The sequence below is a fragment of the Aulostomus chinensis genome, chromosome 3 (genome assembly GCF_037954235.1).
Source record: "Aulostomus chinensis isolate RoL2024-O1b breed Wild chromosome 3, RoL_Achi_v1.0, whole genome shotgun sequence".
NCBI classification, from domain to species: Eukaryota; Metazoa; Chordata; class Actinopteri; order Syngnathiformes; family Aulostomidae; genus Aulostomus; species Aulostomus chinensis.
The window spans coordinates 28,312,225-28,591,207 of NC_141322.1; the positions used below are offsets into that span (position 1 = coordinate 28,312,225).

The 278,983-nt window shown below is 45.3% G+C and overlaps 21 protein-coding genes and 4 long non-coding RNA genes across 40 annotated transcripts in view; 11 read left to right on the top strand and 14 right to left on the bottom strand.

The window, feature by feature from the left end:
• Nucleotides 1-352: 352 nt before the first annotated feature.
• Nucleotides 353-9,572, bottom strand: agtrap (angiotensin II receptor-associated protein). The gene is made up of 5 exons (XM_086200874.1): nucleotides 9,421-9,572; nucleotides 8,482-8,516; nucleotides 8,135-8,243; nucleotides 6,859-7,069; nucleotides 353-2,145 (listed from the first exon to the last, which is right to left on the bottom strand). The coding sequence occupies exons 1-5, from the start codon at nucleotides 9,487-9,489 to the stop codon at nucleotides 2,024-2,026; spliced, it is 546 nt and encodes a 181-aa protein (XP_086057000.1). The 5' UTR covers nucleotides 9,490-9,572; the 3' UTR covers nucleotides 353-2,023.
• Nucleotides 9,573-16,965: 7,393 nt separating this feature from the next.
• On the bottom strand, nucleotides 16,966-35,842 carry draxina (dorsal inhibitory axon guidance protein a). Of its 3 annotated transcripts, none has more exons than XM_086200877.1 (7): nucleotides 35,717-35,842; nucleotides 23,180-23,679; nucleotides 22,531-22,739; nucleotides 19,285-19,402; nucleotides 18,764-18,856; nucleotides 17,884-17,973; nucleotides 16,966-17,778 (listed from the first exon to the last, which is right to left on the bottom strand). In XM_086200877.1, the coding sequence occupies exons 2-7, from the start codon at nucleotides 23,658-23,660 to the stop codon at nucleotides 17,666-17,668; spliced, it is 1,104 nt and encodes a 367-aa protein (XP_086057003.1). In that variant the 5' UTR covers nucleotides 23,661-23,679; nucleotides 35,717-35,842; the 3' UTR covers nucleotides 16,966-17,665. The 3 variants fall into 3 exon arrangements, with proteins under 3 accessions (XP_086057003.1, XP_086057001.1, XP_086057002.1); XM_086200875.1 differs by having other exon boundaries at nucleotides 19,285-19,405; XM_086200876.1 differs by having other exon boundaries at nucleotides 19,285-19,405; nucleotides 23,180-23,682; nucleotides 35,717-35,813.
• A 4,281-nt stretch (nucleotides 35,843-40,123) lies between these two features.
• LOC147268489 (4'-phosphopantetheine phosphatase-like) lies at nucleotides 40,124-47,989 on the bottom strand. Of its 2 annotated transcripts, none has more exons than XM_086200121.1 (10): nucleotides 47,719-47,989; nucleotides 46,539-46,733; nucleotides 45,322-45,389; nucleotides 44,988-45,196; nucleotides 43,737-43,920; nucleotides 43,198-43,290; nucleotides 42,927-43,080; nucleotides 42,163-42,344; nucleotides 41,892-41,973; nucleotides 40,124-41,495 (listed from the first exon to the last, which is right to left on the bottom strand). In XM_086200121.1, the coding sequence occupies exons 2-10, from the start codon at nucleotides 46,615-46,617 to the stop codon at nucleotides 41,476-41,478; spliced, it is 1,071 nt and encodes a 356-aa protein (XP_086056247.1). In that variant the 5' UTR covers nucleotides 46,618-46,733; nucleotides 47,719-47,989; the 3' UTR covers nucleotides 40,124-41,475. The 2 variants fall into 2 exon arrangements, with proteins under 2 accessions (XP_086056247.1, XP_086056246.1); XM_086200120.1 differs by having other exon boundaries at nucleotides 46,539-46,747.
• On the top strand, nucleotides 46,986-54,361 carry LOC147268490 (uncharacterized). Its single transcript, XR_015112165.1, has 3 exons — nucleotides 46,986-47,651; nucleotides 53,406-53,678; nucleotides 54,188-54,361. It is a non-coding gene; the product is annotated as an uncharacterized LOC147268490 (long non-coding RNA).
• On the bottom strand, nucleotides 48,729-62,394 carry pank4 (pantothenate kinase 4 (inactive)). Of its 2 annotated transcripts, XM_086200119.1 has the most exons (19): nucleotides 62,260-62,394; nucleotides 61,805-61,887; nucleotides 61,078-61,286; nucleotides 59,524-59,707; nucleotides 58,878-58,970; nucleotides 58,547-58,700; nucleotides 58,145-58,326; nucleotides 57,861-57,942; nucleotides 57,370-57,470; nucleotides 55,125-55,280; nucleotides 54,431-54,543; nucleotides 53,875-53,962; nucleotides 53,461-53,612; nucleotides 52,798-52,853; nucleotides 52,106-52,155; nucleotides 51,693-51,797; nucleotides 51,255-51,355; nucleotides 51,065-51,133; nucleotides 48,729-50,793 (listed from the first exon to the last, which is right to left on the bottom strand). In XM_086200119.1, the coding sequence occupies exons 1-19, from the start codon at nucleotides 62,384-62,386 to the stop codon at nucleotides 50,544-50,546; spliced, it is 2,355 nt and encodes a 784-aa protein (XP_086056245.1). In that variant the 5' UTR covers nucleotides 62,387-62,394; the 3' UTR covers nucleotides 48,729-50,543. The 2 variants fall into 2 exon arrangements, 1 of the variants encoding a protein (XP_086056245.1); XR_015112163.1 differs by lacking the exons at nucleotides 48,729-50,793; nucleotides 51,065-51,133 and having other exon boundaries at nucleotides 51,693-51,763.
• Nucleotides 62,395-63,480: 1,086 nt separating this feature from the next.
• On the bottom strand, nucleotides 63,481-64,795 carry LOC147268492 (transcription factor HES-5-like). The gene is made up of 2 exons (XM_086200878.1): nucleotides 64,618-64,795; nucleotides 63,481-64,508 (listed from the first exon to the last, which is right to left on the bottom strand). The coding sequence occupies exons 1-2, from the start codon at nucleotides 64,678-64,680 to the stop codon at nucleotides 64,086-64,088; spliced, it is 486 nt and encodes a 161-aa protein (XP_086057004.1). The 5' UTR covers nucleotides 64,681-64,795; the 3' UTR covers nucleotides 63,481-64,085.
• A 4,012-nt stretch (nucleotides 64,796-68,807) lies between these two features.
• On the top strand, nucleotides 68,808-69,724 carry LOC147268493 (transcription factor HES-5-like). The gene is made up of 2 exons (XM_086200879.1): nucleotides 68,808-68,900; nucleotides 69,010-69,724. The coding sequence occupies exons 1-2, from the start codon at nucleotides 68,838-68,840 to the stop codon at nucleotides 69,388-69,390; spliced, it is 444 nt and encodes a 147-aa protein (XP_086057005.1). The 5' UTR covers nucleotides 68,808-68,837; the 3' UTR covers nucleotides 69,391-69,724.
• Nucleotides 69,725-71,770: 2,046 nt separating this feature from the next.
• LOC147268494 (uncharacterized) lies at nucleotides 71,771-80,314 on the bottom strand. 3 transcript variants are annotated; one of them, XR_015112167.1, is made up of 7 exons: nucleotides 79,896-80,314; nucleotides 79,094-79,203; nucleotides 78,321-78,379; nucleotides 75,370-78,055; nucleotides 73,232-73,462; nucleotides 72,568-72,886; nucleotides 71,771-72,456 (listed from the first exon to the last, which is right to left on the bottom strand). It is a non-coding gene; the product is annotated as an uncharacterized LOC147268494 (long non-coding RNA). The 3 variants fall into 3 exon arrangements; XR_015112168.1 differs by having other exon boundaries at nucleotides 75,370-78,058; XR_015112169.1 differs by lacking the exons at nucleotides 75,370-78,055; nucleotides 78,321-78,379; nucleotides 79,094-79,203; nucleotides 79,896-80,314 and having other exon boundaries at nucleotides 73,232-73,751.
• LOC147268495 (transcription factor HES-5-like) lies at nucleotides 75,977-77,592 on the top strand. The gene is made up of 2 exons (XM_086200123.1): nucleotides 75,977-76,151; nucleotides 76,261-77,592. Exons 1-2 carry the CDS (start codon nucleotides 76,089-76,091, stop codon nucleotides 76,681-76,683), a joined length of 486 nt encoding a protein of 161 aa, XP_086056249.1. The 5' UTR covers nucleotides 75,977-76,088; the 3' UTR covers nucleotides 76,684-77,592.
• On the top strand, nucleotides 77,649-81,490 carry LOC147268496 (transcription factor HES-5-like). Its single transcript, XM_086200122.1, has 3 exons — nucleotides 77,649-77,751; nucleotides 79,667-79,874; nucleotides 79,984-81,490. The coding sequence occupies exons 2-3, from the start codon at nucleotides 79,812-79,814 to the stop codon at nucleotides 80,404-80,406; spliced, it is 486 nt and encodes a 161-aa protein (XP_086056248.1). The 5' UTR covers nucleotides 77,649-77,751; nucleotides 79,667-79,811; the 3' UTR covers nucleotides 80,407-81,490.
• A 3,414-nt stretch (nucleotides 81,491-84,904) lies between these two features.
• On the bottom strand, nucleotides 84,905-86,586 carry LOC147268497 (transcription factor HES-5-like). The gene is made up of 2 exons (XM_086200126.1): nucleotides 86,515-86,586; nucleotides 84,905-86,405 (listed from the first exon to the last, which is right to left on the bottom strand). The coding sequence occupies exons 1-2, from the start codon at nucleotides 86,575-86,577 to the stop codon at nucleotides 85,983-85,985; spliced, it is 486 nt and encodes a 161-aa protein (XP_086056252.1). The 5' UTR covers nucleotides 86,578-86,586; the 3' UTR covers nucleotides 84,905-85,982.
• LOC147268498 (uncharacterized) lies at nucleotides 85,059-91,059 on the top strand. The gene is made up of 3 exons (XR_015112172.1): nucleotides 85,059-87,295; nucleotides 88,010-88,068; nucleotides 88,348-91,059. It is a non-coding gene; the product is annotated as an uncharacterized LOC147268498 (long non-coding RNA).
• LOC147268499 (transcription factor HES-5-like) lies at nucleotides 89,718-90,356 on the bottom strand. The gene is made up of 2 exons (XM_086200125.1): nucleotides 90,255-90,356; nucleotides 89,718-90,145 (listed from the first exon to the last, which is right to left on the bottom strand). The coding sequence occupies exons 1-2, from the start codon at nucleotides 90,315-90,317 to the stop codon at nucleotides 89,723-89,725; spliced, it is 486 nt and encodes a 161-aa protein (XP_086056251.1). The 5' UTR covers nucleotides 90,318-90,356; the 3' UTR covers nucleotides 89,718-89,722.
• Nucleotides 91,060-100,785: 9,726 nt separating the features above from the next.
• Nucleotides 100,786-109,927, bottom strand: LOC147268500 (uncharacterized). Its single transcript, XM_086200124.1, has 6 exons — nucleotides 109,639-109,927; nucleotides 106,809-107,032; nucleotides 106,277-106,379; nucleotides 105,865-105,960; nucleotides 105,271-105,785; nucleotides 100,786-102,211 (listed from the first exon to the last, which is right to left on the bottom strand). Exons 1-6 carry the CDS (start codon nucleotides 109,678-109,680, stop codon nucleotides 100,786-100,788), a joined length of 2,406 nt encoding a protein of 801 aa, XP_086056250.1. The 5' UTR covers nucleotides 109,681-109,927.
• A 4,071-nt stretch (nucleotides 109,928-113,998) lies between these two features.
• atrip (ATR interacting protein) lies at nucleotides 113,999-123,919 on the top strand. The gene is made up of 18 exons (XM_086200127.1): nucleotides 113,999-114,324; nucleotides 114,954-115,294; nucleotides 115,573-115,655; nucleotides 116,083-116,253; nucleotides 116,331-116,443; nucleotides 116,858-117,015; nucleotides 117,123-117,218; nucleotides 117,539-117,635; nucleotides 117,926-118,084; nucleotides 119,116-119,377; nucleotides 119,974-120,027; nucleotides 120,350-120,528; nucleotides 121,685-121,821; nucleotides 122,023-122,114; nucleotides 122,500-122,583; nucleotides 122,672-122,750; nucleotides 122,872-123,084; nucleotides 123,496-123,919. Exons 2-18 carry the CDS (start codon nucleotides 114,955-114,957, stop codon nucleotides 123,564-123,566), a joined length of 2,388 nt encoding a protein of 795 aa, XP_086056253.1. The 5' UTR covers nucleotides 113,999-114,324; nucleotide 114,954; the 3' UTR covers nucleotides 123,567-123,919.
• Nucleotides 123,920-126,664: 2,745 nt separating this feature from the next.
• On the bottom strand, nucleotides 126,665-133,163 carry LOC147268502 (tribbles homolog 3-like). The gene is made up of 5 exons (XM_086200128.1): nucleotides 133,003-133,163; nucleotides 132,596-132,863; nucleotides 128,821-129,099; nucleotides 128,375-128,667; nucleotides 126,665-127,833 (listed from the first exon to the last, which is right to left on the bottom strand). The coding sequence occupies exons 3-5, from the start codon at nucleotides 129,097-129,099 to the stop codon at nucleotides 127,353-127,355; spliced, it is 1,053 nt and encodes a 350-aa protein (XP_086056254.1). The 5' UTR covers nucleotides 132,596-132,863; nucleotides 133,003-133,163; the 3' UTR covers nucleotides 126,665-127,352.
• A 16,603-nt stretch (nucleotides 133,164-149,766) lies between these two features.
• Nucleotides 149,767-157,470, top strand: pnp4a (purine nucleoside phosphorylase 4a). The gene is made up of 7 exons (XM_086200880.1): nucleotides 149,767-149,915; nucleotides 151,487-151,650; nucleotides 152,223-152,326; nucleotides 154,698-154,873; nucleotides 155,024-155,214; nucleotides 156,575-156,654; nucleotides 156,994-157,470. Exons 1-7 carry the CDS (start codon nucleotides 149,893-149,895, stop codon nucleotides 157,141-157,143), a joined length of 888 nt encoding a protein of 295 aa, XP_086057006.1. The 5' UTR covers nucleotides 149,767-149,892; the 3' UTR covers nucleotides 157,144-157,470.
• A 3,164-nt stretch (nucleotides 157,471-160,634) lies between these two features.
• LOC147268504 (uncharacterized) lies at nucleotides 160,635-162,439 on the top strand. Its single transcript, XR_015112322.1, has 4 exons — nucleotides 160,635-160,817; nucleotides 161,509-161,619; nucleotides 161,893-161,947; nucleotides 162,196-162,439. It is a non-coding gene; the product is annotated as an uncharacterized LOC147268504 (long non-coding RNA).
• Nucleotides 162,440-167,409: 4,970 nt separating this feature from the next.
• rem1 (RAS (RAD and GEM)-like GTP-binding 1) lies at nucleotides 167,410-174,965 on the top strand. Its single transcript, XM_086200882.1, has 5 exons — nucleotides 167,410-167,832; nucleotides 169,079-169,486; nucleotides 170,497-170,579; nucleotides 172,183-172,390; nucleotides 172,496-174,965. Exons 2-5 carry the CDS (start codon nucleotides 169,120-169,122, stop codon nucleotides 172,771-172,773), a joined length of 936 nt encoding a protein of 311 aa, XP_086057008.1. The 5' UTR covers nucleotides 167,410-167,832; nucleotides 169,079-169,119; the 3' UTR covers nucleotides 172,774-174,965.
• A 4,392-nt stretch (nucleotides 174,966-179,357) lies between these two features.
• Nucleotides 179,358-188,738, top strand: LOC147268506 (protein SSUH2 homolog). 3 transcript variants are annotated; one of them, XM_086200130.1, is made up of 12 exons: nucleotides 179,358-179,468; nucleotides 181,431-181,511; nucleotides 181,596-181,671; nucleotides 181,783-181,912; nucleotides 182,589-182,649; nucleotides 183,925-184,046; nucleotides 185,111-185,173; nucleotides 185,325-185,404; nucleotides 186,297-186,389; nucleotides 186,951-187,056; nucleotides 187,629-187,736; nucleotides 188,563-188,738. In XM_086200130.1, the coding sequence occupies exons 1-12, from the start codon at nucleotides 179,456-179,458 to the stop codon at nucleotides 188,704-188,706; spliced, it is 1,077 nt and encodes a 358-aa protein (XP_086056256.1). In that variant the 5' UTR covers nucleotides 179,358-179,455; the 3' UTR covers nucleotides 188,707-188,738. The 3 variants fall into 3 exon arrangements, with proteins under 3 accessions (XP_086056256.1, XP_086056255.1, XP_086056257.1); XM_086200129.1 differs by lacking the exon at nucleotides 179,358-179,468 and having other exon boundaries at nucleotides 181,367-181,511; XM_086200131.1 differs by lacking the exons at nucleotides 179,358-179,468; nucleotides 181,431-181,511; nucleotides 181,596-181,671; nucleotides 181,783-181,912; nucleotides 182,589-182,649 and adding an exon at nucleotides 183,453-183,820.
• A 6,794-nt stretch (nucleotides 188,739-195,532) lies between these two features.
• On the top strand, nucleotides 195,533-211,976 carry st3gal8 (ST3 beta-galactoside alpha-2,3-sialyltransferase 8). Of its 5 annotated transcripts, none has more exons than XM_086200137.1 (10): nucleotides 195,572-195,659; nucleotides 204,145-204,270; nucleotides 205,335-205,709; nucleotides 206,450-206,561; nucleotides 206,646-206,784; nucleotides 207,712-207,905; nucleotides 208,502-208,681; nucleotides 208,854-208,899; nucleotides 209,124-209,243; nucleotides 209,557-211,976. In XM_086200137.1, exons 3-10 carry the CDS (start codon nucleotides 205,565-205,567, stop codon nucleotides 209,722-209,724), a joined length of 1,104 nt encoding a protein of 367 aa, XP_086056263.1. In that variant the 5' UTR covers nucleotides 195,572-195,659; nucleotides 204,145-204,270; nucleotides 205,335-205,564; the 3' UTR covers nucleotides 209,725-211,976. The 5 variants fall into 5 exon arrangements, with proteins under 5 accessions (XP_086056261.1, XP_086056263.1, XP_086056262.1 ...); XM_086200136.1 differs by having other exon boundaries at nucleotides 195,617-195,782; nucleotides 204,189-204,270; XM_086200135.1 differs by lacking the exon at nucleotides 204,145-204,270 and having other exon boundaries at nucleotides 195,533-195,659.
• Nucleotides 211,977-214,957: 2,981 nt separating this feature from the next.
• On the bottom strand, nucleotides 214,958-230,556 carry unm_sa1614 (un-named sa1614). 2 transcript variants are annotated; one of them, XM_086200133.1, is made up of 28 exons: nucleotides 229,661-230,556; nucleotides 226,307-226,379; nucleotides 226,063-226,208; nucleotides 225,823-225,897; nucleotides 225,567-225,616; nucleotides 224,475-224,604; nucleotides 224,253-224,338; nucleotides 224,051-224,126; nucleotides 223,096-223,176; nucleotides 222,883-222,980; nucleotides 222,584-222,653; nucleotides 222,275-222,362; nucleotides 221,922-221,970; nucleotides 221,600-221,772; nucleotides 220,921-221,054; nucleotides 220,189-220,280; nucleotides 219,881-220,064; nucleotides 219,427-219,509; nucleotides 219,173-219,288; nucleotides 218,663-218,730; nucleotides 218,462-218,569; nucleotides 217,879-218,140; nucleotides 217,463-217,630; nucleotides 217,265-217,328; nucleotides 216,433-216,476; nucleotides 215,833-215,987; nucleotides 215,618-215,743; nucleotides 214,958-215,185 (listed from the first exon to the last, which is right to left on the bottom strand). In XM_086200133.1, exons 1-28 carry the CDS (start codon nucleotides 229,784-229,786, stop codon nucleotides 215,111-215,113), a joined length of 3,000 nt encoding a protein of 999 aa, XP_086056259.1. In that variant the 5' UTR covers nucleotides 229,787-230,556; the 3' UTR covers nucleotides 214,958-215,110. The 2 variants fall into 2 exon arrangements, with proteins under 2 accessions (XP_086056259.1, XP_086056258.1); XM_086200132.1 differs by having other exon boundaries at nucleotides 219,427-219,512.
• A 54-nt stretch (nucleotides 230,557-230,610) lies between these two features.
• fer1l4 (fer-1 like family member 4) lies at nucleotides 230,611-254,172 on the bottom strand. Its single transcript, XM_086200139.1, has 49 exons — nucleotides 254,009-254,172; nucleotides 253,353-253,408; nucleotides 251,174-251,262; nucleotides 250,803-250,902; nucleotides 250,604-250,698; nucleotides 250,420-250,464; nucleotides 249,986-250,147; nucleotides 249,827-249,887; nucleotides 248,784-248,915; nucleotides 248,628-248,690; nucleotides 248,452-248,536; nucleotides 248,205-248,370; nucleotides 247,903-248,083; nucleotides 247,254-247,440; nucleotides 246,778-246,857; nucleotides 246,114-246,239; nucleotides 245,831-245,900; nucleotides 245,336-245,439; nucleotides 244,674-244,782; nucleotides 244,305-244,512; nucleotides 243,568-243,700; nucleotides 243,268-243,368; nucleotides 243,082-243,169; nucleotides 242,890-243,006; nucleotides 242,654-242,806; nucleotides 242,347-242,545; nucleotides 242,090-242,214; nucleotides 241,762-241,896; nucleotides 241,459-241,632; nucleotides 240,826-240,936; nucleotides 240,570-240,731; nucleotides 240,268-240,442; nucleotides 239,683-239,795; nucleotides 239,331-239,447; nucleotides 238,762-238,801; nucleotides 238,279-238,382; nucleotides 237,733-237,867; nucleotides 237,468-237,599; nucleotides 237,149-237,276; nucleotides 236,617-236,787; nucleotides 235,723-235,877; nucleotides 235,236-235,417; nucleotides 235,018-235,103; nucleotides 234,704-234,802; nucleotides 233,641-233,758; nucleotides 233,099-233,222; nucleotides 232,696-233,000; nucleotides 232,350-232,450; nucleotides 230,611-232,264 (listed from the first exon to the last, which is right to left on the bottom strand). The coding sequence occupies exons 1-49, from the start codon at nucleotides 254,085-254,087 to the stop codon at nucleotides 232,084-232,086; spliced, it is 6,162 nt and encodes a 2,053-aa protein (XP_086056265.1). The 5' UTR covers nucleotides 254,088-254,172; the 3' UTR covers nucleotides 230,611-232,083.
• A 2,698-nt stretch (nucleotides 254,173-256,870) lies between these two features.
• The window catches only part of cpne1 (copine I), a 22,838-nt gene continuing 725 nt past the window's right edge, over nucleotides 256,871-278,983 (bottom strand). The window contains exons 1-16 of one of the 2 annotated variants that reach the window (XM_086200143.1): nucleotides 265,811-266,025; nucleotides 264,658-264,786; nucleotides 264,396-264,575; nucleotides 264,060-264,134; nucleotides 263,770-263,841; nucleotides 262,929-263,012; nucleotides 262,736-262,825; nucleotides 262,537-262,635; nucleotides 261,798-261,884; nucleotides 261,010-261,069; nucleotides 260,640-260,773; nucleotides 260,385-260,439; nucleotides 260,096-260,150; nucleotides 259,192-259,325; nucleotides 258,883-259,119; nucleotides 256,871-258,661 (exon numbers count right to left, since the gene is read on the bottom strand). In XM_086200143.1, the coding sequence (XP_086056269.1) occupies nucleotides 258,545-258,661; nucleotides 258,883-259,119; nucleotides 259,192-259,325; nucleotides 260,096-260,150; nucleotides 260,385-260,439; nucleotides 260,640-260,773; nucleotides 261,010-261,069; nucleotides 261,798-261,884; nucleotides 262,537-262,635; nucleotides 262,736-262,825; nucleotides 262,929-263,012; nucleotides 263,770-263,841; nucleotides 264,060-264,134; nucleotides 264,396-264,575; nucleotides 264,658-264,786 (1,608 nt within the window). In that variant the 5' untranslated portion in view covers nucleotides 265,811-266,025 and the 3' untranslated portion in view covers nucleotides 256,871-258,544. Of the gene's footprint in view, nucleotides 258,662-258,882; nucleotides 259,120-259,191; nucleotides 259,326-260,095; nucleotides 260,151-260,384; nucleotides 260,440-260,639; nucleotides 260,774-261,009; nucleotides 261,070-261,797; nucleotides 261,885-262,536; nucleotides 262,636-262,735; nucleotides 262,826-262,928; nucleotides 263,013-263,769; nucleotides 263,842-264,059; nucleotides 264,135-264,395; nucleotides 264,576-264,657; nucleotides 264,787-265,810; nucleotides 266,026-278,983 lie in introns of those variants that run through there. The other variant, XM_086200142.1, reaches the window with a different exon arrangement.
• The window catches only part of rbm12 (RNA binding motif protein 12), an 8,511-nt gene continuing 725 nt past the window's right edge, over nucleotides 271,198-278,983 (bottom strand). The window contains exons 1-2 of one of the 2 annotated variants that reach the window (XM_086200141.1): nucleotides 276,158-276,179; nucleotides 271,198-275,260 (exon numbers count right to left, since the gene is read on the bottom strand). In XM_086200141.1, the coding sequence (XP_086056267.1) occupies nucleotides 272,515-275,232 (2,718 nt within the window). In that variant the 5' untranslated portion in view covers nucleotides 275,233-275,260; nucleotides 276,158-276,179 and the 3' untranslated portion in view covers nucleotides 271,198-272,514. Of the gene's footprint in view, nucleotides 275,261-276,157; nucleotides 276,180-278,983 lie in introns of those variants that run through there. The other variant, XM_086200140.1, reaches the window with a different exon arrangement.

Sequence of the window (278,983 nt, forward strand, 5' to 3'; positions counted from 1 at the left end):
AACGTCCAAAAGAGAACTTCTCGTGAAAGGTCCAGATGATGTAATAATGAAAAGTCTGACGCCACAGGTTCTGCTTTTCTAACCGCGGTCACAGTTTCGCCCTTTGCACATTGAAACTGAGAGCTCACACTTCCTAATCGAATGAATAAATCTGCAAGTATTCAATGTGAGCACCTCAAGGTTTCAGACATTTTTGATGTGGTTTTATAATCTGGATACGCCTCCTGCCCTTGACGCGAGCGCAGAAACCAGCGTGATTTAATAATTTACGCAGACGGATCATTTATATTTGTACTGCACATGGAAGCAACACACTGAACAAGAAATGAAAGGAAAGAAATCATTCACTCCACACAGTCAATCGATCTTTACTTGATGAGAACAAACTACATTATTAAAAAAAACAACAACCACTTGCTCATGTTTACATGTATTGTAACAGTATTTGATGTAACAGTAGTCTGAAGGATTTTGCATCGGCTAGTATCAAGTGGTACTTCTTTTACATGGTGCTTCACAGTGTATTTTGCCCTTTCAAGTACTCAAAAACATGTGTCTTTGGCTCACAGAGGTCTTTTTTCTGCCTCCTACATGACTTCCTCGTTACTCCGAAAGCAGCAGGAGCCAGCCACGTTTAGCTTGAAGCTAATGGAGACTGATGGCTAACAATTGCAAACCTGTCCAAAATAAACTCGTCGCGGGTTCCTGCGCGTACAGCCGGATAAAGACGACCTGGATTGTGCCGGATGACGCGTTTGAGAGTTGCTGCCCTTGTTAGCCCTCAGCTGCTGTTATGTGCCTGGCTCCTGCTGCATTCTGAAGCAACAGAACGCTAAAGCAAGTCGGACAAAACACAGTGAGCTCAAAACACACATTTATGAGGCAAATTACACGTCCGGGGTGGGGTATCGCTTTAAGAAGGATTGCATCACGAAGCGAAACATTGGAAAATCATACTAACATTCATGAACCGAGTAGTAAAGATTTAAAATGAAATACAAAATAAAAAAAAACCCCAAAACAAATCAAGTTTAAAGTTACACACTCTTCAATAGGCATTTCTACTGTGTTCAGTCATGAGCTTCTGCATCAAGTGTGAGGCTGGTGATCATTTGATCGTGTCGTCATGGGCAGTTTGTCTCCATCTCAGAAGAGGAAAAAGCCTTTGCACCTCCTCATGACACCTAATGAGATTGTTTGTGTTTATTATTGGCCGCTCGGCTGAACACGGCAGACGTGAAATGTGGGTTCACCTCCTCTGCTGTTGTGATTCGATTTTTAATGCGGCACCGAAAGTGTATTTCACAAGTATTCCGTTTCTTCCGCAAAGAGCAACGATCACATGTTGAAAATGTGTTATGGCTGCGCGTGCGTGTGCGGTCCGTGCGTGTGCGGTCGAGAAAATAGAGGCGTCGTGTACTTCTCCTGATTTCATTGATTGATTTGCATTTATTGGCATTCTAAGCCGCAGAAACTGAATGGACAAAACTCATAATATCTTAAGTGCCAAACATGTAAAAATGATCAACTTGGCAAAAAAGTAAACTGATAAAACTGCTGTGGACACAACAGCTCTGCTCACCGTGTCTGAATAGATGTGTCTGCTGGCCGGGGGCTCCAGTTATCAGAACTATTGGACCCTCGGTGCAGCACCACCCAGCAAACTGGATTACATTGAAAGTGGAAACAAGGCACTTGCACGGGAAAAGTGTCTCGCTTACACGTGTGAGTTCATCCAGTTTGCTAGGTGGGTCCCTCCAGTCTCCCAGGACCTTCCGTGTCTGCAGGCACATGCTTCTCAGCACAGTCACACACGATCGGAGCGGTGGGGCAGCATTTCCTCCCCGTTTATTCAGCAGTCATGTGCCACCATCTTTGAAGCAAATAGAACATTAAAATGGTTTCAATTACAGCGAGCCACTCCAAAACCATCAGAAAACACCGGGATCCGAGGAGGTTTCAGTTTGAATTTGCACTGCGCTGCTGCGTAAAGGGTGAGAGGAGAACGTCGCAGGGGTTCGTGTTAGTACGTGCGTGCTGGTTTGCTGTCCTGGGCCTGATTGAAGGGATTTGCTGGACTGGACGACTCCTCCTGCTGGTCAATGGACTGGTAGGCGTCTCTGTTCCGTGACACAGAGGGGAAACCTGCAGAGACAAGCCACAAGTCCTCAACATACAAAACCCCTGCAAAGCACATGTATTATTCATAATCATATCTAATCAAGGCCTCTATTTTGGAGCACCCACTATTGTTGATTTACATATCAAAACGACTTGCACAAGAAAGGAATCCTCTGCTTTTCAACTTGCTCAGAAATTCTTTTTCCACCAAGACTTCTTTTCTCTCTCAGATTTAGGACACGGTTTGGCAGATTTGTCATCTCGACTCCTGCAACTCGTCCCCTCTACACAATATTAGATGATAACTTTGGAAACTGTCTTGGTCACAGGACGCCTCTGATGAACACAAGTGAGAGAGCACAAGGATTAAATTCAAACCATCTCTTTGGCTGTAATGTGTAATTCATGGAATGGAACTCCCCTTTCTGTCAGGAAATTATAAAAAAAAAAAATAAATCGATCAACCTGTAACCTTGATTAAAAAAAATCATTTTGAGATTAAAAACTAAAAATTATGAGATTAAAAAAAATCAAGATTACGACTTTAATTATGAGATAATGGTCAGAATTGTGACATAACACATTAAAAGTCATGCTTTTGGATTAAAAAAATGGAAACTGTTCGAATTAAATTGGTTAACAAATACTAATAATGATTAAAAGTGGTCATTTTGATTTTTGAATATGAGAATATCTTAATTATCAATTCAGAATTGGGCCTCCATGTCCATTTACTCAGTTTCACATCCATTTTTTTTTTTTTTTTGCTTTTTAACAAAAGAAACCACTTCGTGTTGTGATTAATCGCAATCAATGTTTCCAAAAAAAAAATGATGTGAGTGACGAAGACAATGTTCCACACTGAAAACCTTGGCATGAAAATTCCTTCGTGCATTACTACGTGCCGATGTAAACACACTTGTGATAATTCTGTGGCGGCGGTAATCCCGAAATGTGTCGTCGGCTTCCCTCTGATGATTTGTCAGAGAGCCACTGATAGTTTCAGCAAGTTCAAAGGACTGAGCAAAACAAATCAACTGTGAAATAACACGGCACAGGACTTTACTGATTTAAAATGTACATATACATATATATATATATATATATATATATATATATATATATATATATATATATATATATATGTATATGTGTACTAGGATCCTCCTCCTGTAATGTCTCATACGTTTCTTTAGAAGGTTCCATCACGTCGGGCTCTACCAACCTTCAATCACCTGTCTTGCTATTGTAAGTAGACATTGTTGCACTGTAATCATATAAAAACAGGTCACATTCATGGTCTGTTGTGAGTCAACGTTGTGTTTATGCTTTAATGAGGCTGATTTGTGCAGCATCATGCAGCTCTGCTTAAATATATGCAAAGAGAAGACACGAACATAAATGAGGTGTCTGGAGAGTAAACATATGAATAAAACATAGATTACATCTGGCAGAGACATCAGAAAAGCATACAATAGATAAGGAAACAAAGATGGCATTGAGAACGTGAAGGTGAGGAAGAGCAGGCAGGAGACACACCATGAGAAAGATGGAAAACGGGGGAAAGAAGTACCATAAAGCGATATTTCTTTCTGTTATTTCTGCAGACGGATTGGGAATCTTACTTCCTGTGTGGAAGGGGGATGGAAGAGGATGATTGGAGGAGAGAAATGGTAAAAATGCCAGGAATCAATAGCGGCGGCCAATAAAGGCACTGTCAGCACTATCCGTGGTGCATCGACTGTCCACAGACGTCTCAAAGTCTGAGAGGTCAAAGGTCAGCGGTGGGGAAGAGCAGAGGAGAGAAAAATGAAAACGTTGGAATCAGGACAACATGAGTTGACTCAAAAAAACAAACAGCAAACATTGAAATGTGACAGACAAGCAGAGAGACATGAGAACATCCAAACAGATGAGGGGTTCAAAATAATAGACTCTCAAGCAATTGATCATCAAGCCCCGCCCTTAGTTACTGTTGCTAACAATGCCCAGCTTGTTATGGCATCCTTTAAAGTCCAGACAATAAAAGAGCCTTCTGATGACAAGCTAACGGTTAGCTGTAGAGGTGGCCACGGTGGCAGTGCCACAGGGATGATGTTAGCACGGCCCTGGGTCCTTTTCGCCCATGTTTACATTGTATAATTGGACAAAATAAACTCTATGACATTCGCACTTGCTGTGAAACAGGGTAGTCTTCCCAAATGAACACCACTCTATGGATTTTCAAAGCGTAAACTCGATTGTTAGCTTCATGAAGCTAATGTTGTGCTGTGAACAAAGCTACACCACCGACTGGGTTTGCCTCTCTTCTGCTCCACATTTGTCTTGTCTGTCGTTCTTGGGACACTCCAACACTTGGAGAAGTCACGAGCGCTGATGTATTTTCTGTGGCTTGCAAAATCTTGCAATATATATATATATATATATGTACATGTTTTATTTTTTCAATTTTTTTAGTTAATCAATCACCTCAATTCAGAACAGGTAAAAACCAAAAACAAGACCTGAACATGAGCACTATCAGTGTTGGCAGACCAGAAGAAATAAAATGAGTTCTTAATTTTGGCATAAAGGGAATGAAGTGAATCAGGACAATATAAGAGGGGGGGGGGGGGGGTCTGGAGACCTGAACGCAGTCAGATGCACCCTGATTGTCTGGGTCCTAAAGTGCTGCGGCAGCGGGGAGCCACATTAATGTCAACTGTGCAATCAGGCAGCAATTAAAACACACATCGTGTCAAACTAATATTAGCCATGTTCATCAGTCACTTGCAGCCAATCACAGTCTAATGGATGTACCCACTGTGTGTGTGTGTGTGTGTGTGTGTGTGTGTGTGTGAGTGAGAGAGAGAGAGAGAGAAAGAGAGAGAGAGGTGAAACCACAGCCACATTTATCAATATTCAATTATCCTCCCAAAAAGTCAAACTAGGATACCAGGAGAGTCAACTGCAGTGTCGCGCTGGGTAGAAAAACGAGAGGAAACGTTCTCACTGTCTTAGAAATGAAACCCAATGCCACAAATGAAAGGCTACTGTTAATTTGTCTTTTTTTTTTTAGAAATATGTCCCACACCTCCATCTTTACTTCTGTCATTTTTGTGTGTTCTTTTTTACGACAGCAAACACTGAGCTGGTCTGGAGCGGAACAGAAAACTGTTTCAGATTCCATTCAATCAAAAAATGCATGTCTTCAATAAATTTACACGCGTGACACATTTTTTACATATATTTTACAACTTTCCAAGCAAACAATTGGATCCATCAACAATGCAAGTACAAAAAGCTGCTTTTGTGAGAGACAGATTTTTCTCAGAATATGTCATGGCCTATAACTCAAAAGAATTCTGTTCATGTGACCCAACATTTTAATTATGCTTTTTTTAATGGTTATTATTTGACTAAATATTTCATTTTTTGTTTTCAAATACGCGCTGCTGGACGTAGCATGGGTAGTGCTGAGCCCAGTTCAATTTCTAAAACTTTATTCCACCACAAGGTGTCTTTTCCCTCCCAATAAACAAAGTGAGGCAAATGACAGTTGTGTGGCAATGACATCACAACTCTTGGCCAAACCTCCCCGATCAAAGGAAACATGGAATGTTTCGGAAATGAAAGCCAATAAAACATTTGCAAGATATAAGAGAATTTATTTCTACTTCAGTTCCCTCCAAGGAAGTCATGTGCTCGCCTTTCACATGACTATTGTTGCGTTAAAAATGCCACAAGCTACAAAAAAAAAAAAAAAAACTCCATGATTTTGAATCTTATTCTCCCGGGATAGGGGATAGTTTTATCTTGCAAAAAAAAGAAAAGAAAAGAAAAGAAAAAAGATATTTCTAAGCCCAGCAGGGAATATAATTTCAAAATCAATATTAAATGTAAAATTATATGATTTGAATGATTTGAATTTTAATTATTATGGCCGTGAGTAAACCACAGCATGGAGATCCACTGCTTGGTAACCTGAATGACGAGGCAACTTTGGACAGCAGTGAAGCGAATCCATGGAAATGTCTGAGCTCCACTCAGCTCTGAAGGACCGAGAGACTCAGACATCCACACATCCATGACCAGGCAGTCCATATGAGAGCGTCTCCGGGACGCATCATGTGTCTGACCGCGTACTCCAGGATCATTACAGTCGGGAAACGAGCCGCTACTGCGGCGGACATTCATGCTGCGCGGATCAATTCATGGCTTCTTATGTTTTTCCAGCTCCTTTGGATCCGTCAGCTTCTGGAGGCTCACTGGTGACATTCCGGCCGTCTCGTGGAGAACCGATTTCCTGGCCCAGACCCTCAGATATCTCCCTTCATCTAAAGTCTTGTGACTGTGACTAATTCATTTGACTGTGGAATCATTATTTAACACTGAGTCCTGCATGACAAACAACATTAGACCACACAGATGGTATCAGAGCCCCCCAATCACATCCCTGTCAGCGCCGCAGATTATTTCTGGTGCAGAGTAGGAAAGTTCTTTGGATTATTTGCAACCGGCTGCAAAATTCCGGTTAAATATGATCTCGCTTTATAAGCCAATGAGTTGCATTTTGTGTCATCTGCTTCTAAAAAAATCGAATTATATCACGCTGAGCTGATTAGTGCACAACCAAACGTACCGAGAGACAGCAGCCTTTTTTAATAGAAGCATTCATAACCTAAACTCTAGTTTATAAATAGACGCATGATAACATGAATCTCCTGATGTTTCTGTGCGTGACCGTCGTCCACTTACCAAAGTTGACATTGTAATCCCCCCCACGTTCGCGGTACATTTGGTAGACAAAGAAGCAGGACGCAGGTTTGAGCAGCAGGTTGAGGATGGCCATTCCTACGCTGAAGCGGAACACGTCCCGTCCCCGATCAGTTGCCAGGTCATTCAGCGGGTAGTAGATGCCAAAATGGATGATGTCGGTCAGTATCGTGACTGTCATGCCCATCAGAAACTACAGAGGAAATGACCAGAGAGACAGACTTTCAGACGGAGCCGTGGTGGAGGAAGCACTCGAATGTTGCACTTTTGAAAAAGTACACACAAACAGACACATCTGAGTGAGTTATTGCTTTGAAATACACTTCAGTTTTGATGGTAAAAGCATTTGTCAGATGCTGAACAACCCCCTGACGTCCTTTAATGTGTCTGCTGTAGTGTTGTGAGACAAAAACAACAGGGGTTGTGTTATTTGAATAAGGAGCGCGGCAGTAGATGCTGCTGGAAACACTGGTAAACCACGAGAATAACTGCTAAATGCAGCTGATGGTGCATTTCAATAGGTGGGTCCCTAAGGTTACGTGATTAGTGCCACCAGGACTAACAGGAACTACCCGCTCTGATTGGATCTCCGGATCAATTCCCCTCTCCTTATTGATTGCCTTCACAAATTTAAAGAGAAGCAGCTGCAAATGCACGACAGAAAATGACTCCCTCGTATTCACACACAGCCACGCCTACGGTCAATTTAGGGTACCAATCAGCCTCGTCCCCTCTTGATGTCTTTGGACTGTGGGAGGAAGCCGGAGAACCAGAGAGAACCCACGCAGGCACAGGGAGAACATGCAGCCTGAATTAACCCACTCTTAGCTGGCTGTTCTTCAGAAAGTGTCCAGCTGATCAGACTGCGGTTGTCCTGGGCAGCTGCAAGCTGTGAAGTTGCAACTGAGTGAACGTTTTCATATCATAATATTTCTGTTTACATCAACCTCTCAAATGCCACGCTTTCGAAATGTGCATCAAAAAATGTAAGTGGTCACGTGACTCCTGAGCAGGAAGCTGCGGCTACCTTCTCAAACAGGGACAACTGTACTAAAGCTGGCACCTCCACAGCCCGCAATGTGTTCCAGCTACTGTACCCTGGTCGGTCTGTCTAGGACGACGCTCACAGCTCGTCCCAGATTCCACAGGCAAATAGGTTAGCACGGATATGCAGCCCTGCTCCTATAGTTAGCCTCATGTGTGTGTGTGTGTGTGTGTCACATGATGCCAAAACCTCCACGTGTGAGGAACAACTCACCATGAGCACAGCATCGATGGAGTCCCGCTGAGCGATGGCCCACACCCCGATGGCTAAAACACTGAAGTTCCCCCAAGCAAAGGAGGGGGGCAGCCAGGCCATGCATCCCCTGGGGGGAGACACACAACTCCAGGAGTGAGATAACACAAGTAAAGAGCTGTGGATGTGGGAAAAAATGCAGGTCTGAATAAGGAAAGTGAGATGATCTGTGTGTGTGTGTGTGTGTGTGTGTGTGTGTGTGTGTGTGTGTGTGTGTGTGTGAGAGAGAGAGAGAGAGAGTGTGTCAGTGAGGTGAAGGAGAGAAATTCCTCGGGTTTGTGAAGAAAGAGAAACGTGCTGGCACTCACCACACCGTGAGCAGCCAGTGGACCAGGACGATGGCCTACGACAGAGACAAGACGGAGACCTGTCAATAAAATCTCCTCCCTCTGACGTCTCAGTCTACAGCTGGACATCATTCAAGAGCAGGAAAATGGATAACACCCCATGACGTTTCATTGTGTTCATTTTTGATATCTGAAGACTGCAATTCAGGGAAAGAAATGATAGAGACTTTGTCAAGTCAGTGATTTCATTTCTGAGTTCAACTTCTATCCATCTACTGCAAGTCAGAACCCCCTCCTGTGAAACTTCTTTAGTTTTTCTCTGATTTTTTTTTTGTAAACAAGCTTTTCCTCATGCGTGTCTCAGGACAGAGGGTCATCCTCTGTTCCTTTGAGATTTTATGATCATGTTCATCAAATTTTGCTGAAACAACAGCTATAGAAAACGGTTTAGACCCTGAAGGATTCGCAGAGGACGAGCCTGGTATCCAAGTTAAAATGAAGGATGGCGCTACGACCCTTGGAAGCTTCACACAAATGCACATTAAAAAAAAAAATTTAATTAAAGTTTCTCTATACAAAAAGCACTGATTTGCAGGGGGTCAGGACCTTCTGTTAATTACAAATAGCAGAGGCTTTATTTAATCTGTCAAATTGCTACAACCTGACAGAGCTCATCATCTCTTAACCGCTGCAAGTTCCTGAAAACAAAGTCACAGCCTGGAACAGAGTTCTCTAAAGTTCCTCGACATAATTACTGACGGATCAGGAGTGGTGTTTGGTCAACGCTGAATAATGGAGCCTCTTCCTCTCTTCATGTTTGCATCACTCATGATTTTGGGTTTTTTTTTTTCGGTCTCAAGCTTTGAGAGCTGAGCAACAAAGTTGACATCATAGCAACGCTAGTCTGTTAACCGCCGGCTGTCACTGACGTCTAACATGAACGGTAAATAGAAGGCTCACCTTTAGGTTAATGGCAGGGATTTCCATAACAAGACGTTGATCCACTTGAGAACTTTTTTTTTTTAACATGAAAAATACAGTAGCTTTTCTCTCACTCAAACTTCTCTCTGTACAAAACTCCTCCCACCCTCAGCTCAGCCCTGCAAACACAAACCATGTGACAGCATCCTGACTCCTACCCATGTGATTCACGCCCTCCCCCTCCTCCCCCTCCCTGCACCTCCACCTCCTTCACAGCCTCGCAAGGAATTCAGTCCACATGAGAGAGACAACATTGGTCATAGAATTTGACATTTGAAGCTTTGGATGATCAGGAATGTTGCATGTCTTTTTGAGCATTTAGGGGGGAAAAGCCCCCCCCCCCTTCCCCAACTCAAAGGGAAACAGTCAAAAATGCAAAAACATATGAGTTCTAGAATTCTGTATTTAGTTCCTGTTTTCTTTGTCAGTCATACAAAAGACCACGGCCTGCGGAACGTTTTTGTGACGTTGATCTCATGGCCGTAGCTGTGACAGAGCAGAGGATTTACCAAAGGTCCTGTACTGTTGCCACCAGTTTTAACCGCCTTTAAAGTTTGGAACATGCAGAGAAGCGCGGAGGGTGTGAACGGAGAGCCTCCTAGCATGTGCCACTCAGCTGGTGAGCTGGGAGAGTTGATAAAACCGCTGGCAGGGAGTTCCGTGACGCCACTCTATTGTGCAAAACACAAGATCTCAATGCCACTTTACACCTAAGTCATCCATGAGCGGTTCAACCTGGACAGCTCCACTTGCTTCGTACCATACACGAGTGGAAAACAGCACAACTGTGCAACCACTATGAAGAACATCAACCATAGCACCTGCCGCCTTGTGGCTGTATTTGGTATTGTAGCAATACCACAAATCTTACTTTAATCAGGTGTTTTTGCCACTTCCTGTTTTATTTTGTGTTGATGTTACTTCTGCCCTTTATTGGTTTTGCTGCTTGTTTAATGTGTCTCAGATGTGTGCGGTTGATGATTGTTCATGATCTGTTTCCCCTCCTTCACGTACATCCTGTATCCAGTCCCTTGTATTTTCTACGAAGCTGTCCTATACTTCTGTTTTTGGGTACTCATCTTTGCGTTTGTGACCTCCGAGTGTTTAACTCTTCTGCGGCGCTGTTGCTGCCGTCCAGTTCACCTCACAGCTCTAATCGTGCCTGGCACCTGAGTCTCCTCTGGTGGTCACTTGAGTCAGGACCACTTTCGTCAAAGGGAAAACTTAGTTGCAGTTGCAGTAGCGTGGCCTTGCTGTGGGTCTCTCCTACCCTCTCGTGTGTATATTTAAATGCGAAGGCAGGGAGAGCAGAGACCCCTCCATGGAGTACAGAACAGTGTCAGTGGCCATGACGGTGGAAGTGACAGTGAAGAAGTTTGATATGGCATGCACAGGGAGAGGGGGGCTGCAGGACCACATGCAGAGGAGGCAAGAGGGTCAGTAGACTGAAGCAGCTTCAATTAGAAGCCTTGAATGCTTTTAGCCAGTAGAACAGGAGGGCGGGCATCAGCTGAGTGAGTGGAACCAACAGAAACAGAAAAATGGGTTTCAGCTGAAGTGGGCTGGGTTGGGGAAGGCGGTCATTAGCTGACACTGAGAGGTTGCAAGCTGAGTTTGCAAACTTTCTCCACTTCACGCCCGTCTTTAACAATCGTCTGGAATGAATATTCAGACTGAAACTTCATGTCTACGGGTGTCACTGTGTGGGTGACAGCTGCCAGCCAGCTGTGTGTTCCCCCTCCCCTCAGCTCACCCTGCCAGTTCCACTGGCCTGCAATCACAACCCTGCCTCCACAATCAAGCTCACCTGGTCCTCACTCATCACCCAGGCACTTTCCACACCCGATCCTGACATCCAGTCTAAAGTTATACGGTCCGTGGTTTCGAGACCCCAGCCTAAAGTTGACCTCTGAAAAGCCTGTTGGCCTGTTCACTCACTTCTGCTTTCTGTCTGCATAGCCCACCTGCCAGCCAAGCCCGCCGGCGGCACACCAGCATCGTACCTGGCCTCACACGTCCTGGCTGCTAGCCGTCCTTCACCACCAAGTCCTTTAAATAAAACGCTGAAGCAGGTCTTAAAGGAAGGTTCCTCCTTTGTTGGTTTCATCCTGCTTTGCCTCCATTTCCCAGTGTTGGGAAAGTTCATTTTCTACATGAACTAGTTCAAAGTTCAGTTCACAGTTCTAAAAATGAACTAGTTCAGTTCTTTCTTTCCCATGTGTTGCTTTGAGCTATTATTTTTTTTACAGTCATTGCTACAGCCCATGTTGCACCACAGACAGCAATGAGTTTATCAGTTCTAACAATGAAACAATGTGTCAGACTGCATCTTCATCTTCAACCTTGTATGCTTCTACATCCTTTATTTACTTGCACAAACCTTGAAAGGCTACCCGGGTGCTTCAGTTCAAGTTTGCCGTGTCAGGTTTGCGGTGGATGTGACTGAAGCGCGTATTTTCTTTTTGGAACCCGGCAGGCAAAGCTTGCAAGGAAATGTAAGAATTTTCCCATCTTCCTCGACTTTGTCATGAAACTCGTTTAAATGACCGTACGACGCATCCTTGCTGGTTTGTTGACTCGAGTTTTGTCTTGTCCGTGGGCTGGAACCACACGCCGCTCCTGCCGCCTCCTCCATGCCGCTTTCTGTTTTGATGACGTGTGCGGCGGTGCGACACCGGTGGCGGGCGTTGCCAGATTGGGTGTTTTGCCGTTATATATTAAGAGGTGTTTAGGAAGTTTTTTCAGCCGGATTTTTACCTGAAATCTGGTACCCCACTGAACGAAGATGAACGAGAGAGCGAACCGTTCACAGACACCAGATGGAACGTGTTCCCAGTAGCGTTCACTAGGCAGCGGTGCTGTACGTTCATTTCACGTTCCTCCAAAATATGAAGGCGTTCAGGCACAACGCTGCCATTTCCCACCAGGTCAACGAGCGGTTGTTGTTTGGTGGCTTAAAAGTTTTCATTGAAGTTTTGGTCTTTATATGTGTTCTAAGTATCACAGTATTTTTCTTAGACTGTGACTTTCAGTTGACATTCCTAGATATATACGGTATCTACCACGCCCTGCAAAAAAAAAAACAGTTCATTTGCCTCACATGACCATGGGAGATTTATTTAGAATTCTCAGCAACTGTTTACACTCCAAACCCCAAGTGGATCGATGGTGGAGGATTGAGCTGAAGATGCATTCGAGCAAATCTGGTGTCAACAAAATATGTAGGATTATAGAAATTAAAATTCTGCCGATTTGGAGAACACCTGAATGATGCAGCTCGGTGCAGGTGGATTTTTAATTCTGGGCTATATTTTGGTGTGAGTTACCAAGCTGTGGCACCTATTAGTGCTGCCAGCACTTCTATTGGCCTTCACAGCCAGGTGCGGAAGTTTGGCACAGGACTGGACCTCCATTAAAAGTTGGGTTTATTTAAATGCATGAGAAACATGGATTTCTTTGGAAACACGGAATAAAGAAAGAAGAAAGGCAAATACAAGAGGGAGCCACTCAGAAAAAGCATAGTTCCTCCTGAGATAAAAGTAGAGAGCTCTCCCACTGCTAAGTAATTCAGGCCTTTTTACTTTTCACTGATTACATCCTTTGTTTCACGGAACCACAGGCAGAACCTTTTCAGCAGTGCACAACTGCAAACTTGCTAGTTCGCCTCTGTGTTTGCTGAAAGAGACAACCGGTATTGTCCAACGGACCTTAGATGCCCCCCCCCCCCCCCCCCCCAAGCAGAGTCCTTGACACTAAGACCCATACCCTGTAGAACGAATGCATGCACAAATGTCTCTATTCTGAAAGGATCAACCTCGTCTTCTGCCGTTCAGGTCGGCAAAAATGGCGTGCAGTGTATCCAGGAGAGCGTATGGTCCAGTCCTACCGGACGGATGGATTTTTCAATCGATATCTTTTTCTCACACACACTCTGAGCTTCACCCTCACTCGTCAAAAATCATAAAATATTAATCACATCTGGCTACTGTAAGCGACATTTGCCCTCCTCCACACTGGCTGTCTGAAGCAGGATGAGTCTTCAGATAGAAGAGGATTTAACTCTTGAACTCCCTGCAGGTCGCCGAGGGACAGAGCAGCAACCGGGTCTGTAAAACGTCAATAGGCTGATTTCTTTCTCTGCGATCAGATACGCTCACCCGTCGGTTGCTCTGCTGCTGCAGCAGTGCACCTGCTTCTCTGACACGATCACGACATGTGTGTGCTCCCGGCATGGCAGATGGTCCCAGTGTGGGAACCCTGACCACCTGGCGACCTCTGACCTTTCTGGTTGAAGCATATATGCGCTCAGACACTTGAGAGTCAAAAATCGCGTGTGTGTGTGTGTGTGTGTGTGTGTGTGTGTGTGTGTGTGTGTGTGTGTGTGTGTGTGTGTGCCTGTGTGTGTGCCTGTGTGTGTGTCCAGATGAGATTGCGTGGTGTGATGGATGGACACGTTACTGAACTTGAGGTCTTGTACCATCAGAGGAAAAGCAAGAAGAGAAACATCAGTTGCAAACTAGAGAGTGTGTGGGTGTGTTTGAAAACTCCCTCCTTCCTCCTGTTCACTGGTCCTTGACCCTGACGGAGGAGGTCATGGGGTCAAGGTCCGGAGGTTTCATGAGGAGGTAGGAAAAGTCGCCGGTGGTGCTGAGACAATCCGACTGCACAACTTCACGAAGCAATGGGAGCACGTGATTGACACCTGTCTGCCTCACGAAACTACAATATTCTCCAGATGAACTACAGAACGCACTTCTTAGGTTCTTCACCTTGTTTTTCGGTATAAATATGGCTTCACCACTGAGACTGAACCTAAAATAAACCCTAACGTGAAAGGAAACCGTGTTGTTTCTCACCTCTGATTACACTGACACTCTCTTTTGGTGAACAGCTGAGTAGTTTGGGATTGTGGGACTATTTGAAAGCACCCTGTACCTCGGCTGAGGCATCTGTTTGGATTTTTTTTGAAATTCAACGGGTTCTGTCATAGCTCATGTGACACTCCTCCTCTGAGTTTGCAGCACATTAACGCTGCTATTAGCACATGATCGCGCTATCAGACAGACACCATAACCTCCTTGGCAGGGATGATTAGCTCCTAACCTCTGCTGACAGACGTCAGAGCGAAATAATCATTTCACACTCCATCTCTATAGATTATTACCTCCACGACGAGGACAGCGGCGTTCGTCCATCTGATAGCCGGAAAATTCAAAACCAGTGAGGCTGAATTTTTCAAAACTGAGTGGGAGGTGTAGAAGGGGCCGCTACAGGCAAACACAGCGGGTGGAGCCATTTAACATAGTCCAAATCACACTTTGTTTTTTTTACACTGGGTTTGGTGGAGTAACAATTTTTTGGACAGTCGGTGGGAGGGTGGGGCGCGGGCCCGGGAAGAAGGAAGCTCGAAGACATTGTCATGTGATAGTTTTGTCGATTCGATCAACCTTTCTTTTTGAAAACCGTGTGCAAGTTATATTTATATTTGAAACACTCGTGTGTTCTCATGAAATGTGATGAAAATGATCCCAGTGGAGGCCGAGACACAGGAAGTGAGTGCAAAGCTTCGACTGGAGTCGGACACTTTTCTGCAGGACTCCAGATTGCGGTGTATTTCGAGGTTTAAGCTCTTTGTTCAAAGCCATTTTCAGAATAAAGTTACTTTCTCTATTTTCCCTCTTTTGTTCTCTGAGTGTTTCTAGTCTGCTGTGTAATTTCTGTACCTCTCCTCCAATGATTTATGGCTTTATTTCTGTCTAAGATGCAAAGAGACTGCAGCTATTCACTCTTTCACTCACATTTGTTTACCCACATGTGCGTTATTTTTGGCGCCTTCCTTTGAGGTCACCATAATCTTGGAAACTTGTGTTACGATAGCAACTTTGGTAATTAATTACCCGAAGAGAGGCAGCAGAGAGGCAGCGGCGTGGCTGATGTGAGGCCGCAGCTCTGCCGGGATGTGTGCTGTGTGTAATCTATCACTAAGTGGCTGTCGGCCAGGTTTCAACAGGGTTCTCCAGCAGAGACTCTGTCAGAGGCAAGTATTAAAAATACATCAGTGCTGCTTTTATTCTGCGGCAGTAAATCAGGGGGGCACAATCACACTCCAGTAGAGCTGTTGGTTAGGAAAGACTTGAGTGTTGGTTTCTTCATCTGATCAAATATTAATGGGGATAGATTTGAGAGGATTGTGTGTTCACTCCACACACAGCAAACGTTATCGCTTGCACTTACACTAATGTGGCGTAAGATTTGCACCATGACGCAATTCAGTAGCTGTTTCCATTACTACCACGAGGAAAAGATCTTGTTCTTGGAAAGGTTCCTGTGGCATAATCAGTTCTAAGAGAGGGATCCTTTGTGTCACGCCACAGAAGAATCCCTGAGACATCAGAGTGTGAGGTAACCAAGCAGGATCGGTGTGAAGGCCACATTCAAGGTCTCGCCCTGATTCAGACAACAGTGGATCCAGTTATTAGAGCTGCACTCATTCCAGAGTGAAACATGTCAATCCGTCACAATTGCGGACATAAAATCATCCGACAAACATGATGATCTTAGGATGCAGAGCACCATTTAACACTCAACCAGTGGTTCTGGTTCTTCTGCAAATGTGTTCATTTATGCAGCCATTCTGTGTTGCGACAGCAGAGGTAGCGCAGATGTGCTGGTGTTGACCATGTAGCCTGTTTTTGTTGCCCCATGATGAAAAAGATCTTATTCAGGAAGACAGATGTTTCCAAACTGAAACTTTCCCATAATTCCCAGCACCCTGGATGCATTATTACCACCTGTTTTGCTGGTTTGGTGCAGCGTACCACCTCCCAACCAACTCAGCTCCCAATGAGTGACCTCAGCCACCGTCTTCGTCTCACGGAAACGAGGTCATTGGATTACATGGTAGCGGCGCGTCAAGCACTCATTATGCAGCATTTTCTACCATGAGTTTGCATCAAATTGATTAATTTGCGACCAAAATTATAACGAGTTCCCACAATCTGGCGGCAAGACGCAGCTTTTTGTGGTCCCAAGGTTATGAAGTAACTTTTTCCCCCAGGGTTTGATTAACTTGTGGGAACAAATTAATCTCACACTCTCTCAATGGCCAGAAAATATTTCTCCTGTCACCTCCACTTGTATACCACAATAATTCTTGTGTACTTCTACTTAGAGACTACTTTTACATCGGCGTACTGGTGTTCCTCGCCCAGCATTCATGTGTTCATGTGACTGAAGTCTCATCAAGCTTGACCAAAAGTTAAAAAAAAAAAAAAAAGCCACCAAAGAAGTGGCCCACTAATAGGGTTACATATTATTAATAACAGTTAATTAATTCATTAATTAATTTGGTTAATTAATTAAGTTAAATATATCTGTGACTGACACAGTTTTAAGAACCGATTTTTTTTTTTCCAGGTCAAAATGAAACACTGTCAAATGACTTCGGCAAATAGAAGCAAATTTACACAACAAAGTTTTTAATCATGAAATCAAGTGATGCAGGAAAACCCAACATACAGACACAGATGTTTAACGTTATAAATAAAACATATATTAAGACAGAGGATGGTCGAACGAGCATCTTTGTTTTACATACTACCGCTAAGAACAGTTGATGAGGAGTGGTTTCAATAATAAAAAGAAAAGAGAACAACTCTTGGCATTGCAAACACATTTATATTTACAAATCAGGAAGTCGACCGATTCAAGTAGCATTTGATTGGAGATCTCAGTGAGTAGAAACAAAAAACACAACCCAAGTCATACAAACACAAAGTATTCTGTCATTTTTGTACTTTACTGAGCCCGAAGCAGCAGAATTCTCTGGTCCAGGAATCCACAAAACTACTTCAGCCGCCAGCCGAGTGAATCTTTTCTAACACGTTAAAACCAAACTGTTAAATAACCCTGGTCAAGGTGGACTAGTTCCTTCTGGAGTGATACTGGAGCGACCAAACTCAAAAGTGAGACTCGTCTATGCATTTCAACTAAAACCCGTGCTTAAAGATGGCAGCTTGTTGGGTAACGATGTGTGCTTCATCCCACAATGCAACATGCAGACAGCATTTTTGCAGGATTTTCTAAAAACAAAAAAACAAACAAAAAAAACCCCCAAAGAAACAGCAAGCCGCCACCTTTAAGCAGTATCATGTGATGTGTGGGCTGCACTGGCTTATGTGTCATGGGGTCGTCTCTCCTGCCCTGTGTCCTCCACACTGCTTCCTCAGATGGTGATGAAGCCTCCCTGGTCACTGCTGACAGACTCCGGCACCACACAGCGACCCTTCCTCCTGGTCACGCGCCGCTTCCGATGAAATTTGGCGTAACAGCGAAACCCTGGCGGCGGCACGGAGAACTAGTCAGCAGAGGCTTGTTTCCAGTGACACCCGGACGTTTAAACAGAGGTTGATCACATGACCATGTGTCCTCCTTATGGCTTACCTTCCTCACACATGCAGTCGTCGTAGCACTTGTTGTTGAGGCCTCTGTTGTGAGGTTTGCACGCGTGTTGCCTGAGGTCGCAGCAAGAACCTTCAAAAGAACACGTGACATCAGCGTGTAAATATTTCACATCAAAATCAAATCCCTCACGACCACAGACTTTTCCTCTTCACAAACTATTAGTGAGGTTTTGTTTTTTGTTTTTTTTTTAGTTTTAATCATTACTAATTTTATAATCTACATCCTTTTCAGAGTCCCTGAGATTATGATCAGGTGACCTTGACCTTTTGACGGCCAAAAACGTGTCAGCTCACCCACGAGTACCGCTGAAGGTAAAACCTGAAGACATTAGAGATCACGAAACATGACAAAGATAACAAGAATAGAACAGATATCAGGTGCGTACACAGTAAGAAGTGACCTTGACCTTTAACCTTTCACCACCAAAATATATGTAGTTCATCTTTGGGTCCCAGTGAAGGTTGCAGCAAAATCTGAAGAAATTCCTTCAAGCGCTTCCTGGGATGTTATGTTAAAGGTAACGGGGCGACGGCTGTTAGCGGCCAGAAGCATCCAAGGATTAGCTCATTCTTGGGCGTCATTCCTCAGCAGTGCCAGCCGCAACAGCAACTGGGACTGTGAGCCTTGTCCTTGTGCAGGTTTTGCGTCGGTGGACGGTTGGCCGGTAGCTCACCGCGTATCCAGAGTGAGAGATGATCAGAAGACATTAGCGTCCCCTGAACCGGTGAGCGCATGTGTTTTGTTTACTTTTCCACCGGTTTGAAACATAGAAATACTTTTATATGAGAAATATTCTAGCATAAATGTAATCTTTCTTTTTTTCTTGCGGTTAGGACCGACATGCCTGATGCCGACTAACCTGGAAGGCAGTCCAGGTGGTGGTCGCAGGGCTCAATCCCATCCGTGTCTGCAGTCAGATTTCCACTGCTGAGGTTCTTGCTCCGTGTCTTTTCTGCAGCAGACAAACATGCAAAAGATGACGACTCAAGTCTCCAAACTCGCCCTCCACCAAACACACAGTTGAATCCTTCTGAGACCAAATGGATGACATCACAGGTGAGGAGGCGTGAGGTCATAAGGAAGTGGAAGGAGTTCTGCATATTTTTACAATTTGACAATCAAACAGTTCCCATGGTTGAGATAATAAAGATCCAAAAAGTAAAATGGACCTGATGTGTGATATAATCAACGTTTTACACCAGGAAGAACAGAAATGCACTCCTTAATCCAACACGTCACACAGCTCTTTTATCAATAAGCAGCTACGAGGACTCCCAGATCGTGACAAGAATGTGCCACACAAATCCTTGATATCTGGGTTTTGGTCACAAAGTGTGAATAATGTGATACTTGAGCCCACCAAGACAGATCAATTCTCACCTTTCCTCCTGGAGTTTGGCCAGGTATCCACAGGTTTCATATCCTCATAATCCGTCCAATCGAAGAGCGCCATGTCAAGTGTTGGCATCACCTCTCCTTGGCCTTTCCCCCGTCCAGACTTCTGAGAGAGAGAAAACCAGCTTTCAACGTCATCATTTTCAGCGACGGCGTACTTCACATCCTTGGCTCCGCCGTAGTGTTCTCTGATAACATCTGGGAGCTCCAGAAGAGCGGCACAATTGGGTTACTTTAACTAAACCAGAACCAAGAGCCAGAGGTAGCTAGCTTGGCCATCAGGTGTTTGTGGTGCGAATGTTCTGGCCATGGAGCATGCTCGGTGGGCATTAGCGGTGCGCGAAAACAGCTCACATGCTGTTTAGGAACATCAGGTGAAGCTCCTGTGCTCTCCTTCTTGTTCTCGGTCTGAACAAAGGTAAATAAAAACCATTCTTCTGTTCTTCGGTTACAACTCTCTGCTTTTGAACCCAAGTTTACGAGACGCATCACAAACGTGTGTCAGGCCTGCCTCCCTTCATCACCTCGCCAGGGTAACATTTCCCCCTTAAACGATTACTGACATTGAACCCTAAGTCCTCCTGGTCTGTGTTCAGGGCTGCAGTCCAGCCGTCACTCGTTTTCATCCTCCCAGCAGCGCAGGAATGTCACCACCGATACAAACTCCATATTCTGGGGAAAAGCAGAGATTTACCTGGCGGCAACCGGCTTAACGAGCTTGAGAACTCGTTTGGCGAAGGCCTGAATGTGAGGAACGTTCATTTATATGAAAATGCGATGCACTAAAACTGGAACCATATCTGGGTAGAAAGCCTGAGCTTTAGACACACGTTGGGGATGATAAGACAGCTCAAACATGCTGACATGCAGACTCGCAGTCTCCATGGCGATGTTGGAAATCTCTTATTTACTCACGTATTCAAAGACAACTGTGATCAGAATATGATGATGCTATTAAGGACGAATCCCTAACTTGCCGCTCACCCTGCAGGGATCAGTATCTCGGACTAAAACGTCCCGTGAACCTGCGGCGGCGGCACCCAGCGCTCAACCTGCCCGACTCCTGCTTTTATTTACAGTTTTATGTTTAAAGATTAAGTTTTCGAGAATGATACAAACGAAGAGAAAAAAAAAACATAATGGATTGTCTTTTGCTCTTTGAATATTCCACAAATCAAATGAAGTTTGGTGCTGGATGATGTGAAATAGTCTCCCTCGGTCAGCTACTTTCATTTAGGTGTGTAACATAATGCTCCTTGGTGAATTACTGGGTCATAATTCTCCACAATGAAAGCCATAAAAAGTTAAACAGTCATTTTACTCCACAGAGGAAACACAAAAATTGAAATGTTGTACGGTGGCAGCGGGACATCCATGCGTCTCTTGGGGACTCTATGAAAGACATTCATCAAATAAATAAGATTTTCCTGGAAATGGATCCATACTTGTTTCCTCTCACCCTGGGGAGGTCAGTGTGTACAGAAATATCAATTAGATTCATCGTCCCGGGCTCAGCTGCCCATTAAGCCATCAACAAAAGATCGAACATTAATTAAGGAGCTCGTACCGCTGGAACTGAGCTCAGGAGAGGCTCGCCTTTTTCTCCGCCGCTCCAATATTATCTGACATCATTCACTATAAAGACGTTGTCAGATAAACAGAACAGCGAGGAACCAGCCCAGGACGCGACCGTGGCTGATTTACCAGCAACGTCTCTCTCTCACACACACACACACACACACACACACACACACACACACACACACACACACACACACACACACACACACGGCTGCTGAGAGCGGAGCCTCTGAACCCGCCAGCTCGCCAGAACCAGGTGACCAGAGGATTTATATCAGGCTCACTCAGGTGGGGTGTAAAAACTACCGCAGCCAGTTCTAAAACCCATTTTTACTGGTTTGTGGAGCTGCCTGCTAGTGTATGTTATTGATTATTGCTGCAAACTGAATTGCTGCTCAGAGACACTCAAGCCTTTTGAATCTACTCTCATATCTTTACTTAAGTAAAAGTATAAATACCCAGACTGTCCTCATTCAGAATTCTGATGAAGCAAAAAACAGAGAAGTATTACTAAAGTTTACTCAAGTCATGAAGGTAAAAGCCAGCAAGCCTTCAAACCCTTGAACTATTGACCTCTAAAGGTCATGTTACGGTGTGTGTGTGTGTGTGTGTGTGTGTGTGTGTGTGTGTGTGTGTGTGTGTGTGTGTGTGTGTGTGTGTGTGTGTGTTCCAGCTGTGCTACTCTGGCAGGCTTCAAATATGAAAGTACATCATCTTCATCAGGTTTTCATTGTTTTCTCAGCAGAATCTTTTTAGTGACTGAGACAAGTAACTGATGTGTTCAAGTGATGTGGTGTAGTCCTTTCCTTTTAGTAAAATAAAAGCAACAAGTCCCTTGTAATATAAACACTCAAATTAAGTCCAGATACTTCAGCCTTATAGCCTCTACCCTTTTACAGCTAAAGTAATTCAGTAGAAATACTTTAAAACACTGACAGTCTCCTTCAAAAACTTCACTCCAGCTTCTCCGGACGAATCATCGACAGGACGATGACTGATTGAAGCAGGAGCTTCACATGCAGAGTTTCTTTTAAAACTTGTTAAAATTCAAATACGAAACAGTGTCCTGTAAGTATTGTTAAGATCCTCGGAGCTGTCGGATGTTTACAGCGCCAGCTGACGCCGCCACTTTCTATTGACACGAGGAACCATTTTGTCTCCAAGATTCTCCTCTGTAATGCTTCCAGGACTGAAGCAGGTGCGAGGAAAACGCTTCCTCTGGTCTTTGTAAATGTGATTCATGCATACTATTGAAGCCTCACGCAGGGCGACGGGGACAGGTGGTGGATGCTGCCCCACATGCTTGTGCAGATTTTCCTGGCCGAGAGCCCACAGGCGGACGCAGCAAAGACATTACTCTCCCAATGTGGTTGTTAATAACAGCACTAGCAGGTTGTTAAAGGTGTAGTTTAAGATACAGTAGCCTTGTTATACAATCTTTGACTTCCAGGCATTGAGTTTGTGCTGTTAGAAGATATATTTCTCATCCGGTTCTTTCAGGTTCGCTCTTCGATGAGCTATGATGTTTGTGGCAGCACGTAGCAGCAGCAATGGGGCCCGTTCTCACTCTGTTTCCCTCGGCACACTGGAACCACACTGAGGCCCAACAGACGCAGCCTTTAATAAGCCCTTGGGTTTCGTTGGGGTTACCTGGGGTTTGGTGGAGGCCGGGGGCAGCGTTGGGGGATGCTCGTTCATCACCGTGGTAACCATAGAGGAGCCGGAGCCAAAGACAGCGGCGATGGGGGAAGGGGAGTTACTGGGCGGGGTCATGCTGAGGGAGAGGGAGGCAGCAGAGGAGGAGGGTTGAGGATCCTCGAACAGATCTCTGTACTTCAGCGCAGAGCTGAGCTCGGGCTCTGGAAGACAGCAAGAACAACGGCATGAAGACAATACAGCATCTAAACTTCCATCTTAGAAACACAGAAGTCATCTGGGTCCAATTTGTAGTCAATTCTTTGACTAAAACAAATGTTGACAAACCAAAGAAGTTAAATCTCATGTCTCAAGATTGGAATTGAGAGGTGTGGAGGGATTAGCTTAAAAAAACCTGTTCTTTCATGCCCGCTAGCATTGCATGCTGTCTGGAGACAAAGTTTGGGAATATCTGGAAAGTTGCATGCAGCCGGAACAGCTGAGACAAACACAGGCCACTGCAACATAGCGAGGAATGAAGAGTACATGAGGGATGTTGAACAATCGCCACCACACCAGGAAGTTCAGCCAGGAACGAGACAACACACCTGATTTCACGATTCACATCAAAATGTCTGAGGAGACCCTTTTATTGACGACACACCTTTTCCATGTTTCTTTTTGTCACGTCGACTCCCTTGTCTGCTGTGCTCAAAGTGGTGTCCATTCCCATGACCGTGTCCTCGTCCTTTGCGCGTCCCCAGTAGGTGGTTATCCCGCCCCTGTTCCGGACTCTTCATGCTCATACGAACTCTGTCCCTGCTGGGGCCCATCTCCAGTTTCACTGGGCCCAGACTTTCCAGACCCGTACCATCATCCTCGGGCCGAGCCAGCGGATGCAAGGGCCTGTGGGAGAGCAGCCCCGCTCTGTCCTGGGCTACACGCGTCCCCTGGCCCCTGTGCCCTCCGTGGTCCCTGCTGTAACCCTGCACCCCTTGGGGAGGGTACTGTGGGGGACTGCTTCCACCTGCTGAGGTCTGGGCCAGTCTCCTCTTGCTGTGAGGAGCTCCGGGCTCAGCGCTGAGTGACAGCGCCAGTGTGGCAAACACAACCGCAAGCAGCAGACTCCAGGAGAGCGTCATCATATGTCGAGTACAGCGCCACCTGCTGGGGAGGGAGAATACACCCCATTACTCAAAATTGTGTAATATAACTCAACTCAAACAGCAGTGGAAGTCAGTCCAGAGCATCACACATAAGACTGATGAGCTCGCAAACTTCTATCTACATCTAACACATCAATAATGCTTCTTACAATACATGCAGGGTTAGGAATTTGAAGACATCTATGGAAATATGTGACATGGCCATTTTACAAGCAGCAGAATTTTTTTTGTCAATGTTTTCCACACGAGATCATGTGCCAGATGTACAGCACATGGGATTTACACTCACACACCATGAAAATATTCTGAAATGTACACGGGGTCACACGATTGATGTGTCTTTCCACATTTGAAATTCATATGTTTTTTTTCCCCCACTCATGGCGTGACATCAAAACTAGAACCAGCGCCTCTGGGATGTTTGCCTGTCATGTTGACCTCTGAACACCAACATTCCTTCAGTTTATCACCGAGTCTCAGCGGACGTTTGCAGCAGACGTAAAGACGTTCCCTTGAGGCGTTCCCTCGAAGGTATAGAATGACTGTTTGTCCAAATGTTCGTGTCTAATTATTAAAAGGCAGCGTAGGTGCATCGCATCAGTTGGGCGTCTTGTATCTTGTATACACACACACACACACACACACACACACACACACACACACACACACATGTTTTGAAGTATTTTCTTCAGAAATCTCCAAGTGGAATTTCAAAGGAGCGACTGGAACGACACGTCGGCTTCACCCTTATTTTCATTCATCTGTCTTAAGTGGCAAATGGGCTGCACGGATACAGCACTTCTCTCCAAAGAACTTCATAATTTTGGCCTCTTTCACACACGCCCGCACACTAATGGTGGAGGCGGCCATGAAGAGTGCCGCCCCATGAAATACATAAATATGAGAAATCTTGTTCTGGAAAATGATCAGTCACACGGCCTGGAGAATAGTACTGTCTGTGCTGTGTTCACCCCCCCAGATACGGACCACATCTCCCAGCCTCAGGAGTCAACCCATTTATCTGGACTCGCTAGGTTTGAGAAGGCAATAAAGAGGTGCAGCGAGACTTGCTCGCGTGCCTCCCTCAAAATGACACGCACATAGCCTTTATCACTGCTTATTCAGCCGTCTGCAGAGCCATCGGGCGGCACCTCTCAGTACAGAAGTCAACATATACCTGTGAGGTGAGACGGAACTCAAACACGAGGCCCTCCACTCTGTCCAAACATGATTAAAATTGGAGAGCCAGACACCAAATCTTTTTTTTCCCCTCTTTCTTCCATTTAAATCTACCACGTTTTTTTTAGATAAAGCATTGATTTGAGCTTGTGAAACTGTTTTTTTTTATAATTATTATTATTATTTTTGTCCTTGCATTAAAAATACACAAACTACCTTCATCCCAAGGTAAGTTTCATGGTTTCTGAGGTTCAGTTTCAAAAGAAACATAAAATATCTCAGTTTACTTTTGTAATGGCACTTTCTTTCGTGTACTATACATTAAAATATTCCACACATAAATGTTTTTTAAATTTTAAAATAATTAAAAAAAAATTTTAGTTGTTATAATGTGTTTGAAATCAATGAAATTTAGAAACTCTTCATAGGGAAAACCGAAAACTGCTTTGGCAGCTTTGGTCATTTTTCACAAGCCTTCACCGGTGGCTCATACATCGTATTAACACTCCAGTGCGTAGCAGCACAGCCTTTCCACATCGATGGATATTCCACCTGCTAGCCAAATATGCTAATTCAAGCTAGCCTGTTAGCATTTAACTCACTGCTCACACGGTCTCTCGCCAGAATAGTTATAAAATCATTTTTAAATACATACACACATTATCCACCCATCCATCCTCAACTGCTTATCCTGTTAATGGTCGCAGGGGGGTGGAGCCTATCCCAGCAGCCTTCAGGTGAGAGGCGGGGTTCACTCTGGACAGGTCACCAGTCCATCAGGGCCAACACATACAGACAGACAACCATTGGCTCTCCCAGCCACGCCTACGGTCAATTTAGAGTCTGGATTAACCTGGTCCCCTCTTGATGTCTTTGGACTGTGGAGGAAGCTGGAGTACCAGAGAGAACCCAGCAGGAACAGGGAGAACATGGAGACTCACACAGGAAGATCTCGTGCTCCAGCCGGGGCCTGAACCCGGAACCCTGTTGCTGTGAGGCGACAGTGCTGACCAGTGCACACACATTATGGACACTGTAAATGTATTTACAGATTTCACTGAACAGACGAAACTCTCCAGGGGAAACACAGTCAAACTCTCAGAAGCAGTAAAGTAAAATGCTTTGGACACACATGAAAAACAAGTGAAAATGGGGGAAGCACAATGATTTCCTTTCTTTTCAAACCCCCCCCCCCAAAAAAAAACAAGAAAAAAATGGACCCTCAGACTCTCGTCCACCCAGACAGAAATTACACAGCAATTGTGAACCTACGTCGTTGTGCAACAGGCAATGCTGTATCTGCATCTAAGGTGATCAGATGTATAAACACATGATCAAAGTGTAGATATATGAAGAAACCGTCACCCTGATGGAGAAAAGATTGACAAAAATTGTCGATGCACTAAAATACAGTTGTACGTGGCTTTTATCCTCCCATCTCGCCACGTGTGCGCTCAAAGAGGTTCTTAAATTAACACCTGAGCCAATTTTCTCATTTGTTTTCGTAACCGCAAATCAGGGAACACCGGTTCTCATTTTAAAAAAACTGACTCGCGGTGTAAGATTACAGGTCAGAGGTTGTTTTTTAATATGATATGGTTTGTTTTCTACTCCACTTCTCCACATTAATAGGAGGCTAACACACACACACACACACACACACACACACACACACACACACACACACACACACAAGTCATTATGGGGCTGTGGCAAGCAACTCCTTTGTGTTAAAAGACAAATGGCGGTGCAGGGCATACAGAAAATCAATGAGGGAGAAGTATTGAGCTGCTAGTGTGCGTGTGTGTGTGCGTGTGTGTGTCTGCATGTGTGCGTGTGTGTGTCTGCTCATGTGTATACGTTCGTGTGATGGAGTCATGGTGGTTGAAAAAGGTCTCAGCTCTTTCATCACACTCACACACACCAAGTTGAAAACACACATCCTCGGGTTTACAGTGGGCTGCTCGGGTGTTGTTAAAAACAGGGCCGTGGTGGCAGGCTGTTCCTTTGAGTGCAAGGCATGCTGGGGGATGTCAGAGAAAATTTGCAGTGTTGGTGCAGGCGGAACCCTGGGGGATCTGGAGGCAGACTGCACTGACTGGCCTCTGGGAATTCGACCAGCTGTGCAGTTTGCAAACTAGAGTGTGAGGCTGACCGCTGAGGTGAGACCTTTATCTCCACGCAGGCCGTTAGCGTGTGGGGGGTGGGGGTTTATGTGTGTCTGTGTGTGTGTGTGTGTGTGTGTGTGTGTGGGGGGGGGGGGGGGGGATCAACCCTGTCACACACAAGAGTTTAACCAGGATGATGCTCTGTCTGCTTGACACATGAGGGGCTGCTGGTCTCAAGCTTCTTGCACCATGTGCAGCCAAAAGGTGGATTTATATGACAACAAAGAAAGTGTGTGTGGCAACAACTCAATGCTGTTAAAGGAAAAGTCTGACATTTTGAGGCGTCGATGGTCTGCGTGGACGTCAACATGACCGCTGTTGGGAAGGTAGAAATCCTCAGTAAAACATTTTTGATGACAGCAGCTAGACTGAAGTGAGCAGCGCTGCTACCAGGGACTGAAGGAGAGCCGACATGCAGCCGCTAATCAGGCTTGCGGGCAAAGTCTGGAAGTCACATTAGCACGTCCACATGTGGAGGATTGGCGCGTCCTGCAACACGATGACAGCTGTATGTGTGTATGTGACAGCAAGGGGCAAGTGAAGCTTTAGTCTAAGCGTCAAAACAAAAAACCTTCTCATCTGCCATGTTTCTGCGTATCGTCGCCGTCTTTGCAGCTCCGCTTTTACTGCTGATTGAATGTGGCTACTCTCCTCCACTGACCATCCATTTTGGAGATTAATTGTGCAATGAAAAGAATTTTTTAATCAGGTCATCTTGAAAGAGTCCATCCCCGTGACATGGACACATCAGAGGCAATGCACAGGCGGGAATGCTTGTCCTCTCTATCCTCGCCTGTCTCCCTCTCTCTGTCCTCTCTATCCTCGCCTGTCTCACTCTCTCTGTTCTCTCTATCCTCGCCTGTCTCCCTCTCTCTGTCCTCTATATCCTCACCCGTCTCCCTCTCTCTGTCTTCTCCATCCTCATCTGTCTGTCTCTCTATCCTCTCCATCTTCATCTGTGTCTCTCTCTGTCCTCTCTATCCCCATCTGTCTGTCTCTCTCTATCCTCTATATCCTCGCCCGTCTCCCTCTCTCTGTCCTCATCTGTCTGTCTCTCTCTGTCCTCTCTATCTTCGTCTGTCTGTCTCTCTCTGTCCCCTCTATCCTAGTCAGTCTCCCTCTCTTCTAGCCCAGCAGGTCGAGGCAGATGGCCGCCCACTCAGGACCTGCGTCTGGTCTCTAAGTTTCTGTCTTTTGAAAGGAGGGTTGTTGTTTTTTGTCTCTGTGGTTGCAGAGGTTCTCGCTCAGGGAGAGTTGATGGTTCTCCTCAAACAGAATCACTTTAAAGATCGGGTTTTGGACCTGCTTTGTTTGTAAAATGTCATGAGATCATTTGTCGTGTGTTGGTGCTACACACATAAAAACTGCTTTGACTTACTGTTGTTATGGAAACTTGAGGGGGTGTTCACATTCATCCCAATCAGGAACTAATTTTTCTGATCACTCCCACACCACATGAGCGCTGTAACAGTTTCTCATAGCCAGATCTCAACCTACATAAGGCTGTGTCAGCTCAGACGAGACCCGCCGTGGAATTACATCACTGCAGCACCGCCCCCATATTAGGCCATATATCATTAATTAACTGTCTTCTTCCTCATCCTTTCTTTTCCCTCTAACTCGGCGATGCATTTCTGAGCAGTATTTTTGGGAAAGCGTGTCCTTTAAGGGCCAATATTGAAGACATCTGTCCGACTTTTGTGTCATTTTAGGGCCTCTGATGGAGGTGTGGTGTTTTTTGCGTTCTCTCTGCGCCTGCGTGGGTGCGTGCAAGTTAGCTTAACTTGAGACTCGTAACAGGACTGTAGCTTCTCAGGCTGGTAGCGTCTTCCAGGGATGCTGATGTAGTGGCTCACTGGGGTCATAGGGTGAAACAGACAAATACCTGAAATGGCTTAGATGCTGCCGATGTCACTATAGACAGATAAAGAGGGTCTCCGGCCACCATTTTCACAACAGCGTTAATTTTCGGAGTAATTTCACAAGAAAAGAAATTACAATTGAACAGACCCAGAGCCATGACTCCAGACTGTACCACATGTCAACCCCCTCTAACACCTAGAACAGGCCCGTCATCTGAAAGGGAAGGTGGCAGTGATGGAGGGTGTGTGTGTGTGTGTGTGTGTGTGTGTGTGTGTGTGTGTGTGTGTGTGCGCGTGTGTGTGTGAGGGTGCCTGCTCTCAGACTCTCATGTGCTGCTAACAGGTGGTCCTTTGAGGAAAGACACAATAATAGAGCACTATAGGTGGCATGCCGGGTTTCAAGCAGAGTGTCTTGTGTGTGATAAACAATCCCGGCGAACTACACAGCCTCCTGTCAGAGGCGGTATTATACGTGGCCGTGTGTTGTAGTTAGAGCACAGCAGGGTGAGCATCTGTTACTGAGGCGACGGGAGGCCAAACGAGTGGTGTGGAACTGATGAGTTTCACTCTCAAATGAGATAATCTACCAACACAAGAACAGTCACTGATAACGTTTCGAGGAGACGCTAACGGCCATGAAAACACGTCCAAATGAGCGGCGGGGATTTTTCTCATGAAAATGGAGCAGTTTCGGTTATTTCACAGGCATCCTGGCCTTTCTGGTTTTTCTTCGAGGTCTTTCCGGCTGGTTCTCACCGATTTTGATTCATCAAAAGTGATTGAAGTCAAGGTGGTTAGCTTCCATGTGCAAATAAGAGAGGACCCGAAGAAGATTAGCTACGTTCAATTCTTAACGGAAAGCTTGGTGCCACGAAATCTCTGGTTCAACAATTCGGATGCACAGCCGTTCTTGTTGTCTTACAGTTCAGAATATTAAGTATTTTATTGTAATTCCCTGACAACCGCTTCTTAAAATTGATCCAAAAACGGAATGTTATTATGAATCAATACGGTTTAGACACATTTAGAGGATGGTTAGGGAAGGAGAACATTTAGGAGAAAAAAAAAATCCACGGCAGGTTCGGGCTCTAGCGTGATAAACTACTGTCCACGCATGCTCATGTCATCAGCTGTAGCTCGCTCCATCCTCGCTGCTGCAGCGGTAAAACAGAGGTTGGACTGTCTTGGGTCGCACAAGCCTGCAAAATGGCTCATTTCACTGCCAGAATCCCACCCATTTGGTCTGATAATAGTTGGAAACTGCACCATTTAATTATTCCAGTTTGCTAAAAAAAAAAAAAAGAAAAAAAAAAGCTAAATGTAAGTAGCTGCTTTGGCACAAGCGTGTGCAGTGCCGGCAGCATAGAAATGTCCCCACATGGAAAAACTCGGAGTCCCATGAAGTGCCGAGAGATTCATCTGGTAGTTTATTGCACACGTGAAGGGATGTGCATCGAAAACATGATGCGCTACTGCTTTATTCTTGTTAAATAAAGAGGGACGAGAGCGCCTGAGCTTGCTGGAACCAGCCACCATCCCAACCCGCTCCCTCGAGACAGACGTCCTTGTGTAACTGCCTCCAGTCACGTGACGCTGCTGAACCAGGAAGTTCGTGAAAAAGCTTCCTAATTCAATTTCCCCGGGGTTGTTTTCATGTTTCTGACTTGTTAATCAACACATTCCCTCCCCTGGTGACGTATTCGCCCTCTTCTTCCTTCAAACTTGAAAACGTGGTTTATAAAGAGAATATTTCCAGCGGTATTCATGACATGACACCAGGATAGTGTTCCAGGGCTTTAGCGACATATATTTTTCACCGCGGATCATTTTCCTCATCTCAGATAATCCCAGTCGAGTCTTTTAAATAAAACGTTTGGCTATAATGGAGGAATGGATCACGTGATACACTCAGGGACTGGAAACCAACATGCGAACACGATCAATTGGAGAGAACAAACTCTTGGTTTGAGTCGGTTATAAAGAACCTAGACATATTCTATAAAAATGTGGACGACTCTAGAGATGTCAGGGGAAATTTACAGCAGAGAAGTAATAAACATGTCAAAAAACAAACAATAAAAAGTAGCGTGGGACCAGACAGGTGTCAGTCTGACCTCAGTCTGGACTGTGGATCTGAACCAGCTTCCTCTGTTGAGCTTATGGACGGCCACAGCAACACATGGAGAGAAAACATGCTCTGCAATATAAGATATAATGAAATCTTAAATTGAATTCTATATTTTTTTTTTCCTGGATGCCCGTGTGAGTATAGAGAAGATAAAATGGTTTACATTTCATTGAAAGCACAATCTAAGTGAGTGCCAGAGGCTTTTCGAAGCACAGTGCGGAGTGTGAGACGGCCACCAGGGAGACATGAATCAGAATGAGACGGAGATAAGTATGAAGTGATAGGTAATCTTGCAAGAAATTGCAATAGAGACACCATTGGAGTGCTGGATGATTAAGCTCTGATGAGATCAGAGACCTCTCTCGTCGGTGATCACTCAGTCACTCCATCACTCAAGGCGGCGACACACTTTTTTTTTTTTAATCAAAATATATTTAACAGCTCTTGTAGCTGCGATGAGGAAGGTGAGCGGGGTAAAGGCTCAGTTTGAACTGTTGTATGTTTGTGCCTTTTTAGCTTCACCTGCTGTGACACCAAACCTCTAGGAGCCATCTGCTCCTCTTGTTTCATCTCTCCTAGCAACCAGCAGGCACATAAGGATCCAGCAAACAAAGACTCCTGAAACGGGAGCAGAGCCGTCGTGTCAGGCAGAGGCCACCGTCAAGACTGTTGTGTCTCTGACACCGCAGGTTCAATTCGGGAACGCTCTGCTGTCGATTCACGTGGAACATTACGCGGGAGATCTTTTCTACTGAAGTACAGCGTCATCAGCTTCCTATCACTAGGCTGATGAGCACATGCTCAACACACGTTTATCACTGCTGGCCCCTCTAGAGCTCAGCAGCAGGGTTCTGGAAGTGAAAACCCTGCTCGTGCTCTCCACTGAGGAGCTGAATATCAACCAGAATGTCACAGCCATCAGAGGGTGAATCCAACGCTGATATCTGCTCCCGTAGAAGCCTCCAGTTAGTAGGATATCTGGTTTTCCTGGAGAATTACTACACTACCCATAATCCTACAGTGTATCAGAGATGTTTCTCTGTGGTGGGGTGCCGCGTTAGCATGGAAATGCATATTGATATACGACTATTGCAGTGACATGCTTACGACAACAAAATGGCCAGTTGGTCAAGAAAGGTCATCATTTTTTAGCGATGCTGGGTCTGAAATATCCTCTCCCAACACTTTTGAGCTGCGTAGTTCGTTAACTCCTAACGTTGTAGCTTCAGTCTTGAACTGCTGCATTTGATCTTTTTTTTTTTAACCTTTTATCTTTTCACACAGAATGGCCCCTGATGTAAAACTATTTATATAAAGCTGATAAGTCGAAGGAGGAATTTAAGGGGAACCAGAGCTGCTGTGGAGGCTCTGCTGGACAAACTGCGTCTAAGTCAGACACCTTTCTTTCTCCCAAGGAGGACAAACCATTTAGTCCCAACAGGTATTTATCGGACTACCGATCAATAACAATATTATATCCCAGCAAAACCTACCAACAGCAGTAGCCTGTACAATGACAACATTCTTCTAGCAGTTTGGTAAATAACATTTTTAAAAATATATATTTTTCAAACAGACACAGCAGTCAAAAAGAAAAGTGAATGCTTACGTACAATAGTCGAAATGAAACATCAGTGTGATCTGGTTTTATGTAGGCGCTCAATTGTAGTTGCTGCAGTATTGATTTTTTTCTGTTTTTCTTGTTACAGCCCCACAAATCCAAGTTATTACCTCCGTCATGGAGGCTTTGTTTTCAGCGCGGTTTGTTTGTCTAGCGGGATTACTCCCGAACTATCAGGTTAAATTTAACCAAACGTGGTTGAGGGGCGAAGCATGAGCCATGGAGGGACCCGCTACATTTTGGGACGGATCTGTTTTGTGCCCGAGGAGCCGGAATGAAGGAGCACAGTTTATGCAGCTTGCTGGAAAACCCGTGAAACTTTGCAAACGCGTCAGGTCTGAAGTAAATCTGGGGTCTCGTGCAGAAGTGTGCAAAGATGCTTTGGTTGACATAAAAGGTCGGGGGGAAATGACTGCAGTCTGACAACACAAAGTGAACTAGCTGCTTTTGACAGAATCTGCTCCTGTCTGTCGTCTTTAGACTCCATGCTAATATCCCAAGTTGCTGTACGGGCTGTAAGCAAGGAGCTGCTGGAGGAACAAGGAAGTCTCGGACCAGATGTACGCCGGCTACACCGGAACCCTGACGTACCGGCCCTGGTTCCTGGAGGATAAAGTTGTAAGACAGAGCTGAAGGATGCCGAGGTTGAAGCTCTGTTTACAGGAACTCTCGTCTCTGGGACAGCTTTCTAGTTTTCAGTAAAACAGTCACAAAGAAAACAACGTTGTCTGTTTTCACGCGGCCGCTCGTGTCGGCTCCTCTTGGCGTGACGAAAGCTCACCTGTGCTCCTCTCATTGTAGGTAAAATGTATTTTACTCCACAAAATTACCAGTAATATCGGCTCATTAACAAGAACGCAAATTAATTTCTCTGCATAATAAACAGACGAGCTGCACAAACATCACCAAACTTCATGTCCTACAGCACCAATATCACTGTAATGACTCAGAAAATAGAAAAATCTCTCATTTCCCGGAGACAATATCTGTGGGAATCACACGTGACAAGAGCTTTTTGCAGCTCATAGGTGTGTATTGGATGGTGCCCCTGGAAGCAACATGGGGTGTTAAAAAACAAGAGCCATAAGGAGAGTCCATCTGTCAGCGAGCGAGCCAGAGCAGCGAGCCAGAGCAGCGAATGATTCAGTGGTAATTTGGTCGCTGGTACAACAGATGTGGGGCGAGATCAGAACATGGTCACCCATGCAAGACTACATCTGCAACATCCCGCGTCATGGCCCTTATCATCTATTTGCTGGAGCCTGTGCACAGACACACACACGTTTGCACACTCACTGTCAATTCGAGCACACAAATACACAGTCACAGCAGGGGGAGCTCCTCCAGACACCCACATCTGAAGCATGTTCTAAAAATGCCGCAAGACACAAACAGCACCAGAAGCAGAGCAAGAGGCATCCCACAGAGAGGAGTGAGAATGAGAGAGACAAAAGGGAGAAGGAAAGAGGAAGAGGAGGAGGAGGAGGAGGGGAGAAAGTGAGAGGAGAAAATAAGATGTAATTCTCTGAGAGCGGAGAGGGAGAAACTCGTGAATGAGAGGGAGGGGGAGAAGATTTCAAAGCAGAGGGAGGACTTATCCTGCCTTCATCAGAACAAAGTGTCTGTGGCATCCTTCAATTTTGTGGCACACAAGGACATCAGCTAAATCCTCAAAAAACAACAGAGGCTGTTTCACTTCCAACAACAACAACACAACCTGCTAACCCATGAAATCTGGACACCTGGATCCGTACGTGGACGTTCCCTGTGGGAACGCTCCGACCCGTCAGCAGAGCAAAAGCTCCTGTTTAGAAATGATCAAGTGAAGCATGCAAACACACTATAGGACCCCGAAGTTTTCTCTTTGACCGCCTGCCAATGTTGAAAGAGTCTTGATCAAACAGCCACGCTTGGCAGTGACAGTCAAGGCAGGGCTCCCACCCTGGCTTTGGCTTCAGCTCAAACTCAAGATAAAGAAATAAGGAGATTTGCTTGAGGAATGACTGAAGGGACAAAATGACCGCGGAGGATTAAATCCCTCATTCTGGCCATTTTTAGCCTGGATTTTCTATTTTGGAGATGATAATCACACATTTCCAACAGTTTTTATTTTTTAACGGAGTAACAAATCAAATTCCCCACAAACATCAAGTGTTAGCGCGTCCTGGGGTTCTCTGCTGGGTTTACATAGAACTCACTTATTATTAGTGCAGCAGAGCTTTGTTTTGCCCTGAGGTCGACTCACGGCGGGGTTCCTCCGCGCTCCTTCTGATCATCCACACTTCCCTACTGATTGACTTGCAATTAATTAACATCAACTTGTTAATATCAGCCCACAAATGTTGCTCCTTTGCAGCATCTTTCACTTTTAATTGTGTGGCATCACACTGAGAACCACAACTTTAATCTCCTTCATCCCTACCATTATCTCTCTCTCTCTGTCTCACACACACACACACACACACACACACACACACACACACACACACACTCTGTCTCTCTCTCTCCCTGTCTCACACACACATACATACACAGAAACACACACACACAGACTGGTGTGCAGTGAGCAACAATAAGCTGTCAAGGAGAGATAATCACAGCAATCATTTCTGATTCTCCTCACCATCCATCCAGGAAATCCCCTTCACGTGTTGACCGTATTTGTTTTTTGTTAAAGCCTGACAGCAGGAAACATCAGAAAAGTTCCGTTGATTATCAGGTTAAATCTGATTTTCACAACCCTCACCTGTCAGGTACACGGGATACAGGAGCATTAAGAAAGTTACGATATTAACTTTTGCAAAAGGATTATCCATCGTTGGGAGGTTTGTTTTGTTTGTTTTCAGATTTAAATCGCAATGGGATGGTTTTCATGTGAGCCCGACGAATAAACATTTACTTTTATCAAATCATTCTGCACAACAGAGAACTGGGGGGCAAGAACAGAGAATTAAATCAGAAATCAGAGGAGAGAAAGGATGCATGTCGTCAGGTGATGAAGGTGAAAGCGACACAGCACTCATGACCACCACGGACACTTGTGGTGAGGAGAAAGGACGACAACGAGAGAGTCTCACCCGCGTTTGTAGTTTTCCTCGGGTGTAGTTTAAGGTTCGAGTCGCAGCTCGGTCATACGGCGGCGGCAGCAGCAGCAGCTCTGTAGTCCGCTCTCCGTGGACCCCGGGACGCGCCGAGCATCAGACTGTCTCCAGCTCCTTATGAGAGGAGTCACCGGCTCTGGGTGCGCGCTCCCGAGGGCGCGTCCGCGTCTCCACAGGCTGCCTGCTGGTAGACGAAGTCGTTCCAATGCACGAAGTCCTCGTATTGATATATTGGCGTCAGTATCAGCAGCAGCAGCAGCAGCAGCAGTTTATTCCATCATTTTGTGGAGGCAGAGCCTCAGCTAAGAGAGACGTCTCTGTCTGCTGCTCGTCAAGAATGATTTTCCTCTCAGTCCTTCAGCTCCCCGGGGAGCTTCGACTGGATCAAAGTCAAAACTTTACACAAAGTTTCATCCTTGGATTTTTCTCAATACTTTTATGTGGCCTGAATTGTGTGTGTGTGTGTGTGTGTGTGTGTGTGTGTGTGTGTGTGTGTGTTTTGTTCAAGTGGGGGGGGGGGATCTCAAATGTCTCAGGAAACAATGAAATGTGTTTTTATACCCTCGAGGATTCTTGCAGCCCTCAGTTTTGTCTCGTCCAACAGCCTGGGTGACAAGATTGAGGGATGACAACTAAACAAAGTCCTGCAGTGTTTGTGAATCAGAACATTTCATGAATGAGGCTCAGCACCACAGCAGGAAACAGCTGCTTCCATCGTGGCAGCAAAAAAAAAAAGAAAAAAAAAAGGGATTTTCTCTTAAAGATTCCAGATGTGATGTGAGAGTAGCAGCATCTTTGTTACGGCTGGGGCGAACGTGACAGGCAGCGCACCCACCCAAGGCAGTAAAGGTGAAATCATGCACTTCTGGGGCAGGAGAGGCAGTGAAGCAGCTGATCCGGCTCGTGAATAGGGCTGTGCTGCAGTTTAATGTTGCCATGGTGATGCTAACCACTTAGTTTCGGGCGCCCGTGAGGGAGGCACCGCTTGGCTCTGGCCCACCAACCAAAAGACTGCAACTGCCGTCTGCTCGGCGTGTCCCTGCTGGGAGACGGGAGACTGGGCTGAACACGGACATGTGAGCTATTTGTTCTGTGGAGTCAAAAAACAGTTTAGCTATAAAATGCTACTGAAAACCTGAAGGAGTCTGTGGCGCTGTTGAAGATTAATACGGTCAGACGGAGGGTCCTGAAGAAAAGGGGGTTTCTGCATGAAGTCTTAAAAAATAAAAGTGATTTTCTGCCTTTCTGGAAATAAATAAACAATAATAATAATAATAATAATGATAATAATAATGTGCAAAGAATGACAATTGTGATTTTTACAGAAACTTTTGGGAGCTGTGTTACACCATCATAGCCCCGCCCCTCGCGCTCCGTTAGTGTTCCGTCTTGCAATGTTTACAAAAACAGCAATGATGGTCGACGCCTCCTTGCTCACAGACAAACACACACCACCGGAAACACTCCTGTTTGTGTGTTTTAGGGGCCGTAATATGAATCCCAATACGTTCAAATGGCCTTTTGAGGATTAAGACTCGATTAAGGGTTGCAGTGAGTCTGAGTTGGGGTCATTTACACACACACACACACACACACACACACACACACACACACACACACACACACGTCAATATTCAACAGCTCTGTGGAACTTCTCACTAGAAAAACTAAAACTGATTCAAGCAATTAAAAGATGACTTATTTTTCAATATCCCCAGTTGTTCAAAGGTGTTTCAAAGCTTCTGGACTAGGAATTGAATCCATTTAAAGACAACAACAACAACAACAACAACAACAACAAATTCAGGTAGTCAATATTTCTGTGTCTTCAGGGGTTCTGAGAGTGAAACCTTGCGGCTCAGCGTCCAAGGTCAAACTTTAATGCTCCTGTGGCTGAACTGGAGCAAATCCTTGCAGCTCTGTTCCACAACTTTGCGGCGAGCCTGATTAGGAGAGGAGCGAGGCGTTACATCTGTCGCGGTAGCCTTGACATTGAGGATCACGTGCTTGATGCGTGCAGTGTTTTTGTTTTGATCGTTCCATGAGGCTGTGGTGTGCATGTTTGTTGGTTTTTTTTTTTTAAACTCTGCATTTTGTAATCTAAGATTAAATGAACAGACAGGAGAACCGCACCTCTCATGCTGCGTTCCGTCTGTCTTACCAAGTCGTTTGACCGCGCAGTGCCAGCAACGCTAATTAGAAACCTCCATTGTGAGCCTGTTGACAGGTTTGATACGACGGCTTCCACGCAGGACTGTGTAGGCATCACTTGAGGGAATCGGTTGACATTTCAAATTTGAGCCTCGTTTGGGTTTTGTCTGTCCAACTGAAACACTGCTTGTTGGGGTTATTCAAACCAATGAATGAGCTTTATTGTAATTTAGTTTAAATGCAAACAATGCCAACAAGCCACTTAGTGGAGTGTAACATAGCAGGGCCGAGCCTGCCGAGGGAAGATAATGGCTGAAATTCTAAATGCCTTTCGAAATGTTTCTATTGAGCGCTGGAGTTCTGTCAGCGCTCCAATCCTGACTCCCAGATGAATTAAAGTGCATGAAGCACACAATAAGAGGTTTATTTGTCGCTTCTAAATATACTTCTGTACTTGTGAATGCCTTGATGCAACGTTAACTTGATGGGGGCCGGTCTGCACGCCGAGCTTAGGTTTAACATTGGCATTGATAAATATTTCCCATGTTATAACGATTTAAGATGGTAATTGTGGAGGAGTTGAGGGAGGATTCAGACTTGGTGTGGCCGGTGCAGCTCGAGGATGGACTGCGGGACGGATGGACATCGCCGAGCGGTCGAGTGTTCTACTGCAGTTTGTTCTTTTTAGTTTAAGGAGACATGCATAAGTGTCCCTCCTGGTTTTGTTACCAGTAGCTACACACGAAATGCTTCTGTTTCATCAGCGTCATGTGATTCTGGGCCAGTTCATGGAACCACATGTAAACACAATCACTCATTCATTTAAAATACATTAAAATGATCAAATTGACATTTCCACACATTGATTCGTATGTACCGTTCATGTCAGAGCAAGAGACAGGTTTTTTTATTGTTATTATTATTATTAAATGTACTACAGAACCTGCAGGTAATTTCCTTTCTGCAAGGCGTACTTTTACAATGGAGGCAGCTCAGCTCATTTGAAAGACCAAATAAATATACAGCTTTATGCGCGAGTCCTCAAGTAGAGTCACCTGACTCTGGAGGTCTGGCGCCGGTGTGGTCCTCATGTCTTACATGGTCAGTTCTTAACATCTGAGCATCACTCTGAGACTGTGAATACATTAAAACTAATTACTCCGTTGACAGGCTTGGATCAAGGCGCTAAAGAGCAACTTCCGGAGAAAACACTTCTTTGTGATTCCCCCCCCCCCCCCCAGAGCCAGACAGGAAGGCAGACCCTCAGAGACCAGCTGACCGCGAGTTAGCTTAGCACAACGAATGGTAGTGGGTGGGAAGAGTCAGCGTACATTAGTCAAAAAAAAACCCCCAAGACTCGAGATAAAAATGTATTACAATGACACTTTTTCTGAATAACGGTTGTGTTGTTGTTGTAGTGAAGTTTTCCAGGAGACTGACCTTAAATCACAGCTCAGCATCCAAATAACCACACAAATTACTCCAAAACCAGCGCCACACAAAGTGTCGTCGTGGCTGTTTAAGGTGAACTGACAAAACTGACATAATTGTGAATTGAATTCCGTAACAGGTGCAGCTGGAGTGGACTAAGAGCTCAAATAAACAGGTCTATCATGAAGACTGCTTATGAGTTTCATGCAAACCGTGAAAGTCGCTGGTGCACTGTTTTCTCAAGGCCTGTAGTTACAGATACAGTGGAAAAAAAGGCAGGCGGTGAACGGGTTTGTTCACGTTTATTAAGAATCCAGGTATGGAATCGGTCCATTCAGAGATGAAAAACTGTTCACGCCAAGTGCAACATTGATGCTAGCGTCCAGGGGTCTCTACACGTGTGGCCATCGTCTGATCCACCGCCGCTGATGCCAGAGGGAAACATGCAAACACACACTGAACTGGAGGTGTCACTCCCAGACGAACCGCACGGACGTCCTCACTAAACCCAAGAAGGGCCCTTGCAGAAGTGGTGTGTGTGTGTGTGTGTGTTTTGGCAGTGAGAGATGAACTAGATGAGAAGCAGGACGACCCCCCGCCAGGCTTCCTCATACATTATCAGCTCACAGCTCCTCAGCAGGCTTCCACCACCACATACCAGCTTTTACACAGCCAGCGGCGGGTTCACGCTTTTTAATGTGGGGCATCTCTCAACTCTCTACGTGGCTGCACGCGGCCAAACTCCCCCGACAAGTCTACACGGAGAAAGGAACACACACACCCCATACACACAAGAGGGGATAAAATAAAGATTTCCACCTTTTAATTAAAATTGATTGTCAGAAGAATCATCAACAAAATTGTGCTGAACTGAAATGAAGCAAACAAATTTGGCAAATTAATCCCAGGTAAAACATTGGAATGCGAGTCCACAAACTGAGCAGCTTGAGGAAATAATTCATGGCAAAAGCTTTTACAATCTGGAGCATTTCAGGGGAAGTCACTGAAACATTTGTCCACTTGACCGTCACTCTGCGTTTTATCTTTGTTACAACGAGCTGCTGCAGCATCTTAGCCTCCGTAAAGAACAAGGCTGGATTACAGCTCGAAACTCTGCAGTCGCAGCCAGTAGATCCCAGTGAAGGGACCAGTGAAATACTTGAACCTGAACATGGAGGCCAAAGATTTGAGAAGTTATAAAAACTTACCTCACGGTAGAATACCGCCACCTGCTGGAGAAACAGGCCCATAACCGGGTGGCAAAGTGTCACTGACCCTGATGCCGCTTAAACGACGACACGAGTAAAGATTATGTTAAAGTGTAAGGTCACTTGGAAACAACAGCAGATTTTTGAACAGTACTGCGTCCTTTTCAGGGTTTATGATGCTTTTATCACATCCGCCAAGGCACTTAAACACACTCTAAGAGAGACTTAGTGAGTTCGTGTCTCAGTTCAGTTTCTCCTGTCATGTTTCGTTGGATCATCTGTTCTTCTTGGTTCCTGTTCACCAGTTGTGTGCGTCACCATCCAGAGAATCTAATATTCCCATGAGGATGCACCGTGTTGGGGCAGCACCTCATTAGCTGCACATCTGTCATTACACTCTGTTTACTGCACACAGAAACATTTCGTGGGATCAAGATGTAGTGAAGCTGGCAGCAAACTTAAGTGGCAATTTGGGTTTTGGTTTTTTTTTGGACAAAGATCTGCATAAAAGTGATGAAAATCTTTCAGTGGAAAAAGCACATCAATTATTGAGAGTAAATATAACACCGAATGATCACCTTTAAAACCTACATGCTACAATAATCCCCTCGGTGGCAGAACCCAATCACCATCCCTACATTCGGAGCACCAGCTAATAGGTTCTGGTTGCTGGTCTTGGGCGTCCTGCTCTGTCCAAACGTGAGTCCTGCTGTGCTCATGAGGGTGTCAGTGCTGCAGAGTCCTGGTTGGGTTTTCCCGCCGGTACCTCGTATTTGAAGACTGCGCTGAACAGCTTCCCTCCCAGCCGGTCGGCCAGCCAAGAGTTCTTAATGACGGCCATGTTGAGGCTCTCGCAGCTGAGCATGGTGTAGTAGTTGGTGTGAATGGCTCGGCCCATACCCTCGATGACCACCAGGTCAGTGTCCCGCTCACGAACTATCATGGTTAGAACTTTGTCCAGACGGCTGGGGAGCAGCACAGACAGGATGAGCCTGATTCACCAACATCAGGCAGCAAACACTTCCCATTATCTTAAAGAAGCACACTCGAGCACATGTGATGGTTTCTTCACCAAGCCAAGCAAAGACACTTGCTGAATACCATTTTCAGGCAGTGGCACATCTGGAGTGCTAAAGTACTTCATGTACAATGGTATTTTGACACACATTTTGCCTTAAATGTGCCTAAAACAGGAGACTCTGTAGTTTCATAACTGCATTCCTGAGATTCTCTTTGTACCTGATGTCAGTGAAGACATCCTGCAGAGACATGTTTCCTTTATCATTGCAAGTTAACTATCAGCCTCACTGAGAGTGAGAGCTTGTGTGGTGATGTCGGAAAAATATGGTTTGTTTCCTTACTTCCTTCCTCTGCTCCTTTAAGAAACGCCCCAATCGCCCCAACGTAGCCCTCATGTCCCAGGAACAAGGCCTGAACTTCACCCTAAAAAAGCAAGAATGTGTTAACAACCAAACCTTGTTTGTGGTTGAGAATAATGTCAGAATAGAAAGAAACTAGCTCTGAACTAAACTGCACCACAGCGGCAAGATTTGTGAGACAAAGAATGAATCATCCGAGACCGCGGATGAAGCCGCTGCGATGAACGGATTTAGTCTGAGGAAGAGGCTTTGCCTTGGTGAAGGCTTTGACGAGGTGGGTGAGTTTCGGCAGGATGTCCGGGTGTCCTCTAATAAAGAAACCTGCAAAGCAGATCCTGGGCAGGTTGTGGACTCTGGCGTAGAGACAGCCCAGCTGCCCGATGTTGTTGCTGATCATTAAGAGTAAACTCTTGGCCATGTCTTCTTTAGAGAACTCTGCAAATAATAATTAAAAAAAAAAAAAAAAAAAAAACGTGCATAAATTTGTGTTCATAGCACAAACATCCCTGATCATTTGCCATTAATGTTTTATTTAGCCTGTTCATCCACCCATGCATTTTCTTACTGCTTATCATTAAGGGTCATGGTGGGGTTGCTGGAGCCTATCCAAGCTGACATTGGGCGAGAGGCGGGGTCACCCTGGACAGGTCGCCAGTCCGTCGCAAGGCCATCAGAGGCAATTTGGGGTTCAGTATCTTGCTCGAGGACACTTGGACACCGGGGGAAGTGAGGAGACGGCCACGCCACCGCCGAGCCATGCCGCCCCTCAGCCTGTTCACTAGTGGTTAAATTTTCACCGTCCTAAATTTTTTTTTACCAACACATTTCTGTGACAGGGTGGCATGGCGACACAGACAAGCAGTACAGAAAATGGATTGAGGGATGAACATTTCTGCAACTTTTTATGCCTTTAAAGAAAAAGATTATCCGTGTCTCCTCCGTGTCTCCTGTGACATCCACCTGGAAATGTTATATGATGCCCAGCCAGTGCGGCCCCATGAAAGTGTGACATATCACCTTCATCAGCAGAAACAGACTTCCCAAAACTGCAGGCAACAATTTCTCCACTCAAGCCCAAGGATCCGTAAGATCCTCCGTAGATGTCTTTGACCAGCATATCAACGCTTGTGTGCTGCCCTTTAGAGGCCAACTGTAGCAACTCGTCACACCTCTACAGGAGAGAAAAGAGTAAAGGTCACGAGGGTAAATAAGTACTGAGAAGCCAACGTTTAATGAATGCCTGAATGTAATAACTCCATGTAAGATCAGGACATGATGGCCAGAACACCTTGGTTTGGGTGAGCAAGGCTCCAAGGCCCCAGAACGTCCGTCCACCGATTGTACTTCCTCCAATAGACTCAAATTTGTCCTCTGACTCAACCTGTTGAGGAGAGGAAGCCCTTAAACCGTTAAAGTTTAAGTTAACTCTTTAACTATACTTTATTCCCTTTGTTTAACTTTTAAACAAAGTTAAAGAACCTGTTTACTCTTAAGTAAATAATCTGGAGAAAGGCAAATTTACCCGTTAAATATGGGTTGAACAGGCGAATAGAAAACTAGCATTTGGCACCTGAGGATGTTAACTTCAGATCCTTCTTCAAAGTATGCAAATGATTCTGAAACGTTGTTACCTATAAGCTGTAGGTATTTACCTGTAGGTGGTGCTGAGTGAAATTAATGGTTTCATTTGGAAAAAACAAAAGTTAAAAAATAGGGTTGTTTTCCATAAAATCTTTTCTGTAATAAAAGAAACATCTCACTATGTTTGCAAGATGTACTGGGCAGCTTGGATCGCCCGCAAGGAAAACGGTTTCATTTGTGGATTACCTTGATTATGGACACTGCAGAGCCGATGTTGACGAGCAGGTAAGGAAAGATGTCCGGATGAGCGGTCTGAGAGCGGAACTCTGAATCGGCGTGTTTGGCGTAGGTCGAAGGCTCGTGGGGTACGTTCCTCAGCACAAAGTTACAGCCCTTGATGAGGCAGGTCATCTCATCCTGTGTGTCCACTCTGCCACAATATTACACACACAGGTTAGAGGCCTTTAGATTGACGCACTCTGTCAGACAATAGACACTTCTAATTACAGTGGACATTACAGGACTGCAATGTCCTCCTGTTCACCGATCGCAATCCAGTCACCTCTTCTCGCTTCAGAAGCCGGGCCGTTTGGTTTCCTCTGTGCTTCTGGCTACCTAGCAAACCTGCCCTTTGACTGCAGCGGGCACCTCCACCACAAGACTCCAGCAGCTGAAGGCGCACTCCCTTCACCATCGGCAGCTTTCACTAGGGTCTGGTGCCTGAGGCCGCGCTCAGGATGCGATGTACAACCCTGGCTCGCGCACCTATTCACCGCACCACACGCATACTGAAGAGCCTCTGTTGATGATTGGCCTGGTGGTCTATGATGCAGATCTTGTTCTAAAAGCCCACCCACGAAGCCCGACAATTGTCCCAGAAGTGAGCCTTAGCATTAAGGCTGGAAGGTGGACATGCTGAAAATGCTAGCCAAAAAAACAAACACCCCTCCCCCCCCCCCAAAAGCCCTCTTTTTGGCTTCCTCGTGTCTGGTGAAGACAGTGAACACGGGGCTTTGTTCCATACATTGCTAAGGACGATGGTGAGTTCTCGCAGCCTCGACCCAGCGTTGAAATTCAAAACGTGTGTCAGAGACACTGAAGATCTTGCGACCAAATTCAGGGCGTGTCTACCTTGGATTTTGAGGGAATGTGTTGGCGAGCCATGGCCAGCATGCTGCATGTGGGGCTGCTGGGAAAGGTCCACTTCCATCTCAGCCACTACACTCTGCCAGAAGGCTGCACGACTGTGGATCGAATCGCATCCCTGGGAAAGATCTGCACTTTCGGTATTCTAGTGCACTAAATCCACCAGATGAGGGTAGCAGAGGAACAGTTCAACAACCTGTTTATTTTAGTTTATTTAGCCGGAATGCTCAGGGAATTTCCTTCTTTTTATTTTATTTATTATATGTATTATTTATTCTTATCCAGGCAGTACATACACAGTGCACCATTGCACCAAAACAGTTTTACTTCATAGTTGGATCGAACACTCACTTGAGCCCCAGTTTCCTCTCGATTAGCTCTTTGAACTTGTGCGCCCCTCCGCCCGTGGCTTTGATAACTTTGGTTTCTGTGTTGACCAGGTGGTCTTTGATGAAGTCCAAGCATGTTTCAATTTGGGAGTTTTCAAACTTGATAAAGTGAAGGCGTGCAGTGACCTCCTCCTGCACCGGCGTTTCATGCAGTACCTCATTGGCCGCCTCCTTGGAAAAACATGACAAACACACAGGACAATCGTGTGAATGGCGAATCATTTCCCGTGCACTGATTTTGGCTCTGATAGGCTGAGCAGGCAGTTAAGTTGGTGAAAAATAGGACTTTTGATTACCTTTGCAGAGTGGTCAAGAGATGTCAGTTTGACAGTTGAGTAGTAGACAAGTTTAATGAGAGATCCACCTGGTAAATAAAAACAAACAAACAGCACTGGGTTAGGGTTTGGGTTTGTTGTCAAGAGACAACTGCTAATTTTACTCAATTGAAAATCTGCAAGCTACTGTTCCCTGAATAACTTAGGAGAGGGAAAATCCGAGCATCGGCTTGCTGCCGATGAGCAGTCAAATTAAAGTATGAGACTCAAGGCAGTTAACTTTTGCTTGGCCTTGTTGACTTTCTCTCAGGGCTCTTTCAGGTGGGAAGAGGTGTGCGACTGCAGAGGTTCAACAAATTTTGCGCACAGTGCAAATAAGCTCCCGTGACACACAACGCAGAACCGGTTCCACAATGCAGGCCGCCGACCACCCTGTCCGTTCTGAGGGGTCCCTGATGGTCAAGTGTATTAGCACTAACACTTGTCTCTAAGACAACGGGACACCTGATCCGCTTACACACTTGGGTACTTGCACGTTCATGTTCTCAGTGTAATTGTACAAGTGAATCCAGTTTCTGCATCAATTAAAGACGTCGTGCACTTAATTCACACTTCATCCACTTGTGGTAAGACAGCACCTAAACCGGGGGGGGGCAACCATGTGCCAAGGAGGGCCGTGTGTATGCAGGTTTTCCTTCCAGCCAAACACTGTAACAGGTGATTCCACTGATTAACACTCTTCTGTGGCTGAAGGTGTGTTAATCAGTGGAATCACCTGTTAAAGTGTTGGGTTGGAAGGAAAACCTGCATACACACGGCTCTCCCTGGCACATGGTTGCCCACCCCCGACCTTAACAGTCACCACAATTCCGTCATGGTGATGTTGCAACAACAACGCAGTTGCCACGGTTGTCCGATCTCCTGAAATATTAACTGAGAGGTTGTTCTTTATTTTTTGCAGCATCATTGTCACTTCTTGTACTTTAAACTTTTACACACATCTTCATGTAACTACTTTTCTTTAATTATTATTCCTCATGGAACCAAAATCTTGTGGTTCACAAGTGTGAAGTGAACCCCTAGGTGTGACAAGTTTTAATCGATGCACTTTTACGCTGATAAAATTGTAAAAAAGAGAAGTTGAGAAAATAATTAAGAAGTGGGGTGATGACTAACATTCTTGATGAAGAGAAAGAAAAACCATTCCAGTCCACCTTTCATATTCCATACTCACTTACCGATGTCTATTGCGAACAGCTTTGCATTTCCAAAACAGCCGAATAGTTCATCAGACGGAAGAGTCATGCTTTCATCCATGGTGGCGGTGACTCCGGCTGCTGGCTGCCAGGTGGTGAGATGGAATGTTGAAGTTCTGAAGGAGCAGCTGAGCAGGGCAGGGAGACAGACAGGCAGGAGAGGCGGCACCAACAGCTCTGCAATGCCAACACTGGTGAGTTCAAGCAAAGGTGCAGAAGATAAACCGCAGGGTTTACAGCCGATGCAGGTGAGAGGAAGGTGTGCATGAGGTCACACCCACATTACCAGGGTCACTCAAACACGGGGGGAGGAGGAGACAATGGGGGGGGGGAGGAGACAATGGGGGGGGGGACAATGGGGGGGGGGGCAGAACTCTGGCTCTGCTCTGACATATGAATAGAAAAAGTTACATGAGGGAAAGAAAAGAATAACCAGAGCTTGATACAAAATTTAAAGACAGTTTTTCTCTTTTGTAAAGATTGTTGCTGCTCTTCACCACTCGGTAAGATGTCTGTGTAGGTTCTCATTCATCCAGGTCATCGTAGATCGAAGCGAAGTAAAATCTGGTCAACTGGACGTAAGTTTATCTTGAAGACGTTTCACCTCTCATCCGAGAGGCTCCTTCAGTTCTAGTGAAGAGTGTGGAAGCTCCAGCTTATAAACCTATGTGGGAGTGGTCAGTGCTATTGTGGTGGAAACGACCCTCCCGAGACTCACCTGGCCTCCCCAAACGACAGTCGTTGTGCGGTGTCAGGGAGTTTCAGGGGTGGTCGTTAGGGGGTTTCACCGACCACTCAGATGCTAATGGGCTGTGCTGGCAGCAGCCGTTCCACATGGGTCTGTCAGCTGAACTCTTTGGGGAAGCTTTGAAAGGACTTGGTTGTAAATAGGTGAAAGGAAATGTCGCAGTCCACCTCCTCTGTTCAAAGATGGTTTCTCTATCCTGACGTGGATGGCTTCTTTAACTCCTCTTTCAAACCATCTGTCCTCTCTGTCGAGGATTTGGACATGGTCGTCCTGGAAGGAGTGGCTTTCCTCCTTGAGGTGGAGGAAAACCGCTGAGTCCTGTCCTCCAGAGTTGGCTCTTCTATTCGGTAAGTTGTTTTTTTTTTTTTACATTTCAACTGTTACTTGATATATAAAATGTTTAAAAATACTCACCACAGTTTAAAGCCTGAAATTAGGGGGAGGAGACCAGGAAGATGTTGAACCCAGCTGCACGCGCACATTTATGTGGAATCTTAACTTCATAACAGCGTTTCAGGTTTTACGTTGAGGCGAACCGCGACGTCCAAGTTGTGATGCTGTGTGGTTGCGATTGCGTCAAATTGTGACTGCAACCACTACAACCACGGCGGCTGTTCAGTTCGCCGGGATTCTGAGAGTTCATCAGTTGTGGCTGAAAGTCAGAGCTCAGTTACGCAACTGGATCCCCTCTTGATGACGTCATGTCTGTCCCTCCCAGCAACTCAGCAAAGCATCGAGGGAATTTCTTCAAATTTGGCACAGTTCAGTAAAATTAGTAAGGGAATGTCAGACGAGCCCCACAGCTCAGGGTTGGGAAGATATGACCTGCAGTGTAGGTTTTATGATTAGATTGTTAAATGCGTGCAACTTCTTCCTCGTCATCTCCGGCGTGAACTGAACTCTCAGCTGCAGACTTCGAACCAAACTGCTGTAAAATTAGTGTGATCAACTGAGTCTGGGGGTCCTGGTCCTGTGCAGGAGCGTCCAGGGGTGTCTACACGTGTGGCCATCGTCTGATCCACCGCCGCTGATGGCGGAGGGAAACGTGCAAACACACACTGAACTGGAGGTGTCACTCCCAGACGAACCGCACGGACGTCCTCACTAAACCCAAGAAGGGCCCTTGCAGAAGTGGTGTGTGTGTGTGTGTGTGTGTGTGTGTGTGTTTTGGCAGTGAGAGAGATGAACTAGATGAGAAGCAGGACGACCCCCCGCCAGGCTTCCTCATACATTATCAGCTCACAGCTCCTCAGCAGGCTTCCACCACCACATACCAGCTTTTACACAGCCAGCGGCGGGTTCACGCTTTTTAATGTGGGGCATCTCTCAACTCTCTACGTGGCTGCACGCGGCCAAACTCCCCCGACAAGTCTACACGGAGAAAGGAACACACACACCCCATGCACACAAGAGGGGATAAAATAAAGATTTCCACCTTTTAATTAAAATTGATTGTCAGAAGAATCATAAACAAAATTGTGCTCGGTGATGCTAAACTGAGATGATAGCAAATTAACTTTATAAACATACACTTGTATTTCTCATTTATGTACAAATGTCAAATATTACATCGCAATGCGAGTCCACAACTCGAGCAGCTTTAGGAATTATTTTCAAACCGAAGGCAGGACTCCTGATCTGACGCTGCCTTGAGTGTCTTCAGATGAAAAAAACAGCCACTTCACAATCACACAGTGTTTCATGTTTGTTAGTGACAACTAGCTGCTGCAGCATTATTGCTTCAAACCGTTGCATTTTGCTATTGAGGGAATAAGAATGGATTACAGCTTGTACTTTTACAGTCCAAGCCCGTAGATTACAGTCAATGACGTTAAGTTACACTTTGCTCAGAGACGAGTGAAATATTGGAACCTGAATATGGAGGCCTAAGATTTGAAAAATTATTAAATCCTACTTCCAGTAGAATAGTGCCACCTGCTGGAGAAATGATCCCAACTGTTTCTCTCTTCTTTTTTTTTTTTTTTGGATGAAGGACATTTACCTTGATGACACTTTAACTACAAAATGTATTCATTAATCTCAATTCATCTACTGGCAAACTAGAAAAACTGGACCTGTCAGCGTGAGACAGCTTAGACAAAAAAAAAAAAAAAAAGATATTTTTGTAGAATTTTAACCTTGAACAAGAATTATGAGCCATCGAGACAAATTCTTTTATCAGCCTCAAGGCACATTAAACCCACTGTAAGCAATAATTACCCCTCACATCTCACGACCACACGCCATCCAAAGAATCTACATTTGGATGGACCGTGTCGGGCGCTGGCATCGTCTCATTTTCTCTAAACTGGTTTCACCCAAGCTGAGATCTCGTCCGTCCGAACAGTCTGTTTGCTAGACACAGACAACTTTGTATTGAAACCGTTTAGATGCAGTAAAGATGGTAGCAATGTGACAAAATGGGATGTTTGGACTGAGATCTGCATCAGATCAATCAATGGAGCAGCTCTTCTTTACAGGACCAGCACAAGAAATCCATCAAATCTGTGTTCACACACGACGCAAAGTGAGTTCTTCCCGCAATTCATATGAAGTCAAAGCATGTGAACAGGCATGAATTTGCATCTATTCCCACCAGGTGGCGCGAGCAGAGCAGCATACACTCTCAGCACAAAATATGCACATTCACCTCTCTGCACAGGTGAAAAACTTGAGAATATTGTGAACCTTGAGTGGAAAACTACAACAAAGCTGTTACGGGGTGGTGCTCCAACGATGCCGGACAACGAGGGACGAACTGATCGTTCCATGCCGTCCAGTGTTTGTGCACAAGAGCAGATTAAAAGGTTTAAGTGCCACCATTCTCACGTCGAAGATGTTTAAAACCCAAGTCAACCGTAGAACGCCGCCGGGAGGAGCGTCCCCCTCCTCCTTCCAGAAGAGAACACCTAGATCCCTGTTGTTGGGTGAATGAGCACAAACAATAAAGTATCCAAACGCATCTGAATGATGCAAATCACAATAAATAATCCAGCGACCGAAGTCCTCCAATGAAGGAGGAACAAATTCACTTTGCCTTGTGTGTGAAAACAGTTTGAGAAAATCTAACACCTTCCTGTTAATGATCACCTATAAAACTTAAATGTTACAATCAGCTTTACAATCATTCACTCGGTGGCAGAACCCAATCACCATCCCTACATTCGGAGCACCAGCTAATAGGTTCTGGTTGCTGGTCTTGGGCGTCCTGCTCTGTCCAAACGTGAGTCCTGCTGTGCTCATGAGGGTGTCAGTGCTGCAGAGTCCTGGTTGGGTTTTCCCGCCGGTACCTCGTATTTGAAGACTACGCTGAACAGCTTCCCTCCCAGCCGGTCGGCCAGCCAAGAGTTCTTGATGACGGCCATCTTGAGGCTCTCGCAGCTGAGCATGGCGTAGTAGTTGGTGTGAATGGCTCGGCCCATACCCTCGATGACCACCAGGTCAGTGTCCCGCTCACGAACTATCATGGTTAGAACTTTGTCCAGACGGCTGGGGAGCAGCACAGACAGGATGAGCCTGATTCACCAACATCAGGCAGCAAACACTTCCCATTATCTTAAAGAAGCACACTCGAGCACAAGTAACGGTTCTGAAAGCTGATGGCAAAGACACCTGACAAATTTTGGAGAGTTTTATGGCCGTACACAGAATTGACAGTGTTGTAACAGGATGGAAGCTGCCACCAGATATCCGTGGACTTTTTCCCTGGAGTCGCGGTCAATGCAGTCGACAATATCAAACACAAATGCCAAAAACCCACCTCAGGTCCAGGCAGGGAGAACTGGAACCACTCTGGATCAGCATCAACCTGTCCTCCCTCAGCCCCGCCCTGCACAACAAACACATTCCACTGATGCTGTCCAGGCTCTGAAGAGGTTTCTTTTTTTCTTTTTTAAAGGAATGATTTTCACTGATGTTAGAATGCACACGTGGAATCTATCAATACTCACTGGATCACTGGATCCATGGCAGCGATTCTTTCCGTCAGTATTTGCAGTTCACCGTTTGTTACGTCGTTTAAAGCCGGACCCGAGTTGCTGGCCATCACGACCTGAAGGAAGAACATCACCAAAGTGATCCGTGTGACTGTCGGTCCAGACAGGCTTTTTGTTTTCAGGTTTTTTGTTTTTTTTTGCCTTCTTTTTAAAGAGAAAATGGAAATCAAACCATCCTTCAATTTCACTTTTCCCTCACCCTCTTAAGACCATGAAGGAGAAACTGCCTTGTGTTATTTTGAAATCAAAAACAAATACCCTCTTTTTTTATTTTTCAAACCACCTATCGCTGAAAATAAAAACAAATGACACATGGTTCACGGAGGCAGGTGTAACAAACGCTGTGTCGACACTAACATACGGTATATTTGAACTCTCGTGAGGCTCCCTTACCTCTGTTCCTCGAGAGAGAAGCTCTCTGACAAAAGGCATCACTCCTAGAATGATGTCTACTCCACTATTATCTACGAAAAACAAGGCACACTTATGAGGAGGACCCTGTAAGAGAAAACCAGGATGGGTTGTATTCAAGCACAACTCGTCAGGAACACACAGCACAGAACAACTACCACAAACCCTGAAATACTGCTGAAAAATAAAAATGGTATCAAACGCTTTTTCAATTTCTCTGTCTTTAAAATGTGGTGGTGGTCCAGGGGTCATAATCATTGTGTGTGTGTGTGTGTGTGTGTGTGTGTGTGTGTGTGCGCACGCGCGCTCTTACAGTACCGTTGACCTCCCACCAATATTGCCATTATTGATATCAAATCTTTTTTCTAAACATTTTGAACGTGAAAGAGCCTCACCTTTAGTCTCTTGAGCCACTGGTCATAGGAATCAACAAGCCACGGTCGCTCTGAAGGCAGCAACAAACAGAAAGTCAGCTGGAGACACAAGCTGAGTTTTTCTGTTACTCTTTTCGTTGAAAAATGACATTCAGAGATGTGAGTGTCATGGGCCTTGTCTTGATTTCCTGCTTTATTTTGGAGTTAGGGTCCCGTCTTCCTGTGCGCCCCCTGCTGTGATTACCTCACGTGTCCCTCCTGTGTATGACTGCTCCACCTGTGTCTTGTTTCCTTGTATAATTAACCTCTCTGTTTCCCATTGCCTCTTGTCGGGTCATAGTTACTGTTCCTGTGTTTGTCAGTGTCATGATAAGTCTCATCTTGTTCCCTGCTCCTCCGCGTTCCCCCGATGAACCGACCGGAGCCGGGAACAGGAAACACATACACAAGGTAAGGATACACAGGTGATGCAATCACACACAGGTGAGACACTTGAGGTAATCCAAGCGGGGCACACGCAGGAAGACAGGACACTAACTACAAAATAAAACAGGAAATCAAGACGAGGACCATGACAGTGAGAACACTGAAGCTGCAGTACATGACAATCTACTGCAAGAGCTCACAAATATATATTCTTATTCAAACAGCTGTGATAGAAACGACAAATGAAGAGAAAAAAGAAAAACTTCAGTGGAAAAGTGTCGTTGTACCTTCCAACTGGCGTTTAGCCTCCTCAAATCCAAACTCAGGATCGGACTCCAGGACACTGTGACAGCAGAGCATGCATGTTACCATCAGGCTTCTGACACATTTTCAGGACTCAGGACTTTACCAGACATTTCAAGCACCTTTCATGAACATGGATTCTCAGCATGGCTCGCTGGTCCTAGAGAAGTTTGCCCTGGATTAATATCAATATATATTCATACCATTTACCATGTATGGCAGGTGTCTGACAATGTGGAAAGCAGGAAAAAGCAACCAGCTCCAACCCTTGATACACACTTAGAGGCTGCAGTTTCCTCTTTTTATCTGAATATCATCAGCAGTTTTTTTTTTCATAAAAAGCGGGACAGTTCCAGCCAGTTAAAAACTCCAGCACACTTACAGAATATACAGCAGCTTCACTACTGTATATTAGTGCAGCAACATTCACCATATCGTCTCTCTTCTTTATTTTTATAATTGTCTAACAGAATCAACATGACTTCTGGAGGGTGACCATTAGCTCTTGCCTGGTTTCAGCATAATTTACTCCATTCAAATTATGTGATTCTAAGAGAAACTGACACTTCTTTCTGCTCACGTACCCACACAGACTGCTCGTGGTCAGCCAGAACCGAGCGATCAGTCGCCCCAGTAAAGCCACTTACTCTGACACGGCCTTGGCTCCCCAGTCGAAGACGTTCCCAGCCAGGACGCCCCTGACCAGAGCAAACTGTCTCTCGTCCCAGCTCAACTCCTCCAGGGACTTCACTGCCTTCTGGTAGTACTTGAGAGCCATGTCGTTCTCCCTCTGTTTAATCTGCAACACAGACATGACAGACGGATCACAGCTCAGAGGGAACCAACGCTTCTCTTGAGTCAGATGGTGAAACATTTTTTAAAAAAAATAAAATAAAGTGTGGGAATATGTTACTCATGTTCAGGCAATATTTGGTGAGTGGAGACTTGTGTGAAAACATGAATGTATGAAATCGTTAAATGGGATCAGTCAGGGGGAAACCAGCTGTGTAGCACACATAGAGAATGAAAACAAAATGAACACTGATAGATTTCACTCAGACCTTAGAGTAGGGATCAGGAAAGTTGAACTCGTTTAAACAGTGTTCCCTCGTGTCTAACAGACTTCTGACAGTGAGGGATCCATAAGCACTAGGTGAGAAGAGAAGCACTCTACATTAGCCAGAGAGAAACACACACACACACACACACACACACACACAGAAAACGGGGCTAGAGCAGTCGATGCATAGCACGTATTTAACATTGGTTTTGGTCTGTTTCGTATTGGGGCTTGACATTTATTCATCAAACCTGTACTGAACATTTAAAAAGTCATAACTAATCAGGTATTCCTTTGTTTTGGTCCAATCGTAGGAATAAGACACGACCTCATGACCTTCATCAGACTGACATCGCCGCAGTTTACACAAATGATACACCCAACGCATCCCGTTACGAAAGACTGAAACCACAAGAATTCTCACCGAGCGTTCCCATTTTCATTAACCAAGCATGTAGGCAGTTAGATTAGGTATGAAGACATGAACTAAAGCAGACAATGAGGAAAAGTTGTACTAAGAGCCGACGTCAAACAGCGGGAGTAGAGACAGTTCTTACAAAGGCTGATGGCGGAGGGTCTGAAGCTTGTGTCGATACTTCTGACGGAACTTCTCTGCTCGCTCGCCGGCCTCCGGCATGTCCGGCTGGCTGGCCACGGCTCTCTTAACCACCTGCTCCAGGAAACAGCAATCGGTCATAGTGAATTTCTGGGCCCTATTTTTTTGGGTTAATGCATTTATCTGACATGCTTTGCAATACGGCTCAGTTGATGGCAGCAGTGAGACCTGCCAGTGCCTGTCATGTAACCATAAGTTCTATCCATCCATCCATTTTCTACTGCTTATTCTGTTAAGGGTCGCGGGGGGAGCTGGGGCCTATCCCTGCAGCCTTTGGGTAAGAGGCGGGGTTCAGGCCCAGGCCGGGACTCAAACCTGGAACCTTCTTGCTGTGAGGCGACAGTGCTGCCCACTGCACCCCCGTGCCGCCGTGACCATAAATTATCATGTGATAATTGTTTGATGGTAAAATATCTCATCCTGCATGCTGTCATTTTACCTTCACGAGATGAAAGTCTGACCAACTAAATACCTCATCTTCAACAAGGTTACAGCGAGTAAATAACGCCTGTGTAAGTTCTCTCCAAAACATCTCCAGATTTCCATCTAGGAGAAAGTTTCCCACCTATCTCATGCACGTTACACCCACTCCGTGACCCTGCTTTTTTATTCCCCACCATAAACTAGTATCCCACCCCATCCAGGGCCTCCTCGAAGCAGTACAGCCAGTATTCACGGGCCGGTGCGTCCTCCGTGAGGTCCACTGTGTCTGGGATGTAAGAGGAAGGGTCCTGCAGCAGAGGCAGATTCACCAGCTGCCTCTCCAGACGGTCCATCTCCAGCATGTCAAACTAGACAAAAACAAAGAAACGGAGGAGACACATATACTGTCTGTCTTTTCTGTAAACTCCAACCAGCTCAGTCCACTCCAAACCATCTACCGGACCACCGTTGTCTTTGAGGTGGCGTGAGAACAATCAATGTTGGCTCGTACGGCGAGCTACAGTAAAATGCCAGAATGATCTTGAAACATCAATGAAAGCAAGAGGATTTGAGGACTCTGGTGTTCAGGTAGCCATCAGTGTAAACTGGGCACCATCCCTATTGTCATTCTTTTAAATCCAAAAAAAAAATGCATTGGGAAAATATTAATCAACTTGTTGATAATCTTTAACCTCAGTAACCTTTCTGGAACAAACCCTGGCTCAGGCAGCTCAGGGCGTACAGGTATGGAGTCAAGTCTCACTGATACGTGACGAGGGGAGGAAGGTGACAAGATGACGATGATGGCAGAGGATCTGTGTCCAGGAGAAAGAGCAAACGTGTCCGATTGGAAATATTCCCAATGCTAATATGGAACCTGAAATCATCAACAAGCTGTTGACTCTAACACCTTTCATCTTCACACACACTTCCACATCAACATTAGAGTGCATGAGTAAGCATGTGTTGTAAAGCAGGCAGTGGCAGTGAGGAAGACGTGCAGCAGCGGCTCAGTGGAGATCTCCTGTCTTACTCGTCATGTTAAAAGGACACCACCAGCCAGAAAAGAAGGCAGACGTCCTTCTCTCCTCCTTTCTAGCTGACTGCTAATTAGCTGAGCACAATAAATAGTAGCGGATGGGCCGTGTAGCACACCTCCGTCTTGCCCTCTCAGCTTGTAAAAGCTGGACTTCCTCCTCTGTGTATTCTGGTTCAAACAGATAACGATGCAGGATCTTGGTTTGTCCAGAGCTCATCCTCCTCATCCTCTCCTCCGTAGAAGTTTTGAGGTATAGTCAGGACAATGCTATTTGCTATGAGTTTGATTCTAAAGTTACAATAGCTTGACAATTTTAATTGTTATTTCATAGTTGCTGTTACACACAACTGTAGGTACGCTAATGAAGGCAACAAACAATTTGGAAAAAGTGTATCTTGTGACTTTGTTTGGAACAATGTTACACAGTCCATCCACAACCATTCATTGTGCTAAGCTAACTAGTGGTCAGCTGATCTCCGTGGCTCTAAAAGCTCCCTGATGCAACACAGAGGACAGAGTGGTTCCTCTGAGGAGGGTGGACAATAAGTGTCTTTCCTAAAAAACTGGCGTGTTCCTTCAATAAAATTTGGATCCAGAGCAGTGTTTTCTTTTGTTAATAAATGAGACTGAACCACGTTCTGAAGATTTGTTTCTCAGCACTCTATTAGGGAAACTCCATTCGAGGTTCCTTAGAGGAAGATTATTTCTAAAGAACATACTCCACCTATACTTGTTCATTCTTATGTGTAAAATCATCAAAGAATAGCTCATGTTTTAAGTCCTGCCTCACACTTTGCACAGCAGCAGGACTTTCAGTAGTGAGCATAAGTGGAGTTGTTAGCTTATGCTAACGTTGCAGGCTAACAACTCCACAGGTTCCATATAGGCCAGCATGAACACACCACCACACCAAACCATCAAAACCGCTGAATGTTACTGCATCAAAACTACACTAGAAATTCTTCCTTGAAAAAGGACACTCACGTTGCCCTGCACACCAGTGATCACACGTGAATACCTGACACGGCTAAATGCTAAGTGGAGTGGTGAGCGCTACAAAGCTAAGCACCGTGAACAGGGGTGACGTCTTCAAACCAGTGCACACAAGTAAAGCCGGCAGAGGTACTTACGGCAAACTGAAGGAAAGGGTAAGATAGAGAGAAGAGTGTGTGGCAAGGAAATGAAAAAAAAAAAAAACAGGTCAGAATTCATAATTAATGAATGACTGCATGATGATACTTATGACAATGAGTAAAAATATCAAATAAAGCCTCAAAAGTAAAAATCCGACAAGTTGGATGGCAGGAGGGAGGAATAAAAGCCAATGTTAATGGAGTGAATACTGTAAACATCCTGAGGTCTGAAGTGGCGGCTGCAGCGTCCGACCTGAACACTCTCTGCTTCCCCCGTCGACTCACCGTTCCACTGCGTGCTCGCTGCATGGGGTTCATATCAGGAGAAATGCTCATCAGGCCAGAGCTCCCAGCATAGTTCTCACCCCAACAGTACTGGTTTGGATCTAGAAGAGGCAAAGATATCACAGTGAAAGGTTGAGTTCAGTCGTTCTGGTGCAGCACCGTGTTCACGCAGATCTTAACTCGGAGCACTGACCCTGCAGAGGTCTCTGCATGACCCACTACGACTGGGTTTGTTTCAATGGCGACCTTCTAAGTTAACATGCAGGTCTTGACATTTTTCTGATATATATATATATATATAATCTATATATGTTTATCCTTTGAACAAACCGACAGCGGGAAAAAAAAAGAAGAAGAAGATTAAAGTAGTTTCAACCAAATTTCAGGGATTATCAGAGAGAACATCGTACAGGAATACGTTTCCTTTACGACTACTAGTTAAGTGTCGGCCCCAGTGTGCAAACACAAGGAGGTTATTTGTATTTCCTTACTGTCTTCCTCTGCTCCTTTCAGAAAAGCTCCAATGGCTCCAAGATAGCCCTCATGTCTCAGGAACAAGGCTTGGACTTCACCCTAAAAAAAACAGGTGTTACCATTAAAACATTGATTATGGGGTCACAATACTGTGAAATCAAAAAGTACTAAACTGCCTCTGAACTCAAATGAGCTACAGATATCTGTGTGACCAAGGATAGAATAAAACATCCACAGATTTAGCGAGAAAAATAAAATTACTGCTGGATTGTTTTTGTGTCAGCAGAAGTGGAGGCATTGCCTTGGTGAAGAAGTTGATGCTGTAGGTGATGGTATGCATGGTGACAGGGTGTCCTCGAATAAAGAAACCTCCAAAGTAGACTCTGGACAGGTTGTGGACTCTGGCGTACAGACAGGCCAGCTGCCCGATGTCGTTGCTGATCATATGGAGTAAACTCTTGGCCATGTCTTCTTTAGAGAACTCTGCAAATAAAAACCAACGTGCTTAAACTTGTGTTCATAAATTATTTTCCATTATTGTGGTACAGAAAGTGTTCACTGGTAGTAAAATGTTGAGCAACTGCAGATGAGGATGTGATATGAAAAACTTCCAAAGTGACTCATGCCATGACATCCACCTGTATATGCACTTATAAAACGCCCAGCCAGGGCAGCCATATAAAAGCATGTACCCATGTGTCACCTTTATCAGCAGTAGCAGACTTCCCAAAACTGCTGGCAATCAGATCTCCGGTCAAGCCCAAGGATCCATAAGATCCTCCGTAGATGTCTTTGACCAGCATATCAACGCTTGTGTGCTGCCCTTTAGAGGCCAACTGTAGCAACTCGTCAAATCTCTACAGGAGAGAAAAGAGTAAAGGTCACGAGGGTTAAGGAGAACTTTCCCCTCGGCCACCAATGTTTTCCCAATAACCAAACAGAGAGGAAGAGAATTCAAGGAAGAGAATTAAAGGCAGCATTTGGAGACAAAGAAAGAATTAAATACTAAGATCCATGAATTCCAGGTACGACACCTTGGTTTTAGTGAGCAAGGCTCCAAGGCCCCAGAACGTCCCTCCACCTATTGAACTTCCACCGATGCGCTCAAATTTGTCCTCCGACTCAACCTGTTGAGGAGAGGGAATCAAGCATGGCGACAGCTCGTTTGCACAAATGTGAATAATCTGAAGAAAGAAGAGCCCGCAAGATCATCTCTGATCCCACTCACCCTGCACACTGTGCCTTCCAGCTACTGCCCTCTGGGAGGCGCTACAGGACAAGTGCCTCCAAAACAACCCACTTCAAAAACAGTTTCATTCCCATTGCAATAAACATTCTGAACTCTGAGGATTTAGCATGGCGCTTATGCATGGTGTGTGTCTGTCTGTATATACATCTATGTTACATGTTTAATGTGGTAACCCGTACCAACAAAAAAAAAAAAACAAAATCACAAAAACAAATTCCACCAGCCTGGCTATGTGGTCATTAAAGAATCAATCAATCAATCAAGTGTACACAGCAAATGCCGGTTGAACAGAAATCTAGCATTTGGTACTTGTGGGTGTTTTTAAATGTTTTACAGGGAAAAAAAAACCCAACAACAAACACACTGTGCGTAGCTGATGCAGTTTACCAGAGAGACAAACTTCCCAGCTGAAGGTTCAATTCGTCAGTTACCTTGACGATGGACACCCCAGAGCCGATGTTGACGAGCAGGTAAGGAAAGATGTCCGGATGAGTGGTCTGAAAGCGGAACTCTGAGTCGGCGTGCTTGGCATAGACAAAAGCCTCGTGGGGTATGTTCCTCAGCACAAAGTTACAGCCCTTGATGAGGCAGGTCATCTCATCCTCTTTGTCCACTCTGCCAAGACACAAAACATGAGACCGACTCACATGACACAGGAGTCCTCTGGCACGTAAGCGGCGAGCCAAAATGTCTCCCTACATTTACTGTGTCTGCCAAGACGTGGACATTCCCGGGAGTCTGCAACTGCGTGTGTTTGACAGACGCATCTGTTTTATTCCTTAGTGAGTTGAAGAACAAGGGAATTATTTCACGTCGGCCACGTTCACGCACACAGAAGCAGAGCAGCCGTAAACGATCCGTGACCTTCGCACCATCTACGCCAGCAAAGTGGCATTTTCCAGATGCGCGTCCCAGAAAGTTCAGTGCAGGTTTGTGAACGCTGGCATGAGGGAAAACATAGGTTTCCAGTTCCAAAAAGAGTGGTGAGTGCGTTGCCATGGTAACCAACTCTGATGGTAACCAGGTTTACCACTAGAATCACAATCCTGATTGAATCTTTATTTGAAATTCAAGGAAAACCTGAAGTAGCCGCTTTTATAGATGCATTCATTTATTTGGATGGAGTTTTTTTTGTTGTTGCTCTCATATTAAAACGCAACAGTATCAAACTTGAACTGTTAGCATACATGTGCACCTCACAACTGGACTAAAAATGGAGGATTTGCCTTTTATGCACTTCTTCTGAATTGCAGTTAAAATTGCACTGAAAATGGCTTTTGTTTTTGTAGAACAATTTTAACCCAGAGGGAACACACCCAGCGTTTGTGTGGCATACGACCACAATCTCATTTACCAATAACTGAACTTATGTGGATGTTGTACAATTTTAGCAAATTCAAAGAAGAAATTGTTTAAATTAAATCCCCAAATGGAAGGGCCTTTTTCTTTCTATATTTCTAAAGGTATTTACTCCAATTTTCTTTTCCTTTTTTATTACAAATTAATATTAATGCATTTGCCAAGTATAGATTTCTAGTTTGACTAGTTACGACTTTTCAAAATTCGTCCAGCCTGGTTCAGTGTTGGTTTAGGCTGTGGTGCCTTCAGGCAAGCCGGGTGGGAAGAACAGAAAGCGCCGTCCAATGATGTGAAATCTCACACGGTGAGATAAATGAACGCAGTACTTCTATCGTTAAATGACAGGTACAATCACAGCCCCACTCTGGTTTGACTGAACTCACAATCAGTTGCTCTGAACCAAAAACCCACAACTCCCCTCGACCTCAGGTGCAGGCTAAGTTACCCACACTTCCGCAGCCACCATGATGTCCCCCCCACCGCCTGTACACATCCGTCCACTGATACAAGTGTTCATAGAACAGCTGTTGTGTTCTAAGAGTGTGAATCCAACAACAAATTTGCCTCCTTTTTCAATGATTTTGTTTACATGAAATGACATTTTGAGCGCTGGATCGAACACTCACTTGAGCCCCAGTTTCCTCTCGATTAGCTCTTTGAACTTGTGCGCCCCTCCACCCGTGGCTTTGATAACTTTGGTTTCTGTGTTGACCAGGTGGTCTTTGATGAAGTCCAAGCATGTTTCAATATAAGCATTTTCAAACTTGATAAAGTGAAGGCGTGCAGTGACCTCTTCCTGCACCGATATTTCATACAGCTTATCGCTGGCCGCCTCCTTGGAAACAGACACACAGGAGAAGAATCAATGAGTGGACCAAACCTGGATTCAGTACAAAATGAAGCATTGCCTGTTAAGTCTGGACACAGCAAACGTACACAGAACTATTCACAACTATCATCCTGGTCTTTCTCAAAAGCCTCAAAGGTCTGACAACTTCAAAATATTAATCGTTACCTGATCCAAAATTAATTTCTACCAGAGGAGTTAGTCTTGAGTTTTTGAGAGGCTTCAACAAGACAACAGGATGAGCGGGAGTAGAAAGATAATAACCTACGTCCATTACTCCCATTTGCAGCTGTGGTGGATGGTGAAGACAGTTGGAGAGCAAACAGATGCTACTTAAGGTGCAGTATTTTAATATTTCTGATGCTTGAAAGAGTGCATTCAGCTGCTATAAATAGCTCCCCACTGGGTTGGCCTGAGCCCCGCATGTTTACAACACCTGGTTCCGCCTCTGCTTTACCCAGGAAGATGTAAGGAAGTCAAAGATCAACAGGAAGCCAGGACCTTACCTTTGCAGAGTGGTCGAAAGATCGCACTTTGGCCACTTTATGTTGAACAGTTGAGTAGTAGGCAAGTTTGGTGAGAGATCCGCCTGGTAGAAAAAGCGCAGCGACACCGATTTATGTCCAGTCTTACACCGCTCAAGTGCCTGAACTGAAGCAGGCTAATCCTGCATGACCGAACCGTTAAATTCACTCGGGAATTACCAAACTACCTGTACCGACAGCGCGATAAATTAGGAGCAATCTTAGCATAGGCTAACTGGCAGCTAAAGCCAAAACGGTTTCACACTGTCAAATTAAAAGGTGACCCTACAGTCACGGCTAACGTTAGCTTGTTCTTGTTTACTTTCAAGTGTGTCAGTGCTAACGTTGGTCTTTGAGAGATTATCCCGCTGCGTTCGAGCATTAAAAAAAAGACTGAACAATTGAACAACAAACTCTCAGGTTCCTCGGGGACTCACCGATGTCTATAGCGAACCGCTTTGCGTTCTCCAAATTGCGGAATATTTCGTCGGGCGGAAGAGTAATGCTTTTATCCATGGTGTGACTACTACTTGTGCTGCTGTCAACTTGACCACATTCCGCCATGGTCCGCGACGTTGTGACGCTGCGTGCTTGCGTGCCTCCGCCTTCCAATCAGCGTGTACGCACAGTGAGGGGCGTGGTCTCACGTATACGTAGCAAGCGTGCTCATTTAAACACCAAAACAATAGAAAACCGATGTTGCTGCAATTGGGACTTGGGTCAAATAAACAAGTTCCGTTCCACCTCAATCAGTTTTCTATCTATCAATCTATCTATCTATCTATCTATCTATCTATCTATCTATCTATCTATCTATCTATCTATCATATATATATATATATATATATATATATATATATATATACATATATATATACACACATATATATATACACATATATACATATATATATATATACACATATATATATATATATAAGGCTTACACCTCAAATTATATCATGATATGAAAAGTTCATTTTGATTTTTAATACACCATCAATTTATCGATGATGAGGATGATCTGCATGTTGATCTTCAATTACTGCACAAAGAAGTGCATGTATGACTGTGTGAAATTATGTCCTCCTCAATCACAGCAGTAACGTTTTAAGATGTAAACGATCAGGCAATAAAACACAAAGCCCACAGGAACAGAGTCCATCCGCACACCTGGAGTCCTGCACATCTTCTCTCCCTGCCATCTGAGTGGTGTACAGTTGTACTAGTAATACTACTGTTATTGTGAGTATACTACGGTAATACTTCTCTCATTTGTATGATTCGCTATTCTTATCCGTTATTGTAATTTTTAGCAACTTGGCTCAAAAACAATCCTTTGGGATTGGTAAAGCTATTTTATCTGATCTTCTTTAATTTTGAGGAGAGATTCCAGATGCAAAGCTCTAGTTGTATAAAGGTCAAAACTAAACACTTAACCTGGGGGAAACTGAATATAGGAGGGATAACAATAGTCCTTCATTTTGTTGTCCCTGCACACACAATAGCCACTAGAGGGCAGTGCTCAGCCATAACAGAATCATACTGCATGTGTCGTCTAATGAAAAATAACAACAGTTCAAAAATTAATCTGAAAGTTCTATGAGGAGCTGCAAAAATCACTCTAAAACAGGTATTTGAAATGTCCAAGACGCAGTTAATCACGTTTTATTCAATAAAGAATAAATGGATCACATTGTGATTCACTATCTCCGAAGAGGCGACGGTGGGTGATGGTACATCACGGAAAACTTTTGTAATATACAATATATAATATACAACACTGTTCTCAAACAGAGTAGGGCCAAGAGATTCAGTATCTTTATAAAAGACAGATATTACTTGATAGCAAGATAAAGAGTAGTTTGGAGTGACATTTTTGCTGACACAGCAAAACATGTAATAGAGTGGTCGACTGAAAACCCAACATGGATCAAGTGTTTTACAAAGTAAAAATACATAAGTACATTACAAAGGGTTTACTGAAAACAGCAGAAAATTGCTACAGTTTGCTTACACCTGTCACTGCAAAAAAAAGCAGATAATATTTATCATTCATAGAATGTTTCCCTCTGTAAATTCTCTTAAAGAAAATTAAAATGTACTTTAAGACATAAATGAATAATTCAGTCCATCAGGACTTCATGATGAATAAAGTCACTGTGCACAGACTCACACAGACTGTTCAGAACTCTACTTCTGATATTAACTTGGACCAGCGTGGTCCTGTCAGTGTCTGCTGGAGGTTTCAGTCTGTGTGTGTCTACCACGGCCTCCAGAGGGCGCTGCTGACTGAACTCCTCTCTTTGGTGATGCTGGTCTGGACTGGAGAGCCCAGAGGGGAGAAGTCAGCCTCTCTCAGGCTCTCATCAGAGGAAGACTGCAGCTTGTGGAAGTGGCTCAGCAGGCTTCTCTGGGACTGTGTCTTCACCTCCTCCCTGGACAGGAAGTGCGCCACCTCTTGGACACACCTGGAGTAACCCTGATTGACAGGCACTGAGCCCACAGCTGGATGCTGTTGTTGCAGTCGTGTCAGGAAGCAAACGGTCATCTCCAGGATGTCTGCTTTCTCCAGCTTGGAGTCTGGCTGCTGTTTGAGGAACTCTGGACCCAGGAGAGACTTGAGCTGCTCGATGCTGCTGTTGATTCGCTCTCTGCGTAACTTCTCCACCAGAGGCTTCCTGAGCTGCAGGAGGAACAACACAGCCATTAACAATCTTACTCTGAGTCTCACGTCAGCGTGGAAAAGACAACTTGTGATGAAGTAACAAGCGGTAAGTGAATGCTGAATGTACCTTGTGGGTGAGAGTCAGATGGTCCTGAGAACTGGTCACTGCTGCAGTGACTGTAGGTGCCATGGCTGGATCTGTGTGCTGCAGAGGTCTGGAGAGAGAATCTGATCTCTGCTGGCTTCTTCCCTCCTATTTATAGTCCCACATCTCCATATCAATGTGTGGGTCGCGGTGTGGCTGGACTTTCTCACAGTCTCAGCCAATCAGAGAGCCGGGAGAGACAAAAGAGGATGCAACATGCCTAATGCTGTTATTGCCTGGGGGACAATAGTTAGATCTCAGGGGACCAGGTGGTGGGGAGAGATTTACACGGAGCTCTGTGTGAATCTGGGAAAGTAGTGACCCTGGAGAGAGCAGATCTGCTGCCTGATGCTGGGATCAATGACTCTGACTGAGCACACGCTCATCACCCCATCACACAAAACAGGCTGATTGTCCTCATCCCTGAAAACACCCACATACCTCAGACCTAGTGTTGCATTTAAGCTGTCAGATGAATTATCCAACCGTGGTAACTGCATTGACATTGATAGAAAAATAATTGTTAGACTTAAATAGAAAAAATATGTAATTAAATAATTTTAATAACATTTCCTAATAGTCTTTATGTTGAAAGTATATGTAGACATAGAAACTGCATAATTTTTCCAATGATTTCTGAAGGCAAGTAAGAGAATCTGATAAACAGGTCAAGGAATATAAATTTCCCTTTATTCTAACATTACAAAGGGCAAAAATAGACACACTTTAATCCAATATTCTAAAAGCCACCTAATTTTGTTTCCTTCCATCGTATTTTTGTTTTCATAATGCAATCATAATTTCAGAGGGCTCTGTTGGAGATCTCTTTGCGGGGGGGGGGGGTAAATTAATTCATTTAGAGTGATGATTAAAACTGATTAAATTCAGACAAAGGCAAAACCTTTATCCCTTAAAAAACAGAAAACTGACAGCAACTGATGAAGGCTTTACACACTTAGAAGCTTTTTAAAACTCAAATTTGACCACACCTGAGTAATAAAGGGATTTTTTTTCTCTTAAAACAGAGTAACTTGTTTCTTTTTTTTTTTTTTTGTAACTTTCCACATCCCATCTAATTTGATCCCACTCTGACCCAAACAACTTATGTTAAACATGAAGAAAAACAAAAGTTTGTGCCGTGAGGGCGATGCTGCTGTGGCATTTTTGGCATCGGCGAATGGAACGAACAAAAAGCCTCACACGCAAGGGGAAAGTTAGTGGCAAATTGGCACCGGACAGAGACAGAAAGTGAAAGAAACGCTGAAAACACTCTTCCTCTGAAGTGTGCCAACTCCCCTCGGAGAGCAGTCAGGTGCTGCTGGTGTTGAGGATGCTAATCGCACTCAACTGTGACTCTGCTCTCACAGCTTTCCCACACTCAGCCCATTGACCAAGCTCCCGCTGCACAATAGACATGTGCCTTGTTAAATGCTAATTCACCTTCATAAAAGCAGCTCCCAGCTCTTCCCTGAGGACAAAGTTTGTTGTGTAGACACTCATCAATTACGAGAGCAGAGCCGGGGAAGTAAGCCTACACCCAAATATTTGGACTGGGAATGTCTGGGTGCAAATTTCTTGGTTGAATAGAACCTTGAACATAAATTTATCAAGAAAATAAGATCAGATGATGATATTAAAAGATTCAAAATGGGGAACTCTTTGGTATGAAAGCAGCAGAAGGTCTACAACACTTCTGGACCTTTACATACAAGTACATCTGACACTTGGGCATTAGGACATTCACCAGAATAGTCACAACATGGAAATGTAAAAATAGAAACAGCATAAATGACAGTGAATAGAATAATAAGCACAATATCAATGATAGGACCAACATGCACAAGAAGGAATATGAAATTAGGAACAATATAATTAAAAGTAATGAGTGAATACATATAATGAATCTCTCTCTCTCTATATATATATATATCTATATCTATATATCTATCTATCTATCTATCTATCTATCTATCTATCTATCTATCTATCTATATATCTGTATCTATATATCTATATATCTATATCTATCTATCTATCTATCTATCTATCTATCTATCTATCTATCTATCTATATCTATATATCTATATATCTAAATATATCTATATATCTATATCTATATCTATATATCTATATCTATATCTATATATCTATATCTATCTATCTATATCTATATCTATATATCTATCTATCTATCTATCTATATCTATATCTATATCTATATCTATATCTATATCTATATATATCTATATCTATCTATCTATCTATATATATATATATATATATATATATATATATATATATATATATATATATATATATATATATACATATATATATATATATATAATAACAACAACAATATGAACAAGGGACGGTGGTGCAGTGGTCAGGCACTGTCGCCTCACAGCAAGAAGGTTCCGGGTTCGAGTCCCGGCTCGGGCGCAGGATCTTTCTGTGTGAGTCTCCATGTTCTCCCCGTGTCTGCGTGGGTTCTCTCTGGTACTCCGGCTTCCTCCCACCGTCCAAAGACATCAAGAGGGGACGAGGCTGATTGATACTCTAAATTGACTGTAGGTGTGACTGTGAGTGTGAATGGTTGTTCGTCTCTATGTGTTGGCCCTGCGATGGACTGGCGACCTGTCCAGGGTGAACCCTGCCTCTCGCCCGTAGATGCTGGGATAGGCTCCAGCCCCCCCGCGACCCTTACTAGTAAGGAATAAGCGGAAGACAACGATGGATGGATGGACAAACAAGGGAATATAAAAAAAAACGTAAGCAATGCAGATTTGAACAAGAAAGCGGTTCCCAGGTGAAGAAATATTACACATAAATGGAATTACCCTCAGGGGTTGAATAACAAATACATTTGTATTGAGTTTTATTGAGTGAAATGTCTGTGTGATTATTGATCATGATATTTTTATCTGGAAAAAAAGAGTACCCCAGGCGCCATACGCTCAATAAACATTGTGACGTGATCCTGTAACGTAGCCCTTTATTTGAACTGTCATTTGTGATTTTATTCACTAAACCAGTCGATGTGACTTGAAATTATAAGACAAGGTGTTTCTAGTTATATGGAAAACGGACTTGATCTTAATATACTTCTAAAGAGTAAAAGAGTGAATACTTAAAAGTCAGCCAGCCCCCCCCCCCCCCCCCCCCCCCAGATATATCTTGGTCTGGTCTGCCTCTATTGTCCCTCTGGGGCTCTGTGAGTGAGTTTTCTCTGCTTTCCCACACTCTGTCCATTCACCGCTTCCAAGAACAAAAGAAGTGTGTCTGGTTGCACATCACATTAATTATAGAGTCAGTTTACGAGGTTTGTCTCGCTGCCTCTGAATGGGAATTCCTGTCATCAAGATTTGTCATTACCAGGCTTTTGTGAGACGACCAGAAGGAATGCAGACAAGCTCGGCATTAAGGGACATTCAAAAGATATTTCCCCCCCTCCGCTTCTTTATTATCATTTTTTCATTCATTTGTTCATATTGTTCCCCTGCATTCCAGTCTGTTTACTTCAGTCAGGATGCACATTTATTCCTGAGTGGCTCCGGTGCTCTCATGATGCTACAAGCTGTGTTTTTGGGGTTTTCTTCTTTCATAAAGTGGCTTCTGCCTTCTTCATTCAGCAGTGAATAGGTATTAATTATTCATACTCGGGAATTTCAAGTTTTTCTGCTGTTTGTTATGATGGGTAAGTTTCAGATGACAACAGCAGTTTCCATTCTTGGGGGGGGGGGGGGGGAACAACTTCAAATGTTTGATTTGTTTGGTTGATGTCAAGTTTTGTGTACGCATGTTTTTGAAACGTCTCTGGCGGTCACACACTATCGCCCACGTGTGTGATGGGGTGATGAGCTTGTGCTCAGTCAGAGTCATTGATCCCAGCATCAGGCAGCAGATCTGCTCTCTCCAGGGTCACTACTTTCCCAGATTCACACAGAGCTCTGTGAGTCACCCCCCCTCAGTCCACCTGGTCCCCCGAGATTTAACTATTGTCCCCTCGGGCAATAACAGCATTGAGTATGTTACATCCTTTATTGTTTTATTGAGCTCTCTGATTGGCTGAGACTGTGAGAAAGTCCAGCCAGACCGAGACCCACACATTGATATGGAGATGTGGGACTATAAATAGGAGGGAAGAAGCCAGCAGAGATCAGATTCTCTCTCCAGACCTCTGCAGCACACAGATCCAGCCATGGCACCTACAGTCACTGCAGCAGTGACCAGTTCTCAGGACCATCTGACTCTCACCCACAAGGTACATTCAGCATTCACTTACCGCTTGTTACTTCATCACAAGTTGTCTTTTCCACGCTGAGGTGAGACTCAGAGTAAGATTGTTAATGGCTGTGTTGTTCCTCCTGCAGCTCAGGAAGCCTCTGGTGGAGAAGTTACGCAGAGAGCGAATCAACAGCAGCATCGAGCAGCTCAAGTCTCTCCTGGGTCCAGAGTTCCTCAAACAGCAGCCAGACTCCAAGCTGGAGAAAGCAGACATCCTGGAGATGACCGTTTGCTTCCTGACACGACTGCAACAACAGCATCCAGCTGTGGGCTCCAGAAGTGTCCATGGGATGAAGGAGGGTCAGACGCGCCCACAGGGAGGTCTGCTGAGCCTCTTCCAACACCTGCAACCTGCTTCCGACGAGAACCTGAGAGAGACCGACTTCTCTCATCTGTGCTTTCCAGTCCAGACCTGCTTCACAAAGGAGAGGAGTCCAGTCGGTGAAGGACTCTGGCGGCCCTGGTAGACACCCAAAGACTCCCAAAAAATATTCTACCACACACACAGTGATAACACCGCTCTTATTGCCTTTCGTGAAGGTCAGATTATGTGTTGCTGTATTTTTGTTTTGCGATTCAAAACTCTGTATCTCATGTTACTCTATGAAGTATCATCATAATTATGATTATTGTTATTCCCGAGGGGAATGCTCGTTGGTAACACTTGCAACTGTGTTTCATTTCCTCCATTTTGGAGGCAAAGTTATTCACGCTGAATGTGTCACAGATGTTCTATGTGACAGTCACACACTTGTGATGGTTCTGATGTGTGTTTCATCTGCACTGGGAAGCAGATGTGTGAGACAGATGTGCTGCTTTATCACTCTGTGAGTGACAGCACCCAAACCTTCAATGAAGGACTCAGAAAATGTTTGAAAAATGAATGTATCGCTTCAAGCCAAGTGATTCGCATTAAAACAATCAGAAAAAAAACAACAGCAATGTTTCCCTGTGTCATATTATTTTCATTTTTTTCATTTTTTTGAAGTTTCACTTGACATGAACTCCACCTGGAGTTAACATAGCCAGCGTTCACACACCTGAGCCAAAAGTTTCAACAAAATGCTCTGGTTCTAGATCCTGACTGGCGCATATCACCAAGACCCGATGGAAACCACATGACTTGAACTGGCAGGGACCCTTCAGCGACCCACAATGCAAAATTTGAGGTTAATCAAAATCATCATGGCATTTCCTGCAGAAAACGCAGTGTGAATGTCGAGCTTCAAACTGCCTGAGGACACAGGCGGCCTGTCACAATGAGGACAACACCAGCTGACAGAAGACGCCTTTCTCTGAGTTCATAATTTGGCTGGTGAGGTTGCAAACTGTGGGATTGTAGTTGCCTTTAATGGAGGAAGTGACATCACGCACGAAATTAAAGGCCCCAAAAGTTCCTGAATTCTTCTCCGCTGGCTGATAAGAGATGGCGACCCGAATCATTTTTTATTTAATGAACTGACAAAGCAAACAGTGCAAAACTTTCAGCAGAGCAAGACAACATTTACTTGCTATGTTTTCATATATATGTGTGTGTGTGTGTGTGCGCGTGTGTGTGTGTGTGTGTGTGCGTGTGTGTGCGTGTGTGTGCGTGTGTGTGTGTGTGTGCGTGTGTGTGTGTGTGTGTGTGCGTGTGTGTGTGTGTGTGCGTGTGTGTGCGTGTGTGTGCGTGTGTGTGTGTGTGTGTGTGTGTGTGCGTGTGTGTGTGCGTGTGTGTGCGTGTGTGTGCGTGTGTGTGCGTGTGTGTGTGTGTGCGTGTGTGTGTGTGCGTGTGTGTGTGCGTGTGTGTGTGTGTGCGTGTGTGCGCGTGTGTGCGTGTGTGTGCGTGTGCGTGTGTGCGCGTGTGTGTGTGCGTGTGTGTGTGCGTGTGTGCGTGTGTGTGTGTGCGTGTGTGTGCGTGTGTGTGTGTGTGCGTGTGTGTGTGTGCGTGTGTGTGCGTGTGTGTGTGTGTGTGCGTGTGTGTGTGTGTGTGTGTGGGCACAGCCCAATCAGAAGCAAGGGGGCGCCCACTCACCAAAATGACACATTACCTTACTTGCTGGTTTTGACAGTGACCAAGGAACTGATCAGAATTTCCTTTTTTTTTTTTTTCCTTTATCTTTTTTGCTGAGGGGGAGCCAGAATTTTAAAAAATAAGCTCAACTCCCATTTTGTTTTGTTTTCTTGTTTGTTTCTAGTTTCTGTTACAGATGAAGGATGACTTGCAACTCATTGCTACCAATAACTCACCTGTTTTCACATTAAAAAAATCAAAACATTTGGAGCCCTCAGAGGTTCATCAGGTAAGATTTATGTGGAAACCCCATTCAGAGATGTGTCATCATCACTCAAACATCATGAACATCACCTGCTCTCGTCTAAACGATGTACGTTCTCCTTCTTAGATCCTCACCTGTGCTGTGGGCTCAGCGTCACGCAAACCTCTGGTCTTCTGGATGCTGAGTATTGCTACATTTAAAAAGTTGAACAAGTTTACATTTGGATGCTTGAATTTGGATCGAGAATGTTACTTTTCAAACTCAGTAGAATTCAGAGTTTCTTTGATTTGCCCCCCCCCCCCCCCCCCCCCCCCACAGTTGATTGAAAAAATAGAGCCGAAACACGAATGAATCTGCGGAATGTTCATTTTCATCAGTGGTTTTAATCTGCAACAACACAAGAACAAATTCAAATCCACTTTGGTGGCAAGACTGAAGAACAAAACATCATATGCAAACAAAGCATATAGAAAATAACAAATCCCTTTTCAGAAGAAAAGTTTGTGCTTACAAATATGATACATGATACCTTGAAACAAGGCAGTAAGGTACTGTATGCAAAATGTAATCGCACAATATTAGCCTGTATTTTCACAGGGAGAATACATTAATATTGACATGTTCGGCTCAAGATTTTAAGCAGATTTTACTGAAACAACTCAGTCACCTAAAAACAAAAAGCAGCAAAATGGTTTCATTCAAAGGAAAGCAATCACCAGAAATCCAAAAAGCGGGAAAATCGAAAGTTCGCCATTGAGCCTCAGTCAGTCTCTGGTCTTGACCTTGAAGCTGAGGAGCCTTCAAGTGAGGATCCAGATGCTGTTGCTTTCCCCCACAAAAATAAATCTTTTTCCATGAGGTGATCAAACCTTTTTAGTCTGTTAATCTGCAACCAGCAGATTTTCAACACACACACACACACACACACACACACACACACACACACACACACACACGAATGCAAATGGCATCAGGAGAATCTGTGGTGGCTCACAGATCCACAGTTTCAGCCGTTTCTTTTAGTCCCTTCTTGTTCGTCATTAAAAGCACAGCGGGGCCACGTCTTCATCCGCGTCGGGGAAAAGACGTAAAATGTCTCTTGTGTGTTTGGAGTAGCCGTTGTGTGAGAGCAGCGCTTTTCTCAAGGTGAGGAAGGACTTTGTTTTCTCCAGGATGTCCGAAACAGGGAGCCCATTCTGGATGTGCTCCTCAATCAGAGCCTTCAGCTTCTCCACGCCAGTGCTGCATTTCCTCTCCAACATGTGGAGTTTACACCTGAGAGACGCAAAGTTGAGACTTGAGTTAGTCGATCAGAAACAGAGCAAGGCAGATATTTGACGTCGGCTGGTTTTGTTGGTGTATGTGTGAGATGCAGCCTGGACTCACCTAAAGAGCTGCTCCTTCACGCTGTCTTGAAGAGCGAGGTCCGCGTACAGAGCCATTTTGTTTTCTTTCTGCTGCTTCTGGTGTCGCAAATGAAGGCTGAGAGCACCTCTGGTAATGTGTGCGTTTCAGCTCGCCATTTATGCTGCTCATCCTGTTCCCTCTCTGCAGCTCAGCCAATCAGGAGCCGCGGAGCTCAGGACAATTGAGTGAATTTAATGGCTGTCACAGAGAACAGGTGGGAAGCTTCATCTGTATCCCAGGGATCATAGAGGTCAGTGGGAAAATGATCTTCCTCTCGTGGACACGACCTGAACACAGACTGAGAACGGACGAAACAATGAGCCCTAGTATGTGTTATAGAAATAGAGGAAAAATGTTAATGTCCAAAAAACATTTTCTGCTGTGGAATTATGGATTATAACAAACCTGTGTTGTGCACAGCAAAGACACGTCTTTTTAAGACTCTTTACATTTTACATCTAATTGCAAACAAGCTCTGGATATTTATATATAAATATATATATATATATATATATATTTATATATTTATATATATATATACAAAAGAAGGAAAATAAACTGTCTAATTTTCAATTTAACAATTGATGACTGATTCAAAATGGACCAAACACTTGGACATTGTTCCAGTGTTGGGTTTTCTCACCCTCAGCGGTGAATTAAGGCCGAACCAGATGGTTTATCTGAGAGGAGGCCCTCTGTCCTGTCCCTGCCTGAGAACGGCCCCGAGGCTTTGTGAGAGCAGACACACTTCTATTGTGTGTGCAGCTGAGCAGGCTGCATACTGAAGTGTGGGAAGCCGTGTGTCGCTGTGGCTCCCAGCTCCTGGCGGCAGGGAGGGCATGTCACTGGGGCATGTTCAGCCTTGTGCTGGGAGCTGTGGGAATCCAGGGGAGGAGAAGTGAGAAAGTTGAGCCTCTGATCACAGACAGATGGACACAGATGGAGATGAGACAAGCAGGACGATGAACCCACCTATGATGCTCCTAGGAAGGGTGAAACATGTCAGCGGCTTGAAATATGGCGTCAGAGTGGTGTCCTGTCACAGTTTGGATCACTGTGTTTTGGGTCACAGGATTTCCATCAAACTTTGTGTTTGGGTTCAGTTGCAGTGCCACTTGGTGGAAAGGGCATTTTTTTGTTTGTTTGTTTGTTTGTTTTACATATTTGATGGACTCACACCTGATCAGTCTCAAATTTGGGGAGACAAACTACAGTAACTTCCTGTATAAACCTGTGCTGTATTTAACACAGGTGGATATTTTACCATCAAACGCGACTCCATGCCGTCTGATCTTTTCCAAAGTACATCATAATCATCGTGCCACCTAGCGGTTAAAGGAAGTCAACCTAACAAAACAAAGAATTTTTGATTTACACCCAAATTACACCGTGTTTAACATTCTGGAGCAGTTTTGTTGCTTTAGGTGTTGGTGATGGAGGAGGCAAAATCCATGTGACACATTTGTGGGCAGTTGACAGGCAAAATATTTTGGTTGACGTAGTCATTTTTTGTAATTGTTTTTTTTTTTTTGCTAACAAATAAAGGCCGCAGGCTCCAAACCCTGTCTGCTCCCAATGCTCACCAAGGTTGCCAAGCGAAACGGTTGCATTGATGGTTCTCAACGTTAATAATTGAACAGACTTGATGATTAAACACTGTACTTAATGATATGCATCATGAGACACACTTCCATTGTTCCTCCAGTGAAAGGAGAGAGTGTGGGAAACCAGAGGGAACTCACTCACAGAGCCCAGTGGGACAAAAGATCCAGACCTCTGCCCTCAGGACTCTGGTTCACTGAGACGCTCACTGCCGCACTTCAAATGTGCAAATAAAACAAGTTTTCCTTCTTTAGATGCAAACTATATTGAATCAGATTGAACAATTTTGTATATTTTTGTTTTTGTTTGCCTCAGCGGAGAAAAAAAAAGCATGTTTCTTTCAGATGTGTTCATTATTAATCATGGTTATTAATTAGAAATCAAATCATATTTTGCGATCATAATGAATTTGGTGCAAGAAGAAATTGGAATGGTTTACATAACACTAGAATATTATTAATGTATAATATATGTATTTTGGCTCACTAATTAGTTTAACACAGAACTCAGAGAATAGAAGACCACAATCCTGATGATGGTGATTCCGATATTTTTCCACCAGGATTAATCCACAAGAAATTTCCTAAACTTCCAATCTGAACCACGTTACATTCAGAAATCAACTCCTGATGAGTGTAGAATAAAACACACTGGATGGCCACTGGGAAGAACCTGTTGAAGAGGTCCATTTGGGTTGAAGCACATCAAGATTGACTGTAATTGACAAAGTGTGGGAAAGCAAAGCTCTGGAGAGCAAAGTTGACAGTGATTAGCAGCCTCAAGCCCACCAGCAGCCACTAACTCTCCAAAGGGATTTGGCACACTTCAGGAAACAGCTGCTTCAACCTCCCACCCTCTTGTGTGGAGCTGAAGTTTGAATGAAAAGTTGATTTGGACAAAGTTTTCCTGGATATTCCAGACATACCAGGGTGACTGGAAGCTGACAGATGAGAAGAAATCAACATTTTGATATTTGACGTTAAACTGTTGATTACGATTTGAAATGTAAGAAGCTGCCAGAACCAGCCAATGGGGTGCTTTCCCTCCAGATGGTTGGTGACGTGATGCTGTGTTTCTATAACAACACACAGGCAGCATCTGTCACTGAAGTCCCTTTGTGGTTCATTGACCAGCGTACAGAGAGTGAGGGTGGGAAACTGACTTCTGCCTTCTACTCACACTGAGGCACGTGTCAAGAGACTCTGCTGCATCTGGACGGAGGTCACATCATCGTCTGGACTTTATTTCACATTCCATCACTCCATAGCACAGTTGCTGACACTTCCAAGCTGATTCCTCAGTTCACAGTTGGAAGATTAAGAAAAAGATAAAGATTTAACAAAAAATATATTCAAAAACAAAAGTTTCAAATGAAAATAATAGACCCCAGATTAAAATTCACACAATGAAGATAAAAGGTTGAAGTTTTACTGATTACATTCACAAAACCATGACAAAGAATGGATTTCTACTTTGGTTCCATATTCAATTCTGTTCTGAGTGTAATTCTAACATTGCAGCATCACTGTTACTCTGTCAGGGGTGTGATGGGGTGATGAGCGTGTGCTCAGTCAGAGTGACTGATCCCAGCATCAGGCAGCAGATCTGCTCTCTCCAGGGTCACTACTTTCCCAGATTCACTCACAGCTCTGTGACCCCCCCTCAGTCCACCACCTGGTCCCATGAGATCTAACTATTGTCCCCCAGGCAATAACAGCATTAGGCATGTTGCATCCTCTTTTGTCTCTCCCAGCTCTCTGATTGGCTGAGACTGTGAGAAAGTCCAGCCACACCGCGACCCACACATTGATATGGAGATGTGGGACTATAAATAGGAGGGAAGAAGCCAGCAGAGATCAGATTCTCTCTCCAGACCTCTGCAGCACACAGATCCAGCCATGGCACCTACAGTCACTGCAGCAGTGACCAGTTCTCAGGACCATCTGACTCTCACCCACAAGGTACATTCAGCATTCACTTACCGCTTGTTACTTCATCACAAGTTGTCTTTTCCACGCTGAGGTGAGACTCAGAGTAAGATTGTTAATGGCTGTGTTATTCCCCCTGCAGCTCAGGAAGCCTCTGGTGGAGAAGTTACGCAGAGAGCGAATCAACAGCAGCATCGAGCAGCTCAAGTCTCTCCTGGGTCCAGAGTTCCTCAAACAGCAGCCAGACTCCAAGCTGGAGAAAGCAGACATCCTGGAGATGACCGTTTGCTTCATGACACAACTGCAACAACAGCATCCAGCTGTGGGCTCAGTGCCTGTCAATCAGGGTTACTCCAGGTGTGTCCAAGAGGTGGCGCACTTCTTGTCCAGGGAGGAGGTGAAGACACAGTCCCAGAGAAGCCTGCTGAGCCACTTCCACAAGCTGCAGTCTTCCTCTGATGAGAGCCTGAGAGAGGCTGACTTCTCCCCTCTGGGCTCTCCAGTCCAGACCAGCATCACCAAAGAGAGGAGTTCAGTCAGCAGCGCCCTCTGGAGGCCGTGGTAGACACACGCAGACTGAAGCCTCCAGCAGACACTGACAGGACCACGCTGGTCCAAGATTACTGGACTGATTTCTCTGAAATTGAAATCACTTGTTCTTCTGATTGTACACAAGTTGGACTTTTGTCTGAATTTGAAGAATGGTGCAAGATGATGTTTCCAAAGGAAATTACAGGAAAATATCTTTCATGTTAAGAAAGAGAACATCTTGTCATGCATGTTGCATGAATCCCATCTGATTGTGTCAGCAATTGTTCTTGTAGCTCTGTCTTCTTCTGCACTGGTAGAATATAAGGCTATGATAACTTTAGTTATCTTGTGATTGGTGTTGATCACGTTGATCCTTCTTATTGACATATTGTTCATGTTTCCTAAACTGACTTTAATCCCTTGGATTACTAAAATCTGATCTGTTGTAAGATCCAAACATTTCCTTCCTGAAGGATTTCCTCCTTCTCCTTCCATCATGATTATGATTGTTGTTATCCAAATGTCCAGCTGTTTGATTTATTTGAATCATTCTGATGACGTATTTTTTGATTGTCCTTTCATGGACTTTTATTCACTTTCCTTCACATGAAGGGATTCTTCTGAACTGATCTGTTTTAAGATCGACGTGTTCCTTCTTTTCCTGTTCAAGCTGATTCATGTCTCACTGTTGAGGTTTCAGGTGATGATGTCATTCTGACATCACGGGAGAGATTTTGCTTTCTTATTTGTAAGAAGTATGTGATCAGTTGTGAGGTCAAAGCCTGAGTACTGTGTACTCCAGTGGTGTCAATCATGTGTCTTTCATAAAGACAGTTGTTCCTTCACTCTCTCTGAGTGCAGTGGGTCTTGTCGAACTCTACAAGTTGTTGTTGTGATGTATCATCACCTCTGTAGGAGCTCACTAACTTGATGCAGCTCATCAATAAACCAAAACTGCCTGGTGAAAATTCTCTCTCACTGTTTTCCTCTTTGTACTCACAAGAACTTTTCTGACTCACATTACTGTTCTGGACTTCAGTTCAAAAATATGACACTTAATTTAAATTCACACATGAAGTTTGTGAGTTGATTGTAGCCAAAGGTGAGATTCTTGAGGCTCCACTATCAGGAGATTTGATGAGGTCCTTGATTTCATGCCGGAGGTGAAAACATCAAACCGGTTCATTTATATCTTGATCAATAATCAATAGCTTGTATCCAGTAGACATCTAATGATACCCATCATGAGACACACTTCTATTATTCCTCCAGTGAAAGGAGAGAGTGTGGGAAACCAGAGGAAACTCACTCACAGAGCCCAGTGGGACAAAAGATCCAGACCTTTGCCCTCAGGACTCTGGTTCACTGAGACTCCACGGAGCCCTGCAGCCGCCACAGAGAGGAACCTGCTTTTGATGACACGAAGAGAAAAAAAATACAGATATTTTTAGGTTATGGGATTAAAGTCGTTCCATCAGTTTAGCGATTTCATATTTTTGAACAAATTATAATATGTGGCCACAAAGAACACGATTTTTTAAATTATTTTCTTCATGTACATTTTCTCTTCATGGCCTCAAAGGACCCTTGATTTCAAATCTAAAAATATCCAGTTTGAACTTTCAATACCTTTATATTTTAAAGACATTTACACATGAAGCAGATACTGACCTGCACTGCTGTATCTGTCATTTCTGTAACACTTCAGAAAGACAGTCTTCTGGCTCCCCCTGGAAATGAAAGCATTGTTCTATGAATTTGGCTGAATTTCTCAGGTCAAACTCAGTGAAGGCAGGTTATATTTACATTCCCGGATGATCATATTCTCAGACTGGGATTGAATCGCCAGGAATTTCCAGTACTTTTCTTCTGAATGTCTGTGGCTGAATTACATCTTGTTGAGTTGAGAGGAAGAAAAACTGAATGGTTGTCGTGTTTGGTGAGCAACAGTCGAAGAAATAAATCGCAATTAAGACCTTTTTTTTCATGCTAAGTGTGGGAAAGCAAAGCTCTGGAGAGCAAAGTTGACAGTGATTAGCAGCCTCAAGCCCACCAGCAGCCACTAACTCTCCAAAGGGATTTGGCACACTTCAGGAAACAGCTGCTTCAACCTCCCACCCTCTTGTGTGGAGCTGAAGTTTGAATGAAACGTTGATTTGGACAAAGTTTTCCTGGATATTCCAGACATACCAGGGTGACTGGAAGCTGACAGATGAGAAGAAATCAACATTTTGATATTTGACGTTAAACTGTTGATTACGATTTGAAATGTAAGAAGCTGCCAGAACCAGCCAATGGGGTGCTTTCCCTCCAGATGGTTGGTGACGTGATGCTGTGTTTCTATAACAACACACAGGCAGCATCTGTCACTGAAGTCCCTTTGTGGTTCATTGACCAGCGTACAGAGAGTGAGGGTGGGAAACTGACTTCTGCCTTCTACTCACACTGAGGCACGTGTCAAGAGACTCTGCTGCATCTGGACGGAGGTCACATCATCGTCTGGACTTTACTTCACATTCCATCACTCCATAGCAGAGTTGCTGACACTTCCAAGCTGATTCCTCAGTTCACAGTTGGAAGATTAAGAAAAAGATAAAGATTTAATAAAAAATATATTCAAAAACAAAAGTTTCAAATGAAAATAATAGACCCCAGATTAAAATTCACACAATGAAGATAAAAGGTTGAAGTTTTACTGATTACATTCACAAAACCATGACAAAGAATGGATTTCCACTTTGGTTCCATATTTAATTCTGTTCTGAGTGTAATTCTAACATTGCAGCATCACTGTTACTCTGTCAGGGGTGTGATGGGGTGATGAGCTTGTGCTCAGTCAGAGTGACTGATCCCAGCATCAGGCAGCAGATCTGCTCTCTCCAGGGTCACTACTTTCCCAGATTCACTCACAGCTCTGTGACCCCCCTCAGTCCACCACCTGGTCCCCTGAGATCTAACTATTGTCCCCCAGGCAATAACAGCATTAGGCATGTTGCATCCTCTTTTGTCTCTCCCAGCTCTCTGATTGGCTGAGACTGTGAGAAAGTCCAGCCACACCGCGACCCACACATTGATATGGAGATGTGGGACTATAAATAGGAGGGAAGAAGCCAGCAGAGATCAGATTCTCTCTCCAGACCTCTGCAGCACACAGATCCAGCCATGGCACCTACAGTCACTGCAGCAGTGACCAGTTCTCAGGACCATCTGACTCTCACCCACAAGGTACATTCAGCATTCACTTACCGCTTGTTACTTCATCACAAGTTGTCTTTTCCACGCTGACGTGAGACTCAGAGTAAGATTGTTAATGGCTGTGTTGTTCCTCCTGCAGCTCAGGAAGCCTCTGGTGGAGAAGTTACGCAGAGAGCGAATCAACAGCAGCATCGAGCAGCTCAAGTCTCTCCTGGGTCCAGAGTTCCTCAAACAGCAGCCAGACTCCAAGCTGGAGAAAGCAGACATCCTGGAGATGACCGTTTGCTTCATGACACAACTGCAACAACAGCATCCAGCTGTGGGCTCAGTGCCTGTCAATCAGGGTTACTCCAGGTGTGTCCAAGAGGTGGCGCACTTCTTGTCCAGGGAGGAGGTGAAGACACAGTCCCAGAGAAGCCTGCTGAGCCACTTCCACAAGCTGCAGTCTTCCTCTGATGAGAGCCTGCGAGAGGCTGACTTCTCCCCTCTGGGCTCTCCAGTCCAGACCAGCATCACCAAAGAGAGGAGTTCAGTCAGCAGCGCCCTCTGGAGGCCGTGGTAGAAACACGCAGACTGAAGCCTCCAGCAGACACTGACAGGACCACGCTGGTCCAAGATTACTGGACTGATTTCTCTGAAATTGAAATCACTTGTTCTTCTGTTTGTACACAAGTTGGACTTTTGTCTGAATTTGAAGAATGGTGCAAGATGATGTTTCCAAAGGAAATTACAGGAAAATATCTTTCACGTTAAGAAAGAGAACATCTTGTCATGCATGTTGCATGAATCCCATCTGATTGTGTCAGCAATTGTTCTTGTAGCTCTGTCTTCTTCTGCACTGGTAGAATATAAGGCTATGATAACTTTAGTTATCTTGTGATTGGTGTTGATCACGTTGATCCTTCTTATTGACGTATTGTTCATATTTCCTAAACTGACTTTAATCCCTTGGATTACTATAATCTGATCTGTTGTAAGATCCAAACATTTCCTTCCTGAAGGATTTCCTCCTTCTCCTTCCATCATGATTATGATTGTTGTTAACCAAATGTTCAGCTGTTTGATTTATTTGAATCATTCTGATGACGTATTTTGTGATTGTCCTTTCATGGACTTTTATTCACTTTCCTTCACATGAAGGGATTCTTCTGAACTGATCTGTTTTAAGATCGACGTGTTCCTTCTTTTCCTGTTCAAGCTGATTCATGTCTCACTGTTGAGGTTTCAGGTGATGATGTCATTCTGACATCACGGGAGAGATTTTGCTCTCTTATTTGTAAGAAGTATGTGATCAGTTGTGAGGTCAAAGCCTGAGTACTGTGTACTCCAGTGGTGTCAATCATGTGTCTTTCATAAAGACAGTTGTTCCTTCACTCTCTCTGAGTGCAGTGGGTCTTGTCGAACTCTACAAGTTGTTGTTGTGATGTATCATCACCTCTGTAGGAGCTCACTAACTTGATGCAGCTCATCAATAAACCAACACTGCCTGGTGAAAATTCTCTCTCACTGTTTTCCTCTTTGTACTCACAAGAACCTCATTGATTCAAATCACTGTTTTCTTACAATGCAACATATGACAGCCTTCAATCCACAGGTGCACTCCGCATTTTTGTGTTACACCCAAATGCATTTTCAAGGCACTTCCATCAAGGTGTTTAATTAAATCATGAATTATAATTCATTGTCACTTGAAGTCATCAAACCAGATGAGACAGCTCAAATTTTAAAGACACTTAAACATCCAGCAAAAGTTTGCAATCGGTGTCATGTTGAAAAATGGCAGTGTGTCATGAAACACTTCATCTAATGTGATGCAGAATGAGACACACTCCTGTTGAAACCAGGGGAAATCCACTCCATCTGAACCAGACACATGCTTTCGTCTCTGTTGATGGTGTGAAGAAGCGTTTAAATAGTCCAAAATAAAGATGACTAGAAATTAAACAAAGTATTCACCTGTTCATAATTTCAAAGATGCTAACTGTTGGGAGCAGCCAGAGCCGCTCTCTGTTCTTCTTCTTCTTCTGTCCCTCCAGATGGCCGCTGATGTCACAAAGGCTCCATTCAAAGTCCCTTTGTGGTTTGGTTATAAAAGCGTTCAAGGAGTCGCTGTGGGAAACTGACACCAACTGCCTGCTCACACTGACCGCATACAAGTGACTGATTACTGCACTTGAAAAAGAGACAACCGTATTCATGAATATCACCACCAATATTCACAAGGACTGCAGCAGAGTTGTTCATAGCACAAACAAATGTCAGCTTCAGTTCTGGCAGCTGGTGATTGGCGTTGATATCAAACATCTTAAAACATGGATTACAGACAATTTTATTTCATATTTAATTCATAAGCACGAGATAATTACCTGAAGATTTCAAAATATAGCTGAACATACAATTTGCTGACTTCTCATGACATTTTCTATAAGATATATATGACAGTGTATCAGTGAGTCTGATACAAAACTATCTAACTCAACAATTCATCCTTGTCCAGTGGCAAACATGAACCACTGATTTTTCTTGCTAAAGTGATGGTCGTCTGTCTTAGTTTCCTTCAGACCATCAGTGATTATTAGAGGCATCAGGCTGTTTTAATGTGGGCCTCCAGGGTGGGGGTGTAAACCTTTTGTCCCACTGGGCTCTGTGAGTCGCTGCTCTCTGGGTTCCCACACTGCTTTCACTGGAGGAACAATAGAAGTGTGTCTCATCATCCGTCACTCCAGATTCAAAGAGTGACCTCTTGAAGAGGGACGTCGCATCAATTCACACGGAGACACCCGCAGTCAACAAGTGTAAGGCAAGGCAAGGCAAGGCAAGTTTATTTGTAGAGCACAATTCATACACATGGCAACTCAGAGTGCTTTACAGTTGCAGAAAAATCTGAAAATCACAAAAAGGCAGATAAAATCATGAAACATAAATAGAATCATTAATTTAAAGAAAAGGAGAAGAAAAGGACAAGAGTGCAGACAAAATACTTTCAGCTGTCGTATGCACGACTGAACAGAGTAGTTTTCAGCCTGTTCTTAAACATTGTCACAGTTGATGCCTGTCTCACATTTTCTGGAAGACTGTTCCAGATTTTAGCTGCAGAAAACTGGAAAGTAGCTTCACCATGTTTAGTCCTGACTCTGGGCCCCTGTTGGAGACCTCTACCTGAGGTTCTCAGAGACCTGGAGGGCTCATATGGGTCTAACATGTCAGAGATGTACTTTGGTGCTTGACCATGAAGAGACTTGTATACAAGCAGAGCTGTCTTAAAGTCTATTCTCTGAGCAACAGGAAGCCAGTGCAGAGATTTGAGCACTGGACTAATATGGTCGTATTTTCTGGTTCTAGTCAGGACTCGAGCTGTAGCGTTCTGAATGTATTGTAGTTGTTTAACAGCTTGTTTAGAGATACCAGTGAGCAGGCCGTTACAGTAGTCTAACCTACTGGAGACAAATGCATGGATTAGTCTCTCCAAGTCTGGTTTAGACACTATACCTTTGATTTTGGCAATGTTTTTTAGATGGCAAAAGGCTGCTGATATTACTGACTTTATGTGGCTGTTAAAGTTCAGATCTGAGTCCAATATTACCCCCAGATTTCTAACCTGTTGTTTTGGTTTTAGAGAAAGGGATTCAAGGTGACTGATCACACTTTCTCTTTGCTTCTGTGGCCCAAAAACGATTAATTCCGTTTTTTCTGAGTTTAGCTGGAGAAAGTTGTTTTGCATCCACATGCTTATATGTTGGATGCAGTGGAAGAGTGAATCCACAGGTCCATGTTCACCTGCTGTCAGAGACACATAGATCTGAGTGTCGTCTGCATAGTTATGGTAGGACACATTATGGCTGCTTATTAGTTGGCCTAGTGGAAGCATGTATAGGTTGAAAAAGAGGGGCCCCAAGATTGAACCTTGGGGGACACCACAGGTCATGGCCATTTTGTCTGAGGTGCAATTTCCAATTTCAACAAAGTATGTTCTCTCCTGAAGATAGGACTTGAACCAGTTTAGAGCAAAACCAGAGATTCCTAGCCAATTCGCTAGCCTCTGTAAAAGGATCTCATGGTCAACTGTGTCAAAGGCAGCATTCAAGTCAAGCAGGACTAAGACTGAGACTTTGCCTTTGTCTGTGTTTTGGCGGATGTCATTTATCACCTTGATCAGAGCTGTCTCAGTGCTGTGGTGGGGCCTAAAGCCAGACTGGAAAGTATCAAAAGCATTGTTGGACAGGAGAAAGTCAGTGAGTTGTTGATAAACAAGTGTACAACAACGATGCTGCAACAAAGCTGAGGTTTAGATTCGGTCTGTTGGCTTCTTGTCTTGATAAACTCAACGGAAGTAAGTGGATGTAGTTACTTCCAATATCTGATCAAACAGAATTAAGCTTTGAATGAAAACATGTGTGGTAATTATGTCACATGACTGGAGAGGTTCTTGATTCTCACTCACTGATCAATCACAGCTGCTACCTGTTCAACCTGTTGCCCTCTGGCAGGCGCTACACGTCCATCCCAGCAAAGACAAACAGACTCAGGGACAGCTTCTTTCCCAAAGCTGTCACCATGCTCAACGCAAGCCTGCACTAAGGAACTGAAGTGCCTCCGCACAATTACCGGCACTATCTTTTCCACCACTAAATCTGCCAGCCTCCTACGCAAAACCAGCTCAGGATGAAGACTGAACTGTATAAGTAGCTCTGTATGTTTTGCACCATCACCAGGACTGTTCTGCCATGTTTGCACTGCAAATGCTAAGTCACCTCAATCTGTTGATGACACAGCCACCTTGAATCTGGTACTAGAATGTGCCTGTGCACCGAGATGCACCACAGCACCACCTAAAGCTGCTATCCACTCCCACATGTATCCACAGTGGGACTTGAACAAGCCTGTTTACAGTTGTACAGTCTATGTATATTCCTTATATGTATAAGTATGTGTCCTTATGTCTTTGCAGAGTCTATGTACAGTTATGTCAGTATTAGTCCTATAGTAGGTGTAGTAGTGTAAATATGTGTCTATGTATATTTATCTATTTATATGTGCACATCCTAAGGAGCAGCGTTGCATCTCTCTGTACCTGGTATAATGACAATAAAGGCATTCTATTCTATTCTATTCTATTTCAATAAACTGATTAGAATAAAGAGAGAAAGTTTCCTTGTCATCATTCAAGAGACGATGAACCACAGCAGCAACAACAGGGAAGACGTTTCTCACCAGGCAGTGTTGGTTTATTGATGAGCTGCATCAAGTTAGTGAGCTCCTACAGAGGTGATGATACATCACAACAACAACTTGTAGAGTTCGACAAGACCCACTGCACTCAGAGAGAGTGAAGGAACAACTGTCTTTATGAAAGACACATGATTGACACCACTGGAGTACACAGTACTCAGGCTTTGACCTCACAACTGATCACATACTTCTTACAAATAAGAAAGCAAAATCTCTCCCGTGATGTCAGAATGACATCATCACCTGAAACCTCAACAGTGAGACATGAATCAGCTTGAACAGGAAAAGAAGGAACACGTCGATCTTAAAACAGATCAGTTTAGAAGAATCCCTTCATGTGAAGGAAAGTGAATAAAAGTCCATGAAAGGACAATCAAAAAATACGTCATCAGAATGATTCAAATAAATCAAACAGCTGAACATTTGGATAACAACAATCATAATCATGATGGAAGGAGAAGGAGGAAATCCTTCAGGAAGGAAATGTTTGGATCTTACAACAGATCAGATTTTAGTAATCCAAGGGATTAAAGTCAGTCTAGGAAACATGAACAATGCGTCAATAAGAAGGATCAACGTGATCAACACCAATCACAAGATAACTAAAGTTATCATAGCCTTATATTCTACCAGTGCAGAAGAAGACAGAGCTACAAGAACAATTGCTGACACAATCAGATGGGATTCATGCAACATGCATGACAAGATGTTCTCTTTCTTAACATGAAAGATATTTTCCTGTAATTTCCTTTGGAAACATCATCTTGCACCATTCTTCAAATTCAGACAAAAGTCCAACTTGTGTACAAACAGAAGAACAAGTGATTTCAATTTCAGAGAAATCAGTCCAGTAATCTTGGACCAGCGTGGTCCTGTCAGTGTCTGCTGGAGGCTTCAGTCTGCGTGTGTCTACCACGGCCTCCAGAGGGCGCTGCTGACTGAACTCCTCTCTTTGGTGATGCTGGTCTGGACTGGAGAGCCCAGAGGGGAGAAGTCAGCCTCTCTCAGGCTCTCATCAGAGGAAGACTGCAGCTTGTGGAAGTGGCTCAGCAGGCTTCTCTGGGACTGTGTCTTCACCTCCTCCCTGGACAGGAAGTGCGCCACCTCTTGGACACACCTGGAGTAACCCTGATTGACAGGCACTGAGCCCACAGTTGGATGCTGTTGTTGCAGTTGTGTCATGAAGCAAACGGTCATCTCCAGGATGTCTGCTTTCTCCAGCTTGGAGTCTGGCTGCTGTTTGAGGAACTCTGGACCCAGGAGAGACTTGAGCTGCTCGATGCTGCTGTTGATTCGCTCTCTGCGTAACTTCTCCACCAGAGGCTTCCTGAGCTGCAGGAGGAACAACACAGCCATTAACAATCTTACTCTGAGTCTCACGTCAGCGTGGAAAAGACAACTTGTGATGAAGTAACAAGCGGTAAGTGAATGCTGAATGTACCTTGTGGGTGAGAGTCAGATGCTCCTGAGAACTGGTCACTGCTGCAGTGACTGTAGGTGCCATGGCTGGATCTGTGTGCTGCAGAGGTCTGGAGAGAGAATCTGATCTCTGCTGGCTTCTTCCCTCCTATTTATAGTCCCACATCTCCATATCAATGTGTGGGTCGCGGTGTGGCTGGACTTTCTCACAGTCTCAGCCAATCAGAGAGCTGGGAGAGACAAAAGAGGATGCAACATGCCTAATGCTGTTATTGCCTGGGGGACAATAGTTAGATCTCAGGGGACCAGGTGGTGGACTGAGGGGGGGTCACAGAGCTGTGAGTGAATCTGGGAAAGTAGTGACCCTGGAGAGAGCAGATCTGCTGCCTGATGCTGGGATCAGTCACTCTGACTGAGCACACGCTCATCACCCCATCACACCCCTGACAGAGTAACAGTGATGCTGCAATGTTAGAATTACACTCAGAACAGAATTAAATATGGAACCAAAGTGGAAATCCATTCTTTGTCATGGTTTTGTGAATGTAATCAGTAAAACTTCAACCTTTTATCTTCATTGTGTGAATTTTAATCTGGGGTCTATTATTTTCATTTGAAACTTTTGTTTTTGATATATTTTTTGTTAAATCTTTATCTTTTTCTTAATCTTCCAACTGTGAACTGAGGAATCAGCTTGGAAGTGTCAGCAACTCTGCTATGGAGTGATGGAATGTGAAGTAAAGTCCAGACGATGATGTGACCTCCGTCCAGATGCAGCAGAGTCTCTTGACACGTGCCTCAGTGTGAGTAGAAGGCAGAAGTCAGTTTCCCACCCTCACTCTCTGTACGCTGGTCAATGAACCACAAAGGGACTTCAGTGACAGATGCTGCCTGTGTGTTGTTATAGAAACACAGCATCACGTCACCAACCATCTGGAGGGAAAGCACCCCATTGGCTGGTTCTGGCAGCTTCTTACATTTCAAATCGTAATCAACAGTTTAACGTCAAATATCAAAATGTTGATTTCTTCTCATCTGTCAGCTTCCAGTCACCCTGGTATGTCTGGAATATCCAGGAAAACTTTGACCAAATCAACTTTTCATTCAAACTTCAGCTCCACACAAGAGGGTGGGAGGTTGAAGCAGCTGTTTCCTGAAGTGTGCCAAATCCCTTTGGAGAGTTAGTGGCTGCTGGTGGGCTTGAGGCTGCTAATCACTGTCAACTTTGCTCTCCAGAGCTTTGCTTTCCCACACTTTTCATGAAAAAAAAGGTCTTGATTGCGATTTATTTCTTCGACTGTTGCTCACCAAACACGACAGCCATTCAGTTTTTCTTCCTCTCAACTCAACAAGATGTAATTCAGCCACAGACATTCAGAAGAAAAGTACTGGAAATTCCTGGCGATTCAATCCCAGTCTGAGAATATGATCATCCGGGAATGTAAATATAACCTGCCTTCACTGAGTTTGACCTGAGAAATTCAGCCAAATTCATGGAACAATGCTTTCATTTCCAGGGGGAGCCAGAAGACTGTCTTTCTGAAGTGTTACAGAAATGACAGATACAGCAGTGCAGGTCAGTATCTGCTTCATGTGTAAATGTCTTTAAAATGTAAAGTTATTGAAAGTTCAAACTGGATATTTTTAGATTTGTAATCCAGGGTCCTTTGAGGCCATGAAGAGAAAATGTGAGGCCTTTTTTCAGGTTGCAGAAGAAAATAATTTAAAAAATCGTGTTCTTTGTGGCCACATATTATAATTTGTTCAAAAATATGAAATCGCTAAACTGATGGAACGACTTTAATCCCGTAACCTAAAAATATCTGTATTTTTTTTCTCTCTGTGTCATCAAAAGCAGGTTCCTCTCTGTGGCGGCTGCAGGGCTCCGTGGAGTCTCAGTGAACCAGAGTCCTGAGGGCAGAGGTCTGGATCTTTTGTCCCACTGGGCTCTGTGAGTGAGTTTCCTCTGGTTTCCCACACTCTCTCCTTTCACTGGAGGAACAATAGAAGTGTGTCTCATGATGGGTATCATTAGATGTCTACTGGATACAAGCTATTGATTATTGATCAAGATATAAATGAACCGGTTTGATGTTTTCACCTCCGGCATGAAATCAAGGACCTCATCAAATCTCCTGATAGTGGAGCCTCAAGAATCTCACCTTTGGCTACAATCAACTCACAAACTTCATGTGTGAATTTAAATTAAGTGTCATATTTTTGAACTGAAGTCCAGAACAGTAATGTGAGTCAGAAAAGTTCTTGTGAGTACAAAGAGGAAAACAGTGAGAGAGAATTTTCACCAGGCAGTGTTGGTTTATTGATGAGCTGCATCAAGTTAGTGAGCTCCTACAGAGGTGATGATACATCACAACAACAACTTGTAGAGTTCGACAAGACCCACTGCACTCAGAGAGAGTGAAGGAACAACTGTCTTTATGAAAGACACATGATTGACACCACTGGAGTACACAGTACTCAGGCTTTGACCTCACAACTGATCACATACTTCTTACAAATAAGAAAGCAAAATCTCTCCCGTGATGTCAGAATGACATCATCACCTGAAACCTCAACAGTGAGACATGAATCAGCTTGAACAGGAAAAGAAGGAACACGTCGATCTTAAAACAGATCAGTTCAGAAGAATCCCTTCATGTGAAGGAAAGTGAATAAAAGTCCATGAAAGGACAATCAAAAAATACGTCATCAGAATGATTCAAATAAATCAAACAGCTGGACATTTGGATAACAACAATCATAATCATGATGGAAGGAGAAGGAGGAAATCCTTCAGGAAGGAAATGTTTGGATCTTACAACAGATCAGATTTTAGTAATCCAAGGGATTAAAGTCAGGTTAGGAAACATGAACAATACGTCAATAAGAAGGATCAACGTGATCAACACCAATTACAAGATAACTAAAGTTATCATAGCCTTATATTCTACCAGTGCAGAAGAAGACAGAGCTACAAGAACAATTGCTGACACAATCAGATGGGATTCATGCAACATGCATGACAAGATGTTCTCTTTCTTAACATGAAAGATATTTTCCTGTAATTTCCTTTGGAAACATCATCTTGCACCATTCTTCAAATTCAGACAAAAGTCCAACTTGTGTACAAACAGAAGAACAAGTGATTTCAATTTCAGAGAAATCAGTCCAGTAATCTTGGACCAGCGTGGTCCTGTCAGTGTCTGCTGGAGGCTTCAGTCTGCGTGTGTCTACCACGGCCTCCAGAGGGCGCTGCTGACTGAACTCCTCTCTTTGGTGATGCTGGTCTGGACTGGAGAGCCCAGAGGGGAGAAGTCAGCCTCTCTCAGGCTCTCATCAGAGGAAGACTGCAGCTTGTGGAAGTGGCTCAGCAGGCTTCTCTGGGACTGTGTCTTCACCTCCTCCCTGGACAGGAAGTGCGCCACCTCTTGGACACACCTGGAGTAACCCTGATTGACAGGCTCTGAGCCCACAGCTGGATGCTGTTGTTGCAGTTGTGTCATGAAGCAAACGGTCATCTCCAGGATGTCTGCTTTCTCCAGCTTGGAGTCTGGCTGCTGTTTGAGGAACTCTGGACCCAGGAGAGACTTGAGCTGCTCGATGCTGCTGTTGATTCGCTCTCTGCGTAACTTCTCCACCAGAGGCTTCCTGAGCTGCAGGGGGAACAACACAGCCATTAACAATCTTACTCTGAGTCTCACGTCAGCGTGGAAAAGACAACTTGTGATGAAGTAACAAGCGGTAAGTGAATGCTGAATGTACCTTGTGGGTGAGAGTCAGATGGTCCTGAGAACTGGTCATTGCTGCAGTGACTGTAGGTGCCATGGCTGGATCTGTGTGCTGCAGAGGTCTGGAGAGAGAATCTGATCTCTGCTGGCTTCTTCCCTCCTATTTATAGTCCCACATCTCCATATCAATGTGTGGGTCGCGGTGTGGCTGGACTTTCTCACAGTCTCAGCCAATCAGAGAGCTGGGAGAGACAAAAGAGGATGCAACATGCCTAATGCTGTTATTGCCTGGGGGACAATAGTTAGATCTCAGGGGACCAGGTGGTGGACTGAGGGGGGGTCACAGAGCTGTGAGTGAATCTGGGAAAGTAGTGACCCTGGAGAGAGCAGATCTGCTGCCTGATACTGGGATCAGTCACTCTGACTGAGCACACGCTCATCACCCCATCACACCCCTGACAGAGTAACAGTGATGCTGCAATGTTAGAATTACACTCAGAACAGAATTAAATATGGAACCAAAGTGGAAATCCGTTCTTTGTCATGGTTTTGTGAATGTAATCAGTAAAACTTCAACCTTTTATCTTCATTGTGTGAATTTTAATCTGGGGTCTATTATTTTCATTTGAAACTTTTGTTTTTGATATATTTTTTGTTAAATCTTTATCTTTTTCTTAATCTTCCAACTGTGAACTGAGGAATCAGCTTGGAAGTGTCAGCAACTCTGCTATGGAGTGATGGAATGTGAAATAAAGTCCAGACGATGATGTGACCTCCGTCCAGATGCAGCAGAGTCTCTTGACACGTGCCTCAGTGTGAGTAGAAGGCAGAAGTCAGTTTCCCACCCTCACTCTCTGTTCGCTGGTCAATGAACCACAAAGGGACTTCAGTGACAGATGCTGCCTGTGTGTTGTTATAGAAACACAGCATCACGTCACCAACCATCTGGAGGGAAAGCACCCCATTGGCTGGTTCTGGCAGCTTCTTACATTTCAAATCGTAATCAGCAGTTTAACGTCAAATATCAAAATGTTGATTTCTTCTCATCTGTCAGCTTCCAGTCACCCTGGTATGTCTGGAATATCCAGGAAAACTTTGTCCAAATCAACGTTTCATTCAAACTTCAGCTCCACACAAGAGGGTGGGAGGTTGAAGCAGCTGTTTCCTGAAGTGTGCCAAATCCCTTTGGAGAGTTAGTGGCTGCTGGTGGGCTTGAGGCTGCTAATCACTGTCAACTTTGCTCTCCAGAGCTTTGCTTTCCCACACTTTGTCAATTACAGTCAATCTTGATGTGCTTCAACCCAAATGGACCTCTTCATTCTTCTTCCTTTTACTTTTTAACTCACCAGGAGCAAATTTCAAACGCATTCACAGACCTTCAGTCCTCAAAATACAAGTGCAGAAACGTTTGATGAGAGGATCCTGGTGCGTCAGTGACATTTCTTAACATTGCACTGAGCCAATCAGCAAAAAGTCACCACCATTTTTTTAAACAATGATTTTATTTGAAGGAAAGTCATTAATGCGACATCGCCAAGATGTTTTGAATACCTGAATGTGATGTCATTTCTATAAATAAATACTGACTCTAACTGAGAGAAAATGACTGGGCTGAACTTTGACATTAGGAAATGGCCATATATTTGAATAAATTGTTGTTGTTTTTTTTCAAGTAAAAGTTATAATCGAATACCTGTTTAAGGTATTTAAAGATTTTAAGTATAAAGTTGAAACAGAAGTTTTCCAGTGCGGCAGTGAGCGTCTCAGTGAATGAGAGTCCTGAGGGCAAAGGTCTGGATCTTTTGTCCCACTGGGCTCTGTGAGTGAGTTCCCTCTGGTTTCCCACACTCTCTCCTTTCACTGGAGGAACAATGGAAGTGTGTCTCATGATGCATATCATTAGATCCAGTGTCTGACCTCACTGGCTGAAGAAAATCCATTTGTATTGTGTTTCCATGCTTGTTTCCCCCTCGTAACTTACATGTGAGCTGCTGATTACAAATCCATCAGATATTAAAAGACCCAAATCAAAGGCAAATATTATTACTAGACTACAGAAGCTCGCGCAGTTTTGGTGGAATTTTTTGAGAGAAAAAATCAATTGTTTGCTTTACACCTGTCTAGTTAAACATTTGCTGTACAAACGTGTATTTGGCACAAACTTTGAAGACCAAAAAAAATTTGAAAAAAAAAGATTATTTTTGTGAAAATTGTGTTTATTTATTCATGAGTAACCTGCAAGAGAAGCTACGGGTAAGGTCTTTGTGTCAAAGAGTAACGTGAAAGGCTGGGGTGAAAGGCTGGGGTGAGCAGCGACTGTTGGGAGCTTTCTTCGCTGTCCCCCTACACTGCCAAGACTTGGTGAAACAGAGCAGAAGAAGCCGCTGGATGAATGTTGAAAATCCAGCCTAACACCTTCACAGCGGTGTAACAGCGCCAAAATGTTCCTTCACACAAAAACCGCAGCGCTCTTCACGTCAAACAGCGTCGTATCTCACGAAACGCTCCTCTACAAATTTCCAGGATATCATCGTGCTGCTCCTGAGATTCCTGATACGATGTTGGCACCACTGTCATGTCTGTCTTTGTCTCCTTGTGACAGCTTTCGTTGAGGATTTCGCCTCGAAACAAATAGCAGAACTACAGAACAAAAGTGAAATGTAGAGATTCACACTTTTCCTTTTGCATTGTTGTGTCTCGTTCCAGGGCTGAATCACATTGCACCAAATCACTGTTTCCTTTAGAAAATGGATTTAGATTCATGGCGTCGTGAGATGCACACTCAAAGTTCTGAGTCGGTTGTCGTTTTTGTTATGCGAAACCTCAGAGGTCACATTGACGGATTGTCTTTAAACTTTGCGTTGATCTCTCCTGCACACCTGCAGAATTGTGTGAGTTCATGTGATAATTCATTAAAGGGTGTGTTTTCTTTCTTTCAGTTCTTTGTGACTCCAGAATGTGCAAAGGGCCGGCCACACACAGCCATACTTTGCCTGATGCTAATGGCAACTGACGGCTAACAACAGCTAACAGCAACAAAAAATAAACAAAACAGCAAATCTTCCCAAAAAATGCCACCTAATATGTTCTCAAGTGCATCGTCCTATTTCATCCACTGTGCCTTTGTCCAGCCGTGTGCTCAGTAATCCACAAACTCAGGCACGGTACAGCGCTGCTGCGAGGGAACGTGGCTGGTTCTTTCTCCATTCTGGAGGGAAAAACTCAAGACAGCTGTTTGTGAGTACTTGACAGATCCTGGATTGTTTCTTTTTTTTTTTAGGCTGATGCAGGTTCCAATATTAGGAGGTAAATCGATATATCAGCCATTTTTCATCTTGCAATAATCTATCGATCCATCCATCTTTTTTCATCCACCTATCTTGTTAAGGGTCACGGGGGTGGAGCCTATCCCAGCAGCCTTCGGGCGAGAGGTGGGGTTCAGCCTGGACAGGTCACCAGTCCATCACAGGGCCAACACATAGAGATAGACAACCATTGGCTCTCCCAGCAACACCTACAGTCAATTTAGAGTCTGGATTAACCTGGTCCCTCTTGATGTCTTTGGACTGTGGGAGGAAGCTGGAGTACCAGAGAGAACCCACGCAGGAACAGGGAGAACATGCAGACTCACACAGAGAGACCCCGTGCTCCAGCCGGGGCTCGAACCTGGAACCTTCTTGCTGTGAGGCGGCAGTGCTGACCACTGCACCACCGTGCTGCCGCTCTCTTGTCATAATCCCCAAAATGTAATTATGAAAAATGCATGACAAAGATATGTCATGGACGCAGTATATTTTACAGTTTCAAAATACTTTACTATCCAAAATGACATCAGGGCCCTGAAATGATAAACTTTACCAGAAAATAAACAAATTAAACGCTGTAGGCATCTGAGTCTTTTGCACAGACAACATAAATGCAAGTATTGATAAGTCTATGATAAATTAGCAGCCAGACTGATAGATAGATAGATAGATAGATAGATAGATAGATAGATAGTCAGGATGTCATTTACAGTCATAATCATAATACATGAATTCATTTGTTCAAACCAGGTGTGAATGACTTTAAAGTCCTCAGGTTTCATGTCAGCCACGTGTTGTGAATACACCAATGAAAACGCAAAGCCGCTATGTCATAGCTAATTAAAATCTCTTTATTACAATCACATGTACATCATATTCTAAAAAGCTTGCTAAAGTGAAAAGTACCTTTGCACGGACAGATGGAGGTGGTGGTGTTGCAGGCTGGATGGAGGGATTGTCAGATGGAGCAAAACAAGTGTTGAGTTCCCCAGCAGCAAGCATCTCCGCTCCAGTGTGCTTTTAATTTCACATCACATGAGGACAGCAGCGCTATTTTCAGCTTTCCGTGTCCTTGTGTAACGTAAGCAAAGAGAGTGAAGGGGGCAAGTGGGAAGGAGAAAAATCTCTCTTCGTCATCCATTATTCAGACTGTTTGAGTCACATCTCAGAGAGAGAGAGAGAGAGAGAGAGAGAGAGGACAGTGTTAACACAAGGTGGAGATTGGATTCAGTGTTTTTCTCTCTGAAAGTGTTTAAACAAATAGGTTCTTTTAAATCTTCTATTTTTCCTTCTCTCCTCCAGCGTCAGTCAGGAAGATTGATATTGTATTTTTCTTTTTCCTCTGTGCTCACTGTGTCTTTAGCGTAGCTGAGCACAAAGACCAGGCGCAGGGGCAAACTGTTGGCCTCGCTCAACCCAAAGAGCAAAAATCTCTGTTCAAACTGCAAAAAGCTTGTTTGTCAAGCCTGGCATGCATGCAGTTGTCATAGATACAGTTTATCCCATCTTGTGTAAACTGCTCCTGACAAGCACCACCTCAGATGTATCAGCCATCACTGGTGACTGTGAGCAAAGTATCAGCATAACCATGGAAACAGCCGTGCAGTTCCACCCTCAGCCTGTGTGGTGAGTCACTTTTTAACGTTTCCTCTGCTGCCCAGTAGAGGGCGACCTCGGGAAATAAATCACAAATTATGTGGTTGCAGACAACACCAAGAAACGAGAATCCCTATTGGTGTTGGTCGCTTGATTTCCCTGGTTCAGCTATCGTGAGGAGTCGCAGTTCATGCTCTAAAAAACACCAGAACGTCTGGAGCAAACTGGGAGTTCTACCAGCAAACACTGGGCTTTGCAGTTTAGGGCCAGCGATGAGAAACATCGAGGGGAGAAGATATTTTTCTAATTTGTGCGCGTCAAAAATAAATTGTATTGTCAAGAATTGAGTCAAAATATAGAGAATTAATTTGAGAAAAAAATCAAAAGGCCATTTTAAGAACTAAAATGGAGGAAAAATGGCTCACAGATGGCCTTTTTTTTCATCTCTGCCTCACTTCTTTGTGACTGCAGAATGCAGAAAAAGCAAGTCACATGTATTTAGCTTGAAGCTAATTGAGGCTGACAGCTAGCAATGGACGGGTCATAGTTACTTTGTTTTTAGCACAAATACAAGTGTTTATAGATTACCAAGCCCACAGCTGGACACAGAGGATGAGGATTGAACCAGACGATGCACTTGAGCGAGTCTGAAATTGGGCTGCTTTACTGTTGTTTGCCAAAAGTCACCATTTGCTACAAGCTAAATACGCGTGGCTCTCTTTGTGCATTTAGCAATCCCAAAGAAGTAAAACAGGAGAGAAAAAAAGTATTCATGACCTCAAGATACTTGTTTGTTAAAGGCTGAAAGTTAAAAAAAAAAACAACAACAACAACAACAACTTTTGGTTAAGAATCACTGAAAGTTGAAACATCACCAATGGGCCGGATGAGACTTGTGCAAGACAAACACATCGATTTGTTTTCTCATGCCTGGCCTTATAAACCTGGCACAGAACAGAACACCCCTTTTCAACATGAAAATATAATTTTTAGAAGCTGTAATAAAGATGAAATTAAGTTTTCAAACTACAAAACGGTACTACACCCAGAGCACGATGTTGTTGAACCAGGGATCCTGTGTCTCCACCACTAAAGGATTCGAATTCCCTCGCACGGTTTCCACGGCGTCACGGCGCAATCACACGATGAAGAGTCAGGGGATGTCGGCCATTTCACGTTTTTCTATGAGATCGGGTTGCAATAAAACAAAAATAGGGCCACATTTGCAGTTTCTCCCAATTTCCTCATTGTGCTCAGCTTGGTTTTATGAATTTTACTGGACACAGAGAAGACACTGATATCTCACTGAAACATTAAACTAGGAGGAAGAAAAAGAACAAGAGGATTTATCCCTTCCCCCCCCCCCCCCAAAAAAAATAAATATCATAGTGTTTCCTTTAAGCGTCAGTGAGTGAGCGTTGGTGATCCTACTCAATTCATGGGTGCCACATTAAACATTTAGAACAAACTGAACCACTTTCCATGAGTGTCAACAATATTGTGAGAGTTAAACGCAGGGCACTAGTACTACAATGTTAATCTCAGTGCTGTATGTACAGCCTCCGTGACACAGCTATAAACCTACAAAAATCACATGAGAAACCACTGGAGGTGTCAGCGTGTCCTCTCGGTAACCCCAGCTTCCTCTGCCCTCTCTGACAAAATCAATATGTACATGTTTCAATGACACAAAACAACAGTAAAATTTAGCCATTTAAAGAGACAATAATTATTCACAATTCGTGTTCACTCTTTCAAAAATGGTAAAACAAAGTTTCATCAAGCTCTTGAGTAAATTATCAGTAGGTTAGATCTTTAAAGGTCATACAAACTATAACCATCACAAGAAAAATATAGAAATATGTCCAACACAATGACGATAAACTGATTTTTTTTCCTCCATAAATTACTATGACAGTTTTTAAAGAAAACATCAACACACACACACACACACACACACACACAGTCGTTCTATCTACAGTCGTTCCACTGGCCTCCGTCCCTGGTACAGAAAGGTATAGGGAAAAAGTTTAGTATAAAAAATGATGTGCAAAAAATTGTTCTCTTAGGTCCCTCTTGAAAACAATTGAAGAAATAATATAAATATGTACATAACCTTTGCTCCTGTCACTATAGATTCGACTGCGCACTTGCGGTGACTTGTCAGGTTTGTGGTTTTCTTTCCCGTTTGATTTAAAAACAAGTTACTGCATTGGATGGAAACCTGACAGGTAGCGCACACAACACTTGTCATTTTTGTATTAAAACTAGCTTGAGGTATTATTGCACTTAATCCCGAACTGCAGACCTGGAATCGTCAGATTTCAGAGTGGACTGTCAACACTACTGACTTGCTCGCAGTCCATCCTGACTGTACAAATGCTGCAGTCGTTAAGACAAGCTAATGTAACGTTGTCTTGAGGCGTGTCTTCTTTTTCTTCATATTCATCTCTCCACACACTCATTGCATCGTGGTTGATTTCAGTAAACATGCGTAAGCTGTTACCTGGGTAGGTAGATCTGTAAACATCCAGCCAACAGTAAACACACCAGCGGGAACATGGAGCGATGAGGCATGAAGGGCCAAGAATCCTAATAACCTTGTAGCACCGCGTCAGCAGAACAGGGACAACCTTAGTTAACAGCTGGTTTTCCAAAGGAACTCGGCAGGTGGTGCGAAACAGAAAAAGCACCAAACTGACCTCTCGGGCTCTGCAGCACACGGACTTACATCAGGGTTGAAAAGATAACGTCGTGGCTCCTTTTGTAGACCTCCAATAGATCCACGTTACCAAGTTTTCATTTAATTTTTCATTGCCTCGAACATTCCTCACCTCACCACTGGTGCGATTCATTGTCATGTTGTTTTGTAAAACAGTTCAATCCATCTGAAACCGTTAATCTGAAGTGGGGCTTTGGAGGTAGCAGTTCCAGCGGGGGACCTCAGACCACGTTATCCAGCTCTGAATCAATAACTCCAGGGCATTCCCAGGCCAGCGGGAAGTTCTAACCAGGCACGTGGCCTTCTTCCGGCTGGACGTGCCTGGAACACGTCCCCAGAGAGGCACCCAGGTGGCATCCTATCTAGAATCACCTCAACTGGCTTATTTCTACACAGCGGAGCAGCAACTTTAGGAGTCCCTCACGGATCACTGAGCTTCTCACCGTATCCCTAATGGAGCCACCCTCCTGAGAAAAAGACACTCTGGCCGCTTGTAGCTGAGATGTCGTTCTTTTGGTCATGAACCGTGACCATAAGTGAGAGTAGGAACTCAGACTGACCACCTTCTGGCTCAGCGCTCTTTTCATTACATCAGTGCAATAAAGCCAGCACTGTAACTGGTCCCACTGCACGGATCCTCTGGTCAATCTCACATCCACCATGCCCTTACTCAATAACAACCACCCCACTCAATGTATGAGAACTTCCTCACTTGGGGTTCTTTCTCTAATTGGAATGAGGAATCCTGCAGTTTCCTGCTGAAAAAAACTGCGGTCTCGTATTCAGAGGTGCAAAATACACATTATTTCTAACAACCGTCACCTGACTTGCCCCCTCTCCGTCACTTCCTCTGAGCCAGTCTGGGACACGCACAAGCAGAAGAAGAGCAACATGAAACACAACCAACTACGCTAAAGTATTCATCTTAGTTCCACGTCGGACTCATGAGTCCGGTCCAGACTGATCAGCATTGAGCCCCCCCGGCAGTTTTTTTCAGGGCTGGTAAAAAAGTGCCTCCTTCAGAAACCTAAAATGACCCTGAACGAGGTCCTCCAGAATACCTACAGGGGTGCGGCCTCCAGTAGAAATACACTCATGCAGCTTTGGAATTTTTACTTACACATTAAGGTGCTCTCTGATTGCCAGCTGCTGCCCAGCAACGTTGGTGTTCTAGCAGCTCAGTACAAGTCAGTCGCCGGCTCGCTACTCCAAACGTCTGCTATCAAACTGCTCACGGTGGGTTCAAGGATATTAGTTAAAAACAGAGGGACTTGTAGGTAATATGTGGCATAAATTCCACCCCCAACCTTCATAGCACCTCTTTTTACGGATTACAGTTGTGGTCAAAATCCCCTGCAAAACTAAACAGCACATTTCTCACCATCCCTGATCAAAAAGGTGTAAAAGAGTTTTATCACTTCCGTTCCATCTCCCACCGATTGACATTTGAGCTGTAAACAGTTTCTACAAAAACTATTCAGGATTTAATATCAAATCTCAGTTGTCATTGTCTGCATCGCTACAGTGACAGTTGTGTCCTGTGGCCCTGATGTAAAAGCAGTCGTACGAGATGTGTTAGTGCACGGCCCGGTACGTCACACCATAGTATTGCTCCCTAAAATCTCGTGGTTCCATTTAGGTGATTTCAGTCCACGCCTAAAATGTTGTAATTTTGCCAAATATTCCATGAACTCAACGTAGCATAAGATGTGGCATGAAACACATGATGCGCAAACACAGGCTTGTCTGACCTTGTTGGTTTGTTTCTCACTATAAGCATCATGCACCGACACTCCCATTTGCCAAGAGTGCTGTACAGTGTTGACACATAAAGCTATCGTTTGAGGTTCCCTCGCTCGCGCGCGTTAATTAAAGGAGCAGTCCAACATTTTCTTCATATCCTTTCAGTTTCTCTGAGTGAGATGAGCCAATGGATATCAGTTAAATCTTGTCATTTAAGTGCAGAGCTGAAGAGGACCATGGCTTTAACATGAATGTCCCCAAAGTACTCCAATCATGAACAGCAGCATACCATTGTTTTCCACAGGTGGAGAGGTTGCATGAGAATTCAGTGGGTCAAAGTTGCCAAATCACATCATTTTTCAAATGTGATTGATATAACAACAGCAACGGCGGCTCCTGAAGAGGATAGTGTAGATGCTGCTATAGCTTCAGTTATAACAGTATTTCTTCTTTGTAAGGAGAACAAAGAATGACACTGAAGGCTTTTCTCGAAAGAAAAGATGTTCGATGTTTTCTGCTGACAGGCTTTGGCTTCTACGTCAGTACAGAGATCTGAGTGATTCAAGTTTGGCCTTGCTGGACGGAGATAGACAGATGTTTCATCCAATCACACGCAAAGTAGCTTTTGAAATTCCCTGACGACTTATCTGATGGTTTTTGCGAGAAAAAAAACCCCATCAACACACTGTCAGAAACCATTGCAGCATTTTCTGCCTCTTCATACACATGGAATGACGTGTTTTAAAACCGCTCAGTGTCACTGAAGACTGGATAGCAAGTGTTGTTTTGTTAAATGGAAATAATCTGAAATGTAATAACCCACAGCGCAGTGTGTGTGATAATACATTTTGTTTGAGGTAATGGAATGCACCCACTTAGCTAGGAAAATGCATTATGTATAATTTGGCCAGTTATTTTGGTGGCATGATGCAGAAATCAAACGCATCATTTGCACTTGAAAACACAGCTATTCAAGAGAGGGGTGTCTGTATCCACATGTTTTTTTGGCTAAAATTGGCTAAATATATCTTGGACTAATGTCTGTACTGGATGTGCAGAGATGACACTGATACCCATTGCTCTCATCTGACTGGAGCAAACAGAGAAAAAGAGGATCAACTAAAATGTTGAGCTGTTGGTGTAACAACACACACTCACACTCATACGAAGAGTAACAGTTAGACGAGGTGTCCATGCAGTTAGACAGTGGTGACTGTCAGCAGGGAGCTGGGACACAGCATGTCCTCCTGGCTGTCTAGCCTGGTCCCATGAGTCAGCAGCTCCTCTACTGTTGTCCAATCATCCAACATCTTCCTGCTCCTTAGACGGCTTAGCTTTCTCTGACTAAGCTCCAGGACTGTATTGCACCGCCCTTCTGCAAAAGTACCACCTCCTCTGCTGTCCAGCACAGCTCTGTCTCCAACAGAAGCTCCTGCTGCAATTGCTCCTCCCCTGCTGATGGCGTCACGTAGCGTCCCTCCTTTCACCTGCTGCTGCCTCTGCTCACGGGCCAACAGAAAATGTTCCCTCCTCTCTGTTCGACTCCAGTACCGGCCCATTAGCATGTCGGTGTTGGTCTCCTCATCTGTGCTCATCCCACTACGTTCATCTGCCAGCTGAGACGCCCGATCTCTCAGGAGCTGATTCCTGGACATCCGTGAGGTTGTGTTGGGTTTGGAACTGGAATTTAGTTTTGGCTGCTGACCAGAACTGGGATTAGGACTTGATTTTGCCGTCATGTGTCCTCTCTGTGCATCCCATCCAGCAGCAGGGCCTGAACCTGAGTGGCCCTCCAAAGTGCTGTAGAGGCCTCTGCTTCCCCCAATGCCCTGTGACTGACGGCTGGCTTGTTTGGGCCATGTGTCATTGACGTCTGCTGGCTGAGCGGGGTGGACCAGACTCTGGAGGTGCTGCTGCTCTCTGGCTTGATTCCTCTCCAGCTCCTGCTGTCTCTCTCTGTTTAGCTCCTCCTGAATCTGTGCTTCCATCGCCAGCTCCTTCTCCTCTTGCATTTGCCTTTGTTGTTCCAATTCCCGTTCAGCCTCTCTGTCCCTTTCTGTCATCAGTGCATCAGGCATCAAGCTCCTTTGTTGTGAGTGCCACCAGTCATGGTGAGCGAGCTGGCTGTTTATGCTGTTGTCATAGAATCGCTCATGAGCCCCAGAACCCCTGATGTGCCCCAGAGTGGAAGGGTGCTGTTGGTTTGCGAGGGCCAGGCCTGTTGGGTGGGAAGCCATCACATCTGTCACTAGTTCTCCTTCCTCAGGCAGGCCTGGCTGCAGGACATTATGTGGCGTGACACCTCCACAGTGGTGGAGAGTTGCTGCGCAGTAGGAGGGCGAAGCTGGGTGGCTGGCCCGGCGGCGGTACTCTTGCGGTGGAGGACGGTGGTGCAGCGTTCGGCTTCTCCTCAACATCCCCATTGAGCTGGAGCACTGATGGTGCTGCTGCATGGGCATTATTGGTCTCCGGTGACTGGAAGGGGTACTGCAGGTGGAGAGGACAGGAGGGGCCATTCGTGGGACTCCAGCATGGGCATGGGAAGGGTTGAAAAGGGCCCCACTGCTGGAGCTGTGGCGGTTCAGACAGGGCCGATCTGCTTTATGAAACTGGACTGATGACACCCTGGAAATACAAACAGTGGTGAAGTTAAAAAAACAAACAAGCTGATGATATACGGGACATATCTTGTCAAGTTCTGCTCTGAGGTTTTCTACTCGTGGAAGAATTTTTGGGTCTCTGTTGTGGTCTTAAACTGCTCTTCCTGAAAAGTGTGCAGAGATCATTTCTGCTAAGATGTGGTGCTATATGAACAGAAATAGATGCAACAGATGATGGCAAAGAGAGGAGATAGACAAACACAGCATCGATACTAAGCCATAAGGCATCTCAAGGTCCACCAGCCATGAACCCTGCAACCTGTTTGCCTTGAGAGCCAAATAGCCAGATTGGACTGTCCAAAAAAGAAACTGATCAGATGGACAGAAATAAAAGAGAAAGCGAGAGGAACACATGATACACCGAGAGAAAAAGGAGAGAAAATTCTAGATTCAGTAATAGATGCAAGAATATTATATGGTTTAAAAGTGAAGTTTGAAGATTTCCCAAAGTTGAGAAATGCAGAATTGTGCAACATATTCAAATATAATCTCAATTTGTACAATCATCTACAATCAAGCGACCCCTGACTACAACCACCCCTAATTCCTCCATTGCCGAGAGCTGAACAAAAATGAGAAAAAGCTCTGGAAAGTGCACTGGGACACACACCAGTGAATCTTGTCCGACAAAATTAGATTAACAAAAAGGAAACCATATCAAATATTTGCACAAAACCTCAAAACTATACTTCTCATCAGCAACTCATTGCTTCTGTAGGGGCGTGAGTTTATGTAAGATATACTGGTCTCCAAGTAAACAGGGTATTGTTAATACAAGGTCTTAAGTTCAGGTCATATGAGGACGGGAGGACTGAAAGTTCCAGTAAAACTGTACCCCAGTTTTACTGGCAAACAGGATGCACCTTGCTGAAGAGAAGCACGTACACACACATGAGTAATGACGTCAACAAAAGGTATAAAATGTGAATGCAAGTTGTAAGGAGGGTTCTGTCTGTATGTAAGATGTGAGGTGGTTGATCTGTGCATTAAACCCGCAAGAGGCTGTAAGATGATCCGTCGTTGAGTCTCATTTATCATCTCAACTTGAATGAGAGATCCGAGGTCAACTCCAACACTTCAAGTCCTGCATGTCTTTAAAGGTGTAATAGTTGTGGATCGCTGCTGCATTCAAAAACTAAGTCCAGGGCTGGACCAGCCACCAGTTCCACAGAAATGAAAAATCTGTATGTACACAGACAATAAATCATCCACCACTCGAGAGGATTGTTTTCCAAGATTTATAACATGCATTGATATTTCACTCCACCTCTGCGTTGCCCTCTAAAATATATCAAGCATTGCATGGGAATCGGTGCAGTTTTCAGCAAAAAATAGACATGAAAATGATGAGGACATCAAATGTCTGTATAAGTCACGAAGGAAAGAAAAAAATATTTTAAGAACATCAGGTGAAGGGCAGTATTTTCTCTATCTCAGGAACAGCAAGCCACACTTTTCAGACTTCATTTTTAAGGAAATGACACCGAAAAACTAAATGTAGGAAGGTCAGCAGTGGCAGTACTTCAGTAGTAGCAGTACCAGAGTCTCAGTAGCAGCAGTGGCAGTGCTGTAGTAGCAGCAGTAGCAGTGGCTGTGCTTCAGAGGCAGCAGTAGTAGTGCTTCAGTAGCAGCAGTGGCAGTGCTTTAGTAGCAGCAGTAGCAGTGGCAGTGCTTCAGTAGCAGCAGTAGAAGTGCTTCAGTAGCAGCAGGGACACTGCTTCAGTAGCAGCAGTAGCAGAGCTTCAGTAGCAGCAGTGACAGTGCTTCAGTAGCAGCAGTAGCAGTGCTTCAGTAGCAGTAGTAACAGTGCTTCAGTAGCAGCAGTAGCAGTGCTTCAGTAGCAGCAGTGACAGTGCTTCAGTAGCAGCAGTAGCAGTGACAGTGCTTCAGTAGCAGCAGTAGCAGTGCTTCAGTAGCAGCAGTAGCAGTGCTTCAGTAGCAGTAGTGACAGTGCTTCAGTAGCAGCAGTAGCAGTGCTTCAGTAGCAGTAGTAACAGTGCTTCAGTAGCAGCAGTAGCAGTGCTTCAGTAGCAGCAGTGACAGTGCTTCAGTAGCAGCAGTAGCAGTGACAGTGCTTCAGTAGCAGCAGTAGCAGTGCTTCAGTAGCAGCAGTAGCAGTGCTTCAGTAGCAGTAGTGACAGTGCTTCAGTAGCAGCAGTGACAGTGCTTCAGTAGCAGTAGTGACAGTGCTTCAGTAGCAGCAGTAGCAGTGCTTCAGTAGCAGCAGTGACAGTGCTTCAGTAGCAGCAGTAGAAGTGCTTCAGTAGCAGCAGGGACACTGCTTCAGTAGCAGCAGTAGCAGTGCTTCAGTAGCAGCAGTAGCAGTGACAGTGCTTCAGTAGTAGCAGTGACAGTGCTTCAGTAGCAGCAGTAGCAGTGCTTCAGTAGCAGCAGTGACAGTGCTTCAGTAGCAGTAGTGACAGTGCTTCAGTAGCAGTAGTGACAGTGCTTCAGTCGCAGCAGTGGCAGAGCTTTAGCAGGAAAACTGTGCTGACACGACTGGCGTGAGAGCTGCAGCAGTTCAGCCATCAGGTACAGCTACAGGCTGTGTGGCTCGGGCGTAGTTCCCACCCCATGAAAAATGAAGCTGTCCGCAGACTGCAGCCCTGCGCCTCTGCATTGCTCTGCTGACATTTAAAAGAGTGCAACAATAACTTTTCAAATTAATGATGTATTATTTCCCATTCGCTATTAATCACAACAGTAATTTTTATGCACTGCAAGCACATGTAACTGCAGTCTGTGCACACTGACCACCATCCTGGGATCTGCTACTGCTGCGCTGTACGTGCTTTTCGAGCTAGTGTCGTTGCCATGGAAATGTGCATCAATTACTTTGGTCGACAGAGCCTCCCAAGGAGGACTAAAGGGATATTTGTTTGGCCCATTTTGTGTGTTCAGTGTAATGCGAAACAGAAACTGGCCTGTTTCTGTAAACCAGAACTTTGTGAGACCCAGATTCTTTTTTTATGAAATTTGGCCATCTAACTATTTTACAGGGGAGATTTTCCTAACATCACCTACCTGAAAAGTCCACGGGGTGGGAGGTCCATGACAGGCCCAGAATCCTCCTCCATCCCGATCTGCAGGTGCTGACACTGTGGCTGCATTGTAAGAGTCTCAGGAATGGCCTCCAACAGCTCTCGGTGGCTCATGGGGCAGCTGTCACGCCGCTCTCGCCTCTCGCAGGCTTCGCCCTGATGTTGCAGCCTGGCGTTATACAGCCGCATTCGCTTCTCAAGCAGCCTCTGGAAGTGCCTGAACTCCCCAGTGCTGACACTGTAGAAGCCCGAGTCACTGAGCTCTGAGGAAATAAAGGACTCAGAGGATGGAGAGCCACCACCTCCAAAGCCTCCGCAGCCCCCGGGGGCATGGGCCCCATGTGAATGGCAGTCTTCTAGGCCTCCTTCCTCAGTCTCCAGTCCCGAGAGATCTCCCTGATGTAGGGAACCATCCGTCCAGCCCAGACCACTATCCAGCTCATGGTGGAGGGGCAGAAAACCAAGAGGTTTCTCCAGCATGAAGTCCTCATCCTCAGTCTGCAAAAACAGGCAACCTAAGTCCCATTTACATAAACTGCAGGTTTTTATGATTAATCTGTGTGTGGGAGCTCAGTACCTGACTGTGGAAGCCATTGGGCTCTTCTAAGTTGACATTGCAACATCCCATCAGGCAGTTCTGTTCCTTCCGCCGATGGTTGGTCAGTTCTGGATCCTGGATGATGAAAGATGTGAAACAATGAACAAAGAGAAAAGGACAAAGATTTGGTGGTGTGTTTCTGTCAGGAATACAGAGGCAAATCTGTCAAAACCCTTGTATATCATCTGTAACTAACTGATGCTATTTGTGGATTTATTATTATGAACTCTGCAGGAGCGTAGCAGGCCGGAGGAATGGAGAACATTTACAGACAGAGTTGATTCCTCTTCAAATAAACACTTATTTCTTTCAGTCTTCTTTCAGGCTTCAGTTTCAGGATCAACGTGGATGAAATTACATTCTCCCTGTGTGTTACGGTGCTTAGCGTCACCTGGAGGCTAATGTCCACTGTGTCCCTCGGGGAGCTGGACAGGTAGCTGTACCGCCCTCGGTCGCAGTGGTCTTGTGGCAGAGACAGATGGCTGTAGTAATGTCTGAGAGAAGCAACCAGAGCAAATATCGGGACACTTTCAAAAACATTCTTATCTTACAAAGTATAAATACAGCCTGATAGCCTCCTACATGCAGCCTGCACATTAATCATGTGCACAGTTACTATGTGTACACCTGAAGTCTGACTTAAAATATGAAGACTAGGTCTATGCCATTCATTAATTTGAGTTCCCTATATTGGATCCAGTTCAGTTACTGACTGCAGCTGCAGGTTCATGAACTCTGTTTCCCGCTGAGGCTTGAGGTCATCTACAGATGCATTTAAACCCGTCTGTCAATCACTCAGCGATTGATTGATTTAATCTGGACGACGGAAAGTAAAGAAAACACTGTTTCAAATATGATAAATATTAGTGGGGGAAAAGGACACACATGATGACAAGATGTGGGCAATAAAACTGATAGCGTACCTGTCCTGGTAGGATGGGCTGGAAGCATTTAGCCCTGCCCCCATCATTGGGAGCGGCAAGTTGAGGTGCTTCAAATTGAGGGGGAGGGGCTCCCATGTCCCCCTGTCTGCCTCAGCACCACGCCCCCTCTGGCCCTTGATCTGCATGGTGACAGGAAGCTGACTGGCCGCCAGGATCCTCAGTGCATCCCGTTGGCTCAGGTGGGCTAGACTCCGCCCACTCAGCTGACACAAGCAGAAAATGGATGCGATGTTAGCAAGCATCTGCCTGCTTGTGTATTAAACAGACAAATCAACATGAGCTGTAGTCAAATTTCCAGCTTCTTAGCTGTGAGATGTTTCACCAGCTGGCCCCTGACTTGGTCTGTGTACCGTTTGGTGCAGGACAGGTACAGTGCTGGCGCAACGACAGCTGCATCTGACAACACTGACATTAACCCCTACTGCAGAGTGTGTATGTGTATATATATATATATATATATATATATATATATATATATATATATATATATATATATATATAAAATTTATGTTGAGTCCATTGTGATTGATGAATCATTTAGAACACACCTCTGGCCAAACCAGTGTTTCCGTTCCTACTGTGGAACCTGTGAGTGTCTGAGTGTAGAGGGATGTTTCTGCATGTGTTCTTAAGCATAATTTGACACTAGAAGGCTGGTATAACAATTAATTTGGAAGTCATTCAGGAGGGCTGAGCATCTTATCCTGTTGGGGGGGTGGGGGGGTGGAGCCTATCCCAGCAGCCTTCAGGTGAGAGGCGGGGTTCACCCTGGACAGGTCACCAGTCCATCACAGGGCCAACACATAGAGACAGACAACCATTGGCTCTCACAGCCATGCCTACAGTCAATTAAGAGTCTGGATTAACCTGGTCCCCTCTTGATGTCTTTGGACTGTGGAGGAAGCTGGAGTACCAGAGAGAACCCAGCAGGAACAGGGAGAACATGGAGACTCACACAGAAAGACCCCGTGCTCCAGCCTGGGCTCAAACCCGGAACCCTCTGTCTATAAGGCAACAGTGCTGACCACTGCACCACCGTGCCGCCTCGCCCAGGACCTCACAGTACCAAATACCATAACATTATGATAAAGAGCACAGAAGTTCTTGTGTCACTCACTGAACAGTAACACACTGAAATACAGCGACCACAACGTACATCACAACATTATTCCATCCTGATATACGGCGCTACGATGTGGTATTGAAACTCGGGGCTGGGACAGCAATAATGTAATGTACTACTGCATCAGTTGCACAGCCTCAATACTCAGCACGAACATGTATCATACAAAGTGCACGAACAAAAGATATGGACTTTCTAGTGAAAGAGGACACATTGATCCCATCTTATGCTGCGACACACTGTGCAGCGCAGTTGTCACGGCTAGTTTCCGACTGATGCGGTTGTCATTTTCTCACTTGGCGCCCACCATGTTTAAATATGTACTCGCGCCCATCTGCGCACCCATGAGTGTGTTGATCTTAAAAGCCACTTGTTAGAAATCACCATTTTTAACCACTCATAAATGCATGAAATTCACACGTGTGGTGTGCACTGATGTATCTTCTCCTGCAGGACAGAACGTTCTTGAACTTGTGTTAACCACAGACACAAAATTCAAAAATCTCGTTCACTTTGAGACAAGGAACTATACAGATGTTCAGCAAGGTTACTTTCAGATTTTAGGGCCGATTCCTACACCACTCATTGTAAACTGGAGATGTGTTATTTAAAGGAAGGGCTGTTTACCAAGTGGAGAGGGTTGAATAATAAGATGCCGTGCACGGTTGCATCATGGGATATGTGGCATCCAGAGTCCAAAACAGGCAGTGACAGAGAGGATACCTCAGACATGCAGAATTTGACAGTTGAAAGGAAACAGCAGACTGAATCTGGCCAGATATTTTGAGATAACAATGTGCTCTTGTATTAAATTTTAGTCTGCGTGCTGCCATTTTCGTTGCTTTTTTTTCAGTGCTAGTGAAACTTAGTCGACATTATGCAACTGGGTCACCCAGCTCTGCCTGCAGGTACATGGTGGATGTTCTGCTCTTAGACAGCCAAAGAGATGAATTTTGGTGGTGTAAAAGAAATGAGAAGAATGTGGACATCCTATCTTGGACTAAAGGGTTAAGTCCTTCAGGTCAGCAAAACCCTCATCTTGCTTCACACATACACATGCACACACACACACACACACACACACACACACGCACACACACACACACAGTTCAGCAACCATCGAATTAGATGCATGAACAGTATTTTTAACTCTAGTACATCACAACCATGAGTCACCCTCCGTTACGTTCAATAAACACACACTTGCATATATACACACACATACACACACTCATACACACACACACACACATACACACACTCATACACACACACACACACACACTCGTATACACACAGCATGAGCTGAGAAGCACAAAATGGCACCTGTGCGTAGAAACACGGCAGCAGAACATTGAGTCCTCAGCAAAAGAAGAAAATCAAACATGTGAAAACACAATCGATTTATAAAAGCTGATTACATTTGATTCAAGCTTGAACAAATTATGTTTATTATAAGCACACACACACACACATTCACATGCACACAAACACACAGCAGAAAAAATTAACAATTTTGCATCCACGCACACAAACATGAATGAGAGATTTTCCCATTACTTCAAAGGAAACTAATAACACACACATACATACACACACACACACACACACACACACACACACACACACACACACACACACACATATCATCATGTATAATATTCACATGTGTGTTTGGTCACTCACTGTTTGGTCGCCCATCCACGGTCCAGAGAGCCAGCAGCCCATCGTGACAGCGACAGAGGACAGCTACCTTGGTTCCTGTGAAAAATCAACTCTTCTGCCTCCTCCAGCAGATCCTCCTCCCTCTCTCCGTCTATCTCTCCTCAGTGTGCCTCTCTCAATCACTCTCTCCTCAGCATCTGTCGCCTCCTCCCTTTCCCTCTTCTATATATCCCTTTCTCTCTGTTTTCATTTATTTCTTCAGCGTCTCTGTCTTTTCCCCTCCCCCTCCTTCACAGCTCCAGAGCTCAGCATCATGCACGCACACACAAGGAGGCATGCATGCAGCACTGCAGACAGAAAATGATGTGCAGGTTCTATATGGTGCGTACAGAATCAGAGAGGGAAACACGCAGTCACACCGTGAGGATGGAGTCTGATTGGTTGCTTTTGAGGGTCATCAGCCAATCAGACGTTGATGCTGGCATGGTCTCCCTCTGGATGTCATCCTCTCTGACTGGAGCTTGTAAGAGGAGCCCCGACATGTGCAGGAGGCAGCCTGTACTGCAGCGATAAACGCAGTACCAGAGGAAACACACCGTCCATCTTCTAGCTGTACATCCAGGAGGATCCTCCAGCTGCTCAAGGCATGCTGGGAGATGTTGTTTCTACTAGATGTCTTCTGTTTCCATCTACGTGAGTCTAACGTGTAAATCATTTAAAAAGGCACAGAGAGACTAACTCTGGAGGGACCCGAGTCTAAACAGACCTGAGGAAACAGGTTTTACAGTCAAGCAGATGTTTACACTGGATACACACTGGCCCACAAGTTGTTTTCTTCATGTGCTGGAAAATGATGTAAAGCCTTGGAATGTTAAAGTCATTAAGCAAAGCAGCACCCTGTGGTTTGTAGGAATTAGAGCAGTCGCTAATGAGCGGAGCCTTCACTCTATAGCATGCAGAGTGTGTGATGTGACCTAATAAAGCATGTGCTGTTTATGGATGCGGATGTTTTCAGTGGCGTTGTTTGTCTGTATGCGGGTCTTTGTAAGTCCTGTATACCCTCCTACCTGGCGTGTACCCCTCCACCTCCACGGATGACCAACTCTCATAGGATGTTGCATTTTGCCACATTTAAGCACATGAGAGTGATAGCAGTCTTAACAACAGATGTTGTTCTTTATCCAGGTTCATAACCATTTCATGATATTTTCATACACATCTCCCAAGAACAGGCGGTTTGACTGCGGGCACACAGTCTTCAGCTGCTGTCCTTTGTCCTCTGACAGTTTCCATTGCTCCCATGGGCATGAGTTGAGGTTGTTTCAACCATTTATCCAAATCAGAACAAGTTAGGTAACATATCAGGTGCTAGAGGGACTTGTTTTTCCTGACCCAGGAGGAACTGGACTCACTGCAGCCAGCAAAAGACCCACCCTCAGCTATACTCTGCACTCTGATTGGCTCGTACTTGGTGCCCAGTTAGGCATGTGGACTGCGATCCAATCAGAGGAAGAGTAGGTGCCTTCACAGACTGTAGGTGAGAAAAACATAAAACAATACTTTATTATGGATGGAGGATTTTGAGAGACTACAGATATTTCTGGTGTACCCCGGAGAGTACACGTATTCCACGTGTAATATCATCACTGTGCATAACATGAAGACAACGGTGGAATTTTGATGAAAATCAAGAGATTTTTGTTTATCAGGCTCGCATCCTGAGAACACAAGGTGGCGACTTTGATTCATTCTGCACAGACAGCCGACAACTCAGCATGCAGATGTCTTCAGGCATTGAAAGCGTGTGAAGTTCAACATTTTCCTGCTCTGTGGGGAAATATCGAAAATGGCCGCCCGGCCACGGCTTGCCACCAAGGGAACCAAAACACACAGTGTTCACAGTGACCCCTCGCCAAGCTCATCAGGTGTTTCAGTCCAAATCTGAGATTGATTTAGAAATAAAATAAATGCAAAAAGCCAAAAAAAACCAAACCAAAAAACGTCATTCCTGTTGCCCCCTCGTGGTGATGGACCAAGTGCTTCTTCCTTCGGTTTTTGCGTAATCATGCTGACAGACAAACGCTGCCGAAAACATGCCCTCCTTGGTGGAGGTAATTATGGACTCAGTTGGAAAACAGTCATTTGTGAGTTTCTCCTCTGCTCTGCTGAACCACACATTAACATGTATTTAACAACTCTGATTCACTCTCACAGTCTTGACTGTTTAGTTGTTATGGTTACCAGTGTATCTGCCAAATATGTGTGCATGTGTGTGTGTGTGTGTGTGTGTGTGTGTGTGTGTGAGATGCTTTGTTAATACACTTAATTTTCTTCTTGAGATGCGAGGAGCTGAATCTGCTAGGAGAGCCACCATGGTGCAGAGTGTCTGTGATATTGAGGCAGCGGCGCAAACGTTAGCCATCATTACATCTGTGCCTTGAAGATGATAATGACGGGTGCATCTGGATGCCTGTCACTGCCATTTCTGAGCTGAAGTATGGAGGCGGCGAGAGAGAGAGAGAGAGAGAGAGAATGTGTAAGAGTTACGCACGCACACACCGTAGAGCTTCAGCTGAGACACACAGACCTTCCTGTGTCTAAAAATGGAAAGCACACTTGCTGTTGCTGAGAAACCACAAGAAGATTCTATATGAGGAGACCGTTCATGCAGGGATTTGTAACATCCACCAGCCTTTGAAATAAAAACAAAAACAAAAAAAACTGAGGCGGCTAACATCAGATGACTCGCCACTGAGGCACACAATACTGGGGTGTTAAATCTCAGTGGGGATGGAGGGACATTTCAGACTTATTTTTCAAAATCCAATTCTCAAAGCGGCAATTTTTCCTGCAGGCTGAATTCAGATGAGCAAAGTGAGAAGCTGATACACTCACTGGGTTTTATTGGCTTGTGTTCAGATCGATTAAAGAGTAAACAGAGAGTAAAGCTCTGCGAGGATCCACCTCATTGCATATTTAGGGAGGGGGGTGGATACTAGCAAACGCATCATGCGTGGCGTTGGGGTTTCGCATAGATAGACACTCCCACGATGCCTCTTGGTTGTACTCAGAACGAAACAGCCATGAGCAGCAAGTGCTGGGCTCCTTTTGTGTCCTCTACTGATACCACAAGAATTTTTACTCTATGCATCTTTTCCTGAGTTCGTTATTCCCTAAGTGCATTATGGGTATGACACCGAATTATTCTTTCTACAGACCCCTTCTGCTGTGGGGTGAGGATGACAAGGACAAGTCATTTTGGACAATTTAGAGCAGCAAAACAGGCTCCTGGCAGGAAGCGTGAGGAAATTATTGAAACTGCTCTATTACTCATATGTTCATTTATTTAATTTGATTCCAACCCATCGCTGATTTGTTTTTATTAGTTTACATTGCACAGCATTGATCAGAGTTACAAATGGCCTTGTCTCTGTAACTGTGTAATTAGATGTTAGTGCTGCATTTGATAACATTGATTATTACTAATACTATTACTGATATTGGGAACTGTAGTTGGCATTAAACAAACAGCATTAAGATGGTGAAAGTTACTCATTTATTAGACTGATATCAATTTGTACCTGTAATGACGAAACATCCATGAACGCCATAGTTAGGTGTTACTGAGGACAGAAAGGGTTAATACTCAGTACTCACCTATATTTGCCTTAGGTCATTATTAACTGATGCCCATATTTCCTGTATAAAAATAAGTTTATAATCACATTTTGTACATAATGTACTTAAAAACATTAGAAAAGCTGAATTTGAATAGTACCTTTTTTAAAAAAAATCCAAAACATTAAGAAAAGCCCATAAATCATATATTTCCATAAATAAATGAGCAGAGAAGACGAGAGTAGCGTAAACGTAGGCTAATAAGTAAAAAAAAAAAGAAGCAATATTTGCCAATACCTGTGCCAATATCATTGTGCATCCCGAATACTTCAGTATACAGCCTTCGTTTGTTAATTCTTCCATTTTGTTAAATTTACCATGAACACTACATAAATGATGGCGAGAGACTCTTGACGTTTTAATTAAAAAAATTAACAGGTCGGTGCTGAATTGCTCATTTGAGCAGGAAGCAGTAAAGAGCAATGTTTGTCTCCGGAGTTGATAGCTGAAGAGTCTCCCACCAAGAGAGAAACATTATAACTACTGCTGGACTGATAAACAACTGTTTGACAACAAGTTTTAGATTTTTACTTAAAGGGATCAATAGTTTAGTGGTCGTTCTCAGCTTGTTTAGCGTCCTTCAGGTGGTCAAATTTATTCTTGATATTTTGTATTCGGTTTCAATACGGTTTGTCCCAAACAAAGATCCGTACAGAAACACATCGTCTCCTTTGATTGGTCAGACGATCACAACAGTGTTCTGATTGGTCACTCGGATTAGCTGGAGCACCAGAGCGGATGGAGTCACACGTTTAACTTCTTTTCTTTTTTTTTCCCCCCTTCACGTTGTCGTTTAGCGACCAAGTAACAGTTTAGCCCGTTTAGGTATCGTGGCGCTGAAACATTTATGCAGGCGAGACACTTTTTATCCTCTTAACGGAGTGTTATCAGGCTTTTAAACATCGTTGTTGAAGCGGAATGAACTGTTAGCTTAGCATGCTAACCTCGTTGGAATCAGCACTCGTCAGATAACTTAAGTCTCCAAGCCAGCAGGCACCCGGTGCGACGACGGCAGCACAGAGACACAAGGTACCACAGACACCCAGGCGAATTCACATGTAACGGGGTAGCAGGGTGTTTGTTTCTCAGGTTTGGTGTACCAAGAAAGCACCTGCTGTCAGCGCTGAATGACACAGGTGTGATAAAACCCCCCTTTTTCACATGTAACCTACCAGCGATCATTTCAATACCTGCAGCTCTGCATGCTTTACACGGTAGTCTGTCAGTACCATAAGATCCTCATCTCCAGAATTTAGAAAATTACAACACTGTTACGTCGGCACACCAAGTGCGCTTGTGCAGGATGCAAATGAGGGCACACTTTCACTTTTCGATCACACTTGAAGCTTTGCCGCCGCAAAGCAACAGTCACAAGCAGTACTCACGCAATAATAAATCACTAGATCCGTGTACAAGCCATACAGGTAACCCAGAAATGCTTTGTTCATCTGTGTGTGTCAAGTCATGGAGCACAAGCTGCATTTGTGTAAATTGCTTTAAAAATTTAAGCAAATGAGAACTCTACAACCTGACGTCATATTTATGGCCAGCAACACTGAATGTAATGTGAGACACATTATGCTACACAGTGAACATGGTAGAGATCAAAGGTCAGAGCTGTCACCTGTTTTTTTTTTTTCCTTCCTCCTGCCCCACAGCATGAATTGCCCCCCCACCAAACGTCTCCGAGGGATGAATCGGGATATCGCGATGGTGCAAGCATTCGATGACCCGTTTGGAGATGATGAGGACTTTACCCAGGATGACTTGGATGAGATTGACATTCTGGCCTCACAGGCCATCACCTCGACTGCTGTGTCAGGGTTTGTGTCTAAAACGGGAACCAAACCTGTGGAGCTGGGACACGGATCAGGCTTTCCTCCATCTGCAGGGCAGAGTAAACCTCTGTGCAGAGCCACATCCAATCAGAGCAGAGAGAATATGTGTGGGTTCGATAGCAAGAAAGGGAATGCCAGAATACCGAGCAGGGAGCCTCTCGGTGAGTTGTTCTCAGTCATTCAGATCTCGTCAAGTGACAAGTGAGCAAACCTACTGGAGCTGCACCTTTCTTCACAGTTCCTACATTATTCAGATGTCCTTAAACAACACAAAAAAATGTTCCAAATCAGTTTTTTAGACTTAATTTCTTTTATTATAGGCTGCTCATTATGTTCCTATTCTTTCTGCAGAAGGATAATCTATCAGGGTTCAACGTGATGGTCACACAGTTAAAAGAAAGTTGATGTCAGGCGTCAGTGCTGTTGTTGGTGTGTTCAGGTAGCAGGCCGCAGCGGTTTGGCTCCGACGGAGAGGAATCTTACAGCCTACTGGAAGCTCAGCATGCAGACCTCAAGAGGAAGGTGAGACTCAGATTTATGAAAGTGCCTCGCAGGGTCAAAGATGGCAGCTGTTGCAAATCACAAAACTACTTTTTCGATGAGTGCAGGGAACTTTGACAGTGCTTTCATTACTGCATTTAGAGGGTGACAGTACACATCACCTATAAGCTCTTTGCAGATACCACAGAAAGGGGAGAGTGAACATTTTAATATTCCTTCCTCTTTGACTTACTTAAGAATTACCTAGCAAAGGAAAACCATAGATTTTAAAGTTAAAACTTTGATGAATTAATCAAATTATCATCAGCAGTGGAGAGGCTTTGCTGTACTTGTCTCTACTCAACCAAGATACAAAACTTGTTACATGGATGGATGAAGAAAAGACAGAAAATGTCTTGGTGTTTCTTTGTATTATGCAACATAATATATGTAATGTGTCTGTTACTAGCTGAAGGAGGTGGAGGAGGAGATTTTCTTGAAAAGTGGGGAGATCCGCATCCTGCGAGATTCTCTGAAGGCAGCTCAGCAGGAGAAGGAGACCCAGAGACACGCCCAACTTGCACTGGAGGAGCAGAGACAGAGAGAGCAGAGTGACCGGGAGAAAGAGCTCAACAAGAAGGTGAGGCCATTCAGAGAAACGTGCGAGTCGGATATAATCTCTGAACAGCGTAATCACGACATGTTGTCTGTATGCAGGTTCAGGCTCTGCAGACGGAGCTGCAGTTTAAAGAAGCAGAGATCAACGAGATGAAGACCAAACTACACAGTTCTGACAGAAACAAAATGGCTTCTCCACTGCCTAGAAGCAGGTCAGTCGCCATCAACCTCACTGCCAATAGAACTGAATAAGGGGTTGACACTGTTTCTGTATCAGTGTCTTATAAAGTGTGAGGAACAATCAGATTTAATTTCAATTTATTTGAAAAATGGCACATGTTTGCTTGTTGCTCTGTCTCCAGAATGTTAACTGAGTAGTAGCAGGCTGAAACTTTAGGACTGTTGAACAGACAACTGCGTTCCTAAAGGTGATCGTAAATGACGGATCAAGAGGTGAACAAGAGGGAATCATAAATTCCCTCATATTACAACCTGTCAACTGTTTGGGGGTCAGGAGTCGGTGGTCACGCTGAAGGAGATCAAAACGTCTCGATGAAAAAAGACTCAGAATTATTATCATCTCCGATCTAACAGCCTGTTCTCTCTCTCCCCTCCCCCCCCATCAGCCCTAAAGTTCTTACCTCTGTCGCCCAGTCACATCATGGGAGTTGCAGCAGCTCCTCGTCTCCAACAGGAAATGGTTTCATTACCAAGGAGATGTTCGGAGCCCTGGTCCCGTCTAGAACGCCGCCGCAGAAGACTTCAGGGAAGACGCGGAGAGACGGTGAGTGACACGATGAAGGTGAAGACTGTTGGAGAATCAGCTCGCACATACTTAGATACATTATTGATTTAGTGTGTGTGTGTGTGTGTTCACGCATGTTCAAGTAGACAGACTGGCATCCAGCAGCAAATCTTGTGACAAACAGGAAGTACCTCGCCAGGACCCGTTCCTGTCCGTCAGACTTGCACAACTGCAGCACCGAGGTTAGTCAGTGTCTGACTCACAGACTGAGCCTCTGTAACAGTTTGGATTGGGTTTTCTTTGTTCTTTCTTTCTTTCTTTTGATAAACCAGCCCATCCAAATTGGGGGGGGGGGGGTGATATGGATATCTAGCTGTATAATAGTGAAGTTACGACTTGGTTCTTTGGTTCGTGCATCAGTTGCCCTTAAGTGGGGCAGGTAAAACTAAACAAGATTTGCTAAGTTGAGTTAGAAGTAGAGCACATCGCCCTGCTAAACAGCCGAGGGCTCCAGTCCACAGAGAGTTTCCTGTCTGAAAAGTGTGTGTGTGTTGTCCTCTAGGTGGCGTCCTGCTGGGGTTGTTGCTGCAGCAGCCTCTGTCTCCCAGCAGCCTCTGCCTGTCTCACCTGCTCTCTACCAACATCCATTTAACATCCAGGTAAGAAATCCCTGGTAACTGAAGTGGAACTGATGTTATTTATCACATTATTATCTAATGTAAGCTAAATACATTTGGAGCAGGAAGTTAAAAGAAGTGCCTCGCGTTCCGCAATCACTCTTAAGGCTTTGAAGCACTGTGGAGGCAAAAAAAGTCACAGAAGAGGCTTCCTGATCATTCAGCGTCTTTCAGATTTTTACGAAGTTAATTGTTGAAAATGTGCAACAAAATTCTTGTTTCTGAAGTTTAAATAATGTTTTATTGATTTACGATTTGTGTCTTGTGCTCAGTGGACTGTCAACAGGCTTTCTGCTCCACGCTAATGCTGCAGGCAGTGAAGGTGGAGCTCCTGGAGCTGCTCTGAGTCCGGTCCAGAGTCTGGCCATAACAGGAATCAACATGCTGAGTCAGAGCCGACCAGCGGCTGCAGCCAGCAGCAACAACCACAGGTTTGCTGAAACACTACAGCAGAAAGTTGGACTCGTGAACAACTGAACTTTGAGAGCTGATCACAACTGTGGACAACAGAGGCCTCTGGTGGCTGGATGACGTAACAACAGCACAGAAAGGAGAACACCAGAACCAGCAAGTTAGATCAGACGTTCTCAACCATTCTACCTGAAGACAGAAAAAATACAGATCCAAAGATATTTTGGTTCATCTACTTCATCCTAATCTAATAATCTGTTTGAAATGTGAAATCTAACAACTCCCTTCCTGTCCTCGGGAGTCCTGAATTGAATAAATACCATTAACAATGGTCTTTTTTTTTTTTTTTCTTAATTAAAGGGTGTGGCTGAAGACATTTTCTTGAGCCAGGCTGAGGGTCTCAAATTGATGTTTGAAGATACACATTTCAGTTTTCTTTCAAGCTTCAACTTGAGAGCATTTCACAGCCCACTAGAGGGCGCTCACTGCACAGTGTGTGAGAAACAGTTGGATAATTGATGTCTGGGCTGCAGTCTAAGAACCGTCTCGCAGAATCGTCCGAGGCAATGATGTGAGGCTGCTGGGTTATGCAGAGCCTCCTGGCCACTGAGTTCTCCACTGATGTATCAGCTCTGTCAGTAAATCCACAACACCACTGAGAATTAATGAATTATGATTTTCATCATATCTTCAATTCTGTCTCGACACATTAAAAATGCTAGCAGTATGAGATCATAATATACACGCCGTTTCCATTCTTTTACTCCATTGTGCTTTTTTTTTTTTCTAATTTCACAAAATGCCCGTGTGAGTTTTCCTGGTGCACTGCAGTGAGCAACAGGAAGTCTCAGAACAGAGAATAAAAGCTTTGTCACATAAAACGCATCATAAAGAAATGCTGAAACAAGTGCTGTTGTCAGCCTTTGTTGTTAGAGGTGCACGACTCAGAGGAGCAGCTAAAGGTAAAGTAAAAACGCACAGCAGCGTGTGGAGCTGTCTGATCTGGGAAGCTGCGTTCATGTACAAATGTAAAATCTAATTTCTTGTGCAGGTCGTGTCCTGGGGCCGCCCTCCTCCTCCCTCTCTTGGAGCTCCATCTGTCTCGGCTCTGTCAGGCTATGGACTCACTCACCTCCACCTCTGCTGGCACCAGTGGCTCAGACTCCACCAGTTGTCTCCCAGCAGCACATAATGCTGCCGCTGCTGCTGGACTGGGGAGACTGGAGGAGAATGGTTCGCCTGGTTTCAGCCTGGAAGACACTGGTTTGGCAGTTTTGAGGCTCCTCTACCTGCTGCTGTCCCACAGCGACGAGGTGATGACAGAAACACGTTTCAGGTTAATTTGAAGCGAGGTTGTGTGAGGTAGACATCCAGCGCTGACGGTAGATTCAGTAGATGCAGGTCAGGATTGTACCGCTGAAAAATGACAGAAAAACACATTTTATCTACCAAATGCACACCCACCTAGAAAAACAAATCAATATCTGCTGGCATGTACATGATATTTGTAACATTTTTGCTAGTTTACCTTCACTGGCAGACAAGACTGTCCGATTTTCAACCGAAGAACCTGATCTTAGAAAGACAGTGCTGCCTGGCAGGTGATGCACCTGTCAGTGTATTTCATCAGCACATTGATTCACAGCCAGTGCCCAATAAATCATGAACAGCTGTCTCAAAGACAAGTAATAAAAACTGAAGTGTCCTGCGTTGGTGTACCTGATAAATTACTGGTCATTGTGACCATCGGTTGTGTGGTAAGATTTCAAAGGGCCCCTACCCTCACACTTGTACAAAGCACACATTCTGTCTCAATGCACTGGACCCTGACTAGACTAGGATGAGTAATGTGCAGGTCTGAACCTGTAGTACTGAGAACCTTTACCCCCCCCCCCCCCCCCCCCCCCAGGTGGTTGAGGCCGTGCTGTCAAAAGAGAGTCGGAGCAAAGTTCCAGACAGTAAGGTACGACGTTACAGATGGTAATACCAAAACAATGTGAAAGTTTCTCTCTCTCTCTCACTCTCGCTCTCGCTCTCGCTCTCACTCTCTCATATATCATATTTTATCCGAGGTCATTTTTTTCAGCCCAAATTTTCATTTTCAGCCCCAAAACTGCCCTCAAAGCACTAGCTGCCACTTTCCTGTGCAGTGGCTCTCTATCACGTCTTGAGAAACTAAGTGGAATTACAAGACAAGAAGGCGTTGGCTTGTTCAGACCTCTACCGACGGTGTCTTTAAAGAAAACATCATGGACGACTCAGTGAAATCCTTCTCCTGGTCTTAGATTGACCGCTCTGCTGCAGGTGGGGGTCTGCGCTCCCAGAATGCCTTGTTGCTCTCAGTGTTGCGGCTGTGTGACGTTGGATTTGGTGGAGGGAGCTCACAGAGGGAGGAGCTTGTCATCAGCGCCATGAAGATACTGCATGTCTTGATGGAGAGGACACCACACACACACACTGACAGGTGAGACAGCACAGGTTACTTCCATCAGTAATGATTGTAATCGATTACTCCTAATTCTTGTTTTTGCTGTTTGAACAAATTTGACTTGAATATCATTTGATCAGTAAGATACAACCCCCATTGCGGCGGCACGGTGGTGCAGTGGTCAGCACTGTGGCCTCACAGCAAGAAGGTTCCGGGTTGGAGCCCCGGCTGGAGCACAGGATCTTTCTGTGTGTTCAGTCTGCATGTTCTCCCTGTTCCTGCTGGGTTCTCTCTGGTACTCCAGCTTCCTCCACAGTCCAAAGACATCAAGAGGGGACCAGGTTAATCCAGACTCTAAATTGACCGTAGGTGTGACTGGGAGAGCCAATGGTTGTCTGTCTATATGTGTTGGCCCTGATGGACTGGTGACCCGTCCAGGGTGAACCCTGCCTCTCACCCAAAGGCTGCTGGGATAGGCTCCACCCCTCTCGCAACCCTTAACAGGATAAGCGGTAGAAGATGGATGGATGGAACCCCCATTGCTATCCAGGCCAGATGTTGGAGAGTCTCATCCTGCTTTTGTCTGATAATGAAGATTTCTCAACCACAAGCTCACACTTTTTGAAGTGCCGCATCAGAAAAAGGTTCAATGACACCACAACATTTGGAGAACAAAAAAAAAAAAAACAACCTTTCAGTTCTGCAAACAAGTTTTTACATTCACTTCAGGTTGTTTTTGCCTTTTTGAAAAAGAGTCTGTGTGTAAAACTGGAGATGAATGGAACTGACAATCACTTTACATCAATGGGGACACAGCTCCTGTAACACATTACCGGAATCAGAAGAACCTCGAGGGTCCGTCTCAACTGTCTACAAATTCAATTAGAAAACATGATCGCTTGTAACTTTTCACATAATCAGGTTATCAAGGGATTGTTGTCCATTTCCACAGTTACAATAAATGCTGCATGATTTTTATGATTATAATAAAAGAACATGAATCTCAGCTGATGAGTCTTCAACATCCTGTGCAAGTCTTCTGCTGTTTCTTCAGCCTGACAGATCATAACCTTAAAGTGTGTTCAGGACATTCGTAACTTAGTTTATTGCAGATGAGTGAGTTTTGGTTTTGTTGTTTGTTTCTTTCTTTTTTTGTTACCGTCATGTGTCGTGTTTCTCTTCTCTCTCGCAGGCTGCAGTGTGTGTTACAGGTGCTGTGTGGGTCTGTGTCAGGAGACAGCAAGTTGCGTGTAGTTTCAGAGTGCGTGTCGGTCCTCATGTCCACGTGCGAGCACCCTGCGCTGATTCAGCAGCTCTGCTCCCAGCATGGTGAGCACAGCCGCTGCTGGAATCAAACCAAACTAGCTGGAACATGAAGGAGTGCATGTGCAGGGTCCTGGGACCTCCACCCGTGACCTGGATGGAAAACGTTGGGATCATTTGATAAGAGCAGACGATTGCTGATTCCTTCATTTTCCCTGTATTATTACTAATGTTTCTACTACCACTACTACTTCTGGTATTCCTCAGACCCATGTGTTTTCCTGAAGATATTGCAGTTCATCAGAATCCGACCTGTCAGCCAGACATCACATGCAGACCTGGTTCTGTTAGACCTGCAGGTAACGCGCACGAGATCGAACATCACACACAGCGTACTGATGACTACACCATTGCGCAACAGGGTTTCACGTTAGTAAACAACAGAATGCTCAGTGGCCAGCAGGTCTGACTGGGTGTACTGGGCCGCTTCCAGGTGTGAATGGGATCAAGGCACCCCTTTAAGAGGGTCTCTCTTAGTGAGTGAAATTAAGACGTCAAAAAATGTTTGTTGCTTTGTTTGTAATCCCTGCAGCCTGTTTGAGTCGCACTCATCGACCTCCTTTCCAACTGTTGATTCCAGTTAAAAGACGAGCGGCAGCATAAAAAGGAAAAGATGCCAAACACTGAGCCAAAGATCTTTACTCAGAGATGCGACTCACCTGGTGGTGGTTGTCTGTGTTGTAGGTGGTGCGTTTGTTGAGCAGACTGACCCAGAGAGCAGGGAGCTGGAGCAGTAGCCAGCACCGCAGCTGTCAGTGTTATATAGAGGTAACGCACTCTCCCGTGCACGAACTGACCCCGCCATTGGTGTCATGACATCAAATCTGATGCATGCACATCTCCCTGTCTGGCTCAGGTGGTTCAGACTGTGGTGGTCGTTTTCCATCGTCAGTGGTTGGACCTGTGGGACTCTGTGGAGCAGATGAACTTGACAGGTCCCTCACGTTCCTTTTTTTTAACCGTCTGATTTGCTTTGTTGTAATTTTGTCATAAACGGTCGTTAGTGCTCGCTGGCAGGTGTGAGTTCAATGTTGTAATCGAGCATCTGTCCCCCAGGCTTGTCCAGGCCACACGGGTCGGCCTCGTCGCCATGGTGGCGTGGCCCAGCGGCGTCTCTGCTTAGAGAATGTCTGCAGCTGCTGCACTGGCTGCTGCTGCATCACGGCAGCTTCTCCGAGAGCGTCAGGCCGCTGCTGCACATGTACGACCAGGTGATCCCCGCCGTACGGGAGACGCTGAGGAAGATTCCTGAGCTGAGTGAGAGTGAAGGTACACACACACGCAAGCAGTCAGTTTTCTGCAGAACAAAATTTTTGAAATTTGAAATGGAGAACTAGGCAAAGGAAAGCTTGCCGTAAATCGCCTCTCGAGGTTCTCACAATTCCGAAGTCGCTACTATCTTCATGGCCACTTGGACTTATTATATATATATCATGATAAATGGGAAAACTTAATCAAAACCAAATTCACCCTGGACCAATTATCTCAAATGATGGAGGGTTTTATTCATTGGCTTCATTCCTGTTGGACCATCGTCCACGTAGGGAAGTGAACTCTGTTCAGACACAAAAGAGGAAGGTAAATATTTATACCTCACCTGGAACATTTGCGTGCTCTTGTACTAGAAACTGTACAAATGTCAGGATGAGTAAAGTAGACTTCCTGTTTCCTGTCTGTCAGAGCTGGCACTGGAGGAAATCTGCCGTTCGGAGGGCGATGACACGGACGATATGGACACCGACGGCTCCTGAATGCTGCCACCGGCTCCACCAGTGACGGGACGTGACAGACTCTTGGGGGTTGTTGAGTACCCACACACTGCTCTCTTTTGAAGTAATAGACAGAATCACAGTATTTATTCTTCTGTCTTGTAGGATTTAAGAAATAAAACACGAAGATGAGAACAACGGCTACCGCCAGTGTTGATTTTTACTTCCTGGTTGGTTCTTTCTTCCTTGGTCTGGACTTGTATTTGTTTTTGGTGAGCTAATGGCTTTGAGTTCAAGACAGCGTCCCACAATCATCGAAACGGATGCGGATACAGTGAACTACAAGCATTTCCTAACAAGGCCGTTTATTACTGCTGCTTCGAAGTAACATGCCTGGCTGGTAAATGACCTGTTTTTAGATTGGTTTGTTCAGTTTTGCACAGACATTCCTGGCAGGCTCGCAGTTTTCGTTGCCTGCAATAATTTGACATTATTAAACCTGAGTGTTGTTTCTTACTTGCTACCTCTGTGCGTCCAGTCTGTCGTCTGGAGCTTCACGTGCTCTCGTTGTTTGGATGTCGGTCAAAATCACTGGATCAGATATCGGAAACGTCTATGAATGTGATATAAGCCGTCAGCCCGAGAGGAGACGCTCACGCTGACGCCTGAGTCAGGACGCGTGTGTTTGCATCTCTGCAGGTTCATGTTCATCACAACTGTTCAATATCTTTATGTCTTTCCACTCTCTTTGTAGTTTTTAATTTTTTTGTTTTTTTTTTTCATAATCTAAACCAAAAGACTTACAGCAACTTTCATCTATTTAACTGTCTGCTTACTGAAAAACTGACAATGTCCCAGTAATTATAGATCATTGTCTCGTGGTGGTTGTCCGACTTTGGAGTCATGCCAGGGAACCCAGCACTCCTTTTGTCAAGAGACTCATTAACTCATAACTGTGATGACGCTGAGTTGTGGAGGAACACACAGGAGAGACGGCCATTTGTTAATGGAATTGCGCTCAAAACAACTTGGTTCAGCAAGCAAAAGGTCACAAAACCCAGTCAGGACCAGAGCAGTTTGTGAAACATTTTTATTCGTTGTGCAGTTGCGAGTGAGGTCTGAATGACACGTTCTGATGGAGGCATCCTGTTGGCTGGTTCCAGGTCTGTTTGGTAGCGACTGGCTTGCCTCGCGGTCAGACGGAAGACGAGAAGAGAGCATCAGGAATAACTTCATTATTTCCTTAACAAAGTAGAACACATGAGCCTTTATCCTGAGATTTAATCATAATCTTATGTTGACATCAGAGAAATAGTTTTCTCATGATCGGATGGGATGTTATTTTGGTACGATGGTCATTCCAAGCCACTTTTGTCATCGGTCCTTCAGGCCCTGAGAACAAGGGCACATGGGAAGTTTACCTCAAATGTTTTAAGTCTTAACCGACATCTGTTGTGCTTTGTCTTCACGGGACATGTAGGCTGTCTCTCCACCCTACATGTCCTGTGTCCAGGACCGTCTCGCCACTCAGAGAACCTGGGATTCAGATAAAACTCCCTGTTAACATTCAGGAAGCTTTTATTTTAGCTGAAACCACGTTTACTTGGTTTCTCTGCCTGACGTTCACTCAACGGCGACAGGAAACCAAATGTCGATAAAAGAAAAATAGAAAACAAGTCAGAAAACTGTAGCTTCATTCCTCAAACAGGACTCCAATCTTCAGGGGAGAATTTCAAACGTAATATTCACTCACCCACCAAGAACGTGGATGGTCTTTTACATATTTGTACTGTCACCTGACATCAAAACAGTGTCCTGACCATTTCTGGTTAAAAAAAAAAAAGTCTTTGAGGCAAAGTCCTCACAACACCAGAAATATGTGTCCGATAATAAACACACCCGCATGCAACTCTTATTGTTACAGTGATGAACACATTTGTTATTCAGGAAAAATTCACAAGAAAAACAATTCAATGAAAAATGGTGTGAGTCACATGGCGTTTCATTCCGTAGAGCGTGTTTCTAGAAGAGGAAGAGGAGGAGGAGGAGGAGGAGGGTTTTCCTGCTCGACCGAAGCCCAGTTTGTGGCCGCCGAGACTCCAATCACAATCAAGTCTGCGCAGTAAATCTTGGTTTTCTCTTTGTTTCTGATGTGACTGATGACTCTGGAGGAGTGTACGCGTTTAAAGAGGTAGCTGGGGAACCAAATCCTGACATACTCATCATCAGTCTACTTTTTTTTTTCAGCATTTAGTACAACAACAACAACAAAATCAATTTTATCAACAACCAATCAAAATGCAGTTACTTTATATCATTTTAATAGTTAACACTTTTACTTTTTAGTAATTTTTCCTCCCCAGTTTTTCAGTTCTCCAGATGTGACCTGCTCCTCTACTTCCACTTTCATTTCTTGGACCAAAGAATCCCATGTGAGCGTGAACGGCAGGTGACAGTTCTTTTCGTGGTTGTTTTGAGCAAACTTCATGTTCTCGCGTGAACTCGCTCCTCTGCTCACTGGTGTCCACGTGGTATGGATTTGGCTACATGCTGAATACGATCCTTCTTTTCTTTTCTGGGTTTCCCTCTATAAATATAAAACCATCTGTATAAACAAATTTCTCATCCGCGATGACGGGATCTTCGCCCTCACTCATACGTGGAAGCTGTTTTACGTATTTACATACATGGGGACAGAGGTTGGACATATTTATTTCCTAACTTCGCTGCTGTCTTTGTTCAGCGTCATCTTTAAAAAAAAAAAAAAAAAAAAAACCACTCAAGCAGTAGAACTTGTGACTTAAGTCCTGCTGAGTCAGATTTTGCCACCATGGATAGACTCCGCCTCTTTAAAACCATCCTTCGGCCATGTTGGCTCCTGCTGTCTGTCCACACTATTTCTTGACACACGTTTCACCACACATGCACGGTAATATTTTTAAGCAGCAAAATCCGGCCAAACAGCACCTTAAATCCTCTTGAGTGGGGGGGGCAACCTTGTGCCATGAGAGCCGTGTGTATGCAGGTTTTCCCTCCAACCAAACATTTTAACAGGTGATTCCACTGATTAACACACCTTCAGCCACAGAAGAGTGTTAATCAGTGGACTCACCTGTTAAAGTGTTGGGTTGGAGGGAAAACCTGCATACACACAGCCCTCCATGGCACATGGTTGCCCCCCCCCCCCTGCTCTTGAGGGTCACAAGTTTATAAGCCATGCCCCTTCTGAGGAGGCGGGGCTTAAACAAACACAGCAACGGGGAGTTGAAGGCACATGAGGGTCAAGTAATCCAGGATCAGGATCTCTGAGGATCAATCTGAGGTTCTGACTGTCAGGGTGAAGACGTTCTGTCTGCCACACCCTTTTTGCGCTTCACTTGCCCACGATCGACCCTGCTCCTAAAGCTCGCCGGGGTTTCGTACTGGTGCGTTGCATTTGACGTCACAAACACATGACTCACAGACATGGAGGTCACTGGTGGAGGAGAGAAGCTCATTGCCTCCACGGTCGGCGGCATCGATGGCGGCATCCCAACCACTCGTCATATGCGGCAAATTATTGCATTCACCCAGGTTTTGAGTTTACATTAAAGCCAATCAGAGCCAATAAGAATTTCCTTTACTGCTGGGTCATGTGACCCAGATTTGAATGCCCTTCCAAAACATTCCAGATTAGCAGGTTTTTGGACAGTGGGAGGGGGGTTTTATTTACCTCTGCAGAATTAAGCAAGTCTGGTGTGAAGGCGTGGTGTTATTAGTCGTGGAGGAGTCCAAACAGTCCTCACAAGTATCGAAGCACAGAGAAGTGTGTGTGTGTGTGTGTGTGTTTTAGTGTTTTCCCGTCCACGTTGGCACCACCTGGTCATCGTCCTCTTGTTTATTTGGTATTGCTTTGTGTGAGCTGCGGTGTGGCGTGTGATATGGTGTGCAGCTGTTGTTCAGCCACGGGTGCATCAGCAGTTCCGATGCCTTCAGTCTGTCTGCAGGAGTCTTCCGAAGCATGCAGCCAATCAGACACTTGGCCTTCGGGGACAGCCAGGCGGGCAGGCTGAAGGCCCCGCGGCGGATCTTAGCGAACAGTGCAGCAGGCTGTGTGTCCTGGAATGGGTATTGTCCGATTAGCATTGTGTACAGGGACACGCCAAGGCTCCAGATGTCTGCAGCGCGACCCGAGTAACACGCGTTTCCATTGGTCAGCAGCTCCGGACCGACATAGGCAGGGCAACCGTGTCTGTCTGTTAAAGAATCGTCGTCATGGTCACCATGCAGGAGAACGCAGTCATCGAGGCCAAACAGGGCCAGACGAGTTCTGCAGGCGGAGAGGAGAATCTGGTCACTGGCACAGAACTGGAAATGGTAGTAGTAGTACGTGTATTAACAATGTTAGGAATACTACAGGTGAGCTGTACTCCCAGCAGTATGTTAGCAACATCACTGCTATCAGAAAAACTACCACAGTACTGTGAGTATCCGAAGTATTATTGTTTTTGCGTATTAATAATAATACTATATATATATAGTAACAGCTTGTCTCTTTGTCTAAACTTTAAGTTTTTGGCTAAGCATCTTTTTCATGGATCATGACCCACACACACACACACACACACACACACACACACTCATTCAAGGGGCCATTCATACATTTTAAGAAGTCGTTGTCATAGTAACACATCGCCAATATGCAGCATTTTAGTTCTGCCAATGTGAGTCTCTTCATCCTGATATCCCGCTACCAAATTTCAGCCATAAAACAGAAGTGACGGTGGACACAGAACCTCGAGCCCCACCTGTTCCATAGGATGAAGCCAGAAATCATATTACTGCAGTATTAGTAGTACTATCAGTCTCACCTCTGTCTGTCCATGAAGACGAACCTGCGGAGCTTCAAGTCTCTCAGGACCACTCCGCGACTATGGCAGTGAGCCACAGCGCTCAGCATTTGCGCAAACAGAAGCCCCGCCTCCTCCTCACCCAAACGCTTCCTGCTGCGCACATTTGCATGCAGGTCACCGTGGTGCGCGGGCAGGAATATGTACACACTATCTTGGCCAATCACCATGTCCAGCAGACCACAGATGTTGTCATGGTGACCGAGATGGGCGTAGGCAGCCAACTTCTCCTGGTATCCATTGAGAGGCAGCACCTGTAACCATGATAACCAGTGGGGACAGTTATGCTTCAGTTTTTAGGTACATTGTGTTAGTTTGTGTTTATTTTTGCAATAAGAACTGCAGCAGTAGAAGTAGAAATAATAGTAGTAGTAGTAGTAGTAGTAGTAGTAGTCGTCGTGTGTTACCTGGCAGGTGTACTGCTGGTGTGTAAGTGCATGTGCAGCCTTGTGAATCTCCTCCCCCTCACAACGCTCATACAGGACGTACGGTCCAACTTTGAACAGCGATTGGCTCTGGCTAGACTTGGGGGAGGGGCTCCGCGGAGGCAGGCATGGTGCTAGGCCAGCAGCCGGAGGGGGCGGGGCCAAACAGATTCTTTTACATTTAGGCAAGATGTCCTGGGGCTTGTCCAATAGTCTCTTCAAACACCGCTGAGACCTGGCTGTGGCCACACCCATACTCATCTGTGATTGGAGGACACAAATAATCAGCAGGTTAATTGAAACTTTGAGCTTTGATGCTTCAGCTACCGGGTCATTAGCAGTGGGGACGAAGCAGAAGCTTTCTTTTTGACTCCAGAATACTGAACCAGACAGCTTTGTATATTTAGCTTGAAGCTAAAAGTACCCACAAGGAGAAACTGCCCAGTGACATCCATTTACAACCTCTAGAGCCTCCCTCATCCTGCCAAACGCTCCATAGTCCCCCAAAACTCTGATTTGAGCTAAAACGAGCTACAACTCCTATGGTTTAACGCTACCACGGTCGAGCAGGAGGGAACCGGTTCAACTAAACCAGCTGATCCAGCGCTAATCCCCCAAGCGTTGCAGTTTGTTTTTAGTGAATTACTAAACATACAGCTGGATTCACGTGTATTATACCGGATGATGCGCCTGGTAGCCATTAGCTTCAATCTAATTACAAGTGTCTGGTTCTTCCTGCAAGCTGGAGTCACAACGAAGTGGCGCAGTGGTGGAAAAACATCTTTGTGAGCTCGACACAACTTCTTGTGAGTACATGAAAGGTACAAAGTACACTTCCTGGGTCAGGTACGGCTTTAGGTTGAGAGTATCGCAGTGTTAATGATCATTCTTCCTTCAGTCTCTGCTGCTTCACCCATTTCTCTCCCTTCTGTCGAAGCTGCAGAGGAGTTTTTGTCGTCTTTATGATCCAATAAAACAATTTGTGATCCCATTAAACCGGCTTGCACTTCTCTGGTTTGCTCTGAGGCGTGAAGCTGCACGTTATATTTTAGAAGTCGTTGTTATGCTTTGGCCTGCGAGGTGTCAGCGGATTAGGATTCTAACGTCCGAGGTCAAACTTCACCTGCAGTTGAGCGATTCAAATCTGCAGCACGGCGCCCTCTATCTGTGACATCAGAGCTGAGCTTCCCACACTCCATAAACACTCTTCTGAGAATCTTTTCACTTACAGTAAAAGATGTGTATCAAAGTGTGTTCTCTGTCTCTGCTCCTCACACGTTACACTCTAAACGCGTCTATAGGCTTCATGATGCAACTTCCTGTAAGCTGACAGACGCTTCTTCTTTCAGATCGTTGCATCACAGCACAACAGTTTATAGTTTAAACAGGCTTTAAATACAGTCAACACCTACCGCACACTCACTCTCACACACACACACACACACACACACACACACTGTGCGTTTCTATCAAAGTTCTGTCAGAGGCTGAGATCATCGCCGTGTCACTGTTTGGTAACCTTCACTTGACAAATGCTGCTCTGGTGAAACACCCTGAGTCACAGCGTCTCCGCCATGGGAACATCATCACCTGACACCCCTCCACACACACACACACACACACACACACACACACACACAGCTGTGTATATTCTCTTTCGCTTTCTGTTCAGCCGCACCTCCACTGTGATAGAGAAATCAAAGTAACTGTGCAGGGATGTTTCAGGCTTTGGACCGTGGCCGCCCAACTCCAACTGGAATGGACGCTCTCACTCCTGACTGGAGCCCCGGCACCACCCGACAACCTCCACCTCGTTAAAGCTGCACTACAGCTCACAACTCTCCTCCAGGCCACTTGCCTTTTATCCTCATAACCTTCTCTATAAAGCCGCTGTCATGGTAAAATGTCAGAGGAATCCAGTCAAGTCTTGTTTTGTTCGGACCCAAAGCCTCACAAACACTTCTTTTTTTCCTGATGTGAAACTGACAAAAGCAACAAATCCTCGCATTTACGGCGAGTTTGACGTGATTCTCCGCACCTCGTAGGCCCTGCGGCTGACAGAGTAGCAGAGGGAAAGACACCCTGATTCATTATGTTGGTGTGAACTCCTATTGAAGGTGATTCAGCTGAATTACACACACCAAGAAAAAAAAAAACATGAAGCAGATTTTCACAAAACTTTGCGGAGGCCGAAGTAAACTTGGAGGCAGATTAGTCATCCTGCCAGCTGGCGGCGACAGGATGTGACAAGCTTCTTTCTTTTCTTTTTTTTTTTTCATAAAACTTCGATGTAATCCTCCCAAGTGTGTCAACCAGATCACCTCAATTAAGGTCAGGAGCATATTCAGTGTTGGTGGCGGGTCACTGTGAGCGATTCAGCGGATGGAGACTCGTGACCACTGCACGGTTATCTGACCCAAGAGTGAGCGGCGGTTCAACCTCTTCCTGCTGCTGACAAAACCATGAGATGCTTGCAGGGTTACGGGCCAGCGGGAAAGAGGCTTTAGCACCTTTTTGATTTTGTTGCTTTATTATTATCATCATTATTATTATTTTTCTGTGTGTCAGTAAATACAATTAAATCATTTATTCGGACTAATCTGACAAAACAGCACCAGCCAGTCTCCCGGACGCCCGAGGACCTGTTACATCACCGTATTTACACATAAATCAACATTATGGTGCATTCTATTCATCATCATGTTGCGTTCAGATGTGCAGACTGAGAGAGAGACATTCCTGCATCACCAGCGGATGTTGCCTGATGAGCGCTGCTACGCTCTGCTGCAAAAGGTGCACTTGGAAGTCTGAGGACGGCGTGCAGGCGTGTTTCTCCTTCCTGTTTTTCCCCTGGTCTCCTTGACTTTGGAGGTGTGTCGGAGCCTGAATACTGAAGTTTGTAACTCCGAGTGCAGACATGCAGTGGTAGAACTCATCTTTATGCTAAGATTTGGTATTTGAGGGTAGATTATTAAACCCCAACACCCCCCCCCCCTTACTAGCTCGTGGAATCTGTTGTGTCGACTAAAAAGTTGTTCAATCAGTTTTGTTTTGTTTTTTTAATCATAATCTGATACCGCCCAGGACTTCTACCTTGACTTCCATGCCCGTTCCTGCATGATCTATTATTTTTCAAAGTGATGAAGTTCCATTGTAATCAAACGGAGGCGGTATTTCTTTACAGAGCTTTGGTTTCGTCTGGCTGGCACTTCCTCCACAATCAGAACAATCTCACAACGTGAAAATATCAACACCTTCACCAGAATATCATGAACCTTTAGTATTTCAGCCCTTTGGTCTCATGAGACGCAGGACTTTTGTTAAAACTCTGAGCAAAACAACAAACACAAACACACAGCAGCTGAGAGAGTCACACCTGACGCATCGCAGTGGAAGACTGAGTCACCTGGACGAGAGTCCTTGCTGGGGGAGACCGTGGGACAAATGGACCGAAACCTCACCGAGCTTACCACCCCCCCCCCCCTTTAAAAAAAGAAGGTTCCAGAACCACGGAGCGACCCTGTCTCCGTCCACCACATGAGCACGCAAACAAACACCAAACGCCGCTGAGCCAGAAACCCCAAGAGGAAGTTTCACTTTCACGTCACCGCGGCTGCGTGACAGGTGGAAAAAGTCCATCAACTTTTCAGTGCATTTGTCTGTCAGACTCCCGAACGGAGAGGTAACGCGCTCGTAACGTCCCACGTTAACGCTTTGTTTACGCATTTGCACCAACAAACAAACGAACGTCTCTCACCTCCTCAGGCTGACTGGTCTGGACTGCAGGCAACAGGAAACCAGTGGATCCAGTAGCGCCCTGCTGAGGAGGACACGGTCTCTGTCTGTCCGTGCAGAGGAAGTTGCCAAAGACATACAACGTTGCTTTTTTTTTTGTTTTTTTTTTCCTCTTGCAAGTTTTACTGGGTCCAGCAGCGGCTCCCGTACTGGGAATACTGGAGCAGCGGTGACGTCGTCGTCGTCGTTGTCGTCGTGGTCTTCTTCTTCTTGGGTTGCGCAACAGTCAGCTGTTAATAATTGAGAATAATCTGAATTAAATGTTTCTGACGATGGCGAGAAGAAACGAACCAGCCTGAAACGGTCGAATGTAAGAAAAAAGAAAAAAAAGAAACTTGTTTTTCAATCCGAAACTGAAGCGAAACCGACTCGTAAGCCCAGTCGGCCGGACTTCTCCTCAGTTCTCCTCCTTCTCGGTTCGGCTTTGAGTCCAGTTCGCTGCCCCTGCCGCTGGACACTCGTCCTCTCGCCTCTAGAACTTTCAGCCCGACTGCTTGCGGACTCGAACCGACTGGTGACGACGTCCCCCCCCCCCCCCCCCTCCACACACACACACACACACACACACACACACACACACACACACACATGGTGTCGTCATCTAGAGGGGGGCGTGGTTTTGATGTTGCAATCCTGAGCGGATCAGTCGTCAGAAAAACAGACACGTACATATTTGTACAGTAGGCGACGCGTCTATCGCCGCCCTGACAGCTTCCGCCACTTCCAGCTTTTAACTTTATCAGGGGTTTTTTTTTTTTCGTAATTTTCATTCGAACAAATCAATCACATTTATTCAGAGTGTAAAATCATCTTGAAACACGGTCTTTATACACTTTGGTTTTCTCAAATCAGGCAGTAGAAGGAACAGGGAAATATTTCGTCACCTTCTGAAAATGATTGCTTAAGTCTTTTTTTTTTTTTACATTATTGTTGTTGTTGCCTAAAAAAAAACTGATGATGTTTTGTCTCCAAGTTGTGTGTGTGTGTGTGTGTGTGTGTGTGTGTGTGTGTGTGTGTGTGTGTTTACTGAAAAACTTGAACGAAATGATTCATGTGGTTGTACAGTCATGCAACGATAGATTCTGCTCTTCCGGACGCTTCTAGAAAGAGTCACACCGACTTTTACTGCAACATCTGCAACGTTGCATCGTCTCCTCCCCATCAAAACAAGCTTCACACTTGTGGAAAGAGTTTTGTGGGAGCCAATCGTGCTTTGTTGCATCCTGCAGGTGTCACCTGTCGTGAACCCACGACTCAAAAACAAGCAGCTCTTCTTTTGTTATAAGGCACAAGAAAACCCTAAATGACCTCCATCCATCCATCCATCCATTGTCTTCCGCTTATTCCTATTATTAAGGGTCGCGGGGGGTGGGGGGTGGAGCCTATCCCAGCAGCCTTCAGGTGAGAGGCGGGGTTCACCCTGGACAGGTCACCAGTCCATCAGGGCCAACACATAGAGACAGACAACCATTGGCTCTCCCAGCCACGCCGACGGTCAATTTAGAGTCTGGATTAACCTGGTCCCCTCTTGATGTCTTTGGACTGTGGGAGGAAGCTGGAGTACCAGAGAGAACCCACGCAGGAACAGGGAGAACTGCTGTGATTTCATTTCTTTAAAATGTTTTTTTGTTGTTGTTGTTGATGGTGTGGCGTTCAGATATTTACCCATCCTGACAATAACCATTCAATTCAAAACAACGCAGCTCTCACACAGATTCAATAAAAAAAACTTGACCCAAGAATCATGAAAGGAGGATTTATTGCATTGCTTTTGTTTTATACGCCTCTGGCTTTGTGTTATCCAGGTGTATTTATGAACTGGAAAGTAAATATGTACTTCTATGTACATGTACATAAACTGCATATGTAAACATATTCACTGATCAGCCATGATTCTCTCCTGTGTCCTTGTGCGGGTTCTTCATTCGTCTCCGTTCTTCATTCGTCTCCGTCCTCCATCACCATCAGATGATTCTTTCCTCTGCCTGGAAAACCACGCCGGGCCCTGGACTCGGATCCGTCACACGCGGCGATGACGCTCCCTCTGGGAAAGTTCCGTGGAAGATGGGAGATAACTTGTTTGGAGCGTCACACGACCCCGGGGTAACGGCCTGTTCAACCATAACTGGTCAGCCCAGCTGGAAAGTCTGAAGGGGCCACATGTCAGGAGCTAACCAGAGGAAGCCAGTTCAGCCAGTATGAGTCTCTGGTGCCCAGACTTGTGCACGCTATTGACCAGTGTGAACACTTGCGACAGGTTCCTGGGTTTGCTGTAGCAAGCTTACAGCTGCTCACAGCGGTTTGGTCGTGGTATGAAACCTTTTTTTTTTTTTTGATGACTCACTTTTTTTCCCCTCACACGTCTGCAGGTGCTGGTGGTGCTGGTGGTGCTGGTATTGCTGGTAGTGCTGGTAGTGCTGGTGGTGTCCCAGTCTATCTGGCATTCACCAGAATCACCAGATTGGTGGTCTGACCCTGTCTACAGGCCATCCTTGATAATCGCTCTTAACGACAGCTGCTCTGAGGTCTTAGACAGCCTCGCACACGCCACACAACTCAGGGTGCGCTTTTCCCTTCCGTTTCATCGGCCAATCACCTATAAACCGCGCAAAGCCCGCGCCATATTGATAAGCCAGCAGCTGGCTGGTGTATGTGTTTGTGCGTGCGTGTGTGTGTGTGTGTGTGTGTGTGTTAGTTTGCCAGTTGTGCGAGTAATCAGAAACCTGATGCCTCACGCAGAATAAAGATCTTGTTCTCCGTCTCTGAACGTGCTCGCGTTAGGAAGGAGGTCGCGTGGAGGATTAGAGTCCAACAACTTTCTACTGGAACATACGGCGCCGTCAGTGTGGCGTTAAGACCGGACCTGATGTTTAATCCCCGCAGGAAGCACAAACACCTGCTGCTCTACAGAAACCAGGTCACAGCTTCATTATGCAGGTTTCCTGTCGGTGTGTGTGATGACCTCTGACCTCTACATATATACGTGTGTGTGTGTGTGTGTATGTGTGTGTTTGTGTGGATGTGTGTAGTCAGCTTGGCCTGGTTTGGAAAGATTCCAACAGACAGCCAAAGAACATTACTGTCCTCCTGAATACACACAGACACACACATATTCACACACATACACACACGGCAGGTTATCTCCACATGGTTAGCGTGTTTTTACGCCACATGATGAAATATTGAAGAAACAGAGGCGAAGGAATGCTCTGAGTGTCTGTGTGTGTGTGTGTGTTAGTTTGTGTATGTGTGTTTCTTTTTGTGGTTGTGTTTCAGCGTGCGTGCGTGTGTGTGTGTGTGTGTGTGTGTGTGTGTGTGTTAAACTTTACTGTCTCTTTCATAACCGATGTGATGAAATCAGAGGCCAAGTGTCTGACTCAACTACGGCCTGCCACAAGAACACACACAGGCTCAGAACGACACACACATTCGTTCTCTTTCCTCTCGCACACACCGGCCTGGTTCTCAGGATTTCCTGTATCACACCTGCGCCGCACTGACACAGAGAGTTTGATCCCCACGTGATGCACGTGCGAACATTTAAATCCTCTTCTGGCTCGTCTGTGTCATTTCCGTCTGCTCTCGTGTTTGGGTGGTCTCTCTCTCTCTCTCTCTCTCTCTCTCTCTCTCTCTCTCTCTCTCTCTCTCAGTGTTTTGCTTCAGGGCATCCTGAGCTAACAAGCCCCTGGGAGTTAAAACCGAGTTTAAAATTTAGAAAACAACGGGAGCGTCATGTGACAGCTGCAGCCCAGAGTGTGAGGATGATAAAATACCCTGGAGCTAAAGCACGCGGTGGTCTCTGCTAAACGCAGATTAAACAGCTAACAGCAGAGCTGGTTACGTCGCCGGATGAAGACATGACAGCCGGGCTAAAGAGACGTAGAAGTCCATATCGCCTATTCCATCCAGGAGACGTGTTTAAAAAAAACTAATTTAAGTGCATCTTTCATGCATTTAAAAAAAAACAACAGCTCATTCATGACAATCCAGCCTTGTTCCTGTCTCCCTTTTTTGAGCTTGAATTATTCCAGGATTCATGCTTTCGTTTTGTTGTGGTCGGATCACTGCGCTGGTTACTGAACGGGCTACGATTCAAACGAGCACGGCGGCTTTTTGACGCAGAAGCAGGCTGATTTTTTAAGACATTGGAAAGAAACGCGCAAACTTTTCCAAAAAATAAAACCCAAAACTACAGTGATTGTTCAGCCTGGTCAGAGCCACACAGAAGAGAGAGCTGCTTCTGTCCTCTGTGTCTGCATCAGGGAGCTGAGCCCAACAGAGGCCCGCTGACCGCGAGCTAGTTTAGCATCATCAAAAGTCATTGAATATACTTTTGTCCAATTAATCATTCATGTTACTGAATGTCACCAAATGAATCTGGCCAAAGCCACAGATCTGCAGTGATTTCAATAAATCGTCTCTGGCCCACAAAACAAACTTTTGTTAACGTCTGGAAGAGCGACTGCTGCCACTCATCGGGAGCACAAAGCAATAAACCCTGCCTTTGACCAAGGCATGCAAACAATTCCCACCCACTCCCCCTTCATGATGCTAAGCTAACAGGCAGTCAGCTGGTCTCCGTGTGCCTCAGCTCCTGAAAGCACACACGGAGGAGAGAAGAGTATCTGTCTCCATGTCTGGCTTGTCTGGCTCTGGGGAAGATGGAATATAAAGGAATTTACAAAAACCTGATGTTCCCTCAAGGATCTACTCCTCTACTTTGAAAGAACCTCATGTTCTGGCAACAGATCGCATCACGCTACGGCGTGTCTGTCCTCCGTGTTCTCCTTACGATGCGAGGAGTCAAGGAGACATCTGGCACCACCCTCGCTGCCAAAGTAGTCTCAAGCTTCCAAAAGCTGCCTCCTTAATCCAAGACTGGCTCGGAATGTCACCCGCCAAAATGACCACAACCCGAGTTTCAGTGGCCAAGTCATGACACAGGTTACTAGGGAGCTCAGAGCAAATATATATACATATGCATATATAGTTGATCCTCGTCATCAGTGTCCTCCTACATCGTCAACATTTAATGCAGAACAGGTTTATGCCTCTGGACCGGGCTTTTAATTTAGCGACCGATTGTGTTCATGTGTGCGATGCTGTATTCTGTGTTTTGACTTCTGGATTCTGACTTTATCAGGTGCCCCAACACAAAGACAGTCATGGTGGTTAGAGTGATAAAATATTTCTCTATCAGATTTCATGGGAAATCACGCGGGAGTTACATGAGCAAAAAACAAAACAAAAAAAACACCAAAAAACGCTACAAGAAAAGACTCCAGTCGTCGTGGTTAATAATCCAATTCAATTTTGCCAAAATCCATCACGCTATTGTCAATAATAACTCATGTTTGTTTTGAAGAGGAAAAAACAGTCACCTGTCAGATAAGAGCATCCATTCAGGGATTTACTCCTTGACTTTGATCTTAAGAACTAATTCCCTCTTTGAATGATTCATGGTGTTATTGTCTTTTTAGGCTCTTGTACATTTTATTAGTAGCTCTCACGTCTCATGAAAACCAATCCAGTTTGCCTGCCTCCTCGGTTTGGCCTCCTGTGTAATACACACACGCGCACACACACACACACACACACACACACACGCATGCACGCACGCACACACACACAAACACACACACAAACAAACACTCAGAGGTCACCAGGGATGATGCAAAACTGAGATAAGAAGATACTCTAATACTGTGTGTGTGTGTGTGTGTGTGTGTGTGTGTGTGTGTGTGTGTGTGTGTGTGTGTGTGTGTGTGTCTGGGGTGGATTGGGGGGGGTAGATTTCTATAAACACACACACAGTGAGGCCTGGGATTGTCTCTGTGATGAAACCAGCAGTAATGTCTGCTGTTGGCATGACGACTCCATCCACTGTGACATGACAGTGTGTGTGTGTGTGTGTGTAAGTGCGTGTGTAAGATTATGTGAAAAAGGGGGTCTGACCTTTGACCTACTTCCTGGGTCTGTTATGAAAAGAATCGGATTTTGCTTGACGCCCTCAATCAAAATAATGATTATGATAACATTTTTACTGGAAGAAGGTCACAGATGTGTGTACGTCTCTAACAGCTGCATCCAGTGTGGAAGCTGTATGGCTGAGTCACTAATGAGCACAGTGGATACACGTGGGTGCGAGGATTAGACATCAGAGGTCCAGAATTTTGGTTTGTCCAGAGGTGAACGTACGCCGAGGCATGCTAACCTGCCCATCCGCTTTCATTCTTTGCGTTAAGCTAACTCAGCCCGCTCATGCACACACGCAGAAGAGAAGGGTCTGGGGACGATGGGGACGATGGAAAATGAATGAATCCCCCACAAAATGCGGCGCATTCCTTCAGGTCATTCAGAAAGAACAAGCTCCAGTTGTACATTTTGTTCATTTTCGTTTTCCTCCTTCCCACCGTTGCGTTGCTGCGGAGGCAAAGAACACATCTTCATATTTTGGACCTGAACGCTGCCTTTGGTTTGCTGTTGCTTAAAACGCCGCCGTTTAGCAGAGCCACCAAACTTTTTGTTTGTTTCCAGCAAAAAAGCGGCAGCAAAATGTAATCATGTTCATTTTGTTGTCTCGAAACCTCAAGACTCTGTAGTCGACGGCACCTCTGCCTGCTGCTTTCATTGTTCAGCTCAACCCATCAGCGGCATCGTATCCTCGGAGAGAGTCGGATGAGTGGAGGTGTCACCAGATGACAAGCGCTTGAAATCTTTATCCCCGCTATGCTAACACGTACTTGAAAGAAGTTGTTTAAAGCCTGCGAAGCGAGCAGCGTGAAGTCTGATGAAGTGCTTCAGATGATGTCAGCATCAGTCGAGGCTCAAAGTTTTAAAATAAAAGTAGTCTGGGGGCTGATAAGCAGACTTCTACTCTTGTAGCGCATCAGGATCTCCGAGTGTCTGCAGTCAAGCTGCATTGAGGTGATGATGGAGCGAAGAATCCAGTATTGACAAAGAGAATCAAGGAGGGGGAAAAAAACAAGATTTTCCTGGTTGTTGCATTGATTTTGATCCTATTTTCTTTATCCTTAAACTGTCAGTTTGAGTGCAAGGCTCCCCTGCCCCCTCCCTCCTTTATGTATTTAGAGTTTGACATCTTCAATACACAACAAAGAATGAAACAAATCACCCTGTGAGCGTCAAGGCTCCCCAGGTGAGTTGCATCAGCCGCTAATTAAGAGTCAAATCTTTCCCCTCGTTGACCAAAAAGACTCACTAATCATATCAGAGCGAGCCGGGATGTTTGTTCTCCTGATCCTGATGAACGTTCAGATCAGCCGACGTGCTCGTGTCACCGGAGCTCAGCTGACGGGGGTCTGAATGAGCCCACCTCGTTAACAGATACGCGGAGACGTCTGCGACGACAACCCCGCTGGCTGGCAGGTCCCCCCCCCCCCCCCCCGCCGAGCCAGACACTTCAATTTCCTCTTCCACTCAGACTGAGCTTGTACTCATGCACATTAAATAATTATCAAAGGCCTACTGTAAAAATCCAGATAGGATAATGAACTTCTGCTCAAGAACTCTGAAGTTACAGGGGATTTTTTTTTTTTTTTTTTTTTTGGAACATCCCTCATTTCTTCATAGTATGTCTGCATCATGCCTGCCCTCAGGTCAAATGTAAGAAAATGAGCATGAAGTTTTAGACATGGGGGATCATGATCATGCAATGGGTGCTCCGTTTATTGTTTGAAATAACTTCATTGTTCACTCTATGTTAAGATTTTATATGTATATATATATACATATATATGTATATATATATATATACGTGTATATGTACGGTATATATATGTATATACATACTTTTAAAAATGTTTGTGATGTTTTGTTCTGCATCATATTATATGTCAGTAAAAATACCGCACTTTCACAAAAGTGTTTATGACAGGCAAAAAAAAAGGGAGTTTGAAATGTTTCTACAGTTATTCAGGTGTGTCGCTGGTGTTACTGGTGTCGCCGGTGTACCGCGCTGGTGTTACTGGTGTATCGTCATCGTCAATGTGTGCAATGAAATAAATTTTAAAAATGCTGAAATAAAAATAAACTTAAATGTAGGAGTTTTCAGGTTTCTCCATCAAGACAACAGAAAAGAATATAAACATGGTTTATAAAGCCATAAAATAATGTCACTTTTTAACTCTTATTGTGTTTGTGTGTGTGTGTGTGTGTGTGTGTGTGTGTGTGTGTGTGTGTGTGAGTGAGTGAGTGAGTGCATGTATGCGTGTTTGTCAGTGGTTTCATTGCTCTCCTGTGCAACCATCAAATGCAACTTCAGGCAATACCCTTCCCACACACACACACAAACACACACACATACACACACACACACACACACACTTGCCCATCTCTGACTGAAACAAACAAAACAAACAAACACACACTCACACACACACACACTCCTTCCATCACCATCCGGCTGCTTTCTGCCGTAACGAGGTGCAATCAACACGCAATGCTGACCAACACACACACACACACACACACACACACACACACACACACACACACACACACAGAGGCTGGTTGAAGGATGAAGTCAGCCTCTGATTGCAGAAGAGTTACAGTGTTGACTTGTGATGACGGTGTGCGTGTGTGTTTGTGAGTGTGTGTGTTGACCTCATACTGCCATGATGTCACATTCATAATAGTTGCATTTACAGCAGCAACAGCAGCCATCGCACTCACACACACACACACACACACACACACACACACACACACACACACACTAAAGCTACATTATGACATGTAACATTTATCACATTAAAGGAAATCAAATGCATTTTTAATTGATTTCCACGATTGTTTTTCTGAATTGTGTTTGTTTGTTTGTCTGTTCGTTTCATTTGGAGGCGAAAGACTGACAGTATTTCGTTTGTGATTAAAGACCGCCAGGCGTCAATAATAAAAGGGGGAAGTTCAGAATGTGTACGAGGCTCCAGCATCACCCGAGAACCCAGAGGTCGTGACCTCTGTACAGATGGTTTCAACCATTCATTTGATCAACTTTGTGATGATTCTGATGGGCATATTCTTCCAACCCAGGAGGAAGTGGTCATCGGGTTCGTGGTTACACATCCCCAGAGGCGACGCCAACAGCCCCCTAGTCTGACTGACTGGTGCTTGGTGCCTGGAGGTGTGTGGGGTGAGGTGGGTCGGGGTCGGAGCGGCTCCTCACACAGCGCTAGCAAACAGAGTTCTGGCTTATATTTGACGGAGGGTTTTGAGAGGACACTCATTTAAAGTCCCTGGTCCACTCAAAAGTCTGTTTAAGTGAAAGCAGAGATGCATATGATATTGAGTTTACTTCAGTATCAAAAGTAAAAGTACACATACAACATGACATTTGTGTATTCAGTGATAGGAAGTTTTCAGGCCAAGTATTTAAGTTCAGTTCTTGAGTAAAAATACTTTGCACCTCTGCCCCTGGGAGTAGCCTTGTTTTGGAACAATAGGTCCAGCCTTGTGTGGAGCCACAAGGGGATGGAAGTCCTGGCCTCCGTCAGGGCGAGGCAGGTTCCACAGGTGTGTAAATGCAGTTGTGCTTGGAGATCGTGACCAGGAGCTGACAGCCGCCTGAACCTGTTTTTGCTGCAGTTTGAAAAGTTGAAAACTAACTTGCATGAAAGAGTCGATTATTAACGCAAACACTCAGGAGCTGTGTTAGTTGAAGGCTTCGTGTTTGTGCTGAATTATTGATGATTAACTCTTAATAAACTCTGTGTGTGTTTGTGTGTGTGTGTGTGTGTGTGTGTGTGTGCGCGCGCGCACTTGTGGGACCAGCACAGAATGTCAGAATGATGCAACACACACACAATCGCCAATAACCCATTACACTCACTCACACACACACACACACACACACACACACACACACACACACACACTCTCTCTTTTTCTCTCTCTGGCGGTGAGTCAGTGGAGGCTTCCTGATTCAGATCTTCCAGAAGTGAAGAACAAACAGTTAACAGAGTCAGAAGTGCTCCACTGAGCTGTCAGGACGGTTTGTTTTCCTCTTCACATTCATGTGAAGTGGAGAGGAAGCTGTGGGAATTTTTTCCCGCGTTTGTCTTTGCTGTCCAAAGATCATTTGTAGAGAAGCAGCCCTTAGCCACTAGAGGGAGACAAAGCCCACCAGCATCTCTAAATGGGACGATCATTTCCAAAATGAACATCATGCTGCACTGAAATATTGATAGATAGATAGATAGATAGATAGATAGATAGATAGATAGATAGATAGATAGATAGATAGATGATAGATAGATAGATAGATAGATAGATAGATAGATAGATAGATAGATAGATAGATAGATAGAGAGGGATATGCTTGAGGGCGTGGCTACCTTGTGACTGACGAGTCACTACCAGGGCAGCCTGTCAATCAGGAATAATAGGTTTTTATTCCATTTCATTTCTTTATAAGGACAACATACGTTAACATATCTGCAAATGTTTCAGACCAGTGTTAGCCAGCTGGCTAAATCTCACCAAGTGTTCTTTGTCGACAATTAATAAGGTTAATTAGACATATCTTGTAAATCTATTGGCCTCGTTAAGAATCCCATCCACTAACAGGGATAAGTCACCAGGGGGCGAGCAAGCGCTTCCCAAAGTCTATTACAGCCTCCATTCACCATTTACATCTCATTGCTTCTGTATTTGTTCCCCAGCAGTCAGAAAATTGCATTTATTTCCACAAAATTAAAAAAAAAAAAAGCTTCATCACTGAAAACATGTGTACTCAGATGAAATATGCGGTTCTGTCTTGCCTGTACTACCTGTGGTCACTTTCCAGAGGGTTTCAGTCTGCAGGCCCCAGGATGTCCGGGCCCCGCTCGGTCCTCAGCCTGTCAGGGGTTTGATGGCTGTGGAGTAGTCAGAGGCCAACTCACATCCGAGCTTGTGACAGTCACAAGTCGTTCATTCTTGGTTCAAAGCGGCAGGCGTCTCATTAGGAAATGTGAGGTGATTTGTTTTGTTTGTTTTTTTTTAAGGGAGGGAGAGACGAGTACAGGACCTGGTTGTATGATAGAATACATTAATACGTTGTGAGATTGTGAAACAATATTTATGTTCATTTTATTGAACGGGTTGACTTGATATCACTAAACGACGTCTTCAAAATAAAATATTTTCATGTATTCAAATCTCTGCATATCCCTAAGGCTCTCATTTATCATCACAAGTAGGAAAGAAATCCATCTGGTGATGACTAACAGTGACATTTTTTCAGTTGCCTGTGTGGAGGAAGGCGGATGTCAGTATAGTATAGAACACATCTTTAATCTTTTTTTTAAATTATTGCTTCTCTGGTCGGAAGATTGTGTGTAAGTAGGGCAAACAGTCAAACTCTGCAGAGACAAAACTGAAAACAAAGTGAGTGTGTAAAATCCTGAACACGTCAGAGAATATTTCAGATTCTCCTGCAGCTGAATCGGACCGTGTTCGTGCTCTGAGGGCTTTCTTGTTCATGATGCGCATCACGATAAAAACAATTTGCATTTTTCACGTCATCAGTGCGATGTCCGAGTGTTTTACTATTTGAGAGCCACCAAAACTGCTCTTTCTTTGTTTCTGAAAATGGTAAATAAAAGGCCCAAGGAACCTCCTCAGCAGGAATGAGGACGCTCTGTGTTGCATAACTTTACGTGTCTTTACACGCGTGGTTTTTCTAACCCTTCGTGCTCAATGTGGAGGAGGTCACTGCTGATTTGACTCAGACACCTGACAGTTCAAACCGTTGGTCAGTGACAGGAAAATCGTCACAGCCTGCTTGTATTTGAGGGTTCTTGTGCGCGCAACTCAATTTGGAGAAATTCGCTCTGGGCACTCCTGAGATACTGTTACTGGGAGTGGGAGCGTTTCGTTCTTACTGGTATCGTCACTGAGTGACGGACAAACCGGAAGCCCCTGTGGCTACACGTGGCTGCAAAGGAATTCTCAGGAAACGTTTGTTTTAAATTATAATATTATTATGCAGCATTCAGGACCACCTTGGTCTTGTGCCACAGCCTGATACTGCAGTAGCCGTCACAGGTGCTGTGCCAAAATGAAAAGTGACGACAAGTCAACCTAACCAACTTGATTTCTCATCTTTAAGGCCAATTTAAACGACTAGGTTCAGGAGACAATCACCAAATGTTGTACCAACTAATGATGTTTGGTTGATTAACATTAAATACTGTATTGACTGCGTAAACTCCGCCGGATCATCTGGACTGTTTAGTACTCCTGATATTAACAAGTCCACAGTCTTCCATGTCTTCTCTGACGTGCCTTCAGACGACTCTACCGTGTGAGTGTCTGCTTGTACGTCACATTCCTTCAGGAATCCCAAACATCTTAAAGACATCTTAATGGAACCGGTCACATTTTTCACATTTTGATGAAGGTGAAGGAACGCGGTAATGCCGAGCACCCAGCTGAGAATTAAAAACAGAGGCAGCAGCGTCCAGTTCTCACAGAGAACGCAGCACGAATGACACGGATTTAACTAAAGTAGAAGCAGAAAAGTAAACTTTTTTTTATTTTGTGAGCTGCCGTCTGCCAACGTCACACAGCTGCACACTCGTGGGTCAACTGCAGGTTAACCTGCCGCCATCATGGCTGCCCAACTCCCGGTGGGGATAATTGTGAAGCACAAAAGCAACAGGAACGATATTAGATATGTTTCATAGCCAAATGCAGTTTGCAGGTTGCAGGCCCTCTGCGTCGGACACAACCAACCAACGACAGCATCACAACACACGCCGGCCGCGCAACGCAAAAAAGCAAAACTCTGTCATCAACCTCAGCCTGGGGTTACTTAAGGTGGACTGACTACAATGGTGAACCAGCAGTTTTGGCAAAAGCAAAAGTACTCATGTACACCTTGACCTTTGACCAGTTCATCCTTGAGCTACACTGGGCATTTGTAGGTGTTCCTGGGATACTGTATTCATGTAAGGTGACAGTGACTTTGACCTTTGACCCACTGGATGTTTGTGCTGAACTTCAGGAGATTTCCTCAAGGTGTTCCAGAGACGGACGCATGCACGACCCCAAAGCCGAACAAACATAAATAAAGCAATGAGCCTGCACAGAAGATGTAAAGACAGCAAAGTGGAGATGTTTGTGTTCAAATGTAAGCAGTAAAAGTAAAATGTACAGGAACAAAGTACTTGGTTTGATTTTATGATGCACCTCCTGGGTCCTCCCTCTCTTTGTCCCCGACACACACGGTCAGATTCTTACTGCACCAACCCTGGGTTACTCTGGTGCTCAGCAAAGAACAGGGCAGTGAGGCACGCTGGACCATTAAACAGCACTTTATCAGTCTTTTGACTCACCGCTAAATGACCAAAGTACCCTTTTTTTGTAGTTTACTCAGAGTAATTGCTCTTATTAGCCGGATCGCTCCACAGTTGGACTAACATATTCTGTAATATTCCTAAATTTGTCATGTAATCTTGTTCCTGACATTCGTCCAGTCTGCGTCTCTAACCACCAGCTGGGCTCTGCTCATTAACCAGCTAACCAGCTTCCACATGGCTCCAGTTAAAACACACACACACACACACACACATACACACACACACTGTAGTCAAACTGTAGACAAGAGACTGAGTAAAGGACTAGAAGGTTTCATTTTTACACGGAACATCATCTTCATCATCATCACCATCGACCGTGTTCCTCTAAGTGGATCCTGAGTCCTGGTGGTCTTGGTTAAGTGGAGGTTCAGGTTTTTTGATTTGAGAAGTTTGATGCACTCAAATTCATCCACCGAATCCACATGAGGCTCATTACCAACAGCTGATAAGAGCGGCAGCAGGGAAACATGTGCAGCGCGTTAGTGGTCATGAGACTTGAGGTCTGCTGCTCGTTAAAGGCTAACTAACACCCCCCCCCCCCACACACACACACACACACCACCACCACCCTATCGGAGCCCAAAAAAAATTCTAAAAAAAATGCTAACAAAAAAAAAAAAGTGGGCAAAGTGCTGAGAGGAGCAGGGAGGGGTGTGTGTACATGTGAGGGGTTCAGTGACATGCTCAGTTCTGATAAAATGGAGAGAGACACTGCACCACTTTCTTTGGGTAAAGGACCTTTCGTCTCTGGCATCCTAGGACAAAAAAACCCAAAACAAACATCATTCTATCAGTTCAGCGTCTGATTTGAACTCAGTTTGACGGCCGGAGGAGCAGACGTCTGAGTGCTATTTGTTTTTCTCTTATTTATGAGTTTCCTATACAATTCTAAACCCAGGGAGGAACTTGTCGTGAATTATTAATTGGAATTTACAGAAGCTGAGTCAATGCCATGATTCCACCATCGGGCTCCGGCTCAACCATCACCGTCATTCCGCAGTCGTAGGAAAAACCAATACCCAACTCTAGCTAGTTTGTATTTGTCGGGATGCTAAGCCCAGGAGGCCATGACGGCGGGGGAGGGGTTTGGAGACGAAGTCTAATCAGAAAACTTGTTTATGATCTCTCACACGTAGTTTACATTTACAGCTGTTCACGCAAACACCCCCAACAACCTCAGCCATTTTCGCTGCTCGCTCAGAGTTTGTTGTTGTTTCACATTCCCAACGACCCTCAAACGCACACGCGCACACACACACACACACACACACACACACAATCTAAAGCATGTGCATCGGCTGAAGTGGCTACTTCCGGTTAGCTCTCTGCTAATGAACATGTATAAATAATTAATTCATGTGCCCTTTCAGATTTTCTTAATATAATTCAACCAAATAAGTCAAATTGTGATGTAAAATGAGTACTTTCACAAGATTTAGGTGCTTACAAACAATCCACCGACCATTTTACAGGGGCAACCACAGGTAGCTACAGCAGAGCCAGCTAGTTTTGGTTAGCCTTCTGCTAAATGTGCCCCTTCAGACTGGACCGGGAAGAGAAGATATGGGGATTTTTATGTAAAACTACCCTGATACTGATGTATTTGTCATATATCGCCAGACAAATGAAGAGTTAACACAAAGCAATACAATTAAAACTGTGAAAATGTATTTTTCAGTTCATGGAACCTTTAAATCGAAGCCGCCATCAATCCATCTTTGAGCTGAAGGCGTTAAAGCTCAGTAAAGCGGCAGCGGCATCAAATGCATCTGCATTTTTCCAGCCCTTAAGGCAACATTTCCTTCACATCCTCATCACCGACAAGCCTCGCTCACTTGAGTATATTTATTGCAGCTGAGAACAAACACACTGCTTTTCTTTGCTCGTATCTTGCACATCACACAGCAGCAGCAGCAGACAGTAATCCAGCTGGAGGCACCGCTGTGGTAAGCAGCGGCATAAATAAGCCGCAGAAGCAGTCGACAAATGAGTCGGTTCACACCATCTGTGTTTAACGTGTTCAGGAGAAACCCCCCTTGGCTTGGACTTTGGGCTTCATATACAGACGTCTTTACATGGTGCAACGTAACACAGGGAGCATGACATGGCCTCTTTAATTGACTCATGCAAAGCTACTCTAGTGGATGATTGTCCTTGTAGTCCATAGCAGGTCCCCTTTAATTCAAGACCACCATAGACCGGTAACAGACGTCTAACCTCACCTGCACGAAGCTTTCTAGTTCTTCACTGTAATAACGTTACTTTTCGTTCGACTCTTTTCAAACGTGACACTGGACGAGTCAAACAGGCAGCTTATCTTTTAACTGCGAGGACAACGTTTTACTGTGGACATTTAGTGCTGAGCGTGACATCATGACGCGTTCTCGCTGCAGTAAACCTGCTGCTGAACCTGCTGAGACGCTTCACTTCTGCCAGCTCAGACATTCACATTCAAGATGTTTTCCCTCTTCGAAGAGGTTACCGCGGTTACTCGGCCCCTTAGTATTCGCTCCACATCATGTTTTCAACACACAATTTAGTAGCCTCCCGTCTATTTGGTCTCGTTTGGTCTTGCGGCACTGTAGATCATTTTCATGTAAAGTTTAAATTTTTGTTTTTGTGAAAGCAGAGTTTAATTTGGGTCCATATTGTCATTACAAAGGAACACATAAATTAATGCCGATTAAAGAAGTTTGTCATTTTCTGTAGGCGCAAATCACTAACTTATACTGGAATGTCGTGAAATCTGAAGTGATGTTACTTACTAATGACAGTAGTCATCACAAGTTAGCTCCAACCGCAGTATCTCCACCACAAACTACTGGGATCAATTCAAAAATCAGTTCAACTTTTAAAATAATTCCTAATTTGTTTTTACCGCGTCTCAGTTAGCAACCTGTGGAAATGTGGTCAATCCGTCATGTGGCTCCAGGTCATGAACGTCCAATTATTGCGCTTCTCCTCATCAGTCAAAGCAAAACCAACCCACATGACACGTGACAGCATCGCACTCATTCAAGTGAAAATACCCTGGGAAACGATGACGACAGACAACTGGTGTATCCATGGATGCGTTAGCATGACAGTGCTGGGAAAAAAAAAAATTTGTATTTTCCTGTCCTGGAAATTTTTGGGTGCAAAAGGCTTTTTCTTTTTTCTTTCTTTTTTTAAAAGAAAAAAAAAAACCATAAAATTTGCAGTTTGCATTAGAATGTCAGAGAGAATCTGCTAGAAATTCAAGCATTTTTGATGACAAGAATAACAAAATATAAGATCAAGCAAAAAAAAAAATGAAAATGAAAAAGTAAGATCTGAGGGATCTGAAGTGAATTCTAACATTTCATCTCATCTAGATTTTTCCTACTCTGTATCCTATAAAGTTGATTGTATTCCCCATTGTGTGTGTGTGTGTGTGTGTGCTTGCGCGCTCGTGCATTTGCGCTGAACTTCAGAACCAGAAAATTAACTCTGAAGTAAAGTCACGTTACTGTCAGCAGAGGCATGACACTAAAACCAGACGGCGCTTACACAACCCACACACACACACACACACACACACACACACACACACACACACACACACACACAAAATAAAAATTCCCACAGTTCCGTTCAGGCTGGAATCACAACACACACGCACACACACACACATTTCTACAACACTGTGGCTCCATTGGCTGCAGCTGATGAATGGACGAGCTGTTGACCAATCAGCTGCAAGTGACTAGTGAATATGAAGACCGAGCAGCATCAGCTGGCAACACTGACTGTCACACACATGCGTGCAAACACACAGGGGTTTGTGGCAGAGGACACTTAGAGCAACACACACGCAGACACCACAACATCACTCTGCTTCATTCTTATCAGCATCTGTTCCCGTGTTCTGTCCATCATGCACAGCAAAGACCAGATCAGGTAAGAGAACCTCTGCTGTTCTAACATCAGCACCTTTGTCTCTGCAGGATCGACCAGCGCCGGTTGCGTTTTTGGGTCGTGACCCCTGAAACTGATTTTCTATTCATTGTGTTTGTCTTCTGTTGAAGAAAACCTGAGTTTTTTTATAGTGAGATAAATTCTAAGCACTTGCCAGGCAACTAATGGGACGGGGGGGGGGGGGGTTAATGTTTTTAGCCAAGGAATAGCCTCACACCTAAAACTCTCCAAACCTGCTCATATTTCAAAGCCATGTCAGTTATTTACGTCAGTTTTGGAGGCTGTAGCTTCATCACAAAGGCGTCTGACCATGTATGATGGAGTCTGGCTGCAGCCACGCCAGCGGTGAGGTGGTCAGACGGGCTGTAAACAAACCTACAGAAAGTTCAAACAAAAGCTCAGTGTGTTTAGTTTAGCAAAGGTCATCTGCTTCCCTCAGATGATTCCTGATTTAGCCTCATCCAGCTCGCCAAGCGCGGGGATCCTGCTGGGTCCACAAGGCTACAGCTGTAAGTCACGTCTGCATGTTTGAGGGTCACTCTTGGTTCATTCTGTCCGTCTCAGAGTTAACGACTGATGATGACCTCTTCCCAACAGAGACCGTCTTCTTCACGGGTAACGAAAACACCAGTGCGAGCAATTTAGCTTTTGAACTCAGATGAATCAGGTTCTGTTGGCTGTTTGATGCCCTAAAATGCCTCTCTGCTGTATGAGGTGGCGACTTCGGTGACGAAGGCCTCCAACAGCCTTAGGGATGTGAGACATCACATCCTACTGATACACAGTCGCTCAGCTTTTTCTCAGCGTTTTGGTGAGCATGCCGAGCAGAGGTCTCTGGGCACGACTGGACCCATGGAGAACGCTCCTAAACTTGAGCAGGAACAACACAGTTACTCAAGTTATTTAATCAGGTTCCCCCATGAACAATGAAACAGCCTGTAGGATTCCGCCATCGCAACAACTCTAATCAACGGTTCCATCACTTACATTCAGAGTGCATTCAAAGGGATCTTTTAATAATCACCAGATGAGATAAAATCCCCTCTCATTGTTTGTATTGGGACCTGATTATTGCTTGAAAAACGACGAGACCTAATATATGAGAAAATAATGAGATCTGATGTTGAGAACAGAGAAACTGCAACGCTGGGAGTAACAGGATGCTCCATAAATGATGTGGGACCACGGTCGTGCTCCCTGTGCTGAGGTTGAGTTCCCTCCTGTCCTGGTGGTGACGCATCACAGGCAGAGCTGATCGTTGGGCCGAATAAAACTACCTCAACTCTCTGTGTTACATGCATCAAACGATAAAGAATCATCTCCTGATTCAGCATCTCCCTTCAGCTTAAGGGCGTAATAACAAGGTTCATGTCGTTAGCAACTAGCTAGCACCATGTAGCAGCGAACAATCAAAACATTTCCTCAGGAGCTGATAAAAAAGCAGAGGGAATCGTGGACTTATTCCCATAAGATTACCAGAATCACGACGGCAAACCTCCATGATCGCTGAACGTGTAAAAAAAAACAACAACTGTTTACTTATCAACTTGCAGTCATGACGAATACCAGAAGACAGCTGACTGGCTGATGTCTCAGACGAAGCACCGCCCCCAGGTGGCCATCATCTGCGGGTCCGGACTGGGCATGCTCGCCGAGACCCTCAAGTGTCAGGACTCCTTCGCCTATTCTGACATTCCAGGCTTCCCACAGAGCACAGGTACATGACAATCAGCCATATTCAATCAATACATGGAGAGCAATGACTGAGAATTTACAAAGATCCGAGTCTTGCCTCAGGCAACAGGGGGTTGAACTGTGTCTGCACAGTGTTTACCCAGCAGTTTAACTGCAATTAAAAGCTAAGTTTGATGAATGCTGATGAGGAGCAGGCGGAGGAGGATGAGATGGTCGCTCAGATTACAGCAAGAAGTGACGGATAAGTTCAGCCTCCCTCAGCACCAACACTGGAGACTGCAGGTGGAGAGAAAAATAAATAAATCCACCACCACCCCACAAAGCTGCCTGATTTATGTTATGCTGCAGATTTATTACATCACAATCTCTCAGCATAATCTGGAAGTGTTATTTAAGCTACTTTTATGAGCAAAAACCCAGGCTAAATACCGGTTAATTGGGGACAGTTTGTGCAAGTGGGGACAAAAGCTGTTTTCCTAACTTGTGGAACATTGTTGTTTTTTTTTTTTTAGGGTTAGGCAAGCAGCGTCCAGGAAATGAATGTAAATCCATGGAAATGCCTCTAAAGTACTAAAGGAAACGTGTGTGTTTCAGTGCAAGGTCATGCGGGTCGGCTTGTTTTCGGTGAGCTGAAGGGGAAGACGTGCGTGTGCATGCAGGGTCGCTTCCACATGTACGAAGGACACTCGCTCTCTAAGGTAACGCTCACAACAGTAAACTGTAAAGGAACGTTCTGCCAGTTTCTGCAGGTTTACTTGTCCTCAGGAGTCATAGCTTTTCTTTGGTCTTTACCCTGGGCGTCGGTAGTCAGATACCTGGCTTTCTCAAAGTTGATCTCCATGGTAGCATATTTCAAAGTGCCTTTCATCAACGTACAAGACCCCGCCTCTTCCTTTTCTATCGTCTTGCAAAGATTGTATCATTTAGCACTAAAAGAAGAAGAAAACAAGTTAAAAAGCGATGATGGGCGACATGGAATAAATGACTGATTTTGAGAAAACCCCTTGTTTTTACATCAATATAACTACAGCTGTGTAGGCGAGTGAAACACATCGCCATCGCATTGATCCTGCATGGCTATTTAAAGTCCTATATTATCACTTTCAGTCAGTTTTATGGGGGGGGGGGGCGACTGTGGATCACCATTTTCAATATGAAAAAAAGTCCGTGATACGTTATGAGAGTTGGACGCGAATCAAAAGGGAAAGCAGCACTGAAGCATCAGGGCTATTTTAAACCCTCCTGTCTGAGATGACATGGCAACATCTCTCTCCACAACCATGAGGGCTGAGTCAGAGATCTTATGAATAGAGAAAAAGTAACAAAATTGTAGTCAGAATCAATATAAGACGTTACTGTTGCGTAATGAACGCCCCGTACCTTTAACGGGGCTGATGTTAAAGAGGGGGAGGATCCGAACCCACCAGAGAGCTAACATTTGAGTCTTGTGAGAAATGCAGGATTCCCTTTTTCAAAGTATCAGCAAATGCATGTTGTAAAATCACCATCTTGATGGAACTGCAGGGCAAAGGGAAACTTTATCCTGAGACTTGAACCCCCAAGCAGACCCAGACAAAATGTCTGCAGCGGGTCTTCTCAGGGTCCGAACAGAGACAAAGGAATCAGGTCACGCACACTCGCAGTGCTGGGAGGTTATTTATGGCAGTTTGGCATTTTGCAAATTTCCAGACCAGAAGAATGCTCATGAGCGCACCAGAGTTAACTGCATTTACACATTCAATAGATATGCAGAGAACAATAAACAATACTCACCATTACGTTCTACGTCTACACACACACACACACACACACACACACAAATTAACCGGTTAAAGGAGCAGCCAGTTACTAAACTTTAGAATTAAAACAGCAGTTCACCTCAAATGTGTGTGTGTGTGCGTGTGAGCATGTGTGCATGTGTGTTTTACAGAGGGAGACAATAGTAGCATTGAACAGTAAGCTAAAAGGCTTCATGTGACCAAACCCATGCACAACTACTCTCTCTCTCTCTCTCTCTCTCTCTCTCACACACACACACACACACACGCAGGTAGTGAGCCCTTGATTTGGGCTCTAGCTGGTATTTCTGGAGGCAGCAGGATAGTAAATGTGACTGAGGAGACTGAAGGCAAATGTCAGTGCAACAGTGTAACTCATTGATGCTTTTAAGGAGCTGTTGGGCAGCAGTGGAGCTCTGTGAGGACAAGAGATGTATTTATACCTGGTAGCAGCATCCACGCACTGACCCGCAGTCACTGGTCATTTCAGCGTCCGCAATAATAAGTGTCATCCCAAAGCGATTACTGTGGAGTGGAAGATTAAAGACTCAATACAGAGTCTATGCCATGTTTGGCTTCTAACCACGTGCAATACCTGAATACAAAATAATACAATACGATATAATGTAATATAATATAGTATAATATAATGCAATTATCACTGATTTGATTTATTAGAATCATTCAAATGTAACTTGGGCTCCATTTATTGAGATGACGTACCTCCCATGGTCAAGTAGGAGGCGTATGTTGATTGTAATGGGATTTACGGGGACCGCTGCAAAACCCCAGCAGCTTCTAAACGTCAGTGCTCGTATCATCCAAGTCCAAGTGCTTTTTTTGTGTTAATTTAAATGAAACCTGGGATGCTCCGTAGTCAAAGCTGTATTATTCTCTGTAGTGACCGGAAATGTTAGAATTCCCTGTCTGAACTTGAGTGATGTTTGTTAAAAAGTCGGTGGCTGCGTTTGGTTGCTTCAAATGGAGTCGACGGGCTCGTAGCGGGAAGGCTTCGATGTGAGAAAGACAATAAAGTCTTGCGCCCTCTAAATCGGTGACACACGCATGATTGAAGGGATGAAATGATCCGTTTAGGGTTGGGTAAGTGGTCTGGGTTTAGGACCTTCTACCTGGAAGCTGCTCTCTGAGCCAAAAGTAAATGATTGGTCGATAATGTAATTTTCACGTCCGATATCCCGCATCAGCTGTCAGCAAATCTTTACGAGATGTCTTGTCCATTCAAGGGACACGTGATAACCAAGGTCATGATGTCCCCCTGTCTGTCCGTTAGACAACGTTTCCAGTCCGAGTTTTCAAGCTGCTGGGGGTGGAGACTTTGATTGTAACGAATGCTGCTGGCTCGCTGGCTGATGACCTGCAACCTGGTGACATCATGATCATCAAAGACCACATGAACTTCCCTGGACTGGTGGGGCTGAACCCGCTGAATGGACCCAACGATGACAAGTAACACAGATGGGAACCTGCTTGTGTTTGCTTCGAAATAGCGTGATGCCATTTTAACTTGGTCGCGTTAACGCGCTAAAGTCTCAAGTTCTGCTCCTGCAGCTTTTGTCTCAGTTGTTGAACGCGCGTCTCGTTTATCGTCATTTACAGGTTCGGACCTCGTTTTCCAGCCATGTCAGGCTGCTACGACAAAGGCCTGCGTTCCCTGGCGATGGAGATTGCAAAGCAGCTGGGGGTATCGAGCCTCACACAGGAGGGCGTGTACGCCATGGTGGGCGGGCCCAACTTTGAGACGATCGCTGAGGCTAGACTGTTGCATCGGCTGGGAGTGGACGCTGTCGGTACGACACAAGGAGAATTCACTACAGAGATTTCTCCTGCAGTCTGAGCACATCTTTAATAGCTTTTACCAGAAGCGTAGCGCAGCGTTTTGTTTTCGTTTGCTTCCTTTTTTTTGGTAATATCACGAACATCAGCTGCATGATGAGGAACTGAGTTGTTTTTTTTTTTTCTGGTTGCTGAGAGTTAAAAAAAACAACAACTCTACCCTGTGCCAACATTTTTACTTCCACTGACATTCTGTATCATAGCAACCAAAGAGTCTCAGTTGAACAAACGCGGTGCCTTCAAAGTGCTCCGAAGAGTTCCCTTCATTTTCAACTGAGAAAAAAATAAACGCTTTGGCGTACAGAAGGCCAGAGTGCCAAGAACAAGGGCCAGTGAAGGGTGAGGGGTTGTCTCAACAAGGCCAAATGGTTTTCTAGTCCACAAAATCCTTGGCCCACGTCAGTGGAATCCCGCTGGGGATGATTGTCTCGCCGCTACACCAGCAAGTCACCTTCAAGTCTTGATAAATGGGTGAGACACCGCTGCCAAGTTCTGTTTGACTTTGCCGGTGTTTTCAGAACCGCCACGCCAACATGCAGTCATAAAAGATGCTTGTTGAATGTGCAAGCACGCCCGTAATTCTCCTTTTTCCCCCCCCCCTGCAAAAACAGCAACTGTCATTGGGCTCCATAATTTAGGAATTTCTCCAACTTTTCCACAACACACCGTACGCGAAACACCTCCACGGATTCTGTTCAGTCGCTCTGACTACGTCACCTTCTCCGTCGCTCTGATTGGTTTTAGCGCTATCCTTGTGCGTGCAGAGGGAGTTTGACGGATCATTGTTTGTCCAGCCCCTCTGACTGAGCCCTGCCAATGGCGTGTTTCCAAACCAACACCTTGACGTAGGTCTGGCTTGCCAGGTTAGCCCGACACTGACCCACGGCTGACTGTTAGCCTGTGTTACAGGTTAACAGAGTCCAGCTAGGGTCCCCTGGTGGCTGATGTGGTCATTACAGCCACGATGCGCTTCGACGTCCCAATGACTCGCACTGTAAAGCCTCAACAGTCGAGGCGGCGAAAAGGGAAAGTTTGACCTGACACAGAGAAATGCTGTGAGTGATTAAAGCTCTGGAGAGCTTCTGATATCTCAGCAGTGTGCACAGCTCCATGGGGCCTGGGGGGTTCGGAGAATGCACGCCAATAAGTGAATTTTCTCAGATTTGTCACAGAGCGTAATGTTTTCACCCACATTGACCACATTTATCTCCATAAACAGAACAGTATTTTTAACAGCCCAGTTGTTGTGAGCTGTCTCAGTCACTTCAGGTGTTTGATTTTTTTTGAATTTATTTTGTTTTATTTTTTTTACAGGTATGAGTACGGCTCCTGAGGTCGTCATGGCAACCCACTGCGGCCTGAGAGTCTTCGGATTGTCTCTGATCACCAACAAGGTAAACACACAGCGGATCAATGCGTCGCACCAGGGTGATAAACTCTACTTATATGTGGAGAGAGAGAAAGAGATGATGGATGTAAATTTGTTTGATCAGTGCGACTGAACCTGCGTCCATCGATGAGGTCACAGTTGATTATTGACATCTGAGCTGAGTCATCAGGTGTTTGACTGACGATCCTCGTTTGCTGTTGTTGTCAGCGTGACTGAAGATTTGACGATGTTTCTTTTCAGGTGGTGGAGAATAATGAGTGAATGGGAGCGATTGATTGATTGATTGATCAACTGATTGATTGATTGATTGATTGATCAACTGATTGATTGATGTCTGTGTCAGGTGGTGAAGAGCTACGAGGACTCGGACAGCGTAAACCACGAAGGCGTCCTGGAGGTGGGACGGCTGCGCTCTCACACCCTGCAGCAGCTCGTGACCGAGCTGATCAGCAGAATGGAGATCAATAACAACAACTCCACTAACGATCTCTGAAAGCACACACACACACACACACACACAGACACACACACACACACTCAGTGTGTATAAATTTGCTTGTTGTGTTTACAACTTTTTTTTTTTTTGCTTACTCCTTTTTTAGTCGTCCCCCTATGTTGTTTTGTTTGTTTGCTGTAATGAAAACTTTATTTATATCAACATGGTGCAGAATATTTCTCTGTCGGGTTGCATCTGAATGTAGGTTTATGATTAATTTTATTATAAATTGTTTAACCTAAAGATTAATATAACAGAGAACACTATTGCTGATGGTGCTTTAATATAAAAAGAATTCAAATAAATGTTTCTCCTGTACAATGCTCAAAATCACTTGTGGAATTTTATTTTGTGAGGATTTTTTTTTATTCCAATCCGCATTTCAAGGATTCAAGTATCTTTGTTGTCGTACCACTCACATTCCATGTTGGTGGTACGAAAATTGAACTCTGGTCCCGGGATAGCAGTGGTAGCATAATAGAGAGTAGAAAACAAACATAGTATTTCAAACACAAGATATTTACAGAAGGATATATATATATATATATATATATATATATATATATATATATATATATATGAATTAAATATATAAATCGAAGAAGAAGGTGTATGTACAGTCAAGAGTGTATATATACAAGTATCGAGTTGAAGGATACTGCACTTAAGAGGACGAGGGACGGGATATTGCACTGTGGATGGGAGAGGGTGGGAGACTACAGAGCAGGGCTCAAGTTCAGCAGTCTGACAGCTGCAGGGAAGAAACTGTTCCTGAGCCTGGTGGTCCTGCTCTGGATGCTCCTCTAGGGCCCTCCCCTAGCATCCTGAGGTGTAGAGGTCCGAGATGGATGGAAGACTGCTCCCCACTGTTCTCTGTGCAGGCTTGACCACCCTCTGCAGAGCCCTCTGTTCTGTAGCCGTGTAGCTGCCGTGCCACACGGTGATACAGGTGCTGAGGACGCTCTCCACCACACAGCGGTTGAAGTTCCTCAGGATGGAGCTCCCCAATCCAGCTTTCCGCAGCTTCCTGAGGAAGTAGAGCCGCTGGTGGGCCTTCCTGACCAGATGGGAGGTGTTGGCACTCCAGGTGAGGTAATTGGATATGTGCATACCCAGGTACCTGTAGCTGGAGACCACTTCTACGGCTGCGCCACCGATGTGCAGGGGAGGGGGAGGGTGCCTGACCCTCTGAAAGTCCACCACCATCTCCTTGGTCTTCTGGACGTTGATGCAGAGGTTGTTTGCTCTGCACCACTGCACCAGGTGTTCCACCTCCTCTCTGTATTCAGACTCATCGTTGTTGGTGATGCGTCCTACTACAGCTGTGTCATCTGCAAACTTGACTATATGGCAGCTGGAGTGTCTTGCCGTACAGTCGTACGTCAGCAGAGTGAACAGGAGGGGGCTCAACACACAGCCCTGTGACGTGCCGGTGCTGAGGGTGATGGAAGAGGAGACGGTGTTGTGGATCCTGACGGTCTTAGGTCTGTTGGTCAGGAAGTCCAGGACCCAATTCCCCAATGTGGAACTCAATCCAAGGGTGGAGAGCTTCTGCACCAGGGTCTGTGGGATGATGGTGTCGAAGGCGGAGGAAAAGTCCAGGAGGAGCAGGCGGACGTAGGAGTTCCTGCTCTCCATATGGGTGAGGGCTGTGTGGACCACCGATGAAATGGCATCGTCAGTGGAGCGGTTTTGCCTGTAGGCGTACTGGTGGGGGTCCACAGTGACGTCGATGGAGGTCTTGATGTGGGTCTTCACCAGCCTCTCAAAGCACTTCATGACTACCGGGGTGAGTGCGATGGGTCGGTAGTCATTTAGGCCTGTCACTGTGGAGCACTTGGGGACAGGAACAATTGTGGCAGTCTTAAGGCAGGTGGGGACAGATGACAGCGCCAGTGAGGTGTTGAAGATGTCCGCCAGCACCTTGGACAGCTGATGTGCACAGTCCTTCAGTACTCACCCCGGGATGTTGTCAGGGCCTGCAGCTTTGCGAGGGTTTATTCCCTGAAGGGTCTTCCTCACGTCTGCTGCGGTCACACTGAGGGGCGTGTCGTCAGGTGGTGGTGTGAGTCTGGTGCTGGCGGGGGGGGGGGGGGTGTGTCAGGGTCCTCGAAGCGGGCATAGAAGAGGTTAAGTGCATCTGGCAAGGAGGGGTCCCTTGGGCATCGTGCATCCCTGGTGTTGTAGTCCGTGATGCACTTGATGCCCTTCCACATGCGCCGAGGGTCATTTGAGTGGATTTTCTGGGCGTATGTGGCTTTAGCCCTCGCGATGCCTGCCTTCAATTCTTTCCTTGCCTCGGTGAGTGCTGATGCCTCACCTGCCTTGAACGCAGCGTCCCTGGCTTTCAGCAGCACTCTCACTTCCGCATTCAGCCAGGGTTTCTGGTTCGGGTAGCAGGTTACTGTCCTGGTGGTGGTGACATCATCAGCACACTTGGAGATGTAGCCGAGGACGGAGGAGGTGTATTCCTCCAGGTCCACCGCTCCCTCGTAGGTGGCTGCCTGTCTGAAGACCTGCCAGTCTGTGCACTGAAAACAGTCCTGGAGCACAGAGGCTGCATCACTAGGCCACACAGTGACGGTCTTCCGAGTTGGCCTGATCCGTCTCAGCAGGGGGCGGTACGTAGGCGCCAGCAGGACGGAGATATGGTCGGAGAGGCCAAGCTTGGGGCAGGGAAGAGCTCTGTGCGCACAGAGAATGTTGCTGTACACACAGTCCAGAGTGGTATCTCCCCGTGTGGGGAAGGTGACATGCTGGTAAAAGTTGGGCAGAGTGTCCGTCAGTTTCACGTGATTAAAGTCTCCCACAACCACATAAAACGCCTCCGGGTGTTTTGCTTGCAACAAGCTCATGGTGTCGTGAACCTCCTTCAATGCTTCGTTAGCATTAGCACCTGGCGGGAGGTAAACAATGGTGAACTCTCGCGGCAGACAGTGCGGCCGACATTTCACTGTCATTAGTTCTATTGCCTCGGAGCAGTGGCTTTTTACCAGTCCACAGTTTGTACACCAACGTTCATTCACGTACACACGGAGCCCTCCTCCCCGTGATTTCCCGGATCGTGGTCGCGGTCCGCTTGTTAAACTCTAAATGTAGGAGAGGGTCCATGCCATCCTAGCTTAGGATTCCTAACTTCCTCATTCAGGTTGGTTCTGTTACAGATACATTCATATCCTCCTAAATTAGGATCTTTCTTTTTTTTTTTCCTAAATACGGTATAGAAAAATCCCAATGTAACTTCAAAATGTTATCCTTAACTTAGATTTAATTTAAATGTTTATTTTTTACAGGGGAGGCACACAAAAAGTAGCTGTGCCAGAGTGAGCTAAGAGCTGTTGTCTGCAGGCAGGTTGACAAAAAAAAACAAAAACGCTCGTAACCTCAAGTACACGATCAGACATGAAAAGATTCCGGGGAGTTTTCTGAGCTCTGAATGTATCTCATTGTAAGTCAAGTGTTCGGTTAACACCAGACACCCATAAGCAGCCAAATCAGCTGATCGGAATCAGCCGGGAGGCTTCAACAGCAGCTAGAGGTTACCATGGTGACGCTCAGACGCAACTGAAGGATCTTGCTCTCCGGCTGATGATTATTCAACCATCTTCCCTCCCTTAAACAGATAGATAGTTAAGTTAGTTAAGTTAAAAGCTTGCAGACTGGCTACAAAGGTAGGTCTCTAGTTAGCTTTTACATTCTGATCCATTCTTCTTTGTATTATTTCTGTGTGAGTGGGGGGGGGGGGGGGTTCTGAGAGTATCCATAGAAAAAAGACAAAGAAGAGGAGGAGTTTTGAATCAAAAAAAACAAAAGTGTTAAAAAAAAATTGGCTGCAGTGAGAGAAGAAGTAGCAGGAAAACAAACTGCGTTCCCATGATAGCAGTTAGCTCGCTCTGCACAATAAAATTAGTAAAAGTAGATAGCGCTGACCCTGGTTACCGCTCATACGGCTAGCCAACATTAGCCGCTAAGATTTTAGCATCGCCTATCACAACTTAACACGAGAACTGTTGTTCCTCTGTTCCTCCATGTGTTTCTGGACCACCCGGCTTCAAAGAGTCTGCAGAAGGAGCTGAAGGTCCGCTGAGTCTCTCAGAGTTTGAACCTCGTGACCCTGATGGAATCTCTGTCGATTAATAATTACGAACGTGTGGAACTCCTCTTCTTCTTCTTCTTCTTCTGCTTCTTTAAAGTGATTGTTGTCTTTTTGCTGAATCTGCAGCTAACCCTTTGCGTTTTCCTTTCGCTGGTGTTCGTGTGCGGTGGCCTTCGACCTTTGGCCACCAAAATCTAGAAATCAAGAACTTCCCCTCTGAAGAGGTCGTTGTCTGACCTCAGTGTTGCTCTCCTTCATTTCTCCAGGATGTCCCTGGCAGAGACCACCGCTCTCTTCCTTGCGGCCCAGGTGGTTCTGGAACTGATCCTGGTGGTCCTTCTGGTTCTTTGCTGTACCCTTACATGCATCAAAGCAAGGTGACAACTTTTTTTTTTTTTTTTTTTTACAATATGTCCTGGGAAAAAAATAGCGTATGCAGGTGATTTGTCAGATGATGTGGCATCTCTCATTCCAAATTTCAACTTGATCGCGTCGTGCATGATAGCCATTCACATCTCGCCCAAACGGACTTACCTTTCACTGGCATCACGTGACTTCCTACTTTCATACGGCCACTGGATGGCCAGTTGTGTATGATCACAGGTTGTTTTCTCAGCTTTTGTTTGAGCGCTACCTGCTCATCCCCCCAGGGAGAGCAGGCCGAGGGAGGAGCCTGTGCCACAGCCCTGTGAGAGCCCGGAGGAGGTGGGTATCACTCTGAGCTACAAGCTCCCTTTTCACAAGCTGCTTTTTCTTCTGAATTTCAAAGGTAAAACTGAGTTTGTTTGTTTGTTTGTTTTTTAATAAGGTCAATCCGGATCACGAAAGAAACTCTTCATTATTAATGATCACATTTTTTCCTTCTTCTTTTTTTTTTTTTTCAAACGGATGGACAAGTTGATTAGTTGAACAGAAGTCTGATTTGGTTTTTTTTTTTGGTTTTTTTCTCTCAGGACACAGGAACAAATGAGATGACCACAGCAGTTTGAGTTTTGAACTTTTGAAAATCTCGCGATCGTATTCACGAAGAAATAAATATAAGTAGAGGAAAAAAATTGAGTGTGACGTCTGTCGGTCGCTCATTCTGATCTCTTTACGTTTTTTCCTTGAGGTGTTTTTTTGTGTGTGTGTGTGTGTGTGTGTGTGTGTTTCTCTGCAGCTGTGTTTGTTGTTATATGGTATAAAATACAAATCTGATTTATGACCAGCTGACATCAAGTGTCTGACCGCAGTCCAAATAAAGATCTGAAAACATAAATAACAGCTTTAAAGAGAGCACGAGACATTCACGCATTCATGTGAACGCACACGTTATGTCAGCTGTTACTTTACCTCCCTCGCAGCAGCTTCTTCTGTGTGTTATTAGCATTTTCTTTACATTTGGATCCAACTGAACACACAAATGTGAATATGCCAGTTACACCGGTTAAGAATTTCATTTTTGTTAATTATTCGATTTTTTTTTTTTAATCATAATCAATGCTGACTATCAAAGAAGTCCTTTTAATTACAGCATTTATTCAAGTGTGAGGTTCACTGCAGCAGTGGAGTGTTACATTTACTCCGGTGACCACAGGGGGGCAGCAGACGTCAATATTCCACACAAACGCCACTTTTAGGGAAATAACCTTTCCAAGTCACCGAGACCCGAGTGCCGGGCGCTCCAGAGCTTTTTGTGGAGAATTTATTAGGATTTGATTGTGATACAGAAGACAAGTGGTTTGCATAGAACAGTTTCTCCTCACATAGGAACATACACTGGTTCTTTGAAGAGGATTTTTTTTTCTCATCTATTTAAAAATAAAAAAGTTTTTAGAACTATTGCGTGTAACTTCTATGCTTAAATTGAAATCCCTGACCTCCAACACCTTTGCAAAATGTTCAGTAAGCAAAACCCTGCCTGAAAAATCTCTGCTTTACGTGGAGTTTTTTTTTTCCAATTTTGTGTCTTTGGTGACATTCCCTCGCTAGTGCACCTGGAGGGACGCATCTAGGTCATCCAACCATGTTTGGCCAGAGCGGAGAAAATAAGGGGGGGGGGGGGTTAACAGTGGAGACAGAGAGCAGCAGGAAAAGAAAGTGTTCCTGGAGTGGATGTTCCAGAAAGAGAAAAAGAAAGAAAAACTATCTGCAATGTGTGCCTTTCACGGTAACCTTTGACCTTTGTTACATCCTAGTGGGCATTGGTGGCAAATTAATATTCCCTCAAGGCGTCCATGAGTTGTCACATTTGTGGGAGTTGACAGGGGGCGTTTACCTTCGACCTCCTCCTCCTCGAGTCCCAGTGGAGCTTTGTGCCCCATTTTAAGAAATTACCTCGAGACTAAACCTGAAAAGTCAGAGCCTCCAGCCTTCAGCTTTCCCCAGCGCAGAGGCTAACAGCAACGAGGACTGGAGCTGTCATTTTCCGACAGCGCTAAAGTGAAAGAGGGATGTCGCTTTCCTGTGTTACTCCAGGAGCTTTGGAGCTGCGAACGCTGTTGATGACTGGACATGACATTTCTGTTGTCACTGCTTCCTGACCTGACAAGTGCCAGATTAAATAACATAGTTGTCCAAAAAAAAAAAGAAAAAAGACCAAAATTATAAATACAAGTGCAAAAATATCCAGACTAAATCAAGAATATGTAAATACACATCGGTTGCTGTGTTGGTAACTGAAAGGAACTGTATTTTAGGCCCTGTGGAATAGATGAGGCAATCCAGAAGGAAACTCCTCCTCTTAAATTTTCAACTTTTAAACTGAGGGGGTGGATAAAATCTAAACATGTGTGATAGGGTTGAGTTTCTGGAGGACCACTCACACTAACACAGAGGAGGACATGGGCTCCACTCGCATCCTCTTTTCCATGTCAGCGCTCGCGTCAAAGTCGGAGAGAGTCATTTCTGCCGGAAGAATAAAAGAACTTGAAAATTAAGAATGATAGAATGAAATACTCATAAACCATACTGGACACTAGATATCAAGCAGCCTTCTAAATCCGTCTCTCACAGTGCTGTGGTTTCTGTGACACAGGTGAGCTGATGTCTGAATACCTGTGCAGGGTCGTTACGGTTACTTGGACCCTTGAACGTTCAACCGTGGAGCCATAACTTCAGATTCAACCAAAAACAGGAAAACACTCTCCCCTGGCTCTTTTATTAGCCTCTGACTCTCGTTGTATTTGATGTCCATCTGATAACCAACATTTTCTCACTTTCCATTCACTGAGCCACCCCTGGATATCTGGCGCTGCCCTGGAGAGGCCCACCCCCCACACGTGCAAACCTCTGCCCTACATAGAATGACAGAGCACGAGCTGGGCAAGCACGATGGTGGTGGATGATTGGTAAACGTCAGCGCGTGAAGCCATTTTGCGTCCCTGCCTGCAAAGAAAAAAAAGGGTTAAATGAGTTTGACGCGGACAGGGACAACCTGCAGGAAGGACACCTCGAGTCGACTGAGATGTGAAAACTGACACTGGTGTAAAGACCAGCCACCAGAGGAGGAATTCTCTCGGTAGAGTGCTATGCATGCAGCCCTCCAGGATTCATCGCTTCTGTCGTACTGCAAAGAACATACTTGGAGAGCTGTATAAATCCAGCTGGGATGAACAGATACCAGATGGAAAAATGGTTTGCAGACCTTAAACAAGTGAGAGTTGATCAATGCACACAGCCGAGTGGAGTGTGGGTAGGAGGTTGTCACCTACCTGCAGCATGGTGGGGGAAACGTACCCTGCAGTCATTAAAGAGTAGCATAGGAATGAGTCATAAGGCCCAGAAGTAAGCATCGTCGAACGACCGATTCCTGGGTCTCAGACTCTGCTGGATTTTTAAAGTATCTTAACTTCAGAGCCTGAAACAAAGTCTGTGGTTCACGGCAGCTTCATATCACCAATGGTCTGATCTACAGAATTACACGCGTCCATAAATACAGCACTCAGATGACCCAGAGATCACATCCGCCCCGAAAAGTTGATGAGTTCCTTTAAGAGTTGGAGGGGAGGTAAGCAAGTCAACAAGACCACAGGTCCTCCTACTTCCTGTCTGCACCGACCTAAAGAGAGCCACATTGCCGAGCTCATTTGAGGAGACATTCATGAGGGACTTGGTCATGGAAGAGGATGTTGTAAGCTGTGTTGGCTAAGGTGAAAATTTTGGGTTGTACACACCAACGCAGTCAGGAGCATTAAAAGTAATCCATTCATGCAGGTTTCGCAATCTAAGGTTGCAGTTAATTGACTTGACTTGTGTTGTGGTTATTACACCCAATTAACTTGGCTAACCTGGAGCGAAATGTACCGAGAAGTGGGTTACAATAACATTCGTAAACTAGCAGAGGGACGCATGCACGCACACAGACACACACACACACACACACACACACACACACACACACACACATACATACACACACCGGAGGGAATATGTAACACTTTGACAGATCCTCCACCCCCCACAGATCCTCCACCACCACCCCTGCCCACGCCAGCATGTGATGGCATTGTGTGTGTGCATGTGTGTTACTGAGAGAGAGAGAGAGAGAGAGAGAGAGAGAGAGAGAGCTTTAAAGTGCCATAAACAGTTCATAAAGCCGCTTGAATGTGGGGCGGAGAGAAGGTGACGGTGTTTCCGAACCGCTGGACCCGATCATCATTAAAAACAGGCCAGGTTGTGATTTTACTCCCCCTGAATACTTGGCCCTCGATGTAAAGTTTATCGACCACTAATGGGTACAAAATTTTCATGCCTCTCTGAAATGTCTGTGGGGAATCAGCGTTGGCGCTGAGCGTTGTACCTTTCAGCTCCCTGCCAGCACTATTGACCTGCTCGTTCTGCCGGTGCGGCTCAAATTAAGCAATTAATGGCCTCCTTCTGCTGTTGCTGCCCAGGCAGTGCAGTGGGACATGATGTTACCGTGTCGGCGGGGATCTAGAAAAATATCCTGAACTGCTCAGGAATTGTTCACTCTTTTCACTTGTCAGATTTCATTAACGCCAACACGTGATCATGATGTGATCGACAGGATGCTCTTCTATGTCTGCTACAGGATGTCTGACAAATGAATGGCTGGACTCTGACATTTTCAGAAAAGGCAGGTTATCACACCTACAACGTCACAGGAGAAACCATCTTCAGCCGTCGATGGCTGGGACCAATCAGCGGCCTTTGAAGAGGTATGGGCGTGGCTAAAGCCACGGGAGCTCTTCGGGATGTTAGCATAGATGCTACTACAGCATCAACAGAACAACAGAATTCCACGGAAGGCTCTCTTTTTCCTTTTAACTCTTCTGTCGCCGAGCTTCAACTCCTGCGTCTGTGCTTTAATCTGATTGGTTGAAGTTTCCTCACGACTGAACGGTTCATCCAATCACCTGCGAGTGTCAGCAGGCGACTTGATGTCGTCGGGCCATCAGCTCAGGATGTGGCTGTTAGCAGCAATTTTCCGGACACGTCTTCCTCCCGTGTTCCGGTTCTGTGATTCAGAGGATCCATGTCCAACCAAGCCGTCAACAGTTGAAATCAGCGTAAATTTGAGCGTATTCCCATTTCTCCGTTCTCCTCTGGCGATTCAGGGAACCCGTTTGTGCCGGTTGGGGAGAAAACTCCTGAACAGGTTTTGATGTGTTCGTATTGTGTTTCCAACGCGACCTCCTCGGCCGAATCCCCTCTCTGTTCGGCAACCGTCTCTCATCTAAAAACACTATGACGCCTCTAAGACAGAGCTGTGACTTAACGAACACATTCCTCCGGGAAGAGAGCAACGTTTGCAGCTGGTTATGCTTTTTTATCGGTTAGCTACAACTCCTAATCAGTCAACCGGTGTCCCGCATCGCTGAGTTCTAACGGCTAATGAGAAACAAACGTTCATTTGATCGGCGTACATTTTCTTCGCCCGCCGTGTGCTCTGATGCGCTGACATCTCTTGGTGCTCGGTGTACCGCTTCAGTTTTGGATGCTAAAAGCTTTCATCCAGTCCGCTGGGTTTTCTTTAGTTTGGGGTTTTATGGTGAAAACTATAATACTCATTCTTTCCTTTTTTTTTTTTTATCTTGGCCGGAGCAAGAAACAAAAACATGTAGTTAATTAATGTTACACATGTAAACTAGTCCCTCCTGACCAAACGGGTCATGATGAAGCACAACTTTTTCTTTTCTTTCCTTTTCTTTTTCTTTTTTTTTTTTTTTGTACAGGAAGTGACCCAAAAATATTTCCTAACCCAACTCACACTCCACGCCGTTAAAACGCATGCACACACGTACGCTCTCTCACTCTCTCTCTCTCTCTCTCACACACACACACACACACACACACACACACACACACACTCTCTCTCTCTCTCTCTCTCCCTTCTCAGATATCTGTTTCTCCTCTGCTGTCGCTCTGGTACACACACACAGAGGGGGTAGATATCTCTGTGATTCCACTGCTGAATTTTTAAAGCTGTTGTGGAACTTTTTTTTTTTTCTTTTTTTTTTACTGTGGCACCAGGGTACTGTTACACTGACAGAGAGAGAGAGAGAGAGAGAGCGAGAGAGAGAGAAGGTTCAGATCAATTCTGTTGTTTACTGACGCTGGACGCAAGCGGACTGTTCATGGGGTGTGCGGTAAGTTTCTCTGTTTCTTTAATGCTTTTATAACTGAACTGTATTTTCAAAAAATTCTCTTTTTTTCTCAAACACGACAAGTCCCCTCAAACTAATTACGCATTTTAGAGGTTTTTTTATGCATTTTAGAGGTTTTTATGCATTTTTGATGCAGCATGTTTATACTGTATGTACAGACTGATGTATTCTTGGACTTGTCACCTGAGAAAAAACTTCCCTTTACAGGTGTAAGGTTTTTATTAAGTGTCATTTTTTTTCTTTTTTTTTTAAATGAACTTCAGCGACTTCTGTTGGTTTCCTTCTGGTTTCGCTCGCACCAAATCCACTCGATGTCATTCTTTAATTCAGTTGAACTCAAGGATGAACTGAAAAGATTTTCGTCAAAGTCTCTGTGTCCTCGCTTGAACATCATGAGCACAACATCTCAGAGCGGCTTGGGGAAATTCCTTCACATATGACGGTACTCGCATGTGTGACCGAAAAAATAGAGTTAGAAACCCTCCATCCATCCATCCATCCATCCATCCATCCATTCATTTTCTACCTCTTCTCCTGTTATGGGTGGCTGGGGGTGGAGCCTATCCCGGCAGCCTTTGGGTGAGAGGCGGGGTTCACGCTGGACAGGTCACCAGTCCATGGCAGGGCCAACACATAGAGACAGACAACCATTGGCTCTCCCAGCCACGCCTACGGTCAATTTAGAGTCTGGATTAACCTGGTCCCCTCTTGATGTCTTTGGACTGTGGAGGAAGCTGGAGTACCAGAGAGAACCCACGCAGGAACAGGGAGAACATGGAGACTCACACAGTCTCCTGTGATGGAGCCGGGTCTCGAACCCAGAACCTTCTCGCTGTGAGGCGACAGTGCTGACCACTAACTGATTGGAAAGTTTTTTTGTTTTTTTTTTAACCTCAACTTAAAGGCGTTTCGGTCACAATCAGTTGTTCGAATCGTCTCACGTTGTGATGGTGCAGCACTCCGCCAGTAACAGATCTGTGCTGCTTTTTACCAGCGGGTGCCAGCAAAAACTCTATGATGCTGCTGTAAACACGTCAGCATCTTTTTTTGAGAACTGATTGATCACCCACCAACAAGCACCACCTGTCATTCTTGTCAAACGGACTGAGATTCGTTTAGGCGTTGGAGGCGGAGCTCTGGCTCGCTGTGTTACACATGCGTGATAACGTGTTGTTTTACATTTTCTTATTGTGTCAAACATAATTGAGCCTTCTTTCTCCTCCCGTAGGCCACAGGCCCGTCCTGTCCTGATGCTGTTACCATAGAAACATGACCCTCAACACCCAGAGAGAGAAGGAGACCCTGCGACGGCGAGGAAGCACACCGATTCCTCCCGCTCACTTCTACCGGCAACCATCCTGGACCCAGGATCCTCAGCCCCCTGGTAGCACCCAGGCTGACCCGGAGCAGTGCCCTCGCCAGCGTAGCCACCCTCCACTGGGACAGTCAGCGTCCTACCACCCTGGAGACAAGTCCCTCCACTATCGTGTCCAGTGGAGTTCAGACTCAGACGACGACTCACAGAGCGACTCCGACTGCGTTTACAGAGTGATGTTGCTAGGCGACCACGGCGTTGGAAAGTCCAGCCTCGCTGGAATCTTTGCTGGGATCACGGAGAAAGACGAACAACCTGGAGGTGGGCTGTGATTTCAGGAATCCCGCTCTGTTCAGTCTCAAATTTCTCACACTAGGCAAACATCAAATTACAAGTTTTTTTTTCCTAGATTTATTTTTTTATACCATTTTTTTAAGCATCTGTTCATTGTTCTTGCATTCAGCATTTTTTCTGTTCTCTCTGCTAAACGTCCTACTCCCTCGTTTCTAAGTCAGTCTTTTCTAACGAGTTCTCCATTTTATGATCTGAATAAGTCAACAACTTAAGATATTCCAACACTTGTGAATGCCAAAGCTTTTTTTTTCGTGTCCTAAATACTGCTTTTGACGATTAACGGCTAAAAAGACAAACAGCTGTCACAGTCATTGCGCTGAAAACTGTTCCCAGTCTGCAGGGGAAGTACCAATCCAGCGACCTTTTGGTTACTGCACATCAGCTCTACCTCCTGAGCCACTGCGACTCTTTCAACGTGCTGTGTTGCAGCCTGACATCAACACTTGCTGTTCAGAGTCTGACTTTGTTGTCACATCACGACCTTGAATGACCTGATATGACCGATCAGCTCTGGAGCTGATTGGCCCGAGGCCAGTATCGATCCACTGATACTCTGACGTGATGGGAGGGGCAAAGTCTGCCTGCCGATAGTTTTCAGGTTCATTGGTTACACATTCTAGGTCCTCTAGGTTTTTTTTTTTATCTTTATTGTTCACATTACTTTTGAACGGATACACAAATGAAGTTTTACTTTTGTTAACGTTCATGTCATGGTGAGTCTGCAGCCTGCTCAGAGACTGGAAGGGTGTTACATCAGGACTTGGAGCGGGTGTTACCCTTCTCTCACATATTTCACTTTAACTCAGTTTTCCTTCTTCCCACACATTCGCCTGCCAGAACTTGAGCAAATATGTCTTATTGCCAACATTGCAACTTCCCGAGTACATTTTTTTTAACGTGACAGGGGTTAACCTCGGACTGCTCCACACAGATTCCCTGTCCCGTTGTTTACCGTTTGCTTTTTCTTGTGTTTCCAGGGGACACATACGAGCGAACACTGACTGTAGACGGCGAGGAAACTACGCTCATTGTCATGGATACCTGGGAGAATGACAAACTGGTACACTGTGTGTGTATGTGTGTGTGTGCGTGTGTGTGTGTGTGTGTGTGTGTGTGTGTGTGTGTGAGGGGGGGGGCTTCTTTGGGTTTCATGTCACATTGTTCCCATTATGACAACAGTGGTGGTGATATTATGAAATAAACTGAGTTGGGAAAAAAGTCCAAATGTTGTCAGCAACCATGAACTATTTCGAGCCTTGAGGGTTTTTCTATCCTTTAATTTTTTCCTTGATCTTATACATTTCACGCATTTTTAACACACCATCACATATTTGCTGTTTGAATCACTCGTTCAGCGTGACATGTGGGTCCCTTCATCTACATTATTTGTAGAGATTCAGGTTTGGGAACTTTGGGGAAGATTTAGCTTGTTTGCCAACTTTGATGATGAAGACTCGACTTCCTGTCGTCATTTAGAGGTTATTGCAGGAAGGTTGTTAACAGAAAAACAAAAGAAAAAGTTTCTCAGAAGGTCTGACAATGCAGCAGATGAGTGTACATGACAATAATGTGTGAGGGGGGGGGGGGTAAGGAAAAAAAACTAAGCTGTCACTGGTGATGTGCATTAGGAGAAAGATTTCCAGTCTTTGACAATGTGAACTTTGACAAGTTTTTCTCCTGTCACGTATCCAGACAAAGACTCTGAAGAATCTCCTCGCTGTTGAGAGCATGACTCAGCTGTCAGTCTTTCAGACCACGGAGCTCATGACAGACCCTGAACAAACTGAAGGGATTAGATTTCCTTGCATGCCTGAGAGATCTTGCAATCTCCCCTTGAATGATCCTGGATGCTGGCAGATTGCTCGCTCTACTGCCACCGCATTTCCAACCAGAGAAATCTTAAAGGGATACTTCACAAAAAAAAAAAAATAGTGTAGTTTTGTTTTTGTTTTTTTTCCTGCTCATAACTTCTTGGTGAATCCAAAAAACTCAAACCTCACACCGAAAGCTGGAAGTTAATGGAAAACCAAAGATTAACAGCAGCTTAACGATTATGTCTGACAACAAATGCATCATCTAATCTAAGTATATTCTCATCTAATCATACGCTAAATACTCCAAAAACACTTGGGCTACAAACAACCCGCTAGAGATACGTAACCACTTTCATACAGGCTTTTCTGTTGTTGTTGTTTTTTTTAAAATTCACAATTGCACTGAGTCAGCATTCGTTCAGGCCAGTCATTCAAAAAATCTATAAGTGTACGAGGGGAACTGACTCAGAGGAATCAGCCTCTTCCTGAGTGCCGGAGCACATAAAACGTTCAGGTGTACACCAAAACAACACAACTGCAAACATGTACCAATAATGGCTTCCTGTGCCGTTAGATCTCTGCCGTCATATCCGTTGCGCCTAGCGTTAGCGTACATAGCTAAGCTCAGAACACAACAATGGTCCCTTCGCATACACAAGTCTTTTTTTGTATCTCTTTACACCTCCAAAACAAGAACCTGGTCATATGAAATAATCACCCAGTGGTAAGTTTGTATCTGCAACACTGTTCTGCTGAAGTAGACCAAGCACCACTTTAAAAACAGATCGTCTGATCTTAAAACACGGATTCAAGAGCAGATATTTCTCGGTCTCCCTCCGTGTCTATCAGGAGGAGGACGACAGCATCTCCAAGGACGACTATCTGAAGGTGGGGAACGCTTACGTCATCGTCTACTCCATCACCGATCGCTCGAGCTTCGATTACGCTGCTGAGCTTCGAATCACACTGCGACGCATACGCCAGGCTGAAAACCTTCCCATCATCCTCGTGGGTAACAAGAGTGACCTCGTGCGGTCCAGAGAGGTTGCAGTGGAAGGTGGGGGTCAAAGGTCTCACAGGGTGCATGTCTATTAGCAACAACATGTCTGGCCAATTCTGCCATTATGATCTGTCCTCTCTCTATGTCTGCCTCATCCCCCAGAGGGCCGAGCCTGCGCGGTGGTCTTTGACTGCAAGTTCATCGAGACATCTGCATCTCTGCATCACAATGTGACCGAGCTTTTTGAGGGTGTGGTCCGACAGATCCGCCTTCGCCGTAACGGCAGCGAAGCGGACCAGCATAAACGCTCCATCTACAGACGCAAAGAAAGCCTCACCCAGAAGGCTCGGCGCTTCCTGGACCGACTGGTGGCTCGCAACAACCAACGCATGGCAGTCAAAGTGCGGTCCAAGAGCTGCCATGACCTGGCCGTCCTCTGAAGACATGTGAGCATCCGGTTGGGCTTGCTGACATATGCCACGGATGTTGTCACGGACGATGCCATGGCAACCGGCGTAGGCAATTCCCACGACAAGCAAGACAAAAACAGGCAGCAGGAAACAGGCAGCAGGAAACAGTCAGCAGAGCACAACTCAACACTGCAATTCATCTGTTTGACTGTTTGGTTTAAAAAAAAATGTTTGCGAGGTTTTCAGCCTGAAGACTGAGAGGAATTCCTCACCGTTAGTTTGGGAAAACGATCAGTTTATGATGAGCCAGGCAGCGTTTTCTACACGCCAGTCTCAGTTAATGGAATCTGCTCTCATTGGCTAGAAATGAGAAAATAAAATTGTCTGGAAAAGTTGAGAGGAAATTATTACAAGTAATTCTTATCATTGTAAACAACATATGCGCGGTGTGAGGTGGCAGGAAACTATTGGGAGGAGGAAAATTGTCAGTTGTCTTTTGTTACTCTACAGTGGTTTAAATTATCATATTTTTCACATTTCATTTTATTTTATTTAAAATTTTCCATACACTGTAAATTCTTTTGATTTATGCGTTCACTTCTTTGTTATTTATTTATTTTATCATTTGAATCCAACGTGTTAATCACATCTGTAAAGGGTTTTGTTTCTAGTTAACATGTTTTTAGGGATAAGGGCCCCCAGGTTCCACCACACTCGCACTCCTGGATCATAACCTGGGACCTCTTAGCCACAGCTGAAGAAGAGGTTGTTTACTGGGCTGGCAGGGTCACATGCTGACACGATTGTGTGGTTGACAGAGAACAGACACGGAGTGTTTGCCTGATTGGAGACTGTGTCTTTAGATGGGAATTTCCGCCCTGAGATGAGCTCGCTGCAGCTACTCTCTGTCACTCTGTAGGTAGCGGGGACATTTGGGCCTGATCTGGGAGACTTTTGGGACTTACAGCACTTAGAAATGTGGAGGCAAGATGTGAGCCAAATGTACTGAGGCAGGCTCGACTTGGGTCAGATGCGGTGTGAAACGTAAGGCCACATGCAGGCTAAAGAGCGGTGCAGGAACCAGTCCTACAACCTGCAAATATACCGTCATTAGTGAAGACCTGGTTTCCCCGTCTTGGGGTCAAAGGGATTTTTGTTAAAAGTCTGAAACGAGGTCTGTTGATCATACAAGCCTGCAACAATATTTCAACGTTTTCTCCGACAACATAAAATACATCAGTCAAGACCAAACTCTTGAATTCAGAAGCTTTTAATCTGTTTCAGAACAAGAATACAGACGTGTGGAGTCGCCACTTCGACTGTGGTGTAGTTGGTTCACTGCCTTACGTTAGCTTGGTACTTCTAGAGATAACGTTTACACTTCAAATATCATAAAAGTGGCGTTCATGAGCAAAGATAATCACACTGGACAAAACATCTCATAAACATTTGCTTGGAAGGAATTTGTTTTCTGCAATAGTCCAGAATCCAGAGTAAAATTCCCAGTGGCTGTTGGTCGAGGGAAGCCATGGTGATCTGATATCCAGGTTTGCTGACAAAATTATGTCATCACTGTTAAAAGGATGAAAAAGGGGGGCAACATTTGGGTCAAACACCCACATCCTTACAATATATTTTGATTATGCAGAATTAGAAAACATAAACAAAAGATCTACAGTCAGATCTTCAACTCAAGGCCTCACAGATGAAACAACATAAAAAATCAACTGTTCCAAATTTGTACGAGCATCACTTCTTTAAATCAGCAGCAGCGATTTGTCTGGAAACCACATCAGATCGAGCCATGTCCCAGTTTACAGTTTACAGATCAAATAGCCTATCTAGATATTGGTAGGGCATCCAGCTGACACACACACACACACACACACACACACACACACACACACACACACACACAAGCACACAGTTGTTGTACAGGGACAGTAAATGGAGGAGGAGTGTTGAACATTGATTTGATGAGGGTAATGGAAAGAATGCATGACTCTGCTCAACCCGGATGACACGCGCGCACACACACACACACACACACACACACACGCTGTAACGTGTAAACATCCTCTTAGTGGAGGAGGACCAGAGGCTCGGAGCTGTGAGTTCAGATCCTCTTGAATCTGTTAGGAATAGAAACATCAGTGTTTCTTGTCTTAAGTGTATAAAAGTTGTGGATGGGTGATGTCACTGACTTTTTTTTTTTTTTTTAAACAATAAAAGCTGATATTTGTTGGTTCGGCTCCCTTTGTGACTTTTGTTTTATATCCAGCAGTCTAAATGTAGCGCTTGGCTGCTGCACCGATTTTGTTGAAAGTAAGCTGCACCTCAGGTCCAGTCTTGGCCCCTGATTCCAGGACATCTGAGCCAGCTGAAAACCGTTAGCTCCTGGCTCACCTGGGTGACTTAAAGTCGTGGTGAACAGAAATTTAAGTGCAGTTTAGTTTAAAGTTTGAGGCTTACAGATAGTTCCAAAAAAGACCTCAGAAATGGCTGCGTGTCTATCGGGTACATACAAACATTCACATTTTTCACAACATTTTGCTATCTGGTATCATGAAGTTGTGAGCTGCTACAAGAGAATAAAGGTAGGATTGACTTCCATCAGTGTGGCGTGACTGAAAACTGGCGGTGGATTTTGCATCTGACAAGCAGAGATTCATGAGCAGCGGTGCGTGCATCACAACCAGCCCCCCAACAGTTGTCATCATGGGGTGAGTCCTTCCAGCAAGGTAGCAAGGTGGCCAACCGTGACTTTGACAAGGCTGACAAAATATACTACCCATCCATTTTCTACCATTTATCCTGTTAAGGGTGGTGGGGGGTGGAGCCTATCGCAGCACCCTTTGGGCAAGAGGCGGGGTTCACCCTGGACAGGTCACCAGTCCATGGCAGGGCCAACACATAGAGACAGACAACCATTGGCTCTCCCAGCCACGCCTACGGTCAATTTAGAGTCTGGATTAACCTGGTCCCCTCTTGATGTCTTTGGACTGTGGAGGAAGCTGGAGTACCAGAGAGAACCCACACAGGCACAGGGAGAACATGCAGACTGAACACACAGAAAGACCCCGTGATGGAGCCGGGGCTCCGACCTGGAACCTTCTTGCTGTGGGGCCACAGTGCTGACCACTGCTCCACCGTGCCGCCCACAAAATACACTATTATTCACATATCCACTTTGCGATATTTAGTAATAATAAATGTGCCTTGTCTATAGTGCTGTCATTGTAAACCCTGAAACCTCCATGCAGACAAACTGTTTACAGTCTGTGGTGGCCCAAATAAATAAATTGCTGCCATTGAACTCTGGGAGGTCAAGAGGCAGAATAAAGCCAAACGCCTTCAGAGACGCACGCATGTGCGACTTTCACAGCCGTCCGCGAGCGCTCCACCTGAGTGACTCAAGTTCAACTGCGGTATTACTTCATTAAAAATAATAATTTGTAATAATTTTCTTCTTCGTGTATGTCTTGCAATTAAAAAAAAGCTTTAAGTTGCATGGTTGTTTTTTTTTTGTATGGAGTTTGGTATGAGGGGCCCCGTGTTGATCTCGATCCATCATCATGACCCAGCTCTCCTCTTCCTCTACATCCTCTGTGTGTCCTCTTTAGGTTCTGCAGTGATGACCGTTGACCATCAGCTTCATCAATCAGCTGGTGTAAACACCAGGGAGCACGGCGTTGTTTACGCACACAAGACAATCGTAGTTGTGTGACAAATGCACAGTAAAACTCTCTGGCATGTTCAGAGAACCTGCAACTTAAGTAGGTTTCTAGTGAAACATTTTTTTAAATAAGAATGACCACAAAAATAAGGAAATAGAGGAGACCTCAAACACTTAACACTGAAATGCAACATGGCGGCTCCATAGCAGGCAACCTGCTCCCTGCATAGATTTAAAGGCCTCAAACTAAGATGGTATTCTAGATATTCTAACTGTACAATAATTAAAACATACACTTGTGGGATTTAGTATTCATGTCCTGTGTGTGCGTGTAAATCCCCATGATTCTAAGACAATTCAAGACAAGTTGTGTAAAGTGAACGCGGCAGGGATCTTGTGACTTTGAGAACCGTGTAAGTGTGAACTTGTCGTCAGCTGATTTACAGAGACGCAAAATCAAACACACTCCTGTGTTTGTTTAAACTAATTTCCTTTCTGTCTATCGCTAACAGTCTGTCAGTCTGTAACACACACACACGCGCGCGCGCACGCACGAACACATTCCATTGACGTCTAATCATGGACGGCCTTAAGTAGCCGTACTGTAATCCAAACGCCAACCTGCTGATGCCCAACTGTGACCTTAACTGAACCTCAGTTCACACCTGAACCCCAAACTAAACCTGGACTTTATAAATTAGGACAGGTCTTTGGTCCCTGGAACAGAGGTCCTGTTAAGGTGAGGTACCAGAGGAAGTCTCCAAGCCATCTCTCTCTCTCTCACACACACACACACACACACACACACACACACACACACACACACACACACACACACACACACACACTAAAACAAACACTAAGCAACAACAGTAAACTAAAGACACACTGGCGGTTGTTTGTTTGAGAAAGATGCTCTGGCTCCCCCTGCTGGAGGATTCGTTGTACATTTTAATTTTCAGGAGGAAAAAAAAAACAGTACAAAAAAAGTGTGATGAAACGCACAGGACACTGTATGAAAATGATTCTAGACAATAATTAAAATGAAACAGACGATTGTTTGGGTGTTTGTGAGAGAAAAAAATCAGAAGCACAAAAACTGTAGTGCATAAGTACTTAAGTGCAGTGTGGCGGTTGTCTATATTTAAATTGGTTATTTCAGTTTTAGGGGGATTTGTATTTTTCTCCACTACATTTAAAAGGAAATATTGTACTTTCAACTACATTTACCAAAGACTGAGTTGCCAGATACTTTGCAGAAACACATTTCACACAGGAAACGAGGCGAAGCCTGAAGAAGACGACGTTCATTCGACTGTGGAACCGCCAGCTTCAAGAGCAGAGCGACTGGAACACACAGTAGAGGGTCTTTAAATACTCAGAGTAGAGGAATACTCAAGTACCAAGTGTACTTTTACATATGAAGCTTAGTTAGACTCAATATTAAATACCCCTTTACTTTAACATGAGAAGAATTTCAAATAGAGACATTTACTTTGAACAGAGTACTATTTTATCCGAGTAATTTTTTTTTTTACTTTCACTGCAGTGATTCAACCGTACCTCTTCCACTGATAGCAGCAGTTGCAGCAGTATTCACCCCAGTCCATGTATCTTTGTCTTGAATCTGAATTATTTTTGAATGTAAATACACATACATACATGGAGGATTGTCACACGTGGTGAGGGCCGCGGTTTCAACTCTCAAGATAATTGCAGCGTCTCCCCTTGACCTGAGAAGTATTTACCTCCAGGCATAAACTTCAACATGGCTGACAGACGAGGAGCAGCTCCAGACATGTTTGTTGGAGAAACAGAGGGGAAACTTTTGTTTTCTTTGTGTTCATGTCAGATTAAAACCTGGCAACCTCACACAGAGAGAGAGAGAGAGAGAGAAAGAGAGAGAGGGGGGCGATGCAGGATGTTGGGTTCAATGTGCCTCCGTTTTAAAATCCCGTTTTCACATCTGTTAATTCACGAGTACAAATACTTCAAGGGTGTTTCTGTTACTTTGTCCAGCCCATGTTGTCTCCTCCGCTCTCATACCTGCTCCACTCTGCAGTCCATCTCAGAAGGGCGTTGCCGAGATGCCTTTGGTCACTTGTCAAGGTGTCAAAACTACGCTCACAGAAGTTATGCAGGTGTCCTTCAAAATAAAAGCCCACATTATACACATATGACAGCCAATCAGCTGCAATTAAATAATTAGTAAAAGTGACTGAATCACTTAAAGCTACACACTGTTAAAAGTGCCACACATATGAGGTATTTTCTGCTTTCGGTGTGATTAAACTGTTAACTACCTGTTCTGTGTTTGATTCTATGTAGGCCTGTTCTGCAGCTCTCATTTACAGAAAGAGTCGGACCCGGGGTTCAGAATGGTGCTCCATTATTACCACAGACCTGGTGTTAAACAGGTGCTGCTGAGGACGCGTATTCCTGGTGCAGTTCCCTTACAGCAGAAATATACTCTTCATGACGGCAAACACATTCTCAAGCTTAGAAAATCCTCGTTCATTCGTGAAGGTGATCAACTTTTGTTTACCATTTTTTGAGGAACCAGTGTAAATACTCTACTGGCTTTTGTCTAAAGGGAACTCTTGCCAGGCGGCACGTTGGTGCTCGGGCACGGGATCTTTCTGTGTGGAGTCTGCATGTTCTCCCTGTGCCTGCGTGGGTTCTCTCTGGTACTCCAGCTTCCTCCCACAGTCCAAAGACATGCAATTGGGGACCAGGTTAATCCAGACTCTAGATGGACCGTAGGTATGAATGTGAGTGTGAATGGTTGTCTGTCTCTACGTGTTGGCCCTGCCATGGACTGGCGACCTGTCCAGGGTGAACCCCGCCTCCCTGCGCCACTACTTGAATAACCACCCCGCCTCCAGCTGAAGAGGAGTTTTATTTTGAAAGTCTCACCGGGATTTCGGTTTTTCGGTAACATTTTCTAGCATTGGAGGCGGCGTGTCAGTAACCGGACAGAAGACAGATTGCCTGGATTAAATAACAGCGGTCTCCGCCGGACCAAGTCTCTGCAGGATGAACAGTGCAGGTAGGCTCGAACCCACCGAGAGGACATGATGTTCCGGACGTCACCACACTGATGACACCCACCCAGAGGCTGCAGATAAGCCGGACTGGGCTGCAGGTCCACCCACTACACACCGCAGCGCAGCGCCGGGCCGAGGACTTCCAACAATATGTTATATTCAAAACAGTGATAGATAGACAGAGAATAGTTTTTAAAACTCTGCTCAAGTCTGACTCGCATAAATGCAGCAGCCTTTCTGGTTGGAAACATGCCGAGCTGCTTTCTCTCTCTCTCTCTCTCTCTCTCTCTCTCTCTCTCTCTAGAATTAAAAGCAGTTGATTTTCTTGGTAGAATTAAACACCGGCTATGTGATTCTGTCAAGAAAAAAACAAAGTCATATGCTACAGTTCTTTAAAAACACACACACACATTAAATATGTTATTTAAAATGTTTCTTTTTCTCAAACTCGTTCAGAGGTGGGAGGGAGAGGTCGGTAGTGGTTTAATCCGATTATCATGATCGTATTCAGGTGGTCTTCCTCTCTGGTCCTTGGGGAGGAGGGAGTTCTGCTAGCCTCCCCTGCTAGCTGGTGTCGTGTAACCCAGACCATGTAAACCAGATTTACTGGAACAGCTGGGGGGGGCGGGGGGCGGCGGCGGCGGCGGCGGTGGGGCGATGGGGGGGGGGGCGTGTCAGAACCTCCAAATTAGAGGGAATTCCAGTTACTTTAAGTGTAAAACTGAACGCAGCAAGTTATTCTCCTTAGAAAAAAGGAGTTTGATGTCCAGGGGGGAAAAAGCTGCTTCTCCTCAGGCTTCCCTGATGTGAAAAACCTTGGGAGGGGAAAAGTTTTCAAATGTTACTTCACTCACGTGAGAAATGTTTTTGTTTTTTTTTGTCATGTACTCAGAAATACTTGTCTTGAACTCATAAAGAATTTTTTTTCTTTCCTTCCTGCATTCCTTAGTTGTGCTTCCGGAAGTGGCAGGAAGAGCCAGCCACGTATAATTAGCTTGAAGCTAATGGTGATTTATTGATTTATTGATTTATGGCCAACAATGGCTAAGGGGGGGGGGGGGGCAACAGAACTGTTCAAAAACATCAAGTTTGGCAAATAATCTGGCTGCTGTTGTTTTTACAGTCGATTTTCAAGCATAAAAAAATTCAATCTTTTTTTGTAAATGCAAGAATTTTCTGTTTTTAAAAAAAAAACAAAAACCTTTATGACATAAAATGAAGTGTTTGGGTTCAGCGCTGCTGGAGGGACAGACGCTAGAGGATACCTGAACGCGTCACTCTGAGCTCTGGGACATGATGACCAGCAGTTTTCAAAATTTCTTGACATTCTACAGACTCAACAATCCATAAATTAATCACTGATGAAAATAATCACGGAGTTGTGTCACTGTTTGATTAGAAATAAGTTGTAATTTGTGCCTAAACTAGCAGTGATTGCACATTTACCTTTAACCCACCCCCACACTTTTTTTTTTTTAAATGGAGGAGAGAACAATGGTTGTCAAGTTTATGTTCAAACAGGGGAGTGTATTGTCAAAATATGAACAAAGCGAAGGCATTTGAAACATCTGGCGAGGGAGCGCTAACTCCGCCCGTCCTGCTCACTCGCTCACCGCGACCTTGAAAGGCGGAGATGGAAAAGACGGTTCTCGGACTGAAATGTGACCTTGACGACTCTCTCTCTTCCTCTCAGTCCTCGGTTCCTGCCTCTGTACGCAAAGGCAAACGTGTGTGACGATCAGCTGTTCTGATCCAACTTGACCTGATTGTTGACCGTTACGGGTCAGATGGCACTGCTACTGATACCTGGGAGGTGCCTGCCCTCACAGCAGTCAGGGTTCTGGTCCTTGTCAGGAAGTAAAGACGGTCGACGCAGCTCATCGTTTGTTGCATCTTCGTACTGAAGGTCACGACGATGAGGATGGTGTGGTGTAACTGCTGTGTCCTGTCGCTGTTTATTCCAGCTGTGTACCCCCCTCCCTCTGCCCCCCCAGCGGAAATGTTTGGCAACATGCCTGGCTATGAGGGCACTGTGGTAGGTGGAGGTAAGAGGAATTGAACCCACACTTCTTCACTGGACTTTCACGCCATTCACAACTACTGTAACGCTCTCGTTGTTGGTTGGTTAGGAGGTTACCTGCCCCCTCCCATGCCCCTGGAGCCTGTGGCCCCTCCCCAGCCCGGCCCCGCACCTGATGACTGGAAGTAAGACCCACATTTCCTTCCTCACTGAACATCACATCGGTCTGTTGAGAAAATATAAAGACAATACTTAGTGTGTGTGTGTGTGTGTGTGTGTGTGTGTGTTTGTTGTAGTATCCCGTCTCTGTCGGAGGATGTGGCCCGTGAGGCGTTCAAGAGCTTTGCGTCGTCTCAGTGCTGCTACAGTACAGCTCCGGCCACCGACGGCGTCATCACCAACATGGAGTCGTTCAACACTTACAGGGTTATCCAAACGTTCATACTCTTTAAATTTCCGCCCTGGTTTAAGGCTTCAGGTTTAGAGGGCGATCTGTCTGTGAGTCTGCAGCTTTAATGACAACCAACTGCTACCTCGCAGCGCCGAATTCTGGTGGCAGGCCTACGGTCCCGGGATAATTTATCACAGATGCTGGCAAAGACGGCTGTTGGACATGTGGCAGCAAAAGAGAACAAATGTTAACTGTTTGCTTTCAACTTGCAAGCTGTGGGCGGTAAACGCTTTCATTTGCATCAACGGAGTGACGAGTTTGTGTGTTTATACGCGCACCAACCTGCTGACTGTCGCAGTTTTGTGTTGCAAATGCAAACGTGGTGTTCCACTTTCTAACGCTGGACACGCCACCTGGAACAGGAACCAGGATAACGAACCTGTAACCTCGATAATGATGTGATGGTCTGAAGGACAAGACAGTCTGGTGTTTCTGAATGTTCCCTAACACCCCCCCCCCCCCCCACAAGCTGCACCTCTGGCAACCCTGGTAGCAGAACATGTGGTTCACAGGTCCATGAACCCAAACAGAGTAGGAGGGGCTAAACTAGGCAGACGTAGTCCCTGTTTAAATATGCCAAGAGCTTCTAGTTTCTCCTGTTAAAGAGTGTGTGTGTGTGTGTGTGTGTGTGTGTGTGTGTGTGTTCTATAGTACCGACTGGAGACGTTCACTGAGTCCAGGTCAACTGAGTGGGCCCACAAGCCTCATGAAGGTAAACTGGGACGATGTCGTGACCCTGTAAATGTGTAATTGTGATGCAAAACCTGCTGTAAGAGGCTGGCTCGGCTCCGTCAGCTCACCTCTGATGTCCAACATTCCGTATGAACTCTGAACCATAAAAAAAAACAAGTCCGAACCTTCAAAAAAAAAAAAAAAAAAAACAATTCTAGTAAGTTACAACCAGCCTGTCATGACAAACATCTGGACTGTTTCCACACGAAACCGGCTCCTTCCCACTTACACCAGGCGCTAGCATGACACTCAGAAGATCCAGGAAAGTTACCGGTGAAGCAGATGTTAATCTGTTCCGGAGTGAACACAACCCTCTCAGAATCTTGATACTCCAGCCTGGAACGTTAATGGTTTCCCAGGGTCCTTGCACAATAAATCCACCATGGTATTGGTCGTCCTCCGCGATTTGAATCAGTCCGTTCTCCGCTCAGCGAGCCGCCAAGCCTCCATCCCGACCCTAGTTAGTGAAGTTGGCGCCAACTTGAACCCAGCGGCTGCAAACTTCAGCAGCAGCCTCTTCTTCAATGCTGGACTGAGCTACAGAATACTTTCCCTACAGGCCGGGGGCCGGAGACACCCCCCAGAAACACACTGGGGTGTAACGGACGAGCTGCAGAGACATTAACAACCTGTTGCGCCACTCTGCCCGCTAGCGCACGGATAGCATGCTAACGTTAGCTTGTTTTAGCTAGCGTGTCAGCTGCGGCTCGGAGCGCCTCACCGGGTGTGACAGGACACAAGAACGGACTTAAGACACGCCAGTCGGAGCTAAAAGGTGAACAAAGAAGCACTTGGCTATCTTTGAAATGTAGAGGATAAGAATGATATTAGATATCGTTAATCGAGATAATTTATGGACTCAGAAAAGTCAAAACAAATGTGGGAGACAAAGTCAATTCGAAGGATAACAGCGTTATCTGGAGAGCTTGGCCGAGTTTCGTTCAGTAAAGTAAGATGTGTGCGGCGTGAACCCCTTTAAATGTGTGACTGTCCCCTTGTTTTCATTTTGTTTGTTTTCAGTATGCAAACGGAATCCAGAAAAAAGTTTAAAACCTGCCGGATGTTGGCAAGTTTGTGTTGCGAGAAAAAAAAAAAAAACCCCAACAACTTAGCACCTGTGGAGAGGAAATTAAGAAGAAAAAAAAACACCTGTGGGTGGCGGTGACAGTTGCTAGGAAACAAGCGTAGACGTTTACCACATGTTAGGTCGTACAAACTATGCAGGTGTGACGTCTCTCTCGTGTTTGATTGACAGGTGAGCCGGCTGACTTCTACACGCAGACCGCCCCCCGGCCCTGGGAGATTCAGGCCACGCCCCCTTCCCTCTTCACCGATCACACTGAGAACATCCGCGTGCCCTTCACCGCGTCCATCAAGGTGATTGATTGACGACAGGTCTGCATCAGTGTGGCGGGGCAGCCGGAGTTTGAGGACCCCGGAGCAGGTCTTTGCTTTGTTGTTGATTGGATTGTCAAGAAAAGTAACAAAAAGAGAGTGTGGTGATCCCTCAAGTGTGGTCCGGATACTTACACCTCGAATACATTCTCAGGTGTAAATGAGGAAATGAAGGTCTCTGTTTTTTGATGTGTTCACTGGAATATTTATGGTGATTTTATATTGTGATTGTCACACAGCTGTCTGAATGATGACTCTTTGTGGACTCTTGAGGAAGACACCCGCTGTGTCCAATCCCCTCTGTGTCTGTTTTCTCCGCATTCAGTTTAAATTTTCCCTGCATGCTGTCGTCGCCCGTCTTCGTTCATAGACACACCGGGTTGCAATGTGTATCATCTGAGGTGTGGCTTCCCTGTCTTTGTTCAGTTTTACTAAAAATAGACAATCGCACAGCTTATTCTTTTCCCCTGAGGTGGCAAGAAAACCACCTCCTTTGGTTTCACCCTCAAAAATTACGTTGTGTACTCAGCTCTTCAGACTGGCCTGTACAGTATGTACTGGTGATTATGGGGTGGTTAAATGTTGCGCTGCGGTATGTGTGTGTGTGTGTGTGTGTGTGTGTGTGTGTGTGTGTGTGTGTGTGTTTAGGTGAAGGAGAAGGGGCTTCATCCCAGCAAAGCCTCTACGAGACCAAACCCCTGTCTCACGAGTTCTTGAGGATGTTTTACATGCAGGCCTTTCATCAGCATCCCCTCACGACTATGTCCGTCTAACGGAGATGAAAAACTGCCAAGAAATATTTTCTGTAGACCCGATCGGCTGAATTAATGAACGTAAGAAATCGGTGTTAAACTCTGAATAAATCTGGATGAGTAATGAAGATGGGAAGCATCCAGAGATGTTGATACAGTGGTATGACGCTTTTAAATCTCAAAGCCGATTTAGTTTGGTGGAGAATGCAAAACATCTGTGTCACATGTATGACCCTGTGTGTGTGTCTGTGTGTCTGTGTGTCTGTGTGTTTGTGTGTGCGCGCATGTGTTTAGGAGTGCCACAGCTGCCATGGCCATGGAACGATGCCGTGTGACGAGTGTCATGGAAATGGATACGTAAGAGAAGACTGTCAATTACCACCTTTAAAAACAGAAATAGCAAATATGGTCTTGTAAATAGATTGAATGAGTCAGCACTGCTTTGGATTTACCATGAAACACAACACTGCGCCTGTGTGTGTGTGTGTGTATGTATGTATGTGTGTAGAAAGACTGTTGGGTGTGTAATGGCAATGGGACCAGGAGTGATGAGAGCTGCACCCGCTGTGACGCCACCGGCAAAGAAAGGTACTGCAGGGGAGGCGGGGACTCCCTGGGGGGGGTTTCAAGTGGATGAAAATGATTTCAAAGCACAAAGAGAGAACTTTAACAAGCATCTTTTCTTTTCTGTGACTGCTTTGAAAAAGCATTAATGTTCTGACAGTAAAAGAAAACATGTAAAGTAAAGTGGCTGTCGTTTTCTTGCAAACGTGAGCTGAATATTTGTGCTTCACCTGCTGGCGTTGATGCGTTAAACTGAGAGGGAGTGCAGCCAGATTAAGACACGGCAAAATGCTGCACATTTGCTAAATTGCCTGTTTGTGTTGACATACCCTGAATTCTTTTAATTTATTCATATATCTTGAGATATAATTTGTTCCCTGGCTCATATTAATGCAGCTACAACATCCAATTTGTTAGATTTGTTCCCTCAATTTAGTTATTTGGGGGCTGCGGGATATAAATTGTCCCCTCAAATTAATCAAAGCGTAGAAACTGTTAATCTGCGTATCTGAAAAATAACTCAGTTGAGCTGAGCTGTGGGGAAAAAGTGATCTCGAGTGGCTTTAGAGTATTCCTTGTCCTTTCTTGGCCAACCCTGCGTGCCGTGGTTCACTGTTGATTCCATTTCCTCATTATTTAGAAAGCAGCAGAGCCTGTTTGAACTGGAGGAGTTTAGGAGGTTGGTCCTGGTTCAGGGTCGCAGAAGAGCGAGTCTGGAAAGTGAGAGACTCTGAATTACCGCATCGAGAAAAGTCGGACAGAGGCAAAGTAGAAAATCGAACAAGTGGTGGAGTTAAAAGAGAAAAAAAAACACAAAGAGTTATCCAGTTAGCACATTGATAATGGGGGGGGGGGGGGGTGCTCCTTTAAATTGAACATGTGTGACAACTGTCTGCCTGTGTGTCCGTGTGTGTAGGTGCTCAGTGTGTGACGCTCGGGGAACAAAGGAGTGTGAGTCCTGCAAAGGAAAGGGGCAACTGCTTACCTACATCAATCTGAAAGTGGAGTGGTGAGTTCTGATGCTGGAATCCTTCCAGAGGTTCCTCACAAGGTTCCGGAGGTTCTTTAAAGATGTTCCGGGGTTACCTGCGGTGAGCCCGCCCCTTGAGGGGTTTGCCCCGATCAGGCGTACCTGTTAAGTACTACGGTTGTTAAATCCACCACAGAACGATGAACTGAAAGCGAACTGTAGCCCCTGTTACTGAGGCGTCATCACACCAGCGTTGTTTGGTTCTGTGCAAACGGGAGTGATGACAGCGGGTCGTATTTACAGAGTTAGTGCAGAATATCTGGCACGGACCTCAAGAGGGTTCCAGGTTTGAGTCCCGGCCGGAGCACGGGGTCTCTTTCTGTGTGAGTCTCCATGTTCTCCCTGTTCCTGCTGGGTTCTCTCTGGTACTCCAGCTTCCTCCCACAGTCCAAAGACATCAAGAGGGACCAGGTTAATCCAGACTCTAAATTGACCGTAGGTGTGGCTGGTAGAGCCAATGGTTGTCTGTCTGTATGTGTTTAGTCCTGTTTTTAATTTTTAAAAAAAAAAATCAGACTGTATATGTGTGTACGTGTGTAGGACTAACCATGTGGAGGACCACTTGGTGGAGCAGAACTCTGGCATGAAGATTGAAAACCTCCGCTCCGTCAGTGGGAAGGAGCTCTTCAAGAACAGCCAGTATCTGGTACACGCATACCTTCTATAATCATGTTGGTGTCACAGAGTTCCAGTATTAACGATAGCTGTGAGGATAGTTATTATATTGAAAACAAAGCAGTCGTATCATTGATAATAATACATATGTACCCTGATAATCTTGTAGAATAATCCAGCACCAGTAGTTTAGCCCAGCAATGCAAAAGGCAGTGAAACTGATCAAGATCTGATATCTTGTGTGTTGATCGCCTGATGATTGTTCTTCAGAGGCAGGGCAGCCTAAGTCGGGAAAACCCAGCTTTTATTCACACCAGACCCCATTTATGATTGTCTGTGACCACTAGGGGTCAGTAAATCCTGATCAAGAGAATAATGTGCCTGCAATAATGAGTGTCGCCATACAGCCATCTTGCAGTAGCTGACATTTTCCATCCATTATAATCAACAATGGGTTGCCGTAGTAAGAATATTACACATTATCAATCACAAAGAAAGTGTGCAAGCAGCTGACAAGTGGGATATAACCTTGAGGTTTGCTCGGCAACAGGCCCTAACTGAAAGGTCATGGGGTCATTGCTGATGCTAGCCGTCTCCTCTCAGGTCTATCCTCTGCTGGGGTTCCCAAACGCATCCATCTCTGAGGCCTCAGAGCGTCTGGTCCGAGAGCACCAGAGCAAGTACCCCGAGACCTCCAGGATCCTGCAGCAGGTGGGCCAGCAGCAGCTCGTATAGGCAAGGCCATTGTGTAGCTCATTCAGGCTGTCACGCATGAAGGAGACAACATTTATGTCTTCACCAGAGTCGGACGAAAAAAACAGATGATGTGTGTTCACATGCAGTGCATCTGGGAAGCTTTATTCTAGAGTAGCACAAAGTTTGGAAGGAAAGGGAAAACTGCATGCTTCGCTGCATCAGAACAGAAAAACTTTTCAAGAAGATAATTAATTAACCCGCGCATCTCCTTGCCTTCGCGCCTTACTCAATATTAGAGCAGTTTAACAACCCTTGCTCTCAGCTGATCATCCACATGGGCAAATACTGTATGTCCCTGGAACTTCCCTCTACTGGCCAGTTTGGACCAAAGTTTCCAGACATGACAAGTTGACACTTGCAACTGCAGGCAAAGCACCAGCCTGCAACCTGCTAGTTTACATTACTGCAACCAACAAGAGTGTTGCAGGCGACACGGCTAGCTAGTCCAGGTCCAGCTGGGATGGGCCGCAAAGAGTAAGGAGCTCTGGCATGGGAATCAGTACAGACGTGTGGCAGAATTGGATCAGAACTGTAAAAATGTGGGTCGACGCATCCCTGCCAGAAGAATGGGTCGAACCCCCAGCTGATGAGGTCAACATTGAAATGTCAAGGTCATTGGAATTCCAGTTGGAAGCTGGAGAGAAAGTTGTCAGACGGAATGTGGCATGTTGATCCAGGCTAGCAGTTCCCCACCTGCTACCAGTGCTCATGCTAAGCTAACCACGCCCTGGATGCAGCGCTCTAATGAGCTCTAACCCCTCTCTGTCTTCCTCCCTCTCAGAGGCAGACTGTTGAGTTGATCCCCATCACGAGAGTGAACTATAAGTGGAAGGCTGACACTCATGTCTACTATGTCTACGGGAAGGAGCATCAAGTCAGTGCTGACAACTACCCAGCAACCTGCTGCTGCTGCGTCATCCTCTAAACTCACTCACAGCTCAAGTCGGCTGTCATCGGGGGGGGGGGGGGGGGGGGGGGGGCCAAGCACCGACGCTGTGTAGGTTCTCCCGGTCCTCCTCCTCCTCCTTCATAGAACTGTAAAAAAGTTGTGGAATATGATTTGGGAGATTCTCTTCACAAAGTTTCATGCCCCGCCCCCTTAGCACTGAAGGGCCACCGAGGAGCCAATTTTGAAGTTGTGTTTACATGTTTATCTCTTGAACCAAATGTATGGTACCGTCAGATTTCTTGACATTATCTTGACGATCAGTCTTTTGACATTTTTTCAGATTAATTGATTCGACTGTAACATGTTATAAGATAAAGATAATTGCTGATTGCAGGTGGTCCAGCCCAACGTCTGACCTACCTGTTTAATCAGCCGCGCCTTTCATCAAGCCAAATCAATACGCCCTATTATCACGTCCGTTTCTGCTTCATTGGATTTTCGGAAACTTTGGTGAGGCCACGCCTTTTTACACCTGTCGCCCCTAAATTTTATCCCTGATGATCTTCAGACCCTCCCCACGAAAGCTCTTCGATGATCTTTTTTATTTCTTTTGAAAGTGGAAAACACATTTTTACAACATGAATTCATGCGGACACAGTTTAAATCGAAATGTTTCGGCGACTCTAGGATTTATTGAGGATAAATAGTCATCTTTACACTTTCTGAACACTTGGCTCATCATCCACTTAACCTTTCCTTTAGTTTCATGCTGGTACCAAAGCCTTTATTCAGCTCTCATTAACCCCCTCATGGAACTCCCAACAGTCTGGGAATCACTGTTTTGCCGCTTGCTTTGACCCTGACCTCGTCTCCTCTAGAGGGTCCTACAACTAGAACAGTCCAAAAACTCCTGCTCCACTCCACCAGATGACCTGCGGAACTGGATTTAGCTCCCCCCCCACCCCCCCTTTCTTTGTGGTTCTAGAAGCTTCCCCTCTGTTCTGGCTCCTAGGCTTCAGTTAGCATGTTGTGGTGCTTCACCTATCATTTATCCTTCACGTCAAGGATTACTTTTTATTTCTTTTAACATAATTTGCTTGATATCATATATATTTAAAGCTTAAGTGCTGGACGTGGTTTCCATCCTCTGGCAGTGATAAGTAGTTACAATCAACGATAAACATTCACTCATTAGCTTCTCTGTAGCGTAACCCAGAATGACTCTTGTTTGCTAGCAGAGTTTGGTCTGATTACATTTAGCATATGGCTAAAAAAAAACAGTCAGCTCAGCCGGTGAAAGTCTGTGGTGAGCGTGCTCAGTGTGCATCCTCCCAGCAGCACGGGAATGTCACCAAGACACCAAAGCAGTCGGAGTAATCTGGCGGCGGTAAGCTTCATGAGCATTGCGTGAACTCGTTGGACGTATGAACAGGGCGCGTGATGCATCACAGCTTTACAACGCTATCTCTCTTGAGTAAATGTGTTTGTGTCCCTTGTGCGAATGCCTGACGTCACGTTTGACGCGATGACCACTTACCACAGTTTTTCTCTGATAAAACATCTCAAACGTTTACAGAAACACATGCCAATACGTGCCGCTCTGTATCCTCTGACTGTCGTACACGGAAACCTCAAAACATCGCTGTTTCAAGAACAAATACGATGCTGATCTGTGACATTTTACCTCATTTTGAGCTCAAAACTGGTCATGAAATAATAGAACGTCAGTAAAAAGCCTTGTAAAGTGTTACTCTATTTTCACGCTGTGATATTTCGCCGCGTCTGCTCCGTTTTCATTGAAAATTCTTTCTATGCAACATCTTTACATTGCGTTTTATTATGATATGATATGATATTATACAACTTTTTACTATTATTATGTTTTATATTGTAGCAGCCATGAAAATAAACCATAATAAAAAAAAATCGGTATTAAGACAGGATACAACCCTCAAATCCAGGTAAATCCTACGTTAATGTAGGATGCATATCTCTTGTATTGTCATTGATATGAAAATCTACAACTTAAAAAAAACAAAACCTGTTGATCTCACTCATGTATTGAAATGGTGCTAAAACTCTCACGAATGGGGAAAAAAAGAAGTTTAGGTGAAACTGCAATCTGTGAATAAGTAGACGTTCACTCTTTTAGGTGCTGGTGTCACTGGAGCTGTGGCCCGTCCCTCAACCTTGAGGAAGTGTTGTTTTTAACAAGTAAATAAAGCTGTTAAATGTAGAAAAGAGAAGGGGGGGCACACAAAAGGGCCCCCTTTAAGGTGGCTATGAGCTTATCGTGTGGCTGCTGTGTCACATGATATCCTTCATTTTCAGTTTAGAAACCCAAACCTAACACTTCCTCTGCCTGGTCTTTGTCCCACTGACACCTGTATACAAAGGGGACTCAGCCATATGTCGGTGCATACCTGAATACTTCATGTTCAACGTCACGTCATCATTCAGCAGCAGTAGCATCAGACCGTTTGAGCATTAGAACTAAGTGTATGGTTGTCCGCTCGATATTTGGATGTCAAATCAAGAGCTGCTCCGTTTTCTGCTGACTTCAGCCCAAAACTGTGGATCGTGTCCTTTTAACCCGTCCTTCTGCAGTACCGCGGAACTCCGTTGGAGGGTGAGCTATGTCTGTAGGATACTCATTGACTCTGCTCCCCCCTGCTGTTTGATTCCAGTATAACTAGAAACCTGTGCCAAACGGGACTGAGCCACTTGAAGGTTTAAATGTTCGTGTTTTAGCAACAGCGCTTGTATTTTTCTCAATGATTTTTTTTTCCTTCCTGTGTGTCGTAAAGCACAGCCTGCGTCATGCTGTCCACTATATGTTGATTATACTCTGTTCATTTGTGAAATACTTTTTGGAACTCTGTCCGCCTCGACATCTGTGGATTCCTGAAAACAGCTTTGTATCTAGCAGAAATGGTGCTGCTGCAGTGTGCTGATATTTTGAGTGGAATGTCCCTCTACCTGCCGCCTCCTTGCCTCAGAGCAGCACTGTGACTAACAAACGTCTCAGCTACTAACTTGATGGACGTGTCTGGTGTTGAAACTCCCAATAAATGATGACTCTCACTTGTCTCATCTGTTTTAAAAGCACGCGTGGGGAAAAATATGGCGGGTTTACCAACGTTTGGTGGCGAAGGGGGCGGTCAAGCAGTGAGGTGAGTGCAAAAGTTGAAAGGACGCTCTGAAAAACAATACCACAAATATTTCATCTTGAATCGTGAATGTCGATGATTCAGCTTGAATTAAAACCCAAACTGTCCAGTCAGGACCAACACTCAAAGGTCATTCTGATACGTTTGTCTTGTGGACAGACGGACGGATGGATTAAGCCTCCGCTTTCTTCAGTTTGGGGGCGGGGGGGGGATCCCAACTCGGGGGTTTTTGGCCCACGAGGGGCGTGATCTCCACGGCTGCAGCTGGATATTTGTTCCTCAGCTCTAAAAGATACAGATGCGTTTTGATCTCGTGCAACTCCCAACAAAATAACAGACGTGATAGACACTGAAAAATGGGACGATAACTAAGAAAAGTTCATTTCATTGAGAAAATGTGAGGGCAGGACAGTGCTTTTTGCTTTTCGGGTAGTTTTGTTTTTCCGATCCATGCTCCAATTTATTGGTGGGGGTAATTTGGTGTTTCCCACTTCCAGAAAAGTCTATAGAAGAAGAAAAAGCTACTTTCTTATAGGAAAGTAGGTGAGCACCAGCTTAGACGTATAAATTTAGTAAAAAGCTGTGTTCCAATCAGATGCTCGTTCCCTTTACTGCTCGTGTGATACGACGCGTCTGGACAAAGTAATGCCTGTTTCAGTTTGAACCCTCCTCAACATCGTGGAGCTTTCATTCATGGCCTGCTAGCTCAAATGTAGCATGCTAATATTAGCGCCGTGGTCTCCTCAAATTCCCAGCAAAAGGCTTCAACTACAGGAAGGAAAAGACCTTAGCGAAAATAAACAACGGGGGAGCAGCTGTATTGCAGCGCGCTTGTTTGAGGGGTCACAGTTTGGCAGGCTTCGATTACAAAAAAAAAAATCAACACAGGAGGGAAACCAGCTCGCTGCTGAATCATCTGCCTAAACGTTAACACCGAAAACAGGATTAGAAAAAGTCTGGAGCACAACTTTTGGTTCTCCTGTGACTGAAGTGAGTGATGACTTGAGCTGCTGTACATGCAGTAAAGTTTTGGATGTGTATGTTATTTTAACACATACATGAGAAGGCCCACTGGCACGCTGGCACTGAGAAACCTGTCCCCTGCTCAGTGTGCGGGAGAAGATTCTCCCAAATGGAATCCTTGTTAAGACACCTGACAATCCACACGGTAGGGAAACCTTTCTCCTGCTCAATATGTGGGGAAGATTCTTTAAAAGGCCCTTTGTGAAGGGGACACATCAGAACCCACACCGCTCCTTGCTCAGTAGGTCAACAGAAAAGATGCTCAAACCAGGTTTCCATGAAAACCCCTTGAGAACCCAGACCAGTGGGAGGCCTGCGCAACAACTACAAACCCGAGGGTTTGCTTGTTTTCAGCTCAGATCCAAGCGGTTGTGGACCACTGAGCATTTGGTTGGATGAATGAGACGTAGATTTTTACCAAACCAGGTGCTTGAGAGTTTGTAAACTCTGTTGTTGTTTTTTTTGTAAAGTTTTAATGTTCGGCTGATGCACAGACAGGGAGGTACCAGTATCTTAAACCAGAGCACACGTCTCTCCACACTTGGAGCTGCAGTATAACCAGCAGGAGAGCGTGGACATGTGAGGGGATTTTGGCAGTGCTGCACCATTTTTACTTACTGGATATCAGACACTGGTGTACAGGTTTGACCTTTTGACCTGGTCAGCCTCAAGACCACCTGCACCGCCCCAAAACCGAAGCTTCTTGCCAAACTGTTGGACCTTAATTAAAAGGATTAAAGACGCACAAAGGAAAGTTTGTGCATCAACCACCGCGTCAAAATGTCTCCGCGATGTTGAATGTCTCCTGCTTGTTTCAGGGAGTGGAGAGGTCCTTCCTAACGCTGCCTCTCATGTTGACTAAACCCACCAATCACGTGTCTTTATGCTCCCCGACGGTCTGCCGATGTCACTATCAGATCAACTCTGACATGTCTCGCCCGTGGGCCGCTTCCCAGAGCACATATCAGCGCGGCGCAGAGCAACAACACAAATATTACAGTCTCCTTCTGTTCTTCCTGTCTTCTAAGTGGGCTGAGTGAATCTTGGTCTCGCTGCCGTGGGCGGGTCTCAGAGACAGAGGACCTCTGTTGGGATCAGTTAAACACTTGGAGGCTTTAAACATGCACAGAAGAATCACATTCATAACTTAATCCCTTCCGTCCGGCACCACAAAAAAGGCCAACGTGACAGGTAAGCCAGGAGAGGTTCACACGCTCAGTGTCATTTTATGGTTCAAAAATAATAAATAAATAAAAAAGGTCTTTTTTTTTTAAAGGAAAACAAAACCCTAAACGATGCGTCACGCTGGCGGCCGCAGTCCTGGAGTGGGAGTTGATGTGATAAAGTGTCCCCCTCTGGAGAGCCTGTGGACGGCGATGCTGGGAAACAGAAGACTGGCGTTGATGAGGCTTGGTTTTTTTATGTCAGCCCTGCTGGTCTGCGGTTGGGTTCAGACCTGACGCGGTTGCACGGGGCACCTTGGAGACTAAAAAAAAAAGGTCTTCAGCAAAACCTTTCAGTGACGTTTTAAAACACAGAAAAAGGAACTCCAGAGGAAGATGACAACACGGGGCTCTGTGGTGGCACATCAAGATCCATTCCTGCCTCTTCCCGCCATGACCTCCACTTTTCCAAAAGCGGAGAGCCACCATTAGGAACTAAGAATTTAGCAAATCATAGACTGTCAAAAAGGTATGGATTTATTTATGCGTGACATTAAACAGTAGTTGAATTTATTATTTCACAATCTAATTCAGTGTTTAAGTGCTAAACTGTCGCACAACAGCGACGTCCAAGCTAACGGCTAGCGATCAGTGGCCTGGTCAATCATGAGACACTGCGACCCCGCCGGCTACTCGCCGCAGCTGCCCTCAGCAACACACTGAGTTGTGTGAGCAAAGTAAAACTGTTGCGAAAACAGAGCGGAGCGCGACTCAGAGAGATGACACACGAGGGGGGGGGAGGGGGGGGGACGCGACAGAATGAGTTTGAGGTGAACATTCGTGGATATAAATGTGAATACTGTGTAGAAGTCCGGCCAAAAGTTCCCTCTGAATCAGCTGCTCCGGCCTCGGGAACCGCCAGAATTGATCGTGACCCATGTTTTTGGAAAATGTTCAACCATTAAAATGTATTGATAAAAAAAAAACAAAAAACAGTGCAATGTAGAAATGAGATAGAGGTGCAACATCATCCAAAAAAAAACCAAACACAACCGTTATGGCGGTGAACCAGAATGACCAGCAGGTGACAGTGCATGAGGAGGCTTTACCTTTCAGTACTGGCAATTATCAGCCCCTCTCAATAATAATAATAATAATAATAATAATAATAATGATAATAATGCACACTAAAGCTTGGCTTCATAGTAAATGTTTGAATTCTGTGTGTACATGTTCCACTCCCCCATATTTCCCCTCAGGGTTGTTGAGCATTTTCTAATAAATCTATTAAACTTTTAAGACCTCTAGACCGCCGATGTCGTAGGGGCTTATTAAGATGCATGCTCTTCAAAATAAAAGCACAGGATGAGAAATGCGAGCGAGAAAATTGTTTTGTCGTCACTGGTACACTCAAAACGGCTTTGCAACCGACTTTAAACCGCACACTGCTTCTTTAAATAGAAAACGTCCCCTCTCCGTGTTTCTGCGCCCCCGTTACTAGCCCCGCCCCCCCCCCCCCACCCGAGGGTGGAGCGGGTGAGGGGCGGGGCTTCGACGCTCCTCATCGTCTTGCGGCGAGCTCTGCTACGATTCAGGAGAGGAGAAGACGAACCATCCGGCGGCTGCCCTTCATGTGAGTCCTCCCGACTGCTCAGGACTGATCCCGGTGGTCTTTACCGGGCGTGGGTTGACGGGGCGGTGTGTGTGCGCCAGGACCCGGGTCCTGCTCGCGTGTGGGGGGCCTCGGTGGGGAACTGTAAGTGGAAACTTTAGAAAACTTTCCTCCAACTTTTTTTTTTTTTTTTTTGCTGCCGGTTGTTCTCCATCTTCTTTACTTTTGTTTTTTTTTGTGGACTTTTAGAAAAAAAAACAAGATAGATGAGAAGGGGGGGGGGTCAGACGGGGGTGTAGGAGGTTGAAAGCTGGTGTAGGGTGGGGGTGTGAAAGGGTAACTCGTCACTTTAGCTCTCTACCTCTCTCCTCCATGTGATATTCCGTTATAAAGGTTGTGGTGTTATTAAGAGGACGGTAACCAACGGAGACGCTGAACTCCCACGTGAACGCTAGCGGTTGTGTGTGTGTGTGTGTGTGTGTGTGTGTGTGTGTGTGTGTGTGTGTGTGTGTGTGTGTGTGTACGTTTTCAGTTAATCTTGACTCATCTTGAACTCGTCATAGTTTCCTATAGCACCTGGCACTGTGTTTCTCCAGCAGGAAAAAAAAAACAAAAAGAATCCCCAAAAAGCCGAAGTGCTGTCCACGGGGGTAGTCTTGCCTGCTCTGTCGTGTCACCTCTCGCTTTCTCCTCATTATTCACACAGCACTTCAACAGGGTGGCTCTGGAACATGGTTGGCTTGATTGGAGCTCTAATAAAAGTTCCTGTTACGCCCTTATTTCAGTTTATTTTGCTAACTGGAAGCCCACGAAGGGCCTGAGGTGCTGCAGTGTTTCCTCTGAGTGTCTGCTGGAAGTCTTTGACTCCGCCGGTGCCACAAACTTAAATAACTTCAATTATTCTCACCATCAGTTAACCTCAGTTATTAAATCTCATTCACAATTCATAGGTGAGATGTTTTATTATTATTACTATTATTATTAAATCTCTTGTTTATTGTAGTTGTTTTTTTTAATTATTTTTTTCCAGAGCTCAAAGTGTCCGAGTGCTTCTTTCTCAGGTCCCACAGAAACAAAACTCAACTTAATTTGGTCATAAATGACCCTAAAAAAGGCAGTAAATTTTTACATGTGTTCTTGTGGGGACAATTTTTTTTTTTCCCCTGGTGCACTTGTTGTTTTATTGTCATTATTTATAGAACATTACTGCGTCTGCTACTATTCCCGACTGTGTGCGTTGTGTTTAGCCGTCTGCCACTGATGGGGATGTTTTTCTCCTCCTGAATATACAAATGAAACCCAGCTGAGACTGAAACCGTGGCGCAAAACCAGCAGAACGCACTGAGCCGTGGACTTGCTAATCTGTTGCACCCCCCTTGTTTCAGTATTACACCTGTAATATATGCAAATATCGCAAATATCCATGCCGTGTACTTAATGTATGTTTATTGTACTCGGCGGCTCTTCATTGTCCTGGCTTGAGTCGGTTGTCTCTTTTGATGCCCGGCCAGGTGGGATTCTGGGGCCTTTATTTTGACTTCCTTGCATTCCTGCCTCCAGTTTTGTTTCTAGAATTTTCCTCCAGTGTTGTGTACAACCATGTGTGTTACTCCTGTAGTATTTCTAGTGTGTTTGTTCTCCACAGCCGGATTTGTTTATAGTACTGTATCATTATATGTTATAGTATTCCTGTAATTAGGCTCAGTGTCTCAGTAGCCTTCTGTTATTTTCCTGGAGTGTGTATGTATATATATACACATATATATATATATATATATATATATATATATATATATATATATATATATATATATATATATATATAACAAACACTAAACATATACTACAAAGGAGCATATACACATATATATACATGTGTATATATATACACGTATATATACATGTGTATATATATACACATATATATATGTATATATATATGTGTATATATATGTGTGTATATATGTGTATATATATATGTGTGTATATATGTGTATATATATATGTGTGTATATATATATATATATATGTATATATGTGTATATGCTCCTTTGTAGTTTCCTGTGATACTTAGCTTTTGTTAGCTTAGCTTGTCTGCCTTTGTAGCACTTTCTCTTGTGCTCTGTGTGGAGGTAAGAATGTATTGATTTACTGATAAGATCCCAGCCTGCTGTGCTACCGTAGCTCTTTCTTCTCTTCAAACATTTCCATGATATTCTTCAGTCTGTTGGAGTCCACATGTGTACTTACTTGCTGAAGTACAATGCTCCTGTTGTAGTACCTGGTATGTCTTCACTTTTGTATGCCGTTATTTGTCTGCTGCTGTGATATTGTCCCCCGACCATGGGTGTGTGTGTGGGCGGGGGGGGGGGGGGTTGTGTTTGTTTATATGTGGGTCAGGAACATTACACTCCAACATTACCTGTTTTCACCAAAGGTGGGCGTAGCACGAGCGGCCAGGGGAGCTGCTGTGGTTGGCGGTTTGTGGTGGAGCCGTTCTACATTGCGAAAACAGGACTTTTTGATGTTGACGCGTGCAGAGGCCTGAGGCGGATCCTCGCGGAACTTTGTGTTGATCCAGCTTTCAGTTCACGGATCAGTCACTGCACAGCGAGTGATATCATCAATAAAATGATATCAAATCGTAAAAAGGAGGTCATGGCTGAACCCAGATTGATTTATCAATGAATTCAAATTTGAACTTAAAGTCGATTTGATTTAAAGGAAAATCGATTTTTCAACTGCCGCCACCAACGCTCCCCCCCTGTTGGGCTCCTGTAGTTCAGAGTGCGTGCTCCCCGTGTGCGTGACATACAAACAACATGGCGGTGAGTGGCGAAGATTTCATTCCCAACAAAAGACAAAGTATCTTAAGTTATTTGGAACCGGTGCGGGTTTGTGGCGTCGGACACGGAACAAGCAGCCCCTCGCTGCAACGGCTGTTTAAAGGCTGTTGCTAGCAAAGGTAGCAGTGCTACCAATTTACTGCAGCGCCTCAAACGGAGGCGTGCTGCAGAGTGAGAGAGGTGTTGCTCCCGACAAAAAGAACGGGACTGCAGCAGCCCAAGCACCACCACCAGAAGACAACCAAGCGTCTTGGAAACATTTCTAACTGGCTGGCTCTAACTGTATCCCGTGCGATAAGAAAGGGGCCCGGTGGAAAGCGGTCACGGATGCAGTTGCAGTGTGTATTGCAAAAGATACGGTGTCCATATACACCATGGAAAAGCTGGGATTGACTCACCTGCTGAAATTTTTGTGACCCCAGGTACGAGCTACCTGGTTGCCTTGCCTCAGCTGTATGTACACGCCAAAGGATCGCCGCGGAGCTGGAAGGCGTGTCCTTCTACTCCGCAACAACCGATGTGTGGTGCAGCAGAGCCATGCAGCCCTACCTAAGTTGAACGGAGCGTTTCATTCGCGACAGCTGGACTCTGAGAAGCGCCCGCCTCCAAACCGCTTACTTTTCCGATGACACAGAGGCTAAAAGACGATTCTGAGCTCATGGAATCTTGCTGAGGATCCACTCGCCTGTACGATCAACATGATCAAAGTTCTGAAAGACGATGGGAGGCCCAGCCTTCAGTGCAATTCAACAATTTCTTTGTCATCTGCAAACTAATTTTATGGGGGGGGGGGGGTGGTGGATCGATTTAAATCGTGAATCGGATTTGTTGTAAAAAACAAACAAAACCAAAACTTTTTTTTTTTAGGCCATATCAGCCGGCCCTACGTTTTTATAGAACTTGTCCAGCACAGACCATTTTAACTCCGTATCCCCCACCTCTGCATGTCAGTCCGTGCTACGTTCTAATTAGAGGTCTGGTTTGAACCAGGCTGTGTGTGCTGTAAACATGTATGGCGGCTGACCAGTAGAGCCCCAGACAGACTGACACAGGTTGTCAGGTCTGAGTCAAATCTCGGTTTTGCCACAGTTGTAATTATAGAGGCCCGATTCTAAATCGGAGCTGCAGGAACAGATTGTTGCAGGCCTCGCTGCCTCAGCTCACTGGTGTTCCTGCGGCCCAGAGTCGCGCTGCAGCTCCAGCGGTCTTTACAAGCTTTTTAACATGTGGCGCCCTTAAGAGCCTCAATTCATTGAACCTGAAACGAGCACCAAGGAACTGGCCTTGTATACAGAGGAGACATTTAGACCAGGAGGACGATGTTCCACACAATGGCTCTTCTAAATTTTTATGAGCTTGATGTGAAGCTATCGCGAGTCTCTGAACATGCGTTAATACCTTCCGATTGTAATAGAACTGGAAGTGAAGAGCAGGAGTTCAACACAGTTTGCATCCTGTTTATGTTCAGTGCCTCTTGTAAGAAATAACAATGTTCTCTTTCTGTTTGGCCCTCGTGGAAATGTTTGTGTCAGACCCAGTACCTCTCTCCATTCCAGCCTGTTCTCTGCACCGGTGAAGGAGCAAAAACCTCTCACTAGAACTTTCACACAGTTTATTCAGAACACTAAATCGTCCCGCGTCTGTAGGCGCGGTTAATACCTGACCGAGTGGGAGCTAAAAAGCTCCGCTGTAACGCTACCACACAAATCTTCCTCTGTTTTGGATTCACGGGGTTTGTTTTTCTTATCAAAGTCAGCACTCGTGACGTGTCTTTGGGAGTACTGGAGGCACTGTTGCTGGATTGCAGCAGCCGCTGTGCCGTGGTGACGCTGTCTTTGCTCTTCCTGACAGTCCTGGGCCGAGGGTCCGTCTGCCGAGCCTGAGCGCGTGTTCACATCTCCCCTTCACTCTTCTTCACACCATGTAGTTAAGTCAACATTATTAAATGACTCGGTTACTCATCAGTTTTATATGGAGGCACTAAATCCTGCACTGCCTGCCAGCAGGCCAGCTCAGGAAATGGCGAAAGGCGTTACTGCTACGACTACTTCTCTACTTCTGCTTATTATTTTTTTCTTATCGGCTACAAAGTTAAACCTACATAATGATGTGCTGCTGCTTTGTGGTTTAGAGCAACAAACTGACAGAAAGAATTCATGTTTAGTTTATGTGTAATGAAACAAAGATAAAGTCTTGCTGCGCGCGCGCGCACGCACACACACACACACACACACACACCGTCTGTCTCTCGAGGCTCGCCTTGTCAGCAAAATGAGAATAGATGGTACAACTCAAAGGTCAGACCACCTTAAGTGAGCCTGGACCTCTTAGTACTGTGGGGCAAAACCCGCTTCGCTGTGAGTACCGTAGTATTTGATGCTGGAGTTTGAGCTCAGAAACGCTCGCCATCAAAGACACACACACACACACACTTCTCACTTGTTGACGCTGGTGGAAGTCTCGCTCTTGCTGTTTTTTTTTTTTGTTTCTCTTTCTTTAAATCTACGAGCAGACCTGTTGATGCACCTGCACACACCGCAGAGTGTCCAGCAGCTGCACTGCTGCACGCACGTGTGTATGTGTGTGAGTGTGTGTGTGTGTGTGTGTGTGTGTGTCTGCCACCGTGAAGAACAGCTCTAGAACGGAACTGAACAAAATGTAACAAGTTGCAAAATGCACACAAAGCAGGGTGACGGTTCCAGGAATCAGGGCACAGAATGAAAGGAAATGAATACCAACACTGACATTAGAACCCAACATTCAAATAAGATGAAAACCAGCAACATGGGCCACAAGAAAGAAAACGAAGTTGGAGGGATTTCAAAACAGTGTTTGTGTTTGACGTGAGGAAACAGGAAGGATCATTTGATGATCAAATGTTTTGTAAAAGTAGTTTTCAACAAAGCCAACTAAAACCGATCGCCAACATTCGATCCGTTTCCATACAACAGTTTTTGCCTCATCCTCTGTGTGAGATCCGACACCGTTCTTCCTCTTTGGTGGGGTTCGTTCTCTGCGTGTCTCCATCAGCGGAGCAGCTGCTTTCCATTCTAGCACCCACCAGATGTCACAGACAGAGAGAGGAAAGAGCGCTGTCACATGGTTTTGTCAGCACAGGAAACCATGTGACCTTTAACCTTGTCATCCCCAGCCCCCTCCTTAAAACTCCTAAAATAACATACAGACACTGGGACTCTGGGTCATTAACCCCTCTCTGTCCAAAACGTTCCCCCGACCCTGTTCAGACTGACCGAGCAGGGGAACGAGCCGCTGTAATAATCCCTTCTGTAAATCCTCCCTTCAGTGATTCTTGGCTTAAAGTCCCAAGTCTCCACCTGATCAGTGAGTTCTGAGCCCTTTGGTACCAGGACAAAGTTTGCACAGTCAACATGGCACACAGTCCAGCTCTGCCCCGACATGCTAATACAGATGCTAATCCTGGAGCTTAGCCCCGTATCAGAGCCCTGTGCGCACCCCCCCCCCCCCCCCCCACATCCCACCTGGGGAGGAGAAAGTTAGCTTCAATAAGAATGTGTGTGTTTATTAATGTCTCTTTATTCTTTCTTCTTAGTCTTGCCCCTCCTCAGCCCTCACAGGTAGTGTGGTATCATGAATGCTGTCTGTGTTTACAGTGGGATCAAGTCTTTTTCATTCAACAAATACATTTTTGTCTCTGTGCCTCTGGCCCCCTCTCCCTCCGCTCCCTCCCTCTGTCTCCCTCCCTCTCTCTCTGTTACAGGGGTGTATCATTTTGTCCTCATTCACATGTAAGGTTGCGAAATTCAGGGCATATTAGGTGTTGGAAACGTTCCATGGAAATGAAATGGTGGAAATGTTTGGATGATTCATACCAGCTGCATTTTGCCTTGTCAGACATGGACATCCACATCAACATGCTGTCTGGTTACTCACAGATGTGATTCAAACAGTTGTAACGCAAGTCTCAGATAGTGCATTCTTTTAAGAAGAAGAAAGAAAGAGAGCAAAAAAAAGACGGAAAGAAAAGAATTATTTGAACACCCCCCCCCCCCGCGAAAAAAGTTATATTTGCTAGTTAAATTCTTGCCTATTCCCTCGGAACGTTTCCAACTCCTCTGCAAAGAAAAAGTTAAAAATTCCCCAAATTCCTGAATTTAACTTGAGATTGTGTGTAAAAGACACAGGAGGAGAATACAATACAAGATGAGGGCTACAAAAAGTCTGCTCATCTGATAAGTCCCCCAACAACAGTGCTGTAAAACAAGGCCGCTCTTCCTGCTGAATCATTCATTCACGGCCACACATGAATTTTTTTTTTTACTTGTTCACTTAAGTGAACACACATTCTGTTCAAGGTTGTAAATTAGAGCTGTGAGCAGCAGTCCAGCAGAGGACCAGGGATGAGAACCAAAACACTGACGGAAGACGGACGATGCGTATCCTGCTTCCTCGCCAGCAAGCCACATGAGCCCGAGCCACAAACAGCTGAGCAGTTGTGTAGTCACACTGACGCACGCACACAGTCGCAGCTGCAGCAGTTGTTTTGTTTTGTTCTGTTTTTTTAATTTTTCTGAATGTTGGACCAATGGCACTGTCACATATTCAGTAGGAAAGTGTTCATTCTCAGCCATTCATTGGTTTAGTGTGAGTAAATGACACGAGGTTGCTCATTAACTAATGTAAGACTCGTATTCGCTCAGTACTGAGGGAAGTCTTGTGAGAACGGCCGAGACGTCGTTCGGATTGTTTCTCCTTCATCTGCTGACAGTTCAAAGGAAACGACAGCTGAAAATAGTCGATTTTCTACTGTGGTCTAAGCTTTAAACTGATTTTTTTTATCTTGAGCAAGATACTGGACCCATACATGCTCCTGATGAGCAGGTTGGCGCCTTGCATGGCAGCCTCCACCATCAGTGTGTGAATGTGTGTGTGTGTGAACGGGTGAATGAGACGACACTGTAAGGCGCTTTGAGTGCGGCTAAGGTAGAAAAGCGCTCTATAAAACTGAGTCCATTTACCAGACTTCGTTAGCCTCAACCTAAAAAAAATATGTGGCAGACATTTTCTGACTTCTGGAGTCACAAACAGTACATGCGGGGGGGGGGGGGGGTCTTTATGGGAAAATCTGAAAGGCAAACAAACCTCTGAGGGGAAAATATCCTTGTCTAGATCTCTGATTCAGTCTAACCTGAAGCCTAGAATTTAGCCCTTATTGAAACTGTGGGATTGAGAAACAACTAACGATAGCTGTACTAGTACAGACACACGAGAGAGAGAGAGAGAGAGACAGAGAGACTGTGAAGCAGACAGAAGGTGAGGGGGAATTGAAACAGGAGAAGCTGAACAGGATCCAGATCTGATTGGTATTCAGGAGACGTGTTTGTCTACAGCGAGACGTTCCTGCTGGAGGAAGGCCCGGGAGCGGGAGGAAGAGGGTGACACCATTAATCAGCAAAACTTAACCACCACCGCCCCCACCCCCCCCCCCCCACATACACACTCACACACATACACTCTCCCCCCATGTTTGTTTTTGTTCACGATGTCATAGGCGTCACGGGCAGTAGTGATGTCATCATCAACAACATGTCAGTCACCTTATTACTGCTGATGCAGGATTTTATGGTTTCCTCGTTCTTCTGATGTACTGCATGCTGTTGTCACGCTGTGTGTGTCCTCAGGTCAGATGTGTTCCCGTGGTCAGATTTATCTTTCCATTTTCCAGTATTGCAAAGAGTGTTGCCTGTGTCTAAAGAGAAAAAGAAGAAATATTCAGACCTGACTTTACTCTGCAAGCACGTCTTAAGGTAAAATCAATAAAAGCAGGACTTAGCAAGCTTAGTTAAACCTGCGTATGCAAATAGACGCCGCTAGCAGTTTATCAGCTCACTTAGCTGTATGCGAAGGGTAATGTCATCCCCTGGGTGTGTTAACAGAAACTCCACAGAACTTCATCAAGTTATGAAAATGAGCTCTTCATTCTGTCAGAGGTTATGTGAGGTTGTCTTTGCACGTGACGCCGCAGGGAAAGTGAAGAGGAAGCACCAGCTGGCGCCGTCTCCCTGCACCCTCCGTTACTTCAACTCTCAGTGTCTTTTCTGTTCGTTAAAGGGAGAGTTGGCCCTTAATGAGAATGTTGTCATCGTCTGCTCACCGTCATGCTAATGGAAGGTTGGGTGAAGCTGTTTTTTAATTCCACAAAACACTGCTGGAGTTTCCTTGGCGCTGCTCATCTGAGGTAATCCAAGTGTCCTGAAGTCTCGGCATCCTGAATCATTCAGAAAAAGAAGAAGAAAAAAAACCCCAGCTGAAGCCATGTTTTCAGCCTCCCTTTTAATTTAACCCTTCTGCTGCACCTCTGACAAGACAACAGCTGAGCAAACCCTGCTCACATGTTCCAACAATGGGGAGTCACTCACTTGTCAAGCCATGGCTTGTTTTTAGGCTGGCCTGATTCCCCGGGTCCAGTGATTAAGTTTGTTATATAACGAGCTTCATGAAACTGGCTTCAGGACAGCCCAGCGCGTCATCACTTACAGTATAGATCAACGAGTATGGAGGTCAGTTGTGCCAAATGCGGGATGTTTTGTGGGACTTTACAGGCGCGCACGAGTGTAACTGAGTCCTGTGTCTGCTGCTGCAGGATGTGCTTGCTGATGGAGAATTGTTGGGTGTAGGTCCATTAAAGGGGTGAGGAACTGGACCTGCTCTACTTGGAAAGAGTCATGAGAGAACTTGTTGGGATTTGGCGCCGTACAAATAAAATTGTCTTGACTTGACTTTAATGTTATGTGCCTACTGCATTGTAAAATTTTAACCAGAGTTATTTATGATGATGCGAATGTCTTTGTATCTTCCTGTCTTGACCCAGGTTCCTCCACCAATAGGACAGCGGCGTTGCACCGAGGACAGGAAGTCCAGGAAGCTCCCACAGTCAAGTCAGGCTTCATGGAGATGAAACTGAGAGGAGGCGTGTCAGATGGGAGAGAAATGACCAGATGACAACAGATGAAACACTCCAGCTATGCTGACATAGCAGACTGGCTGCTTGATTGACAGCTCAAGACCCCCGCCCCCTGCTGCCTCATCCCATGTCCAGCCATGTTGCCAAAAAAGAAGCTGTGTGTTCTGGTGGTGATCGCTGCCATCCTCTTCCTCATGCTTGCCAGTCAGAGCATCCAGGGGAAATACTTCCCCTCTCTGTCGTTGGCCACACCCCTGAGAGAGGAGGGCGGAGGGGACACAGGTAACTTGGGTGATGACGTCATTCCTGGGTTTTAGAAGTACGGCAAGAAAACTGCAATAAATAAACCTAGTTTTTTTTACATTGAAGTTTTTCACGATTTACCTGACTTTTTGATTGAAGTGGCAGAAGTAAAAATACCAGTTGCACTAGTTTAGAGCTACAAAGAGGATCAATGAATCAGTTACTGGGAGAAAATCAATCTGCAACTATTTCAACAGATTATGTACTTCTCTGACTGGTGGAGCGCGCTGTCTCCATGGAACGTTTACTGGTCTTGTGGTGCTGTGTTTTCTGACGTCAGTGTGAAGTAGCAACAACAAAACGGTCATTTATCCATGGGATTTTTTTTTTTTTTAAACTCGTTGGGTTGGAAATATCCCAGGGTGATAGGGTGAGTAGTTCTAGAACTCATGAGATTCTGTTTTCTTTTCGAGCCGAACTAAATTTATTATGGTTACTCTTCATCTGCTCGCTTGAATTTGCCAAAATGTAAGCGGAGGACTCGAATGGGAAATGTACCTCTGGAATCAGAGCCGTCCTGAAGGGACGCCGTCACCGTTGAACCTGATATACGAGCAAAGTACTGCACTGGTGCAGTAGTTGGCAAACAATGCTTCTGACACTAATACCCAGAATATTTTCCTCTTAGGCGGTGTGGAGGGTTTTTTTGGCAGCAGGAGAGAATAAGCCGACCCTCCCATGGTGCATTTCTCTCTAACTCCCTGTCTGTTTATTTGTAGTGGTTGAACCCACAGTGCTCCTTGCTGCCCCCTCCAGCTCCCTTGCTCTCCCCATCGCCAATAAGTCTGAGGCGAGTGAGAGGCCCGTGAAGAACTCCAAAGGTGACTCAAGGTATCATGAAGGAGGTCCTGGACTCTGCATCCCATGATGCCCTGTTCTGTAATCATCTGACCCATCTGTGTGGTCCTCCTTCAGGCCCTGTGGATGTTCTGAGTCCTGTATATCAGATCTGAAGGGGTCAGACTGGTTCAGCAGTCGCTATGTCCCCCAACAGCAGCCTGTCCTCCAAGACACCAACAACAACTTTGACCCGAATGACCTCAAATGGTGGCTGGTAAGAAAACGAATGGTACATTTTCGAATTGGGCAGTGTCGTTCCCAGCGTTAGCGCGGATTAAAATTACCACTGCTGCCGTGCAGGATTGACACTGCCAATATCAATAATACATAGATAAATTAGTTAATTCATCATCAACCGAGCAACACTGGGTCATCAAAAATGTGTCATCCGGTCGATTTTTCATATAAACCTGTTTGTGATTCAGGCAGCTTTGATCCTCCATAAGGACTATGGTCTGGTGCACTTCAGCAAGTCAAACATTTACCCTCAAAACGGAAAACTTTAAAGGTGTTTCTTGATCTTGAACGGATTTCTGCACTAGCCTGGAGTTGTTCTGGTGGTCGCAGGTGTAGCAGCAAGTGTGAGTTCTTAGAGAGGAAAGATTTGCAGGCTGCATGCTGGAAGTTACCCAGTAACAGAGAAAAGCTTCCCTGCTGATGTTTAATGTGTTGACATCAAGAATTGATTTCTTATCTAAATCATGGAACAAAGATTTTCTATTGAAAGACCAACTATGTATGCATTTCTGCACTGTATGTTTCAGGAGATAATCCAGACTGGAGTCTTAGATTTGAGGCTCTGGAAGCTGTCTACAGCCTGGATGAGGAGACAAATGTCTGAGTCTTTTCCCTGCATTTATAGATTAAGTCCTGCTGCCAAAGCCATTAGTAGATTAAAGCGGGGGGGGGGGGGGGGTGGTGCTAACATCGTCAACCTGCCTCTGCATTCTCTTCTGTGCTAAAATATGCTGTACTTACACTGTAACTCTAAATACATCAACAAACAGACAGAGTGACCATTAAGCATCGTTTCAGTACCACTGGATGTCGTTGATCTTCATATTTGATCGACCTAAACAGAAAACCAACCTTGAAGAAATTCGCTGTAATATGTAAAGTGATTTTCTCCACTCTTCCACAGGGTCTGCAGCGGTCTGGTAATGACCAGACTCTAGAGGGAGTGATGTCAGAGATGTTTAAGGTCATTTCTCCGCCGTCCACCGATTTCAAGCCCGTACCCTCCCGTTGCCGTGGTTGCGCAGTGGTTGGAAACTCTGGCAACCTGCTTCAGTCTGGACATGGAAAACTGATTGACTCCCACGCTTCAGTGATCAGGTACACACACACACACACGCACACACACACACACACATTCATTACTTAAGTCACTTTTAGGCTCTATCCATCCATCCATCCATCCATCCATTTTCTACCTCTTATCCTGTTAAGGATTGCGGGGGGGTGGAGCCTATCCCAGCAGCCTTCAGGTGAGAGACAGGGTTCACCCTGGACGGGTCACCAGTCCATCAGGGCCAACACATAGAGACAGACAACCATTGGCTCTCCCAGCCACGCCTACGGTCAATTTAGAGTCTGGATTAACCTGGTCCCCTCTTGATGTCTTTGGACTGTGAGAGGAAGCTGGAGTACCAGAGAGAACCCAGCAGGAACAGGGAGAACATGCAGACTCACACAGGAAGACCCCGTGCTGCAGCCGGGGCTCAAACCCAGAACCTTCTTGCTGTGAGGCCACAGTGCTGACCACTGCTCCACTGTGCCGCCCCACTTTTAGGGTACTTACCAAAATCAGAGACCTTAGCCACTGAAAATCTGCATTCTACCGGCATACACAGCTTTTGTCCTCAGTTTTAAACGTGACGTTTATGTCCCACCTACACACGTTTCACCCTCTTCTCCCACCTCCGCCTCAGGATGAACAAGGCCGTGACCAGAGGGTTCATGAAAGATGTGGGGAATCGGACCACGCACCACTTCATGTACCCCGAGAGTGCAGTGGACGTTGCACCTGGAGTGAGCCTGGTCCTGCTGCCCTTCAAACTGAGAGACCTGGAGTGGCTCACCAGCGCCTTGTCCACCGGCCACGTCAAAACGTACGAAATATTGCACTGGAATGAGAAACACTGGTATCACCGATCAAATTTAAACTGGTGCCATCCCATTAGTGTGCCACAGCCAGTCCAGCCAGCCAGTATGCACACCTAAATGGAACCACCACATTAAGAACATGTTCGACTAATCATTCGCTTGTGTCTGTGTGTTCAGGACCTACATGAGAGTTAAAGACAGAGTGGAAGCTGATAAAGACAAGGTGGGAGGTCATGTATAACCCTTGTTACCGTTTGGTTTTTCTGCCTTGGTTTATGTTTTGTGTCAGATAATTGCTTTAAAGTGGTTTTATTTTTTAACATACGTCAAGGAAGATTTCATTTTGCGTGTGGCAAGTCTGGTTCTTGTTGACAAAGTTTTTGTTCTGATGAATCCGTCCTGTGTGTGTGTGTGTGTGTGTGTGTGTGTGTGTGTGTGTGTGTGTAGGTTCTGGTGGTGAATCCAATGTTTTTTAAGTATGTCCATGACCGTTGGACTGAGCATCACGGTCGATACCCTTCCACTGGCATGCTGGCCATCATCTTCGCCATGCACATCTGCGACCAGGTAGGAGGGGGTGGAGTCTCAGGATGCTTTTTTTTTTTTTTCCTTCTCCCAGTCAAACTTAAAGTATAATAAATCAGTAGTAATTCAGCTGAGAGGTCAGGGAAAGGCTTATTCATCCTTCTTTTACTTCTGTATTTGATCAATTTTGACAAAGGGTCCCTGAATGCAGCACCAAGAAGAGTTTTCAAACATGAATGATTTGTATGAGATGAACGTACATGAGTAAATCCCCACACGTCACAGTAAAACTGCAGTGGTCCTCCATCATCAGGAGTCAGAGTGCGTTAAAGCTTCACATCCTGTCCGTCTTCAGGTGTCCGTGTTTGGGTACGGCGCCGACGAACAAGGGAACTGGCATCACTACTGGGAGGCAAATCGCTACGCCGGAGCCTTCAAGAAGACCGGCGTCCACAGCGCCGACTTTGAATCGCAGGTCATCCAGCAGCTCGCCAAGGAGGGGAAGATCACCTTGCACCTGTGATATGACCACTGACTTCCAGATGTGCTGACCGGGACCTGACCTTAAGACAGAAGACCAACTGCTAAACGAGGCAACAAACCAGCTACAGCTCATCTGGCTCTGACCGTTGAGAGCCACGTGTGAGCGAGCTCGACCGTACCAAACTCAGACATGCACATCGACCGTCACATCCACCTTCAGTCCACATCCTCGTGTGCCGGATGAGGCCACTTTTGAGCCAAGACATTTCTGGATGCCTGGACTACCTGTGGACAGCCTTAGGAGGAGGTTTTAGAAGCCCTCCTGCTCAACTTGAACAACCACAGACTTTTTTGGGAGACTTGAACTGACTGTCCTGCCGTGTGCGGCTGCGAGGATCGACCACAACAACCTTTGCTCTGAGCGGGAAACAACCACACTTTTTATATATGCCTTTTTTAATCCAGTTTTTACAGACATGATCTAGGGATAACCTCTCTTTTTAATCAAAGCACTTTGCCCTCAAGAAGAAATGGCAGCCATGTTATTGCTTCTGTGTCCAGCCACGTTTTATAATGTAGTTTTTAATATAGTTGTATGTGTATAATCCATCCATTTATTGTGATTGAATCTAAACCGTCCTGATCCGGAGGATGTTGCTGTCCAGAAGTTTTTACTTTTTTTTTGTTTTGTTAGTATGTCGATACTTCCTGTCTTGACCATATATGGAGCTAGCAGAAGGAGCTTTTGTTTGGTTCTCTGCCTGTGTGTTTCCTCGTGTTCTGGGATGAGAGACTGCAGGCTGCCAGACGATGTCGTCCAGACTTTATATTCGTCTTTGATACGCTTTAAAGGTCATGTAACGTTTATTGATAAGTCATGTTTATTCCAAGCCGCGAACGTCTTTCCCACTTAAGTCAAAAAGATGCCGTTCGGCTCGTGAAGCTGAAGACGGACGTGACCTCACCACAAACTTCTGGGAGTGACAGAGAGGAGGAGACCACGCACGCCTTTCAACTGCAAATTTATTGAAAAAAAAACTTGCCAAGTGACTCATCATTAACATCACCAGTGCAGCTGGTGAAAGGAGGAGCGGAAGATGTCGTGCAATGTACAAAAAAAACAAAAAAAAATCATGATTCTGACCAAAAATAACCAACCAAGTGGATGAAGAGAGGCTGAAGAGTCCAGCAGGTGGCGGTGGAGTCGTGTTGGACTTCCTGTTTATGGGAGACGGCGGCCTGTCAAACCTTTACTGTGAATGTTGAAAATGTTGCTGATTGTCAATCACAGTCTGAATGTTTGTGGCTTTGTTTACACTGGGGAGGGTTTCAGGACGTCTTCACTCCGAGAGGGTTGGGGTCCGAATCCGAGCGCTGACGCAGTCGCCAGCGGTCAGTGGAAATGTAGCGTGTACCCCCATAGACACATTTCATAAATTTTATCATTGATTTTATCACTTTTTCACATCGCAGAATTCGCCCTGATGTAGACTTCAGCTCCTGTTGGCGCTGAACTTGTCGTGACTCACTGTGATTCCGGCTAAAAACCTGAATTAAGGTCCGGGGTTACAACAGCCTCAAGATATTTTAATATTTTGCTCTAGATTATAAAATAAGACAGTAAATACAGCAGTTGTGATTTTTTTGTTTGTTTTTTTTTTGAAAAGCGTCTTACGAACTACAGTTGATAACTAAACGGCTAGTCAGGACTAGAGAAATTCTCAGTTTTCTTGCTAATGGCATCACAAAAGTGTGCTTGGTGGTGGACCCTACAGGGGCGGCTTGTCAGCTCGACTTGTGTAGATTTGCAGGTAGCGGGTTCATGATCCAAAGAGGGGGCGTGGCTCAGAGGTAGAGTGACCGTCTAGCAACAGAAGGGTCACCGGGGTCCAAGTATCCTTAAGCAAGGTACTGAGCCCCTAATTGCTCCTGATGGCCCTGCGACAAATTAGCAACCCGTCCAGGGTGAACCCTGCCTCTCGCTCCGGCCCCTGCGACCCGTAACAGATGAGCGGTATAGAAAATGGATGGACGTGCACGATCAAATTCAGACCAGCCTGCCGGGGTGAAATGACTCTGAGTCAGACGCCCGGTAAATACCTCAGTCGGCTTCCAGTACGTGACCACGGCGTGCGATCAGGCCTCCGCTCAAGTCTTTCTACCGGTTCTAAGTGGTCGCACTCAAGCTGTGCGGCATCAAGGCCACTTCTCTCCAACAGCTCCCTAACTCGTCTTTGCCGTGTCAACAATGCCATGAACTGCACGTACGGGGAACACCAATCAGCCCCCCCCCCCCCAAAAAAAAGGTGTTGAAGAAGTTGTGTGTAGAATGAAAGAATTCAAGAACCGACTGTCACACACCTGGCTGGCCGCGGTGTACAGTGTGTAAGATTGTCGGTTTTGAGAGTTATAAACCTGAGCTGCAGCCTTCAGAGACGAACCCGGTTTGGCCTCAACTAACCCAACACGCTGCATCTTCCTGCTCTGGAGGCTGCTGCTCTGTCGCCTTCTCAGCTGCTCTGTAGTTGGCGTGTAAACGTTCATCGGCGAAGATGCTCTTCTCTCAGATGAGATGCAGAATAATCAGAAGTTGTGCTTTAGTACCAAACTTTGAGCTGCTGCTTGTTTTAAGGGTTTTCTTTCACTGCTGCGATTTAAAACCTCGCGGAAATAAAACGGGGACTAACCCGCGTGCCCGAATGTGCCATACGGCTGAGTTTAAGCCATAAACGACGGAGCAGCGGCTCTGCAGGGTCTTAAGCTGGACTAAATATCTGGATATGGGTTTTAGGGATTTACCAAGCTGTGGTAAACGTATTTACTTCACACTTTTATGGTCTGTAGAGCAGAAATCAGAAATCCAGATGTTGTGATTTCAGCTCTCCTGCTGTCTCAACATTCTGAGACGATTTCTATCTGTGAAATAAAATCAACTAACGAGCTGCTGGTAACTCATTTAGAGTGTGATGCGTGTTCATTTACCATCCGTGTAACTCAGCCTACAACTGTGAAGAAAACATGTCAGAATTCACCTTCCGACCAACCTGCTGATCATCGGTTCGTTCATACAGGAGCACTGTAACCCTTCAACAGGAAACAAACCCACTGCTGTCACTTTGAATGAAATAAAAAATATATATCAAACAGACTCTGTTTTCTATGTCCGGGGGTAAAAGTTGACAAACACAGATGAGAAAAGTTCTGCTGCGAAATCTTTTTTTTTTTTTTTTTTATGGCACTAGAACAGACAAAACAAAATCTGCTCGGTTTCTCGCTACAACATCATTCATGTTAAGTCAGTTGTTTTTTGTTTGTTTGTTATCAATACACAAATTATTATTTTGCTTCAACTAATTGTCATGACCACACCACTTCATGGAGTGTTTCAACGAAATGTTCATTCAACTCAAAATCGGTAACCGGTTCTTAAAATCGTATCAGTTCCTCCTCCTCAGTTGGAACGTCGGAGAACCAAACGCTATTTGGAGCGATGCTTTCACAGTCACATCAAGTTACTCGTTTCAAATGACACAAGGCGACTGCTCGTATAGACTTTTGTGCTGCGTGGAATATTTCTGAGTGGGAATTTAAAGGGTCGTTCCTCAGACAACGTTCTACCTCCCCACTGAGGAGCTCTTTAAAGGAACAGTGTGTAGGATTTAGAGGGCTCTTCGGGGCAGAAATTGAATATTCATGACTGTCATTTCTGAAGCCTGCGATCACCTGAGACGATTGTGTTTCGCTGGGAGTGAGCCCTTCACATCCGGAGTGTGTCCTCCTCCACACGGAGCCGCCATGTTGCACCTGCAGCTGGCCAGAATGAGGAGTCACCGAGACAAAGGCATCTGAAATTTGCGCAGAATTTACGAGGACACACCGAGGATTCGCAACTGTGGGGGAAAAAAGTGGTGAAAGAGCGACATCTGAAACTGAAGCCCCACACCGAAGTCCATGCAGAAATCCAGCATTTTACACCTTGTTTTTCTTTTTTTGGGTAACTTTTTGTCTTACAAACAACTGAGACATGCCGTGTGTTGAAGCCTAATACTAACTGGTGTCATAAAGTGGGTATTTCAGCAGTATTTTGATCAGAAGAGTACAATTAAAACACAGCCAAATCGAAATGGGAATCAGTCGCCTTCCAGAAGCAGACGGCTGTGGAAGCCAGGAGCCATAAATCGCCTGGTCCATTTGTTCCCAAGAGAGGGGCGTGGTGAGGGGTTGCCTTCTCTTTTTCAACCACTAGATGTCATGAGATCCTACACACTGCCCTTAGAGAGTCGAAAATTTCCTTGATCTGATGAGAAAAATGCTGATTTATTTTTTGTCATGAGGGCAGCAGTGCGCTTGCCTGCTCTCTCGCCAAGGCGTTGTGATATCGTGTGACATCTAAGGCGGCTGGAAGCTTCAGCTGCCGCCCGTTTCAGGCGCTGACGCCCATTTTAACAGACTGAATCAACAAGGCAGCGTTCTGATTGAAAGGCTGATTTTTACCTGAAGTTAGAGAAGTCGTCCTTCTGTTTTTTTTTGTGTGTTTTTTTTTTACATCCCATAATCCTTTGTGCTCGGGTCACACGTTGAATGAGTCCTCGCTCGTGGAGGACGAGCAGATTCAGGAGGCTACTAACTCTGAATTGGGGCAGAAGCGGCAGGTGTGGCGCTTTCTCTGTACAATCGGGAAAAAAAACAAAACGAATACATAAAACTAAATAAATTAAAAGTTAAAAATAGAAATACGGATAAACTTCAAAATCAAAAGGTCCGGTGGGCTACTTTCTTTATAAAATATAACTTAAATTTCAAATGAATAAAAATACCGTCGAGATCAGGTCTCAGTCGTTGCTGATCTGCTTGTGCGAGGTTGTCGCCATGGCAACATTATCAAATGCCTAACAAAATGGAGGCTGAGCCCGACATGTGTGACGACCCTGTATGAGGGACCCTCAGTGGAAAACATGATTTCAGAAACTCGTGTATTCTTGCGACTATAAATTTTTTTTTTTGTTCTTTTTTTTTTTTACATTTTATAGTTGCAAAATCGCCCGTGCAGGTTCCCGTATCATGACTTCAGTTCACATTTGAATAAACGAGGGACTTCGGTCGTGAATCTTGTCAAGATGAAAGGTCGTTTGTAACATTTCCGCGGTAACAAAAGGCAAGGAGACATCAGTTGCTATGACAACATGGTTGACAACAAGCTGGACAGTGATTTTGTGAACTCAAGGGATGCTGGAGCTGGACAGGACCAGATCACTCCAGTCATGAGAGGTAGAGTAGAGTAGGAACAGATCTGAACCTGGTCTGACCTGGTCCACGGCAGACCCGCAGTCCTGAATGTCTGTTTCAATTCTGGCTCGGTTCTCTTGAGCTCCAGGGTCCCTTTCTTCATGCCGCAGGTCCAGGAGTTCGACGGATCCGGGATGGTGTCAGTCTGAGAGCAGCTGAACAAAGGAAGAAGGAAACAAACCTCTCTGGTCCGGTTCCTCTTCGATGTAACCGTGCTGCAAACACACAACCACACACGCGCGTTTACGCACATCTGGAAACGCCGACAAAAATATATTTGTTTCAGTCACACTTTGGGAATTTTATTACTCAGAGAAAATACAGTTCAGTCTCAAAATTCCAGTCTCCCCCTTGCTGTCGCCACCTGACCGTGTTAGTCCGGCACACACTGAATAACTCAACAGCGATAAAATGGATCACTCATCAAGTGGATCATAAATGAGGTGTCTTTTGCTCCTTTAAAACACCGACCAGATGAAATTTAGACATTCACGCCCCCCTCTGGACAAATGTGGCGGTGCCTCTACTTCTCTTGAGTCCTTGCCATATACCTGCTAAGCTATTTGTACTTGTGTCCTCCTCAGCTGAACTTAGTAGCAACAGTTAGCATGCTAACACCCGAAGGTGAACTCGGCGTTGATACATACCCACCAATCGCTGTCCTCCCGTCCCAGAACCACCAGCACCTGTCCCTCGGAGAAGCTCAGCTCGTCATGGTGGTCGGCTTGGCAGTCGTAGAGCGCCTGAGCACGCCGGCTCGACGCCCCCCGAGGCTAATGGACACATGCAGATGATATCAATCCTTCTAGTTTGAACAAAAACCACATCTGAATAATTATAAAAGAGAGCCAGTGTAACTCACCAATGACCTGCGAGGAAGCGGCTGGGGGGCGGGGCCTCGACTGTCACCCTCGAAGTTCTGTGAATGCTGATTGGTGGGAGATTGGGTGGGTGACGCTCTGGTGGCATTATGCAGGAAGTGGGTGGAGCTAGTGTCGCTATCCGCCCTCCGGAAACCTCCGACACACAAAGAAGAAGAGCAATGGAAAGAAACTTAAAGGAGGAAGACGACAAGAAAGAGATTCATTCCGTCACGGCAACCAAATTAACATTCTTTTACAGTCATTTTTGGATTAGAAGCCAAAGATGTCGAGTCACATGTGACCTCAACAGGGTTACAGCGGATATTTACAACTCACCATGTGAGTTGGGTCACATAATTTAGCAAAAAATAAAGCCCATTGGAATATTTCTTTCTCTCTCTTTAAAAAAAAAAAAAAAAAAATCAGTTGTATATCTACATAGTAAAACATTTTAACTTAATCTTGGAATGAACCGAAATGTGTAATTTTTTAGGAGTAATACTACGAGAGCAACCTGAGATTTAAAATAATAATAATAAGAAGAAGAAGAATAAAGGGATCTGAGAGGAAGACGCCGCATGTGTGCGGACAGGAAGTACCTCTGTCTGGTCGTTCAGCCAGTGAGCCCAGAGGAGACGCCGGACTGTTGGGGGACAGACAGACAAAGAGGGAGGAACAGGGCGGAAACGTGAAGGTTCCGGTGCAAAATACATTCACTTTGTATTGTCCTTTAGAATACTGCATATTCAGTCCACGGAAGAAGTATATGTAATGTATAAGTAGAGTATTTCTAAATGTAATGGAGGAGGGCCTCTGTTCAGACGCAAGACCCGCATCTACACTACAGTCCACTAGAGGGCAGCTTTTCAATGAACTCATCCATTTCTCTCTGTCTTTCTGTCTCTCTCTGTCACTCTCTCTCTCTCTCTTTTGCAGGCCATATCTTTTAAACAGGATTTTAATTGTCACTTCGTTTATCAAAATTTAAACGAGATATTACGTTTCTTTGGTCGACAGATGCATCAAGCAACAACACCAACTCAATACTGCTTACAGGTGTGTGTGTGTGTGTGTGTGTGTGTGTGTGTGTGTGTGTGTGTGTGTGTGTGCTGTAGGTGGTGATCATTTAATTAACCTCTTATACCGTTTGACCATCCATCATTTAGACCAGAAAAACTACATCTTCTTCACTTTAAACCCTCTAAGAGTGCAGGGGTGTTTTTTTCCCCTGAGCAACAGAGTCAAGTTTCTCTTGATGCTGGATTTCTCCTCTTTCTTTGTTTTTCTTGCCATATTGAAGAAAAAAAACGTAAAGAAAAAGGAGCGTGATTTTAGCGGTAAACACAGCCGGGGTGTTGACGAGCTGCTTCAGTGAAAAGCCTCCTGCTGCGGTTTGTTGTGATATCAGGTCACAGTGACTCAGATACTCACACACACTTCTTAAAGGAGGAATCTGGACCACTGTAGATCCTGGGACTGGTTGGCAACCCGTAATCTACAGGCACAAGCACGCACGCACGCGCACGCACACACACACACACACACACACACACACACACACACACACACATACAGTTAATAACACTATGACTGAGACCGATTAATTGCAGCGTGCCCCTCTGATGTTACCGTGCTTGCTGGACTCGGAGCAGCTTCTCTTGTGTCGGACGGCAATGGGAGGGGGAGGGGTCGACTTTCTGTTTCCCATCAGGGGGAAGAAGACCTCCCCATCCTGCTCCTCTTCCTCCCCCACTCCCTCCCTCCCAGCAGGAGGAGGAGGAGGAGGAACACTGGGGGCTACAGGACAACAAAGCAGGGATGCAAATGAGATTCTCCCTCTGAATTTACCCGTTTTCTGTGTTGATATTTCTGAGGACAGAAGCCTCCTTGTTTCTTTTTCTCATCTGGTTCAGGTTTTATTCGCTGATTGCAACAAACTTGACACCTCCAGCCTCCGACCTGTCAGTCAGAGTCAACACTCCCCTGGCCTTTCATCTGTCTCCATTCCTGAAAACAGGTGGAATTATAACCCAAGCAACAATCACCTTTGACCCTGGGGGGCAGCGGGGGTGCAGGGGAGGACGGGGGAGGTGGAGGGGGGCTGGGCACAAACGCTGAAGGGCGATTGTTCAGCTCCATTGCCATGGCCAATCTCCTCCCCACACTGAGCAGACCCCCACCTCCTCCCGCTGGACCACAGTAGGGCGAGGAGACAGAGGAGAGGGAGGTGGACTGACTGAAGCTGAAGGGACGGGACGAGAAGGAGAAGGAGGAGGAGGCGCAGCGCTCCTTCTTCATGGGACCATTCTGAAACAGAGGAGCAAGACGCCGTGAGTTCATGGAAGGCTTGAAAATAATGAGTCATCGCCATGGCAACAGCCTCAAAGACCCATGGGTACTGGAGGGTTTGAGCATGACAGCACATCAGTTTATCAAGAAGGGGGATGAATGATGTCTGGCTGAGGTTCCCAACTGGTGGTTTACCAAGAAATACAGCGAATTCAAGCAGCAGTTTGATATTTTTAGTTTTCACAATAAAGGCGGGACAGCATGGTCTCCGTCCTGTGGTCAAACGCTCATACGGAGCATCGTGACCATAATAATAAATGTCCATGTAGCCATGGTTACCCTGTCGTCAAAGTCATCGTCACTGTCGTAGACGTCGTCGTGACGAAGCCTCCACTCGTACTCGACGTGGACGTGGTGGTCAAACTGGTTGGACTGGGCCTGCTGCAGCTGCACGAGCACAGTGACAGTCGGCGTGGCTTCAGCGTTGCGTGTTAAACACATACAAGAGATTTTCTAACCGCTAATCCGTGATGAGCTCACCAGCGCCTCACAGTGGCTGTGCTTCAACCGGCGGCTCACGTCCAGGGCCGTCTCTCCTAACTCGTTCTCTGTCAAAGAGAGATAATTAAATTATTAATATCGTCTAATAATAATAATGATATTGCTAAAATATCCTTTGACATTACAATCAAAGACAGAAAAAGGTGTTTGTGTGCTCAAGTCCTTTGACATTTCTGAGCGTGTCTAAAAATATAGATGTCATAATTTACCAAAAATATATCCACTGTTGAAAAAAACCCACTGTCACTTGATATAAATATTCTCTTTCTCTAAAAACTGTTTTTCCAAAAAGTTCTCTCTTTCCAAAAATGTCCCCTCTTTCACCCCGTCCTCGCCCCTCTGAGCCCAACCATGAACTTTTGTACCACAGCATCTCTCTCTCATTTCCTGTGATCAGCCTACTGTCAGCAACAAATGTTTGTGTGTGTGTGTGTGTGTGTGTGTGTGTGTGTGTGTGTGTGTGTGTGTGTGTGTGTGTGTGTGTATTACTGATGTGTGTGTTGGCTCGTGCTCTCAGCAGCAGCTTCACACAGTCACTCTTGTTGTGCAGGCAGCTGTAGTGGAGCGCCGTGTTTCCAGCTGTTGTCTGTACATCCACATTGGAGCTACAAAACAAACATGCACGTGCGCGTGCGCACACACACACACATACACAAAAACACATACACAGGTAAAAACAACAACATTTTTTACACGTGTTGGCGATTAGGGCGTAATAACTCGTAATAAACAAGCAGACAAACCAGTTTTGAGCCAGGAAATCCAGGATGTGCAGCGATGTCCTGTCGGCCAATAGGACGGCTAGATGGAGCGCCGTCTCCCCTTTCTCCTGTTGGCATGGAAACATACTGCTGTGTGTGTTACAGCTACCAGAGCACAATTTGAGGTGGTGACCTGCCAGTCACCCCAAACAATCCTGTTTTGTATTATAGCCACAAATGCATGAACAAGGAAGCTGGGGAAACGTTTGAATCCAGTCGTATTGCCTCAATACTGCCGCCTACAGGATGAACCAAAAAAACACAGAAGGATGGCGACCTTTATTTGACCCCTCACTATTCTAATGGAACAAGTCGTCCACAAGTCAAATCATCAGCACAAAGAGGTTCTTTTTACACAAAGTGGGTGACCCCTAAGCTGCACCATGGGCTGCTTACTCATGTGTATGGATGGCATTCCGTGTGTGTGTGTGTGTACCTGTATGTGTGTGTGTAGCGGGTGGCTGAGCTCCGTCCTCTGAGCGTACAGCTGAATTAAACTGTAGATGTCGCAGCTCTTGGTCGCCTCCTGCAGGACTCGCAGCGCCGCAGCAGAACTGTGGCTCCTCCTCACAAAATGGACGTCCTGATATTTGGATTGAATAAATTCTTTTCGCTCCGTCCTGCAGGCAGGCAGGCAGGCACACACGCACACACACACACAAAATAAAGTTGTTAGCAAGGTAACAATATGCTTTTTCAAAAAGTGTGTGTGTGTGTGTGTGTGTGTGTGTGTGTGTGTCTCACATGTGGCTGTGCTGGGACGGCTTCAGCGATGGGCTCAGCAGGTTTGCCTCCAGTATCTCATTAAAACCAGAATTACCAACATTTCTGGCCAGCTGGGAGAGTGAAGATAGAATGTCAGAGCGGTAAACTGCTAACCTACAGACTCGGAGCAGCGGTGAAATGGTAGATCGGTTCGTTTTTAGCCTCCCAACACCCCCACAAAATAACTAAATTATCATCACATCATCCACATTTGGAAAGTCTTGAAGGGCTCATTTCATCCCCACTCAGGTTGACGGGGGGGTAATTAGGCTCGACTGTGAGCTCTGCAGCCACTTCTGTCTACACAACCGTGTCATTTCTAAGTTTTAATCACGGGAGCCAGGGTTCAGTCTGCCTCCAGCACCCGGCGCACTGTCGGACTACAAACCAGATAAACCCTGGCTGTGGAGTAAGAGGAGTTATTTCAGGCACTCCTGAATTCCAGAGATAACATTCCCATTCTGCTGAAACACTTCCAGGGCTGGAGAGGTTAGAAAAAAAGCGAGGTGTGTAATCAAGGCTTGTCTGCAGCAGCTCTCGCAGCAGAAAGCTGGGTAAAATATACATCATACGCATTGAGGCAAATCCACGGGCATGGGCCGCAAAACTGGGGGCACAGATTACAGTGGCATGGGATTAATTAATAAATTAATCCAAGTGCAGAGTTTATGTACTGACAACAGGAGGGATTTATAATAGACTCTGACATACCAACAGGTCTGAGGTCCCCAGACTGTCTAGGCTTAGAGACTGGATCCTGGACACATGGACCCCCATCTCTCGGTGGATCCCTGAACACTCGATACACGTCAGGATACCCAAGTTAGTTGAGAGCCATCCAGGATCTACAGACCGAGTTGACACCCGTCAGACTGCTTTCACCAGCAGTAGAGTCCAGATTAGAAACAGCAAAGTGCAGCTGACGTCAGTTGGCGCTTGAACGTGCGTCCTCGTATTCTGGGTTTTATTGTTTAAATTACACACACCCCCCCCCCCCCAAAAAAAAACAAAAACACATTTTTGAAAGTTTTTTTTTGTTTGCATTATCAAAATCTTTTAAGTTCAACAGACTTAAAACAATCTTTACATTTTTGAACTGTAATTCTGCGACGTCTCACTTTTGTGTGTGTGTGTTTTGTTTTTTTTAATGTTTTTGGATTAAATTAAACGTATCTATGAAATCTCCTGAGAATAACTGGCAATCGATATATCGTTTTTCTGCACTGACGTGGTCGCCACGCGCCTTCCAAGGTTCTGGGAAACCAAGATCGACTTCTCAATGAGACAAACCTGCTTAGATGAAGTTTCTAGTGGGCTTGGATTATCTTTAATCTGGTTAAAGATGGTGTACATGACGTGGCATTGATTGATCGATTGGTTGATCAGCTACCTGGAGCTCCACAGTCACAGCAGCTGCTGTTCCCTGGCATCCGTCTGATGTCATCAGTGATGGCCCGGGTGAGATCCTCCATGCTGCTCTCCCCGCCTCCTGCCCCTCTCCTCCCCCCATCCAAGGCCACACTCAGAGCCTCCTGTTTACTGTTGCTGAGCACAGATATCCAACTAACCCCCCACGACACACACGCGCACACACACACACACACACACACACACACACACACACACAAACATTTTAAGGGTTTGTTTTCATTTTCATGATCACCAACACAGATACAAGCACGATGCCAGAGGGAAGTTGATCTCCGACTTACGCCACACACTCGCCCTCGTCCTCAGCCAGGAAGTGGTAGGTCCGATTATCTGCGCGATAAAGTTGTCACGTAATGAGTGTGTTGAAAGCGTTTAAATCGCAATACGACGTGTGAACGGCAACCCAGCAATGATTTTTCTCCCATTATTTAACTCCTGCGCACCATTAAAAACAAACAAGAATTAAAAGTGCGATAAAAATGAACCCCAACAATATAACGTCCCACCGTTTAATCAACTCACATCCCGATCATCAACAAAATTTGAATCCTTAAATCCTGGTTTGTTTAAGATGTGAAAATGGGGGGGGGGGGGGGGGGGGCGCTGCCCATACATGGTGAACTCATGGTCTTACGAGAGATGAGGTCGAAGCATTTCTTGTCCTCCACGCTGGGTTTAACCTGACAGGTGAGCAGGTTGAGCCTGGTGGGAGGTTTGTTTGGCTGAAAGAGACAAAGACGCACTAATTAAGAATCATTCAATCAAAACTTTATTCCTATAAACAGTCAGTTCAGGTCAGCGCACTTGAGAGGTGGCGGACAAAGTCAACAGAGGAATGGCTGGACTTCACGCGTTAATGTTGACAGCATCAGAGAAGTTAAAGGTCAGCGGTTGCAGCGCGTCACACACACACACACACACACACACACACAGGCGAGCTCACAGTAGCGTGTGCGATGGTCAGGTAACAGTTGTGAACGGAACATTTCCTCTTCTGCCACATTTTCCTCAACCTGAAACACAATCAGACGTGTAGTTTTAGTACTTGTATGGCCGCTAACGTCACCGCCGCCCCCAGAGTACCAGTTTCTGACAGTACACACCAGTTCACAGCCTATGAATGACCTGCACGGAGGGTCACGTGATACATCCTGAGAACGAGTCACGAGTCACTCCATATCAAATACATTCATCACAACAACAGAGGAAAACCTGGTGTGCAGTAATGAGTGTGCGTGGTACCCGTCACTCTTCTTGTACAGGAACCCTGTTCTCTCCGTCCCATACTGCTTGTCTCCCAGCAGCTGATGCATACTGTAGACCTGCTTAGGTAAAGAGTCCTACACACACACACACACACACACACACACACACACACACACACCATCTTTTGAACTGTATTATCGTGAATTAGTTTGTGTCGCGCGCACGCGTGTGTGTGTGTGTGTGTCTCACTTGCTCTGTGTGAACAACTGGCCTCAGCTGATCTCTGAGTGACACCAACTGCTTCTTCTCCTCCTCCTGACGCTGCTTCACCTGGGAACACACACACACACACACATACACGCACAAACCCACACAAACACACATAATTTTTTTTTGCTTAAAAAGTCCAATAAATTCATAAAATCTGTATTTCCTACGGAGCCTGGACGAGTCCATCGAGAGAGAAAAAAAACAGCCTGAAGATATAATTGACACTGTAGGAGCAAGCAAGGCCTGTCCAAAAAGTAGAAATGATTTTAAAAAAACGGATTCGCTAACAAGCCCCTGATTTAATGGGTTTGTCCCCAAAAAAAAGTTTGTGAAAATCTCTGTTTAAGTGTTTGCCCCTAGTACTACTAATCAGCCAGCAAACAAACCAAAAAAAACACGAATCAATCACTTCACCTCTCCTGGGGGGTGGGATGGGGGGGGGGGGGGGGCGACTGAGGTAATTTAGTTATCAATGTGCTCCCACAGGGGGCGGCACGGTGGTGCAGCGGTCAGCACTGTGGCCTCACAGCAAGAAGGTTCCGGGTTCGAGTCCCGGCTGGAGCACGGGATCTTTCTGTGTGAGTCTCCATGTTCTCCCTGTTCCTGTGTGGGTTCTCTCTGGTACTCCAGCTTCCTCCACAGTCCAAAGACATCAAGAGGGGACCAGGTTAATCCAGACTCTAAGTTGACCGTAGGTGTGACTGTGAGTGTGAATGGTTGTTCGTCTCTCTATGTTGGCCCTGCGATGGACTGGTGACCTGTCCAGGGTGAACCTGGGATAGGCCCCAGCCCCCCCACAACCATTAATGTAGGAATAAGCAGAAGACAATGGACGGACGGATGGATGGATGTGCTCCCACAAACACCTGGCGCCCCCTTGAGGCTGCAGCTCTTTTTTCAGGCCCAGTTCTAAACGTGTTTGCTGAGGTCGTACCGTGATCAGGACCCCATTCAGCTCCTCCATGTACTGCTTCAATCTCTGAGTGGTGGAAACACACTCCTGCAGAAAACTGCGCACACACACACACACACACACACACACACACACACACACACACACACACACACAGGATTTAATTCAACAGCGTCTCTGCATGTTTTCACCCTGGTGTGTGTGCATGTGTGTGTGTTCTTACTTGTTGTGGCTGTGGTAGTGTTTGATGAGGTTCTGCAGCAGGTCCACTCCCCTCTTTGTCTTTATCTCATTGACCTTGATGAGATACTGAGAGGGGCGGTGTGTGTGTGTGTGTGTGTGTGTGTGTGTGTGTATGTGTGAGAGAGAGAGAGAGAGAGAGAAAATGAAGTACAATGAAAGGAGGAAAAAAGGTGAAGGAGGTGAAGAAGGCGGAGCCACTGACCTCACACATGCTCAGTTGGAAGGAGCGCCTCTCCTTCTCGAGCTCCTCCGCGATCTCTCCTCCGCTCACCTCACTCCTCACCATCCCGTACTGCCGAGCTAGCTCCCGCTTCTCCTTCTCCACTTGCTTACTGCGCGCACACACACACACACACACACACACACACACACACACACACACACACAGACTTCCTATTTTCATCTTACATCTCTCTCACAATTTCCCGCCTCCTCTGATATCCTATCAGGCAAGATCAGCTCAAACATCCCTCCGTTCAATCGGTTCGACTAAATAACGGGACACATAAAACCACCTGTTCTGATCTGTTTGTAGGAGAATTCACAGAAATTCATGCTGCAAAGCTTCAAGTATCATACTGGGAAGCCAGTAAGTCGTACCAGGGGTCCAAAAACCTGTTAGCACGGCCAACCGGAGGAAGAGAATACACACAGAATTAATGTAACTAATCATCGGCGCCCTCCGTCCCCACTACACTGGTGCTGGTTCTCACAGGCTTCCCTTGGTTCTGTCTAGCGAACCGGCACACATTCACTTCAGTTTTGAGTGGAAACTTTGCCTCGTCAACAGAGGGAACTGCGCGACGTACAATGAAGTCACACGCGTCGCAGAACTGCCCCTGCACCCTCGTCCCAGCAGGGACGGAGAGGTAAAAACACTCAACTGTCAAATCCCCAGTGGGCGTTAGAAGCGATTTCCTCAAGGCATTCCTGAGATACCGCAACCTTTCTGGGTTCATCTTTATGTCCGAGCGGACGTTTGCGCAAAATGTGAAGAAACTTCCTCACAGTGTTCCCGAGAAATGGCCCGACAACTCCTAGCACTTCCCCCCTGCACAGGAGCATATAAATACGTGATAATGACACCTGGAGCCCTGTTTATGGGCTCATTCACTGAATGCGCAAGTTCTCATAAAATTCTCAATCACGTAAATCCCAGCTGTCTATAAACTGCAAACACCCATGGCAGCAGCTCCATGTAAACTTCAGGCAGGTTTAAAGAGCCGGGAGAATACAAACAAACATCAGCTGCGTCTGAAATCCATTCAAGTTCGTTAACTGAAGCGCCACTCACAATCTGCTCTCGTAGTCCCTCCAGGCTCTGTCGAAGGGCTTTTTCAGATCCTGCAGACAGAGAGATCAGTTACAGGTTGGTGATCGATTGACTGCGTTAAGCAGACGAAACGCTTCCCATGTAGGACACACAGATTTACAGTATCTACTGTAAAATATCAGGCAGCAGACGGCCTCCTCCTGATGCAGAGAGGTCAAAATGACATTCGCGCTTCTACTGGACTGTCTGAGTTTAAAAATATCACCCAAGTGCTCACCCCCTTCACCTCCCGCAGGTCTCCTTTCACCAGAGAGTCCAGGAAGAAGTTGATGTTGTGGAGCATGCTCTTTAACTACACACACACACACACACACACACACACACGAACACAGGACATCCATTATGCAGAAAGTCAATTTGTAAAACATTCAGCGTGAACCAGGTGAGATCTGATGATGTGTGTGTTTAATTGGAGGTTTTTCCTCGGCGGAGTTTGGCGCCTCCTCCGATGACTCACCAGGTTCTTCATGGGAGAAACCAGTTCCTTAGAGAAGTCCGCCAGGCGGCACAAGGCGGAGCCAACCTCCACCTCCCCGTTGGAGTGGCAGTTGACTGACAGCTTTTCCATGGAATGAATGTACTGCTCCAGGTGAGACACATGATCTGACAGAGAGAGATGGTGTTAGTGTGTGTGTGTGTGTGTGTGTGTGTGTGTGTGTGTGCGCGCGCACGTGTGTTTGTGTGTGTGTGTGTGTGTATACCTTGTCCTGATGTGTATTTAGCTTTAGCTGCTTTTTTCATCTTCTGCAGTATCAACCGGTCACTGTCCAGAGCCTGAAAACACACACACACACGCACGCACGCACGCACGCACGCACGCACGCACGCACACACACACACACTGAACCTCAGCGGTGTTTAAATCCTCCATCAGTGAATGTGCTGAGTGTGAGTGAGTGTGTTCACGTGTGGCAGCGGGAGGACAGGCAGTAATTCACCTGCTGACTCAGCACACACGCAGAGGACGAGCTTTGTTCTGTGACAACGGGCCGTCTGGATCCCATCGGCCCCCATCACGCCGTGACGCAGCGGAAGTCAGGCGTCGCAATTCTAAATGGAAACTTGCAGCATTTGAGGTCGAAGCCGCGCGGCTTTACAGAGACACTTCACCAGCGGATGAACTTCTTGGAAATCTGAACAACTGATATCTCAGCGAGGTGCTCTGTTCACTTCTGGTGTCGGCCCTGACGGTGACGAGCCTCATCATCACATGATTGAAGTGCTTCATCATTTATTTTATCATTATTTAATTTGTAAAATTTATAAGAGGGCGGCACGGTGGTGCAGCGGTCAGCACTGTGGCCTCACAGCAAGAAGGTTCAGGGTTCAAGCCCAGGCTGGATCACAGGATCTTTCTGTGTGAGTCTCCATGTTCTCCCTGTTCCTGCGTGGGTTCTCTCTGGTACTCCAGCTTCCTCCACAGTCCAAAGACATCAAGAGGGACCAGGTTAATCCAGACTCTAAATTGACTGTAGGCGTGACTGTGAGAGCCAACGGTTGTCTGTCTATACGTGTTGGCCCTGATGGACTGGTGACCTGTCCAGGGTGAAGGCTGCTGGGATAGGCTCCACCCCCCACCCCGTGACCCTTAACAGGATAAGAGGTAAAAAAATGGATGGATAACATTTGTAAGAGAAAAAAATATATAATCGGGACTTGAAATATGATTTTTTTTTAAAAGCACTTAAGGGGAAAGACTTCATCATTTATCTCTAGAAAATGCATTCTACTGAGAGCAGCAACGTGTGATGGAGACGAAGACGAGTTACACAACAATCCAGGATTCCCATCTGAGTGAACGCAGGAAGCTGGACAAGATGATCGGGTGGGGCGGCAGTGACTGATGAGCAGCACGTTTAGCGTCAGCTTGAGTGAGTGAGTGACGGGAGGCTGGACGGAGCACGTGACTCCGAACTGGACCGCCGAGACGTGACAAAACGTGTTTGAGTGTTCCCATAAGTACAGCGGCCCGTTCAGCTCCTCTACATTTTACGACTTGTTGGATGAATGAGGTGTCGGTGGGATTACAACAGTCCTCATCAGGAAATTAAATCCACTCAACTGTGCGCAAAATAAAATGCTGTTTTCCATATTATTTTTTTTTAATCATAAAAGTTTACATTTCCAGGCTCCCCTGAATGCAGCATCAGCATGCAGGATGCAGGAGACTTTGGCGTCCTCATTCATATTCATTTCTCTACCATTTAGTGACATAACAATGGACACTAATGAGGATTAATCCGTTCACGGTGTAACATGTGCCAACTCTGTAGGAATTAAGAGGGGCGGCTGGCGAGGGTCTGTGTCTGAGATTATTTATGCACTTTTAAGAGCTTCCTGTTTTTTCTCTTTTTTTTTTTTTTTTGAGTCCAAATTGAAGATTTCACCCGTCATTGTGAGGACAACCGAGGACGTGGGACATTCTGGTCACCTTCCCTGTGAGGGGGCTTTCACACCTGCCGGGGCTGTTTGCCGCGGTTCTTTTCTCAACGGGATCCATCCTCAGGATCTGGCAGCAGGCCTCTGATCCCAAACAGGGTGACCTGCAGGTGGCGCCACTTAGTTTGTTGTGCCAAGCAACATCTACTCAACAACAGCAACAACAACAACCACGGTTGACACACTCGCAGGCCTCACAGCAGACGTTTGGGCACATTTTGGATTCCAAAGCGTGTTCAGAGAGAGAGAAAAAAAAAAGAACTTTTTGAAACAGTATTAAAATACAGCAACGACACAGTGTGGCCACGCCCCCCTGGATGTCCTGCAGCCTGCAGCTAACAGTAAAAATCTGTGGATCCCAAAAGAACCAAACTCCAAGTTACCATCAAGCTCGGCAGGTGCACAGAAAAGGACCCCGTTTGTGGCTGCGTCCTCAGCGCAAAGGCACGCAGGCTTAAAGAAGACGGTGCAAAACGCCCGGGCGACGTCTGATCGTCAAAGTTCAGCTCTGATAAAACGCAAGCGTGTGACAGAGGCGTGCGATAACATCGGCTCATCTCCAGTATCGGCTCATCTCCAATATCGGCTCATCTCCAGTATCGGCTCATCTCCAATATCGGCTCATCTCCAATATCGGCCCCAAGCGTTCCCTGGAGTCTCGTCTGCTTTGCTCACTGTCGTTTCGGAACCCAGATGATGGGGGGGGGGGGGGGGGGGGGGCGTGGTAGATACGAGATTTATGGGCGAAAGAAAAACGTATGCAGGAAACCAAACGATCTTTTCATCTTTTAACAGGTAACATCCTTGTTTTTCATGAGTCAGCAAAGCCTGCAGGGCTGTGACTGGTTCATTCTTGGATTAATCAGGAAAATTTTAACGGGAAACATCTCTGCAGGCTCATTAAATCGCGTGGTGCTGTAAATCATTCACTCACGCGGTTACCAGTGTATTTGCGTGATGTGTCGGCGCCTCTCAGGAAAATGTTCACGGTCATTTATCGCTTGAAATTTGTTTACATGTGAAAAATAAACCCAAATATCCATGTTGGAATGTACCAGCCCGCGTTTGCCTAACACTACCGACAAGCTGCACCGCTGTTGGGAGGGAAATTTCCACGACTTTGAAAAAAAAAACCAAAAACAAATCTGGGTTCATGTATTTTTCAAAAACTTTTCCAGGTCAAATTTGATGAGTCTTCCAGGATTTTGGTGAACCCTGTGTGAACCCAGTACACCATAAGGACCAGGGATCTCGTACTTTCAGGTCCCCTTATTCCTTCAGTTCCATCTACAAGTATCAACATTTGCCAGAATCAATTCTATTTTTACTACTTCAGCTCAGCATGAAAACACCAGGTGATTTATTGGTGAAGGTAAACATTTATAGCTCCTTCCTGCGTGAAAGCTGCACCCGTGAACAGATCCGGGGGCCGGGGGCTGGGCTGCTGAGGAGTTTTAGCCTGGTCGCCCCCGAGCAGTTAAGCTCGGCCCTGACAGCAGGATGCAATCTAAATAAACACTTAGTCCACTAGGTCGGACTTAGTGAGACTAACCCCCCCCCCCCCCAGATGTGAGACCTTGAGCCGTGTCCACCCTCCAGCCAGAGCCGGTACTGACCTCCTCCAGCAGGTAGACGGTGTTCCTGCAGCTGGTCATCTTGGCGGTGAAGGAGGAGGTGGTCGGGGAGCTCCAGTCCTCCTGAACCTCCTGCACGAACTCTGACACCGACACGCACTCCGGCATGGTGCTGCTCCCGAATCCGCGTCAGCTCGGGACAGGCCCGGAAACAACCCGGTCGGATCTGACGGGATCCCGCACGGGACCGAGGGAAGCAAACCCAAAGCCCTTCCACTGGGACCAGAATAATATTAAAATAACGTAACTGGGATGATGATAAAACCCGTGCAGGAGTGAAATAATCCCACCAGCCAGACCCTGGAAACGAACATTTGCAGGTTGATCCAGCAGTAATTGATTGTTCCGGTGGTTCCTGTCACAGTGACTCATGTGAACCGCAGCATCAGCCGCTTCGGTCTCCACACAAAAGGTGATTAAATCCAGCAGGAATTAAATCCGAAACAAAGCAGCTTTCCCGGTAAAGAAAAAAAAAAGAGGTGTGTAAGAAGAAAAAAAACCAATTCCACTCCGGCTCATTACCGTATTAACGGCAGCGAGTGTGTCTCTGCTAGAGCGACTTCATTCAGATAAAACCCGCCCGGGTGTCCGTGAATGAACCTGCTGACAAAGAGCGGAGGAGCCGTGAGGAGAACCGGACCCCCTGGACCTCGGGACCGGCTTTAGATGAGCGAATAAACCCGGACTCAGCGCCCCGCTGCGTGAACCGCCTCATGTCTTCTCATCGTTTACTGATATTTTTTTTTTTTGTGGTAACGCTTTTTTCCGTCTTTACTCCCACCGCATGGAGATGCGCGTCCACGCGTGAACAGCGGCGGAGCTGCGTACCGCGGGGGGGCGCGCAAGCGCAACTGCCCCTACCACAGAGGTTGTACTGGGTAGACTGTAAACCAGAACCCAGGGTCCCCCAGACAGCCGTCACTCCAGTTTCTGTTTATATAACCTCAGACATGTTTCGGATGTGCGAGCGAGACGTGTCTGAACTGTTGCAGTGGTTTGCTTTCATTAAAAATGAAAAGAAAAGAAAAAAGAAAGAAAAGACGAAACCAGGAACGTTGGAAGGCGCCGTGCTCTCAGCAGATACTGGCAACTTTTTTACCCTCTTCATAACAACCAGGTTTCATTTGAATTCCATTTAGCTCAACTGATTATTTAACAAGTTGAAATCAGGCTGAAGCAGAAAGGTTGGCAAAGCTTTATTTGGTTTAACTTAAGGGTCATTCATCTGTGATTTAATGTCCTGCACCCAGAATTTTAAAACTGTCCGAGAGTAACGTTGCCGTGGTTTTAGACAGGACGCTTTCCTCTCATCCTGCGTTTCAAGTGTTGCAGGTTTCTACTTGTAGGGCACGCATCCATCAGTAAAGGGGCCTTTACAGCTTTCCCTGCGATGCTGCCTTCACTGCTGCTCTCCCTCCCCGTCGTGGCGTTCATTGTCGTCGCGACCTTTGCGGTCCCAGTTGAACTCCATGAACACAACTGTCAGTGTGGTAACTGATCAGAAAGACACACCACGAACAAAGGAAACCAGGAGCAGCCCCACATTTTAGCTCAAAATAAATCACCTTTAACTAAAAATAACGTGTCTCGAAACAGCCTGCATATTTTTGGCGTGAACTGAGCCTCATTCCGACCTTCTGACATCATTTCCTTCCTGTCTGAGGCCAGTTTGTCTCCTCATCATCAGAGGAAGCAATCAGCAGAGGCTGTAAACAAACTGTTTTCTGACTTTATGCCCGGATGGAAGACGGCGACATCGGATGGCCTGTTTAGTCTTTCACCACTGCACAAGTTAGGAGAAATCAATTTTTAAAAAAAAGGGGGGGGGGTCTAAGGTGCAGAAACCGTCCCACAACAGAGAAAATAAAAGAATACTGATTTTTAAGCAGAACCGGAGGACATTAAATAATTCAGTTTTATATAATGACTGCATTAGATGTGATTTATTTTTACAGTTTCTCCCTGATATCACTTTTCATAAAGTTCAGTCTGTGCAAAATAAGGCAAAACTATTTATTTTACTCTCTCATTTAGACTGAAGTTTGTTTTTTTTTTAAATGGGATAAAAGCTTGCATTGAATCAGCAACGTTACACTGTGAATGTTTAGGTAATATTTTTTAATTTAAATATGAATGGCTGACTTAACTCTAATTGATCTGCCAGTAAAACCCAAGCCTGATTTTTCCTCCCATCAGCCAGGCCTTGAAGTATCTCTACAAGGATGCTGGGTAATGTAGTGCAGTCAGTGCAAGTGTGTTAATTCGTGTGCTGTTTTTTTTTTTCTTCTTCTTTTTTGGATTGAGTTCGACAGAAATCAGGCGGAGGGGTGGATAATACTATGTCAATGATGTCACAAGGATCATCATCATCATCATCAGGTGATGAAGACTCGCCGCCGGTATCTTCATCCTTTGATGATGAGGGCAGAGATGTGCTGCGGGAGCGTGTAGACGATGAGGCAGAGGAAGAGTGTGAGGATGGCGAGGATGACGAAAGCGATGATGAACTTCTTAAACTTTTTCCAGATGAGGAAGACAAAAGTCTTCATGGGGTTGACGAACCAGGTGAAGCTGGTGGTGGGTCGGCTGGAGGAGAGACACGGGACGGGTTAGTCCTGTTTTCATTCGCTGTGTGTGTGTGTGTGTGTGTGTGTGTGTGTGTGTGTGTTACTTTGGTTTGTCCAGAGGCTCCGGCTCCTTCCGGCCCCGCCCGACAGGATTTGCCTCCGCCTGCTCTAATGTTACCAGCTGAAGCTCCGCCTCCACCTTCCCCTTTTGTTTCCAAACAAACAAACAAACAAATATTTTTGGGTTCCAGATTCTTAATGATCATAAAAGACAGAAAAACTAAGAATCTTTGGGTTTTGGATTCTTAGACGGACACCATCGGTTTGAACACGTTACTCAGGACGCTGAGGAGAGGTGACGTGCGTTTTTGTTACTGATGAAAACAACCGGTCAATATTCTCTTTCTTTTCATGATCTCATCTGGAACAAAGAGACATTTACTCTCGTACCATCAGCAGGAAAACGTTGCCGCAGCTGTCGGTGAACTGGATGTCCTCCTGCCTCATGGAGGCCCGCTTGTCTTTGGTCTTCTTCTTCTTCTTCTTGCCTTTCTTCTTGGCCTTCTCCTTCTCCTTCTCCTCCTTCTCGAAGTCCTCGGCCGTCTTCATGCGGACCAGGGGCCACCAGCCCTTCATCTTCTTGGAGCGAAATATTGAGAATCGAGGGCCGGCGCGATCCTTCGCCATCTGGACCGTACACTTACTGGACGACTTGGCCGCTCGCACCATGTCGTTGAGGCGCAGCTCGATGGAGCCTGGAAGAGGAGCGGGAGAGAGGAGGTAGACGACGTTCTGTGTGATTTGATACGTTTGAGAGTTCGCAGCGTAAATCTGGTCGGCCCGCGCGTCTCACCCAGGAAGTCGTTGGCAGCAATGCGGTCGTAGTCCCAGACCTGCAGCGTCAGAAAAGCTGGCTGTCGAAACTCTGACTCCTCCAGGGAGAAGATGGACTCCTTCTTCTTGTACACCACCTCTTTCTACAGGCCGAGATTAAACACCGCAAAGGTTACTACGCCCATCCGGGGGTCGTATAAAAGAGGCGACGTCGCCGAATTAAACCTGCATTCTTTCCAGTGTTGTTAGAGCACAGGACCTTCCATCTGACTGGATTTACCACCTCAGCACACTTCTTCCGGGCCTCAGTTGCAGGTTTCGGTAACTCTACCAATGCATCACGACATTCGTTTCCTAAAAGCATGTTCTAATGGCGTCTCTGTCTAACAGTCGAGCAAATCTTAAAATGGGGACAAAGACAGCAGACGGAGTCAAGCAAGGAAGGGAACATCTCCTTCGATGCACTTTTTTTTCCCCCAAAAAGCCTGGAAAAATCAAATCTTTTTCTAGTACTCCATAATATACTGATGGAACTCCGTGTGTGTGTGTGTGTGTGTGTACCTCAGTAGGGAGGTAGTCAAAGCGGAACACAAATCTCCAGTTGAAGTTTCCTTCTCCGGTCAAAGAGCTAAAGTGAACATCAGTCTCCTGTTTGTCGGTTTCCAAACCTTTTATCCACCTGAGGAGGAGACAAAAGAGCCTCCAATCAATTCCTTAATTTGCAGTTCTATTAAGCCACGCCTCCCTTAGTTACTTTTGCAAGACCTGTCAATCACGATCTCTCGGTGTGCCGTTAAACTGATGACACTGGCAGACTCTTTATCGTCAGAGCTCTGAAACAATGGTCCTTGATTTAGAAGGGGGGGGGGCTGTTTCTCAATTATGGACGGTGACGAATTTGTTGACAAGACAGCTGTCAGATTTTATCAGTTACGAGCCGGTTGAAAACAATGGGCCTCATTTGTGAAATGTCCTTATGCCTCCACACAAGAGTTTTTTTTTTGTTTTTTTTCCTTTAGCCCTTAATTTAGTCTTACAGACAGGAAGCAAAGCCTGATGGTTTGTTGTAACTCGAACACCCGACGTCTATATTGTGCACCTCTTTTAACTGGCAGTGACCCAGACAGGCAAAACCTGAAATAGGTACACAATGGACTTCAGGGTCAAGGAGCCGCAAAAAGCCATCTGGCTAATTACTTTCTGCCTGTAAGACTCGATCGAGGGTTAAAATAAATCTGATTGTGTGTTAATGCAAATGTTAAGAACAAGGCCCCAAGTAAATCAATTAATTTTATGTTTGGTTCATTCGCCTTTGTGAGGCTCGGACCTGACCGCTGACGAGGTCTCCGACCCTCTGGTGGAGCAGTTGCCCCCCCCCCATTGAGGAGGAACTGACTGAGCTTTGTTGGCGAACACTAAGACATTCCAAGCAGAGAAGAAATCACCGTGGTCCAGGTCTGGATCCCTGCCTCTGCCTTGCTGCATGTGATGCAAGTACTCAGCGTCCCAGGTGGGACACCAATTTGGTTCGTGGGGTCCGCCCCCCTCCAGGAGTGAGCCAGGTAATCTCTTTCATAAACCTTCAACCCTGTCAGACGTCCGTCCACGATGAGCTCAAACTCACCCTTTCACGTAGATGTCAGACGACGGGACGCCAGTGAATGGGTTGACATCATCCAGAAATACATCATCCGTGTTCCAGATGATTACGCGCAGCTCGTACCTGTTACCATGGAAACAACGCCTTTTAACACTGTCAGGACAAAGCAGCCGCCCTGAACCATCTAGTTTCACTGCACTGTACCGACTTACTTTCCGCTAACTGCAAACAGTCACTCACTGAAATCCCTTGTTTCGTAAATTTATGGCTCAGTATGAACTGCTAAGTGCCTGTTATGATGAGCTACGCGTCTACTGGACTCTACTATTGTGACCTACTGGACCGGCTGGCGGGGCTTGATGTCAACAGGAGGCGGAGCTGGGATATCATTAGGAAACATGTCCACCCACATATGAAGGTAACCCTGCAACAGAAGCACAAGCTGAGAATGCAATTCAGCCATCGAGATTTTTAGTTTTGGCTCCACTTGTTTTGCCTTTTGAAGCCTGATTGCTGGTACTGGTGTGTCCGTCCTGTGGTTGTATGTTTAGGTTACCTGAGGTAGTCCGGGTTTGTCCTGGTTCAGCAGGGACCGGATCTCCACATGCTCCGGAACCAAAGGAATGGCCCCAGGGAGGAACTCGCTCATCTCCCCCCAGCACTGCAGCACGCTCAGGGCTGCGTGCTCATCCATCTCCTCCTCCTCCTCCGGAGAACGTTGGTTCTTCTTCAGCAGATCTGATGACAACAACAACACTGCTAGAACATCTGGATGCTGGTCTTGTTGGAGGCAACTCAGCCGGAGGGAGCTACTGCATGAGAGGAGCAGCAGTACTCTGACAGAGGTAGTAGTCACGCAGCTGAGGAGGGGTAACAGTACAACATGTAGTACTGGTACATGATATTGTACTACAACCACAGAGGGACAGTTAAGTCCTGTTCACTCCTTTATTAACTTCATTTATCAAGGCAGGTTTGCTCTGAATGCATCATTTTACTGCAAGACATGCGGGTGGATGCTCCTCTTTACAGGCCTGTCCTACCTTCAGGCACTGCGTCTGGTGGGATCTTGAAGATCTTGTTGAGGACTTTAACCTGAGACGGCCTGTACTCAGGAGATGGGATTCTGTTGTGCCTGCAGAGCTCCGCCAAGATGATGGTCGGCTTCTTTGCATCACGCCAACAATTGTAACCATCACTGGAGGGACAGAGAGACAGAGACAGACAGACAGAAATATTCAGACACTGGTACTCTCCTGACATACTACTGATCCTCAGTTGTCATGATACTGGTTGTAACAGCTCCCGCAGTCTCTGAGTACTCGTGACCGATGCTGTTGTCGAGCGCGCAGGAAAGACCGTGACCACTGCATGTCCTTCTACATTTGTTGTTGTTGTTGTTTTTTTAATAAAATCCCCAGCTCTGGCTGTGAATTGCAGCTGCTTTACGTGACGTCTGCTGCACACTTTAATTTTAGAAAAATATGCTGAAGCCTTTCGTTTATACTGTCTACGTAGTGCATCAATGTCCACAGACTGCGTGTCGATTGGCCTCTTTGTTTCTACTCCGTCTTTCTGAAAGAGCAAAACACGGTAAGGATAAAGTAAATTAAGACGAAATGAAACAAAATGAAACAAAGCAACGACAGAGCACAGAACAATTCCAACTCGTCCTCATGAGCTCTGGCACCTGCTGATATCTTAAACCTGCCTGTACAAAGCACTGATTTGTTAGAAGTCTCTTAAAATGTGATGAAGAAAATGGGCGCTGTGGGTCTTATAACTACAAGAATCCATCAGTAATTCATTAGAGATTCAGATTCACCTGAGAAAACCCTAACAGGCGTTTAATTAAACGAAGTTGCCAACAGCAAACCGAAGGCAACCGCAGCCTAAATGTCTCACGTGTGACGTGTGATTGTAGTCGAGGTACTAACGTGTCATAGTGCAGCGCCAGACCACAGCAGGCTCTGTGGCGGCTGTAGAACCGGTTCTCCAGGTCGACTCTGGTCTCGCCGATTACATCATCGGATCCCACCATGTCGTGGTCCATCACCCTGATGACCAGCTCTGTCTCCAGCGGGAAAGAGACGGTGAGTTCAAACACCCTGAGAGAATAAAAAATCAGCAGTCAGATGGAGAGGAGGGGAGGAGATGGGAGGACACGGGAGGGGATGGGAGGAGACGGGAGGAGACAGGAGGAGACGGGAGGAGACAGGAGGAGACGGGAGGAGACAGGAAGATACAGGAGGAGACAGGAAGATACAGGAGGAGACGGGAGGACACAGGAAGATACAGGAGGAGACGGGAGGAGACAGGAGGACACAGGAAGATACAGGAGGAGACGGGAGGACACAGGAAGATACAGGAGGAGACGGGAGGAGACAGGAGGACACAGGAAGATACAGGAGGAGACGGGAGGAGACAGGAGGAGACAGGTCAGGTGTGGCTCCACAGACGGATACTGACTCTCCAAAGACAGGGTTCAGCTGTTTGGGGATGTATCGATCTTTGGTGTCCAAAGTGTGCTGCCCAATGCGGACCACCAAGTATGGGTCGGCTTTGCCATTTGGGTCACTGGGAGCCAGACTGGTGGCCTGGAAGACATAAACAGCAACGTTATACACAAATGCTGAAGCAGCTCACACCAAAACATGATGTAATATATAAGAAAGGGAGACTCAGTTGTTCTCCTGTTTAGCAGCCAACTCTCAAGCCGGATGTCCTTGACTGCCTTGAACGCAACAACAGTGTAAATGGGATGTCAGGCTCCTGCAGAGACCAATACCTTGACGATGTAGATTCGCACCAAGACTTTGAACGGTGAGTTTTTCGGGATTCCTCTGGTGATCTGAAACTTGACTTCTTCTTTGTCTTCTTCTTCCTCATCTGATTCAATTGGATAAACAAGGAAGGAGCCCTGAGAGAGAGAGAGAGAGAGAGAGAGAGAGAGAGAGAGAGAGAGAGAGAGAGAGAGAGAGAGAAAACAGCAAGTAGTGAATAATAATCATTTCTGAGCAGCGTAAGTAGAAGACAGCTGTTTACTACAGTACCTTGTATTTTCCCATCAGCCTTTCCTCTTCATCCTCCTCGATATCCTCACCAATCGATCTGCCTTTATACAACGGGAAGATCTGCAGCCAGTCCTGAAACTGACTAAACTCTGACTCTAGATCACCTCCATACAGCTGAACTCACACACACACACACACACACACACACACACACACACACACAGGCAGAGATGAAGACAAGGTGCAACACTCCTGCTTGTACATCCCAACAACCCGCCGTGCTGTCACTGACGCAGTTGGTGGGTTCAGTCTCTCGTTACCATTTTGATCAATCGAGTCGAGAGCTGGCGCCGAATCTCGAACCTTTTTTTTTTTCTTCGTGTTTTGACAACAACCGTCTCCCAGGATACAAACTGGTTCCTCACAAGCACCGACACTTTACTGGTCTTCAACCAATCATCCGTGACCGGGGGTGGGATTATCGTCACCAACCAAAACTTTGAGACCGCCGTGTTCACAGTCACGTCTCATCCGCACCTTCTATCGATGACATCAGACAGCCTGTCAAACACAATGACCTCACACCTTCAGCGTGGCGATCTTCCTGCGTTTGGGAGGCTCGACCTCCACCACCGCCACTTCTTCCTCCTCTTCTTCAATGTTCGCCATGGTCAGATTCCCTCCATCAGCTGCAAATAGAAATTGAAACGTTACCTGCTCGCTTGTTGACACCTTAGTCGTCGTGTGCAGGTTTTATTTAGCAAGTTTTCCATGTTAGATTTCACCACTGCTTCTTTATCGGTCTAGAAGCTGTTTTGTTTTTTTGTTTTTTTTAAGAAGCTGTTTTCTTGGTTTGGGCTCCTCTGTTCCAAAAGACCCTTAATACAACACAATACTTCCCACAGACAACCAATAAAACTGATGTTCCCTGATTGGTGTGGATAAACAACACCTCAACCCAGCCAGTGTTGCTGGACGAACCGGGGCCGTCCGTCAACGTAGTTTTATTAAAGCTGACGAAAATAGAAGGATAAACACTATAATGGCTGAAACAACAGCTCTGCTGACCTGTCTCCGCATGCTCCTCCATCTCCTCCTCCTCAGCAGCCTGCAGAAGAGTCACACGTGATTTATTTTCCCCCCCCCCATAATGCAACTGGACTGTCGTCGTGCAACATCTGTCCATCTCCACACCTCTGGAGTGGTAATACAGGCTCGCTGATATGAATTTTTCACCTCCAAGAAGGCATGAGATTAATTCCACCTGCTGTGCACCGAACAGATGAATAAACACGAACGCGCATCTTCAACTTGACGAAAGTCCGTTTTTGAAGGACAGTCAAACTAAACTTAAAACTTAAACAATCATGAAGTTATAAAAATGTAGAGTTGGAGCGTGCAGCGGACCACAACCAATCCAAGTGCTCCAGAAGACAGACTTTGCCGACCCGTCACACTTGACAGGCACATAGGGGAGGGATGAGTGGATCCAGAGTTACACGTAGCACCTCACACACTGTCTTAACTTACATGAAATTTCGCCTGCTAACGAGCCACCGCAGAAATGTTGCAAACACACGTTAAGTGCAAGCTACGCAGTGCGCAGGATTTTGCTTGCGTCAGCGCCGGCGTGTCACCTGTCTCTCCATCTCTTCCACTGAGGCGTAGTATTTGGACCACCAGTCCAGCTCCTCATTCTCCGGTAGTTCCTCCTCCAGCTCCTCCCCAATCTTCATCAGCTTCGCCAGGGGAGCCTGAACAGGTGAGTTCACTGCGGTTTCACTACTGAGCATCTGAATTTTAACCGAGGCTTTCATGCCACAGAGGAAAAACACTGAGTTGTCATCAGGAAAATTACTCGAGTCAAAATCCTGACGGTCAAAATCGATTAAAAAAAAAAGAAAGAAGTAAAGATGATAATTTCATGTCTGTTAAATCTTTGCGATCTAAACAGATACAACAGAATGAATAAAGAGGAGATCAACGTACATTAACCAGCTTGATGGGGTTGATGGGAATCTTTGACTGTTTGATTGACAGGTTGGTGAGTTTGATGTTCTTCACTGACGTCAGAGTCGCGGCCTTCAGCAGACTCGGTTTAGCTGGAAACACATGAAGCTGGAAACATGAGGAGCATCCACAGCTGGTGCGGCTGCCTGCTGTACATTTTCATCACGATCTCTGCAATGACGGCCTTGTGAGGCGTAAACCTCGAGACATTTCTAGTTTCTCCTCATCCGGTGTCGAACATGAGACGGCGACGGCGACGGCGGAAGATGTACAGAGGAATTTGGAGGCGCAGCGGGGGCAGAGAGGAGCTGCTCAAGGTGTACAAAAGGAAAAGAAGTTCTTTCTGTGCTTTAAAATAGGATGCAAGTGTCACCTTGATGCATGCCGGCGTGCAACTGCCGCTGGTTGAAAATAATCAGGAAGTGGTCTCGATGCCAGTCTCCTTCACGGCCTCATGTTCATTTTGCTCATGATGGTCACATTAGAATGAAGCTTTGTCCATCCACTAACTGCAAATTATCCCCCTTAATTTTCCAGCATGACTCTTACATCACCACTTCTTACCTTTTGGCTTAGGCTCCTCCTCTTCCTCCTCTGGCTCCTCCCCAAGCTCAGGAGGGGCATAGTCCATGAGGCTCTGGACCACATGGGTCCCAACCAGGGCCAGCCGACCGAAGGCCCGACGCTCCACCACAAAGAGCGTCAAAGGAGGGTGGAGGTAGGCCTGCTCCGGCAGCTTCTGATAGGACCAGACACAGGTAGAGGAAAACGTCAGCAGCGCCCCCTACTGTGAGAGCAGATAAACCAGGTGTTTCAGTGAGACAAAGCTAGAAGTAGAACCTGCTTCACTAAAGGCAGCAACTGACCACGTTCAGGTAGCGGACCAGCTCTTTGAAGTTGGGGTGCGTCTTGTAGCTCTCGATCTCCTCAGACTCCAGTTGTCGCCCTGCGCACTCCACCTTCACCAGGGGGCGCTCCACCTCAAACAGCTGCACGCGCTTCAGCTCTCGCAAACCCCAGAACAGCACCTGAACACGCACGAAAACACACACACAGAGCCGTCACAGATCCGACAGTCCAACATATAGCCTGCAACGGTCAGTCTGAGTGAGCGTGCGAAACCTCGATCCTGAAGGTCTTCAGAACGGGTCGGACTCCCTCCGGGATGATGTAACATCGCTGCTCCTCCAGGTAGGTCGGCTCCTGAGGGTCCACACTACTGGGGAGACACGGCTGCAGGGAGGGGGGGGGGGTGGATCATTACAGTAATGCATTTTCCCAGTTTTAATCCTGTGTCCCTGCGTTCACCCTCCCAGTGTGAATACTGCATGTGAACTATCCATCAACACATTTTCTGCCCCCTACACCGGATCAGGTCATAGTTGAACAAAAACAACAGGGTAAACCAGATTCCCTCCCCTAGCAACACACTCCAACCCCTCCTGGGGGACCCCTGGATGTTCCCAGGCCAGATGAGCTCTGTAATCCCACTAGTGACCTCTGGGGTTTCAACAAGGTCTTTCGCTTGTTGGACTTGGAGGTAATCTGACCACACTGAACACTGGCCAGACGGTGAGATGTCACCAGATATTCACATATGACTTGGTGAGAACAATATTATTATTACTGAAAAACAAAGGACAAAACTGCAGAAATAGGAAGTCTTGCGATTAATCTTGGGATTATCTTCTTCTTTACTCTCTTTATAACAAAAAATGGAGTCTAAAAAAACCACATTTAGGATGATGGAGTCACCTCTCCAAACTTAGAGTAGTCAAGCTCGATAAGCTCAAAGGCAGCCAGCAGCTCGCCAGCAGGCATCCGCCCCATGCTGATGTCAAAGAAACGGAGGCGGGGCTTTTGGTAGAGCTGCTCCACGGGTTTTAACTCCGGCTCTGCAAACGCTCGACCCAGAGGCTTCGGGCTGCCCTGGGCGCACAGAAACACACGAGACCGTTTCCTGAATGTGACGAGACTGATTCAGAATGAGGAAGCTGAGAAGAAGAAGAAGAAGAAGAAGAAGAAGAAGAAGAAGAAGAAGAAGAGCATCAGCGTTACCACGGCGTCATAGTCAAATATGTGGATGATGATGAGGGGTGGGTCTTGTTGGAGGTCCTCAAGTGTTCCTTCCAGCAGTACCCTGTCAAACAACACACACTCGCACCACGCTGGAGACAGTGTGTCTGGTGACACCTGAGCGCACACACACACACACACACACACACACACACACACACACACACAGAATATACTAAGGAATGTGTATGTTAAAGTAGAGAAAACTCTTCTTGTGGTATCCTGGAAGAATCTGTTTTGGAATTGTTAGAATTTTAAATCAAACCTGAACTGAATTCAGTCCTTTGATCGGAGGAATTTCTGAACCTACCTTTGTGACCTGACATTGCGTAGAGAAGAGGACCTTTGCAAATGGATCTGACAGGCCGTCGTCATCAGCAGCCATCAAGCCCCGCCCCTGATACAGGTGACATCGTAGCTGGAAGTACCTGCTGTCTGCAGAGAGAGGACATGGGAGATGTTAGTGTGACCCGGACAGTCGGAAGCTCCATGGAGGTCAGGATCAAATTCATCTCTGGGCTTTTAATGGAAGTACATGCTTTTCTGAGTCCATGTCAGCTGACTCACCCTGGCAGGAGAGACTGAAAGGGAGCTTCCTTCTCCCCATGGGGCCTGGCCTCCTCTGCTCTTGCTCCTCCTCATCCTCATAGACTGGCTGGAACTCCTCTGGAAGGGAGGTGATGGCTTCTTTACTGTACTTAGCCAGACCGAGCCACAAGTAGACCTCCAGCTTCGCAAAGATCTCACTGATTGGACTTCCTGGGGACTGGAAGGGAAGAGGGACAGAGAGACGACGGATGTGTTCCGCCACTGATCCTGATCTTGGAGGCAGAGCCAGGATTATCGTCAGTGGTTTTAGAGACACAAGTTTTACCTTCATGTAGAGAGTTGTGATTCGACCACAGTCCCGCCCCCTCTGCTCCTCAACCAGCGAGAACAGGATGGAGTGGGCGGGGATCCTGACGTAAGCCAATCGTTTGCTTCCACTCAGTAGCCATAGAAACACGTCCGGGATGGTGTTCTGGGGCTGTTTTATAGAGAAGGGGTCTCTTCAAACATACACACAGAACCGTTGGACATCTTTGTCGTGAACTCATCGTGGTCTCTGACCTCTTTAGCCAGCAGTCTGAGTTTCTTCAGGAGTTTCCTGACATCCATTAGCCGCTGTTTGGCGACCCGCCTGGTGATCCTCCTCCTGGCCCTCACTGCCTGTCTGGCTACTTGGACCTGGGGACAGTCGGACAAACAGATGATGAGACAAGAGAGGCAGGTAGAAAGACAGACGGGTGAGAGCAGACTCACCAAACTCTTCTTGATGAACTCCTTCCTGCGAGTGTCCAAGTTGTTGGGACGAGACTGAGACCTCCTGTCTGAGAAAAAACTGAACTGTCTGCAGAGGGATTGACGGGAGGACAGAGGGATTAAAACAAAAAGAGGGTCAAATACAAGTCCTGCTGATTCTGATCAAACTGTCAGGAGGACACTGACTTGCAGGAGGCCACCAGCTCCAGCAGGACATCCACCAGCCGCTCCTTCATCTTACTCCTCGGCCTCCTCAGGAGACGTTCCACTTCATCAAGACCAATCTCCTACAAAATGGATGGAGAGAGCAAGACGCCGCCACAGTTTAGAGGTTCAAATAAAACTGAAATAAAACTGGACACTCCAGGTGCAAAAGTACTAAAACCCTCATTCAATCTTCCATCAACATTCATGACAATGTAAACACAACAAGCCTTTTAACTTCCACATTCATACTTCTCTCTACCAGCCAGTAAAGCCTCTCACCAGCCTGTCGGCCATCTTGCTGAGCCAGTTGGCCTGATAGAGACGGAAGCTGTGGTCCTCAAATTGACTCCAGACAAACAAACATGGCTTCTGTCTCACAAACGGAGCCTGGAGAGAAATACACTGGAAGGACCTGAGAGACGGACAGAGACAGGGTCCAACAGACAGACAGTTACCCTGACGTGGTTAGAAACATTTAGCCTTGAGCATGAACTTGGGTACTTTCATGACACTTGCAGGTTATTTTGTTTTGGAGGGTTGTCTGTCTGTACGTCCCAGCTTCATTAACGCAAGGTCCCCTCATCGCCTTGAGGGAATTTCATCAAATTTGGCCCAAAAGTCCGCTGGAACTGAAGGATGAACTGAAAAAATTTTGGTGGCCAAAGGTCAGGATCACCTCACATAGATGCAGTCTATCTGGATCAGACACCTTCTGGGAGTAATTGTTGCCGGCTCTGACTTCAGTCGATATATTGAACTTTAAATAATGTTCATATGTTCAGTCTCTCCATTAACAGCCAGAGATGAGACATCTAGCAGGAGCCTAGGGGCCAGGAATCAGGGCGAGAACCGGAGAGCGAAATTAGAAATGAAGACACAAGGATTTAAAAACAATAACTAAAGTAACAAATAGCGAAAATGAACAGCGGAGGAGGCTCGTCTACCTTCCCTGGCCGACTGCCACCCTACCAACACCCGGAACAGACGGGCAGGTTACGGCTGCGGCGGTCGTTTACCTGTCGTACTCGGTGGGTTCGGGTCTCATGGCAGCAGACACAGATCGGTTCTCGGATTCAAGACTCAGCACCTCCTCTTTGTCCAGCTCGTCCTCTGACTCCAGCAGACTCTGCGCCTCCTCAGTCAGATCCTCCCTGCTTCTCCTCAGCTCCTCCCTGTTCTGACTCTTCTTGGATCTCCCAACCTTCACCGCCTTCCCAAAATTTCCTGCCAGAAACATGGAGAACTTGGAAATTCTCCATCTGAACCCCGAGCTCAATCTCAGCTGTAGGAATATAACATATCTATACAGAATACATTTGCAAGCTAACAGTTCTTATATTCCAGGACATAGACTGCACTTTTTTTCTTTTCTTTTTTGTTTTTACCAATGGAGAGTTCAAAGGCCACTGGTCTGGTTCCCACGGACGGATCCATCATGGTGACTTCAAACAGAGATGCGAACAGCAGAAACTCCTGTTTGTCTCCCAGAAAACCCTGAGCAGGAAAAACAAGAAGGAAAACTGTCAGGACCAAGAAGAACAAGGACCAAGAAGGCACTCTGTCTGCAGCTCAGACTCTAGGGGCTCCCCAAAGTCACGTCCTGGGTCCTGTTTGGTTGTTGCAGCTACACAGATCCTGTTCTGTTGTCCTGGGTCATGTTGGTTGTCTGTTGGGTTCAACGTCTGTGGCTAATTTATTATGTGCCTCTCTCTGCCTTGTCACCGCTCCACAGACGGCACCTAACAGAAAATTTGATTTAAGATTGACCGTTTTATTTTTGATTATATAGATGTTCATCTGTTTGGGGGGGGGGGGGTGTCTCTGATAATTTGAAGAAATCAAACTGATAATCAGTCCTTCTCTTTGAACTCAAACACATGTTGAAGATTCACCAGAGAAGGGAGGATGTTCAGAAATGTGTACTTTAAAATGCTAGCAGGGACAGACAGATAGGAGCAGGGAGCCCTGATGAAAAACGTTCAATCTTACTGATTCTGAAACACATCAACAATAATGTTCATGATGAGACTCTGGCTCTGGCACTGACCTCAGGAAGTGGATGGGTCTCCTCGGTCTCCACGGTAACAGCCTCTGGTACTTCAACTCCTGCCTCCCCTGATTCATCTGCCTGTCCGGTTGCAGCCTGAGGGACTGAACATAAACAACAGTTTAAAATATGCAGACAGAGAAGGTGCAAAAAAAACCAAAAACGTCAGTCTTAAGTTTCATTTCCCCCGATACCATCTGGAATATTCTTTTTAGTTTGCGTTTCTTCAGGGACTGAAACTTTTGTGACATTTCATTAATTTATGCAGATATAATACAACATGATCGCAGTACGCTGGAGGCGACATAATTAACTTTAAAACAAACCAAATATTTCACTTCTATTATAATTTATTTCTATTTGTTTCAGATATTTCCTGACAACCACTGGGAATAAAACTTGAGCGCTGGCAGAGGTTTTTGTTTGCTGATTACAAAGGAGCAACGTGACTGAACTATTGTGAGCGCTGGTGAGTCTCTAACTTCTCCTCCTCACCAGACTTGTTTTCCTTCTTCTTGCTGCTTCGCTTCTTCCTCAGTCCCAACTTTCCCAGCGCTCCTTTCACCTTCCGGACAGGAGAGAAGGTCACATATGAGCCGATGAGGTCACCACAGAGGTCAGGTCAGGGCCCGCATTATTTTATGAGATACTGCTGTTTCCGAGGTAACGACATCTTGACTCTGAAGGAGCACATCACTAGACCTAAGCTAAGACCGTTGAAAGATCCCCTCACTGGGATGTTTTTTTAGTTTATAAAGGCCAAAAAGGGAAGTAGTACCTTTCCCAGGGCGGCAGAGCCCGTATCTGTGCTGACAGATGAAGGAGAGGTGTAAACCTCCACGCTGAGAGCAAGAAGGATTCGACCGCGGTAAAAGATTCCTTCCCCCAGGCCCTCATTCAGCGCCTAGAGAGAGAGAGAAGGGAGAGACTGGATATCCCGTTTTGACTGAGGTCAGTCCTGACGCCTCTGCCGAACAGGTAGAGGCGTCACCTGTAAGGAAGTAATGCTACATGGAACTAATGCTTAACTTTTGGAGGCGATATGGATGAAACTGTCCTGAATACTGAGGACCGTTCCAGGTCATTGACAGGATATCATTGTTAGCAGAACTGAGTCAATGAGAAATGGCTGAAAGATCGTTTCGGCCTCAGGAACTCATCTTGACGGTACTCTAGATTTTGAAGATACTTCTGCATTGGTGGAGGTGGAGGTCTGTGCCCTCTTGGGTGCAATCTAACGTTGTCTGTTTATCTAATGCTGCACAAGCAACCGAGAGATGTAGAAATAGCTCAAACATTTGGAGGTGGACTGAAAAGGGCAAAAAAGAGCAGAGTTACAAGCAAAACACAAACTTTTGATATGACACGCTGCTGCGAGTAACCGCTGAACCTTCAGGTTCATGTTATTTTTATACTCTGATTCATAGTAACGTCTGGTTTACCTGGTGGACATCTCCGAGGGTGGAATTCTGAGGAGAACCGTAGAGATTTACCCAGCTTGGGCCAAAGGTGGGATTAAATCCTGCAGACAGACACATTTCCCTGTTTGTTAAATCTCAAAAATGAGTAAAAACACTTTCTCATTATCATTCCTGTCATTACCCTGTGATAAAAATGCAATTCCATCAGATGTGTCATATCAAAAGCCCACCCAGGAAAGAGCTTGGGCCTTTGGGGCAACTAAAAGGGATTTAATGAGATATAGAAGATGCGAAAATGCACTTCTAAGTCGCAGCTACTTCATTTGTGAATGAGAGGGCAAACCAAACAGAAGTGGAGCAGAAAATGCTTTTCATTCAGAAATGGTCAGTTCTGCTCATGAGGTCAAATCTTTCACCAAATTTCAGTACCAACACAGTAAAAAAATAAAAAAAAATTAAAAAATGAAAGGATGGAAGGAGGGATTTGGGGGTCTTACCGTTCCTTGTCGGGTCAGAAATCTGCTGCAGGTCCAGGAAGTGTGTTGCCAGGGCGATGTCTCCCATCTTAGCATCGTCAAGGACCTGGACTCTGATTCGCTGGGCCAGAGGAGGAAACTGTTCTATGAAGGAGATCTCCTCGTTCCAAACGGGACTGCTGGTGGCGTTGGCGACCGATGTCTCTCCCTAAAAAAACACACACACACACACAACCACTTATTGAATGTTGCCTTCCAGGGCTTCTTTCTTCTTTGTTTGGAGAACTTCCCAATAACGCGGTGAGAAACGGAGGCAGTGGGCTCAGTAATGTGGAGGACATGAATGAAACCCCTCTTGTTGGTCCCTCGTTGCCGAGAGTAGAGACAAAAACAGAGTGCTGGCTGGCACAAAGCCACATAAGTGTCGCGTAATAATTCATTTAAACCCCGATATCTCCACTTTTCATTCTTAAACTGAATAATGATTGAATCAGTTTGCACTTTTGTCACTAAATTGGTAGAAGAACTGAAACCACCTCCTAAACTATGAAAATTCCTGAATGAACGTTCTTCTGTGAAAGTTCCTGCAGGACATGTCTGGACAGCGATGCACACTGCTACCCCCTGGAGGGGCAGCATTTAAAATAACACAATATAACAAACTATGCACCTGTTGACCAGCGAAGGTCACCTGAACATAGGGGTCAATGAAGACCAGTCTGTCAGTGACCTTTGACATCTTTGCCATCAGCCCTTCGTCCATGGTGGGCAGACCCTCGGCCTTGTAGACCCGGACCCGAAACCGAGCCCACGGACGCTCAGAAGGCATACCGCGAGGAAGCATCAGGTTCCTGCAAGAACGCATGACATGAAAATAACACTGCATTGCTTATAAAATACAAAAATAAACATTTATTTCTACAGTATTTCTTCTGTGTTGACACTCAAGATCATGATCATAATATGACGGACTTCTCAATGTCCTCATTGGCTCCTGAGGAACTCGGCGACAGACTGGGCATGCTCAGAGCGTCCCCCTTCATCAGCACACTGAGACTGGCCTTGACGTAACCCTTGATCCCTGACCTGGTGTCGGCTGGGTCGGTGAGAGGAGCCCACTTCTGGTAGAAGCGGTGGTCTGGAGATGCGGAAGGGGTCAGAGGTCACTGAAGGCCGCAGCGATTTGATCACAGCACTACGGAGTTTGGAGCCCTGATACCTGGTTGGCTGAACACTGTTGAGATGTCGATCTTAAACGTTCCAATATGGGTCATCAGGAAGGCCAGAGTCCGCCGGTGGAACACCTGAGAGAGGATGACGTTATAGTCTGGGCACGCCCAGGTCTCTATCACCATGGCAACAGCAGGAGAAGAGAAATTAGAAAGCAGTTCTGACCTTTATCTCGATGACTTTATCAAAGAGGATCTCGGGGGTCTCCTGAAACTCAAACTGGAAGTTCTGAAAGAGGAGAGGATGTTTCCGTACGGTAATACTACGTGGTACTATCTTGTACTGGCCTGTGTTGTGCTGCGCTCGCTCCTCCCTGCGTACCTCGTTGTAGAACGGACAGTTGGTGGATTTCTGTGTCGCCGTGTGTCGTTTCTGATCTCCCACTCTGATGAAAATGGCAGGACTGATGTTCACGCCAACCAGCTTCTGAGCCTCCAGGATGTTTACGTTCACCTGCAGACACACACACACACACACTTATGTCACCTTTGGGGTATTAACATAAACCTATTGTCATATCTCACCTTTACTTCCACATGGAGCAAAAAAATCTGCATTTTCCAATCGAGAACATAGTTTTTGTCTTTCAATCCCAGGAGAAGTTGGTGCCAAATTTGAAGGAATTCCCTCAAGCGGTTACTTAAAGAAACCTGACCAAATTTGTAGGCAGAGTCAAAGATGTGTTCTTTTTCCTCTGTATTTACACATTATCACTGATTTGCTGTCCTGGTCACGACTCCTGTTATTTTCCTACAATGGTCGATAAATCTGAGCCTCTGGTTTGATACTCTCACACCTCCCATCTGGCTGAACCTCTGGACGTGTGTCAGTAACGCCTGACCTCCAGTCGGAAGCTCCTTCGTTACTGTTAGGACAAAGACACTTTTCCTCACTTCAACCACTCAGCAGGATAAAAGACGTCAACACTTGTGATCAGACAACGTTTCTGTTCGCTCCATCTTTCTCACAGGGGATTGTTGCGCATCGACACGTCCACCGTATCTGTTCAGGGCAGACACGACGAATTCAGAATTAAAATGACCAAAGGAAGTCTCCCTCTTAACTCTGAAACACCATTTGTAGAAGTTCCGCGTACGTTCTTTCATTTCTTACTGCATTAAAAATGGCTGCCACAGTGTAACACTGTAAGTAAGGGGAGACTTGATTATCAGCAAAGGCTGGGGGTGTGGCTTCTTTCCTACTCGTCTATTGGCTTCTTCGTGGGACCTTCAGTTTCTCCTGTGACGATAAAAATCTAATGAAGACGCATGAAAAGGTAAACGCTACCGAGGCGGTAAACTGACCCGTGACCATTAACATACAGAAGTTCAGTATCCTTCTTCTCTGGAGGTGAATAAGCTCACCTGGAAGCTGTGGGCTTTAGGTGTTGCTGCGGCAACATGTCTGGATAGTGGCCTGCAACGACTACACACACACACACACACACACACACACATTATAAACAGCAGATGTGTTACATCGCATCCAGATGAGTTGACAAACCGACAGCTCCATCGCCAGACCTCAGCAGAGGAGTGAAGATGATGTTGGAAGCATCCATGTCCATCAGGTCGTCCTCATAATCGTCCTCGTCGTCGTCATCCTCGCCGCCGGTCGGGACCAGGCTGCGGCCCAGATTCCGAGCCTCTCTCTCCAGCTGGCGGGGACCAGTGACAGACAGCTGACTGACAGGAGAGGGAGAGACAGACAGAGACAGAGAGACAGGCAATGTCGTCACATGACCTACATCAACTAGTCTTGTATGGACGAGAGGTTTAACCCTGAGTTAAAGCTCCAGAAAAAGTTAATATTTTAATGTTGAGCTCAGAAGATTTAATCCCAAAGAAAGAAGAACCTGCAGCTCCAACTATTTGGTCCAGAGATTCTCATCACTGATTACCGGCACTAGAACCAGAATGCTTGTTCTCACTCGGAAGAGGGTTCTGCTCAGGCTCACCTCTCAGGGTCATCAAATCCTTCGTTCCTGAAGACCAGAGCTGATCTGACCACACAAGAGGGTAAAAACCAGCAAGTGAGAGCTCACAATGCTTTATTTGCTCAAGAAATTGTTCATTTTTACAGTTTAGAGGGAACAGATTTTTCAAAATGATTCCAGTCAACTGTGGCAGTCGGGGTCTTACTCATCCTGGTCTTCAACTTTTAGGAAGTCCTGGCCCTCCCAGTTTCCTGCCACCCCCTCCACCGGGTGATACCGAACATCCAACTCGATATAGATCTGCAGAGACATCGCAAAAGGCCAGTGTGTGAGTGTGTGTGTGTGTGTGTGTGTGTGTGTGTGTGTGTGTGTGTGTGTGTGTGTGTGTGTGTATACACCCTTACATCAGTCAGGCTATAGTTGTCATCAGTGAGCGGTTCCCGTAGCAGCAACCTCCCCGCCGTGACAACATGTTGGAGACTGACAATCAGTTTACCCAGAAGTCTACGAGAGTGCGCGCACACGCACACACACACACACACACACACACACACACACACACACACACACACACACACACACACACACACACAGAGTCAGTCCTGGTGGCGTTACTGTTTATGTGACTGTGTGTGCATATCTGGTAGTGTGTGTGTGTGTGTGTGTGTGTGTGTGTGTGTGTGTGTGTGTGTGTGTGTGTGTGTGTGTGTGTGTGTGTGTGTGTGTGTGTGTGTGTGTGTGTGTGTGTGTGAGAGAGAGAGAGAGAGAGAGTTACCTGTTGGAGAAGACTTTACTGCAGTTGTAAACACTGATAGACAAAGCTTCATCTTGAATCATTTTACCATAGTGAGGCCAACGGAAATGCTGCATGCACACACACACACACACACACACGCGCACACACACACGCGCACACACACACACGGACACACACACAAACTTCATTACTATTCAGAATCTATGATGAAAACATTTGTTTCAACATTTCAGTCACTGCACACACATTTCTTTTTGTTTCGGTGAAATCTTTCTTTGTTCTGTGAATGCCTTTCCTCTCATTTCTTTAACGTTGTCTGAGCAATATTCAATTTTCTCTGCACAGTGACAATGTTTTTTGGGGGGGGGGGGGCGTTAACAAAAAAGTATCACAGCGCTGAGACCACACAGAGTCGCTAACGACCTTTCTAAGGCCGGTAATGAAGGCACGCGCTCAGGCGTTGTGCTCCTCCTTGTAGTGTTGTGTTGGACTTGATTGATCACAGCTTCCTGTTAGACAGACGGCGCCGCCGGGGAAGAACATTGAGCTCAGCTTTAAATCATCTGGTGAAATGGGAGGTTCTGTGCCACTGTGAGGAACTGACCCAATGTTGAGCATATACATGTGCGCTCATTAAATCCATAACGCCAGCAGGTTCACTTCATGTGACGTAAACATGTTCACATCAAGGAACTTCCTCCAACCGAACTCAACCGAAGGCCTGAAAATGGATCCCAGAACATTCCGAAAATAGATCCTGCCACACGCTGTGCAACCCAAACAATCAAAAAGAAAAAAACAAAGAAAAGGCAGAAGCCTTTGTCCACAGCGAAGCCTATTCTCTTAAGCATACACATGTAAAGGAGGTTTAGCGTCTTGTGTTTGTGGACATTTCAGAGGTTTGGATGGAAATACCACCAGCGTGAACGTGAGGCTAACCGCTAACACCCGCGAGCCAAACCGAAACTGCAGGAACAGCAAGGAGTGCACGTTTCTGTCTTTGCATTTTACATCCATCTTCATGTAGCAGGGCTACACACACACACACACACCCCTCGTCACACCTGAAGAGCAAACACCAGCCTGATTCAGTAATAGAACAAACGCTGCATCAGACAGACGTCACTGTAATCGCGTTGTCCGACTCGTTAGCCGTGTTTATGTCGTGAAATATCTGGTATTGGTGATGACAAAGAAGAAGTGGGAGGAGTTTTTTTGTTTTTTTTAGCGAGCTTGATAATACCAACACGTCACTGATAGCGGTCTTGTTCTTTAAACATTCAGGCTGACAGCCGTTATTGATGACATCCCAGTTTTGCTCAACATTAAATAGATAATTTATGGGCTTTTTAGGAAAAAAAAATGTGTTTTAGAACTAAAGAAGAAATGTCCCTTTTTCAAATTCACATTTGCCAGCAAGGTGTAAGTGAATATCATCTGAAATACTGATCAGGATAACAGCTACACTTGTAAATCTGGGATGACTTGCACTCAGGAGTCCCCTCCACTTCTGCCTGCGGTGATCATTGACTGTCATCACCGTGACGACGCTAACACGCTGCCATGTTTGCCGGTGACGTTGCTTGCTCCTCATCTTAGTTTAGGTTGTCAACGTTTACTAATACACTAAAAGTGCAGCTGAGACTGACGGGTGTGACATCATGTTTGCTGATAAGTGGATTTGTCCATTAGAAGCATGTCCACGGATGCCCAAGTACACAGACGTGATGGGACCACGAAGTAACAGTAACACTGGTGTGTGTGTGTGTGTTTGTGTGTGTGTGTGTGTGTGTTTTTTGAAGGAGAGGCTGTAACCCTGTGTGTACTGTAGGAGTGGTACCATTTCTTATCAGCTCCATTAAAATAGTTTCAATCTGAAGCAGAAAAACAACTGCGGCTACCTGCTGTAACACACACACACACACACACACACACACACACACATTATCCTAGCAGCTGCTTCCATAATGATCCATCTGGTCACCTGAGAGCTGCGCGTCTGTGTAACAGCCGTGGATGTCGTAACCTCTTCTACATGGACCCGTCAGGCCCCGGGCCAGGATTTCAATTTTCGATTCAGAAACCACATCACCATCATCACAATACGCTCGGCCCCTCCCCCATATATACGATGACATCACTCCTTGTGGTCTTAATGTGACCAAAGTGAAATCAGATCAGAATCAGACGGACTGACCTCGTTGAAGATGGCTATGTTCTCACACTGCAGGACTCTGGTTTTGTGGGTGAAACCTAGGGGACAGACAGACAGGTGGGTTACCATAACAACGGGCACAACTTGTTTAAGGAGTCAACTGACCGACGAGACAAACTAAGTTCTGGTTCGGCAAACAACAAACTTTGAAACATTGAAGGGGGCTTTGATGGCAGGCTCCCTGGTGTCCTCAGGTAAAACCCCAGGAATGATTTAAACCCTCAGTTTTGCCTTACGGACAAAATACAAAGCCTGACTGCTCCCAGAACCACAACATTTTTTTTACACAAACTTTAATCTCACAAGACATTGGAACAAATTTTTTGCGATCCATAAACCAAGCCAAGAGTTTTAATGTAGATTCAGACAACAAATAGAGAGACGAAAGCAAGTTTCTCTCCTCAGATAAACACAGGGCCTCTAGAGCGGCTGGAGGAAATGTCCTTAGATACGGAACAAACCTCCACTGGGACGTGGGGATGACCTGAAAGCATGTTGGTGGTCAAAGGTCAAGATTAGGCCCGTCTCAGTGAGTCTCTGTCACATGATTAGCTAATTAAACATTTGCTTAAATAAGCAGTCAACAAACGTATTTGTTATGTTTGTGTGCTGCAGAGTTAAAGTGGAATAGAACCAACCTCTGAAGCAGAGTTCAACCTTTCTGTCTGATCGTCCCGGCAGGTTGGAGATCCTCCTCAGGTTCACAGTTATGGACATGATGATCCTGATCTCGGTGTCTCCCCCGTGTGTGTGTGCGCGTGTCTATATCATGTTTCTCTGAAGACGTCTCTTCAGTCCACCCGTCCTCTCACCTCAGCACAAGGAAACAAACCGCTGCGTTTTCTGTCCAACACAGGGAGAGGAGGTACCAAAGTGTGTGCGTGTGTGCGCACGCGCGCTCGTATAACTGTACATGAGGACTTGTGTGTATGCAGTGTGTGTCTGTTAGGGCAGGTCCTGCCTTCTGTTTGAGAAAGCAAAGAGAGCTGCTGAACAAGTTTCCTCCTTAGACTACAGGCACGGAGTTGAGCTTCCTCCGCTTGTGAAGACATTTTATCAACTGACATCCATTTTCTGATGACTCAACATCAAGTCCCGCCCTTCAATGGCTGCTCTCTCTCGGACACACACACTCACTAAGTAACACCAACTCCCATTCATAAAAAAAATTTCAAAGCTTCACAACAGGGCTGATTATTAAAACCTCCCAGGCAGCAGGCTCAGTTGTGGCGCTGGCGAGTGCTGTGAGGGCCAGACGTGAACCAGCATGGGCCCAAGGAGGTGGACCAGTGCTCACAGTCACCCCGAGTCAACACTGTCAGCCAAGGATCAATAGGTAACTGGTCTGGGAACAGTTATAGGGCACATTTGGGCTTCCTAGGCTGCATTAACTTGTCATCTTGCAACAACACGACGCTGACGAATCACCGCCTTTGAAGTTAAAGGTGAAGTGCGTAAGATTTAGGATGGGTTATTGGCAAAGAACTGAGAACGATATGAATGTTTTCATTAGAGAAAAAAAACAACAGATATTAAGAATTTGTTGCGTTTTCATTCACTTAGAATGAACCAGTTAGTGGGCTGTGGGCTACAGGAGTCCACAACAGACGAAAGCACCTTAATTAGGCGGCACCGCATTCGTAGCAAAGTACTTTTTTCATTCGTCTGTTTCCTCGCAGCAAGTCCTCGGTTCCAAATCCATCAGTTGGTAACACCAGGGACCAGCTAATTACATGACGCCATGGAAACCACAGTGACAAACATCCCTCCTGACATTTAGAGGACACACGGAGGATGAAGATGAGGCACGAAGCCATGAGGGGGAGAAAAGTGGGTCAGACAACAAAGACTGATGGAGAAAACTACTAATAACGGGTCCTTATATTCAGGCATGATTAGCTGATCACACACACACACACACACACACACACACACACACACACACACACAAAGAAACAGAAACTAACTTTTTTTTTTTTAAAGCAGCAACAGCTCTTTATTGTTGGTTGTAAGGCAACAGTCATGCCGACATTTTTATGTTGGTTCATTGTAAAAGTGGGTATTGGAACTGGTGGTCACACGGTGCTGTAGACCAACCAGTTTAACATGTATTTGCAAAGAGCAGCAGCATAGGCTCATCTTGTATCAGTGACACCGTAGAGCAAAGCACTGTGGGAAATGTAGTCCAGCAAAAAAAAAAAAAAAAGAGAAGACTTGCCAAAAAGAGCGTTTTCCTGCTTTTCTTGTTTTGAAACAGCTTAAGTGATTACAGCATTTAGAAATTTGCCCCCCCCCCCCCCCAAAAAAACAACAACAAAAAAAGACAACAGCTATCCCACACCTGATGACATCGCAGCCCCGTGTGACCCTGGAGCCATGGTTACAGAGAATGCCTCGAGTTCAGGACGAGCTAAGAAGCTCTCACAGAAAAATAACCTGAAGAATCTGCTGGTTTGGCGCCATCAAACGTGAGATGAAACAGAACAGATAAAGCTTCTTAGCTTTTCCTGGAGCCGCCCAGGGCTGCGTCTTCATAAGCAGGCGGACACTTCCAGCGTTCATCAGTTGTCCATTCAGACGAAATACTGAACCGCTGACTACATATTGCATCTACTTTTTTAAAGGTAAATTTAAGAGCCTAAAACGCTTTCGCGTCTCGTTAAAATGTTTAAGGTCTCAGGACACGGAGACTTGTAAACCAGACACAAGCAAGCTGCTGCAGCAAAGACCAGACCCGTCATGACATGAGAAACAAGTTGATATGGTCAAACCTTCCGCTGGTTCTCCTGTGAAAGACTGTCAACTTGCACCAGTTGCAGCTCTCGATGCATGCTAGCCTGGAGATACAATTGTGTTTGACCCACAAAAAGCCTGATATGTGAAAACTGTGAGTTCACCAAACTCAGATGTTACTCAACGGACTTTAGACGAATCAAACTCAGCAAGCGCGTCAAGATGTCTGTGAAACCGACTGCTCCGTCTGGAGCGAGTCTAACCATCTTGGTAAAATGTTAAAGACAGAGTTGGAATGTTCTCCAAATGTCTTTTACACTTCGTCTCTCCCTGTTCACTCGTCGTCCCGTCAGCGGGTTGGCAGGTGGTGTCACCTCTATTACATCATGTCTGACGTAGCAGACACAGTTGGCACCGCTGAGGCAGGGCAAGCTGCTGCAAATATAAAACACGACTTCAAGCAGAAACACAAAACTGACACGTTTGGCAATTAAAAACATGAACTACCAAGCATCTCCCTCACTCTTCCAGCGGACGCGGTTTGTTCAGGAGCAGGGAAAACTGGCAGTGTTTAGTCACTTAAGTCACGGGTCTTCACGGAGTCTCAATGTTCAGTGCAGTTTAAAAAGATGGTGATGTCATAATGATGTCGCACACCAGCACAGTGCAGTGGAGATCTCAAGGTGTTGATCTCCACTTGGTGTTGGAGGCTGGGAGTTCTTTACAAGTGCAGGTCCAGTCCACAAAAAAAAAAGGTTCTAGATTAGTTTGACACAGCAACAAGTCTTCAAACAACCCATCCTCCCTTTACTCAACTAAATGGACCCCCCCCCCCCAAAAAAAGACAAGGGGGGGGGTGATAAACCAGTCAGTTTGCAGAGGATGACTTATTCTAAATATAAACACTCACACCGTGGCATTGGAGCTGTAAACATGAGTTTTGACACAGTCTAACTATGTGTGTGTGTGTGTGTGGGGGGGGGGGGGGGGGGGGGGGACAACTGGTGGCCTTTCTTCTGAGTCCAGTTGCCGTTTCTTACACACCCATGTCAGGGTATCACTTTAAACACTAAAATTGAAGTGTCTTCCTTCGATCTCAGGCTTTTGACCCCATTTAATTTTATATATTTATATTTATATTTTATCCAAAATATCTATTCGTAGTCATTAAGTACAAGGTCCTTTTTCTGTGGTCTCGGGGGGGCTGAAGTGGTTCGTCGGCTCTCTATGTTGTCTCTTTTCGGCGTCTCTGCTTGGTCGTGTTCAACACTGCAAAAAGTATCCCAAGTCCTACCAAGTGTGTTCATCTAGTTTCTAGTCAACAAGTCTCATTACGCTCAGCATGGGACAGCTCACCCACCGAGGAGACCTGCAGTGAGACGGAGGTGCTTGCTGTCAGACAAGATGATCTCGGTTCAAGGAATTTTTTTGTGTGAATTTTTTTGACTAGAAACTAACTCAATATACTTGGTCAGACTTCTTTTGCATCGAAAGCAGTTGGTCGTCTTCTAATATTTTCTTTAGTACTATTAAATTCTCATATATGTTTATTGTTAGAAGGGAGACGCTCATGTCAAAATACTAGTAACTCTATAAACCGTTCTGCTAGCATGACCAGGCGAGTGCTGCTACCTTCCTTCTAGCAGGAAAAACTGGTTGAAAGGCGAGTTCAGTGCTGGGAGACGAGATGGCGGCAGCAGCAAACCAGTGAGCGTTGAGAGACGAGCAGGATTTAAGGTCAACGCAGGTGGCACAGTGAGGCTATAAGGTCAATAACAAAGCTGTCGTAGTAAAGCTATGATCGAGGTTACAGTCTCTAATATAGTTCATTTTTCCAACACTGAATGAAAAGGCACAGTGCAAAGATAGATACATTATTAATCAAGTTAATCAGAGCCACACACACCTCAGTGACATGGAAATTAGCTGCACCTGCAGTTCAATTACTGTCCACTAGAGGCTGCTAAGACACATATTACTGTGTAAAGACAACACGAAAAAAATCCATCTTCTCTCCTCTAATACTAAGTCAAACCGGCTATTACACCAGTTCAGACCTCAGGAGGTCACTGACCGGACCCCGACTGATCGTTGCTGTGGAAATGACAATGGCGACAGCACATGGATCACACCCTTGTGGGTGTGTGGCTCTGCAATTGCATAGTTAGTGTGGAAGCAGCAGAAGCAATCAATCTATTCTACATGATTATCATTTCACTTATTCAAGAAAAAATTATGTGAATGCTAAAGTGGCTTAAAAAAAAACTGGCATTCTGATTGGCTGACAGCTAAGTGCTCTGTTGTGATTGGCTGAAATTCAGGCGTTGCAACAGGTTGGTCTGTGCGAAATGGAAGGGCCAGTGGAAAATGGTACGGTCCGATCCTGGAATAGAACAATGGGAATATTTGTGGGAATGTTAGGGGGTTTTGTTGGGTGAGATTTAGGCTTTGGGAGCATCTTTTGGTTTTGGTGGTTCGAACCCTCTCATCTTGAAGTAAGAGACGAGCTGGTTGGGAACCTCAGCGAGGACAGACTGAGCCAGAGCCGCAAGGGGAGCCTGGAAAGAGACAGACGTGATGTTAGTGACTTCAGAGTTGTCAGCCTGTCCCTGGTGTCCCATTCTCACCAGCACCTAAGCAGACCTCCCAGCAACCTGCTTCCACTTTTCTAAGTGTACACACACACACACACACACACACACACACACACACACACACACCCCAACGGACATCTTGAACGAGGTAAACGGTGCTAAAAGCATCAGACAAACATCCTTACATCCTTGAATTGTCTGAACGGGACAAACTGGACAATGTCTCTGGCAACGGCCTCCCCAACCGTCGACTTCAGCACGCCGTTGTCTCCATCAAGAAGCTCCATCGCCTTGAAGTCAGCTGGCCCAACACCCACGATGATGATTGACAGCGGCAGCCTCGAGGCCCTAACGATGGCATCTCGGGTCTGATCGAAGTCGGTGATCTCACCGTCCGTGAGGATGAGGAGGACAAAGTATTGCTGTGGAGAGACCATTGTGGGTCAAAGTCCGAGAGTTTGCTATCGCTTGAGTGTGTTTGTGTGTGTCCTTACAGAGGCACTATTGGTCTGTGCAGCAGCGGATGCGATGGAGGCAACATGATTGATGATGGGAGAAAAGTTAGTAGGTCCAGAGAGTCGGAGCTGAGGCAGAACCATCCTGTAGGCTTCAACTACCCCCTGAATACCTGAGAGACAGAGCAGAGGGAAAATATATCCTTCATTCTAATCTATTTTAATCTAAATGGGACCAAATTAACATCCTGCCGCATTGAAGAGGAGCTGAAACGAGCAAGTGCGACCATAAACCTGTTTCCTGAGGTCATAAATCGAGTGAAAAGTAGACTCATTTTCTAATAGAATCATTTCTTTCTAATTATCCAGAGAAAATGGTCATTTTCCTCGATCCGTTATGTAACATTTCCTGCTACAAGCAATGTCTTTCTTTAATATTTGTTAATTCTTTTTCTTCTCACAGACTTCTTGACAATCGGAATTATTTTGCAATGAGAAGTAACTTCAACCTTCCAGAAATAACTACGAGTAAAACTGGTCTGTGTGTGTGTGTGTGTGTGTGTGTGTGTGTGTGTGTGTGTGTGTGTGTGTGTGTGTGTGTGTGTGTGTGTGTGTGTGTGTGTGTGAGAGAGAGTGTGTGTGCTCTTGTACTTGCTACATATTAAGGACTAGATAATGCATTTAACCAACAGAGTGAGGACATTTTTGGAAAGTGAGGACATTTTAGCCGGTCCTCACATCTTCAAAGGGCCGTTTGAAGGTCAAGACTTGGTTCTCGGGTGGAGGTTAGAATCAGGTTCAGGTTAGGTTCAGGGTCGAGGTTAGGGTCAGGCAGTCAGCTGAGCTGGTTAGTTTTAGGGTGAGGGGCTGGGGAATGTATTACACCAATGAAAGTCCTCACAAAAATATAAGTATAAGGATGTGCGTGTGTGTCTGTGCGTACCTTGGCAGTAGGGGCTGGTGGGGTTGAAGTTGAGGGCGAACTCATGGTGCGCAGCCTGCAGGATCAACGACACAACAGGTCAATAAACCTGACACACCATCCATACGAAACAGAGGACATAAAACAATGCTGAACAAACCGTCCCAACAATTAATGCACAGAAAAACAAGTCTAACGAGAATAAACTACAACAATGTGACACTGAGTTTTGTTAATTCAGATTAAGGCTAAAAAAAATGAAGACACATTTGCGTGGAGAGCCGTGTTGTGAATGTGTAAGTGAACTAACCTGGTAGTCTGGAGGAAGTTTAGCTCCAAAACCGAATGCAGGGAAGAGCTTATCACTGAAACAGGAAACACAAAACACTCTGCGTTACTGTCCAAGGGGGTTACTGGGCTCTGCAAGGCTTCAGAAAGCGTAGTTTATGGTTTTGGGTGTAAGATTTAGGGTGCAGGAACCAGGATTCAGTTCAGGATTTGGGGCATCTGAGTTAGCGGGCGGTTCTCTGTACTGAAGGTGTGGGCTATTTTTGAGAGTACCCACGTGTCATAGTCCTGGACCACCTGACCCACAGACCACAGAGCAGACAGGTACTGGTTCGTCCCATCTGAACTCATGAAATGGAGCGAGTTGGGTGATCGAGGGTCACCGTTAGAGCCAGTGAAGTCGATCCCCACCTACAATGTTCATGATACATCAGGTAATCAATCAGCATTACTCAAATACGTCATTTACCAATTTTATTCAATTGTATTGATGATTTCACCCCTTCAACAGCTGCTGTCACTCAAGCTAAAACTCTATACATCCTTAATTCTGTTCCTGTCAATATTTAAATCCTCAAACACTGACATTGATTTGGTGGATTCAGTAATGAAGTCAATAAAATGCCTTCTCATGGACGTCGACGTACCGTGAAGTTGATCTGACAGCCACCCATCACGTAGTCCAGGAACGAGTACTGAGTCACCAGCTGCAGACACACACACACACACACACACACACTGTATCTTAAAGTGTGATATATGAATCAGTGTGTATTACAATATACAGGAGACGAACAACAACCTGTAAGACTGTATTGACTAAAGTTCCATTTGTTCCATTTGTAAACAGCTTCAAGTGTCCATTCCGCCCGGACTTACCGAGAGTTACGGTGCACATGGAGGGAGTCAGGATCACATTCACACCCTCAACACTGAGACATTTTTGTAACTTGCAATCTAGATGACAGTGAATCTCTGCTTGGCTGCATTTACTGCGCAGTTTTGTTGTTGTTTTTTTGTTCCATTTGATATTCTTTAACTAGAAAGCTCGACTTTTAAGTTTCAATGCAAATACGTAATTTTTCCTACACCCATCGCTCCTCCTGCAGAACAAATTCCCTCCAGACAACACTTTTTTCCGGCGCTAAGTGTTTGTTCTGCTTCTTGGTGCGAGTGAAGTTTACAGGAAGCTGTTCAGAAATCATGGTACCTCTGCTCTTGTACTCTGGTTCAGAACTATCCTGGTGTGTAGAACTGCAGCAGCCACATTTACTCTGCGCTGACATCAAGTGCCAGCTGTGGATTCCCTTCAGTGTTAGTCTCGACTTATTAGACAGCAGCAGGTTCCACCAATCAGATAATAAGAAGCTGAGTTCACGGACTGACGACAAACTCTGCCTGACAACTTTAAAATGGCTTAAAACGTCGCCGCTACCTTGCATTTCTTCACGGAAACGACTCCCGAGTTCTTGTAGCTCTTCTTCTTCTTCTGCTTCTCAGGGTGGATGCAGTCAAACTCCACCTGGAGGACGACACATCCCACAGTTCAACAACATCCGACCACAGGACAGCAAGAAGCAGCTGGTACCTGGCTACCATCACTGAGAGAAAATCCTCGTCCCACCGGCGCTGTGGGTACACTGGCTTGATCTGGGATGATGAAACATAGCGTATGGCTGGAGTAGCGGTACGCTCCATTGTCCATGAACTACTCACACATCACCACATTAGACATGCATGTTTTATGCGGATTGTTGTAATATTTTTAACCTTCAATAAAAAATACACCGCTAGAGCCAAGAGTTGAACATGAATTTAGATTATCATCCATTTAAAATGGCAGCTGTGTATTCTAGGAGTTATTTACCTTTGCCATATAGTTTTGAATTACATTCAGTACTTCAATACATTACTGGGAATGATATTTACAAGTACTCAGGCAGGCACCGTCCCTTGATTTATTCTCTGCATGACCTCCTTTTATGGTCCTGTTGTCTTCAGGATTAGGTAGAATTCATTTTCTTTTCCCGGGTGATGTCACTGGTGTCTGTTTTCCTACTCTTATAAACCTTTTGTAAATACATCCAGCATTCAAACAGAACTCTTCCATGAATGCAGGTCGGACAGGAGCTACGTCCTCGGTTTCAGCCACAAATTATCATGAGAAATCTCACCAGGGAACCATTGGCAGCTTTCTGCAGCTCAGAGACTTTGGTGGTGAAGGAACCAATCAGGTCATGAGATCCATCACTGTCATGATCAGAACAATCCACCTGCAGGGGGAGGAGACTGTGTGAGAGATCTCATTGGTTGCTAAGACCGGGAGGGGACAGCTGACAGGTTGTTCTGAAGAGAGGAGGCTTTTAGAAGAACCTTGATTGGTTTGTCCAGGTCACTGCTGCAGAACGTCTGTAGAGGAACGGTAAACTTCTTCCAGCAGGGATCCAGGCTATTCTTCACCACCTGCAAACAAGCACACACCACAGTGACATCAGCCGGGACTGTTTGACTGGGAGTAACAAATTGATTATTTAGAATATGTGTGTGTGTGTGTGTGTGTGTGTACCTCTGTTCTGTGGACCAGCTGCCACTTTCCACCATCTCCTTGCTTGAATATCTCCAGGAAGGGATCCGACTTTCCAAACATGTCCTAAACAAAGAAAAGACAAGATGCATTGCCGTACTTCTGTCAGCGGGTTCTCGTCGCCCTTCCGCAGCTCTCCAGGTGGTTTCAGAAACATGCTAATCAGATACAGACAGACGCAGGTGATGTGAAGCCTTCAGTGGCACTAGTTCCTTGACGAGTCTTTGCTCTCAGGCATGCTGAAGTTTTCATGGTACCACCTGCATTCTAAACAGACTGTGGTTTTGTCACTAAACACAAATGTGCATTTAGTGTGTTCCATCAACTTGTTTGGCAGGATTAATATATACTGCCAGTAGATGGTGCTGTTGAGACCGTTACGCATGACTGTGGCTATAACAGTAGAAAAAGAAGTGCTGTTTATCAGCAAAATATAGACAAGAGACCTTCAGGAGTGACCTTCAGTTGGACAAGTTGTAAACCAAGAAAAGAAGAAAACATTTGGGAATAATAAGGAATTTTTTTCTTCCCAGTTTTACTGTTTCCATCAACCTTTCCCAAGGCGATACTTCAAAATGAGCATCAGAGCACATTAATGGAAACCTGACCACTAAGAGCAGCACACGACTTAACACATCATGGTTGACTGGTTTAAAAGGAACTGCTGCACACAATCCTGCAGAAGAGGAAGTGCTCAAGAGGGGGATAATCAAGCTTTAGCTAAGACCAGGTAAGGCTAACAAAGACGAAGAGCAAGAACAGAAGGCGACAGAGAGAAGTAAGACATGATGAGATGAGGAGGAGGAGGAGGAAGAGGAGTTACCTTCTTGTCAAGCTTTTTGGCTTCCAGCTCCAACTCAATGGCTCTGTTGTCCTTCATCTCCTCTGCTGAAATCTTCATGCACGTGCACACACACACACATCACAATAAAAGTAAATGTTTTGTCTTAGTCAGAGCAGAATTTTCAAAGTGAAAACTATTATGACATTTAATATTTAGAAAGTTGTAATTCCATCAATTATATATCAATCAATACTCAGAGCGTATACACACACACACACACACACACACACACACACACACACACACACACACACACACACACTACATACAGTGATGGATCCTTTGCCTGCAGGTTTGCCCTTCTTCAGCTGCAGAGGTCTGGTCAAGGTTTTACTGGAAACTATCTGAAAGGCACACAGGGCACAAAGGCCATCGGTCAGGAGCCTTTTTTTTTTTGTCTTTCAATTTAAAAAAATCTTCAAATGTCACAGGAAATGTCATGTTGTTTACTAATTAATAATAAGTCAATGCCAATCGTAGCCAGCAGATGGTGAACCAACAGTGGGGCTTTATCGATGCTTGAAAACAAGGTGGAAAAAAAACACATCTTCCGGTGAATCTGGTTAACAGTTTTCCCAGTTAAAACTGGTCTTGTTTTTGTGTACCTGTCCCAGAGTAAGCTCCACCCCACCCAGGTAGTCGTCGTCACCAAGGTCTACAGAGGAGTTGTCGATGTCGTAGACTCCGAGTTTCAGATTCTGAACCGTCTCAAAGTGATAATCCAGTCTAAGACGCTGGCTGAAAGAGGGACTGGAGGTGTTCATCAAACGCTCCGTACGACACAGCTGACAGACGACAGAGACCAGATTTTATTATCGATTTAATGACAAAAGAGCCATAGGTCCCAGGGTGTGGGGGCCACTTTACCTCAGTCCACTTGTCTCCTCCGGAGCTCTGCAGCAGGACACACAGAGGATCCGACTTGGACCCGACATCTTTATCCAGCAGGTCAGAGCAAGAGACACTCAGCTCCACCTTGGTAACACAGTCCGCCATCTATGGGGGGAGGCAGAGAGACAGGGAGGGGTCAAGATTCAGTTAAAATGGAATGTTTACACAATAACTTAAACGCCGACTCAAGAAGAACTGACACCTGTCTGTGGGTTAGAGTCACCGTCCCTGCTTGTGTTTCATCCACCCTTCTGTGCCATCACCAAGTACAACTATAACACAAGTCACCAGCGTTTACAACCACATCTACAGCAGATGACTCACAGAGGAAGTGGAAGTCAAGACAACCAGGTGTACCAGAGGAAGTAACAGAAAAAAAAAAGAAAGAGTGCACATGAAAGAAACAACCCCCGCACAAAATAGTAGAAAAATTGAGTGAACTGTTTCCGTTGTCCTTTAATGACAGTATTAATCCATAAATAAACTAAGAAATAGTGACAGATGTCTATTACCAGTTTCCAGATCCAAAGATACTTACAAAAACTAATGTGACTATTAACTAGTTGCCAACTGGTGCTAATGAACAGTCTTCCAGACCATCTTTGGACCCAAAACAGACCTTTTAATACAATTACAGGAGTCAGCACAACCAGAAGAGAATGTAGCGAAGCAGCTGAGAGCAGCTGGTACTTCACATCACACTGAATGAAAGTCAAACATTTAAGCACAAACTCATTCACACCAAAAGATGAAGCATAAAGACTAAAAGACCTAAACGCCACTAGCACAATCCGGGAACAGCTGATATTCTAATTTCCTGTCGGTGCACAGCCAAACCCAAATAAGTCACTAACAGTCAGTCGTGAGGACGAAAACGTGATTGTGTGGAGGCTGTCCTTCCAGTGGCATCTTTTATTATAAAACGCGCTGCAAATTACTGGATGAGTCAGGTGTCGGGTATCAGGCGTTCTTATCAACCTCCCAAACCCAGCAGTGCTCATGTGAGTCTCTCTACTAAACCAAAGCAAATGAAGTCTCTCTGTTTGTATCCCTCACACATACACAGCTTAGCATGAACACGACCTATTCAAGCACAACGCCCCAAACTTTAGCTGTTTAAGCTACTTACGGCCAGAGCACGACAGTGACGGTTTCTCACAGTCCGAAACAGGAAACGACCTCTGCTCAGTCGGAATAAAGACACTTCCCAGCACCACAAACTGTTATAACAACCTTAAAATATTTCTTTATCAAAACTAAAACGGCAACCGGAGTTAGAAAATATTATCTCCAACGTGGTGAGAACCGAAATCCTCAATTCACCTCCAATCAGCTCTTGCTAGCAGGGAGCGGCTCGCGGATTACAACACTGCGCTGTGATTGGACAGCCAGCAGTACAAACGCGTCCTGATTGGACGAGACGACTGCCTGAGTCACACTCTCCGGCTTGTAGAGCGTTTCCTGTCCTGATACCTTCAAAATAAAAAGCACCAACACACAACTGATGCAGCACAGATGAAGCTTCTGTCTTGGCGGGCGGTACTTCACTACTTTTAGAAGGAGAGATGAAGGATAATGACGCGTCCTCTTCATTGAATCACTGTCAAGGATTTCATATTCAAAATGTAAGACACATCGAGAAATATGAAGTGGTTGTACACATTTTGATTGTTGATGTTGTACTTGATCAAAATCACTCAGGCAACATACCATTGACCATCAGCATTATTCCTTTTTTTTCCCCCCCAAATGAGAGATCTTTACCCAGAAGAGCACAACATAATCAATGATACACAAAAAGAAGAGAAAAAAAATCCATGTGATGTGCAACAGCCGCACGGACAGCTCACCGCTATCTATCAATTATAACCACACCACTTCATCAGCCCCCGAAATGTGCACGCCATGTATGATGCATCTTGATCGCTTTTACAAGATGCAGAAACAACAATTCCATAAGTTTCCCTTGGGATCCATGATCTAAGACGAACTAAGACGTTCGTGATAAGTTACTCAAAAACTAAGAATTGAGATTTCTGGTTTCTCAAAGGACAGTTTTGAAAGTCAAGCATAAACTTGTCACACTCACTTCATGTCTCATGTAAAAGTTCACTTCTGTGCTCTTATTTTGAAGAGGAGACAGAGGTACAGTTGCTCAGCCTGGTGATGGAGTGTACCCAGGTGATGAGAGAGAAAGCAGAAAAGTCAGTAGCAGGACAGTAAGAGCCAACACTCCCACGGAGGACATCAGTCTCCGTCTACTCATCTTTGAGTAGAACCACAGTGGTGCTGCAGTGTCGCATCACAAATGAGAAACATGAGGAAAAACTTAGAGCCCAGAGGAAAAAGAGGGCGCAACGTTCGGATCTGTTCAAACCCAGCAAAACGCACATTCACACACTAATCTTCTCTGACATCATCATCCTCATCTTTCATGATCCACTTACATGGGAAAACTCCTCTCGGGGAGAAGCTCCATCATCCTTAGCTGTCCAATAAGTGACTGTCTACCACCAAAGAGCTGCATTTTAAAATGTAACCAAGGCGACACATTTGTACAAAGGCTTCACATGGTTTTTGAAATGACCTGGACTGAATACTTGGTTCAGTGTAAATATCAAATAGCTTCAGTGACGAGGTGGAACCGGCTAATAGCTGGGAACAACTGAACTCATACTTATGATGGGAACTGGATTTTAATTACTGAATACAAAGAATAGTATATTTTTACGGACTAAAACTTCCCTAAAAGTGCTTCCACCTGCCTGATGCTTTTGATGTTATTAATCATGAAAACTGTCTTCTGCAATATTCATGCAGTACAGTTAAAAAACAACAACAGCAACCCCCCCCCCCCCTTGTGTTCATGTAGTTGTACAAAGTGACACTGCAACTGCCACTGACATTCCAGACAGTCCGCTTCATCTCAGCCACGCACCGCCAAGCTTATCAGTTCTTCTTCTAACCGCCGTACGTTTTTCTGGGTATTAACAATGAAGTCGTCTCACTGAGCTGCAGTCGACACTAAGGACCCACAGAGGAGACACAAACCGGTGTGCGGGTGCGGCCTTGTTTCACTGAGAAAGGTGACAAACATTGCTGGTTTTGGTGTTTGTAAGACTACAATTTTTTTAAGTAGGAAGTGTGCTTTCGACATAACACTGGCTTGAATCATAATCAATAATCATGCTTTATCATCTTTCCCAAATCACTATGTCAGTAAAACCATTATCAACCATGAATTAGAGGGGAGGGTTTATTGTGAGGACATCCCTCTATTGCACGATCCCTACTGCCTGGTCTCCATCCTGCTCCACGTACTGTTAAGCATCCACTCCCAGTTTATCATGATCCAGTTGTGATCGACGCCTCGCATCTCTCCCAGTACTCAGAACTTTCCCCGTTTTGAATGAGATCTGAATCTGTGACTGCCCAGAATAATGGACTCGCTACAACTGATCTGTAGGCTAAAAACGTGCATCTTTGTGTCGTCCACTCACCTGCAAGTCCCGCCTTCTGTCTTTCTATTGGCCAGCGGGAGGTAGGGACTTCAAGCAAGTGATTTGACCCCTCCCACAACATTTTCAACACTCACCCCAATCAAAACCAAGTCTCACATCCCAGTTTTTCTTTAATTCCAATGCATTTTTGGCCTTTTCTCCACACACCAGGTCCACCTCACAAGCACAGCCATCAAAATCAACAAGTTGGTTGTCTGGATAATGTTCTCACACATCAGCTGAAGTGCAGGGCCGCCTTACAACACCTTTCTCAGGTTGACCGACAACGAATTCCTCTGAAAGTTTAAGACTTTAAGAGCATGCTATTGAGACAGAGACAAACGATTGTGTGTATATGTTACATGTCTCCGATGGTTTCAATCTCCCTAAAAATATTCTAGAACATCATAAAAACAAAGACACATTAAATTTTAGAGACATAACTTATGCCATAAGCCCTCTCTGCCTCCTCCAGCATAGTAGATTTGCATATTCAATGTCCCCGGGACAGGACAGCTTCCCTGTGTCATTTTTAGTGCAGGGGATGAACGAGAACAAACGGGATTAAGTTGCAAGCAACACAAAAACCTTTTGGGAAATACACAATTTGTTCATTTCTACAGCCAGAAAAATTGGTCTGTCTTCTCATGTGCTAATGCACATGAGAAGACAGACCAAAGACAGAGCTCCAGACCCCCACCAGGCGACTGACTGCTGACAGATGAGCTGCAATGAATGCCAGTGGTGCAGCATACGCGTCAACATCTGCACACCTGTTTAAAATGACTACCTGGAACCTCCCGCCCCTTTATCCTCTCTCAGCTTCCAAAGCCAGCAGTTCCTCCTGTGTTTTCTGGTTCAACTAGACCAGTGTCTGCCCAGAATCCTCCACGTCCCTTTCTTACAAAGTCTGTGGCATCATAGCCGTAGTTCTGGGTATGTATCAGACTAGAAAATAACATCTCGCTTTTTCAGTTTTATCAGAGCAACATTAGAAATATATTAATACAGGCAAAGACTATTGTGGATTAAGTCATATTGGATTTCTTCAGATGGTCTGCTGTTGCACCCCACCACTTGAATTCATTGCAGCTAAGCTAATTAGCAGTCAGCCACCCGGTGGGGTGTCGAGATCATTGGAGCTCTGATGCACTCAGAAAAGGGAGAAGGGTATCTCGCTGCATCCCTAACCCTAAAATTGGACAATAAGGCATTTGGTAAACAGTCGGTGTGTTACTTAACCATGATTATCGGTTGTCTTCCTGTAAATTAGTTTTTGGTCAATGTTGGGTATGGCTTGTGTGTAATTAAAAGGCCACTGTGTGTTTCACATTGCACTATGTATGGGTATAAACTGTATGAGGTAATTTATGCACAGGCCTCCCTCCATACTCGTCCATCAATCTTGGCATCATTCACTTCATTCTGAGTTGATGGGCTCCAAGATGAATCCCACTTAAGCAGAACATGAAGGACAGAACCCTGTTATTCTAAATTGACATTTTCTGCAATCAAATTCTTGCTTCATGCACAAAAGAGAACAAAAACAAGTCAAAACTTAACGGCAACTCTGGCATCTCTGAGCTGATGAACATGAGGGATGTTTATCCGCTCAAGTCTCAGTGTTTAGGCCTTCATGACAAATGACCAAATCAGGCTTAACTAATCCAATAAAATGTAGTATATTTAACTTAATGCTGTCCCATCCTTGCATCTTAATCTATCTATGAGCATCAGTGTGGACATCACCACTAATCCTGAGACATGTTACAGGTGAGGGTTTTGCACTGGCAGGACTCAGAATCAACATAAATCTAAATGTGGTCACATGATTGCAAAATGCTTTATCCTAAATACACAATCCTACAATTCAGACTTAACCTTTACAAATTATTACGTTTGACTCCAAATTAATGAGTCATTTTGACAACAAGTCATACATTTCAGTTCGGGCCCTTTTAGACCTACCTCATTTGTTCTGGACTTAATAATTCATCACTACAAAATTACTGGTGTGAAACCTCCCCTGCCCCATGGCCTGGACCAAAGAGACAAAACTTGGTCCCACCAAAAGAAGTGCTCTCTCTCTGACTACATGTTTTGGTGTCATCTTAGCACAAAAACTGTTTGTTTGTTTGTTTTTGAAAGTTTGGACTTTTGGACCGCAGGAAGTTCCAGTAGTTTTCATCATACCAGAAACAACTGAGATAAAAAGAAGAAAAATAAGACATTGTGGCACACAGGGAGAAAAGCCCAAGTTTTTTTAATTCAAATGTGGTCTGACTGACGAAGTTAAGGGGGGGGGGGGGGGGGTCATATTCCAAAACGTTCTAGGTGTTATCAGAGAGGATGGGAGAACAATGTCACCTGAGGATTAAGATGATACGGCAGCTATATAAAAATATGCGCAATGCCATTAGAAAAGGCACTGCATCAAGAAATGAGAAGGAAAACTGCTTTTTTGGACAACCTGAATAACATTTACTCGCCCAAATAGTTCACCAATTAAAGTGGTGGAAGTCCTCCCCAGCTTCTTCTTAGAGCGTGCCTGCAGAGGTGCCCTTAATACAGAAGAAACTCGGACGATCAGAGGGCCTCAGCATGTCATGTTAAGTTCTTTGGTGGACTTGCATAATTCCACTCTGAAACCAAAATTAACTGGATCAAATGTATAAAATGTGACAAACGAGAACTTTGGTTCGGCCCTGAGTGCAGACGACTGAGAGGCCCTTAAACCTTGGGCCTTGCTTCTGGCAGAGATGATCATTTTGGCAAAGTCAAGGTCAAACATAAAACAATATTTCCTGAGATGCAACCTGACGCCATTCACAAGATCAAAATGTAATTACCTTATGATGACCAACCACCTGCATTTCCACATAGCTTGATCTTCCATTCAAGTTTTACGAAAATAAAGAACCAAATGACTCAGTAATTCAAAAATGAACACCAGGCGGATCAATCTTCATCATTAGACAATGAGAGGGAGACAGAGAGCTGATGGCAGGTGACCAGGTGAGCATCAGGAACATCCTTTTATTAGCCAACTGAAAGGAGACTCCACATTATGTATGGTTATATGCGATCATACAAGTTTGTTCACACTGACAATAGAAACAAAAATGATGTTTAAAAAGGTTGAGACATCCAAAACAATAGCAATCAAACATACAACTGAATGCTACCAAACTAAAAAAAACAAAAACTACAGAGTTCATCTACGGTTAGCGCTCTACAGTCCAAACACCTATTGTGCTTTTGCAAGGGGAGGGGGAGAGGTGGCATTGTCCAAACACAGCAACATCAAAAAAGTGTGACAGATGAAAATAATTCAGCGGCCCAGAGTCATCATTTACAGAGTAAAACATGAGCCAGAAATCAATCACTTCAGCTTCATAACAACAGAGCCCTGTTGTCAAGAGGTTACTTACGTGACACACAAAGGTGTGAGAATTTTATAACTGCGACAGAGAGCTGCTTTTAACAGTGGCAATAAAGCCTAATGTTAGTAAAGTTACCATGACAAAAGGACACCTCAACATTTCACCATAGCAATGGAGCAAAACATTTGACAGTGGCAAAAAAGCTTTTCACCATCATCAACAGAAAAAGGGAAGACTTTAGCATAGAAACAGCACCAACATTTCACTGTGTTGAAAAAAGCGTTTCATTTAAGCATGTTTAACCACAGCAACGAAGCAAGTGAAGATTTATACCATAGCAACAGAGCATGTAGAGATTTTACCATAGCATGACAGCATGGACATTTCACCATGGCAACATGTTGTAGTTTTTCATCATCTTAACGATAGCAATAAAGCATGTGAAGACATTACCATAGCAACAGAGCATGTAAATTTTAAACCCCAGCAGCAGAGCATCTTTAAACACATACAGCGACATGACGGTCTCTTGTAATCATCATGTTACCCATAGCAACAAAACAGGTATGGTCTGCGTATCCCAGCTCTCCACATTACTGGACAAAGGCTACATTTTCATGGAAACATCGTTAAGGACCATCATCATACCATTATCGTCAACATCATGTTGTGCTACCAGAATAACTGGACTAAGGAGCAACGCCTGAATTAGATTCTTCCTGTTGAACAGAATGCACAGAGCAGGGCTTACCCTGCCTTTATATACACACACACACTCAGAGGGAGGGGCTTTACGAATGACCGACAAATATGTCAACAAAGCAAGACTTAGTTGAGCTTTTAAAGTTAAGTTTGGGTCCTGAATCAGATATGGTTTATATTGGCTTTGTTTTGCCTGGGTGGTTGATCCAGGGAGCTGTTCTCTACAGTCAAGAGTCATAGGGCACAGCTTAACCAAGGCTAATCTTGACTTTGCGTGCTCCGATAGGTCGATCATTTAGGTCCATTACAGCAGCTGTAGCCTCCTCGTGGTTCTGGAAGGCCACCATAGCCTCACCAGTTGGCAGGCCTTTCTCACTGAACTGCAGGCAGACTGAGCCTGGAAGTACCTGATAGCCGTAGAAAAAGTCCATGATCTCATCAACGGTTACAGTGAACGGCATGTTCTGAAGCTTCACAATCGTTGGGCCCGCAGCACCTCGAGGATTGTTTGGGTTGTTGGATCCTCCAGAGGCTGGCTGGTTGCGAAGACCCTCAGCTCCTGAGGGAAACACCTGCTGTACCCCACTAGCTCCACCCCCTGGACGTCCTTGGTTGTTATTGTTATTGGCCCCTCCCCCCCTGTTCTGTCCTCCACCTCCTTTTCTGTTCGCATTGTCAAAGGGCACCAAGCCTCTGAGCCCATCCGGGTTGAATGGAGGTCCTCCAGTGGCTCCAGGTCGAAAGCCGGGTGGCTCCAGGATGGGAGTTCCAGGAAGACCAGTAACAAGTGGGGGAGCTACACCAAGATTCACATCCCCAAGTCCTGCAGCCAGAGGGGGAAGAGGAGGAGGACCTGCAAGTCCATTCCCAGGGGCTGAGAATGGAGTCACAAAGGGGGCACTATTGAGGTTCCCCATAGTGTTTCTGAGAAAGTTAAAGTCTTCTCCACTAATTCCAGCAAATGGGTTGATCTGAGGCTGCTGGGGAATAGACTGGGGTTGCTGATGCTGGTGCTGATTCTGATTTTGGTTTTGCTGGTTCTGGTGCTGATTTCTTTGGCCCCTTTTGTTTTGTGGAGGGGGATTTCTCTCAATTTCCTTCATCTGCTCAAAGGTCACCAAATGAACAAAGGCATCACGGCCATTGAGTTTCTGGCGATGTAGTCTTTCAGCTTTGCGGGCATCTTCCTCTGTCTGAAGCTGGAAGATAGCTTGTCCCAAACCGTTGCCATGGCTATCCGTCAGAACTTTAAGGGTGTCCTCATAAAGCCCAATACCCTCCAAGAAGGCACGGACATCCTTCCTGGAAATATTGTAAGGAATATTGGTGATGTGAGCACAGTTCCTTGGGGCTTTCAAGCCATCCTGGTTTTTGCCATCACCCTGCACTGCTTCACGTTTGCGGATGGAGTCAATCTTTTCTAGCATTCCCTTATGGCTGATTGGGTGCACCTGGATGAATCGGGTTCCCATATACTGCATGTGAGCACCAAGAGCAGTCTTGTAGTCCTGTTCTGTTTTAAACTCAATAAAGCCTTCCCCTGTGGCTCGCCCATTAGGTCCATAGGCAATGTAGACACTGTCCTCAACAATGGCCAAATTCTTGAAGAATTCCTTGATTTGTTTCTTGTCAGCCTCGTAAGGAAGGCCCTTCAGGTAGACGCAGAACTCTTGACGATGAGGCGATCGTGACCGTCCTCGCTGATCCCTGCCTCCTATCCCTGCATTACCACGACGGTGCTGCTGGTCATGTGCCCCCATGCTGTTATTTGATTTACCACTAATGGGAGGACCTTGGCCTGAGGGGCTGTTATTGAGGCTGGCCCACTGCCTCTCAGAGCCTGGTGTAATTTCAATAAACCTTTGACCCATCATGCCACCTCCTCGCTTCATGGCCTCAAAGCTGTCCTGGGGTGAGAAGAATTTGACCATGGCTCTGCCATTTGGCCGGCCCTGCCCATCTCTTAACAAACGAACTCCATCCACCCCGAGCCCCCGGAAAAAGTCCCTGACCTCAAGCTCTGTGCAGGAGAAGGGGAGATTCTGCAAAAGGACAAACATCTCATCTGGACTTGCCACACCTTGTCCGGTGGCTGAAGCGGTGGCAGCCTTCATATGGGCCTGGAGGCCAAGAGAAGCAAGAGGTGATAGAGGGTTAAACAGCATGGGGTTGGGGGTTCCAAGGGGGAGGCCTGAGCCTAATCCTGCAGGAGGAGGCAGAGAGGGGTTGAAAGGAGGCAAGGAGGACATGTGAGGGAGGTGGGACATGGGTGGCACTGGAGGACCCTGGGACAGTGGGGTGACAGTGGGGACAGGGGGGAGGGAGGACACAGGAGGAGGAACTGGTATGGTGGGCAGTGTTGGCATGGGGGGCATGGAAGGCATGCTGGGAAGTGGTGGGATGGGTGGGGGGTTAAGCGATGCCAGAGCTGTTGTAATGGTGGGGGCAGAGCTGTAACTGTTGGGGAAGCTAGGCACCACATTTGCCAGGCTGGCTACTGCCTTGTTGCTTGGTGGCTCTTGAGATGAGCTTGCTGAAGTCACTGAAGCAGGGGTGTTACTGAAACCCTGGTTTCCAAGGCTACCACTTCTCCCTCCTGCTCCTGGCTGCACAGTGGGTATGGGAGCAGCAGCAGCTTGACGGTTGGCATTTCCTGTTGTAGGTGGAGCCGTCTCCACAGTACCTGCCCCAGCCTCAAACCTGCGACGGCTCAACTCAATCATGTTCTGCATTTCTGTCTTGCTGCTGAGCAACAGTGACACTTTTGAGCCCTTAATGGACCCACCTGTGCGCATCATCCCAAGCCGGGCATCCTCATCGGTGGCAAACACAATGAATGCCTCGCCATGCTCACCCCCAACGATGTGCACTCCCCCATCAGGGATGGTGAGACCAGAGAAGAAGTGCCTGATGTCCATGGTGCCGGCCACTATGGGCAGACCTTGCAGCCTGATGACTACCGCCATACTGACTGCTAAACAACAGGCCTATAACCTGGGGAGAGAGCAACACTACTGTCAGATAAAGAGTAGAAATAAAGAGACCATTGTGTTCCAAATGTTTCCTCAGAAATAAAAGGCCCAGCTTCAGAGGCTAATATAATTTTAGCCAACATTATAACATTTTGTTTTCTTGAATTTCTTCACTCCTGAATCTTTGCAAAAGTGGACAACCACTTTAAAGTCCCGAGTCTGACATTTGGAAGCCATTGGTGTGCTTGAAAAGGGTTTGGGGAACGGGATTAAAGAATGCAAAATTTGCAAGAAACTTGTTAACAAAAAAAATCTCCAGCCATGTGCACGGTTTAAAAGTCTGATGAAGTTGTTTCAGCTCTTAGAAAATCATATCATGCTGCGCATAAGTGTTTGTTAGACCAAAACAAACACCATCTTAGGCCTCTACATAGCTTATTGTAAACACAGAGAGAAAAACACATTAAGATGAGGCATTGATGTCAAACATAGCAACATAAAATCTAGGATAAGACACAGACAGGACGTATCTAAAAAGAAAAATTGCTTTAGAGGAACAACACACCTCTGACCTCAAGGCTGACAGAATCAAATATTCTAAATTTGGAGCATTTAAAACAGTTGTATTCTGAAAAAATAAAATAAAATAAATATATATATATATATATATATCTCGATTAGGTATAGCCAAATTTACCAAAGTCAGCTATCTGATGCAAGCCTTAAATCTGAACAGTTCTACGCATCAGCCCTTGTAACTGAGGAGTCGTGTGTAATTTTGTTATCTAAAATAACCTGTTTGTGTCTACCATGCAGTACAAAGATAGTGGTTCTACTATTATTTTACTGCTGCATGAAAACTCTAAAAGACTTAGTGCAACAGCAGTGCTTTGTGAATCTCATGCAATTTGCAACTCACCAATGACACTAAGCTACTGGTATTGTTTCAATGTTTAAGGGACAGGGGTGTTCTGCAGGGCACCAAACCTGGTGAAAAGTTCAAAAAAACATTCCAGTTCAAAACATTTTGAGTTAAATCTAAGCACCAAGTTAATGGCATGTAATGTTTTCAGCATTTTACTGCAGGTTGTGCTTCGTATTAAATATCAAACATTGTGTTCATGTATGATTCCAGTATACAAATAAAAGTTGTTTTTTTCTTCTTAACACCCATAAACTCTTAAATTCAAGAATCTTGACAGCCAAAACAAACCTTAAAGTCAAGTTAAAGCAAGACAAACCACAAAGTTCAGCTGCAGTAACTTTCCTGCCTAAAAACTAGGGATGGGCATTATCAATGATCAATAATTGATTGTTCAGAATTTTGTCAATCACTTGAAATTTCATCGAACAAAGGCAGCTGTGTTGCGTAGTGTAATTTCACTATGTTGGAGCAATGAGACCTCTTACCATTAGGGGGCGATATCAAAGTAGTTACAAGAGACAGAGGAAGAAACAGACACTTTTCTTCCTACTGGCTGCTGCTGCTGCTGCTAATGTAACAAGTAAAAATTCAAAGCGAACTTTGCCGTGGAACCACTTGGAGCAGACAAAGAACAAAGTTCATTCTAAAAACTGAAGCCATGTATAAGTGCAACAGGACAAAGACCCCAATGATGTACCACTTGGCAAATGTACACCTGTCCCTAGTTAGCGTTGATGCATTCCCCTTGTGTCAACCTGAAATCATCTCAATGTTGGCACTGAAGAGCCACAATTCTTCAAATTTATTTCAGCCCATAAGTATAATTGAGAGCAAAGTTTTTTGAGATCTGATGAATCTAAATGAACCAAAACACAGCATCCTGCCACAACACACTATCACCAGCCTCGTCACGACTCACTACAAAAGCGAAGGCAGGAGCTATTACAAGTTGGCCTAGCTGAGAAAGTTGTGCTACCCATAGACTGCTGGACCACTTCAAAAGTCGAGATCTGACTCACATCACCTGTCGCATATCAATAATTGACCATTTATTTTCTGATTATTGATAACGGAAATTTCTTTAAATGCCCATCCCTACTAACAACAGAGATTAACAGCCAGCCAAATCCAAAAACTGGCCAACACTGGTGCTGTACTATTAAAAAAAAGAAAAGAAAAAAAGAAAGTGAAGTAGACAAGTGAAGTAAACAGAAGACAGGCGGAGCTATAGGATTAACAGCCATCAAAACCCTGCCACCGTAACACCGAGGACCTTCCTCAATCCTCCAGAAGCATCAACTCAGCAGACAGCGCTTCAGCAACTGGTTGACCAAACAGGCAAAATGAACCCAGAAAATCTGCAGTACATCATCCACAAACATCAACACAACATCATCAGGAGAAACTGTAGTATCATACAGCGCAATAAAGGTAAAATCATACACTTTTCAACAAAAGCAAGGTCAGGTACATGTCGGCCAGAGCAATATTAGCAACCACAGCAACATTCGAATTAAATCAACCAGAGCAACATTGACATCATGTAAACCAGAGAAACATCAGCAGCTGATTACCAGCGTGACAGAAAAGACATCAGCTCATCAGAAAAGAAAGAAAACAGAGGTGGGGTGCAGAGCAACACTGAAAAAACTTTTAAGTGGGCAACAGCAGATAGAGCAATGCTTGTTGCTCCCACAGTACTCTGCTTCACAACTGCGTCTTGTTCTTCAGACACATTCTCAATTTTCTGTGCTCAGAAAATATGTGGGTTATTCTCAATGTGCCACCTACAGTTTGAACCAACCTTTCCACACAATGCTGCCATCACCAACATCAAGCTCATGATCAGTCATTGAAAAGACAACATTTATGCTGGAGCTTTCAAATATTAAGAGACACAAACTGACAGGATAAGCCATCCAACAGCCGGAAAACCAGAAAAACCCTCTAAGGGCAAAACTTGATTTCGCAGTTTAAAGCCAACATACACAACGGTCCAGTCATTGTTGCCAAATTCAGCAGGAAGAGTGGAATTGAACAAGAAGTGTGGAATATCATTCGGGGACAGAAAAAACTGAAACACAGCCATAAAATCTATCTTAACACAACTTGGAGCTCAAACGTCAACAGGCCAGTCCAACAGGATGGAGTTCCTCAAAAACAAGATGGAGTCACCCTACATCTGTATTCATTTTCAAGTTCCACTTGCACAGAGCTCCACCAACCTGCAACTCCTGTATTTCGATCAAGACAAGACAAAGCATTGATATAAGCTCATTTACAGGACATTGCAGGGAGACAATTATTAAATTTTACCGCACGAGTTAACATAGAAATAACTGATTCCAATAAAAGCCTCATTCAGATATGCAGGCCATAATATTCTGTGATAATACATAAATAAAAACTATCAAATAAATAGAAATGTTCAGCTCAGAAAAAAACATAAAACACAGTCAATGTGCCAGAGATCAGCCTGTTAAAAAAAAAAATCCCAATAACTGGTTGAATGCTGTATAAAGCATTAAAAACCATTTATTAAATCCATACAGCCATCGGGATGTTAGGTTCCAGTACAAGAAGACTTCTATAAGTCTGGGTATCAAGCTAAACCAAAATGAAAAATATTAGCATACTGTTAATTGTACTTCCAAACTGTTGAGAGTTTTCCACAGCAATTTGCCGTCACTATGTTCCATGATGATATATATAAGTAAATTAACTTTTACAAAATACAGATCTCCTCAGGACTGATAAGCAGCAAATACAATTAACTCCAGTCAGACAACAAGCCTTCGTGTAACCAGCGTTCACACCCAA

Bases quoted from the DNA above. Each gene is read 5' to 3' on its own strand.
- LOC147268497 (XM_086200126.1), bottom strand. From the start codon at position 86,577: ATGGCACCTACAGTCACTGCAGCAGTGACCAGTTCTCAGGAGCATCTG. The intron at 86,406-86,514 runs GTACATTCAGCA...TTCCTCCTGCAG, and splicing joins ATCTGACTCTCACCCACAAG to CTCAGGAAGCCTCTGGTGGA.
- LOC147268499 (XM_086200125.1), bottom strand. From the start codon at position 90,317: ATGGCACCTACAGTCACTGCAGCAATGACCAGTTCTCAGGACCATCTG. The intron at 90,146-90,254 runs GTACATTCAGCA...TTCCCCCTGCAG, and splicing joins ATCTGACTCTCACCCACAAG to CTCAGGAAGCCTCTGGTGGA.
- LOC147268495 (XM_086200123.1), top strand. From the start codon at position 76,089: ATGGCACCTACAGTCACTGCAGCAGTGACCAGTTCTCAGGACCATCTG. The intron at 76,152-76,260 runs GTACATTCAGCA...TTCCCCCTGCAG, and splicing joins ATCTGACTCTCACCCACAAG to CTCAGGAAGCCTCTGGTGGA.
- LOC147268489 (XM_086200120.1), bottom strand. From the start codon at position 47,786: ATGTGCGCGTGCAGCTGGGTTCAACATCTTCCTGGTCTCCTCCCCCTA. The intron at 43,921-44,987 runs GTGAGTGTTCGA...ATATTGTGGCAG, and splicing joins GAGAGGAAACTGGGGCTCAA to AGTGGACACACAGGATGAGA. The intron at 43,291-43,736 runs GTAATCCACAAA...TCTCCTCAACAG, and splicing joins CTGCAGTGTCCATAATCAAG to GTTGAGTCAGAGGACAAATT.
- draxina (XM_086200875.1), bottom strand. From the start codon at position 23,660: ATGATGACGCTCTCCTGGAGTCTGCTGCTTGCGGTTGTGTTTGCCACA. The intron at 22,740-23,179 runs GTGTGTCGTCAA...GCTGTCTTCCAG, and splicing joins CAAAAAGAAACATGGAAAAG to AGCCCGAGCTCAGCTCTGCG. The intron at 19,406-22,530 runs GTAACCCCAACG...TCTCTCTCTCAG, and splicing joins CGGCCTCCACCAAACCCCAG to AAGTCTGGACGGGGGAAAGG.
- LOC147268492 (XM_086200878.1), bottom strand. From the start codon at position 64,680: ATGGCACCTACAGTCACTGCAGCAGTGACCAGTTCTCAGGACCATCTG. The intron at 64,509-64,617 runs GTACATTCAGCA...TTCCTCCTGCAG, and splicing joins ATCTGACTCTCACCCACAAG to CTCAGGAAGCCTCTGGTGGA.
- pnp4a (XM_086200880.1), top strand. From the start codon at position 149,893: ATGCACAGCAAAGACCAGATCAG. The intron at 151,651-152,222 runs GTACATGACAAT...TGTGTGTTTCAG, and splicing joins AGGCTTCCCACAGAGCACAG to TGCAAGGTCATGCGGGTCGG. The intron at 155,215-156,574 runs GTACGACACAAG...TTTTTTTTACAG, and splicing joins GCTGGGAGTGGACGCTGTCG to GTATGAGTACGGCTCCTGAG.
- unm_sa1614 (XM_086200132.1), bottom strand. From the start codon at position 229,786: ATGCCGGAGTGCGTGTCGGTGTCAGAGTTCGTGCAGGAGGTTCAGGAG. The intron at 226,209-226,306 runs GTATACACACAC...TCTCTCTGTCAG, and splicing joins TAAATACACATCAGGACAAG to ATCATGTGTCTCACCTGGAG. The intron at 215,186-215,617 runs GTATGTATCAAC...GTGTGTTTGCAG, and splicing joins GGGAGGACAGCGATTGGTGG to CACGGTTACATCGAAGAGGA.
- fer1l4 (XM_086200139.1), bottom strand. From the start codon at position 254,087: ATGTCCATAACTGTGAACCTGAGGAGGATCTCCAACCTGCCGGGACGA. The intron at 235,878-236,616 runs GTTAGTACCTCG...CTGTCCCTCCAG, and splicing joins CTGGCGCTGCACTATGACAC to TGATGGTTACAATTGTTGGC. The intron at 232,265-232,349 runs GTAACACACACA...TCTCTCCTCCAG, and splicing joins GAGCCTCTGGACAAACCAAA to CCGACCCACCACCAGCTTCA.
- pank4 (XM_086200119.1), bottom strand. From the start codon at position 62,386: ATGGCGGAATGTGGTCAAGTTGACAGCAGCACAAGTAGTAGTCACACC. The intron at 52,854-53,460 runs GTAAGTGGCTTT...CTGCTGTCACAG, and splicing joins GGAGCCAAGGCCGTGTCAGA to TGTCCTGGAGTCCGATCCTG. The intron at 51,134-51,254 runs GTGAGTATTGAT...TTTGTTGTGCAG, and splicing joins GCCATGGATCCAGTGATCCA to GGCGGGGCTGAGGGAGGACA.
- LOC147268502 (XM_086200128.1), bottom strand. From the start codon at position 129,099: ATGAGTATGGGTGTGGCCACAGCCAGGTCTCAGCGGTGTTTGAAGAGA. The intron at 128,668-128,820 runs GTAACACACGAC...TCATGGTTACAG, and splicing joins ACCAGCAGTACACCTGCCAG to GTGCTGCCTCTCAATGGATA. The intron at 127,834-128,374 runs GTGAGACTGATA...CTCCGCCTGCAG, and splicing joins GTCTTCATGGACAGACAGAG to AACTCGTCTGGCCCTGTTTG.
- agtrap (XM_086200874.1), bottom strand. From the start codon at position 9,489: ATGTTAAAAAAAAAAAGTTCTCAAGTGGATCAACGTCTTGTTATGGAA. The intron at 8,244-8,481 runs GTGAGTGCCAGC...GTCTCCCCCCAG, and splicing joins CACTGGCTGCTCACGGTGTG to GGGATGCATGGCCTGGCTGC. The intron at 2,146-6,858 runs GTAAGTGGACGA...TTGTCTCTGCAG, and splicing joins GGATTACAATGTCAACTTTG to GTTTCCCCTCTGTGTCACGG.
- LOC147268493 (XM_086200879.1), top strand. From the start codon at position 68,838: ATGGCACCTACAGTCACTGCAGCAGTGACCAGTTCTCAGGACCATCTG. The intron at 68,901-69,009 runs GTACATTCAGCA...TTCCTCCTGCAG, and splicing joins ATCTGACTCTCACCCACAAG to CTCAGGAAGCCTCTGGTGGA.
- LOC147268496 (XM_086200122.1), top strand. From the start codon at position 79,812: ATGGCACCTACAGTCACTGCAGCAGTGACCAGTTCTCAGGACCATCTG. The intron at 79,875-79,983 runs GTACATTCAGCA...TTCCTCCTGCAG, and splicing joins ATCTGACTCTCACCCACAAG to CTCAGGAAGCCTCTGGTGGA.
- atrip (XM_086200127.1), top strand. From the start codon at position 114,955: ATGAATTGCCCCCCCACCAAACGTCTCCGAGGGATGAATCGGGATATC. The intron at 116,444-116,857 runs GTCAGTCGCCAT...CCCCCCCATCAG, and splicing joins TCTCCACTGCCTAGAAGCAG to CCCTAAAGTTCTTACCTCTG. The intron at 123,085-123,495 runs GTACACACACAC...CCTGTCTGTCAG, and splicing joins TGAGCTGAGTGAGAGTGAAG to AGCTGGCACTGGAGGAAATC.
- rem1 (XM_086200882.1), top strand. From the start codon at position 169,120: ATGACCCTCAACACCCAGAGAGAGAAGGAGACCCTGCGACGGCGAGGA. The intron at 169,487-170,496 runs GTGGGCTGTGAT...TTGTGTTTCCAG, and splicing joins GAAAGACGAACAACCTGGAG to GGGACACATACGAGCGAACA. The intron at 170,580-172,182 runs GTACACTGTGTG...CGTGTCTATCAG, and splicing joins CCTGGGAGAATGACAAACTG to GAGGAGGACGACAGCATCTC.
- LOC147268500 (XM_086200124.1), bottom strand. From the start codon at position 109,680: ATGGGCTGCTGGCTCTCTGGACCGTGGATGGGCGACCAAACA. The intron at 106,380-106,808 runs GTACGCTATCAG...TGCTTCTCTCAG, and splicing joins AGCCCATCCTACCAGGACAG to ACATTACTACAGCCATCTGT. The intron at 102,212-105,270 runs GTAGGTGATGTT...TTGTATTTCCAG, and splicing joins CCACCCCGTGGACTTTTCAG to GGTGTCATCAGTCCAGTTTC.
- st3gal8 (XM_086200135.1), top strand. From the start codon at position 205,565: ATGTTGCCAAAAAAGAAGCTGTGTGTTCTGGTGGTGATCGCTGCCATC. The intron at 206,785-207,711 runs GTAAGAAAACGA...ACTCTTCCACAG, and splicing joins ATGACCTCAAATGGTGGCTG to GGTCTGCAGCGGTCTGGTAA. The intron at 209,244-209,556 runs GTAGGAGGGGGT...GTCCGTCTTCAG, and splicing joins CCATGCACATCTGCGACCAG to GTGTCCGTGTTTGGGTACGG.
- LOC147268506 (XM_086200129.1), top strand. From the start codon at position 181,382: ATGAGGATGGTGTGGTGTAACTGCTGTGTCCTGTCGCTGTTTATTCCA. The intron at 181,913-182,588 runs GTTATCCAAACG...TGTGTTCTATAG, and splicing joins AGTCGTTCAACACTTACAGG to TACCGACTGGAGACGTTCAC. The intron at 185,405-186,296 runs GTACTGCAGGGG...CCGTGTGTGTAG, and splicing joins GACGCCACCGGCAAAGAAAG to GTGCTCAGTGTGTGACGCTC.